This window comes from Sinohyriopsis cumingii, unplaced genomic scaffold, assembly GCF_028554795.1.
Source record: "Sinohyriopsis cumingii isolate HCF-2022 unplaced genomic scaffold, ASM2855479v2 utg000131l, whole genome shotgun sequence".
NCBI lineage: Eukaryota > Metazoa > Mollusca > Bivalvia > Unionida > Unionidae > Sinohyriopsis > Sinohyriopsis cumingii.
In genome coordinates, this window is record NW_028315872.1 from 475,282 (window position 1) to 763,639 (window position 288,358).

The 288,358-nt window shown below is 37.1% G+C and overlaps 1 protein-coding gene across 4 annotated transcripts; it reads right to left on the bottom strand.

Annotated features, from left to right (window-relative positions):
• Positions 1 to 7,145: 7,145 nt before the first annotated feature.
• LOC149774807 (uncharacterized) lies at positions 7,146 to 215,602 on the bottom strand. 4 transcript variants are annotated; one of them, XM_089944718.1, is made up of 13 exons: positions 215,517 to 215,602; positions 180,980 to 181,138; positions 124,332 to 125,120; positions 121,793 to 122,059; positions 85,385 to 85,909; positions 77,062 to 77,168; positions 73,159 to 73,407; positions 71,751 to 71,872; positions 57,474 to 57,634; positions 55,408 to 55,532; positions 51,417 to 51,986; positions 40,017 to 40,035; positions 7,146 to 11,904 (listed from the first exon to the last, which is right to left on the bottom strand). In XM_089944718.1, exons 2-13 carry the CDS (start codon positions 181,047 to 181,049, stop codon positions 11,225 to 11,227), a joined length of 3,684 nt encoding a protein of 1,227 aa, XP_089800844.1. In that variant the 5' UTR covers positions 181,050 to 181,138; positions 215,517 to 215,602; the 3' UTR covers positions 7,146 to 11,224. The 4 variants fall into 4 exon arrangements, with proteins under 4 accessions (XP_089800844.1, XP_089800845.1, XP_089800846.1 ...); XM_089944719.1 differs by lacking the exon at positions 215,517 to 215,602 and adding an exon at positions 203,787 to 203,880; XM_089944720.1 differs by lacking the exon at positions 215,517 to 215,602 and adding an exon at positions 182,444 to 182,486.
• Between the last annotated feature and the right edge of the window lie 72,756 nt (positions 215,603 to 288,358).

The window sequence follows — 288,358 nt, forward strand, 5'->3', positions numbered from 1 at the left end:
TGATCTGGTTAAGGAATGCATCCTAAAGGGTTATGAGTTAGTCCCTGTAGCTTATCGAAACAAATTCAGGAACTATAAGATAGAAACTGGACATATATCGAATTTGCAAGAGATAAAGATTCGATAGGTGGTGCTTAGCCAAGAATGTTGATCAAGAATTGGAAAATTTCAGGCAACCCGTATTACTTGAGAGTTCAAGAACTGTGTCCATAGTGACATTAAGACTTATTTGGATGAGCACAAGATCTCAATGCTGCTCATACTGCTGAAGAGTATTCATTAGCTCATAAGGCTTCTTTTACAAGTAAGTCTTCCACTCAGCAGTCTTCTTGTAGAAAAGTACTTCAGTCTAATACGAACCCTTCTAAATTTCAATTTGGCACAATGTTTAGAAATCAAGTTTCTGATAAGAATGATCACAATTCCGGATCTCTTCCTACCTGAACCTATTACAAGAAGAAAGGATTCGTCAATTCTGATTGCTACTAATTGAAAGACTAAGCAGACAAATCAAGACAGGCCTATTCCAAATGCTTTTATTTCTAAGAGGTCAAGGTCACGGTCATATATTGAAAGTAATATATTTGTTGGGTCTAAGAAACCCCGGTCTGATTTTATTATGGATAATTATGAACCACTCAGGTCGAAGGGTTCCATATCACTCATTGGGTGATTAGGCCAATCCCATCCCTATTAACATTTTAAGGGACACGGGAGCTTCTCAAACTCTTTTATTATCAGAGACTTTGCTTTTTCTGAGAAGTCGTCTTCTAATAAGAGTGTTCTTATTCAGGGAGTAGAGTGCGGTTTTGTTAATGTTTCTCTCCATTGTGTAAATTTGTCACCAGATTTTGCTCAGGACCCGTGACAGTCGCACAGTGTTTTCTTTACCCATTGAGGCAATTCTTTTATTACTAGGCAACGACCTAGCTGAAGAAAAGGTTGTAGTTATTCCACTTGTAAATTACAAGTCTTGTTTGGATCAGAAAGTCGATCCTATTGTAAACGAATTCCCTGATGTATACCCAGCTTGTGTAGTTACCAGAGCTATGACAAAGAAAGCTCTTGAGAATGAAGTTGATAAGGAAAGTGTTCTTTTATTTGACACATATATTAGCCAGGATTTGACGAGGTCACTTTCGCTCCTTGTTTGGATCAATCAAAGGGTATTGATCACAGTGATCCTCTTTTAACTACTCATTCTCTTTATTCTACTCAGGGTGACTAACGACAATCACTTGTCGTTGAACAGGAAAAAGATCATGAGATCTCCTGTTTGTTTCAAAGGGCCATGAGTGAAACTGAAGCCACGGAAGTACATGTTTGATATTTCATTGAAAATGTGATTCGTATGTGAAAATGGAGACCTCCCGATGTACCGGCTGGTGATGAGTGGTCAGTGAACTATCGAATTGTGGTTCCAAAATCGTTCACACAGGTAAATCATAGTTTGGACCATGAAACTCTTGACTGGTCATTTAGGGATTCATAAGACTTATCACAAAATCTTGAATGATTTCTATTAGCCAAGAATTAAAGGTGATGTTTGTAAATACTACAGATCTTGTCATATTTATCGAATGGTAGGAAAACCCAATCAGAAGATACCTAAGGCTCATCTGCAGCCAATTCCTGCATTTGACAAACCGATTAGCAGAATAATGGTATATTGTGTTGATTTCTTACATAAGACCAAGTCAGGTAACCAATATTGTTTGACCATAATTTGTGCGTCAAAGAAGATTTCCAGAGGCAATTCCTTTGAGGAACATTAAAACTAAAACTATAGTAAAAACTTTGATAAAATATTTTTTTATATGCTCATTTTGGCCTTCCCAAAACCGTTCAATCTGATCAAGGGTCAAATTTTATGTCTGGATTATTGTAGCAAGTTATGTACTAATTAGTCATCTAACAATTCAAATCGTCTGCATATCATCCTGAAAGCCAATGAGCTTTAGAAGAAAGGTTTCACCAAAGGTTTAAAAATATGACTTGGACATATTGTTTCGACAAAGGTAAAGAATGGGATAAAGGCATGACTTTACTTTTGTCTGCTCTTAGGGGTTCTGTTCAAGAATCGTGAGTATTCAGGCCCATTGAACTAGTTTTTGGACATACTGTATGTGGACCACTTAAGTTCTTAAAATAGAAACTTCTTTCTGAAGAGGGGCCCCGAGTGGCTGAGTGGTCTAAAGCGCTCTCCGTTACGGATCAATGCCATCTCACCTCTGCCTGCGTGGGTTCGAATCTAGGATTCGGCCACTGTGGGTATGTGAGAAAGCTTGCCAGTAGCTTCTCGTGGGTCGGTGGTTCTTTCTGGGGTTTTCCCGGGTTCTTCCTCCACCATTAATACTGGCCGCCATGCGGAGCCTATCGTGTGCTGAAAAATGGTGTTAAACCCCACAACAACAACAAAAATCTTTCTGAAGAAGATACAGGAATTAATCTTCTCGATTAATATTCCAATTTTAAGTACAAGTTTTCAAAGGCTTGTGAGATTGCAAAAACTAATCTGCACTCTACTCAGTCGAAAATGAAATTAAGGTATGACAAAAATACAGAGGAAAGGAGTTCTGGCTCTCTTGCCCATTCTACAAATTCCTCTGTAGGTCCAGTATTATGGTCCTTACACAGTTGAAAAGAAAGTAAATGATTTAAATTATATCATAAATACTCATTGTAGGCGAAAAAAAAACAACTTTGCCACATAAATATATTAAAATAGTATGTTGAGAGAGATAGCCAGATTAATTATGCAATCAATTTAGTTATACCTTTCCCACTCACTCAGGATTTAAATTAAGGAATACCATTGGATTCTACTGACTTTCGGAGTGACAAATCTTCAGAACTGAGAAATTATGAATAATCTGGACCAGAAACTTTCACATTTGCAAAACGAAAGAAATGAACTTAAAGATTTATTATTTGAATATGAGCATTTAATTCCATATGTTCCTACAAATACAAGATGTATCATGACGTTGAAATTGTAAATTCCACACCTGTGAAACAACACCCATTCATTATGAACCCTCTTAAACGAGAATACTTGAAAAAGGAAATTTAATATATGCTGGAGAATGATTTAATAGAACCGAGTAGAAGTGATTGGAGATCACCATGTATAATTGTTCCGTAACCAGATAAAACGTTCTGCATGTACATTGATTATAGACAAGTGCATGGTGTGAAAAAAAAAGAGATTCATTTCCATTACCAAAAATCGATGCATTGATAAAATTGGAAATGTAAAGTATGTCATCAAATTTGAACTTCTGAAAGGATTTTGGCAAATTCCACTGACGGTCAAGTGAATTTTCGGCATTCGTGACTCCAGATGGTCTTTATCAATATAAAGTGATACCGTTTGGGATGATGGGTTCGCTAAGTACTTTTCAACGTTTAATGAACATGACTACCTCTGGTCTTGATAATTGTGATGCATACATTGATGATGTCATCGTGTACAACGAAACCAGGAAAGAAAATTTAGCGACAATTTGGAAATTCTTTGATAGACTCACCAAAAGTGAGTTTCGCCGTTCTTGTGTAACATTCCTAGGACATATTCGTGGGACATGGTTAAGTTAAACCCATTGATGCTAAGGTCAACGCTATCTCTGAATTCCCTGTGCCTATCAATAAAAAGCAACTGATGCGATTTTTGTGTATGGCTGCATACTATCGGAATTTTTTTTCTCCGATTTGTCCATAATTGATGAACCCTGACAAATTTAATTAGCAAGAAAACCAAGTTTGTATTGGGCTGAAAAATTTCAGGAAGCTTTAGATAAGTTAAAACCTTATTTAAGAATGTACCAGTTCTTACAGATCCAAATTTCAACCAATCATTTAAACTGTTGATGCAAGTGATGTTGGTGTTGGTGCAGTATTGATTTAAGAAGATACAAATTATGTCATCATCCTGTGTGATATTTTTCTAAAAGATTCAATAAGCACCAGAGAAATTATTCCACAATCGAGAAGAAATTTTGGCTTTCATATTGGCATTACAACACATTGACGTTTACATTATTTCAGCCCCTTCACCGATTATTGTGCTTAGTGATCACAATCCCCTCACTTTCATCAGCAAGACGAAAAACAAGAATCAGAGATTACTAGGGTGGAGTTTGTTGTGACAGGAATATAATATTGATATCAGGCACATTAAGAGAAAATAATGTAATAACAGATGCACTTTCCCGTATATAGAAATATATTATTTCATGTATACTTTGTATCATCCATAACATTTCTTCTTATGTTATTTTTTTAGATTTACCATATGTATAATTGACCTTTGGTTAAAAGAAAGTTTAATTATACACATCTTTTATTTGTTATGGAGGAAGTGTTATGTATATGTAAATTAATTGTTGTTAGTTTTACATTTTTTAAAATTTCATTACACGCTATTGTAACGTAATATTGTTTACTGGATTTTATATTGTCCAGAACAGAATTCAGTTCTGTTTGACGTGACTGATTTTTTGAGTTTTTTTATTTTCGATGTCAACAATAGATGAAACATTGTATCTAGTTGCTGACCTCCTGTCAAAATCAGAGATTTATTAAGCAGCTTTTATAAAAGAAAAAATTATTATCATTCTCAGAGTAAGATTCATTAAGTGGAGTTATTGTCATACCTGGACGATGTGATAATTATCATGTAAAAAAATTATAATCCTTCTAGAAGGTTGAACTCTTGACTCCCGTCCAGGAATCAGTTTTGCGTTTTAGTTAGTCTTATAACTGATTTTATGATAAGACATATCAGTCATGCCTTAACACTTGGGACGTCAAGTGGTTTTATGTTATATCAAGTTTGGGCTCAGTTTTTATTTTCTTCAAATTATTTACATTTAAGTGATTTTTTCCCTGGAAATACAAAAGGGCTCTGATAATTCTTGGACAAAGACATTCCTTAGAAATTATACAGAATTCAAAAACTGGAATATTTTCTATGATTCAATAAGAGACTGTTGTCACATCACTACAACGATGACTATTGAACATGTCATCGTCTTCCATCTTGGATTTTCATTGGGACTTGAACTGTGATTCACTTAGAAGTTTTCATTGATAGGACTTGTGTTTTTAAATTCTAGGATTATTTTTGGATTTAATTCGTAAAACCGTAAGTTATTTTTTCTCATATTTCACTTTACTGTCATGGAAAATGAATTATTTGTTAAATTTTACAAAGCTTGTTGTCTTCACTCTTTGCTGTTACCTTTTTTTAAGAGCATAGGCTCATACCGCTATACTTGTGTTTAACAGTTGTTTCTGAATGTAGATTGTAATGATCATTTTTAGACAAAAAATTACACAGCTCATTTCTGTCTATAACTGAGGATTATATTTTAAGATCATGACAATTTACAAGCATTTCATATGTTGTTACTTGGGTTTAAGTTCTAGACCCAGCCTAGATTATGACCTTAGCAGCTTTTAGATAAAGAGCCTGTTTACATTTTGGGTTAATTTTCTATTAGGATGATCAAGTTCTTGCATCATAGGTGAGATGGGGTGTATTGTGACAAAGATGAGTTAGGAACGTATTGTTACACAGAGTCATGGGGATGTCTATAAGGTAGACGTGAACAGTTGTTTATTCCTATTCCCATTTTACCTTTAGACTGCATAAGTTTATACGGTTGTGTTTAGATTTAATTTAATAGGAATCATTTCATTACATTATTTATTGGAATTACATAGTGCTCATTGATTGTTTAGACTAAATAACTATTTTAGAATTATTGTGAATTCATTCTTGATTATTAGCATTTTCAAGGTTATTGGTACATCAGCACAATGAAGACCTGTAATTCTTTGGATCACTCCATGCTTTTATTCGCGTGATGTTACCCTTTCAATTATCTGGGACTAAACAATACTTGCTGTAAGTTCCTTTTCAGATTTATAACACAGAATTAAATGTTTTGAATTTTACTAAACTTATTGCTTTTGCATTTACTGTTACTTAATTTCCGACCATAGTTTGGTAACAATAATAGAAAACAGATAGGTGTGCATCCACCATATATCAAGTGAATCTGAAAGCTAAGCAATTTTAAATTATTATTCCAAGGCTAAAATATCCATTAATGGTTCCATGTAATGGCAAGCAAACATAGTCTTGTAATAATAAAATTTAAGTATGTCACATATTCGCTAGCACTTCTGACAGACAATAGTTTGAGTTGATTCTACATCAATGAGTATCCATTTGACTGACTCTTATATAAGAACAAGAAATGTATAATTTTGATTTGAAACACTGGTATGCCAAGGTAATACATTAAGTCTAATATTTTTCTTTGAGGATTTACTGACACACAAAAAGTCAGATTGTAACACATCCTCATACAATAACCAGCCCCAATATACTGAGAAACAATACAAAGTTCATGGGCAAATATTGATTGATCTGCAAGTAGTGCCCTTGTAAATGCAAAAACAAGGCAGCACGCACTAAAAACTACTCTCATGCTGAAGCCCTTGTCTATTTTCACACATGTGCCTATGCAAGCACTAATGCAAATCGTGTATGTTATTGTCGTAGTCATGGGCTGTAGATTTTGTGATTCTATGTAGTAGTATGATAATGGCGGGATAATTTTGGTTACTGATAAATGTTTGTCTTTTACCTCACAAGACTTTCTTCTTGCAAGGGTATATGTGGATAATGTTCATGCTTTGTCATGTGCAGATATGAGGAAAAAGTCAGGAGGGTAGAAGGCTTTAACCTAGTTAAGTAATGAAATTCCCAAACCACTATTATCATACTACTTCGTGTGTCATTATTTTAGACTTAGTGAATCAAACTTGTATACATTTTTCCATTTAGTTTTTAATTTGCATTGAAACTATAGTTCTATATAAAGATAATATTTCTAATTCATAAAAGAGGGTAGTATGTAATAAATAAAATGTCACATCCATCTTTTCTTCCATGTTGTAGGAAAAACAAGTCCTTTCATATGGCTTATGGATACATCTTGGCATGATGTCCATGACATATTGTAACACATCAAAGTTGTTCTTTCCACCAACTCCAAATAAAATATGCATTGAGTTGTGTGTATATATGAAAAAGAGTGAATTAGTTGAATTAAAAATGACAACAAAATAAATATACCTCATTCCATCAAAACGAGATAATTTTAATCTTAGAATGTTGGACCATATATAGCAATACAAAATTAGTGTCAGTAAAATTCATGTCAATGATTAGTTATTTTATTTACAGCTTTTGTGCCCTGATCAAAATATGCACTTTACATTATTTACAGAGAAAAATATCAAACACACAAAACTGTTCCAAAATCTGTGAGAAGGTGCAGAATAACATACAAGTTGAAGTAGCAAGCTGTCAATAATGTTAGAGAAGAAAAAAGACACTATTAGGATAAAATGAATAAATATTTAGAGTCAAATAATAAACGATTTAGTCCGAAAATAACTGCTATTGGTGCAAGTCACATGTCATGTTATAGCCTAATAATAACTGCTATTGGTGCAAGTCACACGTCACATTATACATGTTACAGTCCAATCGTAACTGCCAGTGGTGCAAGTCACATGTCATGTTAAAGTCCAATAATAACTACTAGTGGTGCAAGTCACATAAGTTGTCATGTTATAGTCCAATAGTAACTGCCAGTGGTGCAAATCACATGTCATGTTATAGTCCAATAATAACTCCTACAGGTGCAAGTCATATAAGTTGTCATGTTATAGTCCAATAGTAACTGCCAGTGGTGCAAGTGACATGTCATGTTATAGTCAAATAATAACTGCTGGTGGTGCAAGTCACATGTCATGTTATAGTCCTATAATAACTCCTACAGGTGCAAGTCACATATGTTGTCATGTTATAGTCCAATAGTAACTGCCAGTGGTGCAAGTCACATGTCATGTTATAGTCAAATAGCAACTGCTGGTGGTGCAAGTCACATCAATTGTCATGTTTAGTTCAATAATAACTGCTAGTGGTGCAATTCACATGTCATATTTTAGTCCAATAATAACTGATAGTGTGGCAAGTAACATTAATTGTCATAATATAGTCCAATAGTAACTACTAGTGGTGCAAGTCACAAGTCATGTTATAGTCCAATAATATCTGCTAGTGGTGCAAGTCCCATAAAGTGTCATCTTGTAGACCAATTATAACTGCTAGTGGTGGAAGTCACGTGTCATATAATAGTTCAATAATAACTGCTAGTGGTGCAATTCACGTCATGCTATAGTTCTATTATAACTGCTAGTGATGCAAGTCACAAAAATTGTCATGTTATATTCCAATAATAATGGCTAGTGGTGCAAATCATATGTCATGTAATAGTCCAGTGATAACTGTTGGTGGTACACATCACATAAATATTCATGTCATAGTCCAAATTGTTATGTTATAGTCCAATAATATATGCCAGTGGTGCAAGTCACACGTCTTGTTATAGTCCAATAGTAACTGCCAGTGGTGCAAGTCACATGTCTTGTTATAGTCCAATAGTATCTGCTAGTGGTACAAGTCATATGTCTTCTTATAGTCCAATAGTAACTGCCAGTGGTGCAAGTCACATGTCTTGTTATAGTCCAATAGTATCTGCTAGTGGTACAAGTCATATGTCTTCTTATAGTCCAATAGTAACTGCCAGTGGTGCAAGTCACATGTCTTGTTATAGTCCAATAGTATCTGCTAGTGGTACAAGTCATATGTCTTCTTATAGTCCAATAGTAACTGCCAGTGATGCAAGTCACATGTCATGTTATAGTCCAATAATATCTGCCAGTGGTACAAGTCACGTGTCATGTTATAGTCCAAAAATAACTGCTAGTGATGCAAGTCATGTCATGTTATAGTCTTATAATAACTGATAGTGGTGCCAGTCACATAAATTGTCATGTTATAGTCAAATAATAACTGCTGGTGGTGCAAGTCACATCAATTGTCATGTTTAGTTCAATAATAACTGCTAGTGGTGCAATTCACATGTCATATTTTAGTCCAATAATAACTGATAGTGTGGCAAGTAACATTAATTGTCATAATATAGTCCAATAGTAACTACAAGTGGTGCAAGTCACAAGTCATGTTATAGTCCAATAATATCTGCTAGTGGTGCAAGTCCCATAAAGTGTCATCTTGTAGACCAATTATAACTGCTAGTGGTGCAAGTCACATGTCATGTTATAGTTCAATAATAACTGCTAGTGGTGCAATTCACAAGTCATGCTATAGTTCTATTATAACTGCTAGTGACGCAAGTCACAAAAATTGTCATGTTATATTCCAATAATATCTGCCAGTTGTGCAAGTCACATGTCATGTTATAGTCCTATAATAACTAATAGTGGTGCAAGTCACATAAATTGTCATGTTATAGTCAAATAATAACTGCTGGTGGTGCAAGTCACATAAATTTCATGTTTAGTTCAATAATAACTGCTAGTGGTGTAATTCACATATCATGTTTTAGTCCAATAATATCAGCTAGTGTTGCAAGTCACATTAATTGTCATGCTATAGTCCAATTATAACTGCTAGTGGTGCAAGTCACATGTCATGCTACAGTTCAATAATAACTGATAGTGGTGCAAAAGACATGTCATGTTATAGTTCAGTAATACCTGCCAGTGGAGCAAGTCACATGCCATGTTATAGTCCAATAAAAACTGCTAGTGGTGCAAGTCACAGGTTATGTTATAGTCCAATACTAACTTCCAGTGGTGCAAGTCAGATGTCATGTGCGACCCCATGTGGCTGAGTGGTCTAAAGTGCTCTCCATTATGGATCACTGCCATCTGACCTCTGCGTGCATTTGAGTCTTGGATTCAGCCAATGTGAGTATGTGAGAAAGCTTGCCAGTACGTTGTCGTGGGTCGGTGGTTCTTTCCGGGGTTTTCCCCGGTTCTTCCTCCACTATTAATACTGGCTACCATGTATAGCCTATTATGTGCTGAAAATGGTATTGAACTGTATAACAACAACAACAATAACAACAACAGATGTCACGTTATAGTCCAATAATAACTGCTAGTGGTGCAAGTCACGTGTCATGTTATAGTCCAACAGTAACTGCTAGTGGTGCAAGTCAAATGTCATGTTATAGTCCAATAATAACTGCTTGTGGTGCAAGTCACATGTCATGTTATAGTACAAAAATAACTGCTAGTGGTGCAAGTCACATGTCATGTTATAGTACAAAAATAACTGCTAGTGGTGCAAGTCACGTGTCATGTTATAGTCCAATAATAACTGCTTGTTGTACAAGTCATGTGTCATGTTATAGTCCAGAATACCAATATTTTCACACATTATTCAAATCTGTCTGATTTGGTCTGGGATAAGTACTGAGGATTAAGCAGGGATTACTGTAACATGACTCCTTTGGAATATATGTTTTTTCTGTTTAGGTACAAGAATCCAGCTGTTATAACACTGTGTATAACGTTCCTTAATAATCACAGTTGTAACAGTGTCAATAAAGTTCATTCAATAATCACAGGATTAACATTTTTTATGAAGTTCCTTCAATAATCACTGTTGTAATACTGTCTATACAGGTTCTTAATAATCTCAGTGGTAACAAATGTCTGTAAATTTCCTTTATAAATCACAGTTGTAACACTGTAAACAAAGTTCCTTCAATAATCGCAGTTGTAACATTGTCTATCAAGTTCCTTCAATAATCACAGTTGTTATACACTGTCTATACAGGTCCTTAACAATCACAGTTGTAACGATGTCTATAAAGTTCCTTCAATAATCACCGTTGTTACACACTGTCTATACGGGTCCTTAATAATCAAAGTTGTAACAATGTCTATATCAATAATCACAGCTGTAACAATGTCTGTATCAATAATCACAACTGTAACAATGTCTATCAGTTTCCTTCAATAATCACAGTTGTTACACACTGTCTATATGGGTCCTTAATAATCACAGTTGTAACAATGTTTATAAAGTTCCTTCAATAATCACAGTTGTAACATCGTCTATAAAGTTCCTTCAATAATTACTATTCTAATACTGCATTCATGATAAATACAACCCAGACTGATATAAAAAATCATTTTTCTTGTATAATCCTGGGCTTTCTGGCTGAAAGCAAATCTGCACAATCATTTAAATGTATTTAGAGTCATTATGCCAAAGTATTTGACTTTTATTCTTCATTGTCTAATACTGTCAATTTTGTCACTATTATCCATCACTTTCATCAGATGATTTCTTCAATTCAAGAGCATCTACCCTTGATGTCAAAGCATGCAGTGCATCTCCAAATGTTTCTAATGTTTCCTCAACTGTCTCTATCCTGCCAAACCAAGTTTTCAGTATATCAAGGTAGGACCCAGCAGGTACTGCTGAAACTTGAGTGTGCTGAATTTCCTGCAAAATTTGGTTCTCGAAATCAGGATCCCCACATTGCTGACTGAGGGTTATCAATGTGGAGCTGATGCTGTTCCAACTTACTTGATAGTCATGGGCATTCATCTTGCATGACTTAGCATGACCATACAATTTATTCCTGTCTTCTCGCAAAGTTTTAATCATGCTCTTTTCCTGCTGACTCAAGGAAGGTACAATGTTATTGAAGAGAGCTGAGAGCAATGTGATGTCATATTCGTCAAGGTTTGTGTTGCCTCCATTTGGTGGGAACAGTATGTCCATTTGAGAAATGTTTAGCACCTTCTTTTTAAGTAGACTCTTGATGGTGTTCCTGTTGTTGGCAAGATACTGGTCCAAAGTTCTGGTAGGAGTGATCATGTGATGATGGAGAAGTTGTCTCAGGACCCGTGATCCAACATCAACCAACAGATATGCAATGCGCATAAAGCTGTCAGTCTCACTGGTTGACGAGGGTAGCATTGGGCCAACTTGTGCTGAAAGACAGGAAATAATGTATGAACACTTTAATAAACAGGTAGAAAAGTTATACAAAAGACTATAATACAAACAAACACACATACACACTCATACATACATACATACAGTGTACATACATATGCACATGCATACATACATACAGGTGACCAAAGCAAGGCAGATTTGCATAGATTTTATGTGTTACACTTAATCATAATGACTGTTGATTGAAAATGAAACTAGATTTTGGTAGCATTTAACTCACACTCATTTTATTAAACAAAAATCCTTTATTAAACATTATACATGTATCTCTAAATAATCAAATTTCATATATTCCAATATACAACACAATTAATACAATACCTCAAAACGATTGAATTGACTTTATAGTCAAATATACAACATAATTAATATCATCTCTCTGTATAATAAAACTGCATTTACATCAAATGCACAGCATAACCTAATATCGCTGTGCAACTAAACTGCATTTAAAAATCAATTATACTACACAGTAGTAATGTATTTAACCTATGTGCTAAACTGTCAATGATTTCAGAACAGCTGAGGTGTTTCTATAACCAGAAGAGACACAAAAAATCTGAAAAATACATGATGGGATGTAAGTGTTATATACAGAATGCTATTATTCTAAAGCAATTAAATGTTGAACTTTGGTTTAAACATGTGATAAATATGAAATTCCACTGTAATACCAAATATTACTATTCAACTATTTCTCAAAGGTGTATGGAAGATAGATGATAAAATATTACTCTTCAACCATTTCTCATAGGCATTTGGAAGATAGATGATAAAATATTACTGTTCAACCGTTTCTCATAGGTGTATGGAAGATAGATGATATTATATTACTATTAAACTTTTTCTCATAGGAATTTGGAAGATAGATGACAAATATTACTATTCAACTATTTCTCATAGGTGTATGGAAGATAGATGACAAATATTACTATCCAAGTATTTCTCAAGGGAATATAGAACATAGATGATAAAATATTAATATTCAACCGTTTCTCATAGGTGTATGGAAGTTAGATGATATTATATTACTATTCAACTTTTTCCCATAGGTATATAGAAGATATTATTATCATCTGAAGAAATAAATTCTGGTTTTGCATTTATAACTTCGAATCATCATTTCCTTTCATTTTTACTTCCACTTGATTTGAAGAAAATCAAAATGCATTACCACAGTCATCAGATTTATATTGTTGACAGCTAAAAAGACATAACTAGTACATGTCCATCATGTCTTGTTATTGTATATCTTCATAAGGTAACAAATGCATTAAATACAAAATAATGTTTAAGAATATATGTAACTACAAATGCAATGCATGTATTATATAGTCAATCAGCAACATCTGTACAAACTTAAACACTTTCACATCTGAATACTTTAAATCGTTAATTCAGTAAAACAGAATTCAGTGGTTTCCAAAAAGAATTTGTTTGAAAGATTTTCTGTCTTTAATAATGCTGGCTATACCTGAGGCAGTTGTTAGTACCATTTTTTAAAGTCTTTGGTATGACTCGGACAGGGTTCAAACCGATGACTTCCCGCTTCCGAGGCAGATGTTCTAACCACTAAGCCACTAGGAGGGACTAGTTGTAATAGCTTTAATAAAATCTGGCATTGCAAGATGCTTAATGTCTCTAATATAGATACAGTTCATTTGAAAACTACTTTTCTACAATGAACTGAAAGAACAGAATATTAAGACATGGTTGTTTTCTTTCCATTTCCTCCTTTAATAGTTTTTGTTTATATAATATACACTGTAAGTTTTTATATGCCATAATCAGCTAATGATAATGTGACATTTTATGTTGGACATGACCTCGTCCAAATCAAGTTCATTTTCTACCTGAACTAAATAATTTATCTTGGCTTTGTAGTAAACATGATTATCTCAATCTGAGTCTAGAACTTTAGAAATTCCCCTTGAACTGCTGGGTCTAACTGTTATTTACTATACATTTTATATTATCATTTTAGTAACAGACTTCTAATTATAACTAAGATTTTATTTTTAACATCATGAACTTTAGAAAAAGGAAACTTACCATTAGGTAATAGTTGGGGCTTTTTTTGGAAATGCTAATTGTGACCTGAGGTCATGTAGAGGACTATATAATCTTGATTTTCTCTGAAAATTAATTATTTGTGCTACAAGAACTCGAGATAGAATTAGTTGCATTATAGTTGTGTCCAGAAGTTCATTTAGGCTGGAATTTGTTCATGCATTCAATTATTTAATTCAAGTGATTCTTCTCTGGAAATACAAAGAACTTTTCAAAAATAACATTCTTAGAAATGAAGCCTTGAATTTATAGTGAAATTTCAAAAATGGATTTTTTCATAGATTGTATTATTGTGATCCAACAAAATATTGTTGGTACATTGCCACCATATGGGCTACTATGGGCACATCAACACTTTCAATGTTGGGTTTAATTCGGATTTCCACTAAAGTTTATTCAGAACACTAATCATTAGGACTAGTGTTTGTAATTCTATGATTCTTTGAGATTTAATTGCAGTGCATACATTCCTTTTTTTACATTTTCACTTTGTGTTTCAGGAAAATAAATTATTCGTTGAATTTTACAAAGTTTGTTGCTTGCTTCTCACTCTTTTCTATTGCATATTTTAAGACCATAGAGTTGTAATAATGGGTTCAAAAACTTTGTATTTAAATGTATCTTTCATTTTATCTATTTACCAAAGCATAATGCAAAGCAATTCTGTTTTGAAAAAATGATTGATATAATGTATACATCATTAAGTACACAAATTAAATTTTTTCAACAAGATAATAAATCAGGAAATAACCTAAAAGGTTTTTCAGTAACTGTTGTTACTTTATTTCATGTTATTCTAAGCCATTTCAGCCCATGTTCAATAATGACTGGCATGGCTATACTTGATAAAGTGAAAAACAAATCTCAGAGCTAAGCTCTTCAGTGAAAAACAAGAGACAGCCCACCTGGCTGTCAGTAAATTTTCTATTTAAAATACATTTAGTAGTTTTGATACCAGATCGATATAATCTGTAAAAAAATTAAATTCCTTTAAAACCAGGATGCTTTTCATCCATTATCATTTTATCATTCTAAAAAATTATTTTGGGTAATCATTTAAAAGTTTTATGCTCCACTATTTGTGACTGGAGAAATTATGTATTATTTGTTAGAGATTGTCAAGATGTCACGATGAATTCTGAAGATTCAGTTTTATTCCAGTAAAGTGGCCACATTTCAGTGCAGGTGGGCATTACTTGCTTCCAACATGCTTTCCTTCAAAATTTGTCAAATTCTGCTTAGGAATGATTTGGTAAAATGCTGCAAAGATTTGAATTCTCTACTTGTATGAATAACAGCCATGTATGATAATGATTCAGTATAACTTGTATGAATGTGATGGTATGAATAACAGCCATGTATGATGATGAGTCAGTATAACTTGTATGAATGTGATTGGTATGAATAACAGCCATGTATGATGATGATTCAGTACAACTTGTATGAATGTGATTGGTATGAATAACAGCCATGTATGATGATGATTCAGTATAACTTTTCTGAATCTGATTGGTATGAATAACAGCCATGTATGATGATGATTCAGTACAACTTGTATAAATGTGATTGGTATGAATAACAGCCATGTATGATGATGATTCAGTATAACGTGTATGAATGTGATTGGTATGAATAACAGCCATGTATGATAATGATTCAGTATAACTTGTTTGAATCTGATTGGTATGAATAACAGCCATGTATGATAATGATTCAGTATAACATGTATGAATGTGATTGGTATGAATAACAACCATGTATGATGATGATTCAGTATAACAATATGAATCTGGTATGAATAACAGCCATGTATGATGATGATTCAGTATAACTTGTTTGAATCTGATTGGTATGAAAACAGTCACATATGATAATGATTCAGTATAACTTGTATGAATGTGATTGGTATGAATAACAGCCATGTATGACAATGATTCAGTATAACTTGCACAAATTTTATGTGTGTGAATAACAGCCATGCATGATAATAAATCCATATAACTTGTATGAATGTGATTCGTATTAATAACAGCCATGTATGATAATGAGTCAGTATAACTTGTATAAATCTCAATGGTATGAACAACAGCCATGTATGATAATGATTCAGTATAACATGTATGAATGTGATTGGTATGAATAACAGCCATGCATGATAATGATTCAGTATAACTTGTATGAATGTGATTGGTATGAATAACAGCCATGTATGATAAGAATCATTATAACTTGCATGAATGTGATTGGTATGAATCAAAGCCATGCATGATAATGATTCAGCATAACATGTATGAATGTGACTGGTATGAATAACCGCCACGTATGATGATGATTCAGTATAAAATGTATGAATGTGATTGGTATGAATAACAGCCATGTGTGATAATGATTCAGTATATCAGTATAACTTGTATGAATGTGATTGGTATGAAGGTTTATGATAATGATTCAGTATAAGTTGTATGAATGTGATTGGTATGAATAACAGCCATGTATGATAATGATTCAGTACAAGTTGTATAAATTTGATAAAGCTCTTTATGCCAGGATACTTTCCTGCAAAATTTATAAAATTGCAGAAAGAATTCTGAGACTTCTTTCTAAGGACCTTCTTTGATTTTGTAATAGCAGCCATATTGGATGATAGATCAGCATCAGTTGCATAAACTTGAATGGCCTTGATTGAAACAAGCTTTCTGTGCAAGTTAGTACAATTCTATTCAGCTGTTTTAAAAGATGGTGAGTAGTGAAATGGGACGATTCAGCATCAATGGGAATTAGCATTACAGAACCCCCGGGACTGTTTAGCGTCAATGGAAATTTAATATTAACCACCCTGGGACTGTTTAGCGTCTATGTAAATTTAACATGGATGAAAAACCCTGGGACTGTTTAGCGTCAAGGGAAATTAACATGGGAAATAGATTTTGGGACTGTTGAGCGTCAAGGGGAATTGAACATGGGAATATGGGACTGTATAGCGTCAAGGGAATTTAAACAGGGTGGGACTGTATAGCGTCAAGGGAAATTTAACATGGGATTTTTATTTTTTTTATAAAAAAAGAAAGAAAAAAAAAAGAGGGTTGGCAATTGAAAGTCATTCTCTTTTCGAGACCTATGAGTGGCCCTGAAAAGGGCCTTTGGGTTTCTTCTTCTTCTTCTTTTATTTCCTCCACTTCTTCATCCATCCCCTTATCTTTTCTAATAATCCTTTCTTCTTCTTCTTTATATCTGACTCTGGTAACCAGTCAGGATGGCCCAACTCTCTAAATTTCCTCTGTATTTTCATCCAATTGTTGTTAAGCCTCTCAAACTCTTCCTTTTTCTTTTTGTTTTCCTCATCTTTTCTTTCTTCCCTCCATCTCTCTTTAATGCTCTCTACTTCTTCCTCCATTACTTTTCTCATCAGATCTTCTCCTTTCTTCATCTTGTTCAACCCCCATTATACATTCCTCCACTCTGTCCAGTACAATATCTTTTCTAGGAAGCACCGGACTTGGATGACATGATCCAGTGCTTCCTTCAAACTTCCCACTCTGAAGTAAGGTGGGTTAATGAAGCCTCTTGACTTATTGACTTCTTCTTCTATCATCCCTGCTATGATATCTCTTGCTGTCTTTAGGCCTTGAACTTGACTGCTTACCAAGTCTTTCATATCTCCATGCCTCCATTCCTCTTCTATTCTTCCTACAACATATTCTACATCCATTATCCAAAAATAGATGTCTCTCAATAGATTAAATAAAACTGATACTTGAGTCATTTTGCCTCAGTTATTCCTTAGAATGGTTCCAACATCAAACTTTGTGGGTTCTTATAGTGAAAGCGCGGACGTGAAGGAAAACATCCCCAAAACAAAATTGATATTACCTAGATCATCACTTAAAACGTGCGGACGTGAAGGAAAACATCCCCTACTTTTCTCATTTCATATGATCTACTATCCACATATGTGAAGCATCAATAAACAAACCACTAATCTGCTATTTACACATGCAAAGCATTAAAATGAAACCCTAATCTACTATTCACACTAACCTATGCTAACCCTTATTACCACACAATCATATACATTAACTTATACACTCACACTATGAAAAAGAGTCAGTGTTTATATTCACACTACATACACACATTGGCAAATCGATTGTTATTTCTTTTCTAGAGTATTGGGTAGCCCTGAAAAGGGCTGTTTGTTTTTTGAACTCCAGTGACACCTAGTTAATGATAGCACCTTCCAGGCCTGGCACCACACACACATCTTCGTCCCCAGTCTCCTTTTACTTTTTTTCTTGAAAGCGCAGAGGAAGGATGATTGGCTTCAGCACCCCAATCCTCTGTCTCTGGTATCGTGTAAGCCATCCTCTCTCCTATTTTCTTTTCCTCCTCTTCCCTCTGTCTTCTCTCCTCCTCTTCCTTCTTTATTCTTTCCTCTTCTACTATGGCCTCCGCGGCCAGTTCATTTAACAGGCGCCTGACATATTCCAGATGTATCTGGAGTTCAAGAAGTTTGCTTATTCTGGTATTCATTGTCTTGTTAACGAATGAACAGGGTAGCTAGACTGCCCAGCGAGTTTCAATTTATACTGAGAGCGCGGACGTGATGGAAAACATCCCTTAAAACAAAATTCATCTTACCTAGATCATGACCAAACAATGCGCGGACCTAAAAGAAACACTCACTTTTTTATACTGCCCATCACTATTCTAAAACATTTTATTAAACAAATAATATACTATTCACATACGCAAAGCAATCCAATCAAACCCCAAATCTACTCTCCCCACACCACAAACAGCCAAAAACATGATCTTAATCTACTATCCACACCAACGTACTTGAGCACTTACAAACACACAATCCTATACACAAACACATACACTCACATCACAAAAGAGTCAGTGTTTATATTCACACAACTCTACCTACACACATTGGCAAATCGATTGTTATTTCTTTTTCTTATTGGGTAGCCCTGAAAAGGGCTGTTTTTTTGTTTGCTAGGGCAATCTTTTAGTTTCTAAGAATGCGACGTCCTCTGAGGATAGACTTTCTGACGATAGGTCTGCTTCTTCGGAAAGAGAAGAAGAACTTTTTGGTGTCGATACGACAATCGACAAAGCCTGTCAGGTTCAGGTTGCTGCTGCTGCTGTTGCTGCTGTTGTTGTTGCTGTTGCTGCTGTCTCTGAAGTCTGTACTTCTCTGTCCATTCTTCTTGCTCCCTGTTCACTTCTTCTCTGAAGAGCTCTTCTATCAGGTCTTCAGTGACTTTTAACATTTTCACATTCTCTATCTCTTCTGGCTTCGGTATCAGACTGTGTCTGACCCTATGCAAATTCACGTAGGCTTCGTTTAGCTTAGCTAGTTTGGAGCACATCTTCGTAGGAGGATGAGTCGACAATGGATGGTTAGACTGGAAACTAGCCCGGTTCTTAAAGTCAAAGCGCGGACGTGAAGGAAAACATCCCTCTACGGTTTTCGAGCCGCAACGTTCAATGAGTGTCATGAGAGGAATAGAGAGAAGTCAAAGAGCATGAATCAACATTCTTATAGCCAAACAAAAGACAAAGGCATTTTTTTTCAAAACACAACATTTTTTTATTCAAAATCGCTTAACACTAACAAACAACTAACATTTTTTAACAATAATTCAACAATATAACATCAAACATTTTTTTCAAATCAGAAACATTTTTTTTTCAATTCACACTCTACTATAAACAGGGCTGACAACGTTGTGAATGAAATTGTGATTTCCACTGTTGGAAGTCATTAGGCCATTGATGGACACTACGTTTCCTAGCTTGAGACAAAAGATAAGCATAATGGTCATAAAACCATCGATCTACTTTCACATCGTTTCTAGAAGAAGAACGAGGATCAAAATGAGTCACTAAATGTTCTAAGGAATAGCCCAGGCTGCGATGATGCAGAAAATACACACAATATTGTCCACACACCAAAGAATATGTGCCTTGTAATTTCACATTATTGAATCGGGTGGTCTGAGCATTTCTTCTCATAAAGTCGATGATATCGTCTTCCAAAGGGGGCAATCCGTACGAATCAAAATATTCCACACATCCTTCTTGAGGAAAGTAAACGGCTACCCAGTGGGTTCCTGGGAGATGACTGTCGTCCGTGTTGATCACATAAGCTAGATGGTCTTGAGGTTTGCGATGAGGGAGTTCATCTTTAGCACAGACGACAGGATTCCAAGAAGCCGTATACGAACTGTGGTTCAAAAGGTAATAAAGTTCCCAGGTATCCATGTTTTGTGTGGGTTTTTTTCTTCTTCACAGGTAATAATAAGTCGTCAATTCGATCCTGACTTTTTGCTTGAAAATGTCTGACAAATAACCGTTTCTTCGTTTCGTCTCCTCACTCTGATTCAGAAGAGCTTCGATACGATGGATCTCTTGAGTGGTTAATGGTGGACAAGAATGTTCATGCAAGTCTTTATACCACTGGTGCAACACGTCATCGTCCGAGATGAAACTCCAAGCTTCGTCCAGATACTCGTCCAATTTTTCTTCTTGACTCAGCATCAGGCATTTATCGTGTTGAATTTGACTGGGATGATCGTTTTGACATCCATAGCAATCTTTCTTGATCAATTCCGTCATTTTTTCGACCAAGTGTTTGGAAAAACAGGAGACTAAATGGGTTTCTTGTTCTGGCCATCTTGACTTAATCATGACAACTTCTTCGTCTTTGTCTTGGGATTCTCCTTCCACGGTCTCCTCACATTCCATCTCCAAAGTTTCTCCACTAGGTAAAGAGGGATAACAGTCTTCCATAGCTTCTAATAGTCTAGAATGACTTCTCTCAAACTGTTGATTACTATGGTATTATCGAATTCTGCATACAGGATGGTGTTCACTGTCTTGTCCAGTGGTTCTGCAAACTGAAGTTCCACACGAATCTGGCCGGATTTTATAGGGTGAAAATGTCCCTCGTCACTGCCTTGGTCTGGAGTGAAATCGAAAGCCCACAAAACATAGTCTCCTGTGTAATCTTCGTACGTAATACCGTGACTGGTGTTGGTTCCTAACTGGCCGGTGGCTTCGTACAAGGACAAGTACGATCTCAAGGAATTCATCTTCGTGTTACCAAAGTTAGGTTCGAAAGGTCTGGTACACAAGGTCTTGCCATTGCGACTGACTTCGATTTTCTTCACGTTGAAGTGTTGAAAGTGGAAAGGATTTTCAGTGAAGTCTCCGTTGAAGGCTGAATTCAGGACCATACCAAGGATTAAACGTTTGGGTAACTGTCCTTGAAACAGATGATCTTCGATCATGGAATGATGTCCAGTGGGAATGATGAAGGTTTTCACTTCCACGCGTCGTATGGGATATTTGGCGGTCATTCTGCTCAATGTCTGACTAATGTCATTTCCCACTTTGGGTAACACTTCCACGCGTCGTACGCAGAGTTTGACCTCCTCGATTTTGCTTTTAGGATTGCCAGCAGCAGTATCAGCCAACAAATGGAAAGCGGCACTGCTGCGATTCAGTCTCAAGCGAACATTGACACCGTTTAGCAAATATTTCTCTTGTAACCACATGTCCAAATGCAAACGATCTATCAGTTCTAGACTCTGTCCATTTTTGATTTTGTTTCGTCTTTCCTCAAAGCCGTCGTTGTCTTTATCTAATGTGTCAAACTTGCCCGCTTCGTCAGGTTCCCCTAGCACACAAGCATTGAGATGAGTATTCTTGGCATCTATTCCGTACTTCAAGAGATTTTCCAGGTAGGCACGGTAAGGGTAAGTATCCATGCTGCTGCTGACCAGTTTGTTATTCAAGTACAAGTCCACTGAGCTGAACAAGGAATGCATGAAATTGTTGACGGGAGCTATATTCGCAGTGGCATCTATTCCACCATTATCCTTATCTAGAACTTTGACTTTCAAGTACAAGTAACTGCTATTCAGATCGATGTAATCTTCGGGCTGTCTTTTAATTTCAAACTCGATGGGAGCGGAATCCGTCAAAGAGGAGACGGGGTGAAATTCCACCCACTGGGATTCTTGCATCGTCATCATGGTGGGGGGCATGGCAAACAGATCCAGTTCCGACTTGGAACAGGTGCAAGATTCTCGGTGCATCATTTTTTTTTCTATGTCTCAATAATCGAAAACGTCTAAGTCTCGAACGGTTCTTCTTTTCTTAGTCTTTCTAGCTTTAGACGTGTGAAGTCTGGTAAAAGGGTGTTTTCTTCGTCGTCTCTTTCTGCCTTGTCCTTGCTGTGGCGTCAGGGAAGTAGGAATGCCTGACTCGGTAGCGTGCAGGGCATTTATAGGTGTTTCTTGTCGACCCAAAAGGTCTTAGCCGTTTGAAGCAAGACATTTTTGCCTGCCCTCATGAAGGCTTCTTTAGGGTTTTGTTTGTCGATGATGACATTTTGGAGAAATTCTTTGCCTTGTGTCAGTGCCGCATCTTTCAAGGCGTGCAATCCGCGTGTCACCATCGGTTTCAACACCGGGGCCACCGAACGAAAGGCCGATTTTAACATATCTCCTAAATCATGTTCTCGCTGTCGAGCAACCCCTCGGTACACTGGATACATGACTTACGAATCGTGAGAGAACCGTTTTCGAAAATGGAGTTTCACCGTGACTTTTCTTTTGGTGAATGGAATATTTTGTCCCAAATCTCCTTTTATAGCAATGTTGACGTGTCCAAATACGACTTGCTGACAGGCAAATAATGAGGATGTACAAATTCGCGGTGGACGTGGTGTTTCCACCTTCCTCGTCAGTGACCATGGCAGAATTCACTTTGAAAGGAATGACACGCAGTAATGGCACGGAGGTGTGTCCCACCACGTTGTACTCCACCACATAGGAGTACACGAACATCAAATTCAGTCCCTGGTTCAGTTCTACCGGGAAACGAAAATACCTCAATCTCTGCTTTCTCAATTCTTTTGGAGCGCTTATCCGTGACCAAATTGAGGTCTCCACCCAAAATGTTATACAAATCAGGGCAAAATTTAATACGTATACTTTTTTCCTCACTTTCAAATTTGACGAGTAGACGGTGAGACAGTTTGTGGTACTCAATGGTGACACGTTTTTTTAGTCCGGTCAGAACTTTGTCAAATGCTGCATAGAATTGTCAGCGATGGCCTCCACCAGATGTTGACCACTAAAATAATGGCCTGAGTTCATTTTAAAGTGATAAACGTAAAAAGGAGGAGAAGTGTCACTGCTGCTGCGGAGTATTGGGGTCTTGGGAAGTGATTTATGTTGAGAAGTGGTTGTCATGGTTTGCTGCACTGTTGGGTCCAGAATTTCGACGTCAAAGTGTTTTGAGTTTCAGTGATGTTTTTGATTTGTGTTGGATAAATCATTTCTGCCAAAGCCACTTCCCAATGGGCTTCGTGATCTAATGGGATGGCCTGAGGTAATTTGGCCGTGTAACAGCACAACGTGTTGTGGGGAAACACCTCCATGGAACTGTCACTGGGTAAGGTTAAGTAAAATTGGTTTTGGTGACTCATAATTCCAGAGTTCTGTGGCTCTCCGAGGGGTTACTGGACGTCAGAGGAATGTCTCCGCTCAAAATGGGGTTCTGGTTGTGGTTGTTGTTGGAGTGGTGACGGGCACTGGCACTGGACACAAGGTTCCCGTGGTTCCCGTTCGAAGAGAATTTCAGGCAGGGATTAGGAAGCAGGTAACCGATGCAACTGCTCAATAAAATGGTCCACAATTGTTTGTCTCCTTGTTGCAAACTCAAATTGGCGATGGCTGCCCCGATGACACAATACACCACAAAGATTTGGCAGAAAAAGACGATTTGCGTTTTAGGCACACGTTATCCACACCACACCCACAAGGGTTGTTTTTGTAAATCTTGCACAGAAGAACTGGGCGAAGGATTGGTAGCCGTAGTAGCTGCGTCTGTGTGAAAGGGCATGATGGTCACTTCTTTTTATAGTCGATGACTGGCGAAGCGTCGATCCAAGAATCAAAACTGGGTGGATATCCTTTCCAACGTACTTTGACTTCTTTGACACGTCGTTTGCCCACTTTACGGGTTCTGCGTTCGAGAATGCTTTCGATGTCGTACACGTCGTCTTCCTATTTGGTGACACGTTGTAACTCGGGCAAATAAAACGTTCCTTTGAGCACTTCTCCGTTCATGTCTTCCAATTTATAGACGGCAGGATGATGGCCATGCACTCGTCCAGTGACACGAAACAATTCGGTAGTCCAGTTAGGTAAGTGACCTTTGTCGAAAGTGCGTTTGGTTTTGCCAATGCGCATCCAATCTCCTATGGCCAACTCTCCACTTTTCTTGGGGACAGCCCTCGTCGGGGACGTACCAAACAGGCGCTCAAACACCAGCACTTCGTTGTCAGGAGTCACTTCTTGCGGGGCACGTCCGATGCTTCGATGGTAAGATTGGTTGTACGCTTGTGACCAGGTGCGGTAAGATGTCGATGTACTTCAGAGTGTGGTGATGCGTAAAATATTTCCACATGCGTTCTTTCAAAGTGCGTTGAAAACGTTCCACGATGCTGGCTTTGGTTTCGGGATTCTCGGTGGTAAAAAAATGAATGTCACGTTTCTTTAATTCTTTTTGGAAAGCTTGGTTCAGAAATTCGGTACCTTTGTCTGTTTCCCATCGAAGAGGGTGACGACCGCTTTGTTTCAACACCCGTTGCAGGGCTCGCACTAACTCGCTGCTCGATTTGGAAGTCAAGGGCACGACCCAGGCAAATTTGGAAAAGACGTCGATGACACAAAACAAATATTTGTAGCCACGATTGTAGCTGGCCAAATGAGAGACATCGGCTAAATCGGCTTGCCATTGATGATCGATGCCTTCCACTCGGGTGCGACTTCTGGCAAACTTGCGTCGAATGGGTTTGTGTAAAGTGTAAGTAACTTGTTCTTGTAACCATCATTGCACTTGAGGTAAACGGAGACTTTTCAGTCGAGTTTTGGCAGCACGATACAATTTTTGAACTCCTGCGTAACCTGCAGGATGGGAGGGATCGTAGTAAATGCTGGCTAACACTTTTTCCATTTGTTTGTTTGTTTGTTTGTTAATAAGGCACCCACTCTTGGAAGATGCTACTCTTTTTCTCTTGGGGTACTTTCTTGGATTGCAATGCTTTGCGTGTGCGACCGGCAATAGGTGTCGAGGAGGAGGAGGAGGAGGATGTAGGAACAGGGATATTTTTTCTTGTTTCACTTCTGTCTTCACTTTCTTTTTCTCTTGTGATGAAGAAGGGGTAGTCTTCATCTTTTTAATCCATCCAATTCTGGAGGTAGGTGGTGTTGTTAACTTGCGTACTTTTTCTGGTGAAGTTTGAAACCCTTCCTCTTCTACTTCTCCTTTTTCTGTCTTGGTCACTGGTAGTGGTGGTGGTGGTAGTGATGATGGTGTTGGACTTTTCATCAAGGTCTTAAAATCTTTCAGAGTGGGTAGAGCTGTTTCGTCTAAAGCTTTCTGGTGAAAGAGTTGCAGTCGTTGCAAGAGTTGACCGTACTTTTGAGATTTTTCTGTTTCGGACAAATCTTCGCGATCCATCAAGGATTGCAATTCGTGTTGTAACTGGGACATCTCGCTCAAATTGGGACTGGGAGGTAAATGCGGGGTGCGTTGTTCTTGCCAACGATGGTATTCCATCCATCGTTTGTAAGGCACTAAAGCTAGTTTTCGTCCTTCCATGGGGTTGTCAGGGGTCGATTCTGAGATCTTGGGACTTACGAGGGCCTTTTTATCTTGCTCCCACCAGTCCTCCCAACATGGTTCCCAAGACTCCTTTCAGTAAGGGGCCTAACAAGAGGGGTAAAATACCTCCACGTTGGACCAACATCTTCTTCTTTTGACGAATGGGAATTTTCTTTTGAACCATTTGGCGAAGAACGTGACGATGTTTGCCTAAGCATTGTTTCTGGTGTTTAGACAAAGGGATCGTGCCTTTCAAGACGTTCAAACAGCATTCGCACACGGTATCGATGACCTCTTTGGAGGCCGATTGAATGAGTTTTTTTCGTAGGGGTGGAGAAGCTTTGGACGGGACAGATAACATGTCCTCATGTTTGACTAAACGAGGAGGCAGTCCTTTTCTTTTCTTTCCTTGGGGTTGTTTAGAAGAGGGATGTTTTCTGGAGGGTGACATCTTCAGGAGCACCAAAACACTGATACCCTACTTGGTCACACACCTTTTTTATACTGGAACGCGTCGCCACTGATTGTCTTTACGTCGTATCAACTTCAGGACAGGTATGACACGCCGTGCAGGGGTACGCAACGGACTAAATCGAGCCAGTTCTTGCTTGGACAAATCCAGTAAACTTTGTAACATGCCCGATCTTTCTTGAACTTTGATTTTGGGATCAGGTACTTTGTGAGCAGCAGCCACTGCCACTAAACTGGAGGGTCCTGCCACTGGGGAAGTTCTTGGGGTCATCAACGGAGAAGTTGTTGGTGTGATCAATGTCTCCAAGTACTCTTCAGTTCTTGGTGTCATCAACGGGGAAGTGGATGAACGCGAGGCTGCCGGAGACGCGGTCACCGTCGTGGCAGGTCGTGGTTTGCGAGTGTAAGGTTGCGTCCTGGCCGAAGTGCCTCTCTTGCGACTAGTTTTCTTCTGTGGACTTTTCTTTTTCTGGGGACTTTTTCTCTGTTTCTTTTTCTGGGGACTTCTTTTCTTTTTCCGGGGTGGTGTCTGGTAAGAGGAGGGTCCCGCCACTGGAGAAGTTCTCCTTGGGGACCTGGTCTTTTTCTTCTTCTTGGAGCTTCGTTTGACTTTTTTCTTGGGGAGAACTTTGGGGGTATTAGGATCAAATCTTAAGAGAGAGCGAATGATGACCCCTCCTAGAGTACCGCTCCCTCCAGGTTTCAAAATAATTTGTTTTTTGGTTTGAGTGTCGATGCGGGGATCGGCCAGTTGGGTCAAAGCGACTTTCTTTCGATCAAAAAAGCGTTTGGTTTGATGAGGAATCTGAATGATTCCTTGGAGTAATTGACGTGCCGTCACCGTGAACCATCGTAAGACTTCTTTGAGACTAGCTTCTAAGACATGAGCTCGTATTTGTGGATTTTTTTCTCGACTGATGCCATACAAGGCACGAATCAATTTGACGGGAAGATACGACTGAAGGGACATCATGTTCAAAATGTGTGTGAGACAGACGAAAAAGGTCTGAGGTTTTTATAGATATTTTTGTGGAGTGAAATTAAGTCGAGGACGGAGACGTGTAAAGGACAGGCCCTCCGTCTTAGCACCAGTGGTGAAACAAGTGGGTACGAAATCGCAAATCATCGGGGGTCGTAGGTTTCAAATCGACGAGTAAATAGGCGTGTGGAGTTTGAGTGGCATCGTCGTACGCCTGAGTCAGCCAAGGCGTTCCTAACTGTTTGGCTAAGACTTGCACTTGCGATTTATCTCGAGGGCTTTTAAACAAGACCACGTAATGCGCATTGAGACTGATGGTGCGATGGGCTTTACTTTGTTGAAACAAATTTTGGGTGATGTAAACAACACTGGCATTACAGTGATGCCCTTTGCGCGTGAACCACAGTTTAATTTCTTCTTCGTCTTCCCCTAACATGTCGTCGAAAATGACCAAATGGGTTTGACGGGAGTCAGAGATGATGCCGTCGTCTTCTTTAGGAATGCCTTCCACAAACACGATGGAATCGCCTTGACTTTCTCGCAAGAGGCTGTACGCCGATTGACACTCTTTGTAACACCTCACGATTCGCTGAGGTGGCCGATCGATCAAATGATGTTTATGTTCGATCAAACGTTTGACGAATTCGGTTTTGCCTGAACCGCTAGGTCCGGCAATGAGCATGTTAAAGGGATGGCGAAGATACAAAGCCTCCCAAATGGCAGGATCTAAGTGTTCGTCGATGACTTTGACAGTAGAGGAAGAGGGAGCAGAGACAGCAGAAGTAGCCATAGTATCAGAAATGTCACTTGTGGCACGAAAACAAACAAGACGAGAGTTTATATACTTTTTTTCAGAACACGTTTATTGAATGTTTTTTCAAACATGAATACGAAAGACAAAAATACATAAAAGCCAAAGGCTTAAGTACAACGATAAAAGGCACATGAAAATCATTAACGTGGAATAAAAACAAGTGTCTGTACAACATGTTTTGGGTAAAGTTCTGACCATTTCTATAGGGGGTAAGGTCACACAAGTGTCCTCCCGAAAGGGTCTTTCAGGCCTGTCCACGACAGTCCTGTCCTGGGTGATGGGTTCTTCTGGCACCGTCACTAACACAGGTTGAAAAGTAACTTTTTTCCTTGAACAACTCTCGTGCATACTGGGCCACTTCTTGGGTCCAAGCCTCAAAATCCCATTCTTTCCAGGCACGGACATCTGTCCAATGGGGGTGTAAGTCACAAGCTACACACACATCGTCATACACGTCTTGGGTAGCTAAAAGTTGACGAATCTTTTTTTCCCATAGAGGTCGAGAAGTATCCAGATGAAACCGCAAGGCTTTGAGCAAAAGGAGTCTTTCGTGACCATTTAAGGCCAAGGGGTGTGTGGTAAATACTGATCGTAAAGAGTCCACAAGGAATCGGCTGGTAAACGAAATCCTAGAAAACAAGTCACTAAAACACACACCACTTGTCGACCCAAATTGAATGGATACAGTTCTTGTAATAATCGATGGTAATGATCCACGGTTTGAATATGGTCATTGAGTTCCTTCCACGGAATCTGTTGGATTACATGCGATAAAAGTCGTGGCATGGCAGCCTGTTTTTATAGTCTCTTTGTTTCGGAAACAATACATGTACTTTCTAGCCAGAGATCTTCGTTCTCCAGTGGGGAATTTAAATGTTGCATACTGTAACCAAAACGTCAGACTTCGTTTAGAAGTTTCCTCTTCCGCTGAGTAGATTCCACGTAAAATATGTCGGTAATCCTTTACCTTGTCTTCCTCAATGTGTTGTACTAGGTGAATCTCGAACTAACCAAAATGATCAACACGTGGATCATCGGGGGCTTGAAGTATTGAACAAGGTCTGACCACTGAAACAATTTCTGACGAATCAGTTCTCTTATACCATTCAGGTACCAGTGGTTAAAGATCTGGTGATGTAACGGATGCAACTGTTCTTTACGTTTGACTTGTATTTTGACCAGCTCTCGGTAAATGCGTTCTTTCAACTCCACAGGCAAAGCACGAATGTTCTCTTGTAAAGTATCCATAAACAGGTCATACTAAATCCTCTTTTGTCTGACAGAAGAAATGTACCGTTTGCACAGACATGGTTTTACTTCAGTGCCAAATTTAAATCGTTTAGTCACTAATTTACACATTACAATTCGTTCAGAAGTTTCCTCTTTCACCAAGTTGACATTGTGTAAAAGATGTCAGTAATTCGTTAACTCTTCCTCTGGATTTCGATGCAGTACGTTTACATTGTAGTAGATAGAATCGTCAATAACAAACTAATCATTTTTGAAACCAGGGGGTTGTTGATCAATGTCTGTCCAATGGAACACTTTCAACTGAGTCAGTCCTTTTACAGCATTCAGGTACCAGTGATTAAACATCTGGTGACGTAACGGATGCAATTGTTCTTTACGTTTGACTTGCATTTTGACCAGCTCTCGGTAAATGCGTTCTCTCAACTCCACAGGCAAAGCACGAATGTTCTCGTGTAAAGTATCCATGAACAGATTATGGTAAGTTACTTCAATGTCTCGGTCCCACTAAGGGTAAGTAATGACAATTCGGTGACCATCGAGCATGTTCTACGTAGGCCGAATCTTGCGGTTCCCAGTGGTGAAGTGACACACCGCAACTGAAGCACTTGACTTTATCTCCTTCGCCCAAGTAGAAAAATCCTGCTCTGGCTAATTCTTCGGGGGTCGGGCCTCCCAGATACTTAGGCCATTTTCCTTTGAACGACTGAAGACGATTTTCAAAGTCGCAGTATTCCAACAAACGCACAGGAAACGAATATTTGTCTTTCACAGGTTCGTTTCAATGAGGGTTGGGTGACATGGACAGGAGTTTGCTCAGGGCTGGATGACATCCGTAGGGGGGTAGATGTGAAGGTGAACATCCCCCTTTAAAACGAAACCTAGTAAAATGTCCAAGAGGACAAGCGGCATCACTTTCGCATCCCTCAGGTTTGACACGCACAGCATCACTTTCCATGATAGGGGTAGTGAGAACAAAGTTCCCGTGATGCCTTACGGCATCGCTAAGGTCACAACGTACAGCATCGTACCCATCGCAAGGCTCACAATCGCACTCGTCTGCAAACTCCGTTACGCAATTACAATGGTAACCACATGGACAATCGCAGTTTCCTTCCGGACATTTTCGTCACAATGCCTGGGTCATATCCATCGAATACTAGTCACACTAGAGGAAGATACAACTTTTTTACAATCCCCAAACTGGAACGATGTCTCTTTCAAAGTATTCATCTTGTTCGCTTGGTCTTGGTAGTCACAATGAACTATCGATCTTGCCTAGGGTTCCTTTTTATATGCAGACCAATACCGACGTCTCCATACGGCAAGGTGAAATGATTGGGAAGTCGCACTCGCTTCTGGTACACGACTTGATAGACTTTTTCCAAGGGTCGACTGACGATGTGGTGAGTGGGTAAACGTACAATCTTGTTCGGTTGATAGGTGGTCACTTTAAAATGTTCATCCTCTCCAGATTGCAAGTCTTTTTTCAATACCCCAAAGTTGACCACACGACTGGTACGATAATTCTGAGTCAATCCTTTCACTTTGCACGTCGTGTGCACTTCTCCTTGTGGGTCCCGGTATTCGTAACTGTAATTTTTAGGACCACCACTGGCGAAACTTAGAATCTTGTCGTCGGGATGCTCGTCTGTCCAGGCTCCTAAACGGTCTCCTTCGATGTCAGGGTGCTGTTGACTCGGGTGATGAATGTAAATGCAACTGTCCGTGTCAAAGTACAGGACGCGTTCCCCTAACAGTTCTAAAGCTTCGTACAATTTTAAGCGAGCATGAGCTGTCACGTAAGCTGCAATGATGACATTTCCAAAAGGGTCGTCTTGCACAAAGTCCAGATCTTCTTCGTAATTGACCAAGATCAACGTCCACGTGTTTCATGTATTTGGTTTTGTCGTGAATCATCTGGAAGTAGCGGGAAGGTTCTGTCAAATATTCCGTCTTGGGTAAACACGGGCGTTGTGCCATTTTACCCCACAAACAATTTAACATCACTTTGGCAAACGATCGCCTGCCTTCGTTTTTCTCGATGTGGTCTAAAGGGATGCCTTCTTGTTCATAGTATTTCTCTTTGAATGTCTTTTGGTCTTCGGGAGTGTGACACCAGGACGGATAGCCACTGGCTTCTTGCTTCAGTTTCAAAAAGGCATCCACGTAGTCGGCGAAAATGCCTTTCTGCGTGGGGTCACCCTTGTGGTATTGTTGTGTCTTGGGAAAGTGGCAAATTTCGTACACTTCTAACAGTTGGTATCACATGGCCAGAGCTTTGAACAATTCCACGCTAACCCACGTCCCCGTCAAGGCACGTTCTTCCTGGGTGTGCTGACAAGGCTGACCTTGGTTGCACGTTTCGGCACAAGTACGGCACAAAGGAAACATCAGTTTGCCTTGGCAATGGTGAGGTAACACGGGATGGTACAAGTCTGTGGGCGGCAAAACTTTACACTTGATCAGACCTTCGTATTGTCGAATGTTTTTCAGGTCGATGTGTTCCGTAAGCAATTGTGGGTGCCCTACAGGAAAGCGACAATATTTGCACACGTAGGGATACAGCTAACACACGTCCAAGTATTTCATTTCTTCTCCTTTCTCTTCGTCGGCTTGGTACAGCAAACAGGTGGCATTGGTCCTTCCTCCGTACAAACTATCCCTCGGGTTCAGCGGGTCCATGAACTGGTAACTTTCCACGAGGCGTTTAAACTCGGGATCGGTTTTCAAACGGTGATCGTATTCGTGTTCCCACATTTCCACCACTTGGTATCCTTCCTGTTCTAACTTTAGGCATCGCTGACAAGTGGCCTGGTACAAGTCTTCCATGGTTCGTTGTAAAAGCTGATTTTTAGTACCACGGTCAGGATAACAGACGGGACATCCGTGAAATAAGCAACCGTTAAACTCGTACACGATCTTGGGGTTTTCTAAGTCCCAGCCATCGACCGAATGCGTTCCGATGGTCTTTTCGCCTCCTCCGTTGCGGGCATGCTGAATCCTCTTGTCTTCCTTGTCGCACAAGTAATGTAACCAGCGTAGGACTTTGACCGAGTATTGACGTTTGACATAGTTGGTCGTTTGAGGACTGATGACAGCCACGGTGTTTTCAGGCATGAATCGTTGCCGGTACACTAAGGAACACGCTTTGGCAATGGTGCAAGCTTCTTTCAAAGGATCGACCCCTCCGTGTTCTATGAACAGTTCTCGAAATTTTCCACAGCAACGCCGTAAAATATCCACGTCGGAACGACAATACTTTAGCATTTCTTCCTGAAAGTCGAAAGGGTCGGAGGCATGAGCCTGGTACCAAGCGTAGAAAGCTTCTCGTTGTTCGGTACGCATGTTGTCGGGGTCGTAATAGTGAGCCTCAGGTAAATGGGGTAGAACGGCGTGTTGATTGGCTTCCGTATTGAAAAAGTGTGGGAAGCACCCTTTAGCCATTTCTGTCATTCCAAACGTTTTAGGCATTCGACTCAAAGGCATGGCCAAATAGCTCATCGAATCTTTAAACTGTACTTGTCCCACTTGCATGAAAATTTTGGTTCCGTTCAAAGGCACTTTAGGACGTTCGGTGCCTTGTTGCGTATAGTATCTGAGAAGAAACTGTCCATCGTATCCGGAGAAATTGTGAGCCATCACCGTGGCATGACGATGACAATCTCCGTAACGTTCGATGTCCTCTTGGATCCACGTCTTGTCGATGGGGTCTAAGACCCATCGAGCGAAATCGGCTAGTGTGTTCGGTCCCCGAAAGATTTTTTCACATCCTCCAGGAATCTTGCTGCAGTGAGGGCAATGACTGAAGATAGGTTCTTGAATGCACTTCTCGCACGCTCGATGAGCCATGCAAAAATTAGGAATGTGAATGCCGGTCTCTTGCATGCATTCAAAATCGAAAAAGATGAAATTGCCTTTCTTCTTGTGACCGTCCTCTTTCTCTGGTGGGGGTTGGTATTTTTGCACGTAGCATTGGCGTTCCAAGTCCACGATGTGGTGACAAATTGGACATTTTTTCTTTCCTGAACATATGTGTGTCTTGGCATTATTGGTACGTATGCCTTGTCCACACGTAGGGCACAATCTCAGGAGTTGACAAGCACTTTTTTGCTGTGAACCTTGCATCTTCAGAAGTTGTTGGTAACAGGCAGGGCTGACAAACGTGCGCAGACAAGCAGGACAATATACTCTTTCTTGTCCTTCGCTCAGACAGGGTGGAGAGGCCAAACATCCTGAGCATTTCAATCCGCAATGTTTGTGTTGCTCTCGATTATTATAACCATGGTCACATTTCTCACAGTAATAACCATATCCCAGGAATGCATTGATACTGGTAATGCTATCGAAATGGTCATCATGATAATAGACATGAATGTATTTTCCGTCCTTAAAGTCTTGGCCTCGAAACAACAGAGGCCCACGCACTTCTTGAGGGTGCACTTTCAAGGTGTAGAGTGGAGCTAGGACATCTTGCAATTTTTGTATCTCAGGAATGCCACAGGGTGTGTCTTTGGACAGTCCGGCTTGTTGTAACAGGAGTTCTGCTTCATTTCGTTGTTTGGCTCGGTCGGATTGTTGAATAGTTTTCCAGGTTCGTTTCCATTCTACCGTGTCGTTCTTGTCAGCATAGGTTCGTCCCACCACGATGGCTCGGGCTAAACACATCTGGTCTTGAGAATTGTGAATTTGGACGAGACTCCTTTTGGTGCTGCGAAGGTCGTTCACCAGTAACACCTTATTGCGTTGTCCGGTCCCTTGAGGAGAGACGTGGGTCATGTCCAGTGTGGCTTTTCCATCGGTGATGTCAAACACTGGTCATTAGATTGTTGCACGTGTTGAATCTTGTCCATGACTTTGGAAACAGTTAGTTCTGCGGGTCTGCTAAACTCAATCCAAACGGGAATTTCAAACCGTCGTGTTGTATGGAAAGTCTCAAGCGATCGTGTTCTTTGGGTTGACATTGTCGCTTGAGTGAGGTGAGCAAAGAATCCCACACCCCAGTGATGAACCCTTCTGCCTTCTCTAACGGTACTTCGGACTTGAAATCTTTAAACTTCACTGTGTATTTGTAAGCCGTGGTTCTAAATTTTCTAGAGGAGCGCTTTTCCGTCTCTCGAATGGAATAGTACTTTTCAGGGTTAACTAAGGGTGGTGAACTTTGTTTAGAGGGTTCGGATTCTGGTTCACTCATGTCCTCTTCAAAATCACTGGCATGAATTTGTGCCAAGATTTCAGCCCTGGTACGAGGCGATAGATCACGTTTCTGCCTCTTACTTTCTACTTCGTTCTTCTCGAATGAATAGGATCGTTTCATCTTGAGTGAAAAACGTCAAATGACTAAAGTTTAAACACCATGGGTTAATTTATAGTCATGGCAGACCAGCATATATAAAAGGTTGTGTGTCTTGTCCTTTCACTATTCATTTCACTCTCTAACCGAGCACAACGATGGAAGAGACTAGCCAAATCGAACGTTTCATCAGAGCTTTGCGAGGAGTCATTAGAAAATTCTCTTCAGACCAGCCGACGGACTACTCTCCTTCCTTTCGAGATAAAAGTCAAGATACTTGCTATATCTGTCAGAAAAAAGGGCATTGGTCTTCAGAGTGTCCAGACCATCAAAAAAGAAAAAAAGGTGCTAGAAAAGACAAAAGTCCAGATACCTGTTATTATTGTCAAGAAAAAGGACATTGGTCTCCAGATTGCCCAAAAAAGAAACAAGAGGAGTCAGAAGAAGAGAGGGATTCTTCAGAAGAAGAGAGGGATTCTTCAGAGGAAGAAAGCAGCCAGGTGAAGAAAAAGAAACATGAGAAGAAAAGAAGAAGGGAAGAAAGTGAGGAGGAAGAAGAGGAAAAGATTGAGAAGGTGAAGAAATTGAAAAAACAGAGAGAGTAAGCAATGAGATAGAAGAAGTCTATGAACTTTTTAAAGTTTTCTGTTGTGAATTGTGAATTGGATTGTAACTATTGAGAAAAGAATACATTAATTATATAAGGTAAGTGTCTTTGAGTTTTGATTTTAAAATAAGAAGCTACACTCACGCGCTCATATACAAGTACTATAGGGGTAAAATGGTTTGTTTCTTTTTTGAGTTATTGGCAATTGAAAGTGTATCTCTTTTCGAGAGACGTGGATGGCCCTGAAAAGGGCCTTTTTTGGTGTAGGGGTGAGTTTAAGCAATCAACTTTAACTGCCTTAAGCCTTTGCCACGGCCGAGGCCTACTTCTGATGATGATGATTTGGTTGAAATCACTAAGGGTGGTATGGTAGGCTTAGTCACAGGGTTGGCATGTTTAGCTCGGGAAGGTCGTATTCTCTTCGGTCGTGATAAAGAAGTCTGATACATTTGTTTCAGACTTCTTAACTCCGCTAAAATGTCCAACAGTACCGTGACGGTTTGACTTTCACCCTCTTGTTTCTTTGCTGCTACTTCTTCTTCTTCTTGTTTTTTTCTTACCTCTTCTTCTTGCTGCTGTTGCTGTAGGAGAAAAGCTTGTTCCGCTTCCTTTTATCGTTGTATAAATTTCTCCAATTCTTCTTTCTGTCTCTGTCTAAAATTCTCCACTTGCGGTAATGAAGAAGGAGACGAAGGTTCCGGAACAAATTCTTGCGAGGTAAGAAAATCCACAAAATCCCAATTTACCTCTTCTGAAAGTAAGTCCGGGTTCCCTTGGGCGGTCTCCACTGCTGGTGCACCCCAATGGATCGTTTTCTGAGTTTCCGTCATGTTGAATCACTGTCTCGCATCGATTGACTGCACACAGGTGCTAGCGAATCTATATAGACCACGTGACGTCACAGACTGCTCTCTTCCGATTGGATGCGGACTGACTGAATTTTGTAACGCGTGTTTGGATTGGTCAATGAACTCAATCCATTTCAATCCTTCCTACCCCTATAAATAAGCGCAATTCACTGCATTGATTCACCTGTTCTCGGCGCCTCAAGATGTGGACCACAGTTGAATCATCCACCCTTGTTTCTTCAATGATGTTTAGGACGGACATGCTAATGTATGTCTGATCCAAGTGGACAGTTGTCCACAAGTTAGACACCAGTCTGTGGATACGAAGAGTGTACATGGAGAGACAAGGATGCCTCAAGAGGACACTGATTTATGGCCCTCGAGTAAGACGCAGCTTGAGGACAAGAAGATGCCGCAGATGCCCTTTATGTTAAGGGCATATTAACATAAATCCAAAGGCCCTTTACAGGGCCACTCATAGCTCTCGAAAAGAGAATGACTTTCAATTGCCAACCCTCTTTTTTTTTATTTTTTTTTTTAAAAGAAATAAAAATCCCATGTTAAATTTCCCTTGACGCTATACAGTCCCACCCTGTTTAAATTCCCTTGACGCTATACAGTCCCATATTCCCATGTTCAATTCCCCTTGACGCTCAACAGTCCCAAAATCTATTTCCAATGTTAATTTCCCTTGACGCTAAACAGTCCCAGGGTTTTTCGTCCATGTTAAATTTACATAGACGCTAAACAGTCCCAGGGTGGTTAATGTTAAATTTCCATTGACGCTAAACAGTCCCAGGGGGTTCTGTAATGCTAATTCCCATTGACGCTGAATCGTCCCCTTTCACTACTATGGTGTTTAAAACCATTGTTTTCTACTCTTAATAAAGTCATGACATAAAATGATGCTTATGTGTTATTTAAGAAACCTTTAGAGATCTTCATGCCTATATGCATTCTCTCAAATTCAGAGAGCTTGTGATGCTTGGATGCATTCTCTCAAATTCACAGATCGTCATGCAAGGGTGAATTCTCTCAAAGTCAGAGTGTTCTTCATGCCTGTATGCATTCCCTCACATTGAGAGAGATCATCATGCCTGAATGCTTTCTCACAAATTCAGTGAGATCTTCATGCCTGGATACATTATCTCAAATTCAGAGTGCTCTTCATGCCTGGATGCATTCTCTCAAATTCAGAGAGATCATCATGCCAGGATGAATTCTCTCTAAGTCTGAGTGTTCTTCATGCCTGGACGCATTCTCTCACATTCAGAAAGATTATCATGCCTGGATGCATTCTCTCAAATTCAGAGAGATCATCATGCCTGAATGCTTTCTCTCAAATTCAGAGAGATCTTCATGCCTGGATGCTTTCTCTCAAATTCAGAGAGATCATCATGCCTGAATGCTTTCTCTCAAATTCTGAGAGATCATAGATGCAATCTCTCAAATTCAGAGAGATTATCATGCCTGAATGCTTTTTCTTAAATTCAGAGAGATGTTCATGCCTGGATGCATTCTCTCAAATTCAGAGAGATCATCATGCCTGAATGCTTTCTCTCAAATTCAGAGAGATCATGCATAGATGCATTCTCTCAAATTCAGAGAGACCATCATGCCTGAATGCATTCTCTCAAATTCAGAGAGATCTTCATGCATAGATGCAATCTCTTAAATTCAGAGACATCATCATGCCTGAATGCTTTCTCTCAAATTCAGAGATCTTCATGCCTGGATGCATTCTCTCAAATTCAGAGAGATCATCATGCCTGAATGCTTTCTCTCAAATTCAGAGAGATCATGCATAGATGCATTCTCTCAAATTCAGAGAGACCATCATGCCTGAATGCATTCTCTCAAATTCAGAGAGATCTTCATGCATAGATGCAATCTCTTAAATTCAGAGACATCATCATGCCTGAATGCTTTCTCTCAAATTCAGAGATCTTCATGCCTGGATGCATTCTCTCAAATTCAGAGAGATCTTCAGGCATAGATGCAATCTCTCAGATTCAGAGAGATCATCATGCCTGAATGCTTTCTCTCAAATTCAGAGAGATATTCATGCCAGGATGCATTGTATCAAATTCAGAGAGATCATGCCTCTCTCAAATACTGAGAGATCTTCATGCCTGGATGCATTCTCTCAAATTCAGAGAGATCATGCATTCTCTCAAGTTCAGAGAGATCTTCATGCCTGGATGCATTCTCTCAAATTCAGAGAGATCATCATGTCTGGATGCTTTGTCTCAAATTCAGAGAGATCATGCATTCTCTCAAATACTGAGAGATCTTCATGCCTGGATGCATTCTCTCAAATTCAGAGTGATCTTCATGCCTGGATGCATTCTCTCAAATTCAGAGAAATCTTCATGCCCGGATGCATTCTCTCAAATTCAGAGAGATCATGCATTCTCTCAAATTCAGAGAGATCATCATGTCTGGATGCATTCTCTCAAATTCAGAGAGATCTTCATGCCTGGATGCAGTCTCTCAAATTCAAAGAGATCTTCTGGCCTGGATGCATTCTCTCAAATTCAAAGAGATCATCATGTCTGGACGCATTCTCTCAAATTCAGAGAGACTGTCATGCCTGGATGCATTCTCTTAAGTTCAAAGAGATCTTCATGCGATGAATTTTCTCAAATTCAGAGAGATCTTCGTGTCTGGATGCATTCTCTCAAATTCAGAGCGAGATCGTTATGCCTGGATGCATTCTCTCAAATTCAAAGAGATCTTCATCCCTGGATGCATTCTCTCAAATTCAGAGAGATCTTCATGTCTGGATGAATTCTCTCAAATTCAGAGAGATCATCATGTCTGGATGCATTCTGTCAATTCAGAGAGATCTTCATGTCTGGATGCATTCCCTCAATTCAGAGACTTCATCATGCCTGGACGCATTCTCTCAAATTCTGAGATCTTCATGCCTGGGTGTGTTCTCTCAAACTTTGATTAACTCTTCCCGAGATTTTCTACAGATTTTAAACAAATTATCTGTAATATTACTGGCCACCTTGGATGACTGCTTATAATCGTATGTAACATCTGATGAAATCTGTCAAAGTTGGTCAAAATATCTGGAGCAGTTTTCAGCAATAAAAGATGACAAAAGTTTTCCTTTTTTTCTACATAGCTATTATGCTTAAAGGCTGAATGACTTCATGGCTGTTATGTTTAAGGGCTGAACGACTTCATGGCTGTTATGTTTAAATAATTACTGTTTATTTTAACATGTTTAGTATTTTAATACCAAAAATGTTAAAATAAACAGTAATTATTGCTATCTTCATATAATGTTCATTGTTATACTCTCTTTAGAGGGCCTCATGGGAGAATAGTCCTGACTAATGAGTCACCCTCTATAAATAAAGCATTATTATTATTATTATTATTATTATTATGTTAAAGACTGAATGGCTTCATGACTGTTATGTTTAAAGTTTGAATGACTTCATGACTGTTATGTTTAAAGTTTGAATGACTTCAGGGCTGTTGTGTTTAAAGTTTGAATGACTTCAGAACTGTTGTGTTTAAAGTTTGAATGACTTCATGGTTGTTACGTTAAAAGACTTAATGACTTCATGGCTGTTATGTTTAAAGACTTCATGACTTCATGACTGTTATGTTAAAGACTGAATGACTTCATGGCTGTTATGTTTACAGTTTGAATGACTTCATAGCTGTTATATTTAAAGACTGAATGATTTCATATCTGTTATAAAGGCTGAATGATTTCATGGCTGTTATACTTATGGGTGGAATGACTTCATGGCAAATTGAAACTCTAAATGTGGGTTTACGTTGCTCCAGTGTGTTTTTTGAGAAGTGGATAAAGCAAATGGTGACAGATGACAGTTTACTCATGAATTCAAACTATATACATTACCATTCCAGAAGTTCACTCAACTTTAAAATCTGATGAGCTAAATGAAAAGAAAAGAACAAGAAACTAAAACATCCAGATGAAGTTTTACACCTAAATGGAAACATATTATTCTAAACTAAGGCCTCAAAATTTATTGCTGCATTAAAGCGTATAATGAGATAAATATATACTTACATCCTGCATAAGATGGTTCCTGAAAAGTACAGAAGAAACCATTTTAAAACTATTATTCTTTTTAATCAATTTTTTTGGTGGTATTTACCGCCATTATATTTGAAATTGTGACCACCACTCATGTTGGAACAGGAATAATCAATCCCTGCTGTCCAAATGATGCAATCCTTGAAGAAAGAAATCCTACAATAGAGATGACTGTCTAAGGACTCTGCCGTATTTTTCTAAGACTGTTGAGTATATAGGGCAAATGTAATGACTCTGCCATATGATTCCAAGGTTGATAATAAGTCCCTTCAATAATCACAATCATAACATTGTCTCTAAAGTTCCTTTAATAATCCCAGTTACCAAATTTTCGATAACGTTCCTTAATAATCAGTCATAACATTGTCAATAACATTTCTTAATAATCCCAGTTGTAACATTGTCAATAACATTCCTTAATAATGCCAGTTGTAACATTGTCAATAACATTCCTTTATAATCCCAGATGTAACATTGTGGATAAAGTTCCTTAATAATCAGTCATATCATTGTCAATAATGTTCCTTTATAATCACAGTTGTAACACTGTCAATAACATTCCTTTATAATCACAGTTGTAACATTGTCAATAACATTCCTTAATAATCCCAGTTGTAACATTGTCAATAACATTCCTTTATAATCCCAGTTGTAACATTGTGGATAAAGTTCCTTAATAATCAGTCATATCATTGTCAATAATGTTCCTTTATAATCACAGTTGTAACATTGTCAGTAACATTCCTTAATAACCCCAGTTGTAACATTGTCAATAACATTCCTTTATAATCCCAGTTGTAACATTGTAGATAAAGTTCCTTAAAAATCAGTCATATCATTGTCAATAATGTTCCTTTATAATTACAGTTGTAACATTGTCAATAACATTCCTTTATAATCACAGTTGTAACATTGTCAATAACATTCCTTATTAATCACAGCTGTAACATTGTCAATAACATTCCTTTATAATCACAGTTGTAACATTGTCAAAAACATTTCTTAATAATCCCAGCTGTAACATTGTCAATAACATTCCTTTATAATCCCAGTTGTAACATTGTGGATAAAGTTCCTTAATAATCAGTCATATCATTGTCAATAATGTTCCTTTATAATTACAGTTGTAACATTGTCAATAACATTCCTTTATAATCACAGTTGTAACATTGTCAATAACATTCCTTTATAATCCCAGTTGTAACATTGTGGATAAAGTTCCTTAATAATCAGTCATATCATTGTCAATAATGTTCCTTTATAATCACAGTTGTAACATTGTCAATAACATTCCTTTATAATCACAGTTGTAACATTGTCAATAACATTCTTTAATAATCCCAGTTGTAACATTGTCAATAACATTCCTTTATAATCCCAGTTGTAACATTGTAGATAAAGTTCCTTAATAATCAGTCATATCATTGTCAATAACATTCCTTTATAATCACAGTTGTAACATTGTCAATAACATTCCTTAATAATCCCAGTTGTAACATTGTCAATAACATTCCTTTATAATCCCAGTTGTAACATTGTGGATAAAGTTCCTTAATAATCAGTCATATCATTGTCAATAACATTCCTTTATAATCACAGCTGTAACATTGTCAATAACATTCCTTAATAATCCCAGTTGTAACATTGTCAATAACATTCCTTTATAATCCCAGCTGTAACATTGTGGATAAAGTTCCTTAATAATCAGTCATATCATTGTCAATAATGTACCTTTATAATCACAGTTGTAACACTGTCAATAACATTCCTTTATAATCACAGTTGTAACATTGTCAATAACATTCTTTAATAATCCCAGTTGTAACATTGTCAATAACATTCCTTTATAATCCCAGTTGTAACATTGTAGATAAAGTTCCTTAATAATCAGTCATATCATTGTCAATAACATTCCTTAATAATCACAGTTGTTACATTGTCGATAATGTTCCTTAATAATCACAGTCATAATATTGTCGATACAGTTCCTTAATCACAGTTGCAACAATGTCCTCAATAATCTCAGTGGTAAAGCCTTCTAAATCTGTAAACATGACTAGACAGGGAACTCAATTATCTTATGAGCATGACAAAAATCAGGTAAAAAAAACTCTACCCTCAACTATGGACCAAAATCAAACATACATTATATATTAAATGTAAGTAACACATGGAAATAAGTCAAAATCATTACCTAGTTGGAGAAAATATCAGGCTCTCATATGATATTACGGATAAACTAGAGAATGTAAAAATATATGGTTTATTATTATATACTTAAAAAAGCCTTCGACTCAACTACCTGGAACTTTAGGAGAAAAGCTTTATAATCTTTTACCTTTGATGATTCTATTTTTAAGTGGTTTAGTCTGTTTTGTAATAACTCTAAAAGGCTGTGTTATAAATAATGAAATATATCATCATCTTTTAGACTTGAATGAGGATGTCATTGAGCTTTATGTATTATCAATATTGAGGTTTTAGCTATAAATGTAAAGCAAAATGCAGATTACAGGGACTCATCTTTTGATGTCAGTAAGTATAAATTAGGTCAGATGATGCTTTCATTCTATTAGATGAATCCCTTATAGCAACTATGAATATCTTACAAGAGTTTTTTTCAATTATCTGGACTTAAATGTAACATAACAAAAACAAATGCTATTTGAATTGGAAACAATAAATTTTGTTATCAAAACATATGTCATGATATAGAACTAAACTGGTTTTCTTCCAGTTAACACTCATTGGGATCAATTGTACTCTAGACTTACAACAAAGGGTGGAAATTAAATATAAGAAGCAACCAACAAAGGAAAATATCAAATTTCGGCAAGCTGGAGTAGAAGGCATCTTTCAGTAGTAGTTAAGGTAATTGCTGTAAAAACTCTTATTCTGTCCATATTCACACATATTTGTTCAGAACTTCCACATCAATCAGCAAAGACTGAAGCAGAACTAAACCATACCTTATTTAAGTTTGTATGGGGTGAACACAGAGATAATTAAACATGATATTCTAGTAGCTATGAAGAATGAGGGAAGATTAAATATGATCCACATTTATTTATTCATTAGGTATATTAAGGAAAGATGGGTTAAAGGATTATTGGAAAAGAAGGATGGACCATGGCAAAACCTAGTCAATACAACTGTACTCAAAAATATGAAGAACATTTGGAATTTAGGGAGGAAGGAATTGGTAAGCTCATAAAAACAGTTTTTGGAGAGCTTTTATTTTGGAAGTATCGAATTGGGATAGAGGACCTGTAAAATCCAAATGAGTATTTATCTGTCAGTTTTTAGATTTTGTTTCACCCATAAAATTCCATAAATATAAATCCTGGAAATAAAACAGACATTTAAGTTCTGAATGATTTAGTTGATGATCGCTGTAATTTAATACCTTTTGAAATGATAAAAAACTGATACCTTTACATTAATATCCCAAAAAATCTTGGAAAGATGCAATCAAAAACTACTTGATTTCCATAGCATTGTAACATTATGTTGTATTGATGAGACCTTATCATTGAGAAAGTTATTGCCCCTGATTACCCAGCATGCTTTGATTTCCTTACCATTGTAACATTATGGTGTACTGATGGGACCTTATCATTGAGAATATTATATTTACACATGCAAAATCCTTCTAGTTATGCTTTAAAGCAAAAAGTTGAAATGCAAAAGAACATTAAAAATTATATTAAGTTAAACAAAATATAGGACTAATTTCTTTAAAAATGTGCCTCAATCATGAACATGTAACTTACCATGCAGTAAACAGGAACAAATGTAGTAATATTGCCAAGTCTATGTCACCTACACACAGTATACTTGTGTTGGCCTAAATTGAGTGTCAAAAGAGATTGCGTGTAAGATGCAATTCAGAAGAGCCAGTTTAGCTACTCTAACTAATGTGGCATGTACCAGCTGAACTCATTCAAGGTTTCATCCATGCAATGGGCATGACCAATGGGGTTGTAATCCAGCATTATTTTACTAATGTTGTGCCATGGGAATCAAAAAATGCAGTGTAATCAGGGGCAATAACTTTCTCACTCATAAGGTCCCATCAGTACACCATAATGTTACAATGGTAAGGAAATCAAAGCATGCTGGGTAATCAGGGGCAATAAATTTCTCAATGATAAGGTCTCATCAGTACACCATAATGTTACAATGCTATGGAAATCAAAGCATGCTGGGTAATAACTTTTTCCATGATAAGGTCCAAACAGTGCACCATAATGTTACGATGATAAGGAAATTAAAGCATGCTGGGTAATCAGGGACAATAACTTTCTCAATGATAGGGTCACATCAGTACACCATAATGTTACAATGTTACGGAAATCAAAGCATGCTGGGTAAACAGGGGCAATAACTTTCTCAATGATAAGGTCCCATCATTACACCATAATGTTACAATGGTAAGGAAATCAAAGCATGCTGGGTAATTAGGGGCAATAACTTTCTCAATGATAAGGTCGTGTCAATACACTATAATGTTACAATGGTAAGGAAATGAAAGCATGCTGAGCAATCAGGGGCAAGAACTTTCTCAATGATATGGTATCATCAGTACACCATAATGTTACAATGCTATGGAAATCAAAGCATTCTGGGTAATCAGGGGCAATAACTTTCTCAATGATAAGGTCTCATCAGTACACCATAATGTAACAATGCTATGGAAATCAAAGCATGCTGGGTAATCTGGGGCAATAACTTTCTCAATGATAAGGTCCCATCAGTACACCATAATGTTATAATGGTAAGTAAATCAAAGAATGCTGGGAAATCAGGAGCAATAACTATCTCATTGATAAGGTCCCATCAGTACACCATAATGTTACAATGCTATGGAAATCAAAGCATGCTGGGAAATCAGGAGCGATAACTTTCTCAAGGATAAGGTCACATCAGTACAACATAATATTACAATGCTAAGGAAATCAAAGCATGCTGGGTAAACAGGAGCAATAACTTTCTCAATCGTAAGGTCCCATCATTACACCATAATGATACAACGGTAAGGAAATCAAAGCATGCTGAGTAATCAGGGGCAATAACTTTCTCAGTGATAAGGTTGGAAATCAAAGCATGCTGGGTAATAACTTTCTCCATAACAAGGTTCCATCAGTGCATCAAAATATTACAATGGTAAGGAAATCAAAGCATCCTGGGTAATCAGGGACAATAACTTTCTCAATGATAAGGTCCAATCAGTACACCATAATATTACAATGGTAAGGAAATCAAAGCATTCTGGATAATCAGGGGCAATAACTTTCTCAATGATAAGGTCCCATCAGTACACCATAATGTTACAATGGTATGGAAATCAAAGTATGCTGTGTAATCAGGGGCAATAACTTTCTCAATGATACGGTCACATCAGGACATCATAATGTTACAATGGTAAGGAAATCAAAGCATGCTGTGTAATCAGGGGCAATAACTTTCTCAATGATAAGGTTTCATCAGTACACCATAATGTTACAATACTATGGAAATCAAAGCATGCTTGGTAATAACTTTTTCCATGATAAGGTCCCATCAGTACACCATAATGTTACAATGGTAACAAAATCAAAGGATGCTGAGTAATCAGGGGCAATAACTTTCTCAACAATAAGGTCATCAGTACACCATAATGTTACAATGCTATGGAAATCAAAGCAATATGGGTAATAACTTTCACAATGATAAGTTTCTGTCAATACACTATAATGTTACAACGGCAAGGAAATCAAAGCATGCTGTGCAATCAGGGGCAATAACTTTCTCAATGATATGGTCTCATCAGTACACCATAATGTTAGAATGCTATGGAAATCGAAGCATTCTGGGCAATCAGGGGCAATAAGATACTAAATGATCAGGTCTCATCAGTACACCGTAATGTAATTGTTGCTATGGATATGAAAGCATTCTGGGTAATCAGGTGCAATAACTTTCTCAATGACATGGTCTCATCAGTACTCCATAATGTTAGAATGCTATGGAAATCGAAGCATTCTGGGTAATCAGGGGCAATAAGATACTAAATGATAAGGTCTCATCAGTACACCATAATGTAACAATGCTATGGAAATCAAAGCATGCTGGGTAATCTGGGGCAATAACATTCTCAATGATAAGATCCCATGAGTACACCATAATGTTACAATGCTATGGAAATTAAAGCATGCTGTGTAATCAGGGGCAATAACTTTCTCAATGATAAGGTTTCATCAGTACACCATAATGTTGCAATGCTAAGGAAATGAAAGCATGCTGGGTAAACAGGGGCAATAACTTTCTCAGTGATAAAGTCTCATCAGTACACCATAATGTTACAATGGTAAGGAAATCAAAGCATGCTGTGTAATCAGGGGCAATAACTTTCTCAATGATAAGGTTTCATCAGTACACCATAATGTTACAATGTTATGGAAATTAAAGCATGCTGGGTAATAACCTTCCCCATGATAAGGTCCCATCAGTACACCATAATGTTACAATGCATTGGAAATCAAAGCATGCTGGGTAATCAGGGGCAATAAATTTCTCAATGATCAGGTCACATCAGTACACCATAATGTTGCAATGCTATGGAAATCAAAGCATGCTGTGTAATCAGGAGCAATAACTTTCTCAATGATAAGGTTGTACCAGTGCACCATAATGTCACAATGCTATGGAAATCAAAGCATGCTGGGCAATCAGGGGCAATAACTTTCTCAATGATAAGGTTGTACCAGTGCACCATAATGTAACAATGCTATGGAAATCAAAGCATTCTGGGTAATCAGGGGCAATAACTTTCTCAATGATAAGGTCACATCAGTAAACCATACTGTTACAATGCTATGGAAGTCAAAGCGTGCTGGGTAATAACTTTCCCCATGATAAGGTCCCATCAGTGCACCATAATGTTACAATGGTAAGAAAATCAAAGCATGCTGGGTAATCAGGGGCAATAACTTTCTCAATGATAAGGTCCCATCAGTACACCATAATGTTGCAATGCTGTGGAAATCAAAGTATGCTGGGTAATCAGGGGCAATAACTTTCTCAATGATAAGATCTCATCAGTACATCAAAATGTTACAATGCTATGGAAATCAAAGATTTCTGGGTAATCAGGGGCAATAACTTTCTCAATGATAAGGTCACATCAGTACACCATAATTTTATAATGCTATGGAAATCAAAGCATGCTGGGTAATCAGGGGCAATAACTTTCTCAAGGATAAGGTCATCAACACACCATAATGTTACAATGCAATGGAGATCAAAGCGTGATGGGTAATGATAAGGTCCTGTCAATACACCATAATGTTACAATGGAAAGGAAATTAAAGCATGCTGTGCAATCAGGGGCAATAACTTTCTCAATGATATGGTCTCATTAGTACACCATAATGTAACAATGCGATGGAAATCAAACCATTCTGGGTAATCAGGGGCAATAACTTTCTCAATGATATGGTCTCATCAGTACACCATAATGTTACAATGCTATGGAAATCAAAGCATGCTGGGTAATCTGGGGCAATAACTTTCTCAATGATAAGGTCCCATCAGTACACCGAAATGTTACAATGCTACGGAAATCAAAGCATGCTGTGTAATCAAGGGCAATAACTTTCTCAATGATAAGGTTTCATCAGTACACCATAATGTTACAATGTTATGGAAATTAAAGCATGCTGGGTAATAACTTTCCCGATGATAAGGTCCCATCAGTACACCATAATGTTACAATGGTAAGGAAATCAAAGCATGCTGGGTAATCAGGGGCAATAACTTTCTCAAGGATAAGGTCATCAGCACACCATAATGTTACAATGCAATGGAAATCAAAGCATGATGGGTAATAACTTTCTCAATGATAAGGTCCTGTCAATACACCATAATGTTAGAATGGTAAGGAAATGAAAGCATGCTGTGCAATCAGGGGCAAGAACTTTCTCAATGATATGGTCTCATTAGTACACCACAATGTTAGAATGCTACGGAAATCAAAGCATTCTGGGTAATCAGGGGCAATAACTTTTTCAATGATAAGGTCATATCAGTACACCATAATGTAACAATGCTATGGAAATCAAAGCATTCTGGGTGATCAGAGGCAATAACTTTCTCAATGATATGGTCTCATCAGTACACCATAATGTTACAAAGCTATGGAAATCAAAGCATGCTGGGTAATCTGGGGCAATAACTTTCTCAATGATAAGGTCCCATCAGTACACCATAATGTTACAATGCTATGGAAATCAAAGATGTCTGTGCAATCAGGGGCAATAACTTTCTCAATGATAAGGTCATATCAGTACACCATAAGTTACAATGGTAAGGAAATCAAAGCATGCTGGGTAATCAGGGGCAATAGCTTTCTCAATGATAAGGTCCCATCAGTACAAGATAATGTTACAATGGTATGGAAATCAAAGCATTCTTGGTAATATGGGGCAATAACTTTCTGAATGATAAGGTCACATCATTACACCATAATGTTACAATGCTTTGGAAATCAAAGCATTCTGGGTAGTCAGGGACAATAACTTTCTCAATGATAAGTTCACATCAGTACACCATAATGATACAATGGTAAGGAAATCAAAGCATGCTGGGAAATCAGGGGCAATAACTGTCTACACTATAAAGTTACAATGCTAAACTGGGTTAAAATACAAGAGAGCTATCCAACAGAATTGCTGGAAAAACTAATTCTGTGAATTATGTACAATCAGGGGTGATAAGTCTAGGAAATTATGCCTAAGAACACTATAAATCAAAGTTATTCAAAGCTTTATCAACATAAAACCATAGTTTAATCTGCATGACAGCAATAAATGATCTCATGTAATGCTAAGAACTGAATATGCTAGACTCCAATAAATGATCTCATGTAATGCTGAGAACTGAATATGCCTGACTCCTATACATAATCTCATGTAATGCTGAGAAAGGAATTTACTTGATGATCCCATGTAACAATGAGAACTGAATTTAGGCGACTCCTATAAATGACCTCATGTGACAACAAGAAGTGAATTTACATGACTCCTATAAATAATCTCATGTACTGTTGAGAAAGGAATTTACTTGACTCCCTCCTGTTATCCCATGTAACAATAAGAACTGAATTTACATGACTCCTATAAATAATCTCATGTAATGTTGAGGAATTAATTTACTTGACTCCCGCCTATGATCCCATGTAACAATGAGAACTGAAATTACATGACTCCTATAAGTGATTTCATGTAACAATGAGAAATGAATTTACATGACTCCTATAAATGATCTCATGTAATGTTGAGAAAGGAATTTACTTGACTCCCTCCTATGATCCCATGTAACAATGAGAATTGAATTTACATGACTCCTGTAAATGATCTCGTGTAATGCTGAGAACTGAATTCCTTTAAATGATCTATGTAACAATGAGAACTGAATTTACATGACTCCTATAAATGATCTCATGTAATGTTGAGAAAGGAATTTACTTGACTCCCTCCTATGATCCCATGTAACAATGAGAATTGAATTTACATGACTCCTGTAAATGATCTCGTGTAATGCTGAGAACTGAATTCCTTTAAATGATCTATGTAACAATGAGAACTGAATTTACATGACTCCTATAAATGATCTCATGTAATGTTGAGAAAGGAATTTACTTGACTCCCTCCTATGATCCCATGTAACAATGAGAATTGAATTTACATGACTCCTATAAATGATCTTGTGTAATGCTGAGAACTGAATTCCTTTAAACGATCTATGTAACAATGAGAAATGAATTTGCATGACTCCTATAAATGATCTCATGTAATGTTGAGAAAGGAATTTACTTGACTCCCTCCTATGATCCCATGTAACAATGAGAATTGAATTTACATGACTCCTATAAATGATCTCATGTAATGCTAAGAACTGAATTTACATGACTCCTATAAATCATCTCATGTAATGCTGAGAACTGAATTTACAAGACACCTATAAATTATCTCATGTAATGCTAAGAACTGAATTTGCATGACACTTATAAATGATCTCATGTAACAATGAGAACTGAATTTACATGACTCCTATAAATGATCTCATGTAATGCTAAAAACTGAATTTTCATAACACCTACAAATCATCTCATGTAATGCTAAGAACTGAATTTACAAGACAACTATAAATTATCTTATGTAATGCTAAGAACTGAATTTACACGACACCTATAAATCATCTCATGTAATGCTAAGAACTGAATTTGCATGACACCTATAAATCATCTCATGTAATGTTGAGAACTGAATTTGCATGACTCCTATAAATAATTTCAGGTAAGGCAGAGATAAATAATCTCATGTAATGCAGATAAATGAATTTCCTTGACTCCTATAAACAATCTCGTGTAATGCTGAGAAATGAATGTGTATGATTCCTATAAATAATGTCATGAAACGCTGAAGACTAAACTTACTGTAGACCAATAGTAAGTTCAATATCAACAATTTGTTTCATCACACAAACCAAAGTTACAGCATGGACACAATACAAAATGTCAGGCATTTGGTAACATTAGTGACAACCAAAGCTAGCATGATTGGTAAGGGGATCTAACTCCTGCAAATGTCATGGAACACAGGAAATCAAACTTATTCAAGGTCTCATCAATATAGTGCTGTATGCCTAATTTTATTTAATTCCAAAAATTTCTGGTAAAATTTGGTTGTTATGGAAGGAGACAGAGAATATTTGGCAATAACCACTGTAAATAATGACCAAATGACTGGCAATTGGATAAATAGATTGATGGATTACTGTAAAGCCAACATGAATACTGATGGGCTCCATGGAATTCATCAAGAAGGGTTCTTATAGTTATTAACATGTTGGTTGGTTTTGTGTGGTTTAACGCCATTTTTCAGCACATGATAGGCTATACATGGCAGCCAGTATTAATGGTGGAGGAAGAACCTGGGAAAACCCTGGAAAGAACCACTGATCCATGAGAAACTACTGGCAAGCTTTCTCACATACCCACATTGGCCAAATCCGAGACTCGAATCCACGCAGGCAGAGGTGGGATGGCAATGATCCGTAATGGAGAGCGCTTTAGACCACTCGAGGCCCCTTATTAACATGTAACATCTCTGCTATTACTCACCTTGCCCTTCACCCAGCAATGTTTTGATAAAGAACAAAATATTTGCTGGAATCAATAGGTGTTATTTTTGGGTAGATCTTAAAATTGTTACCTTTGGGTAGATCTTAAAATTGTTACCTTTGGGTAGATCTTAAAATTGTTACCTTTGGGTAGATCTTAAAATTGTTACCTTTGGGTGACCTTATGATAACTACGCTACTTGTACTCACCTTGTCCTCAAACCAGAATTTTAGCAGATTTTTTGACTCAAGAATATGACTATTTTCATGGGAATCACAGCGTACTTTTTCACTTCTTTGAAGTTTTGACACAGCAATCAGGCCTTCAAGACTTTCTGGATCTGCATTAGGGCACTGAACATGTAGCTCAAACTGCAGGCTCTGGCCCAAGTTTCCAATAATCCTTGACAGATTCTTGGAGATAAAAGTTTTTACTTTACTGCAAACCTCTGAAGACTGATGCATATTTATCACTCCAAATCCTTTCACTCGAGTAAAGATGACATAGTCCCTGAAGTGCAAGGTCATTTGGTGAACATCGTCAAGATCAAACACACAGCAGCCACAGAAGATTAAATTCTGAGACCTTTGTTTGGCGATGGGCCAGTGTGTTAAGCATGCGCCAATAAGCCTATGGAACACAGGTGGTGGTAGAAACTTTGCTGTGCACACGAAACAAAGGACTGAAGTATTTCCAACTTCTGGATCTGATTCAGGGGAGATAATTTTTTGAGGTGTTGCCTGATGGAGCATACAAGGAGCAAGATAGTAATCCTCTTCCTGAAATACAAGAAAGGCACTAAGATTCAGTTTAATGAATCAAATGTATTCAATGTAATTAAGATATGTATCTAAGCAACAGGAACTTTGTCTATGGGATGTGAAAACATGAAAACATCCAGCAATGCCACCTATAAGATATTGGCTATCCAACTTAACATGGGTGACGTGATGCAGTCCATATAAATTTGGTGCTCTTTCTTATGAAGAAAAATCTGTATGAAAGTTTATCTGTAAATCACTAATATTAACCGTAAAGGTAAATCCCAATCTCCTGTAACAGCCAAAACAATGATTTATGATGGAGACAGGCAGAGTAGCATGTAGTCTATAGGTGTTTATTAATTAGACACAGGACCTGGCAGTCTATCATGTTTACTGACCTCGATTCTTCACTATTCATAGGAGACCTTTACTGTTTATTAACTTAAGGAGATAGACACAGTACCAGGCAGTCTATAAGTGTTCATTATTGAGTTGGGCACAGTACCAGGCACTCTATAAGTGTTTGTTATGGAGTTGGGCACAGTACCAGGCAGTCTATAAGTGTTCATCATGGAGCTGGGCACATTACCAGGCAGCCTATAAGTGTGTATTATGGAGTTGGGCACAGTACCAGACAGTCTATATGTGTTCATTATGGAGTCGGGCACAGTACCAGGCAGTCTATAAGTGTTCATTATGGAGTCGGGCACAGTACCAGGCAGTCTATAAGTGTTCGTTATGGAGTTGGATACAATACCAGGCAGTCTATAAGTGTTCTTTATGGAGTCAGGCACAATACCAGGCAGTCTATAAATGTTCATTATGGAGTTGGGCACAGTACCAGGCACTCAATAAATGTTTATTATTATGGAGTCATGCATAATACCAGGCAGCCTATAAGTGTTTATTATGGAGTTGGGCACAGTACCAGGCACTCTATAAGTGTTTATTATTATGGAGTCAGGCACAATACCAGGCAGTCTATAAGTCTGTATTATGGAGTTGCCACAGTACCAGGCATTCTATAAGTGTTTATTATTATGGAGTCATGCACAATACCAGGCAGTCTTTAAGTGTTCATTATGGAGTTGGCACAGTACCAGGCACTCTATAAGTGTTTACTGTGGAGTTGGGCACAGTACCAGGCACTCTATAAGTGTTTATTATTATGGAGTCAGGCACAATACCAGGCAGTCTATAAGTGTTCATTATGGAGTTCGGCACAGTACCAGGCAGTGTATAGGTGTTCATTATGGAGATGGGCACAGTACCAGGCAGTCTATAAGTGTTCATTATGGAGTTGGGCACAGTACCAGGCACTCTATAAGTGTTTATTATTATGGAGTCATGCACAATACCAGGCATCCTATAAGTGTTTATTATGGAGTTGGGCACAGTACCAGGCACTCTATAAGTGTTTACTATTATGGAGTTGGGCACAGTACCAGGCTGTCTTTAAGTGTTCATTATGGAGTTGGGCACAGTACCAGGCAGTCTATAAGTGTTCATTATGGATTCATGCACAATACCAGGCAGTCTTTAAGTGTTCATTATGGAGTTGGCACAGTACCAGGCACTCTATAAGTGTTCATTATGGAGTCAGGCAGTCTATCATGTTTACTGACCTCGATTCTTCACTATTCATAGGAGACCTTTACTGTTTATTAACTTAAGGAGATAGACACAGTACCAGGCAGTCTATAAGTGTTCACTATGGAGTTGGGCACAGTACCAGGCAGTGTATAAGTGTTCAGTATGGAGTTGGGAACAGTACCAGGCAGTCTATAAGTGTTCATTATGGAGTTGGACACAATACCAGGCAGTCTATAAGTGTTCATTATGGAGTCAGGCACAATACCAGGCAGTCTATAAGTGTTCATTATGGAGTTGGGCACAGTACCAGGCACTCTATAAGTGTTTATTATTATGGAGTCAGGCACAATACCAGGCAGTCTATAAGTCTTTATTATGGAGTTGCCACAGTACCAGGCATTCTATAAGTGTTTATTATTATGGAGTCATGCACAGTACCAGGCAGTCTATAAGTGTTCATTATGGAGTTGGACACAATACCAGGCAGTTTATAAGTGTTCATTATGGAGTCAGGCACAATACCAGGCACTCTATAAGTGTTTACTATGGAGCTGGGCACAGTACCAGGCACTCTGTAGGTGTTTATTATGGAGTTGAGCACAATACCAGCCAGTCTATAAGTGTTTATTATGGAGTTGGGCACAGTACCAGGCACTCTATAAGTGATTATTATGGAGTTGGCACAGTACCATGCACTCTATAAGTGTTTATTTTTATGGAGTCAGGCACAATACCAGGCACTCTATAAGTGTTTATTAGTTTATTATTATGGAGTCAGGCACAATATCAGGCAGTCTTTAATTGTTTATTATGTAGAAAGACACTGTACCAGACCATTTGTAGCTATTGAACATGGAGACAGACACAGTACCAAGCAATCAGTAGGTGTTTAACTGACTTCTTTTCTCCTCTGTTCTGAGTAGACCTTCCTTATTCGTTATGGACATGATATTACACAATCTGTAGTAATTCATTATGGAGACAGACACTGTAACGGACAGTATGTAAGTGTTTCTTATGGAGACAGACACCTCGCCTGTAAGTGTTCAATATGGAGATCAGAACAGAACCAGGCAGTCTATAAATGTCTATTATAGATATAGACAAAACACCAGACAGTTTGTATGTGTTTATTATGGAGACAGATACAATACCTGGCAGTCTATATGTGTTTATTATGAAGACAGACACAATACCTGGCAGTCTATAAATGTTTATTATGAAGACAGACACAATACCTGGCAGTCTATAAATGTTTATTATGGAGACAGATACAATACCAGGCAGTCTATAAATGTTTATTATGGAGACAGACACAATACCAGGCAGTCTATATGTGTTTATTATGGAGATAAACAGTGTAACAATAACAAAACACCTTTGATGTAGCCACACTCCAAGACAGCCAAACCACAACAAGACAACTTGGATGCATCCATACTCCAGGATGGCCAAACCACAACAAAATATCTTCGATGTACCCACACTCCATTGGACAGCCAAACCACAACATGACATAAATAAGGCTTCCATAACTCTTCATCCCATCACAAGTTTCATTGTAAAGATAAACATGAAGTTCTAAAAGATACAAGTTTCAAGGAAAAGATAAGATGAAGTACTACAAGATACAAGTTCCAAGGTTACAGCTTTCTTCTGGTGGTAAAAGATTTTATGAATTGTCAATATTAACACACACAGATGGATTTAAGGAATGGTCAATATTACACATACATATGAATATAATGAAGGTCAGTAATACCACTATACAACTACACAGAATATAATGGGCTGAATAAATAATAAATGCAGAAGTACTTATTTATATTTCCTATCAACTGACCTTGACCTCTCCATCCTCACTATAGGATTTCGGCCTGGCAATGAGGTTTAGTTTCTCCATTAAAAGCAAGAGATGCTTCCTGTTGTCATGGAAATCTGGATGTTTCTCCTTTGTCCAGATGGCATCTAAAAGTCAACAGCACAAGATCAAAACAACAGAATTATCATTGTCAAAGCATACATTGTTATGTAAATTCCAGCTGAAAGGAAAATTGTTACACCTGCCTGCACATATCTGCTATAGATATTGAGTTTAGTGAAGAAAGGAAATAAAACAGCATCAGCAACATGAAAATGGAGTCCTTGTTCAAGACCTTAATAGAATGCATTTTTAAATTAAAGTGAAATCTTACAGTAAATATGAACTCTAGGGCATTAGTAGTAAGTTACATGTAAAGGACCATAACTCTGCCAAACAATAGTTAGAGTTGATAGCTATAAAACTAAATGGAGATTTTATTACAATTTATATTGAAATAAATTTTCATTTGGATCCAGTGAAAAATACAAGATTATGTGGATACTTGGTTGTCCATTATCCTGTATTAAAAAAATATTAAAATTCGTATCTTACTGGTACACTTACAAATTCTCATATTTTGTTATTACTTGTTCCTTTTTATTATAATCAGGCTCATTTGCATGCCAGTCTGAGGATATGTAAGTTGTACAATCATTATGGATATGTGGTTGGAACTGCTATTCCTTCAAAGCAAGTGATAACTCAGAAGGTTGGCAATCAACTGGTTTTGTTTCAACAACAAAATGTTGGGAGACTGGGTCTAAACGACTTTAGAGAATTTGTGTTTACCTTAAAATATTTAATGGTTTTATTTTTAAAAATTGCCAACATATTACAAATATTCCCATCTTAGCACCTTCAGAATTGTAGGGATAATAAAAAAAAAAAAAAACAGTTTCTTACACACAAAGCAAGGTGTCAAATACTCAAATACCCTTATATCCAGCAGCAAATGTAAAATGTTTCTGTTTAAAGCAGCTGTACATTTTTAATTACAATTCCATAGTTGGAACAGATTATGGAATGAAAATGGAATTATTTGCTGTTATAGTGTCCTATATTCTCTACTGTCTGCACAGTAAATTAATATTTTCTTCTTTATATTACAAAATTTCAAACTTTATACCATTCTAAATGATGTAATTTTTTCAGACATTTCAATGTAAGTTTTTTAAATCTTAAAGCAGTTATGTTATGCTGATATGTATGCTCCAAACAGTTATTTTACACTGCTTTTATATACAGTGTAGGACGTGACTTCATGTAAGTTCCAAGTATTTATTTTGCAATGTGTTTTTTACAGTGTAGGATGTGACTTTATGTAGGCCTAAAACAATTATATTAGTTATTGGACAGCATAATATGTATCTGTATTTATAATGAAAATAATTATAGTTATTTTACAGTGTTTTTATATATAGTGTAGGATGTGACTTCATGTAGGTTAAAAACAGTTACCTTTCACTTCGTAACTCTAGTTAGATTGAGAATAATTACATCAACACTGCTTTTTAAGGCCATATGATGTCATTGTCCTTAAAATGAACCTAATTAACACTGCCATTTGCTGGTATGGGATGTAATTGTATTTAGGGGGAACATAGTTATAGTTCAATTAATGCTGCTAACTGATTATACAGGATGTAATTCTAGAGTGAAAATAGTTATGTGAACACTGCTATCTGATTACATAGGATGTAACTGTAGTGTGAAAAAAGTTATGGCATAGCAATTATGTTAATTATGTAATATGAACCAGAATTTACAATATCAGTACTAATGAGTTGATAGAATAAAACATAAAGCAGGTATAACATAAGACTGATAAATATAACATCTACATGTCAAATCCAAATAACAAAGCAGGTATAACGTAAAACCGATTGACATGTACATTTGTTACATCTAAATAACAAATTGTTATCTGGATGTCATATAAAAACACATGCATACAAAAACAGAAATAATGAAAAACTACTGTGTCATATACTTCATTATGCATAAAGTAAACAAACAAGATATTAAAGTGGAATCAATATGCCAACCTATGAGTTCATGAGTAAGTTTCCCATTGTCTTTGAACTCAAACCACTTGCTAGTGATGGCTGGAATATCTGTAATGAACATCTCAGCTGTGATAAGGGACTTTAGGGCATCGATTGTCCATTGTGGGTCCAACACGACTGTATCCCTCAATCCTTCAGCACTGAAAAGTATATATATATATATATATATATATATATATATATATATATATATATATATATATATATATATAGCCATTACAGAGCACACATTATCTCGCTTAATAATTGTTCCACAGCCATGACAAAACATTACTTTCCATAATAAATGTTCCACAGCCATGACAATGCAAACTATTTCCCATAATAAATATCCCATAGACGTTGCAATGTCCCAACAATTACATATTTAGTATCTAACTTAAGAAAAACTTACAGGATTATTACAAGTTATTTGGCAAAATGATAGAGCATATCTAGCATCAGAAAATTGTCAGAAAACTTCATGACTTCATCGAATTTATTTAAAGTCAACTCTGGAAAATGTATCTTGCCCCGCAACTGGCACTTCTCAAAAGCCACCAGATGCAAGCCAGAGGGCCAGCGATTAAACTACCACTGATTGCTACTGTATATGTTCTATTAAATTGCATTTGAATGCTTTACCATCAACAAAATTAAAGTAGGCACTGTACCACCCTGTTATATTAAATTCTCACACTCAGTGGAATAAAGCATTCTGTAGAGATAATGTCAATATTGATTCCTTATAGACTATGTAATAAACAGTGATGTTGAATTTTAAGAAAATAAAATGACCATTGCTACATCGTTAAAAGTCAATAGTGATTGATATCTAATTCAAAACAAAAGACAAAAGATCAACTGCTTATGATAATTATGAAGTAGAAAAATGCTCTGCATTATGATGTATTGGTGTCAGCTTTTTAAAGATATGTTTCTAACCTTGATGTACAAGGCATTAAAGATATTTACTTCAATACAGTTAAAGCTACTGACAATAATATTTTGAATAAACTGCATTTTTATCTGTGACTATAAAGGTTGGAGGGGTAGTGCTGACTTGACACATCATTTGAACTGATAAAACAAAAGTATAAATGAACAAGAGGACCAAGTGAGTATGAGGTTCCTCAAATGAATAAGTAGGGTACTTTCTGTAGAAATTTCTTCCAATGCTATTGATTGCATACATTATGAAAAAATTATTTCAAGGTTATGCCAGTCTTAATACCTTCATCCATTTTTGATGGCACCTGAACCTCATTTGTCACATACTGAAAGGTTCCTAAGACAGGATGCATGCTGTAACAGTTTGTCAAATTATGTCAAGTAGTTTTTCATAGATAAAAGTTTTGTATTTATTTTTCCATTTTTTTAAAAAATCCACTTACCTTTCACGTTGAACTGTGAGAATTTCTATAAATGTGAAAGGCCTTCAAGATAGAATACTTTCAGTCATATCAATGGTTAAATTCTGTTGTTGTTGTTTTGGGCTTAATCACACGAAAGGCTATATATGGCCACCAGTATAACTATTGGAGGAAGAACCCAGGAAAACCCCAATTTGCATCACCGACCCACTAGAAGCCACTAGCATGCTTTCTCACATACCCATGTTGGCCAAACCTGAGACTCAAAGCCACACAGACCGAGGTGAGATGGCAGTGATTGGAAAAGGAAAGCACTTTAAACCATTAAGCCACCTGGATCCCCATTTATATTCTGTTGAGTGGTTTGTTATCGTGGTTTTTTTATACTTATAAGTAGCTATAATGTTTTATACTTTTGTAACAGCAACCATATCTGATGGAAGATTGACATACTTCATACAAAACTTATAAGCCATCCATGCAATATTCTAATTTGGTAAAATTCTGTTATAAAGATATTAATGCTAAAAATATGTCAAATCTGGTCAAATTCTGTGGTAAGCCATCCAAGCTACTAATCTGTCAAATTTGGTCAAATTCTGATATAAGCCATTAATGTCAATATCTCTGTCAAATTTGGTCAAATTCTATTATAATCCATCATGCCAATATTCTGTCTAATTTGGTCGAATTCTGTTAGCGATTTTCTTAAAGAAGTCATTAAAAGGATTTTCTGTTTTAGTGACTCTAGCCTTCTATTTGTCCAATTGTTCAAATCCTAAAGTGATCTAAGTCAGATTGATTTGTCAACTTTGATAAATTCCACTGAGCAGTTCTTGAGCAGAAGTCATTTAATGGTTTTCTAGTTTTATTAACAGTAAATTTGATGGTGCATTGGTATTTAGACAAGTCCTTCTGTCAAAGATAAGGGATGACTGTCAACTCAATGTACACTTGGCATATCTGTCCTTCTGTAAAAGATCAGGGATGACTATACTTCAATTCACTGTACACTTGACATGCATGTCTTTAAAATATAGGGATGACTGTCCTTCAACTCACTGTACACTTGGCATGTCTGTCCTTCAGTCAAAGATCACGGATGACTGTATTTCAACTCATTGTACAATTGGTAAACCTCAGATAATTAAGACAACTAGGGTTCTCTGACATTTGAGTTAGAAGCTAACAAACTACATCATAACTTATAACTTAGGATGTTGAAATAGATGCATCCATTCCCAGATGTCAGTACTGCTGCAAGGAAATGATGCTTCTTCTGTCAGTCTCAGTGAAACTGACCTTTGCCTCTTTTAACCAAAGAATGACAGATTTCTTCCTTACTCCCTGTACAAGCAATTCACAGTTCAAGCACGTGATATACAACTGATGTTACTGTGCAGAGCCATTTTTCTTCTTTAAGTCACAGTAACTTGACTGTTGTTTTTTAATTTCTACAGGCCTCTTCCTTACCACAGGTATAAGTCATCCATTCTTTTTCTTCTAAGTCATAGTAACTTGAACGTTATGTTTTAATTTCAACAGGCCTCTTCCTTACCACAGGGATAAGTCATCCATTTTTCTTCTCTAAGTCGCAGTAGCCTGATCTTTTATCTCTTAATTTTAACATGATTGTTCCATACTATAGGTATAAGCTATCTAAATAGCTTGATAACTGTAGATGTAAAGAACTCTACCTACTGTGTTGAAATGAAATGGGTAGCAGACAGAGGGCTTACTGTGTGGAAATGAAATGGGTAACATACAGACGGACTTGCTGTGTTGAAATGAAATGGGCAGTGGACAGAAAGACTTACTGTGTTGAAATGAAATGGGTAGCAGACAGAAGTACTTGCTGTGTTGAAATGAAATGGGTAACATACAGACGGACTTGCTGTGTTGAAGTGAAATGGAAAGCAGAAAGAAGGTCTTACTGTGTGGTAGCAGACAGAAGGACTATGTTGAAATGAAATGGGTAGCAGACAGATGACTTACTGTGTGGTAATAGACAGAAGGACTCAATTTGTTGGAATGAAATGTCTAACATACAGAAGGTCTTACTGTGTTGAAATGAAATGGGTAGCAGACAGAGGACTTACAGAAGGACTTAATTTGTTGGAATGAAATGGGTAACATACAGAAGGACTAATGCTGTGTTGAAATGAAATGGGTAGCAGAAAGACCTACTTTGTTGAATGAAATGGGTAGCAGACAGAAGACTTACTGTGCTGAAATGAAATGGGTAGCATACAGAGGACTTCCTGTGTGGCAGCTGACAGAAAGACTTTCTTGTGTTGAAATGGGTAGCAGACAGAAGACTTACTGTGCTGAAATGAAATGGGTAGCATACAGAGGACTTCCTGTGAGGCAGCTGACAGAAAGACTTTCTTGTGTTGAAATTAAATGGATAGAAGACAGAGGACTTACTGTGTTTAAATGAAATGGGTAGCATACACAGGACTTGATGTGTGGTAGCTGACAGAAGGACTTCTTGTGTTAAAATGGGTAGCAGAGGACTTACTGTGTTGAAATGAAATGGGCAGCAGACAGAAGGACTTACTGTATTGAAATGAAATTGGCAGCAAAGATAATAACTTACTGTGCTGAAATGAAACGTGCAGCAGACAGAAGGACTTACTGTGTTGAAATGAAATGGGCAACAGAGAGAAGGACTTTCTGTGTTGAAATGAAATGTGCAGCAGACAGATGGAAGGAAATGGATAACAGAGAGAAGGACTTACTGTGCTGAAATGAAATGTGTAGCAAACAGAAGGACTTATTGTGTTGAAATGAAATGTGTAGCAAACAGAAGGACTTACTGTGGTGAAATGAAATGGGTAGCAGACAGAAGGTCTTGCTTTGATGGAAGGAAATGGGCAGCAGACAGAAGGACTTATTGTGTTGAAATGAAATGTGTAGCAAACAGAAAGATGGTCAAATGAAAAACATCCTAACTTAATATGCTCTGGCTTATGATGAGCACATAGAAACTGAAACTAGTTACAAACATCATAACGATTAATAAAGTGATGAAACTGTGAGATTGGCATATCCGTATGCAACACTATCACCAAAGGCTCTTGTGAGATTGGCATATCCGTATCTAACACTATCAGGAAAGCTTCTTGTGAGATTGGCATATCCGTATATAACACTATCATGAAAGCTTCTTGTGAGATTGGTATAGAAATATGTAACATAAACTCCAAGCTACTTTTGAGATTGGCATTGAAATATTAATATTTACACCAAACTAGTTGTGAGAATGGATTAGTAGTATGTAATTCCAGTCCAAAGCTTCATGTGAAATTGGCATAATTGTATGTATACAAGCATAAAAATGTCTTGTGAGATTGGCATATAAGTTATGTAACACTAACACCAAGGGATCTTGTGAGATTGGCAAAGAAGTTTTGTAATAAAAACACCAAAGGATCTTGTAAGATTGGCACAAAAGTTATGTAATACTGACATCAAAGTCATGTAATGCTAGCACCAAAGTTATGTAATGCTGACACCAAAGTTATGTAATGCTGACGCCAAAGTTATGTAATGCAGACACCAAAGCTGTGTAATACTAACATCATAGGTTCTTGTGAGATTGGAATAGCAGTAATACTATGCCACAGCTTCTTGAGATCAGCATATCTGTATGTAATAGTAGCACCAAAGCTTCTTGAGATCAGCATATCTGTATGTAATACCAGCACCAAAGCTTCTTGCGAGATCAATATATCTTTATGTAATACTACCACCAAAGCTTCTTGTGAGATCAACACAGTAATACTATGCCAAAGCGTCTTGAGATCAGCATATCTGTATGTAATACTAGCCCCAAATCTCTGAGATAAGCATATCTATATGTAATACTAGTACCAAAGCTTCTTGTGAGATCAGCATATCAGTATGTAACACTAGCACCAAAGAAACAGAATGGTTACTTATATATATTAGAGCAAATTCTGTAGGAAACTATGTTTCTCTGAGGATACCTACCCAATCATATTAACAGCAGGAATATTAACCTGCTACCGCCTGAATCCAGCCCTACTAAAAAAAACAAAATGCTCCTTCTCTGTCAATATCATATAGGCAAAAGACAGTAACAATTTGATATTTCGGTTGAATATATTCCATGATCACACTGCATTCAATTCAGGAGGATAGGTAATAGGTGGAAGGCAAGATGAGTATCCTACATATACAATGGATAGCCTTCTTTGCAGGAAAAACTGGATTCCCCATGTCAATGATAAGCATTCTCCTGCTTCCAGCAACACTGCCTATGGTCATGTGATCCTTAAACCACCCTATCAGGTTAGGAAGATGATGTCTGCTCATCAGATTTTACTGGCAAATTCAGTGATGCTAACAGGCTGTGTTGGTTTAGTTAGATGTGGTTGTCTCGGCCACAGCTATATGAACCACCAGATTCAGATTGCGTCTCTGCATAGCTAAGTTCCTGATATAAAATCTTGAGAAAGTTGACTCTGCATGCCAGTCAATAGCTTCTATGACGCCTCTGATCGAAATATTCTGTTTAAACATGATGCTCTCAGAGATCACTCTAATTTCTTTAGTGGAAATACTAATGAGACAAAAGATCTTTTGAGACCCCAGAGAATGTTTAGCATGATGACAGGACTTACGAGGTCATAACCAACTTTTTTGCCTTAAGGTGAAGAATGAGTCTTTTGCAGTTGTATGGTTTGTCTCTGTGTGCTTCAAGTAGTGCTTTGGGGCACTAACGGGATCTTGCATAACTGCTGCTTCCGACTTATCTGTAGAAAAAGGAGTGAATGATGACTCACTCCCACTGACTAACTGATTCTTGACCATCAAGCCAGGCTGTATCGTGATAATTGCTAAACCATCCAATCTGAAGATATTTGAGGACGACTGAAAGAGTATGCAACTCCCTGACCACGCAAAGAGCTAATAGGAAACAGGGTTTGCATGATAACAGCTTCAGCCAGGTCTGGCTAATGGCTCAAAGTTCTCTGAGATGAGGCCTGTTAGAACCTAGAACAGATTTTATTTTGGTAACGGTGAGGAATTTTGGTCTATTCCTATCAAAACTGTCTAGGAGGTCTAAGATCTGTATCATGAATGATATCTCCTCTGCTATGGTGTATGAATGTGTCAATCATCATGGACCCGTAGCCTTGGATGATAATCAAAGGTGTGAATTCTCTCTCTTGCAAGGCTGTCCAGAAAACAGTCAAGTGTGAAAGGGAAGACAGACCAGACAAGGGTGGGACACATGCAACCTTGGTTGTTTGCGAATATTCGGCATAGCCATACTTTTCCTGCATATCGTATTTGTTGGGACACCGTATTTGTTGGGACACCATACATTTATTTTAAAAGTAGTTATTTGTGCACTGTATCTTCTGGGACACATTGGGTTTTTTTGTCGTAAGTTGTGGGACACCTTTTAAATTATTCGAAAATTACATGTCAGAAAATGCACTCAAACGTAAAATTTATTAAAGATAACTTAAAAAAGAAAATGCTGTGAATGTTGGTTATTTAATAATAATAATAATGATGAGGACTTTGTATAGCACCTAATCTTTAGAAGCTCTAAGTGCTTTACAACAGTAGGAAACACCTAAAAGATAAAATCTTAATGATATGATTACAAAAACAAACACTGTGAAATTAGAAAACATAAAAAAACATGCTGAGAATTTTTAACGTAGGAAACATTATTAGGTCTTTATGTTTGTTCTTGCAGTCGAAATAAGTGAGTTTTGAGAGCACTCTTGAACGGGATCATTGTGTTTGTGACTAAGTTCAGTGGCAATTCATTCCACGTTGCTACACTTTTCTTCCTAGACACATATTTGCTAAGAACAAGAGCTCAGGTAAGAATGAATCATTTGTGTATATGAGAACAAGTTCAACTTTATGTTCTAATTTATGCTTGAACAAAGTGTTTTTTTTAATTAAATGTCAAGGTTTATTTGCCGTTAATGCTCATGACTTATTTTGGCAAAATAACTATTGATGAGCACAGTATAAACTATTCACTGTAATTACATAAAAATATGTTCAGAGAGAGAGAGAGAGAGAAAGAGAGAGATACCGGTAGATCGTGACGGTACAGAGTGATTGATAAACATACTAATTCCGAAACCGAACAGCTTTTATTTACACAGCAGTGATATCTGACATAATCCAAGTACTGCTGAACAAACTTGAATGCCGCTAATATATTTAATTCAAATCCTTAAATCTGTCCACATTCTTAATTGCCCACTCAACCTTCTCAGGCCCAAATTCATCAAATTCGTCCTCTTCACTGTCGCTGCCATCATATTCAGTATCATTTGTGATATTGTCCTCACATCCATTCAAGTTATTGTTAATACGACAAACTTTAAATGATTTTCAGATCAGATCTGGCTTGCCCAGAGGCGATTTGACTGCTTTCACAATCCAGTCCACAACTGTTTGTTTATCTGCACTCTTAACTCATTCGGCCCCGATCCCTCTGTAGGCGTGATCCGGTTTCTGCATTCATTGGCCGATCCCGCCTGTAGTCGTGAATTGTTTACTGCATTCAATGGCCGATCCCGTCTCCAGACGTGATGAATGCGTCTTAGATACAACGTCTCTGATTTGTTAGAAATGGTTTATTCCAAGAACTAAACAACCATTAAACCAATTAGTTTCATTTGTGGAAATTTGAAGCAAAAGGCTAAAGTTTGAGAGCGGTTTAACTACAAGTGTTCTGTTCATGAAAAATCGTAAATGATGGCAGATGGAAGAGTGATTTTTGATGAGAGCAAAAATGTGGAGTTTCTCGGGTTTGATCTCGAAAATATTGAGCAAGCTGAGGAAAGATATGTTCAGCAGTTGAATATTTTGTGAGATTAAGATTTGGACATAGAAGTTTCTGAGACTGATTCGTCCGAAAATGATGATGCTGACAGCGATGATGATGGAGTTCTTGCGGATAAATGTTGTTCATAAGTTTGTAAATACTGGATAAATAAGTTGTGAAAAACTTCGACAAATAGGAAAAAATTACATTTAATGTATCGACAAATTCATTTGAAATAAATGGTGAAAATTTCGTGGATTTTGTTTGGATATAAGAAGAGAAATTAAGGTAAGAGTGAATGCATGTGCACAATGTTTTCAAACAGGTAAAAGCTATGGGGCACAAGCAGCTAGACACGGCTTTGTACTTCTGAGGCATATCAGCAGAGATACTGAAAACAGTGCTGGGGCCGAATGAGTTAATACGAGCCATGTTGTAATTTTCCTTAGAAAGGCACTTTTCTGCTTCACGAATAAAATTTGTCTAGCTTTTCCTCATGTTTGACTAGACCGGTTTATTTACACTGATGTCTAGTGGCTGTAGTTTGGAGGTGCATCCATCTGGAATAACAGAAGGCACTGAGTTACCCATTCTCAAAGCCTGTTTAACAGCATCTGTAATATGCACACGGAATGAATCCATCACTGTATACTTGAGTTATATCTCTTTAATCCACTGCAGCACCACCTCCTCATCAATCCAACCCTTCTACTGCACACGTACAATCCACCCTTTTGGTGCCTGAATATCTTTGAGCTCCCTCACACCATGAAAAATTATCACTGGCGGCAACACATCTCCTGCTGCGGAAACTGCAATTACTAAGGTTATGTGCTTTTTATCTGCAACAGTCATGCGAATTCTCACACTTTTAACACCTTTCTTTTCGACAGTTCGTCCTGGAATGAGATCAAACTACATAGGAGTTTCATCAATGTTAATTATCATCTTGTCTTTCAAATCGTCTTCTTCTCTTCTTACCTATGAATTCGTGGCATAATTTTATTTTCTCCTTCAAATCTTCTGGGAGATGCTGGGCCATCGTTTTCCGTGAATGAAGCACAAGGCTGTGACACTTTAAAAAACATGTTGCCCAGTTCCTACTGGTCTGAAACTCAATTTCCAGACGTTCACTTGACACAAATTCCTTGGCATAAGCGCGTATAGTGTCCACACTAACAGGGATCTGCAGATCATGTTGGACAAGAACCCACATTGCAATTTTTCCATCTAACTCATTGCCATATGATACTGGTCTCCCACTCCTTGCTAAATGTCTCCATTCATTCAGCTGCTGAGAAAAATCTATTTCTGACCAATCTGCAATGGTTGATTTGGGGATTTTGAAATGTCTTGCTGTTACTCGAATTCCATGCAATTTTGAGAAATTTACAACTTCCTCTTTTGGCTCTAATGTAAAACGCCTGTAATGCCCTCGCCTAACATCATCATTTTCGTAGGCATCATTTCTCTCCTGACTGGGGTCTCCAATTTCATGTCTTTTTGCAGCTGGTTCATTTTTGTTTACATCACATTCCTCCTCTCTAGCACACTTTTTTTGTCGACCTATGGGCCTCTTAGGTGAAGCTTTAGGCAACACAATTTCTTTCCATGCATGAGGCAAGGCCTCTTCACTACTTGAGCATCGCACTACAAACTTACCCATAACAGCGGAGATCTATAATGTGGTTTATTTTCTTGTATCTCTTTTCCCCTTTATATATGCTATGTACACGATAACAATGACTGCAAGGAATCACTTTCTGTGTAATGTGTGAGAAGTTTTGTTTCAAAGTGTTCCATTTTTTCTATTTATTTTCAAAATTCCAGTGAAAACCAATTTAAAGAAATCAAAGTTTTGCATCCCAAAGTCGGCCGACTTTGTATACATATGTATAGTTAAAACAAATCCCCACACTAAAAGGAATCCGAAGTCTGCTTCTGGGGTCGGCTTGCTTTGTAATAACTTAACCTTTGTATTTGATATCCTACTGGTAAGTTCAAACAATGAGTTTATGGCTGTTACAAGGTGTGTTTATTTATCATCTGGACTTTCTGTATCTGTAATCATAACTGACACAAACGGGTTTCAAGTTCTTCAGTGTAAATAGTATACACAGCATTAACTTGCTTTAATAATACTTTTTATAACCCATGGAATCAAAGAGATTGTCATTTGTACTTACAGTGAATGTATTTCTAATCATGATTTCATATCATACACTCTTGGTTATTTTATACCTTACACCGTGTCACGTATGAATGGCAGGTGCTTTCGAGCAAAAATTGGAGTTGATAATTCTCATTCTCTCATTCTGTGATTTTGCAGGATCCAGTTTTCATTCTCATGACATTCAAACCTTTGAGGACAACCTAATATAATTCGTTTCTCAATATTCATGTCAATGACCAGTGTGTTGTGTTGTCTGATGAAAGCGATAACACTATGGATGCATGCGCTACTTATACGGAGTTCGTGGATATATTTTTCCTTTAATAAAATGTTAATGTCAACCCAAGAAGTTAATCAATGATTACAGTACAAGGTTAGAGTCTTTCATTTTATTATCAAATAAGCATTTTATTTATTTATTTTATTGCAACATGTCGTGTGGCCGGTTGCTTGAGGTGGTGTGTGCAAACTGAGCACAATTTATTTCATTTCCTAAGTCTTGGGACACATGATGTAGGTTTAAAAAATTAACCATAAGTTCTGGGACACAAAACAATTATTTTTTTATTTTTATTTTTTGGTGTCCCAACATATGCAGTAAAAAAGGTAGGTCTAGCACTAACTCAGATCACGGACCCATGACTTGTCCAGTATGAAAGTGACTATTAGAATTATCACACAATTCTGACCCCATATTTTCTGCATTAATATTGGTACTAACATCATGGGGGTAAGCAAAGGCCCATAACTTCTCCCAACAGGTTGAAAGCACATCCCTGGCTCGGGGTTCTGGATCTGCAACTGGTGAGACAAGGGTGTGCAGCTTGTAGTTCCACCTTGTTGCAAGCAGTTCATGCATCAGATGCCTCCAAAGTGTACCAATCCAAAGAAGAACCTATCAATGATGTTACCATTCCATATAAATAACCTCATCCTCTCTGATCAATTAGTCTTATGTAAGTTTGCTTGATTTGCTTAGCGACCTAAAATTGGTAACACCAATGAGGAAACTGTCAAGCCAACATGCACAGGTCAGGTGAATTGATGCCACCCTGTGCAGAGAGGAAAGTCACCACTACAGAATTGTTAGAAATAATCAGGACTGACTTCCACCAGAGTTGGTCTTTCCAGAGCTGAAATGCATTTATGACCACTTTTATTTTTTGAATTTACCTGATGCCCATTTTCTGCTGACTGTACTAATACCCTGCAGCAGGTAGGCTACCCAAGCATATGTACTGTTGTCTCTACATATTGTCATTTACAAATGGGATTTCTCCAGAAGAATTCTTGTCATAAACCAACTGTGGCTGCACACCTGATACAGAAATTATTGTACCTCATTTGTGATACTGACTTTCCACTGGACAGGAAAAGGGTAATCCATAATTCTGGTGAAGCCCAGGCTGCTGTTTAGAAAGACATAAAGGACAAAAACTGGCAAATTTTGTTGCAGTAAGAAAACTGAGGAAACTTTCGCAATGCCATTTGAAAAGGGAGGTGAAAGTAGACAACTGATATTGAGGCTGACTGTATGCTCATCCCATTTGGATGTAAATTCACACAGATATTGCCATTTCTATTTTGACCTTCAGCAGAAGAATGAATTCATTGAGACAACTCAAGTTTATGATTGGACCCAACTTGCTGTTGGCATTTTTTGGTAAGGAACGGCCAGGAATAGAACTCCAGAGTGCTGCTTTCAGACAATATCTGCATTGTCCATTTATTTTCTGCTTGAAAGTTTTGTCCTTTTCCCAATATGATGGCACAACCATTAAAAGTGGAGAGAAGAAAGAGGAGGGAGTTGGATAAATGAATTCTGAACACCATTCAAAACGGTTTTGGTCAACCATCCACTTAACAGGAATAAGTTGATCCAACGTCATTGGAACTGCAGGTATCTCATGCCCACTGGTAGGTTGTCTATGGATGGTAGTGGTGCTAAGTAAGCATCGGAAAGCAGAATGCTTGTCAGTATATAAACAAGGAAAGAGTGCTTCCTAAACTAATTCAGCTGTTGCCCACTGGCATAAGATTGGGGTCTACAAGACCCTTGTGATGTCAAAAATCTCTTTGCCTGGCTCTCCTTTGTCTTTTCTCCATTGTGGCAGGGACGGGTAATCCTAAACGAAGATACATGCTGTATGACAAACTGCTCAGTTAATGAATGACTCCAGCAATCTGAGGCATAAACTCCCATGTGCAACGGCTTGCCAATTTTCCATCATTCAGAAAATCACTAACGTGGACAGATCCAGCACTGAAGACGTGGTAATGATGTTTCTAACCAGCTTCGATGTGGCAAGTTCTTATTCACCATGTAGAACAGTGGGGCAGATATTAACTGCTGCTACATTCTAATCCAATGCCAGGAATTCAGTATGGTTGGCGAGGAATGGCTTGTACCAACATGACAAGGATGTGGCTGGCACCAGGCTTTCTGAAAAGAAGGCTTTACCTTTAGTGCTCCACGGGTCAGATACATTCCGACAACCAATAGCTAATTTCCTTGCAATTGCTGATCTGGGAAGCAGACAGAGGGAATTAATTATTCCTAATTGTTGATGTTGACAGATGCTTTGACTTTACAGTCATGTGTTGTGGTAATGGGTGGAGGACATTAAAAACCAGGAATACCCGATATATTTCTTCGCTGTCAACCTTAAAACTAAACTCCACCCTCTCCATGGCCATATCCAAGAATGGGTGTTATTCAGAGGCATCATCACACTGTGTGAATACTCTTGGTCTCCATCTGATTCCATTTTGGGATAAACCATGCCCTTAGGTAATGATAATGCAATGCCATCATCTTTAAAGAAACCACAAATAACACCCAGCCAGTATTTGGTAAACGTAGGAAATGCCAGTTCTGCCAGGAAATTTAGCTGCAGCTGGACAGACAGCTAGTTAGACATAGAACAGTTGTTCTGGTCATCAGAAGTCCTTAAACTGGACTAGTTTACTCTGGTACTGTTCATGCCAGCAACATGGCTGGACAGAAAGCATTTCTACTGCTATCCCTATCTTGATCTGAATGTATAAGCATTTGCTTGGCTATATAGAAATATCTTTGACTAAGGTTCCCATCCTTATAAATATATGAAGCCATATGACTAAGTAAATGGTCAATTCTAACATGAAGATTCATGTATTCAAGTCTGAACTGGTCAGGCTGGACAGCCTGATCCAGTGGATTAAAAAAATACCCCATGTTTCCAGTCTTACAGGCCTGAAGATAAAAATCAGACTTGCAGGGGGTCCTACACTGACTGGGCTACATCAAAATGGAGAAAGTCACCCCCCCCATTGTATCCATATTACCTGTGAAATTTGGAAATATTGATAAAATGTGGCCAAAAGTCTGAACTGCATCACTCTCTCCTGTACCAGTCAACACACATGTTGTTGTAAGACTGGCATATCCAACTGCAACTGCAACACATCTGAATTCGTCCCAAAATCTGATGATGTCATAGTGCGTATTTATCTTCCCTTTGTATTTCTTGCATTAAATGACCTCTTTCTGATACATTAAAGTAGTAGAAACAATTGATAATAAACATGTCAGTGTGATGATAATACATTAAATAACACCCATTATAAACAGAGAGCAAGCAACCAAAACAACATGCCAAAATACCTGCAAGTCAACATACATCAACAGATGCACAGTATTACAATAAAAGTATCTGGTCTCACATCATACAGTTACTTCCCTGCTATCCACTATTTTATTGTTTATGTACACCTTTATTTAATATTTCTATACTTTCTAATTCTGCAGTCAAACTATAACTATTATGCTCCATACAAAATAGGAAACTTCAAAAAGACCAATTAATGTATGTTTTGTTAGCGACAAATGGATTAATCAACATTCTCAGATCACTCACCTAAAATATAGGATTGATCCAATCTCGTGCTGAAATCTAAGGAACAGATCCATTTCATCCTTGTCCTGAATCCTAACAGACCCCGACCTATTTATTTCATCCAAGAGACTGATTCTCACAACCTAAAGGAAAGAAATGTAAAACGTATCGGTCTGACAACTATGGTGACATATATAAGAAACACGATACACATGTCTGACAGACTTGCAAACATGAAGGACACATCTGACAGACTTGCAAACATGAAAACCACATCTGACAGACTTGTAAGCATTATAAACACAGTGGATTTGAATATGTCATGATAAACTCATCTGACAGACTTGCAAACATGATAAACACATATGACAGACTTGCAAACATGGTAAACACATCTGATAGACTTGCAAACCTGATAAACATGTCTGACAGACTTGCAAACATGATAAACATATGACAGACTTGCGAACATGATGAAGCACAATGGATTTGAGTATGTTATGATGAACACAGCTGACAGATTTGCAAACATGATAAACACATATGACAGACTTGCAAACATGATAAACACATCTGACAGACTTGTAAGCATTATAAACACAGTGGATTTGAATGTTATGATGAACACAGCTGACAGATTTGCAAACATGATAGACACATATGACAGACTTGCAAACATGATAAACACATCTGACAGACTTGTAAGCATTATAAACACAGTGGATTTGAATGTTATGATGAACACAGCTGACAGATTTGCAAACATGATAGACACATATGACAGACTTGCAAACATGGTAAACACATCTGATAGACTTGCAAACCTGATAAACATGTCTGACAGACTTGCAAACATGATAAACACATATGACAGACTTGCAAACATGGTGAAGCACACTGAATTTGAGTATGTCATGATAAACACATCTGACAGACTCGCAAACATGATAAACACATCCCATAGACTTGCAAGCATTATAAACACAGTGGATTTGAATATATCATGATAAACTCATCTGACAGACTTGCAAACATAATGAATCACAGAGGATTTTGAGTATTTCATGATTAACATCTGACAGACTAATAAACATGAACACACTGAATTTGAGTATGTCATTATTAACATTTGCGAGACATGCAAACATGAACACACTGGATTTGAGTATTTCATGAATAGCATTTGACAGCCTTGCAAACATGCTGAACAAGGTTTATTCGAGTAAGTCATTATCAACATTTGACAGACTTGAAAATTTAACGGTAAATATATTATAATGTTCTGGAAAATGTTTGAACCTAATATGTCCATTTAATGTTATCTTGTCAGCAATTTTTGAAAAGAAATAACATGTTACTAAGTTTCAGATTTTTCATTTTTCATGAAAAAATGTTTCCCAATTTCTTAGATTTTTCCTGCTCATTATACCTTGGTACCAGAAGATTTTAGTGTCATGATTGCTTGCTCCAGTGGGAGCCAACGGGCAGGTTTTTCTTCCCCCCAATGAGGTTGCTGTGATGCCAGCTTGACAATGATTCTTTTCAATTCCTCCAGCCTGGGGTCATGTAGGGTGTTATCAATGGCAATATCGCACAACAGGTGGACTATGGTTGGCTTATCTTTCAAAATGCGACGGATTTCCATGAAGTACTTGCCAATAACTTCCTGTCGACACTTCTGCAAGGAAAATAAATTAACCCATGGCAGGATCACATGCAGTTTGTGACATTGTTAAGGAGGATCACACTAATGCATTCTTTAATTTTAAATCACAGGCTTTACAAAGAAATCCATTAATTTAGCAAAGGAATCCATAATTTGTTTTCCTAAGTTCACATCAATGTAATCACATGCATAGAACAATCATGTGTCTACAGTAAATAAAGTCTTGATCCACTACAATTTTCTTCTGGTGGTTTGTTTGTGTTTATGACAATAAAAAAGTCACCAACTGAATGTCACCAGTGACAACTACAACCATATTGTCCTCTGGGACCTGATAAACTGTGTACCTATCAAAACAATGGATTTCTTACATTTTCCTGTCCACACCTTGGTAGATACAACTCATTGCTTTTGCTGAAATGTCTTTCAGTGAAAACCAAGGGTTGATATGACCATCCATTCATGAGGAATACCAACAAGAAGATTTTCAAGCTGGCCACTGTGGTAGCCATATTGGACATTAAATTGGCACCATTTTTATTTGGATTTTCATGGTAATCATCCACATCTTTTTGGAGGAATGGTGATAACAAACTGGTGCTAAATAACAATGAGTGACAGACAGCAGATCATCCTGTAAGCTCTTCTAGTCATTGACACGTAGAGCTAAAAATCAGTTTTGCTGATGTGTAAGTCATAAAGATTTGAAAACAGCCTGACAAGAATGAACTTCATTTAGTTCTTCTGGTCTGCAACCAGAAAGCTAAATGAGCTTTACAATACAAATTAGGGCACTTCTCAAGGAAATAATGATATGTTGGAAGCACCATGCCTAAGCACCATCACATACATGTTTACAGAAGAATGGACCATAAACACAATATATACAACACAAATACACATCGCCAATAAAATTTGAGGATTCTTGTTAAAAGGTCCAATCAAGAAACCACAAGCCAACTAATTACTGAATATTAAACAATATTTAATTTGCAGGTTAGATTATTAAAAGCAAACAACGAAATAAGGATATATACATACATGTTTGCCACTATTATCTGTATGAATCCTGTATGTAATCATCCTTAAAGCCTTGTGTAGCAGTAGATCGATTGTCCATTTTTTCATAACATTTGTTTTCTAAAGGCACCTCATCTTGTAAAAATTGTGTTATATATTATATTGTGTATATATATATATATACAGTACCAACCAATTATTGAGGTAGGAGGGAAGGCGAAATTACATCAGAGAAGAAATATTTTTTTAAAGTTAGACAGAAAAAGACAAAACAATCTGAGCCGCCAAAAATTTACCAGAAAATGAGGGACCTGGAATGTTTACCCATCCATTTCACACTGAGATTAAATGGTCAGTGCTTACTCTATACTCTTTTCAATACAATTGTTTTAAAATAAATATAGCACCAACTAAAGATGTTATTATGAAACATATGACAACTTCAACAAGATCAAAGAAGAAAAAGATAAAATGTACACTTCATACTTTAATTATTTGTAGAGTTTTAATACAATGTACACCTCATACTTTAATTATTCACTGAGTTTTAATAAAATGTGCACTGTCTCTTTTAAACTTTTATCGAGTTTTAATAAAATGTACACCTTCTCTTTTAAACATTTGTCGAGTTTTAATAAAATGTACACCATCTCTTTTAAACATTTGTCAAGTTTTAATAAAATGTACACTGTCTCTTTTAAACTTTTGTCGAGTTTTAATAAAATGTACACCGTCTCTTTTAAACATTTGTCGAGTTTTAATAAAATGTACACCGTCTCTTTTAAACATTTGTCGAGTTTTAATAAAATGTACACCGTCTCTTTTAAACATTTGTCGAGTTTTGATAAAAAGTACACCATCTCTTTTAAACATTTGTCGAGTTTTAATAAAATGTACACTGTCTCTTTTAAACATTTGTAGAGTTTTAATAAAATGTACACTATAAATTGGGGATACCAATCTAATCCCTTTCCCTAGTCTCAGCTAGTTGTACAACCTCTCCCTAATGGGAGGAAGCACATTCCTTCTTAGGTATAAGGTATGAATTGTACCACCTCTCTAACTAGCGTTAGTAACTCGCTGTCATAAAATTGAGACAGAACAACATGCAAATCTGTGCACAAGGTGAGCAATGCATCAACTCTCTCTTGGGAGGAAGCAAAGTGCTGTCCTGAACGTGAAGAATGTCTGACATCTCCATTTCAGTGTGAGGCAACAGACTCCTCAAATATTGTAGTCCCTCCTTCTGGAGGGCCTCAAATGCCATCGATGAAGTTTGTCTCTGACTCCTGGGACCCTGAAGTATACTTCTGAGCTGAAGAGCTAAGCCTCTCACACATCCATGCGGCCGGGGGGGGGGGAGGGTCTGAATGAGAAATCTAAAAAATTCAGATAATGAGAGGGAATAGAATGAGCTGAATCACCTAATTCCAGGTTTCAGAAGGCCAAACTTCGTAATATACACCTAGAAGCAATAGATATTCTGAGTGAGTGTAATGTACACCTAGGAGCAATAGACACATTCTGAGTGAGTGTAATGCACACCTAGGAGCAAAAGACACATTCTGAGTGAGTGTGATGTACATCTAGGAGCAACAGAAGCAATAGACAAATTCTGAGTGAGTGTTATGTACACATAGGAGCAATATACACATTCTGAGTGAGTGTAATGTACACTTACGAGCAACAGACACATTCTGAGTGAATGTAATGTACATGTAGGAGCAACAGAAGCAATAGACACATTCTGAGTAAGTGTAATGTACACCTAGGAGCAATAGACACATTCTGAGTGAGTGTAATGTACACTTAGGAGCAACAGACACATTCTGAGTGAATGTAATGTACACCTAGGAGCAACAAAAGCAATAGACACATTCTGAGTAACTGTAATGTACACCTAGGAGCAATATACACATTCTGAGTGAGTGTAATGTACACTTAGGAGCAACAGACACATTCTGAGTGAATGTAATGTACACCTAGGAGCAACAGAAGCAATAGACACATTCTGAGTAAGTGTAATGTACACCTAGGAGCAACAGACATATTCTGAGTGAGTGTAATGTACACCTAGGAGCAACAGAAGCAATAGACACATTCTGAGTAAGTGTAATGTACACCTAGAAGCAACAGACACATTCTGAGTAAGTGTAATGTACACCTAAGAGCAGTAGACACATTCTGAGTGAGTGTAATGTACATAGGAGCAACATAAGCAATAGACATGTTGTGAATGAATGTATGAAGGGACCTTCTTATGACCACACTGCCCACAGATTGTCCTGAGGTTATTCAGAAAATAAAATCATGACAATATAAGTAAATGTCTTGAGTACACTCACCTGCAGTATATTCTAAGTATCTACATATTCATGCATAAAAATAAGCAATGGATAACTCATTTATCTGTTTCTCACTGTAACCTTTTATTGAACAGAAAACTACAAACACACATCTCTATTTAGTTCAAAAGAAATGACTAAACATTTTTTAAATGTATACCAACTCTATAAAACATTTTTAACTTATAGACATTTTAAATGCCAGATAAATAAATAAATAAACAGACAGACAGACAGAGAGACAGACAGACAGATAGATAGATAGATAGACAGACAGACAGGTAGATAGATAGACACACACCTCTGGAATCTTATCCACATGTGTTCCTACCAGAATCACAGCAGGGATGCCAGACTGAGGGGATGGTGTACAGGAATGTATGGCGTTAAGCCAAATTTCAACCAGCTCTAAAGATGAAACAGTAAAAATACTTTAAATAAGCATTTCTATAATAATAATAATAATAATAACAACACTAACATACCTGCCATAACACACAGTGTCACATGAAATAGACAATTTTAGACCCCCAAACACCCCAACATGGTTGGGTTTTGAAAAATATGATTTTCAGGAATCTTAGCAGCAGCAAAAACATAACAAAACAACATTTAATGTCTGCCACGATATATTTAGGTCTGTAATTAGCATGTATGAATAGAAAACAATTTGCTCAGCTAAGATGCATCTATTGATCATCCCTCAAAAGCATTATTTACAGAACTTAAATGGTTCACAATATATGACAGGACAAGGCAGTTCTTTTATATAAATGTCTCCATGGAACTGCACCATGGACTTATTCAAGCCAGTTGAGATCGATATCACATGGAAACCTTCTACCACCAAAACCAAGAACAGAACAATTTAAAAAGAGCTTCCAATACTCTGGTACAGTCATTTGGAACAAGCTTTAACTACATGTAAAATCTGCTAAAAATATTAGAGTATTTAAGAAGAGATATCGTAAGCATGTATGTGCTTCTAATAGATAATGGAATTTAGTATTTTAATACTAAATATGTTAAAATAAACAGTAATTATTGATATCTTCATATAATGTGCATTGTTATACTCTCCTTAGCGGGCCTCAAGGGAGAATAGTCCTCTATAAATAAAGCACTATTATTATTATTATTATTATTATTATCCTTGTGGCAAACAGCTGATAACTGAGGCAATTAAAACATATGGTGAACTGAGATTAACAACCATCTTTCAGAGATTACTTATCTGACAAGAGCTAGGCCTGCTAGGGTGACAAGTCAAGTCAAATTCTATTTTGTGGAGAGTCCATTCCAATAATTTGCTAGGATAAAGTCCACAAAGTTAAAGGACCCAAATTGTCCTAGTAAAGTACATCAAAGAACCATCCTAAAGTACATCAGAGACATCAGTGCATTGAATGAGAATGTTGAAGCTAACTTTATTAAAGTTTGTGATCAGCATCAACATCTCTTTGAAGTCAGATATTTACTCCAGATATAAAATTCAAAACATGAGTATTTCTCTTGTTGGAATAGTGTTCAAGTCTCTGTGTGTGTGTGTGATTTGGATTTTTAACATAATTTTCCAGTAATATCGCTATGATGTCTTACTCGGCAATGTGGTAGTTTACAGTGATGTCTTTTACTGGGGAATCATGCTGCAGACATGTAGCACAGTGTTCCACACAGACACATTATCCTGACACCAGGTCATCCAGTCCTAATACTAACCTCTTCTGGTATCATTTGTATAAGTCCTTGGCCTGACTTGGCTGGGTTTCAAACCCACTGATTCCAATATCTGATGTGGACACTCTAAACACTTAGGTCACCAGAGTTGTGTCTTAAGTGTTCAAGTGTAATTTGTTTTGGAAGTGTGCAACTCAAGAAGCAATATGCAATCAACTAGCAAGCAGCAAAACTAAATTTCAAAATTCCAGGTTGACAGAGTTTTGCTTTTTCAAGCACAGCACTAAGGGGAGCATTACACATACTGCAAACATATCTACATTAGATATTATGAAGTATTCAATATCTACATTAGTTATTATGAAGTATACAGTATCTACAGTAGTCATTGTCAAGTATGCAATATCTACATTAGTCATTGTCAAGTATGCAATATCTACATTAGTCATTGTGAAGTATGCAATATCTACATTAGTCATTGTGAAGTATGCAATATCTACATTAGTCATTGTGAAGTATACAGTATCTACAGTAGTCATTGTGAAGTATGCAATATCTACATTAGTCATTGTCAAGTATGCAATATCTACATTAGTCATTGTGAAGCATGCAATATCTACAGTAGTCATTGTAAAGTATGCAATAGCTACATTAGTCATTGTGAAGTATGCAATATCTACATTAATCATTGTGAAATATACAATAGCTACATTAGTCATTGTGAAGTATGCAATATCTACATCAGTAATTGTGAAATATGCAATATTTACATTAGTCATTGTGAAATATGCAATATCTACAATTGTCATTGTGAAGTATGCAATATCTACATTAGTCACTGTGAAGTATGCAATATCTACATTAGTCACTGTGAAGTGTTTATTACTGCTGTATTACCCATAAAGATCCTATGAAACTAAAAAGTAGTATGTTCACCCCTTCCCCCCAATGAAATGGCCAGTAACACATGTAATATATATATTAATCTTTCTATGGAGACAAGCATAATTCATGGTCGAACTGGTCAGAGAATCCAATAATGATGCTTGGACAACACTACCATCCTTTGTCTTGTGAGTTCAAAGATGAACACTAATGACACTTGCATTGCCTTCAAACCATACAATGAACTACTGAATGCAGCAAAGACTACATCTAACTAAGCCTATATTTTGGCATCCAATGGATTTTAAAGACAGAAACTTGGTGTGTGTTTTTTATTTAAGGTCAGTGTGATTGTTACCAAGTGAATGTTTGCATATGTGTATGGTGATGATATTTGGAAAATGCCAAGTATTTGTTTCTTTGTAACTGCATTAAACGCTTTGAAAAGCAAATTAAGCTTATACTTTTTATTATTCAGATTTGAATTTACAAACATTTTCTATTGGTTTATATGAAAAGAATATCTAGGAATATGGCAGGTATGTAATAATAATAGTAATAACTGCAGTGATACCACAATAATAATTAGTTACAAAACAGTTTTTTATCATCTTATATTAAGCATTAATATCTTAATATCTATCTTAAGTATTAGTAAAGAAATATATTTTACCAGAAATAAATTGGTTTCTTCTTCAAATATGTTAGCTGAATATAGTACCTATTAGGAACAGATAAGGGGAGGAGGGAGATAAATTCCCTTAACCTGAAGAGGCCACATATTCCAGTCCCTTAAGGTCTGTGAGTCATTTTCTAGATAATGCAACTGGAGAATAGACTCAATATGTCAGGGAGGGGCTTTGAAAGGAAAACATTTTCCCTCCAAAAATGCAGCAGAGGTCATGATGCTACATCTTTGTGAAGCTGTCGAAGGTCACAGGAAGGTAGCCTGATGTTCCACAGCAATAGGTCACACAAGTTCAGTTGTGCCTTTTAAAAGCCTTGTGGGATAAAAGATCTCACAGATAAAAGCTGGAGAAAGGGAACTCAGATCTCCATCACACAGCTTGGACAATGTCATCAGGTATCCATCTGGCATGTCATCATGTGCCTAATTGTTCCTGGTGTTTATCATATCAGAGACCCATAGTATGAAGTTAGTTCTTGGACGTATCATTGCCTGAAGTGGAATAATGTGTTCTTGGACACACCACCATGTGAAGAATTTCCATTTAGCTTAGTACACTTTTAAAGCACACAACCATCTTGCACAAGTGATTGTCCAACCCACTTGATGGGAGAATTGTTTGCACCAGAAGGCTCATTTAATATGGTCCAGATATACAGGTTCAGCAGATTTGGATTTGGATGAAATACTCCCATCATGGTTGCTTGAGCGGATGAAAGGGTATCTCCATTTTTCATGGCATGTCCATTGCATAATTGATGAGGTCATTGATTAAAGTCTTGTGCCAGTCCGATTAGAGCAATGAGAATGAGTCAACACTGAGATTCTTTTAATCCTCTATCATCTTCGGAATCTGAGATGTCAGAGGTTAAGTGTACTCATTCAGTCTGTTCCAGTCAATGGAAAGAGCACTGAATGCCCTGATGGCTTTCAGATAAAGGATTTGTGAGACAAAAATTGAGAGCTTACCATTCCACCTAGTTGCAAATATGTCCATCATAGGTCAATCCCAACAGGCACATATCTGAATGAAAACCATGGGATGATGAGACCATTCCATTTTATTGAGATGATTCTTCCAGGACAGCAAGTCCACTATTAGCCTGAAAAATGTCAAACTTGTATCGATTGTGGGAGTTTGGTCCAATGGGCAAAGTATCCGCTTCCATTTTGACAACAGAATTAGTGTAGTGGGTGCATAAATAGGTGACTCAATCAAGTCAGTTCAACTGGGAATGAACTGAATAGATAAATGATGTTGGTCTAGGCGAATTGCAGGAACTTACTGGAAGATGTGTATATATGGGGATGTGAAGATACACATCTTAGAAGTCCAAACAGATTGCATAGTCTTTCTTCTGGATAGTATTCTACACTCATCATGGAAATTCCATCATGAACAAAGGTGAAGGTGCCTGGATGGCATTTAGAACCCATCGTGAACCAAGGAACATGCATGAATTGAGTGTGCTCTGGTCAATGACAAGGTGAAGAATGTTGTTTGCCTTGGGAAGCAGAATTAGCCTCGAATGGAAGCAAGGTAAAGTTACAATGTGAAGAATTTTATTGCTCTTTTCTGGAGAAGGTTGTTGATTCCTTGCTGCAAAGTGGCAACTTTGAATGGGTCCATGAGGACATTTGTAGCTGAGGAAACTCTGGCCAAATAAAGATATGTGCTGAAGGTGATACTGAGTCCATGGTCGGATCCATCTATGGCTGTCGGAAAGCTAGATAGGTACTTGATGACAAGCTAGATAGGCACGTGATGACAACCTAGATAGGTACTTGATGGTATGCTAGATAGGTACTTGATGACATGCTAGATAGGTACTTGATGACAAGCTAGATAGGTACTTGATGACATGCTAGATAGGTATCTGACGGCATGCTATATAGGTACTTGATGACATGCTAGATAGGTATTTGATGACATGCTATATAGGTACTTAATGACATGCTAGATAGGTATCTGACGGCATGCTATATAGGTACTTAATGACATGCTAGATAGGTACTTGACAACAAGCTAGAAAGGTACTTAATGACATGCTAGGTACGTACTTGATGACAGGCTAGATAGTCAATTGATTACAAGTTAGATAGGTACCTAATGACATGCTAGATAGATATGTGATGGCATGCTAGATATGTACTTGATGGTATGCTAGATAGGTACTTGATGACAAACTAGGTAGGTACTTGATGGCATGCTAGGTAGGTACTTCACAAGCTAGATAGGTACATGATGACATGCTAGATAGGTACTTGATGACATGCTAGATAGGTACTTGATGGCATGCTAGATAGGTACTTGATGACATGCTAGATAGGTACTTGATGACATGCTAGATAGGTACTTGATGACATACTAGATAGGTATTTGATGGCATGCTAGATAGGTACTTGATGACAAACTAGGTTGGTACTTGCTGGCATGCTAGATAGGTTCTTGATGGCATGCTAGATAGGTACTTCACAACCTAGATAGTTATTTCATGGCATGGTATATAGGTACATGATGACATGCTAGGTAGGTACTTGATGACATGCTACATAGGTACCTGACAACAAGCTAGAAAGGTACTTAATGACATGCTAGGTAGGTACTTGATGACATGCTAGATAGGTACTTGACGACAAGCTACATAGTCAATTGATTACAAGTACCTGATGACATGCTAGATAGATATGTAATGCATGCTAGATAGGTACTTGATTGTATGCTTGATAGTGTTAGGTACTTGATGGCGTCTAGAAAGGCACTTGATGACAAGCTAATTACTTCATGGCATGCTATATATGTACTTGATGGCATGTTAAATAGGTACTTGATGTCAAGCTAGATAGTTTCTTGATGACAGGCTAGATAATTATTTCATGGCATGCAAGATAGGTACTTGATGACAAGCTAGATAGGTACTTGATGACAGGCTAGATAGGTACTTGATGACTGGCTAGAGAGGTACTTGATGGCACGCAAGATAGGTACTTGATGACAAGATAGGTACTTGATGACAGGCTAGATAGGTACAAGATGGCATGCAAGATAGGTACTTGATGAGAAGCAAGTTACTTCATGGCAGGCTATATAGGTACTTGATGACATGCTAGATAGTTAATTGATGACAGGCTAGATAGGTACTTGATGACAGGCTAGATAGTTAATTGAAGACAGGCTAGGTAGGTACTTGATGGCAATCTAGACAGTTACTTGATGGCATGCTAGATAGGTACTTGATGACAGGCTAGATAGTTACTTGAAGACAGGCTAGATACGTACTTGATGACAGGCTAGATAGATACATGATGGCATGCTAGATAGGCACATGTTGACATGCTAGATAGGTACTTGATGACAGGCTAGATAGGTACTTGATGACAAGCTAGATACGTATTTGATGGCATGCTAGATAGGTACTTGATGACAGGCTAGATAGGTAGTTGATGACAGGCTAGATAGGTACTTGATGACAGGCTAGATAGTTACTTGTTGACAGGCTAGATAGGTACTTGATGACAGACTAGATAGTTACTTGATGACATGCTAGATAGTTACTTGTTGACAGGCAAGATAGGTACTTGATGACAGGCTAGATAGTTAGTTGTTGACAGACTAGATAGGTACTTGATGCCATGCTAGATAGGTACTTGTTGACAGGCTAGATAGATACTTGGTGACATGTTATATAGTTACTTGATGACAGGCTAGATATGTACTTGATGACATGCTAGATAGGTACTTGATGCCATGCTAGATAGTTACTTGTTGACAGGCTAGATAGGTACTTGATGACAGACTAGATAGTTACTTGATGACATGCTAGATAGTTACTTGTTGACAGGCAAGATAGGTACTTGATGACAGACTAGATAGTTAGTTGTTGACAGACTAGATAGGTACTTGATGACATGCTAGATAGGTACTTGTTGACAGACTAGATAGGTACTTGATGACATGCTAGATAGGTACTTGTTGACAGGCTAGATAGGTACTTGATGACATGCTATATAGTTACTTGATGACAGGCTAGATATGTACTTGATGACATGCTAGATAGGTACTTGATGACAGGCTAGATAGTTACTTGTTGACAGGCTAGATAGTTACTTGTTGACAGGGTAGATAGTTACTGGATGACATGCTAGATAGTTACTTGAAGACAGGCTAGATAGGTACTTGTTGACAGCCTAGATAGGTACTTGATGACAAACTAGAAAGTTACTTGATGACATGGTAGATAGGTACTTGATGGCATGCTTGACAGTGTTAGGTACTTGACGGCATTCTAGAAAGGCACTTGATGACAAGCTAGTTACTTCATGACATGCTAGATAGGTTCTTGATGACAAACTAGATAGTTACTGGATGACAGGCTAGATAGGTACTGGATGGCATTCTAGATAGTTACTTGCTTGCATGCTTGATAGGTACTTGATGACATGCAAGATAGGTACTTGTTGACAGGCTAGAGAGATACTTGATCACATACTAGACAGTGATAGGTACTTGATGGCATGCTTGATAGGTACTTTACGGCATGCAAGATAGGTACTTGATGACATGCTAGATATGTACTTGACAACATGCTAGATAGGTACTTGATGACATGCTAGATAGGTACTTGATAACATGCTAGATAGGTACTTGATGACAAGCTAGATAGGTAATTGATGGCAGTCTAGATAGGCTGTTGATGATATGCTAGATTGGCTCTTGACAACATGTTAGATGGCTATGTGATGATATGCTAGACTGGTATTGATTGTTGATGATATGCTAGACTGGTATAGGACTTGATGATATGCTAAATACCTGTGACAAGGTAGGTAGGGATATGGCAGGTAGGGAAATACATCATGATAGAATCAAAGAAGCTGTGCTGATTATGCTCTATCTGAATTCATTAACTCTTTTAAATCTTACCTGACTTTTGACTCATCTGTACCTGAATTCATTAAGGTTTCTATATCTTACCTGACTTTTGACTCATCTGTACCTGAATTCATTAAGGTTTCTATATCTTACCTGACTTTTGACTCATCTGTACCTGAATTCATTAAGGTTTCTATATCTTACCTGACTTTTGACTCATCTGTACCTGAATTCATTAAGGTTTCTATATCTTACCTGACTTTTGATTTGCCTGTGTTTGAATTCATTAAGGCTTTTAAATCTTATATGACTTTTGACTCATCTGTTTCCTGCTTTTGTTTTACCTTATGCCATTATGAAATGTCTTGCATGGCAATGTGTTTTTTTTTTTCTTTTCTTATGCATGGACATCTTTTCTTTTACTTTTTGACTTTGTGGGTAGATAATTATCTGTCTGCTGTCTCCAGTATCAACAGTCACAGACGAACATACTTTACTTACCATGAACTTGACATGGTTTTATCCCCTGTGTATCAAGGAAACACTCATCTTTTATTAAAGCTGTAATTTGTTGGCTGAGATCTATGACCAAGAGATATATCGCACGATAGCTCAGGAAAGTCTGGTGAGTAGTGTAATAAACATATTGTCCTGCAAAATCCCACATTCCCAATGCTGCATATTCCACCATACTCTTCTCCAGTTTGTCTGAATTCTCATTGACCAATTGGAGGATTTCCATCACTGCATCCTTCTTATTTTCTATGGACCCTTCCTCACTGCTTGCTTCTGGGCTCAAAATGGCAATGGGTGATTCTACAGGCTGAGAAAAAGTAGGTCTGACTTCTTGATCAATATCTTGCTTGGCCCTGACTGATAGATCATGTTGAGCATGTCCATTATCATGTTTTTCACTGATGACATGGGCTTCAATCTCTCTTGGCACCTGCTCTTTGTCCTTTGACTTCTGAACTTGCTCATTTAAAAGCTTTACAAGCCGCTGAAGTCTCATGTATTGCTCTGCATCTAAAATGAAGAACATAATCAAAATAATTTGACCGTAACAAAACATTGACTATTTATATGGAAAAAGTTGGCAAAGCAAGCATCGGATTCCACTAGAGGTTCAAGTATTCACTGCCCAGGATCTCTGCTCTAGGGCTGTAGAAATGTTAAAAGAAGCCTGTTGTTTAGCCTTGTCACAAAGAAGTCCACCAAAGGACTCCCACAAAGTCCTAACAGGAAAGTTGGTCTGGATTGGTGCATAGACCATTTAATCACAACGGCATCAGCGATACTTTATTCTGAGTCATGGAGAAGAAAATTATCAACAAACCAGCTTGAAAAGACACTAAAATAAATAACAAAAGGAATAATACCTTGTACAGACTGTAAGAATGTGAGGTGTTCAATCACTAATGTATACATATAATGGTTAAGACTGGTGTGCTACCTCTTTCCAGAGAATAAAAAGGCAAAAGTCAGATTAAATGGAAAATGAATTTCGGTGATTCAAACTGAATTAAAACAAACAAAACAGAATCAAGATGAGGCCCACGAACCAAACTTGCAAGGATGGAGACAAATGTAAACCTGAAACCTATGTGTGTATCTGTGTGTTAGGGTGGGGGAAGGTAACCTAAATGCAAGGTTATGAAGAAAGATACAATAAAACAAATGCCAACAACTCGAAAGAGCTAATTACACCCTTTACATATGATGCAGGCAATGAAAATTCTCATTTGTACAAGCCAACATAAATTCAATTGTCTTTGAAGAGTAATAAAAACTTCTGTGATGGTGGTTACCAAAAAAGAATGAGTGGTAGTACACATAGGCCAGGGTCATGGGTTAGACATGAGTTAGGGCTAGGGTTAGTACACATAGGCCAGGGTCATGGGTTAGACATGAGTTAGGGTTAGGGTTAGTACACATAGGCCATGGTCATGGGTTAGACATGAGTTAGGGTTAGGGTTAGTACACATAGGCCAGGGTCATGGGTTAGACATGAGTTAGGGTTAGGGCTAGTACACATAGGCCAGGGTCATGGGTTAGACATGAGATCTTCCCAGAATTCACCATAAGGGATACTGAACTCACATCATACAGTCAGGGGTAATTTCCATCTAGAAAAGTGTAAAGTACATAACACCAGCAGATAATATATTTAATGATGATCAAAGACGTTTGCCAATAATAGGGTTCCTTTATTGCACATGCATGTTATTTTACAGTGATATACATGCAGGCTTTGGTAATCACTGGTAATGTCTCTACTGTTACATGCAGTTAATGCATAGGATGTTGTGCAGTTGTTGTAACATAGAACTGCTACCAATAATGGAGGCAATAATGATGAAATACAACTAATCCTTATCTTTTTCCATTGAAAGGTATTTATCAAACATATTTCAAACACAATATACACATTGTTTTGTTGAAAACCTCATATCATAATTTTCATTCAGGTGGAGTAGTGACAACTAAACTTTCAAGTCAATTTGTCACAGCAGCCATACTAGATGTATGATTGGCACCATTTTCATTTAGGACCAACTTAAGTTTCATATGAAGTCCACTGGTGAAAATCCCATGTTGATATATCAATTCTTTGGAAAGAGTGACAAAATTTTCAAGATATTATTTTCCATTCACAGAACTGCAAATTTTAAGATGTCTGCTGTGGTGGCCATACTGGATGTCAGACTGGCATGATTTTCATATATGACCAATTGGACACCATAAGAACGTCTTCTGGTAAACCCCCCATATCAATATGAATATTTATTCAAGCAAATTTTAAAAAAGAGATTTTCAAGATGGTGGCCTTATTTGAAGTTCTCACCATTTTCATATATGACCTACTTGTCATTATAAGAAGTCTTTCAGTAAAAACCATTCAGGAGTAGTGACATAAAATTTTCAAGATGGATGCCATGATGACCATTCGGAAGTCAAATCTGCACTTTATTTTATTTATGGCAATATAAATGTTACAACTTAAATCATATCTGCAAGAGAATGGAATAAAAATACCAAGAGATGAAAAACATTTGTGTTAATATGATTTGTGGTTGAATCACACTGGACTGTACAAGTTTCATGCAACTGCAGCACAATAACAAAATTGCCCCATCAGGCAAGTCAGCAGAAATGATACAAAGTCAAAGATGAATACGATCGCAGATGAACTGCATCCACTATTGCCACCGAGGAACAAGTCAAAGTTCTAGAATTTAAATTACATAAACGTCTTGGCCATTGTAAGTGATTATTCTAAGCATGTATGCTCCAGGTAAAGATGATACAAAGCTGTTATCAAAGATGTGTCTAAGAATCAAATCGACATTACAACATTCTACAAACTCCTGAGTTAAAGCAGACAATGTTCTTGGTGTACATTTGACAGTATATCTTGACAGATGCATAGGATCAATGGCCTACTGTTACATCCTGAGTTAAAGCAGACAATGTTCTTGGTGTACATTTGACAGTGTATCTTGACAGATGCATAGGATCAATGGCATACTTTCTATAACACTGAGTTACATACTAATATTAAAGTATCTTCTGCCGATAGAAAAATGACAACCGATGTTTTGCAAGGGCACTGGTGTTTTTTGTATAACATCACACAAATCATCACACAGTTCAGCCTCAACAATACCAACAATATCCGAATTAAATCAGGTTTGGTAAAATAGAATTTCCTGTGAAGGTTACTAAGGTCAAGAAAGTTTTAACATCTCATCACTTGTATTGTTATTGCCATGAGATGAATATTTTGTATGCAGTTGCTCTATCCCCACATATACAAAGCAAAAATCTGCATGGGCAAACTGAGGTAGACCTTAAGTGACCAGAAAGGTTCATAGTTGAAATCTCATTAGGTATGAATACAAAATCTTTTCAATTAATTAAAAAATCTCCAAGTCAACATTGCCTTCACATATTTAACATGAAATAGGTTTCATAAGCATGACTTTTACCATGGTGGAATTAGTAAATAGTTGCTGCATACTGAACTTCCTAGAACCCAGCAAGAATTTCTAAAATTTTCTGCATATAGTGAAGATCCCATCTTTGATCTGTATGGATTTTGAATGTCTGAAGATTCCTGAGGAAGACGCAAATTTATCCATCTCTGCTACACCAAATAATGTTCACTCGATGACAAGCAAGTTGCTGAACAAGTCTCATGCAGATTTTGCTACATTGTAATCAGATGCAACAGGCAAAGTGACATGCCAATGTTGTTCTACAGAAGAACACGGTAGTGGTATTTATAAATTTGTTCAATGTCACAGCAATATGGATATGTCAATAGTCTGCCTCACTCACAAGACATAATTATGACCAGTGATGACATTCACAAGTTTTCCAAGGCAAGACATTGCTAGATATAAAACAAACCTTTCAGCTCCACTAATGAAAATGTATGTGATTAATGTCACATCACAGGTGTGTACAAAACATATGTGAATAGTGTCATGTCACTGGTGTGTACATAAAGTATATGACTAGTGTCATGTCACTGGTGTGTACATAAAGTATATGATTAGTGTCATGTCACTGGTGTGTACAAAAAGTATATGATTAGTGTCATGTCACTGGTGTGTACAAAAAGTATATGATTAGTGTCATGTCACTGGTGTGTACAAAAAGTATATGATTAGTGTCATGCCACTGGTGTGTACAAAAAGTATATGATTAGTGTCATGTCACTGGTGTGTACAAAAAGTATATGATTAGTGTCATGTCACTGGTGTGTACAAAAAGTATATGATTAGTGTCATGTCACTGGTGTACCATATAATGTTTTATAACTTGTTTGGGTAAAATGGATACCTGATTATGCAAGCAGTAGCAACAGCATCAAGTACACCAATAAACATCATCCCAAGCACAATGGGAAAATACACAACATTTAGAGTGAGCCAGCTGCAATTCATTAAATCAATATAGTTTCTCTCAATATTTCAGTCAAATTGTCAGCATTCTAAATACTGTGTAGTTGTCTCTAAAAATAAAATAACATATCCATTTCCTCCAAAGAAACTTACACATGTAAACACCTGGCGTTGCAGTGTACCATATATATATATATATATATATATATATGGTACAGTGTGCGTGTGTGTGTGTGAATAACTATTAATAAACCAAAACAAAAACAAAGAATGAAAATGTACACTAAGCAGCATACCACTCAGGTGGCATAAGTGTCTTGGATGTAGGAGGTCATGGGTTCGATCCCGAGCCAAGTTATACTAAAGACTTTTAACATTTGTACAAACAGCTGCCTTGCTAGGCACTCCAGCATTAAAAGGTTCATATTAGGACTGGTCATCCTCTTGTCCGCATAATGTGACTGGGTTGGACATCATGCTACATGCATGTGGCATTATGCTCCAGTGCTAGACCTCACTATGTTACTGCTACACTACAGACATCATAACAATGACTAAAATGAATTTAAAGCTAATTTAATAATACACACACACACACACACACTAAGCAGCATATGCAAAAGACAATGCCTTTAGAGTAAATAATTAGTTAATTAGTAAACAGTGTTAAATACCTAAAGATTTGACCCTAAGAAAAGACGGTGGCATACAAATGGGCCATATAGAAATAAATTGAATAAATATTGGTTCATGTATGGTACCTAAGCTTGAGACAATAGATCTGAGCTGTTGTCAAGATGAATTCACACAAGTTTTATACTCAAATATCACCCATCAAATTGGAATATTCACCTTTTATCCTTCTTTTTGATAGTTTTTTTCATCAAAAGTCTGTTTACCAGAAAATGAAAACAATTTTTTAGACTCATTTTTACCAATCAGATTACAATCATCTTGAAATCCATTGCACACACACACACACACACACACACACACACACACTGGTAGTTACTAAACATCAGGCGATGATACCCCAAGTGTGCGGATCTAACAATCACTGGTTACTCCATCAAGTCGTTCCCCCGTAATTCTTGCAGAGGTGGAATTGCTGTCATCACAAAGAACTCCATGATAAAACATCTTAACTACACCACAACATTCAATTTCGACCACACATCGTTTGAACTAATCCAATCGACACTCACACTGGAGCAAAGGTCAGTCCATTTATTCTGCCTATACCGCTCTCCTCCTAGCAGAAAAAACAAATTGGCTGATTCTATCTTTTTGCAGCAGTTTCTGAATCTCCTGGACTATGGAAATTTGATAGGTGGCAACCTGATTATTCTTGGAGATTTCAATTTTCACTTTGACTGTCCCAGAAACTCAAATACATCAAAACTCATAGATTCCATTAATGTGTTCAACCTCAAACAGCCAGTTAACCAACCCACCCATAAACATGGTCGTAGTTTAGACTGGATTCTTCATGGACCTGATGATAACATTCTACGGTCCTCCCTGGTATCCCATGAACTTGCATCAGATCACCTCTGCATTTTATGCCATCTTGACGTATCAGTCCCTAACCCTCCACCTTTATTTGCTACTAAGAGAAACCTCCAAATGATAAATAGAACCAAACTAATGCACGACATCCAAGCTAACCTAACAAACTTGCTTACCCACTAATGCAGAACAACTCGATAACTGTCTGCGTTCATTGCTTGACAAACATGCCCCAGCTACCAAGTGCAGAGTATCAATTCAAAACTGTTCTCCATGGTATAGCAGTGTTAGGGACCTGCTTCGTGCTGTTAAAGGAGACCAACACCACTTTAAACTACCTTCCCTCCAGTCGACCTTCCAGACATGTTTGCAGATTTCTTCCGTGACAAAGTACAAACCATTAGAGATAAGCTTGACACCACAATTTCAACTGAATCGTCATCACCATACAGTTGGGATACAGAATTTGAACGGCAACCATTAGCAACATTTGAACCTGTCTCTATGGATTTCGTATGTACAATCCTGAAGAGTGCACCAAAGTCATGTGAACCTGATCCAATTCCAACATTACTGCTGTTTGAGTGCTTAGATCCGGTATTGCCTTCACTAACTGATGTTATTAATACCTCTTTCTCATCCCAGGAATTCCCATCATTTTTCAAAACTGCCATTGTAAAGCCTCTGCTGAAGAAACCAACACTAGACCATAACGATTTAAAGAAATACCGCCCAGTTTCTAATCTCCCATTCATTTCAAAAATCTTAGAAAAGGTTTTTTTATCCAAGCTTGTATCTCATCTACATTATAAGAGTCTTTTTAGCAATGTACAATCTGCATATCACCCTTGCCACAGTACTGAAACTACTCTTCTAAAAGTAGTTAATGACATTCTCTCTGCATTGGATAGCGGAAAGATTACAGTCCTCACCCTCCTTGATTTGTCTGCAGCATTTGACACAACAGACCATAATATATTACTTCACCATCTCCAGCATGTATTGGGCATTCATGACACGGCCCTACTGTGGTTCAAGTCCTACTTGGTCAACAAGACACAAATTGTATCTGCAAATGGAATACACTCTAGCCCAGTTGATCTATGTTGTGGTGTTCCACAGGGGTCTGTTCTTGGACCTGTTCTCTTCATTCTGTACACTCAGTCACTCTCAAGTGTCATAGATCATCATGCAGTGTCTCACCAGTTGTACGCTGATGACACCCAAATATACAAATCTAGCCACCCAAATGAAGTTGATGCTATCACCCAAGGTGTAGAGAGGTGCATTTCTGATGTGAAATTATGGATGACTTGTAACAAGCTGCAGATGAATGACGATACAACTGAGGCCATTCTGATCACAACACAAAGACTTTCTCATTCACATCCTTTACCTCAAACAATAAATATCAGCAACGCCAACATTAAATTCACATAATCAGTAAGAAACCTAGGTGTTACTCTGGACAGTACTCTCACATTGCACCAACATGTCATGAACATATGCAAGGCTGCATATCTTAAGCTGAGATGCATCAGCTCGATATGCAAATATCTTTCAGTTGATGCCACTAAAACACTTGTGTGTTCATTAGTACTTTCAAGACTGGACTATTGTAACTCAGTTCTGTCTGGTTCATCTCAATATCTACTCCAGAAACTTCAAAACACAGCTGCTCGGATCATCCTTAGAGTACCACAATCAGAGCACACCTGCCCGCTGCTCTGTACCCTACATTGGCTATCCATTCAATCCAGAATCAAACATAAAATTTGTTCTCTGCGCTACATTTCACTGTTGGACTCTAATCCAACATACCTATCTGACCTCACCCATGTGTACACACCAGCAAGATACTTAAGCTCCTATTCTGACAATTGTATACTCATTATTCCCACTATGAAAACAAAGTCATATGGACAGTGTTCTTTTGTATACCAGGCCCAGCAATGTGGAATGAATTGCCCACTGAACTTAGACACAAAGACACAGTGATCACATTCAAGAGGGCTCTCAAAACTCACTTATTTCAACTGCAAGAACAAACTTAAAGACCTAATAATGTTTCTTACCTGAAATATTCTAAGCATATTTTTTATTGTTTAATGTTTTTCTAATTTCATGCTGTTTGTTTTTGTAATAATATTATTATGTTTCTTATCTTATAGGTGTTGTCTAATGTTGTAAAGTGCTTAGAGCTTCTAAAGATTAGACGCTATGCAAAGTCCTCATTATTATTATCATTATTACTAGTGAAAAAGACAAAGCCAAAGTATTGATCTGGATTCATCTATACTCCAGTCATCAACTGATTTATACTCCATATCAACTTACTCATCTATATTCAATATGAACTTACTCATGTATACTCCCCATCAGCTTACTCATCTATACTCCACATCAACTTATTCATCTATACTCCACATCAACTTACTCATCTATAATCCACATCAACTTACTCATCTATACTCCCCATCAACTTACTCATCTATACTCCACATCAGCTTACTCATCTATACTCCACATCAACTTACTCATCTATACTAAATATCAACTTATGCATCTATACTCCATATCAACTTATCAAAACTCAACATCAACTTACTCATGTATACTCAACAAGAACTTACTCGTTTTTACTCCACATCAAAGTACTCATCTATACTCCACATCAACTTATCCATAATGGATGGAAAATTTACATAATTAGCAAATTTGACTTAGAGGCCTACAGTAACTTCACCTGTGTGCAGATTGGTTTATGGGTCACCACAGGTTCACATTATCTTGCTTAAATCATATACTCTGATGTAATTTAAGGGTCAATGCATTGTGTGTTGAAGGCAGTGACCTATATCAGTAATCCCAGTCAAAAATGCTTACTATGACACAACTCCTAATTGTCATCTGTAAAGAGCTCTCACCTGGTCACAACTACTATTCTATTCCCCCACCAATCAAATGTAATTTTTATATAAATGTACTGTGTATAACAGTCATCCTCAGGTGCTTTGTAATCAACAGTGATTTCTCCTTGCCTTAAGTGTCCACTTAATGAGGTACCAGCAGTGTCCACCCTGAGTATGTAACTAAGCTTTTGCTTGCTAGGCAAGCCACTTTTTAGATAACGGTATATTATGTGAAATGATGTATAAACATTTCATATCTTGCTTGTACATAGTGTAGTCCAGTCACACTCAGTCTAAAGGTATATCATGTAATATGATGTATAAACATTTCATATCTTGCTTGTACTTAGTGTAGTCCAGTCACACTCAGTCTAAAGGTATATCATGTAATATGATGTATAAACATTTCATATCTTGCTTGTACTTATTGTAATCCAGTCACACTCAGTCTAAAGGTATATCATGTAATATGATGTATAAACATTTCATATCAGACTTGTACTTAGTGTAGTCCAGACACACTCAGTCTAAAGGTATATCATGTAATATGATGTATAAACATTTCATATCAGACTTGTACTTAGTGTAGTCCAGTCACACTCAGTCTAAAGGTATATCATGTAATATGATGTTTAAACATTTCATATCAGACTTGTACTTAGTGTAGTCCAGTCACACTCAGTCTAAAGGTATATCATGTAATATGATGTATAAACATTTCATATCAGACTTGTACTTAGTGTAGTCCAGTCACACTCAGTCTAAAGGTATATCATGAATATGATGTATAAACATTTCATATCTTGCTTATACTTAGTGTAGTCCAGTCACACTCAGTCTAAAGGTATATCATGTAATATGATGTATAAACATTTCATATCTTGCTTGTACTTAATGTAGTCCAGACACACTCAGTCTAAAGGTATATCATGCAATATGATGTATAAACATTTCATATCTTGCTTGTACTTAATGTAGTCCAGACACACTCAGTCTAAAGGTATATCATGTAATATGATGTATAAACATTTCATATCTTGCTTGTACTTAGTGTAGTCAAGTCACACTCAGTCTAAAGGTATATCATGCAATATGATGTATAAACATTTCATATCTTGCTTGTACTTAATGTAGTCCAGACACACTCAGTCTAAAGGTATATCATGTGATATGATGTATAAACATTTCATATCTTGCTTGTACTTAGTGTAGTCCAGTCACACTCAGTCTAAAGGTATATCATGTGATATGATGTATAAACATTTCATATCTTGCTTGTACTTAGTGTAGTCCAGTCACACTCAGTCTAAAGTTATATCTTTCAATATGATGTATATAAACATTTCATATCTTGCTTGTACTTAGTGTAGTCCAGTTACACTCAGTCTAAAGGTATATCATGTGATATGATGTATAAACATTTCATATCTTGCTTGTACTTAGTGTAGTCCAGTCACACTCAGTCTAAAGGTATATCATGTGATATGATGTATAAACATTTCATATCTTGCTTGTACTTAGTGTAGTCCAGTCACACTCAGTCTAAAGGTATATCATGTAATATGATGTATAAACATTTCATATCTTGCTTGTACTTAGTGTAGTCAAGTCACACTCAGTCTAAAGGTATATCATGCAATATGATGTATAAACATTTCATATCTTGCTTGTACTTAATGTAGTCCAGACACACTCAGTCTAAAGGTATATCATGTGATATGATGTATAAACATTTCATATCTTGCTTGTACTTAGTGTAGTCCAGTCAAACTCAGTCTAAAGATATATCATGAATATGATGTATAAACATTTCATATCTTGCTTGTACTTAGTGTAGTCCAGTCACACTCAGTCTAAAGGTATATCATGCAATATGATGTATAAACATTTCATATCTTGCTTGTACTTAATGTAGTCCAGACACACTCAGTCTAAAGGTATATCATGTGATATGATGTATAAACATTTCATATCTTGCTTGTACTTAGTGTAGTCCAGTCACACTCAGTCTAAAGGTATATCATGTGATATGATGTATAAACATTTCATATCTTGCTTGTACTTAGTGTAGTCCAGTCACACTCAGTCTAAAGTTATATCTTTCAATATGATGTATATAAACATTTCATATCTTGCTTGTACTTAGTGTAGTCCAGTTACACTCAGTCTAAAGGTATATCATGTGATATGATGTATAAACATTTCATATCAGACTTGTACTTAGTGTAGCCCAGTCACACTCACTCTAAAGGTATATCATGTAATATGATGTATAAACATTTCATATCAGACTTGTACTTAGTGTAGTCCAGTCACACTCAGTCTAAAGGTATATCATGTGATATGATGTATAAACATTTCATATCTTGCTTGTACTTAGTGTAGTCCAGTCACACTCAGTCTAAAGGTATATCATGTGATATGATGTATAAACATTTCATATCTTGCTTGTACTTAGTGTAGTCCAGTCACACTCAGTCTAAAGGTATATCATGTGATATGATGTACAAACATTTCATATCAGACTTGTACTTATTGAAGTCCAATCACACTTAACCTAACTGGAAGGTGTCTATATCTTTGGGTTTGAAGGCAGCTTTTATCCTTCCAGGAGTGGGTCAAAGCAACTGGTTTGTAATGGTGTGGAAAACAAGTTGCTTTTGTGCCAGTGTGATGATATAGTTTGATATCTTATATATTCTGCATGTGAGTTACAGTTTATACATTTATCTTTCTTTGTGTTTGAATTACATGTACGTTCATTTTAATCTATTTACATGTGGGATGCAGTTTATCTCTGTCAATTTGTATTTGATTTAAATTTCATCTTTGTCTATCTGCATTTATTTTAAAGTTCATCTTCATCTATTCACATGTGAGTTAAAGTTAATCTTCATCTATCTGCATGTGAGTTAATGTTTATCTTCATCTATTTACCTGTGAGTTAAAGTTCATCTTCATCTATTTACATGCGAGTTAAAGTTTATCTTCATCTACTTACATGTGAGTTAATCTTTACCTTCAGCTATTTCAATGCGAGATAATGTTTATCTTCATCTATTTACATGTGAGTTAAAGTTTATTTTCATCTATTCACATGTGAGTTTGTGTGTGTGTGTGTGTATGTGTCATTTGGATTTTTAACGTAGCTTTAACAATTTTTCAGTCATATCGCTACGATGTCTGCAATGTGGCAGTTTATAGTGATGTCTAGCACTGGGGCATCATGCCACAGACATGTAGCATGATGTCCCACCCAGTCACATTATCCTGACACCGGGCCAACCAGTCCTAACACTAACCTCTTAATGCTGAGCGCCAAGCGAGGCAGCTGTTAGTACCATTTTTGTAAGTCTTTGGTATGACTCGGCCAGGGATCGAACCCACGACCTCCCGCATCCGAGGCGGACGCTCTACACATGTGAGTTTAAGTTCATCATCTATTTACATGTGAGTTAAAGTTTATCTTCATCTATTTACATGTGAGTTAATCTTTATCTTCAGCTATTTCAATGTGAGTTAATGTTTATCTTTGTCTATTTGTATGTGAGTTTATCTTTATTCACATACGAGTTCAAGTTATCTTTGAAAAAAGATCGTTGTCTTCAAGAAAAGAAACAAGTTTAATCCCTTTTCATTAGGGTCAAGGATCATTTTATATTTAAACAAGTTTGTAGAGGCATGGGAAGTGATAATTCACAGATCACAAATATCGCCCTATCTGACATCATTTTGTTCCCTACTCATCACCGGCCTCTCACAAAAACTGTCTTTTGTTCTCAGCAAATGTCTAATCCAGACAGTGCTTTGATATGTGAATAATTGTTTCCAAGTCTGTTTTACAGTAAGCTATCAATCAGTAGTAAAATTAGTGTTCTACTATGGTCTTCAAATAAGCTAAGATCAGTGATTATTCTAATCAGTTATGACTTAATTCATCAGTGAGATTAAAGTTAACACAGATCTTGTGTGGAAATTAAATTTGGGAGTGAACAACATAAGCATAATTAATGATTTTGCTGAAGAGTGTACATAAAACAATCTCAATAAAATAATTAAAATAATAATAATAATAATACATGTAATAATAAAGTTAACAACAATATTGCTAATTGGTGCATGGTAATTGTTCCAAAGCCAGTTTTAAATGGTGAACATGTGGTCATAAGTGTATAAAGCCAGGTTTTGCCCTTCCCATGGGTGGCTGTTAAATTGGTGACATGCCTTATTGTTGTTTTGGGGTTTAACACCATTTCTAAGTGCAAGCTAGTCTTTATCTGATGGCTGAGACTCAAACCCACATAGACAGAGTTGAGATGGCAGTAACCAGTTAAGGTGAGTGTTTTAGACCAGTTGGTCACCCAGGGCCCACAGACCTGATTGTACCACAATGATTACAGATGTGAGGTGGCAGTAATCAGTAAGGTGAGTGTTTGAGACCATATGGCCACCCAGGGACCGCAGGCCTGATTGTACCACAATGATTACAGATGAATGGATGGACAAATATACAGAAGACATAATGCCTGCCTTTTGCTATTGAAGCATGGTGATAATTATTTTCTGACTTAACTTCATGTGTTAATAGTAGGATGAGATTGCATATATGTGAAGTAGTTTGCAATATGACTTCAGGATCAATGTTTTGATTCAGATGGACTGTGATAAGACTTCAGGATCAATGTTTTGATTCAGATGGACTGTGATATGTCTTCAGGATCAATGTGTTGATTCAGATGGACTGTGATATGACCTCAGGATCAATGCTTTGATTCAGTTGGACTGTGATACGACCTCAGGATCATTGTTTGGATCAGGTCAGACTAAAGGGAGAACATGAATATGCAATGGAAGGTGTAAAGAATTTGCAATGACATGAGTGTGTGTGTGTGATTTGTATTGTTAATGTAGCTTTAAAAAAAATCAGTCTATGATATCTGCATTATGACAGTTTATAGTAATGTCTATCACTGGGGCATCATGCCGCAGACAAGAAGCATGATGTCACACTCAGTTACATTATCCTGACACCAGGCTGACCTGAGTCCTAAGACTAACCTCTTAATGCTGAGCACCAAGTGAGGTAGCTGTTAGTACTATTTTTATAAGTCTTTGGTATGACTCGGCCAGGGATTGAACCCACGACCTCCTGCATCCGAGGCAAAGAGAAAAACCCACTTTTGGTTCAAAGCATTCACAGCCTAGGATCTGTGTTCTAGGACTGGGGAAATGTAAAGAGTAGCTTGCTGTTTAGCCTTGTTGCAAAGAAGTCAACCAAAGGACTCCCCAAAGTCTGAAGCTGGCATGGAATGATGCAAAGGCCATTTAATCACAACATCAGCAATAATTTATTTGGAGTCATGGAGAAGAAAATTATCAACAAACTAGCTGTGTAAGACACTAAAATAAATAATAAAAAGGAATACTATCTTGTACAGACTGTAGCTGTGTAAGACACTAAAATAAATAATAAAAAGGAATACTATCTTGTACAGACTGTAGCTGTGTAAGACACTAAAATAAATAATATAAAGGAATACTATCTTGTACAGACTGTAGCTGTGTAAGACACTAAAATAAATAATATAAAGGAATACTATCTTGTACAGACTGTAGCTGTGTAAGACACTAAAATAAAGAATAAAAAGGACTACTATCTTGTACAGACTGTAGCTGTGTAAGACACTAAAATAAAGAATAAAAAGGACTACTATCTTGTACAGACTGTAGCTGTGTAAGACACTAAAATAAATAATATAAAGGAATACTATCTTGTACAGACTGTAGCTGTGTAAGACACTAAAATAAATAATATAAAGGAATACTATCTTGTACAGACTGTAGCTGTGTAAGACATTAAAATAAAGAATAAAAAGGAATACTATCTTGTACAGACTGTAGCTGTGTAAGACACTAAAATAAATAATAAAAAGGAATACTATCTTGTACAGACTGTAGCTGTGTAAGACACTAAAATAAATAATATAAAGGAATACTATCTTGTACAGACTGTAGCTGTGTAAGACATTAAAATAAAGAATAAAAAGGAATACTATCTTGTACAGACTATAGCTGTGTAAGACACTAAAATAAAGAATAAAAAGGAATACTATCTTGTACAGACTGTAGCTGTGTAAGACACTAAAATAAATAATAAAAAGGAATACTATCTTGTACAGACTGTAGCTGTGTAAGACACTAAAATAAATAATAAAAAGGAATACTATCTTGTACAGACTAGCTGTGTAAGACACTAAAATAAATAATATAAAGGAATACTATCTTGTACAGACTATAGCTGTGTAAGACACTAAAATAAATAATAAAAAGGAATACTATCTTGTACAGACTAGCTGTGTAAGACACTAAAATAAATAATAAAAAGGAATACTATCTTGTACAGACTAGCTGTGTAAGACACTAAAATAAATAATAAAAAGGAATACTATCTTGTACAGACTATAGCTGTGTAAGACACTAAAATAAATAATATAAAGGAATACTATCTTGTACAGACTGTATCTGTGTAAGACATTAAAATAAAGAATAAAAAGGACTACTATCTTGTACAGACTATAGCTGTGTAAGACACTAAAATAAATAATATAAAGGAATACTATCTTGTACAGACTGTAGCTGTGTAAGACACTAAAATAAATAATATAAAGGAATACTATCTTGTACAGACTGTATCTGTGTAAGACATTAAAATAAAGAATAAAAAGGACTACTATCTTGTACAGACTATAGCTGTGTAAGACACTAAAATAAAGAATAAAAAGGACTACTATCTTGTACAGACTGTAGCTGTGTAAGACACTAAAATAAATAATAAAAAGGAATACTATCTTGTACAGACTGTAGCTATGTAAGACACTAAAATAAATAATATAAAGGAATAATATCTTGTACAGACTGTAGCTGTGTAAGACACTAAAATAAATAATAAAAAGGAATACTATCTTGTACAGACTGTAGCTGTGTAAGACACTAAAATAAATAATAAAAAGGAATACTATCTTGTACAGACTGTAGTTGTGTAAGACACTAAAATAAATAATATAAAGGAATAATATCTTGTACAGACTGTAGCTGTGTAAGACACTAAAATAAATAATAAAAAGGAATATTATCTTGTACAGACTGTAGCTGCATAAGACACTAAAATAAATAATAAAAAGGAATAATATCTTGTACAGACTGTAGCTGTGTAAGACATTAAAATAAATAATATAAAGGAATACTATCTTGTACAGACTGTAGCTGTGTAAGACACTAAAATAAATAATAAAAAGGAATACTATCTTGTACAGACTAGCTGTGTAAGACACTAAAATAAATAATAAAAAGGAATACTATCTTGTACAGACTGTAGCTGTGTAATACATTAAAATAAATAATATAAAGGAATATTATCCTATTCAGACAGTAAGAAAGTGAGGTGTTCAATCACTAAATATATATAATTGTCAAGACTGGTGTGCATCCTCCTTCCAGAGAATAAAAACACAAAAGTCAGATTAAATGGAAAACGAATTTCAATGATTCAAAGTGTAATAAAACAAACAAAACAGAATCAAGATGAGGCCACAATCCAAACTGGCAAGGATGGGGATATCTAAATACCTATACAAACTAAACAAAGAAATAAAATAATCCTCAATCATGCTAAATGTTAACCTGAAACCCATGTGTGTGTGGGTGTGGATGTGTGAGAAGGTAACCTAAATGCCAAGTTAAGAAAAATACAACAAAAAAACAAAACAAATGCCACTAACTATGGAGAGCAAACGTCACACTTAAAGTATGACGTAAGTAATGAAAATTCTCATTTGTATGAGTCATTTGTATGAGTCAATTGTACAAGTCATTTGTACGAGTCAATGCAAATGCAATCTTCTTTTGAAGAGTAATTTAAATGACAATCCACCACTCTATGAGTTCATCTCAACGAGGCACATCGGCCCGTGTAAAATCTGTGCAAATATGACGTTCCCTTCTACCCTCTTTACATGGAAACCAAAACGAATTTCCGCCATTTTGACAACACCTCATGAGGTGTTGTCAACGAGGCACACATTCTCTGATAGCGCTCCCTCAACCCGACATGCCACCGCAAACTGCTTGAAAATATTCCAAACCATTCTTTTGGGGTTTAACACCATTTCTAAGTGCAAGATAGTCCAAATCTGGTGGCTGTTAAATTGATGACAGGCCTTATTGTTGTTTTGGGGTTTAATACCATTTCTAAGTGCAAGGTAGTCTATATCTCATGGCTGTTACATTGGTGACAGGCTTTATTGTTGTTTTTGGGGTTTAACACCATTTCTAAGTGCAAGGAAGTCTATATCTCATGGCTGTTACATTGGTGACAGGCCTTATTGTTGTTTTTGGGTTCAACACCATTTCTAAGTGCAAGATAGTCTATATGTTATGGCTGTTAAATTGGTGACAGGCCTTATTGTTGTTTTGGGGTTCAACACCATTTCTAAGTGCAAGATAGTCTATATCTCATGGCTGTTAAATTGGTGACAGGCCTTATTGTTGTTTTTGGGTTCAACACCATTTCTAAGTGCAAGATAGTCTACATGTTATGGCTGTTAAATTGGTGACAGGCCTTATTGTTGTTTTGGGGTTTAACACTATTTCTAAGTGCAAGATAGTCTTTATCTCATTGCTGTTAAATTGGTGACAGGCTTTATTGTTGTTTTGGGGTCTAACACCATTTCTAAGAGCAAGGATAGTCTTTATCTGGTGGCTGAGACTCAAACACACATAGACAGAGGTGAGATGGCAGTAACCAGTAAAGGTGAGTGTTTTAGACCATTTGGCCACCCAGGGCTCACAGGCCTGACTGTACTACAATAATTACAGAGTTGAGATGGCAGTGTTCAGTAACGATGAGTACTTTAATCCAGGGCCCACAGGCCTGACTGTACTACAATAAATACAGAATTGAGATGGCAGTAATCAGTAAATGTGAGTGCTTTAATCGATTTGGCCACCCAGGGCCTACAGGCCTGATTGTACTACAATAAATACAGAATTGAGATGGCAGTAATCAGTAAATGTGAGTGCTTTAATCGATTTGGCCACCCAGGGCCTACAGGCCTGATTGTACTCCAATAAATACAGATGAATGGTTGGACAAACATACAGAAGACATAATGCCTGCCTTTTACCACTGAAGCATGCTGATAACTGTTTTCTGACTTAATGTGTTACTAGCAGGATGACACTGCATATATGTGAAGTAGTTTGAGATATGACTTCAGGATCAATGTTTGGATTCAGTTGGACTGCGATATGACTTCAGGATCAATGTTTGGATTCGGTTGGACTGCAATATGACTTCAGGATAAATGTTTGGATCAGGTCAGACTAAAGGGTGTGAGAACATGGAGGGCTGTCTTTGAATATGCAATGGAACCTGTAAGAATTTGAAATGGCTTCAGTTTGTTAGTGTGATCTGGATGTTTAATGTAGCTTTAAAAAACCATTCAGTCATATCACTATGATGTCTGCAGTGTGGCAGTTTATAGTGATGTCTAGCACTCCAGGGGCATCATACCACAAACATGTAGCATGATGGCCCACCTAGTCACATTATCCTCACACTAGGCCGACCAGTCCTAACGCTAACCTCTTAATGCTGAGCGCCAAGCGAGGCAGCTGTTAGTACTATATTTAGAAGTCTTTGGTATGACTCAGCCAGGGATCGAACCCACGATCTCCTGCATCAGAGGCAGATGCAATGGCTTGACTTATTCCAGTAATTAGCATTATATTAATAGCAGCAACCATAACAACTACTATCACATTCTGACATAATGACTGCATGTGCTGTTTGTACAATTACAATCTGTGTATATGGTATGAGTTTAAAGTTCAGCATGTAGTGCTTATAAAATTACAATCTGTGAACATGGCATGAGTTTAAAGTTCAGCATGTAGTGCTTATAAAATTACAGTCTGTGTATACGGTATGTGTTTAAAGTTCAGCATGTTGTACTTAAAAAATTACAATCTGTGTATATGGTATGAGTTTAAAGTTCAGCATGTAGTACTTATAAAATTACAATCTGGGTACATGGTATGCGTTTAAAGTTCAGCATGTAGTACTTACACAATTATAATCTGTGTACATGGCATGAGTTTAAAGTTCAGCATGTAGTACTTATAAAATTACAATCTGTGTACATGGCATGAGTTTAAAGTTCAGCATGTAGTGCTTATAAAATTACAATCTGTGTACATGGCATGAGTTTAAAGTTCAGCATGTAGTACTTATAAAATTACAATCTCTGTGTATATGGTATGAGTTTAAAGTTCAGCATGTAGTGCTTATAAAATTACAATCTGTATATATGGTATGCGTTTAAAGTTCAGCATGTAGTACTTACAAAATTACAATCTGTGTATATGGTATGCATTTAAAGTTCAGCATGTAGGGCTTATAAAATTACAATCTGTGTGCATGGTATGAGTTTAAAGTTCAGCATGTAGTGCTTATAAAATTACAATCTGTATATATGGTATGCGTTTAAAGTTCAGCATGTAGTACTTACAAAATTACAATCTGTGTATATGGTATGTGTTTAAAGTTCAGCATGTAGTACTTACAAAATTACAATCTGTGTGCATGGTATGAGATTAAAGTTCAGCATGTAGTGCTTATAAAATTACAATCTGTGTGTATGGTATGAGATTAAAGTTCAGCATGTAGTGCTTATAAAATTACAATCTGTGTGCATGGTATGAGATTAAAGTTCAGCATGTAGTACTTATAAAATTACAATCTGTGTGCATGGTATGTGTTTAAAGTTCAGCACGTAGTGCTTATAAAATTACAATCTGTATATATGGTGTGTGTTTAAAGTTCAGCATGTAGTACTTACAAAATTACAATCTGTGTATATGGTATGAGTTTAAAGTTCAGCATGTAGTACTTATAAAATTACAATCTGTGTATATGGTATGTGTTTAAAGTTCAGCATGTAGTACTTACAAAATTACAATCTGTGTATATGGTATGTGTTTAAAGTTCAGCATGTAGTACTTACAAAATTACAATCTGTGTATATGGTATGTGTTTAAAGTTCAGCATGTAGTACTTATACAATTACAATCTGGGTACATGGTATGCGTTTAAAGTTCAGCGTGTAGAACTTATACAATTATAATCTGTGTACATGGCATGAGTTTAAAGTTCAGGATGTAGTACTTATACAATTATAATCTGTGTACATGGCATGAGTTTAAAGTTCAGCATGTAGTGCTTATAAAATTACAATCTGTGTATATGGCATGAGTTTAAAGTTCAGCATGTAGTGCTTATAAAATTACAATCTGTGTATATGGTATGCATTTAAAGTTCAGCATGTAGTACTTATAAAATTACAATCTGGTTACATGGTATGCATTTAAAGTTCAGCATGTAGTACTTATAAAATTACAATCTGTGTATATGGCATGAGTTTAAAGTTCAGCATGTAGTACTTATAAAATTACAGTCTGTGTATATGGTATGCATTTAAAGTTCTGCATGTAGTACTTATAAAATTACAATCTGTGTGCATGGTATGAGATTAAAGTTCAGCATGTAGTACTTATAAAATTACAATCTGTGTGCATGGCATGTGTTTAAAGTTCAGCATGTAGTGCTTATAAAATTACAATCTGTGTATATGGTATGTGTTTAAAGTTCAGCATGTTGTACTTAAAAAATTACAATCTGTGTATATGGTATGAGTTTAAAGTTCAGCATGTAGTACTTATAAAATTACAATCTGGGTACATGGTATGCGTTTAAAGTTCAGCATGTAGTACTTACACAATTATAATCTGTGTACATGGCATGAGTTTAAAGTTCAGCATGTAGTACTTATAAAATTACAATCTGTGTACATGGCATGAGTTTAAAGTTCAGCATGTAGTGCTTATAAAATTACAATCTGTGTACATGGCATGAGTTTAAAGTTCAGCATGTAGTACTTATAAAATTACAATCTCTGTGTATATGGTATGAGTTTAAAGTTCAGCATGTAGTGCTTATAAAATTACAATCTGTATATATGGTATGCGTTTAAAGTTCAGCATGTAGTACTTACAAAATTACAATCTGTGTATATGGTATGCATTTAAAGTTCAGCATGTAGGGCTTATAAAATTACAATCTGTGTATATGGTATGAGTTTAAAGTTCAGCATGTAGTGCTTATAAAATTACAATCTGTATATATGGTATGCATTTAAAGTTCAGCATGTAGTACTTACAAAATTACAATCTGTGTATATGGTATGTGTTTAAAGTTCAGCATGTAGTACTTACAAAATTACAATCTGTGTGCATGGTATGAGATTAAAGTTCAGCATGTAGTGCTTATAAAATTACAATCTGTGTGCATGGTATGAGATTAAAGTTCAGCATGTAGTGCTTATAAAATTACAATCTGTGTGCATGGTATGAGATTAAAGTTCAGCATGTAGTACTTATAAAATTACAATCTGTGTGCATGGTATGTGTTTAAAGTTCAGCATGTAGTACTTACAAAATTACAATCTGTGTATATGGTATGAGTTTAAAGTTCAGCATGTAGTACTTATAAAATTACAATCTGTGTATATGGTATGTGTTTAAAGTTCAGCATGTAGTACTTACAAAATTACAATCTGTGTATATGGTATGTGTTTAAAGTTCAGCATGTAGTACTTACAAAATTACAATCTGTGTATATGGTATGTGTTTAAAGTTCAGCATGTAGTACTTATACAATTACAATCTGGGTACATGGTATGCGTTTAAAGTTCAGCGTGTAGTACTTATACAATTATAACCTGTGTACATGGCATGAGTTTAAAGTTCAGGATGTAGTACTTATACAATTATAATCTGTGTACATGGCATGAGTTTAAAGTTCAGCATGTAGTGCTTATAAAATTACAATCTGTGTATATGGTATGCATTTAAAGTTCAGCATGTAGTACTTATAAAATTACAATCTGGTTACATGGTATGCATTTAAAGTTCAGCATGTAGTACTTATAAAATTACAATCTGTGTATATGGCATGAGTTTAAAGTTCAGCATGTAGTACTTATAAAATTACAGTCTGTGTATATGGTATGCATTTAAAGTTCTGCATGTAGTACTTATAAAATTACAATCTGTGTATATGGCATGAGTTTAAAGTTCAGCATGTAGTACTTATAAAATTACAGTCTGTGTATATGGTATGCATTTAAAGTTCAGCATGTAGTACTTATAAAATTACAATCTGTGTATACGGTATGCATTTAAAGTTCAGCATGTAGTACTTATAAAATTACAATCTGTGTATATGGTATTCATTTAAAGTTCAGCATGTAGTGCTTATAAAATTACAATCTGTGTATATGGTATGCATTTAAAGTTCAGCATGTAGTGCTTATAAAATTACAATCTGTGTATATGGCATGAGTTTAAAGTTCAGCATGTAGGGCTTATAAAATTACAATCTGTGTATATGGCATGAGTTTAAAGTTCAGCATGTAGTGCATACAAAATTACAATCTGTGTATATGGTATGAGTTTAAAGTTCAGGATGTAGTACTTATACAATTATAATCTGTGTACATGGCATGAGTTTAAAGTTCAGCATGTAGTGCTTATAAAATTACAATCTGTGTATATGGTATGCATTTAAAGTTCAGCATGTAGTACTTATAAAATTACAATCTGGTTACATGGCATGAGTTTAAAGTTCAGCATGTAGTACTTATAAAATTACAATCTGGTTATATGGTATGAGTTTAAAGTTCAGCATGTAGTGCTTATAAAATTACAATCTGTGTGCATGGTATGCGTTTAAAGTTCAGCATGTAGTACTTATAAAATTACAATCTGTGTGCATGGTATGTGTTTAAAGTTCAGCATGTAGTACTTATAAAATTACAATCTCTGTGTATATGGTATGAGTTTAAAGTTCAGCATGTAGTGCTTATAAAATTACAATCTGTGTGCATGGTATGCATTTAAAGTTCAGCATGTAGTACTTACAAAATTACAATCTGTGTATATGGTATGCATTTAAAGTTCAGCATGTAGTGCTTATAAAATTACAATCTGTGTACATGGCATGAGTTTAAAGTTCAGTATGTAGTACTTATAAAATTACAATCTGTGTATATGGTATGAGTTTAAAGTTCAGCATGTAGTGCTTATAAAATTACAATCTGTATATATGGTATGCGTTTAAAGTTCAGCATGTAGTACTTACAAAATTACAATCTGTGTATATGGTATGTGGTTAAAGTTCAGCATGTAGTACTTACAAAATTACAATCTGTGGGCATGAGATTAAAGTTCAGCATGTAGTGCTTATAAAATTACAATCTGTGTGCATGGTATGAGATTAAAGTTCAGCATGTAGTACTTATAAAATTACAATCTGTGTGCATGGTATGAGTTTAAAGTTCAGCATGTAGTGCTTATAAAATTACAATCTGTATATATGGTGTGTGTTTAAAGTTCATCATGTAGTACTTACAAAATTACAATCTGTGTATATAGTATGAGTTTAAAGTTCAGCATGTAGTACTTATAAAATTACAATCTGTGTATATGGTATGAGTTTAAAGTTCAGCATGTAGTGCTTATAAAATTACAATCTGTGTATATGGTATGCGTTTAAAGTTCAGCATGTAGTGCTTATAAAATTACAATCTGTGTACATGGCATGCGTTTAAAGTTCAGCATGTAGTGCTTATAAAATTACAATCCGTGTACATGGAATGAGTTTAAAGTTCAGCATGTAGTACTTATAAAATTACAATCTGTGTACATTGTGTGTACATTGTATGCGTTGAAAGTTCTGCTGGTAGTGCTTCTAAAATTATTGTCTGGGTACATGGCATGAATTTTAAGTTCAGCAGGTATTGCTTGTAAAATTATACTCTGGTTTATGTCATCAATTTACAGTTCCAAATGTAGTACTTGTAAAATTACAACCTTGGTCTATTCCATGAGTTTTAAGATCAGCATGTAGTGCTTGTAAAATTATAATCTGGCTGCATGGCATGAGTTTCAAGACCAGCTTGTAGAGCTTGTAAAATTTAATCTGGTTGCATTGCATGAGTTTCAAGATCAGCATGTAGAGCATGTAAAATTATAATCTGGTTGCATGGCATGAGTTTCAAGATCAGCACGTAGTGCTTGTAAAATTATAATCTGGTTGCATGGCATGAGTTTCAAGACCAGCTTGTAGAGCTTGTAAAATTTAATCTGGTTGCATGGCATGAGTTTCAAGATCAGCACGTAGTGCTTGTAAAATTATAACCTTGGTCTATTCCATGAGTTTTAAGATCAGCATGTAGTGCTTGTAAAATTATAATCTGGTTGCATGGCATGAGTTTCAAGACAAGCATGTAGAGCATGTAAAATTATAATCTGGTTGCATGGCATGAGTTTCAAGATCAGCATGTAGAGCTTGTAAAATTATAATCTGGTTGCATGGCATGAGTTTCAAGATCAGCATGTAGAGCATGTAAAATTATAATCTGGTTGCATGGCATGAGTTTCAAGATCAGCATGTAGAGCATGTAAAATTATAATCTGGTTGCATGGCATGAGTTTCAAGATCAGCATGTAGAGCTTGTAAAATTATAATCTGGTTGCATGGTACGAGTTTCAAGATCAGCATGTAGTGCTTGTAAAATTATAATCTGGTTGCATGGCATGAGTTTCAAGATCAGCATGTAGAGCTTGTAAAATTATAATCTGGTTGCATGGCATGAGTTTCAAGATCAGCATGTAGAGCATGTAAAATTATAATCTGGTTGCATGGCATGAGTTTCAAGATCAGCATGTAGAGCTTGTAAAATTATAATCTGGTTGCATGGCATGAGTTTCAAGATCAGCATGTAGTGCTTGTAAAATTATAATCTGGTTGCATGGCATGAGTTTCAAGATCAGCATGTAGAGCTTGTAAAATTATAATCTGGTTGCATGGCATGAGTTTCAAGATCAGCACGTAGTGCTTGTAAAATTATAATCTGGTTGCATGGCATGAGTTTCAAGATCAGCATGTAGTGCTTGTAAAATTATAATCTGGTTGCATGTTATGAGTTTCAAGATCAGCATGTAGTGCTTGTAAAATTATAATCTGGTTGCATGGCATGAGTTTCAAGACAAGCATGTAGAGCATGTAAAATTATAATCTGGTTGCATGGCATGAGTTTCAAGATCAGCATGTAGAGCATGTAAAATTATAATCTGGTTGCATGTCATGAGTTTCAAGATCAGCAGGTAGTGCTTGTAAAATTATAATCTGGTTGCATGTCATGAGTTTCAAGATCAGCATGTAGTGCTTGTAAAATTATAATCTGGTTGAATGGCATGAGTTTCAAGACAAGCATGTAGAGCATGTAAAATTATAATCTGGTTGCATGGCATGAGTTTCAAGATCAGCACGTAGAGCATGTAAAATTATAATCTGGTTGCATGTCATGAGTTTCAAGATCAGCATGTAGAGCCTGTAAAATTATAATCTGAGCACATGGCAGAGTTTAAAGTTCAGTATGTAGCTATTATGGGAGTGCTTGTAAAATTACAATCTGGGTCCATGGCATGAGTTTAATATTCAGCAATAAGTGCTTGTAAAATTACAATCTGGGTCCATGGCATAAGTTTAATATTCAGCAAGGAGTACTTGTAAAATTACAATCTGGGTCCATGGCATGAGTTTAATATTCAGCATTAAGTGTCTGTAAAATTACAATCTGGGTCCATGTCATGAATTTAATATTCAGCGTGGAGTGCTTGTAAAATTTCAATCTGGGTCCATGGCATAAGTTTAATATTCAGCAAGGAGTACTTGTAAAATTACAATCTGGGTCCATGGCATGAGTTTAATATTCAGCATTAAGTGTCTGTAAAATTACAATCTGGGTCCATGTCATGAATTTAATATTCAGCGTGGAGTGCTTGTAAAATTTCAATCTAGGTCCATGGCATGAGATTAATATGCAGCATCATGGGAGTGCTTGTAAAATTACAATCTGGGTCCATGGCATGAGTTTTTTATTCAGCATGGAGTGCTTGTAAAATTACAATCTGGGTCCATGGCATGAGTTTAGTATTCAGTGTGGAGTGCTTCTAAAATTATAATCTGGGTCCATGGCATAAGTTTAATATTCAGCAAGGAGTACTTGTAAAATTACAATCTGGGTCCATGGCATGAGTTTAATATTCAGCATTAAGTGTCTGTAAAATTACAATCTGGGTCCATGGCATGAGTTTAATATTCAGCATGGAGTGCTTGTAAAATTACAATCTGGGTCCATGTCATGAGTTTAATATTCAGCGTGGAGTGCTTGTAAAATTTCATTCTAGGTCCATGGCATGAGATTAATATGCAGCATCGTGGGAGTGCTTGTAAAATTACAATCTGGGTCCATGGCATGAGTTTAATATTCAGCATGAAGTGCTTGTAAAATTACAATCTGGGTCCATGGCATGAGTTTAATATTCAGCATGCAGTGCTTGTAAAACTACAATCTGGGTCCATGGCATGAGTTTCGTATTCAGTATGGAGTGCTTGTAAAATTACAATCTGGGTCCATGTCATGAGTTTAATATTCAGCATGCAGTGCTTGTAAAATTACAATCTGGGTCCATGGCATGAGTTTCTTATTCAGCATGAAGTGCTTGTAAAATTACAATCTGGGTCCATGGCATGAGTTTAATATTCAGTGTGGAGTGCTTCTAAAATTACAATCTGGGTCCATGGCATGAGTTTCTTATTCAGCATGAAGTGCTTGTAAAACTGCAATCTGGGTCCATGGCATGAGTATCGTATTCAGTATGGAGTGCTTGTAAAATTACAATCTGGGTCCATGGCATGAGTTTAATATTCAGCATGAAGTGCTTGGAAAATTATAATCTGGGTCCATGGCATGAGTTTAATATTCAGCATGAAGTGCTTGGAAAATTACAATCTGGGTCCATGGCATGAGTTTAATATTCAGCATGCAGTGCTTGTAAAACTACAATCTGGGTCCATGGCATGAGTTTTGTATTCAGTATGGAGTGCTTGTAAAATTACAATCTGGGTCCATGGCATGCATTTAATATTCAGCATTCAGTGCTTGTAAAATTACAATCTGGGTCCATGGCATGAGTTTAATATTCAGCATGGAGTGCTTGTAAAATTACAATCTGGGACCATGGCATAAGTTTAATATTCAGCGTGGAGGGCTTGTAAAGTTACAATCTGGGTCCATGGCATGAGTTTAATATTCAGCATTCAGTGCTTGTAAAATTACAATCTGGGTCCATGGCATGAGTTTAATATTCAGCATGCAGTGCTTGTAAAACTACAATCTGGGTCCATGGCATGAGTTTAATATTCAGCATAGAGTGCTTGTAAAATTACAATCTGGGTCCATGGTATAAGTTTAATATTCAGCATGCAGTGCTTGTAAAATTACAATCTGGGTTCATGGCATGAGTTTAATATTCAGTGTGGAGTGCTTGTAAAATTACAATCTGGGTCCATGGTATAAGTTTAATATTCAGCATGCAGTGCTTGAAAAATTTACAATTTGGGTCCATGGCATGAGTTTAATATTCAGCATGCAGTGCTTGTAAAATTACAATCTGGGTCCATGGCATGAGTTTAATATTCAGTGTTGAGTGCTTCTAAAATTACAATCTGGGTCCATGCTATAAGTTTAATATTCAGCATGCAGTGCTTGAAAAATTACAATCTGGGTTCATGGCATGAGTTTAATATTCAGTGTGGAGTGCTTGTAAAATTACAATCTGGGTCTATGGCATGAGTTTAATATTCAGCATTAAGTGCTTGTAAAATTACAATCTGGGTCCATGGCAGGATATTCAAGTACAACATGTAGTGCTTGTAAACTTCTAATCCGGGGCATGTCATGAGTTTCAAGTTCACCACGACAAGTAGACAACTACAATGTCATAAAGAGCATTTTCATCATCGTGTATGTAAAGGTAAATATTGCCAACTGATTTTATCATCAAGTTTCATGCTACATGTATGTAGTTAAAATGACTTGTACTGTTTTAAACTACGTGTGCGTAGTTCAAATGACTTGTACTGTTTCAATCATCAATACTTATACTCTATTTTCTTTACATTGTCCGTTTTTTTTCTAAAATTAATATTTGCGATGATTTAGCATGTTTACAGCAGTTTCATCGGTTTGTTGAATCACGTGTGGGGATATGTACTGAGCATGCTCTATGAATAAACAGCAATGACAGTCGTTGACAGTGAATGCCACTAAATCTATTTTTATCAATACCTGTATGTGTTGTTTAATTTTCATACTGTATTTGGTTTAAAACCTGCAAAAGATAACTTTATTTTACCTGCATCGTCATTGCTCGATTCAATGCCATGTATGACCGTTTTGACGTGCCCTTGATATGGTACACTTCCGGGTCTTGTCTAGTTTTTGTTCCGGCTACGCATTTTATGATCTGTTTAAAAGAATTTTTGTGCATGCATATTTCATCACCGTTATTATCTACAGAATATTTGTTAATTTACTGTGAAAGTTCAGTTTTCTTTCAATGAATATGTCCGTTTCTGGTATGAATTCCGTAGTGGTCAGATTTTCCATTTACGCAATACGAATTACATTGAATTCTGTATGTCTTGTGGAATTTCGTAAAGTATAAAATAGAGAAGATTAAACGTTTTCCTTACGAAACGATCAAAATTTGGGGAAAATATCAAAATTGTATGTGGATATATTTAATTTATTTTATATAAGGTACAGTAAATAAAACTGATTTGACTATAGTCTATTTCATATAATGATTTTAGAACAAAACTTCATCAACAGTGTACATAAAAAAGCTGCAGGATACGTAAGTTATTAAATAAAATTATGAAATGCAATTTTTTCTTATCATTATAAACAGACAATTTTAATTTTATATTGCAAATGGTTGAAGTAAAGCTGAATTGTTCACATAAAGTTATTCAACTAAGGCTTTTTTAAAATGCTTTTTCTCTGTCCTGATATTTACCCCTGTTCATATGAAGCTATTCAACAAAGGCTTTTTTTTAATGCTTTTTCTCTGCCCTGATATTTACCATTGTTCATATGAAGTTATTCAACTAAGGCTTTTCTTAAATGCTTTTTCTCTGCCCTGATATTTACCACTGTTTCCAGTAAAATCAAATAATATGGTTAACATTATTTTAATTTCTAATATATGTTAGTTATATATTTTATTGTCAGATGTCATTTTTTATATTTTGGAATAAATTGCTGAACTTATTATTTTTTGTGGATAAATATGCATACACATACACACACACACATGGAACCAATACAATTAAAACTAATTACATATATCCACAATCATAACAGTCATATATACACATGGTCCTGAAGGTTGTCACAATATAATCAATATATTAAATTCTATTTTGTCTTCTAATTCAGAACAAGAATTTTGTTTTAAGTAATTTGAGGTCTGGAAATTATCCAGCCCTTCCTTGTAACAACCTCAACCATCATAATAAATTTTCAGTCCCTTCTGGAATGTAAAAAAGTAAACAAAAAATACAAAATGATAGGTGTACACAATTTTGTTCAGGACCACAAACTGATTAAAGCATTGCAAATACATAATGTAACCATAAACACCATCATAAATAAGTTACATTTAATAAACCTGTTGTAAATATTCCCAATTTCACTTAAAGGAGGAGGACATTTTTATCCAAGACACCATTATAAATAAATAATGACTTCCTATCACTGGAATTAAGTGATACATGGTAATATATCATATTAAAAACAAGCTTTCAGTTCAAATATAAATGTAATGGTAAAATGGTAACAGCTTGATCTTCCCAAATAAGAAATGAGAAATGATTGGTTCCCAATTAAGAAATGAGAAATGATTGGTCCAAGTTCATAGCATTGTAATATTGTCAAATCACTAAAAACTGGTTGTACTATAGCTGCCATAGGCATGTACATACAATTGTGAATAAGGTAGGTCTGCCAAAAACAGAGCCATAACCCACCCCAAACCAACAGAACTTTTCAAGATGGCTGTAGTGGCAGTGGCAGCCATATTTGATGTCACTGTGTTCATTTTGGGCCATGTACACAATGTAAGACCATTGGAGAAAATTTTATGTCAGAAGACTCTGGATGGCTGACCTGTTCAAATCACTTGCAATTACCGATCACAGACATCTCACCTCTTACTGCGTGTGTTCGACTCACAGGCTTAGTCAATATGGGTAAATTAAAAAGTTTGCCAGTAGCTTCCCTGGGTCAATGGTTCTTCCTCGGCTTTTTCCAGGTTCATCCTCCATGTACATAGCCAATCATGTGCTGAAAAATGGTGCTAAACCCACCATAACAACATCGACTGTCAAGCATATCAAGACGTTGACATGCTGATGTTTTCAATTTGATATTCTCATTATTATTTGTTAAAGGCAGATCAAATTTGAATCAAATATGACATCAGTGGTTTTGTCAAGGTCAATGCCTGTACTGAAATTTGGTAATCAATGTAACAGTGGCCATTTCAGATCCCAGTGTCGTGACGAGATTTATAAATATTAATTGGAAATGGTCATTTTTTTTTTACTTGGTCACTGATAGGATTTATATAAGAAATAAATACTTGGCTTTGATATACTGGTAATATCTAAATTTGGTCTGATAATTTACTCACATGTATAGATGACATATGCCAACTGAACTATGTCTGACATGGACGGATACAAATCTGCAAATGGTCTGTCATGATAGACTACTTAGTGTTCTGGTAGATAATAACCTATCATGGACTGAACATATCAAACATACCAGTAAAAAAGTCATTTCAAGTTTATGGCTTCTCAGTAGGATAAGACATTTTCTCCTTGAAAGGCACAGAAAACTATTTTATAACATTTACATACAACCCCATTTGGACTACTGTATGGGGTAATTCAAATAATAAAAACATAGCAAAGCAGGCACATCTTCAAAAAAGAGCATTTGGGCTAATATCAATCCAGAAAGAAAGCAAGAAAAGTTTAGCTGGTAGGTTAAAAATATTACCTAATAAAGACCGAATCTGTTTGAGAAAAGCCAAATTAATGTACAGAATATCTCATAATAGTGCTCCTAAATATTTACAATCACTATTCCAGTATAGGCTACCTGGTAATACTCCCCACCTGTGATCCATGTCTACCAAACAGTATAAAATTCCCAAACCAAATAAGGAGTTATTTAAAAAAAAGTTTCCAATACTCTGGAACTCAGCTCTGGAATAAGTATTCCAGTTGAGATTAGAAATGCCCACTCTATTTCTTTCTTCCAAACCCAATATATCCAGTGGCTTCAGAGATGCAGCTTAAATAAATGAATTCCTTTGTATGAGGGCCTCAAGGTAGATTAGTTTTTATCCAATTGTTACCCTCTTTAAATAAGGTCATTATTCTTATTATTATTATTATTAACTGATCCAAACAAATTAACAAACGTACTTAAACTGGTGTGTGTATATATATATATATATATATATATATACAGCTATATATCTATTAAGTGTGAAAATAGAGACTTCTTGTTAGCAAAATAATTTTCCTGCTTTTTTTATTCCTATCTTTTCACATCTGAATTAATTGTTGATAAAGAAATTGGACCCGACACCGTTTGCATCTAAGTTATCTCCCCTTATTTCCTTGACAACAATAAACCTTCTACAATGCAATACTGAATTGGACTCACTTTGTGTTCAGATATGGTGAAACAGTTTACAAAATGACAACAATGTAATTTAGTTCCTATATATTCAGCCAATGAAAGTGAGATGAATATATGAAAAAGAGGTGGTAGTGAGCTTGTTGTGCCAAAGACTGAATTTAATCTTCCAAGTTTTGATTCTGGATCATGTTTGGTATATTATAAAAAGAAAATGTTCTTTTTCAATGTTAATAATATATATATTTCATCTGGTGGTACCAAAAATAATATATATTTTAACTTCTGACTTTGCCACTTGTTAAAATGTCAAGGTTTTGGTACCACACAATAAAATATGATGTCTGGTATTAATGTAGGAAAAGAATATATATATATATATATATATATATATATATATATATATATATATAACCTTAAAATCAAATCCTGGGTATACCAAACTTTGGTCCTGACTTTTTTTTTTGCCAGCAAACGGTATCACTTCTAACTCTGAAAACAAAAGCAAAATTTCACTCCCAACTTCTAAGTGCTTAAAAAGACCTCATAAAACTAACACTAGCAAGGAACTTGGAGATGTACTTCACTTAAAAAATTTAATTAAATGAAATTTGAAATCCAGAAATAGCCTATGGCCATGGTTTAGTAAAACAAACCTGGCAAAATGTGGGCAAATCTAACTACAGCTAGCAAATACAGTAAATACTGTAGTAGGCATATCAGTGAGTCAATGACCCAGAAATGTTTCAAGGACACATATGCACACACAAATTCTCAGTCTCCCTCAAAACATGAGAAAAACATTGTTTTTGCCTTAAAATTTTATATTTTGGTCCCCAGAATTAAGGCAGGCATTAGTGATCATGTGCTTGTACATACATACATACATACATACATACATACATACATTATTGCTTTCTCTGCATAAATGGGGGAAATTAATGCAACCAGCATTGTCCCCTGGAAGTCTTCTCTCTGCCCTTGGGATCTAGGACCTGATTCACAACTTTGAAACTGTTCTGACACAACCTTTAAAGTACACACACTTACTTGTGTTATGTATATTTAATTTATTTGTTTGTTAGTTAGTTCTAAAACTTCATGATATTGTAATATAACATTGTATGCTGGACTTGACCTTGTCCAAAACTGAGTTCATTTCTGCTTGACCTGATTGACATTTTTTAAAATTTCATTTTATGTAAACAACTACTAATTAGCTAAATTATTGCCTTTGAATATGGCTTGATAACAGGATCATTATCAATAGAAGTAAATATGTTTATTTGGGTAAAAGTTTTGGAGTTTCCTATGTGAATTATACATAATCCAGGTTATTGTTTTGTAACAATCAGGATCATTCTAGAAGGTTATTGTCCATTAGGTTATTTTTTTATACAGAAAATGCTAATTTTGACCTGAGGTCAAGTAAAGAATTATATATATTGTAATTGTGAGGACGTGGTCATTTGTGCTTTAACATCTAGCACTCTTAAGTTGCTTTATATGCTTTGACCAGGAGTTTTTGGCTGAAATCTTTTTTTTTTTGTTGTTCAAATTATTGAATTCAAGTGATTGTTTTCTCTGGAAATACCAAAAATATTGGATAAGCACATTCACTGGAATTATCAGTATATTCCAACCTGGAATCATATTCTGTGATTCAACAATAGACAGTTGATCAACACTTCAATAGCTACCATAGACACGTCATTGAGTTCAGTTTTGGATTTTTTTCTGGACTTTTACTGAATTTCATTCAGGACTTTAAATTACTAGGACTTCTGTCTGTAATTCTCTGATTATTTTGGGATTTGATTCGCAATACCCTAAGTTGTTTTTTCTCATTTTCACTTTTGTATTCTTGGGAAATAAATATATTTGTTAAATTTTACAAGGCTTATTGTCTTTCACTCTTTTCTGTTACTTATTTTTAGAGTATAGACTCATAATACTTGGCATTTAAAAAGAATAAATTTCCCATTAGCATGGTTACTGGACTTGACTTTAACCCCTTGGACCCTGTACCTGAAGGCAAAGCCTGAAAATGATTAAGATCCCCACTGATGGGTACTATAGTGGCTAAGAAATTAAGTCATTGGACTCAAGATTCAGTTCCTACCATCAGATCCGCCAGTTAAGAACCCTTTAAGGACTCTTCATTTCTACTGATTTTTTTCTTTTCTTTGGGGGGGTGGGGATTGATATGTCAATTAAATGCACAATACATGTGTATTAGACATTACTGTGTTATTAGTAGATACACCACCATCACTCAGCTATGTTTGAAACCATCGTGTATCTAGAAGTGTTTGATCTGGTTGTTCAACAGTTATGTAGTTCTAACACAATTACATCTAGCTAACAAGAAAAGAAAATACTGTCCAACTGTTGCATCAGTAATTTTGATTAACCATGATTTAGATGTCATCCTGTTAAAATGTCTGGAGATAGTTCAGAATTTTTTTGTATTAACATAATGGTTTGGTTGAAATACAAAACATTATCATTTTATCTTTCTAATACAGTTCCTATTTGAATGAGGTTCCTTATAAGTATCTTAATGTAACTTCATCTGTCTTCCTCTAACCCAAACCCCTAGGTCCTTCTGTATTAAGGTTTCCTGGCTAATGGCTTATATGGTTAAGTACAGATACCACTCACCATGCAGCTATGTTACAAAGCAGGTTAGCATGCAGCAGAGGATGATTAAAAGCCAAAGGGTGCATACAGGAAGCAAAAAGCAAAAAAGATGTAAATTGCAAAATATTAACATTTTTATTATTTCTGGTGCAAAATTGGTCCACTAATGAATCTGTTGTAAACAAAATCCAGGATTCACCATGTTCAATGATGTTGTGGGCTTAAAACCACATTTTAGTATGTGATTGGCTATACATGGTGGCCAGAATAACTGGTGGAGAAAGAAGCAGGGAAAACCCTGTGAAGAACAACTGAGCCAGTGCAAGCTATTGGCAAGCTATCTCACATCCCCACACTGTCTGAGATGGCAGAGAGCAATAAATATGAAGGCTTTGGACCACTTGGCACCGATGGACTTCCCATGCTCAGTAATATTCAACATACAAGATGCATTTATATATTTTAAGAAACCTAAAAGATTTCAGTACATGGGCAAGTGAATTATATTGGCAAGCAAACATCCTGGTGGCAATCTTTATAAAAGTATATACTGAAATGCTTACTAATATTTCCATTCGAAGAGTTCATCACCAAAATACTATATTGGTCTTAGTCCATCCAACACATTTTATATATGTTATCTTTCCTACAGGAATTAGGCAATGTAAATGTTACAAGGCCTTGTGATAATTATATGTATTACATAATTTGCACAACCTTAACACTGACAGTGCTGTGACGTATTTGCATAATCTCACTACCTATTTTGTTTTTTACTAATTTTTTCTTATGTCACTGGGAAAGTTGTTCAATACCAGTGGACCAGTATATTGAAAACTCTTTTGAAACAATTTCTTATTTGGCCTTGGTATAATGTAATTTTTACTTCTCACAAAACTTATAAATTTGGATAACATCTACATCTCTTTCCTTAAGTAGACAGGAATGATTTTTCTGGATACTTTATATATAACATTGGCCTTTCAAAGAAATATTCTTTCATGCATTGGTAAAATTTAGTATTCATTGCATCCTTGATATTGTTTATAAGTTGATCTGGAATTAAAAGGTGTGCCCTCTTTTGGAGTCTCGAAAGTTTTGTTAAGTTTGAATTAGAGGTATTGCCCCAAACTACAGTAAAATAGTCCAGATATTCCTAATATCATATTTATAAAATATGACCCTACACTGAATTGTATGTTTTGATTTTTCCAAGTAACCAAAGATACAAATGAACCTTTTTTTTCAAAGATGTTTAATATGAATAGACCAAGTTAGGCTGTAATCTATGAATACACCAATAATTGTATCATGAAAGGTCATATTAACGTTACCATTGTCAAATACAACTTGGAGTTTGTTGCTGTCTAGCCCTGCATACAAACATTTTTGAGAAAGTCTCATCATATGCACATATTGTCAAAAAAACATGGCCTCATGCTAAAAAGAAGGCAACACTCCCAATTTAACACTTACTTCTTCTACCTTTACATTCCAAAATCAAAGAACTCTCTAAAACATTTTCAATATTCATGGTGACTAATTTGTAACAGTAATCCCAAAAGAAATTAGAGAGAGTACAAATATAAATGCATTTAATTAAAATCTAATTTAATGGATGAGAAGTTGAAACTGTTTGGTTTAACAAATTCATCATAATTTAAAGTAAAAATTCTCAAACCTTCATTTGTTGTGTCTCACTATTGTGCATGCTGTATAAATTTAGATTGTGCAAGTTCTGCTAAATTTTGTTGCTTAGAGGCCAACGATTTACTTGAGAATGGGGTGGAATTTTTGTTCGAGTGGGATCATTCTTTCTTTCTTGTACCTCTAGGTAATGAATTGTTTTCAACCAATGTAATGGCTATAATAGGTCATTTTTCATTTAAATCAGAAGAATAATTTTTCATGCCATTTAAAATCCCTCCAAAAACAAATTTCAAAAATGTAATTGAAATCAGTGAGACAATTCTGTTTGCCAGTGAAACTATTCCTGTGTACTACTTTGGCAATGAACAAACTTTATTATTAAGTAAATCTAGATATTTTTAGTTCAGTCTAAAATCAACTGTAGCAATCTTTCAACTTTCTTTCACCAAAGACAACAAATAAGGGTCATTACCACAACGTTGCAACCAAAAATCTACAAGGAGGAGGGAAATAGACACACACAGATTTTGATTCATAACATACTTTTCTCCTGTGTTATCCACTCTCCAGTTGTCAAGGAAACTTTGCAGCATTCTGTCTGAATATCTATCCCCTCTGTGCTCTGTCTGTCACGTATATTCACATCTTTCCCCAATAGGCGCTTTGTCAATGTTGTTTTACCAACATCATACGGACCAACCACCATCACCCTGATGTTGTAAACCTTCTCTGTTCCATCTCTAAGAGCCTTTTTGTACATCTCAATGGATCTTGTATCCATATTTAGGACCTCTGATGGAATGATTGGATCTGAAATTGAATGATGACAGTAAATGCAGGATTCATTCTAATTTTTAACGATATATTGTACACCCTACTAATTAAATCAAATGCATGAAAATTGAATATTATATTTTAAAGCCCTATCTATATTTCTTCTCTAAAGTCTTCCTATGTGAAAAAATTAACCTTTCTCTTCCAAAAAGAGGGGGAGGGGCCTTGTTATGGATTACTAAATAATACAACACAAAGGTTGCAACAGTGGTGGACTAATGACCACAGTGAACCACACTCCTGACATAATACCACAATGTCCAACTAATGACCACAGTGAAGCATACTCCTGATATACCACCACAATGGCCAACTAACGACCACAGCAAAAAAAAAATCCTGATAATCCACCATAAATAGCCAACTAATGACCACAGTTAAACACCCTCTTGACATACCAGCAAAATGGCCAAAATAGAAAAAATGTTCCTGATAACACCCACAATAGCCAACTAATGACCACAGTGAAACATGCTATTAATATAACAACACAATGGCCAACTAATGACTACAGTGAAACATCCTCCTGATACACAACCTGTTTTTGGAATACTTTAAAAAAATCAATTCTGAGAATAGCCTATCAACAAATATAGCTGAAAGGCAGTGTTTTATGGGGGGGGGGGGGCAACAACTCTTTTAAATGCATTATTGGCTACATAATAATAATGGATATAAAAATGAATCCTGGGTACACACTGAAACAGCTAGCCCAGTATGATCTATGTGGGTATTGAACCCATTATCCTTGGATTTCTTAGTCCAGTGCTTAACCAAGTATCACGACTCTCTGAAATGACTGAAATTTAATTGCATTGGAAGAATTTATTGATAACAATTTTCATGAATATTATCTCATTCAATGATATATATTTTATATCCACCCTAAAATATTTGATACAGCTATGGTACTGTATATTTGTTGAAAAGAAAACCAATGTGATGTATGCAGGATACATATTATTGTACACTAACTTTAAAACAATAAGTAAATGGTAACCATGGAGACACATTTTAGAGGGACAAAGGAAAATAATAGCATGATGCATTCAGTAATATTTTTTTCTAAAAATGTGATAATCTTATTTGCATCAACATTTTTGACACCTTATCTTTGTGGTCTGTTCTGTACTATGTCATATTGACCTAAACTGAGCTACACCATTGAATTTCTGTTTCAGATCTTGTTCTCAGTAACTGTAGTGTACACTCATCTCTGTCATCGTTTATCATAATAAATACCTATATTTTCTGATTTGCTTTTCTTTAAAAGCAAACAAATCATTACTTAATTGACACGTTGTGTATATGCAGAAATTTCCTCTTTTTTAAATTTCAGATCCAAATAAGGATTATTATTATTAGTATATGCATAAAAATAGAATTACTATCAAAGTAAAATTGATGCATCATGGGATAGGCCACTACAGCATATTTTGAATTAACTCCAGTATTACAATGTCCATTAGTTGAAATATATAGTCCAGGTCAGAACAAAATCTCGCCACCGCTAAAATTATTTTGTCTGTCTTTTTACATTTGTATTTTACCCCTTGTTAAGTTATAGGTGTCCTTTACTTACACTATAACACGCGTACCTTTAAATATCGAATGTTCCATTTATTTCGATTGCTAAATATAAATATTTCTTGTAAAATCATTATAGAACTGTGACAATAAATGCGTGCTACATATCCAGTAAATATTTCTAGAGGCCAACCAATACGCGTGGTCCGGTCTGAATCGGATTGAATAGCATGCGCTACGATGAAAAGCGACACCTGGTACGAAATATTTTGTGTATTGCTTGCAATGGCTTCTCAGCCCTGCGTTCGTCGTCCATAACTATTTATAATTTTTCTCTGTAAGTTTTGTGTTTAAAAATAGAATGTACATCACTTAACAGTAAGGAAATTAAGATACTTAGATAAAGCAATATTAATATTAAATTCAATAACAACAAATTTATTTTTATTTAAACTTAACATTAATAAAGGCGACAATACATGACGAAACTGACATCTTGACATTTGTTTTCTAAATGTGAATTTAAATTTTTAGAATTGTCAGTTAATAAAGTGTGTCATTTTATTTGTGATGTCAAGTAATAATAAATGTCAATGAAATCAAATAAATTATGTCAATAAAATAATAAATAATGTCAATAAAATCAAGTAAGTTCTCTCAATAAAATAATAATTAATGTCAATGAAATAAATTATGTGAATAAAAAAGAAATATGGATTACCTGGGTACTGTGTCCTGTATCTAGTGATGTGATTACTCCTACTGCATGTTATATAGAGATGTCCACTGTCCCAGAATATGGCAAATGGACCACGTGGTATTCCCTGTGTGATGATGGACACAAGTTGACATTCAGATGTAAGATGGTGAATACAGGAATAAGGGTCATTCCAGTTACACACAAACAGACTTCCATGTTGGTCTATTACGATGCCTTTGGGTGTCTTCAAATCTTTATGTTTGTATGTATATTTACATTTACTAGGATTCAGGGCATCAAAGGCATAGACACCATTATCACCAACAACATCAACATCACACAAAATGTAAATCATGTTGTCTTTTATCGTTATGAAACTCGACAACATGGTGTTCACCTTACAAATCTTATGGATGTTGCCAACAAGATGTCCATCATTACTCGACACAATACACCAACACACCGTGTTTTGTTTCCTACCACATACAACAAGATCATCCTTGAATGACACGATTCCTTGATACCAATCCATTCCTCCCTGTACACGTATATCTCTACTCCATGTTATAACACCTGTGTTGAGTGTAGAGTCTATGGATATAATTTGTATCAGACCGTTCACCAGAATCACAGCCATTTCCGTGTCATTGATAAGACTGATACCAAGTGGCCTTGACTCCAGTGTGTCTGACTCGTACAGTAACTTTCCATCCTGGAGTCCGTGAAGCCGGACTTTCCACTCATTCCAGTCTATGACGAATATCACGTTACTGCAAACCACGATACCGGGGTACAAGGGGAACTCGTTGTCTGTGGAAATAAAGTGATATGAACATTAATACACATCTACACAAAAATACCAATATGTATATGTATATTAAAATAATAAATAACTTATATAAGTCGTCTTATCGATACGATCAATTTAATTTCTGACAATAAACAATAGTTTTCATCGACATCTACGATTATTATGATGTTTACAGACACGAAAAATACGCTTACACAGCGGATACATATTTACATAGACATATGCAACTATTATCAGTTCTTCAGACACGAAAACAGAAACTAAAATAACGCTTTATCATTCATTTAATTATATATCTGACTTTAAGTCAGCTTGAAACATCTGATAGTTACAATCGTCGTAGAGGTGTTATCGTTATCATCGTCTTAATTATTATTACGTAAAAGTCAAAGAGGCCATGTAGGCATGTATTCTGTTTTTACCAGTTAGCACATTATTCTTGTTTATACAGTATTTTAGTAAAGATATCAACTTTATCTTTAGTTTGACATTTGTACTGTGTTCATGAAAATAATACTGTACACATTTAACGATAAGAAATAGTGTGCTAGTTACTAGTTCCTGTGTGGTAACTACTGTTGCCCCTAGTCCTAAATATCTTACATACTTCGTCTTATCATTACAATGAATTTCGTTATATTTATGACCACATTAACGTTGTAGCAGGGGTGACGGTTGGCTGTGGAAATTGATATACACCTTAATATATATGCTCACAACAATTACCGACATTTATACCCTTATTAATAAATTTGCATGATATACAAATGATTAATACATATGAATTTAGTATATTATGATAACTTTAACTTTCTGACAATTACAATCGTCGTATTAGTATCGTCGTCATCATCATCTACATGATATTATTATTAAAGAAGGGTTTACAGCAGACATCACAAAGAACCCGTAAGCACACTGTTGTAGCTCTGTTCAGTTTTTCACTAAACTGAAGACACCAACAATAGTGAGTTAACAGGTCCTGTGTGGAAACTGCTATTGTCCCTCAAATTTTCAACAACGTGATCGTGATACATACGTGCGTAGATGTATAACGTCCATTAACGTCTCTAACTTCATTAAAACTAAACATATTATTGACTATCATTTCAATACTATTGACTATCATTTCATTTCAACAGATTATTGTAATAAGTAAATAACAAAATACCTAATATCATTGAACTCGTAAATGTTTTCTTTCGAAAATATGAATTTAATCCTGATAAATGATATTTCTTTCTTAGAAAACTTACTTAGCCATATTATATACATTATATAACGCTGGCCATACAAATGGAAGGGTGGATATAAACTAACTATAATAATAATAATAATAATAATAATAATAATAAATCATTCATGTGATATTGTCCTTCCATGTACAATATTTCGACGCATCCATATACGTATGAACTACCCTCAGCATTTCAATGAAAATCCCTGTTAGCAAACTTCTCCATACATTCCTTCTTCTTTTTGTCGTCTGCTGAATATTCCCCACAGTGGGCTTTCTTCTTTGCGTTATGATACTATCACTGCCAAGAACGCTGGCGGAAACTTACCACATGGATAAATCCATATGTTCTGGTAATTTCATTACACCGGTTTAGGTTCCGTTTGCTGCAGTCTTTACTTTAGAACGATTTAATGCAAAATGTGAAGATGTTTTTTGCAAAAACTTTAGAGGAAAAGAAAGGGATTCTTTTCTTGCAGTGCTAGAGTACAAGGCTGATGTTGTTACAAGGCAGCGCGCGACATGCGTCACAAGATATACGGTATCAATATATTCTGCAAGAGTTACAGATTTGAAGAAGCGCGTTTTCTATCACACGAACTCCGCCTACAAAAGCGCTCTCAGGGAAAATGTAAATGTCAAAAAAAAAAAAAGAATGGAAAACAAATTATATACAACGCTATGTTTTAATGTTTGCAGATAATGGCAGTTTAGGCTATTTCACGTATAAAATAAAAAGTCACTTTTGAAGTATATATATAAAACCGAGACCATGCTAGGGACTAACTGGTGCAGCTTTTGTTTACTTTTCTCAACATTTATTTCGGTAATTACTATCCTACACACTGGAATCAAGTGCCAAGGTCATACAATTATTTTTATGGAAGATTTAAACAAATATCAACATTTATCTTCATCAACAGCAGCAATATGAAATTAATTATCAACAGGAGCAGAGAACTATTGTTAGGAAGCCATTTAAAATAAAATGTTATTTGGCTATAGGGCTAAGTTAAGCTGATTCTCTTGTTAAGTTTCTAAACACTTTTGCCAGGCAGAATTATTTGGTACGTTAGATCCAGATCTAAATATGTTACAATTCTGCTAACGTGCTGTGAAGTTTCATTCATCAATTTTTATACAAATTTACAAGATTGACGTCTCCACTGACAGATTAATATTTGTACTGACCGACCTGTTTTACCCTATACACAATTACAATTGGATTTATTCACTAGTTATGATATATTGATAAATACACGTTTTACTCTTCAAGGTCAACATTCTTGAAACAGACGCAAATCCGTAAAAGCCATCCTACCATGTGGAATCATAGGGTTATTCTATTCTTTTTAATTAACAACAATTCCACCGTTGCCACAAAATCGTTATCATCGTCCTTAAACTTGGTATATGCATACCCTTGTCAACCTTGAAAAGGACTATAAAGTAATTCTGCATGGGATTTGTTTTATTTAAACAAATTTAAGTATTTAGGCATCACCTTTTCCTGTAGAAGGTGTACCTTCTTGGCGCAACAACCTCTAATAAACAAAGTAGAAAGTAATTTACACGTATCATTTTATTATTTTATCGTCTTCACTTCTGTGCGAATTTTTTCACAAGTTCCGAACTACAGCTATGTTATTAAGGAAGTGAAGCGCAGAGTTCTAGAAATGCATGCACCATTTTGTATTGGCACTGCGTAGTAAGTAATTGACGATACGAAAATCGATCATTTCATTACATAAGTGATTTTTGACGAGGAAAAAAACGATTTCCAAAAAGAACCCTGTATTCAAGAAAAAAGAAAAATTACCTGTCTTCAAGAGAGTTATTACTTTCTACGTGAAAATAAAAAAGAAACTAATATTTTTATGAAACACCCATTTGTAAGAAGAGTTTACCTTTTTAATAGACGTTAACGTGCTATAACGAAAAATGCACTAATGTCTTGTAAAAGACAATTTCTCTTGAGAATCGAGAATATTTTGCCAAGAATTTACTGAGCACAGTTATCATAATGCGATATTTGAAACTTAGCAGTGACTGACAAATGTCTATGGACGTAAACATGTGTCAGTGGGATCAGTTCTTACATTTAGTACAGTTATGTGACATCATCGTAAATATATGGGAAACTGGATCCAGAGGAAGAAAATGAAAGATCATAATTTTTCCGCATCTTGATTTATCTCTGTACTAACATCAATATCTTTTATATAACAGTGGATGGAATATCATTCTGAATATCAGCATTTCCTGACACAGTTCTGACATGCCGTATAGCCGTATATACAGCTGAAATTTTTTTACCGTTATTTTTAACAGAATTTCATTAAAAATTGATGATTCATTATCTTCATTGTTTATAAAAAAAAATTATAAAAATGTTTTAAAATAGTTTTGTAAGAAAATGACCCCTATAGGGTAAATACTGGAATGTCAAGTCGCCATCTTATGCTTACCCTCTCTCTATGACTCTCGCTCTCCACAAACATACTTACGAAAAAACTTGCCACTTACGGGTACCTTTTACTTGCCGCAAAGTAACGTAAAAGTGAAACTTAGTAAAGAAAAAGGTGCGTAATGCTCGTTAGTGAAACACCCGTAATCACGTACGGATGTCGTACGCATAAACCTAAGAAAATATTGGGCTCTCGTTATTTTATAAAAATGTGTCTCGTTTCAAGACGCAGCTTAAGTTTACGCAAGAGCGTTTCACAAGGATATCCGTAGGAACATTTCGTACGCCTAAAAATAAAACTGTTGCGTAAGCTACTCTTTTGTATGGGAAGTAGATAGCAAATTAGTAAAAGTAATATGACACGATGCAAAGGAAGGCGACGAAGATGACGATAACAACAATAAAATGACCCCAAAAATATCGTGCAAAAAATATGCCTAGACCGATTGGACATACGAATGAAATATAGGTATTATTTATTTAAAGAAGATAGTGTGTGTGTGTGTGTGTGTGTGTGTCTGCCGATTTTGTCGTGCCCAGACAATGTGGGTTGACCCTGTCCTCCCTTAATACATCTGTATATGTTCATTGTATAAAAACAATAATGATGATTATGAATTTTGCAGGGTTAATTTCTTTTTTATCATCATATTTGTAAGTTTTTTTTAAATCCCATGAAGCCAAAAGCTTATGTACTTTCCGACCTCCATTGGACTTTTAGAGGTCCGAGTTCCATAAGTTTGGACTTCCGATTTAGGGTCGTGCTATTGCCCCAGTGAAATGTTAATGTCATGGGCCAATTTCCTCCCCATTGTTTTCCTTTCATGTTTTTTATTTAGTTGACTTTGCCAGAGTCATTTAGCCCCATTTATTAGTATATTATTATTATTATCATTATTATTATTATTATTATAATATATATATATATATATATATATATATATATATATATATATATATATATATATATATATATGTTTTTTTTTTACGTATATATTTTTTTTTTGTATTGGCTTATCTATGTCAAATGGTTCCAGTCTTTCTCTTAAGTAAGTATATAAAAATAATAAGTGTGTATATATGTTTGTATGTTTGTGTGTTGTGTAGAGAGGTTTATAGTATGTCATAGCATACTGTTTTTTATTAGATTTTTTAAAGGGTGATGGTTTTTCTTAAAGTTCAATTTTTTGGTACATTTTAGTGCATGTATCTTAATTCAGGGTAATTCTCTCTTCCCTGTTTGTCAAACAGGGAGTTGAGTTGTATTAAGTTTTAATTGATGTACCGTAGTAATCTTGTACTTCTAATGATTATGTATACTTTTGGGAGTATTACATATTCATTAGATTCCTATTTTGGTTGAGTCAATTTGTTTATGTTTGTAGGTCTTATATACCTGTGCTAGATCTGAATATGTTAAATGAGTTCAGTTGTATAGTATTTTCTCAAGACTGGCTTTCGGTACATATCGCTGAGGAATTTGCCTCGTTCCCATCTTCGTGAAATGATCCGTGGGCAAATTTGCCTCCTGGCGCGATATGTCAATTTAGAGTTGAGGCGATCGTTTTCTTCCATCAAGCAGCGGGATTCTCTGTAATGGAGCGTCCGAGTCTGTCTGAATGTCTCTGGTAGTACATCAGGCTTGTTCATGTATATAGAAATATTTTAGTGAGCTGAATTTGGAATAAGATGGTTATACGACTGTGGCATAGGTTCCATCATTAGAAACTTTAACAAACGTCTGAAATGAATGCTCTGTCACATTCATCGTTCATCTATTAATTTACTTTCCAATTTTAATGTTCAATTAGAACTGTAATATCTCTTTATTAAATTATAATTTTACTGTTAAATTATAGTGTTTTAAATGATTTTTTTCCCCATTATTTCTTGGTTATATTCAATTGTCCCGTGTTCGCTGCATTTACCTGTACTCTTGAGGTTATTTTGTTGTACAGGATTTTAGTCCACTTTTGAAAATTATTTCCAAATCCAAATTTTTCTAAAACCTTTTGCATATAGTTGTGTTTTGCTCTGTCAAATGCTTTTTCCTGGTCAAAAAGTACCATAGCACCTTCTAGCCCACATTCCTGTATATAATCTATAATTGTTTTGATGCTTAAAATGTTAACCTGAATGTCCCTCCCCTTGGCCCCACATGTTTGATTTATGTTAATGATTTTATCCATTCCCTTTTTAATTCTTTCTGCTAAAATTTTACTTAATAATTTATAATCCGTATTTAGAAGGGAGATGGGCCTCCATTTTTTTTATAGATCTTCCCTATCGCCCTTCCCTTCGAATATTTGTGTTATAATCCCTTCCCTGTCATAGTATTATTTCTCAAGTGAATATTATTGTATAACCATAACAACTCGCCACGGAATTCCATATAAAAATCCGCCGTGAGTCCATCTCTACCTGGGGATTTTCCTTTGGTCAAATTATTTATGCTATTTAAGATTTCTTCTCTTGAGTTGAAATCATCACACGAGTTCTTGTGTTCTGATAATATCATCTCACAAGCTATTCCTTGTAGGTACTCTTCTATTGTGTTGGTATTAATTTGTTGTGATGTATACAACTTACTATAAAATTCTTCAATGTGTTTTAAAATTTCCTTCCTGTCGGATATCCACTTTCCATCATTAATTTTTTAAGTTTCAATATATTTTTCTCCCGCCCCGCTTAACTCCTCTTTTTTATATAGGCCCTCTGTTTGTTTTTGTTTTTTTGTATATTGTGGTAAATTTTCCGGCCCTTATTTCTCTCCCTTTCATTTCTTCATCTAATATCTGATTTAATTTCTCTTTGAGTATTTTTTCTCTCTCATTTGTATTAATTTTTTCTAGCTGTCTTTTAATCGCGTCTTTTTCCATTTTTTGTTTTTCCTTCCTAATTTTTGAATATGTAATAGCTTTCTTTTTAAATAAAGTTTTTAGTTTATCCCATTCATTTAAAATATCTATGTTCCCCTTCTCTATACATTTTTTTATTTCTAATTTAATTTCTTCGATAAAATCTTTCTCCTCCAAAATTTTGTTGTTCAGTTTCGAGTTCCCTTTACCCCATTTATGTTTATTTTTCAATTCTGTTTCTAAATATACTAACTTGTGATCTGAAACTTTAAAATCCGTAATGCCTGCTTCTTTATATATCTTTTCTCGTAACTGGTACAATACAATTTATCTAATCTACTCCCTTTGTTTATTTTTCTATTCATACGTGTATTCCCTCCTAAGTAAATTTAATTTCCTTTATACGTCTACCATTTTGTGTTTGTTTAAGAAAATTTCCAGCTCTGGTTTAAACCTTACATCGTTTGTGGTTAATTCCCCTACTCTATCTATATTCTCCCCCACCCAGTTAAAATCTCCCCCTAAAATTAAATTTTCCATGGTAAATTTTTCCATGTATTTAGATAAATTTTATAAAAACTGTTGTTTACGATATTTATTCGCGGGCATGTATACATTTAAAAAGTGGACATCTTCTATTATAAAATGGATCATCCTTCCCTTGAAAAAATTCTCCTTCGTTTTCCCTTTTCCAGTTTAATCCCCTTTTATTTTTAATAAATGTTGCTACCCCTCCTTATACATCTTCCCCCTTAAAATCATTTAAAATCGGTACACCATTCAGTTTATCTTCACATAGTGCCATTAATTCTTTAGTGAACCCATTATGTGTTTCTTGTATAAACAGAATGTCATTATTGGTTTCATTATATAATTTAATTAGTTTATCCTTATTAATCCCATTTACATTTATAGATGAAACATGGAAGTTTTTTCCATCCATTTTTCATTTTCCTTCCGGGTTGCCGCATTTCGGTTATACAGTGATTATTATTTAAAATATAGTTATAAAAGTATAGTATGTATGTTAGTTTATTCAATAATTAGTTTGTTTTTGTTTGAGGGGGAGCTGGATCTCTCCCCCACCCATTTATTACTATATGTTGGAGTAACTTCCTCAGTTGTATTGTCTTCTGTCCTGTCTATACTCGTTTGGTCTGTGGTATTTTCTGTACCCATTTCCGTTCCATTGTCGTGTTCCGTCAGTTTTGAGTCAGTTTCATTTTCCATTCCTGTCATAATGTCATATTCACTGTAGTCTTTATTGAAACTGTCTATTTCACTCTGGTCTTCACTGTCACTTTCCTATCTCAATTTTTTCTCCCCCCCCCCGAACTTATCCTCCTTGTTCTCATAAATTGTATGTGGACTTTCATGTTCGGTATCACTATTGCCTCTCTCCTGGGATGAACTCGACCTGGAGAAGGCTTTCCTTTTTTTTAAGTCTCAATTTTGGTAAAGGAGTAGAGGTCAGGTGTTTCATGCTCACTTCTGACTCTTCACTTTCCGTTATTTCCTTCTCGTCTCCCAAGGAGTTTTCCTCTTCTTGTAGGTGAGAGAACCTATTAGTCAGTATTATTGGTTTTCCATTGTAGGGAGTTTGCATTTTCTCTGTTTTATTGGGACTTAAGATTATCTCCCATTCAGGGGTTGGTGAATTGTCCCTTACGTCAATTTCTGGTAAGGTCATGAGTTCGTTATTTACTGAGTTATCAGTTTTGTTTCCCCCTTCATTTCCCTCTTTTCTTATTTCCTGTATTATTGTACTTAGTTGTGTGTCAATGTCACTGTTGGTCATTGGTTGACTACTAGCAACTTTTCTAGCGTAAGTTGCTGTTGTTGTTTGTCCCTTCTGGTCTGTGCTTTCCTTGGGGTTTGCTGACATTTAGGGCACTTCCAGTAATTCTCGTAACCCCGAAACCAGCTTTTCAACCTAAATCCCATTACATAAAAAAAATGTTGGAAGTTTTGGGGCATCTTCTTTTGCCACAGTGAGGATTCGTACTCCTGTCTTTACATTTCCAAAACCCCAAACTGTGGCCGTTTTTGCTCTCATAATTTTGCTTTTTAGTTTACGATCAACTTTGTTAGTCACTTCTATGGTCTCTCCTTCCAAAGGGAGGCTTGAGATGGAGACATCTATTGTTTTGGCTTCTATCTCTCTCGTTAAGGGTGCAGTTTTGTATATATTTGCCTTATTTCCCTTTATTTCAATTTAGTCTGCTCTATCAAAGGTGTGTCAAAATCCTTTGGATATATGACGTATTTGTTATAGCTTGCATTCTGCAGGCCATCTACCTTGTCTATGTCAATCCCCATTACTTTAAGGGCAGTCAGAACTTTAGCTTGCCTAGGCGCGCTGGCTAAATTTCCAAAACCTATCGTTTGACACCCAGGGGGGTGGAATGCTATGAGTACTCTATCCTCTACTTTAGTCTTAAAGTAGGTACTTAGCTTGCTTCCCCCCAGCTGAACATAGTTTGACAACATTTCTGTTGCTACTTCCATTTTCACAGAGATTATTTCACTAATACTTACACCTTTCATTCGTGCTTTTTCATCACGCTCTGTTTACAGGCTCGTCAAACCTTCGTATGCGGTGGTCCGTGACTCTTAGTCAACATTGAAAGGACTATAAAGTATTAACTATTCACGGGATTAGTAGAAAGTGTCACATTAGAGGCAAACATGGAGAGGTGAACCATTTTAAATTTGGTTTAAATATTAAAGAGCCAATCGCGGAACTAATGGTAGGCCGCCATTTAAAAGAAAATATTGTTTGATTAGAGTACAATGTCAAGCTAATTCTCGTTATTTATTTTCTAAAAACTTATGCCAGGCAGAATTATTTGGTGTGTTCGATCCAGATCTAAATATGTTACAATTCTGCTAACGCGCTGTGAGGTCAAAGTTTCATTCATCGATTTTTATACAAATTTACAATAATGACGTCTTCACTGGCAGATTAATATTTGCACTGACCGACTTTGTTTTACCCTATACAGAATTACAATTGCACGTCTTCCCTGGCAATGATATATTGATAAATACACTCACCGACCTTTTTTTATCCCTCAAGGTCAACATTCTTGAAACAGACGGAAATCCGTAAATACCATATTACCCAGTGGAATCATAGGGTTATTTTATTTTTTATTAATTAACAGTTCCAGCGTTGCCACAAAATCGTTATCGTCGTCCTTAAAGTTGGTATATGCATACTCTTGTCAACCTTGAAAAGGACTATAAAGTAATTTTTCATGGGATTTTTTTAATTAAACAAGTCTAAGTATTTAGGCATTACATTTTCCTGTAGAAGGTGTACCTTTCTCGCACAGCAACATTTAATGGAATAATGTAGAAAGTAATTTACACATCATAAATATCATTTTTTAATTTATCATCTTCTGTTCCATGAGAATTTTTTCACAAGTTCCGAACTACAGTTATATTATTATGGAAGTGAAATGCGGAGTTCTAAAATTGCAGGCACCATTTTGTACTGTCTCTGCATATTAAGCAACTGACGATACGAAAATCGATCATTTCATTCAATAAGTGATTTTTCACGAAGAAAAAATATTGATTTCCAAGAAGAACTCTATAGTCAAGAAGAAAGAAAATTTCCGGTCTTCAAGTGGATTATTACTTTCTACGTGGAAAAAATTATTATTTTTTATGAAACACATTTTTAAGGAGATTATATCATTTTAATAGAAGTTAACGGGCTGTCAAGAAAAATACACTTTTGTCATGTAAAAGACACTTTCTCTTAAAAAGCTGATACAGACGTGTAATAGGCACCTTTTCCTAAAGAAACTGACATTATTCACTTTTTGACAGCTTTGAATTTGCATCGGCACAAGAGAGTCAATTTTCAGAATAAACGTGAAAACATCGATGAAAAGGAAATACCGACATTATTTTAAAAACGTTGAGAATTGAGAATATTTTGTCAAGAATTTACTAAGCACAGTTATCATAATGGGATATTTGAAACTTAGCAGTGAATGACAAATGTTCTATGGACGTAAACGTGTGTCAGTGGGATCAGTTCTTACATTTAGTACAGTTATATGACATTATGGTAAATATATGGGAAACTGGCTCCAGAGGAAGTAAAGGAAAGACCATAATTTTTCCGCACCTTGATTTATCTCTGTACTTAACATCAATATCTTCTGTATAACAGTGGATGGAATATCATTCTGAATATCAGCATTTCCTGACACAGTTCGGACATGCCGTATATACAACTGTAATTTTTTTACCTTTATTTTTAACAGAATTTCATTAAAATTGATGACTCATTGCTTTGATTGTTTTTATTTTTCTGGCAAATCAGCAAAGTAACATTTTCATATTCATATCAATGTTCACATTTTTAAAAAAATAATATTTTTTTTACATATAAATATGTTTTAAAATAGTTTTGTTAGAAAAAGACCCCTATAGGGTATATACTGGAACGTCAAGGCACGTCTTAAACTTACCCTCTCTCTATGACTCTCGCTCTCCACAAACATACGAAAAAACTTGCCACTTACGGGTACCTTTTACTTGCCGCAAAGTAGCGTAAAAGTGAAACTCAGTAAAGAAAAAGGTGCGTAATTCTCGTTAGTGAAAAACCCGTAATCACGTACAGATGTCGTACGCAAAAACCTAACAAATTATTGGGCGATCGTTATTTTATGAAATTGTGTCTCGTTTCACGACGCACCTTAAGTTTACGCATCTAATGTTCGTACGTTTCAAACGTAAGAAAATCTTACGCTATTTCGCAAGGGTGTTTCACAGACATATCCGTAGGAACATTTCATACGTCTAAAAAATATTTTGCTTAAGCTACTCTTTTGTAAGGGAAATAGATAGCACATTAGTAAAAGTAATATGGCAAGGTACTAAATACGGCGACGAAGATGACGATAACAACAACAATAAAATGACCCAAGAAATACTGGGCAAAATATGCCTTGACCTATTGGTCATACTAATGAAATATAGGTATTATTTAAATTCAAGAAGATAGTGAGTGTGTGTGTGTGTGTGTGTGTGCCGGCCGGATTGATGATTTTGTCGTGCCCAGACAATATCTGATTTGACACTGTCAGAGATCCAACACCCTACCCCCAATCCATAATAAAGCATTAAAACAGGACTTTGAAAGATATACAAATATTAACTATTTTTTAAAATACATTTTGTAACAAATCCAGATTTTGATACTTTTAAATCTGTCGCTGTCTGAAGTTTTTCCGCCCTAGGGAGTTGACTTGTCTGACTAATGGGAAAACAGTGTGTGTGTGTGACAGACAGACAGAGCAATAAAGAAAAAGAGACTGTCGAGCTGGAAGTCGATAAATAAACATAATTTAACTTACTTTTGAAGGAAGCGGTTAAGCCATACTTTTTAATTATCTATATCAAAACTGTTACCTAATCACTTCGCTATGTTTACCGACTTTTATTTCCTTAAAATACACGAGTGTACTTGAAGGTCCCTCATGTTGTCATTTCCAGTGACAACCCAGCAGAATCTACCGCTATGGATGAGAAAGTAAATATGACGTTATTTAATTCTTTGAGTCAGCTATATCCTTCCGAACTTATTTGATAGTCATTGCAACGCTAAGAATAGAATTTAAGTTGGGTTTTAACTTCATTTCTGCTTCAATTATTTGCATTGTAAGACCAGAATCTGTAGAAAAAATAGATTAGTGCTGTAACACCCACTCCTTTGCAGTAACATTTCATTATATCAAATGGGACGTGACGTAGATCTATGTACTTGCAAGATATTTACAAAGGACGGAGATGAAGATGACAAGAACAATACCAACACACCTACCAAATATTCTCGGGCAAACAATGGCATAGCCTATTGTTCATATGGAATCAAATATAGGTATTATTTCTGTTTAAGAAAATTGGATGCATGTCTGCGTGCGTGCGCTCGTACGCACGCGCGTATCTATGCAGTGACGGAATTATGATATTGTCTCCCATAGGCACTCTGTGAGATTCAAAAACATACCTCCACCCCCCCACCAACGTCCAAAGTAAAGAATTCGAACCAGAATATTTACGCCTTTTAATAACATAAAAATGCACCAAGCCTATAAATAATATAAAAATTGTACTATAAGTGTTTTAGATGCAAAATAAATACTTTTCAAAATAAAAAATTCAATATTATCATACTTTAAAATCTGCCGCTGCCTGGATTATGTCCGCCCTTGGCAACTGCCTTGTCTCCTTAACGGGAAAACAGCGACTCCAAGTGTGTGTGTGTGTGTGTGTGTGTGTGTGTGTGTGTGTGTGTGTGAGAGAGAGAGAGATTTTCAATCTTGTAGCAGATGAATATACATAATTTAACTGACACGTTGAAGGAAACAGCTAAGCCATACTTCCTTAGTTATATATCGGATTATCAAATGTTTATCTAATCACTCCATTGTATTCATCGACTTTTATTTCCGAAAAAAAAACATAATTGTACTTAAAGGTTGTCATGTCGTATCCAACCACAAACCAGCAGAGTCCACTATTATGGATGAGAAGGTAAATATAACATTTCATGCAATCTTCTGAGTCAGTTACAGCCTTCCAAACTTATTTCATATTAGTAGTGTATGGGGATACCCTGGCTTCAAGGGGACTTTAATGTTGAGAAGGTAAATATAACATTTCATGCAATCCTCTGAGTCAGCTACAGCCTCCCGAACTTATTTAATATTCATCGCAATTCTAAGGGTAGAGTTTCAGTTCGGTTTTATTTTCACTTTTGCTTCATTATTTGGACTAAAAAATGAAAATCTGGAGACAAAAATTAAAATTTCATTCGTGCTTTTTCACCACGCTCTGTTTATAGGCTCGACAAACCCTGGGATAAAATTACATTTCATGTGATGGTCCGTGACATAGATCAACTTTGTTACATCAGGGGATCGTTTCTAAATGCTCTCTCTCTCTCTCTCTCTCTCTCTCTCTCTCTCCATAAATTATATCAACACAGGATTAAGTTCAGTAAATCGCTTTATCATTTATATTCTTGAACTATATAAAAATATATTTAAATTTGTAAAATATATTTAATGATACAATTATGCAAATTCGATAAACTATTAATTTTACGTCTGGAATTATTAGATGGAGATCACTATAAACAATAAGGAGTTTAACCATCCTACAGATTGTATCTACTATGGTCTACAAAATTTAACAATCTTATTACATGACTTCATCTATTGAAACTATATTTATATGCAGAACACGTATGCCATCCACTAACGAAAGTTATCAAAATAACTAAATGGCAATGAAGTCTGATCGAAGCAGATACGCGTTTATATGAACAATTCCACCGATCTTCACTTGCCTACGTCAGTCATTGAAGGACTTTTGATTTTGGCCCAGAACATACGTACATCCATACTTCTGTAGGTCGGTCTGTCCGTCTCAGGAATATCTTTATCAGCAGTGGGCAAGAACCATTCAACTTACATACAATAGTGGATAAGAATCACTCAACGTACATACAACATTGGAAAAGAACTATTCAACGTACATACAACAATGGATAAAATCATTCAACGTACCTACACCAATGGAAAATAATCATTTGACGTACATACAACAGTGGACAAGAATCATTCAACGTACATACAACAGTGGACAAGAACCATTCAATGTACATACAACAGTGGACAAGAACCATTCATCGTACATAGAACAGTGGACAAGAATCATTCAACGTACATACAACATTGGACAAGAACCATTCAACGTACACACAACACAACAGTGGACAAGAACCATTCAACGTATATACAACAGTAGATAATAACCATTCAACGTACATAAACAGCGACAAATATCATTAAACGTACACACAAAAGTGGACAAGAACCATTCATCGTACATACAACAGTAGACAAGAACCATTCAACGTACATACAACAGTGGACAAGAACCATTCAACGTCTACCAGTTATGTTTTGCTAGCATTTTTTATGCATAAGTAAAGGATCCGATTAGATTTTCAGGTCATTACAGTCATCTTTCTTATTTTTGTTTTACACATTATGAAACTGTCTGTGGATTTTTTAAAATTAAAATCTATCAGGTAAGGTTAAGCATACAATTATCTAGGCCAAAAATATTAAAGCTAATAGTCATATTTCTGTTCGTATGGGAGTAACAAAAGATTGATTATTGTGAAAATTCCATCAATTGGTTTGTTCCTTTAATTATTTAGTTTTCACATATTGGAACGTTATGGATTTTTACATTTTTAATGTAAAACGTGTCATAAAGCTGTTAGGGAAGAACCACTTGACGTAGACAAAGGAAAGAAAATGTCTCGCTTTTTCACATGCTGATGTGAATAAAGCCGAAACGATTGATAGCATCATATATATTTATCATGGTCCTCGAGACATTGAAGATAATCTTTTAAATTTTCTGTATCGAACAGCTGCTAGTCTGTTCATTCGGAAGTCATGCAAGATGAATTTTTATTTTTCTTCTGCTTGTGTTTTTATTAACATTAACCTTTGTAAACCAGCGAACTTGAAGAAAGCAATGCATAATAAGATCAGAGGCCATAACAAGGTTGTATGAAATAAAAAGTCAAGAGTTACCGTTTCGAGATGTCTGAATGTCCTGATTGAAAAAAAATACAATTTCATTAAAAATAGAGACATTATATAGACTTGTACTAAAACATTTAAATCTGTTCAGTAAATGAGGCAATCAAAATGACGATTATGTAGGAAAACATAAGGGTACAGTTCTGTCAGCCACAAACTTGAAATAGAAGTCTGACGAAAATGTAATTAAACTATCAATGTAATAAAAGATTTTATTTATTTACAGTGTATTATTTTTATTTGCTGCAGATTTCCGACGCTGGAATGGAAATAGCAACATAAAAGGAGTCAAGTTTAATAATCTCACTTAATTAACCAGCAGAAAGAGTAGATTAGTCTCTCTATAGAATCGTAATAAACCAGTAGAAATATCATATTAATCTCTCTATAGAATCACAATAAACCAGTAGAAATAGCATATTAGTCTCTCAATAGTCACAATAATCCAGTAGAAATAGTGCATTAGTTTCTCTATAGAATCACAATAATCCAGTAGAAATAGTATATTAGTCTCTCTATAAAATCACAATAATCCAGTAAAAATAGTATATTAGTCTCTCTATAGAATCACAATAATCCAGTAGAAATAGTATATTAGTCTCTCTACAGAATCAAAATAATCCAGTAGAAATAGTACATTAGTTTCTCTATAGAATGACAATAATCCAGTAGAAATAGTATATTAGTCTCTCTACAGAATCACAATAATCCAGTAGAAATAGTACATTAGTTTCTCTATAGAATGACAATAATCCAGTAGAAATAGTATATTAGTCTCTCTACAGAATCACAATAATCCAGTAGAAATAGTACATTAGTTTCTCTATAGAATCACAATAATCCAGTAGAAATAGTATATTAGTCTCTCCATAGAATCACAAAAGTCCAGTAGAAATAGTATATTGGTCTCTCTTTAGAATCGTTATGTCGAAATTAAATTTTGTGTAACATCCAAATGAAACTACTATACAAATATTGTGGATAATGCCAACCAAGATTTTATTTAAAAACGTACCATTTTAAATATTCTCGAATAATACACATGTCCCTTTTAGAAATATTAGATCCTTGTTTTAGCTGGCACGTGTTTATTTTATATACGGACCACAGAGTCGGGATGAAATAGTTCCTATCATTAACCGTTATTAAAACATCAAATAATTCCGGTTTATGAATTATACGACGATCTGATTATGATGACAATGAAAATGTTGATGACGACGATCATCGTTTTCAGTAAGTACTGTTTGACTGTTTCTTCGTTACGTTTGTTACAAGAGATTGAGACCCCAGGTGGCTGAGTGTTCCAAATCTCTCGTCCTGGCCGACCACAAGCATCTCATCTTTGTTCACGTGTGTTTGAATCACGAACTCGGTCAATGTGGGGATGCGAGAAAGCTCACCAACAACTTCCCGTGGGTCGGAGGTTCTTACCGGGGTTTTCCCTGGCGCTTCTTCTATGAGTTATTCTGACGACCATGTGTCATACGCTGAACAATGGCGTTAAACCCAAAACAACAACAACATGAAAAGACAGCTTCTACTGCCACACGGAGTGTAAATGTTGAAATTGTCAGAGGTAAACAGGAAGAAAAGAAACTTTTATACGTAACAGAGTATGGAAAAGAACTTAGTCTACTGGTTTAGATTTTTTCCGCATATTGATTTATCTCTTGGCTTACATCGATACATTCTATATCACACTGGATGGAAACCCCTCTGAATATCAATACTTGCTGACCCTGACATGCCCTATGCACACGAGAGTAATTTTTGGCCGTTATTTGAATATTTTATTTTTAACAGAATTTCATTGAATTTATTGATTTAATGTCTCGCGTGATTATAATTTTTCAGGTTAAAGAACAAAGTACAATGTATCATTAATGATTACATATTTGTTTAAAAGATAACCTTTATAAAATATTTTAAGATAGCTTTGTTAGAGAAGGACCCACTATACTCTATATACTGCTATGTCAGGGCGCATCTCAAAATTAATCTCTCTCTCTCTCTCTCTCTCTCTCTCTCTCTCCACAAACATACTTATGAAAAAACTTGCCAATTACGTCTGCCTGGTACTTGCCCAAAAGTTTCTTGAAATTGTAAGGGTAACTTAGAGAAAACATACCTAATTATTATTAGTGTACCACCCGTAATCGCGTACTGTCGTAGTTTACAACGGTAAGAACATATCGGGCGTACTCTGTTTTGTAAAACGGTATCATGCTGTTCACATAATGCTGTAAAGACGAATTTGTCTAAAGAACTGAACTATCATCCTAGCTCATAACATGAAATCGGGGAATTTATTTTGACACTTTACACCTGTTGAATTAGTTTTAATTATTTTAATGTATACTAACGTTTTCAAAAATCATAAATGGTATAAAAAGAGATCGCATTTATGGTGAGTTGCATTTAAATGTAATACACCGTCAGAGTATGCAGTTATGATGACTTGCATTTATATGTAATATACAGCCACAGTATGCAGTCATGATGATTTGCATTTATATGTAATGTACAGTCACAGTATGCGGTTATGATGATTTGCATTTATATGTAATATACAGAGTATGCAGTCATGATGATTTGCATTTATATGTAATATACAATTAGAGAATGAAATCATGACGATTTACATTAATATGCAATATACAGTCACATATGACTAGGTCATACACATTAGGCCCAATTAATCGACAAACAGCCAGGGTCTACCTATAAATAACCGGACGAATGACATCATTTCCAAATATAGTACTGGTCGGCAGCCAATAGCATTAGTAATTCGGGTGCTAGGGTTTAACCGAAATTTGGCGATATGTTAAAAAATTGCCCTCAGGTATATATTTTAAAATATACTAGAAAAATACAAATAACTGACCTGTCATTTACAAGGATTCAACACCCCCTCCTCCCCAAAGAAGGATTTGAAAAGTAACAAGAACAATAAAGACATAAAGACGGTAAGGAAATCCAGATCAACTGATAATGTAAACAGATGAAATGTTCTAAAAGGTAACAATGCAAATTCCAGGGAGAATGGAATTCTTTATTACACTCTGCTTGAAATTGGTAACAGAGCAGGTAAAATATTAATATCTCAATAACGGTGGGCAGAGTGGTGGCGTACCCTTACACACACACACACACACACACACACACACACACACACACACATACACACACACACAGACACACAGACACATGGTTACTTTATAATGATTAAAAATAATAATAATAATCTGACGTCAGGAAAGACCCATCTGCCACGTGGTCCTCAATATGTATGCATAATTGTGGCTTTCATGAAAACATATCCGTTTATTCTGCTCCTAATATCCAGGGAAACCAAATCTGTAAAATTTATAGCAATAGGGAACATTATAGTGGCCATGACATCGCAAAACTTTCTAAGGATCTCACGTCAGGGCCAACTAGGCGAATCGTGCTCTATGTCCATCAAAGTAGATTCACAATCGTGTTCTATGTCCATCAAAGGCTATTCACTATCGTGCTCTATGTCCATCAAAGTCTATTCACTATCGTGCTCCGTATCCATCAAAGTCTATTCACAATAGTGCTCTATGTCCCTCAAAGTATATTCACAACCGTGCTCTATGTCCATCAAAGTCTATTTACTATCGTGTTCTATATCCATCAAAGTCTATTCTCGATCGTGTTCTATGTCCATCAGAGGCTATTCACAATCGTCCTCTATGTCCATCAAAGTCTATTCACAATCGTGCTCTATGTCCATCAGAGTCTATTCACTATCGTGCTATATGTCCATCAAAGGCTAATCACTATCGTGCTCTATGTCCATCAGAGTCTATTCACTATCGTGCTCTATGCCCATCAAAGGCTATCACAATCGTGTTCTATGTCCATCAGTCTATTCACTATCGTGCTCTATGTCCATCAAAGTCGATTCACAATCGTGTTCTATGTCCATCAGAGTCTATTCACTATCATGCTCTATGTCCATCAAAGTCGATTCACAATCGTGTTCTATGTCCATCAAAGACTATTCACAATCGTCCTCTATGTCCATCAGAGTCTATTCACTATCGTGCTCTATGTCCATCAAAGTATATTCACAATCGTGTTCTATGTCCAACAAAGTCTATTTACTATCGTGTTCTATATCCATCAAAGTCTATTCACGATCGTGTTCTATGTCCATCAGAGGCTATTCACAATCGTCCTCTATGTCGATCAAAGTCTATTCACTATCGTGTTCTATGTCCATCAAAGGCTATTCACAATCGTGTTCTATGTCCATCAGTCTATTCACTATCGTGCTATATGTCCGTCAATGTCTATTCACAATCGTGCTCTATGTCCATCAAATTCTATTCACAATCATGTTCTATGTCCATCAAAGTCTATTCACTATCATGTTCTATGTCGATCAAAGTCTATTCACTATCGTGCTCTATGTCCATCAGAGGCTAATCACAATCGTCCTCTATGTCCATCAAAGTCTATTCAATATCGTGCTCCATGTCCATCAAAGGCTAATCATTATCGTGCTCTATGTCCATCAAAGTCTATTCACTATCGTGCTCTATGTCCATCAAAGGCTATTCACAATCGTGTTCTATGTCCATCAGATTCTATTCACTATCGTGCTCTATGTCTATCAAAGTCTATTCACAATCGTGCTCTATGTCCATCAAAGACTATTCACTATCATGTTCTATGTCGATCAAAGTCTATTCACTATCGTGTTCTATTTCCATCAGAGGTTATTCACTATTGTTCTCTATGTCCATCAAAGTCTATTCACAATCGTGCTCTATGTCCTTCAAAGTCTATTCACTATCGTGCTCTATGTCCATCAAAGGCTATTCACAGTCGTGTTCTATGTCCATCAGAGTCTATTCACTATCGTGCTCTATGTCTATCAAAGTCTATTCACAATCGTGCTCTATGTCCATCAAAGTCTATTCACTATCATGTTCTATGTCCATCAAAGGCTAATCACTATCGTGCTCTATGTCCATCAAAGTCTATTCACTATCGTTCTCTATGTCCATCAAAGTCTATTCACAATCGTGCTCTATGTCCATCAAAGTCTATTCACTATCATGTTCTATGTCCATCAAAGTCTATTCACAATCGTGCTCTATGTCCATCAAAGTCTATTCACTATCATGTTCTATGTCCATCAAAGTCTATTCACTATCATGTTCTATGTCCATCAAAGTCTATTCACTATCGTGCTCTATGCCCATCAAAATCTATTTACTATCTTGTTCTATGTCCATTAAGCTAGATTCACAGTCATGTTCTATGTCCATCAAAGGCTAATCACTATCGTACTCTATGTCCATCATAGTCTATTCACTATCGTGCTATATGTCCATGAACGTCTAATCACTATCGTGATCTATGTCCATCAGAGGTTACTAACAATTGTGTTCTATGTCCATCAGAGTCTATTCACTATCGTGCTCTATGTCCATCAAAGTCCATTCACTATGGTGTTCTATGTCCATCAGAGTCTATTCACTATCGTGCTCTATGTCCATCTGAGTCTATTCACTATCGTGCTCTATGTCATTCAAAGTCTATTCACAATCGTGCTCTATGCCCATCAAATTGTATTCACAATCGAGCTCTATGTCCATCAAAGTCTGTTCACTATCGTGTTTTATATCCATCAAAGTCTATTCACGATCGTGTTCTATGTCCATCAGAGGCTATTCGCAATAGTCCTCTATGTCCATCAAAGTATATTCACTATCATGTTATATGTCCATCAAATTATATTCACAATCGTGTTCTATGTCCATCAGAGGTTATTCACAATCGTGCTCTATGTCCATCAAAGTCTATTCACTATCGTGCTCTATGTCCATCAAAGTCTAATCACTATCGTGCTCTATGTCCATCAAAGGCTATTCACAATCGTGTTCTATGTCCATCAGAGGCTATTCACAATCGTCCTCTATGTCCATCAAAGTCTATTCACTATCGTGTTATATGTCCATCAAAGTGTATTCACTATCGTGCTCTATGTCCATGAAAGGCTATTGACAATCGTGTTCTATGTCCATCAGAGTCTATTCACTATCGTGCTCTATGTCTATTAAAGTCTATTCACAATCGTGCTCTATGTCCATCAAAATCTATTCACAATCATATTCTATGTCCATCAGAGGCTATTCACAATGGTGCTCTATGTTGATCAAAGTCTATTCACTATCGTGTTCTATATCCATCAAAGTCTATTCACAATCGTGTTCTATGTCCATCAGAGGCTATTCACAATCGTCCTCTATGTCCATCAAAGTCTATTCACTATCATGCCCTATGTCCATCAAAGTCTAATCACTATCGTGCTCTATGTCCATCAAAGGCTATTCACAACCGTCTTCCATGTCCATCAAAGGCTATTCACAATCGTGTTCTGTATCCATCAAAGTCTAGTCACTATCGTGCTCTATGTGCATCAAAGGCTATTCACAATCGTGTTCTATGTCCATCAAAGTCTATTCACAATCGTGTTCTATGTCCATCAAAGTCTATTCACTGTCGTGTTCTATGTCCATCAAAGGCTATTTACAGCCAGCTAAGGAATAGATTGTAATTTATTTTTCATTATATATTATAGAAAATAATAGCATTCGATCATTTACTCATACACACTTTTGATCACGTACTGAAGTCTTGACTCGTATATCTAGCGCAGCACACTAAAACCAAACTATTTTCGCGATATCTATTTTAATTTTTTATGAACAATAAACTATTTTCGCGATATCTGTTGTAAATTTGCATGAACACAAAAGCACCCGGGCCATATCTACTGTAACTGTGCGTGAAAACAAATGTGGAAATAAGTGTCAAGGTAATATACGGTCTTGGATGTAAACAGATTTTTTTCTATTACATCAGATTGCTTCCAGGTAACAAACTTTCGTTTTTATTATATCACTTTTATTGCATTTAGGTTTGCTCACGTTCGTCCTTTAATCCATGCGTTAGTGTGTCTGACCTGGGTTTGCCGGTAGCATAGAGCAGAGTCTAGCTGGACACAGACATTAAAATTGCTACACTCGAATCTGTACATAAGCGTATATCCTGATTTTATTCGACAGAAATTTGCGTCATTTTATTTCACATAACCGTATATTCTGATCTTATTCGACATAAACATACATCCTGATATCATTCGATTTTTACGCCATTCAACCTGTACATAAAGATATTGTAATAGGTTTTGAGTATGCGCATTTTGTTAATAGCGCTCCGTTTTAAGGATTTCTTACATTTGTGTGACTACTTGTTTGACTATGGGAAGTCTGTGCTGGGGATATAGTCCTCAGACCGAAATAATTAGCTAATTACTAGGGGCAAACATCACGGAGTGTAGTGACAGTAAGTTTCTATGATGTCATGGTTTACTTTTGGTGAATTCAAGTCAGAGAGGCATGATTGTCCCTGGAGTTTGGTAGTCCGTATTAAAATCTAGTTGTGTAAATTGATTGTGTGACTCCAGGTGTAGTATTTATGATTGGAGGCTGGTAAATTAAACAACTGAATAAACGAGAAGGGACTGTTCCGCCGTCGGCAGGCACCGTTTATTGTTGCTATGATGGCCAAAATGGCGTAAAGTTACAGGCAAAATGTGGCTTAAACACATCATTTGACTGATCGAAGGTGGCGTAGCAAAATTAGTTCGCTTTATTAGGTGGTTGCATAGTTTCATAGCGTGAAATACTGACGGTACGTTAGTTAATTAAAGTTAATTAAGGGAAACCATACAGTTATGCGGTTGATAGACAATTGGGAAATTGTACGATTTGTGGTCTTGTATGAATTAGAGTAAAATCATTTATGGAATGGACACGTTGGACTTTCCAGTTTTCAACATTAGTTGTATAGAGGTCTTTGGAAACAGGGAAACTTATGACTTCTAGTGGAATCACGCCAAGGTTTAACATCGTTCGGTCAAGTAACCCCTCTGATTGTTACGATATATACTGATTGTATTCGATATGAACATATGTCCTGATTTTATCAAACGTAAATATATATCATGATCTTACTTAATTTTTACGCCAACCTCTACATAGACATATATAATAACAAAACTCTGACACCCCCAGCTTCTTGATGTTTTCCAAGGAAATAAACTAAAAATATGCAAAACTGTGGATAGACCTCCATAGCTACAGAGAAGTAAAAAAAAAGTATTGTTTAACCATTTCTTTAGGCAAGTTCATTCTGTATTTTCATTGACTTGTATCTCGACAAATCTCTCTCTCTCTCTTCGAATTTGTCGTTTTAAGTCGATCAAACAGGTAATTACATGACGGTTCACCCAGATAAATATCTCATTGGGTGTAATCGCGACTGTTATTCTATAAATTAATGAGCTATGAACTGATAAACATTTTAGTGCGATTTCTTTCATTTTTTGTTTTCTCAATGAAAACAATGTATTCTAGTCTCGTTAATCCGACCAAAACTTGCTATCGACGAACGAGGATAACCAAACAGGATTAGGTTTATATTTTTGAATCAAATTTTTCCTATTTAATTTATCTTAGCGACGTTTCACAAAAGTTTTCATCATCGTCATTAAATGCAACTCTTGCGGATTTTGCCAAATATTTTACCAGGCTTTCGAAGTCATATCAGATAGACATTGTACTTAGTGCTAAGCTGAATATCAACGCAGTCTGAAATTGATATAAGAAAGGCATTTTCCCGGTGGGTGTCATATTTGCGACTTGAGCTTTATTAGCATTGTATTGCATTGTCAGTGACGGGTAGTGACACGTACATCATAGGTAGTGACATGTAGGTCACAGTGCATAGGAAAGGTGTGTCTGTGTGCTTGGGATTTTTAACATAGCTTTAACAAATATTTTGTCATATCGCTACGATGTCTGCAGTGTAATAGTTTATAGTGATGTTCAGCACGGGAGCGTAATATCGCAGACATGTAGCATTGTGTCCCACCCAGTCACATTATCCTGACATCAGATCAACCAGTCCTAACACTAACCTTTGTAATGCTGAGCGCCAAGCATTTTCCCGGGGGGGGGGGGGAGGCGTATTTGTGACTTGAGCGTTATTAGCATTGTATTGCATTGTCAGCGACAGGTACGGATAGTTTTCAGTGCATAGGAAACGTAGTGACACGTAGATCACAGTGTATAGGAAAGGTGTGTCGGTGTATTTGGGATTTTTAACATAGCTTTAACAATTTTTCAGTCATATCGCTACGATGTCTGTAGTGTGACAGTTATAGTTATGTCTAGCACTGGGACATCATGCCTCTAATATGTATCATCATATCCCACCCAGTCACATTATCCTGACATTAGGCCAACCAGTCCTAACACTAACCTTTTAATGCTGAGCGCCAAGCGAGGCAGCTGCTAGTACCATTTTTTATAAGACTTTAGTATGACCCAGCCGGGGTTCGAGCCCGCGACTTACCGCATCCGAGGCGGACGCTCTAACAACTAGACCACTGGGGCGGTCTTATAGGAAAGTTAGTGACACGTCACAGTGCATAGGAAAGGTAGTGACACGTAGATCACAGTACATAGGAAAGGCAGTAACATGCAAATCATAGAGCATAGAAAAGGTAGTGACACGTAGATCACAATGGATAAGAAAGGTGACACGTAGATCATTGTGCATAGGAAAGGCAGTGTCACACAGATCACATTACATAGGAAAGGCAGTGGCATGCAAATCATAGTGCATATAAAAGGTAGTGACACGTAGATCACAGTGCATAGGAAAGGTAGTGACACGTAGATCGCAGTGCATAGGAAAGGTAGTTACATGCAAATCATAGTGCATAGAAAAGGTAGTGACACGTAGATCACAGTGAACAGAAAATGTAGTGACAGGTAGATCACAATGGATAGGAAAGGTGACACGTAGACCATTGTGCATAGGAAAGGCAGTGACACGGAGATCACATTACATAGGAAAGGCAGTGGCATGCAAATCATAGTGCATAGAAAAGGTAGTGACACGTAGATCACAGTGCATAGGAAAGGTAGTGACATACACATCAACAGTGCACCGAAAAAGTTATTATTTATACTGTATTAAAATAATTTTGGTAAATTTTTTACCGAAGACAGAACATTAAACATATAAAGATTCAACACTTACAAAGAAGCAAGCTGCTCAGTGAATGACAGTGATGATGTAGACAAACGATTTTCATTTGGATGCGACATAAATTCGTCACCGTGCATTAACTTAAACAGTAACAAATATTCAACTCTGTCTACCTATATATCATACCTATATATACATGGAGCTGGATGAAAACTTTGAAACTAAACTAACACCAACAGAAAGTAACCTAGAAGAATCCCGGTTATCATATTGGTTTGCATTCAACGTTCCAAGAGATTTTTCTACACCATACCAATAAGTCATAGTTACCCCAGGAGATAGTAAGGCCGAACTGTAAATTCCTTGACTATGTTCAACACAAACACATCTCTCTCTCTCTCGTTCTCTGCTAACCATAGTTATAGTTAAAAAGCACTGATATATATATATATATATATATATATATATATATATATATATATATATATATATATATATATATATATCCACAAAAAAGGAGCCAAACTGATTTTAGCGCGTGGCATGCAATAGTATATCTGGTCCCATGATGGTCAAACAGACCGACGACCCACCAGCAAAGAGATCGGTGGAAGGTGTGAATAAAACAATCTTTCTTTGAATGAAAAATATATACACCTTGTGGTATGCAAAAGATTCCGCGTACATACTATATGAGACATTAATAATCTAGTTTTAAATGGTGTACCTATAAATGCCCATTTAAAAGAACACTGCGTGGATGAACATGCCAATATTTGGGCTGAAAATCAGCAAATTCCTAAAGTGCTTCTTTAAGTTCAATAGACTTCATTATGAATGTACCTGTTATAAATCGTACATGTATGTACTTGACTATGAATGTACCTGTCATAAAATTGTACTTGCATTTACTTCACCATGAACGTACCTGTCATAAAATCATACAATATAGTCCAAAGGACAAAGTCACTATATATGTATGTATGTATGTATGTATGTATGTATGTATGTATGTATGTATATGTATGTATGTGTGTAGGTAGGTAGGTAGGTAGGTAGGTATACTCTTGAAAACAACGATGCATTGAGAGAGATTCTATTAATAAATCATTCCGTGTCAACTAAAAAACTGTTACTAATTAACTGGATGATACAAAATAAATTCCTGCAAGATTCTCACTTCATTATAACTTGTATGGCACCAATACTGTTTTCATGTTTTGCCTGAATTTTAGTGGGGCGCGAGTGTGTAGATGGAAGGGTGTGTGGGTGTGATTCTTCGCTGTCTTCTCCATCTCGGTAAATCCACTATAGAATTTTGCAATTTTATCTTAAAAAATGATTACAATTAGCTAAGGATCACATGACTGGACTAATGTAACAAAGGATGTTTTGGTACATGAGGGCCATTTCTGTTGGCCAAATTTAGTTTGCAACTGGGATAAATTTGGCAAGCTAGTGTTGCAACTCGATTTCCTTACTTACTCTATACTGATAATTTAACATTTCCTGTGAAAAGTAGGTCTGTTCGTGTACATGCAAACCTGTCCGAAAATAATACCTTTCACAAAATGGCTGTACACATTGGTGCAATTTTTTCATCTAAGAAGTGTCATTTTCACGAACAATGTTACTTTCTTTGTGAAAAGTTGATATTTTCGGGATCAACATAACTTTTTCTGACATTTATTTTCTTGATGGAGTAAATGATAATATGATTGTTGAATGTGCGAGTTTATACATTTATCAGCATTATCTTATATCAAATGTTGCTGCTGGGTAATAAGAACAGTAGTATATGGGGATCTTATAGGGTCTATGGGATTTATCATTACAAACACCCTTGGGAACATATAGGGTCTATGTAAATTTAACATGGAGAAAAATCGTGGGAACATATAGGGTCTATGGGAATTAACATGGCCAAAAACCCTGGGACAATATAGGGTCTATGTAAATTTAACATGGAGAAAAATCGTGGGAACATATAGGGTCTATGGGAATTAACATGGCCAAAAACCCTGGGACAATATAGGGTCTATGTAAATTTAACATGGACATAAACCCTTGGGACTGTATAGGGTCTATGTAAAATTGAAACAGGGAGGGTCTCTATTTTTTTTTTAAAAAATAAAAAATAAAATAAAAAATAAAATAAAAAAAGGGGTAGGCAATTCAAAGACTATCTCTTTTCGAGAAATATGGCTGGCCCTGAAAAGGGCCTTTGGGTTTATGTTAATGTATTCATAAACATAAATGGCACCGCATTGGTCTTCTTCTTCTCCTTAGGCTGCGTCTTACTGTTGGTCCGTACATCAGCACTCTTTTCAGGCATCCTTGTCTTTCCACGTAGATCCTACGTATCCACAGGCTGGTGTTTGTCCTGTGGACAACGGTCCACTTCGATCGGACATACATAAGCAAGTCTGTCCGAAACATCATGGAAGACACAAGGGTGGATGACTCAACTGTAGTCCACATCTTGAAGCGACGAGAATAGGTAAATCAATGCAGTGAACGGCGCTTATTTATAGGGACAGGAGGGATTGAAACGGATTGAGTTCATTCACCAATCCGAACACGCGTTACAGAATTCAGTCAGCCCGCATCCAATCCGAAGAGAGCAGTCTGTGACGTCACGTAGTCAATATAGATTCGCTAACGCTTGTGTGCAGTCAATCTATGCGACAGTGATTCAACATGACGGAAACTCAGAAAACGATCCATTGGGCTGCACCAGCAGGGGAGACTGCCCAAGGGAACTCGGACTTACTTTCAGAAGAAGTGAATTGGGATTTTGTGGATTTTCTCTCCTCGCAAGAATTTGTTCCGGAACCTTCGTTACCTTCTTCATTACCGCAAGTGGAGAATTTTAGACAGAGACAGAAAGAAGAATTGGAGAAATTTATGCAACGACAAAAAGAAGCGGAACAGGCTTTTCTATTGCAGCAACAGCAACAAGAAGAAGAGGTAAGAAAAAAACAACAGCAACAGCAAGAAGAAGAAGTAGCAGCAAAGAAACAAGAGGGTGAGAATCAAACGGTCACGGTACTGTTGGATATTTTAGCGGAGTTAAGAAGTCTGAAACAAATGTATCAGACTTCTTTATCACGACCGAAGAGAATACGACCTTCCCGAGCTAAACACGTCAACCCTGTGACTAAGCCTACCGTACCACCCTTAGTGATTTCAACCCAATCATTATCATCATCATCAACATTACACAGTCCAGAAGTAGGCCTTGGCCGTGGCAAAGGCATAAGGCAGTTAAAGTTGATTGCTTAAACTCACCCCTACATTGTAAAGAAAAAAGGCCCTTTTCAGGGCCACCCACATATCTCGAAAAGAAATACAATTTCAATTTGCCAATAACTCAAAACAAAAAATAAACCCCACCCATTTTTACCCTTATAGTACGTGCCTGTGTATGAGTGCGTGAGTGTAGCTTCTTATTTTAAAATCAAAACTCAAAGACTCTTACCTTATATCATTCATTTATTCTTTTCTCCATTTTTTACAATCCAATTCACAATTCACAACACAACACTTTAATAAAAAGTTCATTGATTTCTTCTTTTCTCCTTGTTTAGTCTCTCTGTTTTTTGAATTTCTTCACTGTCACACTCTTTTCCTCTTCTTCCTCCTCGCTTTCTTCCCTTCTTTTTTTCGTCTCCTGTTTCTTTTTCTTCACCTGTCTGCTTTCTTCCTCTGAAGAATCCCTCTCTTCTTCTGAAGAATCCTTCTTTTCTTCTGACTCCTCTTGTTTCTTTTTTGGGCAATCTGGAGACCAATGTCCTTTTTCTTTACAATAATAACAGGTATCTTTACTTTTGTCTTTTTTAGCTCCTGTTTTTTGACGGTCTGGACACTCTGAAGACCAATGCCCTTTCTTCTGACAGATATAGCAAGTATCTTGACTTTTATCTCGAAAGGAAGGAGAGTAGTCCGTAGGATGGTCTGAAGAGAATTTTCTAATGACCCCTCGCAAAGCTCTGACGAAACGTTCCATCTGGTTAGTCTCTTCCATCGTTGTGCTCGGCTTGAGAGTGAAATGAATAGTGAAAGGACAAGACACACACCCTTTTATATACGCTGGTCTGCTATGACTATAAAGTAGTTCATGGTGTTTGAACTTGAGTCATTTGACTTTTTGCTTTCAAGATGAAACGATCCCATTCATTCGAGAAGAAAGAAGAAGAAGAAAGTAAGAGGCAGAAACGTGATCTATCGCCTCGTACCAGGGCTGAAATATTGACACAAATTCATGCCAGTGATTTTGAAGAGGACATGAGTGAACCAGAATCCGAACCCTCTAAACCAAGTCCACCACCCTTTGTCAACCCTGAAAAGTACTATTCCATTCGAGAGACGGAAAAGCGCTCCTCTAGAAAATTTAGAACCACGGCTTACAAATACACGGTGAAGTTTAAAGATTTCAAGTCCGAAGTACCGTTAGAGAAAGCAGAAGGGTTCATCACCGGAGTGTGGGATTCTTTGCTCACTGCACTCAAGCGACAATGTCAACCCAAAGAAGACGATCGCTTGAGACTTTCCATACAACACGACGGTTTGAAATCCCCTGTTTGGATCGAGTTTAGCACCCCTGCAGAATTGACCGCTTCCAAAGTCATGGACAAGATTCAACACGTGCAACAATCTAATGACCAGTTTGACATCACCGATGGAAAAGCCACATTGGACATGACCCACGTCTCTCCTCCTCAAGGGACCGGACGCAAAAAGATGTTATTGGTGAACGACCTTCGCAGCATTAAGCGTAGCCTTGTCCAAATTCACAATCCTCATGACCAGATGTGTTTAGCCCGTGCCATCGTGGTGGGACGAACCTATGCCAACAAGAACGACACGGTAGAATGGAAAAGAGACTGGGAGAACATTCGACAATCGGACCGAGCCAAACAACGAAGTGAAGCAGAACTCCTGTTACGACAAGCTGGCATGTCCAAAGACACACCCTGTGGCATTCCTGAGATGCAAAAATTGCAAGATGCCCTAGCTCCACGATACACTTTGAAAGTGCACCCTCAAGAAGTGCGCGGGTCTCTGTTGTTTCGAGGGCAAGATTTTAAGGACGGAAAATACATTCATGTTTATCATCACGATGACCATTTCGATACCATTACCAGTATCACCGGATTCCTAGGATACGGTTATTACTGTGAGAAATGTGACCATGGTTATAATAATCGAGAGCAACACAAGCATTGTGGATCGAAATGCTCAGGATGTTTGGCCTCTTCACCCTGTCTGAGCGAAGAACCAGTGCCTTGTTCCACTTGTCTGCGCACGTTTGTCAGCCCTACCTGTTACCAACAACATCTGAAAACGCAAGGTTCACAGCAGAAATGTGCTTGTCAACTCCTGAGATTGTGCCCTACGTGTGGACAAGGCATACGTACCAATAGTACCAAGGCACACGTATGTTCAGGAAAAAAGAAATGTCACATTTGTCACCACATCGTGGACTTGGAACACCAATGTTACGTGCAAAAATACCAGCCCCCACCAGAGAAAGAGGACGGTCACAAGAAGAAAGGCAATTTCATCTTTTTCGATTTCGAATGCATGCAAGAGACTGGCATTCACATTCCTAATTTCTGCGTGGCTCATCGAGCGTGCGAGAAGTGCATTCAAGAACCTATCTTCAGTCATTGCCCTCACTGCAGCAAGATTCCTGGAGGGCGTGAAAAAATCTTTCGGGGGCCAAACACGTTAGCCGATTTTGCCCAATGGGTCTTAGACCCCATCGACAAGACGTGGAGCCAAGAGGACATCGGACTTTACGGAGATTGTCATCGTCATGCCACGGTGATGGCTCACAATTTCTCCGGATACGATGGACAGTTTCTTCTCAGATACTATACGGAACATGGCACCGAACGTCCTAAAGTGACTTTGAACGGAGCCAAAATCATTTTCATGCAAGTGGGACAAGTACAGTTTAAAGATTCGATGAGCTATTTGGCCATGCCTTTGAGTCGAATGCCTAAAACGTTTGGAATGACAGAAATGGCTAAAGGGTACTTTCCACACTTTTTCAATACGGAAGCCAATCAACACGCCGTTCTACCCCATTTACCTGAGGCTCACTATTACGACCCCGACAACATGCGTACCGAACAACGAGAAGCTTTCTACGCTTGGTACCAGGCTCACGCCTCTGACCCCTTCGACTTTCAGGAAGAAATGCTAAAGTATTGTCGTTCCGACGTGGACATTTTACGGCGTTGCTGTGGAAAATTTCGAGAACTGTTCATGGAACACGGAGGGGTCGATCCTTTGAAAGAAGCTTGCACCATTGCCAAAGCGTGTTCCTTAGTGTACCGCCAACGATTCATGCTTGAAAACACCGTGGCTGTCATCAGTCCTCAAACGACCCACTATGTCAAGCGTCAATACTCGGTCAAAGCCCTACGTTGGTTACATTACTTGTGCGACAAGGAAGACAAGTGGATTCAGCATGCCCGCAACGGAGGGGGTGAAAAGACCATCGGAACGTATTCGGTCGATGGCTGGGACTTAGAAAACCCCAAGATCGTGTACGAGTTTAACGGTTGCTTATTTCACGGATGTCCCGTTTGTTATCCTGACCGTGGCACTAAAAATCAGTTTTTGCAACGAACCATGGAAGACTTGTACCAGGACACTTGTCAGCGACGCCTAAAGTTAGAACAGCAAGGATACCAAGTGGTGGAAATGTGGGAACACGAGTACGATCACCGTATGAAAACCGATCCCGAGTTTAAACGCCTCGTGGAAAGTTACCAGTTCATGGACCCGCTGAACCCGAGGGATAGTTTGTACGGAGGAAGGACCAATGCCACCTGTTTGCTGTACCAAGCCGACGAAGAGAACGGAGAAGAAATCAAATACTTGGACGTGTGTTCGCTGTATCCCTACGTGTGCAAATATTGTCGCTTTCCTGTAGGGCACCCGCAATTGTTCACGGAACACATCGACCTGGTCAACATTCGACAATACGAAGGCTTGATCAAGTGTAAAGTTTTGCCTCCCACGAACCTATACCATCCCGTCTTACCTCACCATTGTCAAGGCAAACTGATGTTTCCCTTGTGCCGTACTTGTGCCGAAACGTGCAACCAAGACCAGCCTTGTCATCACAGCCAGGAAGAACGGGCCTTGACCGGAACCTGGGTCAGCGTAGAATTGTTCAAAGCTATGGACATGGGATACCAACTGTTAGAAGTGTACGAAATTTGCCACTTTCCCAAGACACAACAATACCACAAGGGTGACCCCACTCAGAAAGGCATTTTCGCCGACTACGTGGATGCCTTTTTGAAACTGAAGCAAGAAGCCAGTGGCTATCCTTCCTGGTGTCACACTCCCGAAGACCAAATACAATTCAAAGAGAAATACTACGAACAAGAAGGCATCACTTTAGACCACATCGAGAAAAACGAAGGCAGGCGATCGTTTGCCAAAGTGATGTTAAATTGCTTGTGGGGTAAAATGGCACAACGCCCGTGTTTACCCAAGACGGAATATTTGACAGAACCTTCCCGCTACTTTCAGATGATTCACGACAAAACCAAATTCATGAAACACGTGGACATCGTTCGCGAGGATTTGATCTTAGTCAATTACGAAGAAGATCTGGACTTTGTACAAGACGACCCCTTTGGAAATGTCATCATTGCGGCTTACGTGACAGCCCATGCTCGCTTAAAATTGTACGAAGCTTTAGAACTGTTAGAAGAACGCGTCCTGTACTTTGACACGGACAGTTGCATTTACATCCATCACCCGATTCAACATCACCCTGACATCGAAGGAGACCGTTTAGGAGCCTGGACAGACGAGCATCCCGACGACAAGATTCTAAGTTTCGTCACTGGCGGTCCCAAAAATTACGGCTACGAATACCGGGACAAACAAGGAGAAGTGCACACGACGTGCAAAGTGAAAGGACTGACTCTGAATTATCGTACCAGTCGAGTGGTCAACTTTGGGGTATTGAAAGAAGCCTTGCAATCGGAAGAGGATGAACACTTTAAAGTGACCACCTATCAACCAAACAAGATTGTACGTTTACCCACTCACCACATCGTCAGTCGACCCTTGGAAAAAGTCTATCAAATCGTGTACCAGAAGCGAGTGCGACTTCCCAATCACTTTACGTTACCGTACGGTCACGTCGGTATTGGTCTGTATATAAAAAGGAACCCTAGACAAGATCGATAGTTCATTGTGACTACCAAGACCGAGCAAACAAGATGAATACTTTGAAAGAGACATCGTTCCAGTTTGGGGATTGTAAAAAAGTTGTATCTTCCTCTAGTGTGACTAATATTGGATGGATAAGACCCAGGCATTGCGACGGAAAATGTCCGGAAGGAAACTGCGATTGTCCATGTGGTTACCATTGTAATTGCGTCACGGAGTTTGCAGACGAGTGCGATTGTGAGCCTTGCGATGGATACGATGCTGTACGTTGTGACCTGAGCGATGCCGTAAAGCATCATGGGAACTTTAGTGCCCCTACCCCTATCATGGAAAGTGATGCTGTGCGTGTCAAACCTGTCGGATGCGAAAGTGATGCCGCTCGTCCTCTTGGACATTTTACTGGGTTTCGTTTTAAAGGGGAATGTTCACCTTCACGTCTACCCCCCTACGGATGTCATCCAGCCTTGAGCAAACTCCTACCCATGTCACTCAACCCTCATCGAAACGAACCTGTGAAAAACGAATATTCGTTTCCTGTGCGTTTGTCGGAATACTGCGACTTTGAAAATCGTCTTCAATCGTTCAAAGGAAAATGGCCAAAGTATCTGGGAGGACCGACCCCCGAAGAATTAGCCAGAGCCGGATTTTTCTACTTGGGCGAAGGAGATAAAGTCAGGTGCTTCAGTTGCGATGTGACACTTCACCACTGGGAACCGCAAGATTCGGCCTACGTAGAACATGCTCGATGGTCACCGAAGTGTCATTACTTACCCTTAGTGGGACCGAGACATTGAAGTAACTTCTTACCATAATCATCTGTTCATGGATACTTTACAAGAGAACATTCGTGCTTTGCCTGTGGAGTTGAGAGAACGCATTTACCGAGAGCTGGTCAAAATACAAGTGAAACGTAAAGAACAATTGCATCCGTTACGTCACCGGTGTTTGAACCACTGGTACCTGAAGGCTATACAAGGATTGATTCAATTGAAAGTGTTCCATCGGACAGACATTGATCAACGATCCTCTAGTTTTAAAAAGGATTGGTTTGGTATGGACGATTCTACCTACATCATTGTAAACGTACTGCATCGAATTCCAGAGGAAGAGTTAACGAATTACCAACATCTTGAACACAATGTCAACTTAGTGAAAGAGGAAACTTCTGAACGAATTGTCATGTGTAGATTAGTGACTCAACGATTTAAATTTGACACTGAAGTGAAACCATGTTTGTGCAAAGAGTACATTTCTTGTGTCAGACCAAAGAGGATTTAGTATGACCTATTCATGGATACTTTGCTAGAGAACATTCGTGCTTTGCCTGTGGAGTTGAGAGAACGCATTTACCGAGAGCTGGTGAAAATACAAGTGAAACGTAAAGAACAATTGCATCCGTTACGTCACCAGATCTTTAACCACTGGTACCTGAATGGTATAAGAGAACTGATTCGTCAGAAATTGTTTCAGTGGTCAGACCTTGTTCAACACTTTGAGTTAGTGAATGATCGAAATGTTCATTATTTTGGTTACTTCGAGATTCACCTACAGCAATACATTGAGGAAGACAAGTTAAAGGATTATCAACATATTTTACGTGGAATCTACTTAGAGGAAGAGGAAACTTCTAAACAAACTCTGAAGTTTCGGTTACAGTATGCAAGATTTAGATTCCCTACTGGAGAACGAAGATCTCTGGCTAGAAAGTACGTGTATTGTTTCCGAAACAAAGAGACTATAAAAACAGGCTGCCATGCCACGACTTATGTCACATGTCATCCAACAGATTCCGTGGAAGGAACTCAATGACCATATTCAAACCGTGGATCATTACCATCGATTATTACAAGAACTGTATCCATTCAATTTGGGACGACAAGTGGTGTGTGTCTTAGTGACTTGTTTTTTGGGATTTCGTTTACCAGCCGATTCTTTGTGGACTCTTTACGATCAGTACTTACCACCTCCATGGCCTTAAATGGTCACGAAAAACTCCTTTTGCTCAAAGCCTTGCGTTTTCATCTGGATACTTCTCGACCTCTACGGGAAAAAAAGATTCGTCAACTTTTAGCGACCCAAGACGTGTATGACGATGTGTGTGTAGCTTGTGACTTACATCCCCATTGGACAGATGTCCGTGCCTGGAAAGAATGGGATTTTGAGGCTTGGACCCAAGAAGTGGCCCAGTATGCACGAGAGTTGTTCAAGGAAAAAAGTTACTTTTCAACCCGTGTTAGTGACGGTGCCAGAAGAACCCGTCACCCAGGACAGGACTGTCGTGGACAGACCTGAAAGACCCTTTCGGGAGGACACTTGTGTGACCTTACCCCCTGTTGAACTGGTTAGAACATTACCCAAAAGATGTGATTGTTGTACAGACACTTGTGTTTATTCCACGTTCATCGTTATCATGTGCCTTTTATCCTTGTACTTAAGCCTTTGGCTTTTATGTATTTTTGTCTTTCGTATTCATGTTTGATAAAAAAACATTCAATAAACGTGTTCTGAAAAAAGTATATAAACTCTTGTCTTGTTCGTTTTCGTGTCACAAGTGACATTTCTCACACCATGGCTACCTCTGCTGTCTCTGCTCCCTCTTCCTCTACTGTCAAAGTCATCGACGAACACTTAGATCGTGCCAGTTGGGAGGCTTTGTATCTTCGCCATCCCTTTAACATGCTCATTGCTGGACCTAGCGGTTCAGGCAAAACCGAATTCGTCAAACGTTTGATCGAACATAAACATCATTTGATCGATCGGCCACCTCAACGGATCGTGTGGTGTTACAAAGAGTGGCAATCGGCGTACAGCCTCTTGCGAGAAAGTCAAGGCGATTCCATCGTGTTTGTGGAAGGCATTCCTAAAGAAGACGACGGCATCGTCTCTGACTCCCGTCAAACCCATTTGGTCATTTTCGACGACATGTTAGGAGAAGACGAAGAAGAAATTAAATTGTGGTTCACGCGCAAAGGGCATCACCGTAATGCCAGTGTCATTTACATCACCCAAAATTTGTTTCAACAAAGTAAAGCCCATCGCACCATCAGTCTCAATGCGCATTACGTGGTCTTGTTTAAAAGCCCTCGAGATAAATCGCAAGTGCAAGTCTTAGCCAAACAGTTAGGAACGCCTTGGCTGACTCAGGCGTACGACGATGCCACTCAAACGCCACACGCCTATTTACTCGTCGATTTGAAACCTACGACCCCCGAGGATTTGCGATTTCGTACCCACTTGTTTCACCACTGGTGCCAAGACGGAGGGCCTGTCCTGTACACGTCTCCGTCCTCGACTTCATTTCACTCCCCATCAAAAAATCTATAAAAACCTCAGACCCTTTTTCGTCTGTCTCACACAGTGTGAACATGACGTCCCTTCAGTCGCATCTTCCCGTCAAATTGATTCGTGCCTTGTATGGCATCAGTCGAGAAAAAAATCCACAAACACGAGCCCGTGTCTTAGAAGCTAGTCTCAAAGAAGTCTTACGATGGTTCACGGTGACGGCACGTCAATTACTCCAAGGAATCATTCAGATTCCTCATCAAACCCAACGCTTTTTCGATCGAAACAAAGTCGCTTTGGTCCAACTGGCCGATCCCCGCATCGACACTCAAACCAAAAAACAAATCATTTTGAAACCTGGAGGGAGCGGTACTCTAGGAGGGGTCATCATTCGCTCACTCTTAAGATGGGATCCTAATGCCCCCAAAGTTATCCCCAAGACAAAAGTCCAACGAAGCCCCAAGAAGAAAAAGAAAAAGACCAGGTCCCCAAGAAGAATAACTTCTCCAGTGGCAGGACCCTCCTCTTACCAGACACCACCACCCCGGAAAAAGAAAAGAAGCCCCCAGAAAAAGAAACAGAGAAAAAGTCCCCAGAAAAAGAAAAGTCCACAGAAGAAAACTAGTCGCAAGAGAGGCACTTCGGCCAGGACGCAACCTTACACTCGCAAACCACGACCTGCCACGGCAGTGACTGCGTCTCCGGCATCCTCACGTTCATCCACTTCTCCGTTGATGACACCCAGAACTGAAGAGTACTTGGAGACGTTGATCACACCAAGAACATCTCCGTTGATGACCCCCAAAAGAACTTCCCCAGTGGCAGGACCCTCCAATTTAGTGGCAGTGGCTGCTGCTCACAAAGTACCTTCTCCCAAAATCAAAGTCCAAGAAAGATCGGGCATGTTACAAAGTTTACTGGATTTGTCCAAGCAAGAACTGGCTCGATTTAGTCCGTTGCGTACCCCTGCACGACGTGTCATGCCTGTCCTCAAACTGATAAAACGTAAAGACAATCAGTGGCGACGCGTTCCAGTATAAAAAGAGCCTGTGACCAAGTCGGGGTATCAGTGAACTTGTAAAAAAGATGTCACCTCCAAGAAGCCACAAAAGAAAGAGACAAAGGCAGACGCGTCATCCGACAAAGCGCTTAGCCAAGCATCGACATTACCCTAAGAAAAGACACAGTCGTTCCAAGAAAAAGAGGCGTCAACAAAGGGGAGGATTCCTTGGTGATTTTGGGAAAAACATTGTCACCTTTATGACAAAGCGATAGTCCCAAAAAAAAGATAAAAGGGTGTGGGTTAAGTCATCGACGTTAGTGTCTGTTCGGTGAATGTCCCGGAACCCACAAGCAAAAATGTCACCCTCCAGAAAACCCCAAGGAAAGAAAAGGAAAGGACTGCCACCACGTTTAGCTAAACATGGGGACCTGTTATCTGTCCTGTCCAAAGCTTCTTCACCCCTACGAAAAAAACTCATTCAAACAGCCTCCAAAGAGGTCATCGATACCGTGTGCGAATGTTGTTTGAACGTTTTGAAAGGCACGATCCCTTTGTCCAAACACCAGAAACAATGCTTAGGCAAACATCGTCACGTTCTTCGCCAAATGGTTCAAAAGAAAATTCCCATTCGTCAAAAAAAGAAGATGTTGGTCCAACGTGGAGGCATTTTGCCTCTCTTGTTAGGCCCCATACTGAAAGGAGTCTTGGGAACCATGTTGGGAGGACTGATGGGAGCAAGATAAAAAGGCCTTCGAAAGTTCCAAGATCTCAGAATCGACCCCTGACAACCCCATGGAAGGACGAAAACTAGCTTTAGTGCCTTACAAACGATGGATGGAATACCATCGGTGGCAAGAACAACGCACCCCGCATTTACCTCCCAATCCCCATTTGAGCGAGATGTCCCAGTTACAACACGAATTGCAATCCTTGATGGATCGCCAAGATTTGTCCGAAACAGAAAAATCGCAAAAGTACGGTCAACTCTTGCAACGACTGCAACTCTTTCACCAGAAAGCTTTAGACGAAACAGCTTTACCCACTCTAAAAGATTTTAAGACCTTGATGAAAAGTCCAGCACCATCATCATCATTACCACCACTACCATCCCCAAGGGTCACCAGAGATGCTACCCCACAAAGACCTGAGGAAGAAGAGATGCGCGAAGTGTTTCAAACACCGTCATCAGCTCCCATTTCGAGTAAGATTGCAGCATCCTTGTTGACCCCGTCCCCCACACCCCAACGAGAAGAAATGAAAGCTTGGGTTAAAAAGATGATGTCCACGCCTCCTTCGACAGAAGTGAAAAAGAAAGAAGGGAAACCAGAAGCGAAAAAAGAAAAGAAAACCAAAGCCATTCCATTGCCACCACCACCACCACCACTACCTTCGACTTCTACCCCCGTAGCCCATCGGACACGTAAATCCGTTTCCAAACCACCCTTTCGTCCCACCCAAAGTAGCATCACCGAAGAGTGGGTGACTTATTAACACACAAAAAAATGGAAAAAGTCTTAGCCAGCATTTATTACGATCCCTCGCATCCTGCAGGTTACGCAGGAGTTCAAAAATTGTATCGTGCTGCCAAAACGCGACTGAAAAGTCTCCGTTTACCTCAAGTGCAACGATGGTTACAAGAACAAGCTACCTACACTTTACACAAACCCATTCGACGCAAGTTTGCCAGAAGTCGCACCCGAGTGGAAGGCATCGATCATCAATGGCAAGCCGATTTAGCCGATGTCTCTCATTTGGCCAGCTACAATCGTGGCTACAAATATCTGTTTTGTGTCATCGACGTCTTTTCCAAATTTGCCTGGGTCGTACCCTTGACTTCCAAATCGAGCAGCGAGTTAGTGCGAGCCCTGCAACGAGTGTTGAAACAAAGCGGTCGTCACCCTCTTCGATGGCAAACGGACAAAGGCACCGAATTTCTGAACCAAGCTTTCCAAAAAGAATTAAAGAAACGTGACATTCATTTTTTTACCACCGAGAATCCCGAAACCAAAGCCAGCATCGTGGAACGTTTTCAACGCACTTTGAAAGAACGCATGTGGAAATATTTTACGCATCACCACACTCTGAAGTACATCGACATCTTACCGCATCTGGTGCAAGCGTACAACCAATCTTACCATCGAAGCATCGGACGTGCCCCGCAAGACGTGACTCCCGAGAACGAAGTGCTGGTGTTCGAGCGCCTGTTTGGTACGTCCCCGACGAGGGCTGTCCCCGAGAAAAGTGGAATGTTGGCCGTAGGAGATTGGGTGCGCATTGGCAAAACCAAACGCACTTTCGACAAAGGTTACTTACCTAACTGGACGACCGAATTGTTTCGCGTCACTGGACGAGTGCATGGCCGTCATCCTGCCGTCTATAAATTGGAAGACATGAACGGAGAAGTACTCAAAGGAACGTTTTATTTGCCCGAGTTACAACGTGTCACCAAAAAAGAAGACGACGTGTACGACATCGAAAGCATTCTCGAACGCAGAACCCGTAAAGTGGGCAAACGACGTGTCAAAGAAGTCAAAGTACGTTGGAAAGGATATCCACCCAGTTTCGATTCTTGGATCGACGCTTCGCAAGTCATCGACTATAAAAAGAAGAAGTGACCATCATGCCCTTTCACACAGCAGACGCAACTACGTCGACCACTCCTCCTTCCCCTAGTTCTTCTGTGCAAGATTTACAAAAACAACCCTTGTGGGTGTGGTGTGGAGAACGTGTGCCTAAAACGCAAATCGTCTTTTTCTGTCAAATCTTCGTGGTGTATTGTGTCATCGGGGCAGCCATTGCCAATTTGAGTTTGCAACAAGGAGACAAACAATTGTGGACCATTTTATTGAGCAGTTGCATCGGTTACCTGCTTCCCAATCCCTCCCTGAAATTCTCCTCGAACGGGAACGTTGTGTCCAGTGCCAGTGCCAGTCACCACTCCAACAACAACCACAACCAGAACCCCATTTTGGGCGGAGACACGCCTCTGACGTCCACTAATATTCCCTCGGACAGCCACAGAACTCTGGAATTATGAGTCACCAAAACCAATTTTACTTAACTTTACCCAGTGACAGTTCCATGGAGGTGTTTCCCCACAACACGTTGTGCTGTTACACGGCCAAATTACCTCAAGCCATCCCCTTAGATCACGAAGCCCATTGGGAAGTGGCTTTAGTGGAAATGATTCACCCTACACAAATCAAAAACATCACTGAAACTCAAAACTTTTTTGAGGTCGAAATCCTGAATCAACAATTACAAGAAGCTATGACTGACATCGGGTTTTCAGGGATCACAACAACATCCACCAGCAATCCAGCCTTCAAAATCTACACCTTGAAAATTCCACCAGGGTTTTATTTTAGTGGCCAACATTTGGTGGACACTATTGTGGACAGGTTCGAGTTCGCCTTTGGCAAAGCCCTGAACAGAACCAAAAAAAGTGTCACCCTGGAGTACCATAAAGTGGCTCGTCGCTTACTGATGAAATTTCCAGATACGGACACATTGTCCTTCAGGTTCAATGGTAGTTTGTTTGAAATTTTGGGTGGACATTCAACAATGGTCACAAACAATTGGAGCCCCAAGATCAACAGTAATATGGATTTTTACAAAGCTTTTGGAAAACCGGTAGAACTGAACCAAGGAATGAATTTAATGTTCGTGTACTCCGATGTGGTGGAGTATAACGTGGTGGGACACACCTCTGTGCCATTACTGCGTGTCATTCCTTTCAAAGTGGATTCTACCACGAACGCTGACGAGGAAGGTGGAAACACTTACCACGTCCACCGCGAATTTGTCCATCCTCACTATTTGCCTGTCAGCAAGTCGTATTTGGACACGGTCAACATTGCTATAAAAGGAGATCTGGGACAAAATATTCCATTCACCAAAGGAAAAGTCACGGTGAAACTCCATTTTCGAAAACGGTTCTCTCACGACTCGTAAGTCATGTATCCAGTGTACCGAGGGGTGGCTCAGCAGCGAGGACACGGTTTAGGAGACATGTTAAAATCGGCCTTTCGTTCGGTGGCTCCGGTGTTGAAACCGATGGTGACACGCGGATTGCACGCCTTGAAAGATGCGGCACTGACGCAAGGCAAAGAATTTCTCCAAAATGTCATCATCGACAAACAAAACCCTAAAGAAGCCTTCATGAGGGCAGGCAAAAATGTCTTGCTGCAAACGGGTAAAGACATTTTGGGCCGACGAGACACACCTATAAATGCCCTGCACGCTACCGAGTCAGGCATTCAGCAAGGACAAGGCAGAAAGAGACGACGAAGAAAACACCCTTTCACCAGACTTCAAGCGAGAAAGGCCAAGAAAAGAAGAACCGTTCGAGACTTAGACGTTTTCGATTATTGAAACACAGAAAAAATGATGCACCGAGAATCTTGCGCTTGTTCCAAGACGGAACTGGATCTGTTTGCCATGCCCCCTACCATGATGACGATGCAAGAATCCCAATGGGTGGAATTTCACCCCGTCTCCTCATTGACAGCCTCAGCTCCCATCGAGTTTGAAATCAAAGGACAGCCCGAAGATTACATCGATCTGAATAGCAGTTACTTGTACTTGAAAGTCAAAGTTGTCGATGAGGACAATTCGACCCTAGATAGCGATGAGGTAATAGCTCCCGTCAACAATTTCATGCATTCCTTGTTTAGCGGAGTGGACTTGTACTTGAATAACAAACTGGTCAGCAGCAGCATGGATACTTACCCTTACCGTGCCTACCTGGAAAATCTCTTGACGTACGGAATAGACGCCAAGAACACTCATCTCGATGCCTGTGTGGTATGGGAAGCTGACGATGCAAAACAGTTTGAAGAATTGGAAATTATTACAAATGATAAAGATAAACAATACAATGAGGGATTTACAGAACGAAGAAAGAGAATCATGGGAGTCGACAAAAGTTTAGAACTGATGGATCGTTTGCATTTGGACATGTGGTTACAAGAGAAATATTTGCTAAACGGGGTGAATGTCCGCCTGAGACTGAATCGTAGCAGTACCGCTTTCCATTTGATAGGTAAAACTGCTTGCAAAACTGTCATCGAGGAAGCCAGGCTCTACGTACGACGCGTAGAAGTGTTACCTAAAGTGGGTAACGACATCAGTCAGACGTTGAGCAGAACGACCGCTAAGTATCCGATCCGACGCGTGGAAGTGAAAACCTTCACCATTCCCAAGGGACAACGATCCATGATCGAAGATCATTTGTTTCAAGGACAGCTACCCAAACGTTTGATCGTTGGTATCGTCGAAAATACAGCCTTCAACGGAGATTTGGGTAAAAATCCTTTCTACTTTCAACACTTTGGTGTGTCCAAGATCGAAGTCAGTCGCGATGGCAAGACCTTGTGTACCCGACCTTTCGAACCTGACTTTGAGAAGAAGAATTACTTGAGATCGTACTTGTCCCTGTACGAAGCCACCGGCCAGTTAGGAACCAACACCAGTCACGGCATTACGTACGAAGATTACGCAGGAGGCTATGCTTTGTGGGCTTTCGATTTCACTCCTGACCAAGGCAGCGACGAGGGACATTTCCACCCTATAAAATCTGGCCAGATTCGTGTGGAAATTCAGTTTGCAAACCGAGACCCTGATGTAACGGTGAACGTCATCCTGTATGCAGAATTTGATAATACCATAGAAATCAACAGTTTAAGAGAAGTCATTCTAGATTACTAGAAGCCATGGAAGACTGCTATCCCTCTTTACCTAGTGGAGAAACTTGGGACATGAAATGTGAGGAGACTGTGGAAGAAGAAGTGATCATGATGAAGTCAAGATGGCCAGAACAAGAAGCCCATTTAGTCTCCTGTTTTGCCAAACACTTGGTCGACAAAATGACGGAATTGATCAAGCAAAATTGTTATGGATGTCAAAACGATCATCCCAGTCAAATTCAACACGATAAATGCCTGATGTTGAGTCAAGAAGAAAAATTGGACGAGTATCTGGACGAAGCTTGGAGTCTCATCTCGAACAAAGACGTGTTGCACCAGTGGTATAAAGACTTGCGTGCACATTCTTGTCCACCATTAACCACTCAAGAGATCCATCGTATCGAAGCTCTCCTGAATCAGAGTGAGGAAACAGAACGAATCACCGTTTATTCGTCAGACATTTTCAAGCAAAAAGTCAGGATCGAATTGACGACTTATTATTACCTGTGAAGAAGAAAAACAAACACAAAACAATGGATACCTGGGAACTTTATTACCTTTTGAACCACAGTTCGTATACGGCTTCTTGGAATCCTGTCGTCTGTGCTAAAGATGAACTCCCTCATCGCAAACCTAAAGACCATCAAGCTTACGTGATCAACACGGACGACAGTCATCTCCCAGGAACCCACTGGGTAGCCGTCTACTTTCCTCAAGAAGGATGTGTGGAATATTTCGATTCGTACGGATTGCCCCCTTTGGAAGACGATATCATCGACTTTATGAGAAGAAATGCTCAAACCACCCGATTCAATAACGTGAAATTACAAGGCACAGATTCCTTGGTGTGTGGACAGTACTGTGTGTATTTTCTGCATCATCGCAGCCTGGGCTATTCCTTAGAACATTTAGTGACTCATTTTGATCCTCGTTCTTCTGCTAGAAACGATGTGAAAGTAGATCGATGGTTTTGTGACCATTATGCTTATCTTTTGTCTCAAGCTAGGAAACGTAGTGTCCATCAATGGCCTAATGATTTCCAACAGTGGAAATCACAATTTCATTCACAACGTTGTCAGCCCTGTTTAAAGTAGAGTGTGAATTGAAAAAAAATGTTTGGTATTTGAAAAAAAATGTTTGATGTTATAGTGTTGGATTATTGTTAAAAATGTTAGAGTTGTTGTTTAGTGTTAAGTGATTTTTGAATAAAAATGTTGTGTTTTGAAAAAATGCCTTTGTGGTTTGTTTAGCTATAAGAATGTTGGATTGATGCTCTTTCATTTCTTACTATCCCTCTCATGACAATCACTGAACGTTGCGACTCGAAAACCGTGTGGGGGATGTTTTCCTTCACGTCCGCGCTTTCACTATAAGAACCGGGGTTGTTTCCAGTCTAACCATCCATTGTCGACTCATCCTCCTAAGAAGATGTGCTCCAAACTAGCCAAGCTCAACGAAGCCTACGTGAATTTGCATAGGGTCAGACACAGTCTGATACCGAAGCCAGAAGAAATAGAGAATGTGAGAATGTTAAAAATCACTGAAGACCTGATAGAAGAGCTCTTCAGAGAAGAAGTGAACAGGGAAAAAGAAGAATGGACGGAGAAGTACAGACTTCAGAGACAGCAGCAACAGCAGCAACAACAGCAACAACAGCAGCAGCAACCTGAAGCTGACAGAGGCTTTGTCGATTGTCGTATCGACACCAAAGAGTTCTTCTTCTCTTTCCGAAGAAGCAGACCTATCGCCAGAAAGTCTATCCTCAGAGGACATCGCATTCTTAGAAACTAAAAAAGAATGCCATAGCAAAACAAAAAAACAGCCCTTTTCAGGGCTACCCAATACTCTAGAAAAGAAGTAACGATCGATTTTCCAATGTGTGTGTAGGTAGAGTAGTGTGAAAATAAACACTAACTCTTTTTAAAAATGTGAGGGTATGTGTTGGTGTGTTTGTGTTTGTAAGAGCTCAAGTAAGTTGGTGTGGATAGTAGATTAAAATGATATCTTTTCTTAGTGTTTGAGGTGTAAATTTGGAGTTAGATTGAATTGCTTTGCGTATGTGGATAGTCTATTGAAGTGATTTATAAAAAAATTTTAAAATAGTGATGGGTAGCATAAAAAGTGAGTGAGTGTTTCTTTTAGGTCTGCGCGTTGTTGTTTTTTTTGGTCATGATCTAGGTAAGATGAATTTTATGTTATTAGGGGGATGTTTTCCTTCACGTCCGCGCTTTCAGTATAAATTGAAACTCGTTCGGCAGTCCAGCTACCCTTGTTGATTGATCAACACCAAAAAATGAACACGAGACTTGAGAAACTGTTGGAGCTTCATGTGCATCTGGAATATGCCAGGCGCATATTAAATGAACTGGCCGCGGAAGCCATTGTCGAGGAGGGAAGGATAAGAGAGGAGGAAAGAAGAAACAAAGAAGAGGAGGAGAGAAGATATAAAGAAGAAGAAGAAAGAAGATATAAAGAGGAAAGAAGAAACAAAGAAGAGGAGGAGGAAAAGGAGAGAAGAAATTTCAAAATCCCAGAGAGCGAAAATTGGGATTCTGAAGCGACATATCCTGTCTCTGCTCTCTCCCCCCAAAAGGCAAAAAGTAACTGGGGGATAAGATGTGTATGTGGCGCCAGGCCTGGAAGGTGCCACCATTAACCAGGTGTCCATGAAGTTCCAAACAAAACAGCCCTTTTCAGGGCTACCCAATACTCTAGAAAAGAAATAACGATCGATTTGCCAATGTGTGGAGGTAGAGTAGTGTGAAAATAAACACTAACTCTTTATTAATAGTGGGAGTATATGTGATTGTGTGTTTGTGTTAGTAACTAATAAAGTAAGTTTGTGTGAATAGTAGATTATGGGTTTCTTTATTGTTTCTTAGCGTATGTGGAGAGTATAGTTTGGGTTATATTATATGAAATGAGAAAAGTGGGGATGTTTTCCTTCACGTTCGCGCGTTGTTGGGTCATGATCTAGGTAAGATAGATTTTATGTTTTTTAGGGGGATGTTTTCCATCACGTCCGCGCTTTCACTATAATAACCCACAGTGTTCGTTGTTCAAACCATTCTGCAAAGAATAAAAAGAAGATGGCGTCAAACCAAATCCACAAAATTCAAACCTTGCAAGACGTTTTAGACAACTTAGGAATAATGGAACAGATGCTATTAAGACTGGTTGAAGACCATTATTCCTATAGTCCCCATCGTGTGAAGATGGAAATTAATAATTTAAGGAAAGCAAAGGACAAGATTAGTGGTGTCATGAAAGAGATCAAGGAGGAGAAGGAGGATGAAGAGGAAAGAACAAGAATACGCAAATGGAATGAAAAGATTGAAAAAGAAGAAGAAAATGAAAAGAGGAAGAAAGAAGAGGAGGAAGAGAAGAAGAAAGAAGAGGAGGAGAAGAAAAAAAAGAAAGAGAAGAAGAGTGCAGGAGATAAAATAAGAACTTGGTGGAGGAAAAGAAGAAATTAGAAGAAGAAGAAGAAGAAGAAAACCCAAAGGCCCTTTTCAGGGCCAGCCATATTTCTCGAAAAGAGATAGTCTTTGAATTGCCTACCCCTTTTTTATTTTATTTTTTATTTTATTTTTTTATTTTTTTAAAAAAAATAGAGACCCTCCCTGTTTCAATTTTACATAGACCCTATACAGTCCCAAGGGTTTATGTCCATGTTAAATTTACATAGACCCTATATTGTCCCAGGGTTTTTGGCCATGTTAATTCCCATAGACCCTATATGTTCCCACGATTTTTCTCCATGTTAAATTTACATAGACCCTATATTGTCCCAGGGTTTTTGGCCATGTTAATTCCCATAGACCCTATATGTTCCCACGATTTTTCTCCATGTTAAATTTACATAGACCCTATATGTTCCCAAGGGTGTTTGTAATGATAAATCCCATAGACCCTATAAGATCCCCATATACTACTAAGAACGTTCACGTGTATATTTCCCCTTACTCAGCATGCTGCAGGGTATTCAGGAAGATCACGTGTATCTTTTCCCTTACCCAGCATGCTGCAGGGTATTCAGGACGATCACGTGTATGTTTCCTCTTACCCAGCATGTTGCAGGGTATTCAGGAAGATCACGTGTATGTTTCCCCTTACCCAGGACGTTGCAGGGTATTCAGGACGATCACGTGTATGTTTCCCCCTACCCCATGTTGCAGGGTATTCAGGAAGATCACGTGTATATTTTCCCTTACCCAGCATGCTGCAGGGTATTCAGGACGATCACGTGTATGTTTCCCCTTACCCAGCATGTTGCAGGGTATTCAGGAAGATCACGTGTATGTTTCCCCTTACCCAGCATGTTGCAGGGTATTCAGGAAGATCGCGTGTATGTTTCCCCTTACCTAGCAAGCTGCAGGGTATTCAGGACGATCACGTGTATGTTTCCCCCTACCCCATGTTGCAGGGTATTCAGGAAGATCACGTGTATATTTTCCCTTACCCAGCATGCTGCAGGGTATTCAGGACGATCACGTGTATGTTTCCCCTTACCCAGCATGTTGCAGGGTATTCAGGAAGATCACGTGTATCTTTTCCCTTACCCAGCATGCTGCAGGGTATTCAGGACGATCACGTGTATGTTTCCCCTTACCCAGCATGCTGCAGGGTATTCAGGACGATCACGTGTATGTTTCCCCTTACCCAGAACGCTGCAGGGTATTCAGGACGATCACGTGTATGTTTCCCCTTACCCAGCATGCTGCAGGGTATTCAGGACGATCACGTGTATGTTTCCCCTTCCCCAGCATGCTGCAGGGTATTCAGGAAGATCACGTGTATCTTTCCGTTATCCAGCACCTTATAAGATATTAAGCATTTTTATGGATCTCATTCCCCTAACCCAATACCCTATAGGGCATTATGTGTGTTTATGTACGTCGTTATACCTACCTAGTATCCCTTTCTACATACCCAGCACCCCCTAATGTCTTTCACCTTACCCATCCCTACAGGGTATTAAAAATGTTCGTGAATGTCTTTGCCCTTACTCAGAACTCAACAGGGTGTCAAGTATATAGTGAATATTAGTTTTTATTTTATTTTTTGTTGTTAGATAGTTAAACAATAAAGGAAAGTCGCATATTTAAGTTGCAGTTGCGAGTATTTGCTAATAACTGAATTTTCATTTTAATACAGTGATACATCGCCTATATCTTACGAGTTTCATTAAATTTCGACGTTGTGATATCAGGCGTATACTGCTGGGGATAATTCTAAGTTTACACTGGAAAAAGTAGTTGATGAGTATAATTTATATTATGGTACCATATAAGGAGTGATATCGTTCATTAAAAAATGTATGTCATACATTAACTTTGAGGATATCATTAATTCAAAGAAATAACTCACGAATATCATAATTTAAAGGTAAATAATTCTTTAAACTCTGCAACGAGGCACGCTTAAGATAGTATGTACTTCTGAGAGAGTGACAGGTGTAAGGTAAAGTTGTTTGCATTTGCAACATGTATAGTAGATATTTTTGGCATATTTCTATGTTATTTTCATGTTTATGACTGAAATTCCTTTGGATAGTGTTCTTGTTGCTTGTACAAATTGTATATGATCTACGGACGGAGCAAACTAAAATGACTGCACCCAAGTGTTCGAATAATCAGCGTGAAGTAGTCTAAATCACACTATCTTTAGCAGTGATTCAAATAGGGAAAACTAATTTTGCCAGACTAGACAATACCAGTTTCTGAACGTGCATTGAATTGGATTACAACATATATAAAAAGTAAAAGTTATCGGCTCCCTTTACAACTTACCTTCGAAATCCAGGAAGTGAAAATGACCAAGTGGAGCTGGCGTTTTGTTGTTTGATTTTCATTGTGCACATCTGAAACAAGGCCAAGCTGTATACCCTATAACCCTATTATAGAGGTGTCCGGTATTACCGGTTTATCGCTTTGCCGCAGGTTTGTTCCGGTGGTACGCACCACGATCCATTTTCACTCTACCGGTACGTCGGCAGCTTCCATCAGTTAGGAATGTACGGGAATTCCCGAGGAATCCTGTTACGACTTCAATCCTATTAACAGCGTGTATTCATCATTCATAACAAAATATTTTTAAAATCTTTTTTAAAAGACGGTCGTATCGGTTACAAATTTATGATTAAAAATGTAATTAAATTTGTAGGCCTTTAATCACATTTTTAACACCTGTCACGTATGCCAATACGGTGGACAAATGAATTGTCAAATATATTCGGGCAAAATCGAACTTTCAGAAACATTTCCTATTAAAAAACAAAAACAAAACAAAAACAAAAACAAATAATGTCTTTAATAGCGTATGTGAATGCGTTAAGTATATGTATTCTTTTCTAAGCTGCAAATCTTCCTTCGATTTTCAGGAACGCACTTGTTTTCTGTCTGAACTCTACCTATTGTCTCAAGTCGACTAAATATTTTCTCGCTTGTGGAGTAAGTGTGCTTTATCTTTACGGCCATCACTGATAAATATCGTGCCCGGATGTTGGAAACCTACTCAGTTTCCCTTCCTATTATATCAATAGTGTAGTTAGAAAGGTGTGGGGCTTCAGTATCAACACTTCCTATTACATCAATAGTGTAGCAAGAAAGGTGTGGGCTTCAGTATCAACACTTCCTATTAGATCAATAGTGTAGCAAGAAAGGTGTGGGCTTCAGTATCAACACTTCCTATTACATCAATAGTTTAGCTAGAAAGGTGTGGGCTTCAGTATCAACACTTCTTATTAAATCAATAGTGTAGCTAGAAAAGTGTAGGCTTCAGTATCAGCACTTCCTATTACGTCAATAGTGTAGCTACAAAGGTGTGGGCTTCAGTATCAGCACTTCCTATTTCGTCAATAGTGTAGCTACAAAGGTGTGGGCTTCAGTATCAACACTTTCTATTACATCAATAATGTAGCGAGAAAGGTGTGGGCTTCAGTATAAACACTTCCTATTACATCAATAGTATAGCTAGAATGTTGTGGGCTTCAGTATCGACACTTCCTATTACTTCAATAGTGAAGCTAGAAAGGTGTGGGCTTCAGTATCGACACTTCCTATTTCGTCAATAGTGAAGCTAGGAAGGTGTGGGCTTCAGTATCGACACTTCCTATTACGTCAATAGTGTAGCTACAACGGTGTGGGCTTCAGTATCAGCACTTCCTATTTCGTCAATAGTGTAGCTACAAAGGTGTGGGCTTCAGTATCAACACTTTCTATTACATCAATAATGTAGCTAGAAAGGTGTGGGCTTCAGCATAAACACTTCCTATTACATCAATAGTGTAGCAAGAAAGGTGTGGGCTTCAGTATCAACACTTCCTATTACGTCAATAGTGTAGTTAGAAAGGTGTGGGCTTCAGTATCGACACTTCCTATTTCGTCAATAGTGAAGCTAGAAAGGTGTGGGCTTCAGTATCGACACTTCCTATTACGTCAATAGTGAAGCTAGAAAGGTGTGGGTTTTAGTATCAACACTTCCTATTACGTCAATAGTGGAGCTAGAAAGGTGTGGGCTTGAATATCAACACTTCCTATTACATCAATAGTGTAGCTACAAAGGTGTGGGCTTCAATATCAACACCCTTATTACGTCAATAGTGTAGCTAGAAAGGTGTGGGCTTCAGTATAAGCACTTCCTATTACGTCAATAGTGTAGCTAGAAAGGTGTGGGCTTTTGTATCAAAACTTTTTATTATGTCAATAATGTAGCTAGAAAGGTGTGGGCTTCAGTATAAGCACTTCCTATTACGTCAATAGTGTAGCTAGAAAAGTGTAGGCTTCAGTATCAACACTTTCTATTACGTCGTTAGTGTAGCTAGAAAGGTGTGGGCTTCAGTATCAGCACTTCCTATTATGTCAATAATGTAGCTAGAAAGGTGTAGGCTTCCGTATCAACACTTCCTATTACGTTAATAGTGTAGCTAGAAAGGTATAGTCTTGAGTATCAACACTTTCTATTACGTCAATAGTGTAGCTAGAAAGGTGTGGGCTTCAGTATCAACACTACCTATTACGTCAATAGTGTAGCTACAAAGGTGTGGGCTTCAGTATCAACACTTTCTATTACGTTGTTAGTGTAGCTAGAAAGGTGTGGGCTTCAGTATCAACACTTCATATTACGTCAATAGTGTAGCTAGAAAGGTATAGTCTTGAGGATCAATACTTCCTATTACGTCAATAGTGTAGCTAGAAAGGTGTGGGCTTAAGTATCAACACTTCCTATTACGTCAATAGTGTAGCTAGAAAGGTGTGGGCTTCAGTATCAACACTTTCTATTACATCAATAATGTAGCTAGAAAGGTGTGGGCTTCAGTATAAACACTTCCTATTACACCAATAGTGTAGCAAGAAAGGTGTGGGCTTCAGTATCAACTCTTCCTATTACGTCAATAGTGTAGCTAGAAAGGTGTAGGCTTCAGTATCGACACTTCCTATTACGTCAATAGTGTAGCTGGAAAGGTACAGTCTTGAGTATCAACACTTCATATTACGTCAATAGTGTAGCTAGAAAGGTGTAGGCTTCAGTATCAACACTTCCTATTACGTCAATAGTGTAGCTAGAAAGGTGTAGGCTTCAGTATCAACACTTCCTATTACGTCAATATTGTAGCTAGAAAGGTGTAGGCTTCAGTATCGACACTTTCTATTACGTCAATAGTGTAGCTAGAAAGGTGTGGGCTTCAGTATCGACACTTCCTATTACGTCAATAGTGTAGCTAGAAAGGTGTAGGCTTCAGTATCGACACTTCCTATTACGTCAATAGTGTAGCTAGAAAGGTATAGTCTTGAGTATCAACACTTCATATTACGTCAATAGTGTAGCTAGAAAGGTGTGGGCTTCAGTATCAACACTTCCTATTACGTCAATAGTGTAGCTAGAAAGGTGTGGGCTTCAGTATCAGCACTTCCTATTATATCAATAGTGTAGCTGGAAAGGTATAGTCTTGAGTATCAACACTTCATACTTTTATCAGTAGGCTCTCTGATGTCAGCACGATGTCTCACAGTGTCATCTCTAGTGTAAGCTAAATCATCCCACTTTAATTGTTTTTTGAATGCAACTTATACAAAAATTAATAAAAACATCGCAAATTCATGAACTTTAAGGCACTGGCCAGTTAAATATGACGGGATGTGATTTTTTTTAGGTGAAATATCTTCGTTTCGTTTATCTTGAGATAAATAATATTTTTTCCTATTAATCTCATGGCTATATTATGGTGTGGTTTTGTCCTAATAATATCATGGATATATTATGGTGTATATCTTCCCCTTAATAATTTCCTGGATATAATGTGGTTTTATTTTGTTCTAATAATATGATGTATATAACATGGTGTTATCTTGTCCTAATAATATCAAGGATATCATATGATGTCATTTAGTCCGAATAATATCATGGATATAATATGGTGTTATTTTCTCCTAATAATTTTCTGGATATAATATGGTGTTATCATGTCCTAATAATATAATGGATATAATATTGTGTTATTTTGTCCTAATAATCTCATGGATATAATATGGTTTTATTTTGTCCTCATAATATCATGTATATAATATGGTGTTATTTTGTCCTAATAATATCATGGATATAATATGGTGTTTTTTTATTAATAATATCATGGATTTGATATGGTGTTATTATGTCCTAATAATATAATGGATATAATATTGTGTTATTTTGTAATAATAATATCATGGATATAATATGGTGTTATTTTGTCCTAATAATACCAAGGATATAATATGGTGTTATTTTGTCCCAATAATATTATGGATATAATATGGTGTTATTTTGTCCTAATAATATCATGGATTTGATATGGTGTTATTATGTACTAATAATATAATGGATATAATATGGTGTTATTTTGTAATATTAATATCATGGATATAATATGGTGTTATTTTGTCCTAATAATACCAAGGATATAATATGGTGTTATTTTGTGCTAATAATATCATGGATATAATATGTTGTTATTTTGTACTAATGATATCATAGATATAATATGGTGTTATTTGCTATAAATCAGAGCAAGACCTTCCATTTATTGACAGACGGAATTTGACAAAAAATAATGTCGGGCTTCTGCTCCAAATTATTGGTCTCTAATTATAATTGCACAGTATACTGTTGTACGTATCCAGCTCTACTACTTACACCCATCAATCATACACCAAAATAAAGGAATTAAACGTTATTTTAACAAAACCTAAGACATGCAAGGTCTATATATATATATATATATATATATATATATATATATATATATATATATATATATATATATATCCAGTGAGGACAAACCTGGGAAGTTCTTTTCTCTAAAAATCTAGAACTATGTAAACTACGAAACTGTAGTGCGCCACCTAGAACAAGACCTAATATTGTAATGGTATCGGGTTACATTTAATACTTCCGGTTCACTACCCACGAATGTTAGTTCTAGTCTATTTTTAGAACATTTTTACCTCTCTCATTTAGGTGGTGATAGAAGAGTTAGATCTATGCATTTCTGGTAGGGATTTAAAGGTAATTGTTTATTCTTGAGAATATGAGCTCAGGGTGTGGTTGTCCGTGTGTATTTCGGCGACAGTACGCAGTGAGTAAAATAACACCATATTATATCCATGATATTATTAGGACAAAATAACACCATATTATATCCATATCATTGGGACAAAATAGCACCATATTGTATCCATAATATCAATAGGACAAAATAACACCATATTATATCCATATCATTGGGACAAAATAGCACCATATTATATCCATGATATCATTGGGACAAAATAGCACCATATTGTACCCATAATATCAATAGGACAAAATAACACCATATTATATCCATTATATCATTAGGACAAAATAGCACCATATTGTATCCATGATATCATTGGGACAAAATAACACCATATTATATCCATGATACCACTGGGACAAAATAGCACCATATTATATCCATGATATCATTGGAACAAAATAGCACCATATTATATCCATGATATCATTGGGACAAAATAGCACCATATTATATCCATGATATCATTGGGACAAAATAGCACCATATTACATCCATGATATCACTGGGACAAAATAACACCATATTATATCCATGATATCATTGGGACAAAATAACACCATAATATCACATAGCCGCAATGGCTATCGGCCGGTTCATATATGAATAGCCACATAGTACACTGAACAAAGCAAGTTCGGTCAGTTACTGTTATATATGTCTTTGTGTATATTCAATTGTAAATAATATGTGTTGCTGTTTTAAATTCGCCCTTTTAGTCTATACAAATTGTTGTACATCTTTTCTGTAGGTATATTTTTATTATGTTCTTGACCCGATGTGTTATTATTTTACTAAACTTGCTTCACAATCTACTAATCTATTTTTGGAATTTGAAGAAAAAATGTTTTTGATTTTCTTCATTATTATTATTATCTACTCCCGAATAACAATGTGAAGAAACATGTCGTGCACATGTTTAGACGTGTATTTATTATGATGAGCACTCAATCTTAGGCTTCGTGCATTTATACATACCATATTTGTGTGACGGTTATATTGACTATATCAGCCTACAATAGGCGTACACATATTTCCAACGAAAAGACTTGCATTCCGGCCAGTTGAAATATCGAATTATCACAAACTGACTGGCAGTGTGTTGTAGATAGGCGGAGTTATGAAAATTTACTTGACAGAAATTCGGGAAAAATGTGCTTTGGTTGAGAAACACACGGCAATTCCAATCCATCCTTTTTAATGAATGTATTTAAAGTATCGGTAAGAAAATATTCACTGACATATTCCATTAAATAACTCAAACTTTAAGTAACAAAAGATTAAGAAACAAAAGATTATGAAAATTTTCACGGACATTCCATAAAGTATGTCAGACCTTAGCTAGCAGAACAGTATGAAAACATTCACTGAAATATTCCATTAAGTATGTTAGACCTTAAGTAACAAAAGAGACGGAGTTAGACGTAATTTTGTGCTGGCAATGACACCGCACAAATTATATTATAATGTTTAGATTACTTTGTTATTTCATAATTATCAGTAGCTAATTATGAGAGGTTTTCCCCGGGTTATGTATTGCTAGAAAACACGACCTTTCCAATCCATACTTGTACAGACCAACAAGTAGATCGCCTTTTTTTCTGACATTACAGGTAGCGTTCAGAAAAAAAAGCGGAGATCTACTTGTTGATCGAATACTTTTAATGAATGAGCAAAAAGTATCAGCATGGAGAGTATGATATATTGACGTGTTATTAAAAAGCAAATGGTTTTAAATATAACTTATAGAACACTTACGGTTTTCCAGTGTCACTCCCTCAACTTCAATCAAACTGCAGCCATTTTCGTTCTGTCCTCCAGTGGCCATTTTTTCGTTTTAACAGGTTGTCGTTGAGATTTATTGGCTCCAAGTAAAGTAAGCCGTCAATCCAACACAATGCTGACACAAGGGTTCGACTGAAAAAGAACAAATTTATGTCATGTACATACCTAATATTTTATTTATACATTGTTGTAGACAGATCAACTTCCTTGTAAAACACTGTTTAAAACGTCTCAAGTACAGTCTGTTTTGTAAAGAGCTTGTAAAAGAAAATCAGTCCTATTTTAGTGCAGCTGAAAATAGAAGCAACGTCTTCTTTTGTTTTACACTCAAAATATACAAAAGTATTCAATGTAAACTCAGTTACCAATGTGACATTAAAAGCACAACTATCAGCGCATGTATTAACCTTGAAACGAGTAAACATACGACTATACACATTCAGTACAACGTTATTCCAATTTCATGCATTGACTCAGTCAGAGTTCACGCACTTGTCAGCACGGATACTATGAATATATACTTATACGGTGACTATATAAAATACACGTAGTTTTATAATAGTAATGAATATACTGATACTTACAGAATATCTATAAATCCCGTAAAATGCCCGTGTCCCAATTTAACTAGTGTATTCTGAACAATGACAGTACTTGATTCACGTCGCCAAGCAAGATATTGTTGCGATGTACAAAGCCAACCAATCATTGCAGAGAAATCTCTGGCACATGACAAGAAGCTTTGTTATTAATAGCCGACCTAGTATGGCAAGTGCTTAGCGTGTACAGACAAATAACTGAAATAATTGATCTAGACAATTTAAATGACTTTAGTTACGATATGAATATCTGGTTCATCAGGTTTAACTGGGTACACACCATGGCTGATAGTATGAATGTGAAAATAAATAAGATTAAATGATGACAACATTCAAGTATCTAACTTTGAATATAAAACCCTAAATTATATCTATATATCCGTCTGTCTATCTGTCTATCTATCTACCTATCCATCTGTCTATCATTCTATCTATCTATCTGTCTGTCTTTCTGTCTGTCTGTCTATCTGCCTGTCTGACTATCTTGATGGCTATTACTCTGCTTATTTATCTGTCTAGCCTTGTACCGCTAATGCGATTCTTCCTCCCCTTCCTACTAATTCTACCACCACTACTACTACTACTAAATGACCTGCCGCACAATGCCGGTAGCCTCTCGTGGGTCGGTGGTTCTTTCCGGGGTTTTCCCGGGTTCTTCCTCCACCATTAATACTGGCCGCCATATATAGCCTATCGTATGCTGAAAAATGGCGGTAAACCCAAAAACAACAACAACCTGCTGCACAATAACTAATACTACTTTTGCTGCTGCCTCTGCTACACCAACAACAACTCCTATTATGACATTTACTAACTTGGCTGCAACAACATCAATTACCTGAGAAGGAATGGCTCCGGTCATTTGGCGACCGCTACAGTCTCATCTCTTAAAGAGAAACTGGGCAACATGGACACACCCTACCGGTTATAGCGGTCGTACAAAGTACATCCCGATGGATCGAATAAAGAAATACTGACACACTCTACCGGGTAAATAATCGTACGAACTACATGCCGATGGATCGAATAAAGCAATACGGAATCCCTTACCGGGTAGGTTGTCGTAGGAATTAAAAAAAACAGTTGAATCGAATAAAGAAATATGGACTTTCACTACCGTGAAAGTGGTCGTATGCAGTACAACCTGATGGATCGAACAAAGCAAGGAATTAAATTTAGAAGGAATGAAGCTCCAATGTTAAGATCTAAATTGTCCACTCTGTGTCAAGTTCAAATTTGTCCACTCTCTGCTAAACTCTCACAGTATTAATAATCCCAATCTTGATGACGTTATCTATTGATAAAATTCATTCGGACTCGTAATCCAAGGCTCGCTAATTTGATACCTGTCCAGGCCAACCCGGGTGGAATACCTCAGTGTGTTCGTGGGAAGGGAACTTAAGTCCTGTGGCACCATTAGGCCAGTAATGTGTTAAAAGTGTTGTACGCACCGTACCAGCAATAATAATATCCATCATCAACAGCGTTAATAATGGACCAATAATGTTATTTCTGTATCCGTAAGATGTTTAAAAAAAATCAAAATGAAAAATTATAAGACGAGGACTACCTGGCATACTATGAGGATCATTAAAATGTCTCGACCATTCATACTGAAGTGTAGGTAAATACAACAATGTAGTTTGCTAGGATTATGCATGTAGATAAATATCTATGCTCTGAATATTTAGTGACAGAGTGCATTCCTTGACTGGTGATAAGGAACGTTCTCTTTCGTTCTCTTTTTCAATATACCAGATAATTTTAGTGCCAGAGTACATTTATTGACTGGCTATAAGGTACGCTTTTTTCACTCTGCAATACCTCTGAATTTTAGTGACAAAGGGAATCCCTTGACTGGCTATAAGGTACGCATAGTGACAGACAGAGTGCATTCTTTGACTGTATATAAGGTATGCACAATGACATACCGTGTATTCATTGACTGGCTATAAGGTACGCATAGTGACTGACAGAGTGCATTCTTTGACTGTCTGTAAAGTACGCACAAAGACAGATCATGTATTCATTGACTGGCTATAAGGTACGCATAGTGACAGAGTGTTTTCTTTGACTGCCTATAAATTAGGCTATCTTTCAATTTATTTCTGAATTAAACGAGACAGAGTGCATTCCTTGACCGTCTATAAGGTACACTCTCTTTCACTCTACCTCATACTTTTTAGTGACAGACATAGTGCATTCTTTGACTGTCTATAAGGTACGCACAATGACAGACAGAGCATTCAGTGAATGGCTGTAAGGTACGGATAGTGACAGACAGAGTGCATTCCTTGGCTGGCTATGTAAAAAGTAGAGAAAATCTAAATTCTAAAATTTCTGTTATTTCCCACTAAATAGAACAAATTGAAAGAACCATCCTGTAAAAAATGTATGAGCTCTATTTTAGACATTACATATTAAAGCTGTAAACTAAAAATATCTCTTAAATTTGATGCGTACCTTACTATTGCTGCCATCCCACCCCAACCCCCCAAAATGTAGAATATTTTCTTCAAAACGTAAATTTCATTGATAATGTAAAATCTAGATTTTAGTTTGTTTTGTGTTTGTCAAATACAGTACATTTATATATGGGTAGTCCTATTTTTGGCAGTGCAGTGTGTCGCAATACAAGTTTCTAACATTGGATCAACCATCCCACCCACCCCCCGCAAACAAAAAGACACACAGACCCCATGTTATAGTTAAAAAATAACTTGAGCATGAGCCGTTATATTATGCAGTCAGTTGTCTTCAATCATGTAATAAAACACAGATTTATGAAATAAGTTATTTATTATAGACGATTTTATTTATTTATTAATTAAAATGTAACAATTTGTTCCTCCTTTTCTTCGCCAGCTGCTTTCTGACTGCCGATAGAACGTTTTGTTGGCACCCTGTAGTCAGTGGCGTAACTATCTAACCACGGGCCCCACAGCAAGCATTTTGTACCCACCCCGCTTACTGTCACTTTTTTTGCTGGCTGGGCCGGGCTCCCAAGACGGCTGTACCCCACAGCACGCCTGTACCTGCTACCACGATAGTTAGGCTACTGCCCCTAATCCAATCGCAGCATATTTACTGGTTAGACGTCACCTCAATTTCTTACAATCGGGCAATATAATTAGTAGTACTTTTCTTTATGTTTTGTTTCCCTGTCCTTCCATGTGCTTGTGTTTTTCTTATCTATCTATCTATCTATCTATCTATCTATCTATCTATCTATCGATGAGTACATATTATAATATAAAAATGTTTTTATTTATAATTTGATTGAATTTGCTACAATGCTGCCGATTGTTTTGTTCGATCTTAATTGTTTTTTAGTTTCTTTAATACCTAAAGAAAAGACTTAAGTTTATATTTCTCACCTCCAGGTAGGTTTACCTGTGATATTTCTCTGCCTCCAGGTATGTTTACCTGTGGTCTAGTTTTCTTACCTGGTGGTTCCTAATTGTTTGTGTTTTCTTTATTTTGTGTTTGTTTTTGTTTATGCGTGTGTGTGGATGCTCTCTCTCACTCTCTCTCTCTCTCTCTCTCTCTCTCTCAGTTGTGTTGTTTGGTTTCGTTAGATTGATCATCATTATCTACATTAGTTTTAAGGGAGTTTGACAACTAAAGTAAGGGAACGATACGATAGTTAAGTCAAGATTACCAGTTTGAAAGTTGCTGATTTTTAAGGCTAAATTGCTAATGTTTGTTGTAATCGTTCTTCTTATTATTTGTGTATGTTTTTTATGCTTCTTTTGGATGAATTACTGGATGTAAATTGGCTGAGTCCGATTTGGAGACTCCTTTAATTAGGTACTTCCCATGTTGGTGGGTGTGGTATACCTCCTTTTTGCTCATTCTTGAATTTTACAATACTGTTAATAAAACAATACGTGTTTTTACTCTTCTTTCGTCTGTCGTTTTGTGAACGGTAATACTGTCCTTTTTGGACATACTCCAAATATAAAGCCAAACTCACTGCTAGCAGAATTGTGCAATAATTTCAGATCCAGCATATTTTTATTTTATTTTTTTTTTGGGGGGGGAGGGGGGAGAGGAGGGGGCTTAGGAGATGAGTGCCAGCTGATATTTTAGACAATACAGCCTTCCATAATTTTAGACTAAAAGTTTGACACATACCAAAATTGTACTGCGTTTATTTGACAATAAATATAGCACCGCTTGTTTGAAATTGATGAATGAGAAAATGACAACAGACATGTATCGAACTAAGGATTTACCCTTGTTCCCAGAAACTAAAAATAATAGCAACCTAATGTTGATTTCCCTTGTCCTATGATACAACAATAAAGGTGTCCTTTTATTTCTTTGTATACTCCATACTAATGCTACTAATGATCTTTTGTTTGTGGTCTTAATACTACTACTACTACTACTACTACTTATAATAATAATAACAATAATAAATGATTTTAATAATAATACTAATAATAACAATATTAACAATATTAACATTCAATGGTTTATATAATAAAAATAATAATAATAATAAGAAGAAGAAGAAGAAGGATTATACTTATAATAACAACAAAACTCAATGGTCTAAATAATAATAAATATAATAATAATTAAATGATCTTAATAATAATAATAATAATAATAGTAATAATAATAATAATTCAATTGTCTACATCTAATTAATAATAATAATAATAATAATAATAATTCAGTTGTCTACATCTATAATAATAACAACAACAATAATAATAATCCAATGGTCTACATCTATAATAATAATAATAATAATAATAATTCAATGGTCTACATCTAAATAATAATAATAATAATAATGATAATAATAATTCAATGGTCTACATCTAATCAATAATAATAATAATAATAATAATAATTAAATGGTCTACATCTAATCAATAATAATAATAATAATAATAATAATAATTCAATGGTCTACATCTAATTAATAATAATAATAATAATAATAATAATAATGTGATATGTGTGATGTGATGTGATTTTTATTTTTAACGTAGCTTTAACAATTTTTCAGTCATATCGCTACGATGTCTGCAATGTGGCAGTTTATAGTGATGTCTAGCACTGGGGCATCATGCCGCAGACATGTAGCATGATGTCCCACCCAGTCACATTATCCTGACACCAGGCCGACCAGTCCTAACAGTAACCTCTTAATGCTGAACGCCAAGCGAGGCAGCTGTTAGTACCATTTTTTAAGTCTCTGGTATGACTCGGCCGGGGATCGAACCCACGACCTTCCGCATCCGAGGCGGACGCTCTAACCACTAGGTCACCGGAGCGGTAATAATAACAATAATTCAATGGTCTACATCTAAATAATAATAATAATTATTCAATGGTCTACATCTAAATAATAATAATAATAATGCAATGGTCTACATCTAATTATTAATAATAATAATGATAATAGTAATAATTCAATGGTCTACATCTAAATAATAACAACAACAATAATAATAATTCAATGGTCTACATCTAAATAATAATAATAATTATTCAATGGTCTACATCTAATTAATAATAATAATAATAATAATAATAATAATTCAATGGTCTACATCTAAATAATAACAACAACAATAATAATAATTCAATGGTCTACATCTAAATAATAATAATAATAATTAAATGGTCTACATCTAAATAATAATAATAATAATTAAATGGTCTACATCTAATTAATAATAACAATAATAATAATAGTAATAATAATAAGAACAATAATTTGGTCTACATCTAAATAATAATAATAATAATAATAATAATAATAATTCAATGGTCTACATCTAATTAATAATAATTCTACTAATAATAATATTTCAATGATAATAATAATAATAACATTATTATTATTATTATTATTATTATTATTATTTGTTGAGTAAGGCCCCTTGTCAAGGCTGGATATTAAATAGATTAGGTACTGGACGCTATATCGTTGTGTGTTATTTGAAACGAAAAATAACCCATAAAACTGGACTTAACTTTCTCTATGCGTTTCTCTCTCTCTCTCTCTCTCTCTCTCTCTCTCTCTCTCTCTCTCTCTCATACACTTTAATTTGGTGGTTTTAACCAACGGAGAAATAAAAATTAACCTCGGTACATCACATTTTAACAATACACTGTACCTAGATTTAAAAAAGATACCCAACGGTCAGAAGTATAAAGACATTGGGGGTAAAAGGTCAGTAAGTGCATTTTATCAATCTACGACAGCAAGTCAAGAAATCCAATTGTAATTCTGTATCAAATTTGATGAATGAAACTTCATTGTACACTAGCGGAATTGTAACATATTTCAAATCTGGGCCATACCAAAAGTGTTTGTGTCATAATATTGTAACATCTCTTTAGTAATGGAGTTTTACTGAAGCCAGCTCGTAATCTATTTTTTTTTTTTTTTTGAAAGAAAATTCTAAAGACATATATAGTAAGGGATACAGGGAAAGTATATGGGGGAAGTAAAAGGCGATGACGTCATTGGGCTAAGTCACATGGCGCTACGAGAAGTGGACAGGCCCAAGAAAGAGTCTTTTAAAACACCCCATGTAGAACATAAACAGACAAAACAGAGACAAATACATGCTGGATAATACTTAGTTTAAAATCCTACTAACTTCTTCTATATCTTAAAAACCATACAGCTCCCGCACTGTATGTAAACTAAATAAAGGAGGCTTAACTCGACCTGGAGAAACACATAGAGAATAAAGAAGTGTAGACCTTGGATCGAGCGCAACCTACCTATCAACATCTTTAAATACTCTTACGAGGAACGACACATATTATCACTCGAATAATACAATAGGAATTTTTTTTAACAAAATCTAAATAGTACACCGTTACATCGTCAAAATTCGAAAACCATAAAACAAATTAAAATATATAATATAACATATCATTACGGATCTTAAATCCCAATTAGGAAGTAATACAACTGGGAAAGATATTTGATCTATACTTGCTGTCTCAAACATACAGAAAATATAGCATACACACAATATAACACCGCTACATTAAGCAAACATTGAGACCTAGGCGACCTATAGCAAAGGTCAAAAAAATTTCAAGGGAAAGAACTTCAAGCAAGGTGAGGGAAACCAGGCTCGGACGAACAACCCTTTAGATAACACTAAGGAAACATAAATCCCCATCAAAAATTTTAAAAACTAAATTTTTGATATAAAATTTTGTTTTGAATAAAACATACAACACATTTGGAGGGGAAACACACAAACATAAAATATTTTTTTTTATTTTCTTTGGAATGGGTGGCACCTTTCTGGTGCCCCCCCCCCCCCCCCCAAGTAAGCTATACTCAATCCAAGGCAGGCAGCCCAATGTGAGAAAATGCAGCAGACAAGGCGAATTGTAAAACATGAAGAGAGTTTTATTGTGATGTGATGTGATGTGTGATTTTGATTTTTAACGTAGCTTTAACAATTTTTCAGTCATATCGCTACGATGTCTGCAGTGTAGCAGTTTATAGTGATGTCTAGCACTGGGGCATCATGCCGCAGACATGTAGCATGATGTCCCACCCAGTCACATTATCCTGACACCAGGCCGACCGGTCCTAACACTAACCTCTTTATGCTGAACGCCAAGCGAGGCAGCTGTTAGTACCATTTTTTTAAGTCTCTGGTATGACTCGGCCGGGGATCGAACCCACGACCTCCCGCATCCGAGGCGGACGCTTTAGCCACTAGGCCACCGGGGCGGTGAGAGTTTTTTTGATTGTGCATATAAGGAGGGAGCAAAAGAGCTGGACATGTCACATGTACCGAGAGAGAAAATACCGGGATCATCAGCCGTGAGGATTGCAATCAAACTACTAAATCCGGACTACGTAAATAGATTGTACTCAATCAACCCTATTGGATACAAAGGATACATCATTAGACCCAAAGGGAAAACACCGATACTACCTTATGGAGAGATATATGTAGGGAAAGAAAAAGTCAGAGTTAAGGAATCAGCACCTATTTTAAGGAGAGTAAAAAACAAGCAGAACTACATTTGACTGACATTCCCCTGGAAATTCCATTACAGGAAGTGGTGAAACGTTTCTAAGAGAAATTCAGCATAAAAGTAATAACATCGAGACTGGCAACGATCCCTCTATAATGGGGTACGAATATTAGAAATTGAAAAAAGCAAGCTGAAAGAAACAAAGAGAGCTTTCTTCATTTATGGATTCCTAGCAAAAACATGGTATAAAGGATGTATCTCTGACCGCAAATGCAACAGATGTGAGAAGACAGGACATAAACTCTTTAAATGCCCAACAAATCAGCAGACAGAAACATAAATTAGAGAATCACAAAAAGGAACCAACAACAACAACAAAAACAACAACAACAACAGAACCAACAAGGGATGGTAACTGAGAACAGGCAACTTCAGCAGCAAGAAAAACCAACTCCAAAACATAGGCAGAAAAATCAATAGCAACAATAAGGACAAAAGCAACAACAAGAACAACAACATTACCAAAATCACCAGAAAGAACTAGTATAGAGACAAACAAAAGAAATGCATCAAAACGAGCGAATAAACAAGACTCAACAGATATAACAAATACAACTAACAATAACAGGGAAAACAGAACCAACACTCCTAGTACAACAAACAACGATCCCAGAACCAGCACAACTAGTAAATCCACTAACCAAATCCAAAACAAAAACAATAGAAGAACAAACAGTAAAAGAAAACAAAGAAGAAACAATTAACACTGGAGAAAGGATGATACAAGAGAGCACTGCTAGAAGCGAGCAAAATACCGGAAAATATTTACAAAAATCAGTAACAATAACAAAACAGAATCTCGAGAATCAAACAGAGAAAGAAGAAGAGAAGAAAGAAGACGTGAAAAAGAAGAAGCGAGAATGGCAGAAGAATACCGGTTAGACACTGATGAATGCTTCGAATGAGAAAGAAACAATTTTAAAACAAGAAAAAAAAAAGAATAAAAAATGGAAAAAAATTATAATGAATGAAAATATAATTAAAAAAAATTATCAAAAAAAAAATTTTCAAAAAATTAAAAATAATAACAATTTATTGAAAAATTAATAATACTATCCCAAGCCTGCATAATAAAACAATACATACATCAGAATAACACATACGATATAACAACCATTAACATGTAGGGCAGGAGGGCTTCCCTAACTGGTCTGCAAAGATCAAACAGGTGAGACCACCCTCCAAATAAAACAAAAAGTAAGCTATACTCGTGTATGGAAGAATTCTAAACTATTTTAGAGCGCAGAACAACTCATACTTTCCAGATTGATATGTTTTCTCTTGAAAAACGGACTGGAATATGAACATCGTCGGCAATGGCACGTACAAGATATGTTTTTAGAAACTTAACAAGAGAATCAGCTTAACTATAGGACTAACAACTCAACATTGGAGTATGTAGCACGGAAAACTATAGCTTAAAACAGAACACGGAAATTACAAAACCGCAACGAAATCTAAGAAGGTGAACTTGGCAAGTGAAGCACGAGAAAAAAATGGCGGCATCGAGGAAACAACTGAAGAACCTAGCAAAATTATTCTTAATCCGGAGATTTTAAACTAGCGAGGGAAACTTCATTGAATGTGCTTACAAAGATAGAACACAAGAGCTAGACATGTCCCATATATCAAGAGATAGAATACCTGGAACAGCAGCGGTGATGGTTGCAATGAAAGTACAGAACCCAGATTATACTAAAAACTTGTACTCAGTTAACCCTAATGGATATAAAGGATATATAATCAGACCTAGAGGGAACAAACCAATTCTACCTTCTGGAGAGTTAGAAATAGGGAAAGAGAATGCTACAGTAAGGAAACCAACACCCATATTAAGGAAAGTAAAGAAACAAACTGGAGAATTATACGTGTCAGACATCCCTCTAGAAATCCCACTGAAAGCTGTAGCAGAACTATTTGAGAAAAAAATCAACATCAAAGTAATTTCTTCCAGATTGGCGACTATCCCCCAAACAAAAATCTACAGTGGGATGCAGATACTAGAAATTGAGAAAAACAAATTGAAAGACGTAAAGAGAGCATTCTTTACAATGGGCTTTTTAGTCAAATCTTGGTATGAAGGGTGTATCTATTTCACACACACACACACACACGCGCACTGATACACACACACGCGCACATACACACACACGCATACACATCAACAAACATTCCTCATTAAGTTAATTTGCCTGTCTTGGGACGGAAATTAAAAAAATAAAATTAAAAGGTTGAAACAAGTTTGGAATGCTACTGCGAGTTTCGAACTCGCGAACTCTTGTTTAGCAGCATTACGTACAGATAGACAAATGTGGGTGTTTATATATAGGATGCTGAGATCATAACGTCATGGGTGTTCTGTTCGAGTGTACACCGTTGCATAGTATAACATTGTTACAATGTAGCTATGAAATAAAATGGCGCCAATATTAATTTTCCTTTTCCCAGACAGTTATTTAATATCCTGTTTAACATGAAGTCAGTACTGCTCTCAAATCGGCGTCCTCTAATGCTAAAACCAAAAACCAAACCAATTATTCCTTGTCAGCCCTGTTCTTCTTCCATGGTGAAGTTACAACAAACCAAACCAATTCTGCGTTTTCCACATAATCATCATCCGCTTTTTAATTATTTACGTTATTATTCTTTGTTGTTTTTATCATTATCATTATCAGTATTATTATTATTATTATTATTATTATTGACTGCTCCGGTGGCCTGGTGGTTAGAGCTTCCGCCTCGGATGCGGGAGATCGTGGGTTCTATTCCCGGTCGAGTCATACCAAAGACAAAAATGGTACTAACAGCTGCCTCGCTTGTCGCTCAGCATTGGGAGGTTAGTGTTAGGACTGGTCGGCCCGGTATCAGGATAATGTGACTGGGTTGGACATCATGCTACATGTCTGCGGCATGATGCCCCAGTGCTAGACATCACTATAAACTGTCACAATGCAGACATCGTAGCAATCTGACTGAAAAATTGTTGAAGCTACGTTAAAACCACAAATCACACATACACACATTATTATTATTATTATTATTATTATTATTATTATTATTATTATTATCCATGCATAAAAGGCCCCGTTCTCTTCATCATACACACTTTTGGTCGGAACGGCGAGCTGAGCGGACATATTGCACGGAGCGGGAACAAAGGAAGAAAGAACAGGAAATAGGAGAAAGGAGGGAAATCGAGGAAAACAAAATAACGTTGCACCAGGGTAAGTAAACTCTTGATCGATTGGCTAAAAAAGAATTATTAGCATTATTCTAATTTTAATGTGAGGTTAGTTGGTAAAAACTAATTACAAATTATCAAGTTAAAAGTTTTTTTTATATTTCTCCAAATTTCCCAATATTAAATTATATCACATTTTGATTAAAAGTTAGGACATTTAAAGTATTTTAGAGGTAAATTTAAAGTAAAATGACCTTAAACTAAACCAAATTAAATTCAATAAAATTAAAGTCAAAGGTAACTTAGGAAAAAATCTAAACATTTAAGTCTTAGAAACAAAAACAACAACATGGAAAGCAGGAAAACAAAATCGCGACCGTATGAAACAGCTGTATTAGCTACCTCAAAGTGAGCATTAATTTAGACAAATTAAGGCAACCATACTCCGATGCAGCCCTCCCCCCCCCCCCCCCCGAGAAAAACGCAAGATCAAATTTTTAATGCTAATCCAAATTCAACCACAAACGAAACGTTAATAAGCAAACTGTTTGTGTCGCCGAGCGTAAATGAATCGATGGATAAACTACTGCTTAAGGACACGGCCGACATTAACACTCAAACTGAACAGCCGTACCCCACATGCGATAAACGGACTCAGATCAAGGCCACCAAAAAGACATGCAGCCAATGGACTCAAACTGAGGAGCCATAACCCTCATGCGATAAACAGATACAGATCGAGGCCGCCAAAAAGACATGCAGCCAAGGGACTCAAACCGAGGAGCCCTACCCCACATGCAATAAACGGACTCAGATCAAGGCCGCCAAAAAGACATGCAGCCAAGGGACTCAAACTTAGAAGTCACTGGATAAAACTAATCAACCCCTAAAACAAGGAGCGATCTCCAAAGAAGAAGCTCAGAATAGTAACTCTCCCCCAAAAGATTTGACCACACACGGAACTACCCAAAGTAACGAGAAACGAGATCGCTGGAAGAAACGAAAAGAAAAAACGCATTGCTCCAACTCAGCTCCAAAGGTTCCGACCATACACACATCAAAAAGTAAACAAAACAAAACAGTAGGAGTAAAACAATCCAAAAGAAAACTAAAATCCCAACTATAATCAATCACCACAATAACGATAAAAGGTGGCAGCACCTGTCCATAAAAAATCCTAATAAACAGGATAACGAAAATGTAACCAAGCCCAACCAGAATAGGGAACCCAACGAAAAGGGGAACAACACAAACCAACCATATAAACAATATAGCAAACATCCCACAAACTATCAGATAAGAGCGTGGTAAGGGAACTTGTCGAACATCACCAGGGACAGTTCTCTGTCAAATATACCAGAAATGAATTTATCATAATAAAATGCTCCACAGAACGACAACTTGCAAAATTCCTGGAACGTGAAAGATTAGGCCCAATAAAAGTTCAGGTTACAAAACACGATAAAACAAAACAAAACTTGTCTTCAAACTCAAATAAACCACCCCATTAAAGGAATCATTTACACCCCAACTATGAACGAAGTGAACGACATGATACACTGTATAAGAAGCAAAGGTCAGGAAATAGAAAAATCAGACCGGCTAAAAACAAGACAAGGGAAGGATAGTACCGCGGTGGTACCATTCTTCAAGGGTGACACCCCCAAGACTAGCCAGATAGCAAAAGGGTCGAACCCAATAAAGTCTACCCATTTAAAAATAAACCCGTTTCTGTGGAAATTGTAAAAACTGGGGTCACTATTCCAAAAGTTGCGGAAATCTATTCCGGTGCAACCAATGTGGCCTTCACCACCCAAACCGGAAATCATACAGCGCCACACAGCAGCACTGTGCAAACTGCAGTGAAAAGCACAAATCAAAAACCAGAATAACAAAATTTAAAGTCAAATTAATCAATGCTCCCAAAATTAGTAAGTCGTATGCTAGAAAATAGTAATAAATTAAATACAAATAAAGTCGTATTAGAAATGGAAACTAGAGAAGAAGTAGCAATATGGTCAAGAAAAGCACGAGGCCTAAGGGTCCACGCCGACCAGCTAAACAAAAAGCTAACTGAACTAGTAAGAAAACCGGACGTGATATGCATTCAGGAAACTCACTTGAATGACACCACACGTATTCCAAACATCGTAGGATACAACACAAAATACATGAAACACCGATCTCTTACCGAAAGGGGGGGGGGGGGGACTTGTAATCATTGTTAGACATGGAATCACGTCAGAAATACATAACATACCAGATATTAGACCACCAATGATCTGGAAATCCAGGCAGTAAAAATACACGCCCAAATTAATCAGGTAATAATTATTAACCTGTATGAAACTCAAGAACAGCGAAATTTGGCCTCAGATGAAACAACTAAACTGATTAAGAACTGTGGTGAATGGGGAATAATATGCGGGTACTTCAATGCCAATAACGAATTATGGGGAAGCCAAAAGACGGACCTATCAGGCAAAATCATAGAAAAATGGGCAAACGTCACTTAGTCCTCCTCAGTAACGGATCCCACACCCGGTTAGATGACAGCACAGGCCACACATCAGCAATATATTTATCTCTATGCACCCCAAGAATAGCAAGTATAACCGATTGGCGAGTCGATGAAAGTGACACTATGGGCAGTGACCACTATCCCATAAACGTAAAGTTACAAATTAGGATACCCCAAATTGATACGTCACTTCCGCCAAGGTGGAAGTACAAACAAGCCAATAGGATCAGGTTTAAACAATTGGGTGAATCAGTAGACCCCTCAAACATATACTGCCACGACATTGATATCTTTAATGACAACTTGACATAAAAGATTAATACAATTGTACAAGCAACTATTCCTAAACCTAAATGGTCAGCACACAAACCCACTGTACCTTGGAGGAATAATGAGTGTAAAACAGCTGTTAAAGGAAAAAGTACTCTAAACAAATTCAAAAGAACAAGGAACAATAGGATTTCATAAATTACAAGGAAAATGATAAAGCATCCAAACTAAACGTTATGACAGCTAAACAAAACTCCTGGAGAGAATTTTGCTCAAAACTGGACATTAATGCAAAATACTTTTAAATACCATTTAGAAAGCAAAGAACTACTAGCCAATGCGCAGAGCGGTTTCCGCACCAACCGAAGCACGGCTGTTCAACTAATTAGATTGGAAACCGCTGTTAAACGAGCTTGTAGACAAAAATACAAAAAATCAAGATATGTTACAGTCATTGTCTTAGATCTGGAGAAAGCGTATACTTTGATGTGGACTAAAGGACTGATATATAAATTAAAAGCTACGGAATAACTGGAAATATATACAATTGGATTGTTAACTTCCTAACTGATAGGAAGATACAAGACAGAATGAGACAAAACTACTCCGAGTAATACACAGTGGATAATGGCACGCCACAGGGAAGCGTAATCAGTCCAACACTATTTAATATAATGATAAATGATCTGGAACCCAAACCAACATGACTTATCGCAATTCGCTGATGATAGCGACATATGGAAAACTGGCAACCCAACAAGCAGAGAAACAATCATACAGCTACAAAATAGACTAAACGAGATTGGCAATTGGGCGGTAAATGGGGATTCAAGTTATAATCTCGAAAAGTATTATGGTAATGACCAGAAGTTCACGTGGGCCGGAATTTACTGCTTTAAATTATTTAATTCAAGTGATCTGTCTCTGGAACTCAATAGTGCTCATTAAAATAGACTTCTGGACAGAGATATTTATTGGGATTTATATTGAATTCAAACCTAAAATTATATTTCTGTGATTCAACAAAACACTGTACAGCACCACGGTACAGGCCACCTCAGGCACCTCAATACCTTCAGCGTTGAATTTATTTTGGATTTCTACCTTCAGCGTTGAATTTACTTTGGATTTCTATTACATTTTATTCAGGACTTTCATTATTAGGACTTGTATCTGTAATTCTAGGACTATCTGAGATTTAATTCGCTATACCGTAATTCCTCTTTAGCATGTTTTCATTTTGTATTTTAGGGAAATAAATTATTCGTTTACTTTTACAAACCTTGTTGCCTTCACTCTTTTATGTTACTTATTTTAAGAGCATATATTAGTAGTGAATAGGGATACATTACGTACAATGGAAATTAGCATTACAGAGACCCCTGGGTCAGATTACGTACAATGGAAATTTAACATGGGAATAAATCGTGGGTCACTTTACGTACAAGGGAAATTTAACATGGGAATAAATCGTGGTCACTTTACGTACAAGGGAAATTTAACATGGGAATAAATCGTGGGTCTGTCTAGCGACAAGGGAAATTAACATGGGGGAATAGAGTTTGGGGTTTTCTAGGGACAAGGGGAATGGAACAGGGGACTATAGTGTGGGTCTGTCTAGGGACAATGGGAATTTAACATGGGGAATAGATCGTGGGACTGTCTAGGGACAATGGGAAATTTAACATGGGGAATAGATCGTGGGACTGTCTAGGGACAATGGGAAATTTAACATGGGGAATAGATCGTGGGACTGTCTAGGGACAATGGGAAATTTAACATTACGGAAACCCCTCGGGGATATAGCCTCAAGGGAATTTAACATATGGAAATTGAACATGGTGGATCTGTATAGCGTCAAGGGGAATTGAACATGCTGGGACTATCTAGTGACAATGATGGTAGAGGGTCAAACACAACAGAGACAGAAACATACATACACTAGTACAAGCGTGGGATTTATATATAAAGCATTACCAAGACCTGAAATCTTGCTGGGGTGTTCAAAAATTTGCATAATTGTAATGATGCTATAAATAGCTATAATCAAGGAAATGCTCAACGACAAAATGGATGTGACTAAAAGTAACGTTAAAATGACGAAATTGACCCAGAATTTAAAGGAAAATAAACATATCCCCGAAAATTAAGTTACAATGGTTTAGACTAAAATGGATAAAATTAGTAACTACTTACAATATCAACTTCTGTGACGATCGTGGATAAATACCTATGTATCTATAATCAGCTGAAATTCCTATGAAATCCCACTATCTATTTATAGCTCCAACTTGTGGGTTTTTCCTTTGGAAAATCCCACTATCTTTTTATAGCCTCAGCTTGGGTGACGTTCCTGTTTATGAATTCTAGTATATATGTATAGCTACAAAATGTGGAAATCCCCAAGTCGATATTTATAGTCTCAAAATTTCCAGCGTCAGTGACGTCACTGTACTGAACACTAGGGGATAAATGGCAACAGTGTTGCAAGTGGCTGACCTGAATACGCGCTACTGTAGGTAGGTAGGTAGAGTGTATCTGATAGGGATAAAGTGAGTTTTATAGGGACAAACAGAGACCAATACACACACACACACACAACATACGCGCGCAGACACACACTCTCTCTCTCTCTCTCTCTCTCACACACACACACACACACACACACACACACACACACACACAGAGGGAAGAGGAAAAAACAAACCCCAAATATACTATCCACACTCGGGAGGAAGAAAAAAAAACAACCAAATATACGATCTACACAACGTACGCTAACACACACACCACACACACACACGCGCGCGCGCGCACACCACTGAGGGAAGAAGAATAAAACCATTATACACTATCCACACGGCGTGAAGAAATAACCCTTTATATATACTATCAACAGAGAGTGAAGAAAATAACCCATTATATTCCATCAACACAGAGTGAAGAAGAAAAAGTTTTTTGAAAGCACCTAAGCCCTCACCTGCAATGACCAACTCTGCCAAACACCTACACCTCACCCCACCCCCACTCCCAACACTACAAAACCCATTTAACCCGTTATTTTATGGCATCAGTGTGTGCTTTAGGAAACATCAAGACACAAAAATGATGGATGAATAGACTGACTATTGTTTACGGACTTGCATGCCTAAAGAGCGTGCGTGAAGGAAAACATCCTTCCATTTCAATTCTAACTAAAACATGATCCAGAGGGATAGAGAGAGGTGAAAGAGCACAATTTCATAAAGTGTGAGTAAAAACAAAACACGCCATCCTTATTATACAATGTCAAGACCAAGAGACACTTACGTTTTCTTTCTGGTCTATTCTCTTTTAGAAGGTAGTATGAAATTTCACATCAGGGCCAACGCATCGGCTCACATTGTCAATTTTTCCATTTCCATGTCTTTACTGGCACAAGTTCTTCATCATCTTCAATTTCTTCTTCTTCTTCTTCTGAATCCCTCTTCTCTGTTTCGTCTTGTTTTTTTTGTTTCTTCTCTTTTCTCGTAGGGCACTCTGAATTCCAGTGTCCTTTCCCCTGACAACGATATTAGGTATCTTGACTTTTGTCTCTCTTTCTTAGACGAAGCAGGTATTTTGGAGACAAATACCCATTTACCTTTGCAGATATAGCAAACTTCATTAGCACACACTTTCGTATGACTCTCATCAAATCAACGACCAAAAGAGTAAGTTTTGTTGCCACTTTCGCCTGTGAATTATGCTTTCGTATGACTTTTAGCAAATATTTGACCAGCAGGTCGATCTGTGCTGACTCTTCCATCTTCGTGATCGTTTGAGAGCGGAATGAATACTCTGACGCTAAGACACTCTCCTTATATACAGGGACCTGCTGCGTATGAAACCTAGTCAAATGTAATTTTGCAATAAGATGAAACGATTTCATTGAGGAAGTAAAAGGCAATGATGTACCGTATCGCCTTACACAAAACCTGAAGTGTTAGCTCAGATCCGTGTCAGCAATTTCGAAGACGACATAACTGAGCTTTCATCAATGCTCTCCAATTATGCCACAAAACCACGAGTCCTGATTCACGCCAAAAGAAATTTCGTTCGGTCCATAAAAAATAGTATCACATCTGAGAAACGCAAAAACGAACTTCCAGAAAACTGAGAACGACGGCTTACACCTACAACGTAAATGTATGAGTTCAAGTAGTGCGTAAAACGTAGTCAAATTAAATTTGTATAGTCAAGACGAAACGATCTCTTTTCGAACAAGAAAGCAGACACCAAGCGACAATGGCAATCCGTGTCACACAACACTTTTCAAAATGTATATTATCAGAGGTTTGTTCTAGCGATCTGCACGGTTAAATTAAATGTTGATGTATTTTGCAATAAGACGGACACAATTTCCATGGGAGCGCCCATGGTACGATAGTTCGTGCATTAGTTTAATTTTTAAAAATATTTTTGATATAAATCGCCTAAAGGATAGACCCAGTAAAGCATGGCCATTCTCGTCACTGTCTGAATAGCTACTCAAGTCAATTCGAAGTGAACGCGGTAAGAAAATAAGTATAGCCAATGAAATGGCTTACAACGGGTGATGCATTGTTTTGTTCTAGGACTGTGTGGCATAATAATCCCTATTTTCTTGCGTTGTTACCATTACAGTGCAGACAGACTGAAATGTGAACTTACAAGCCCTCTTTGTCTGTGTTGTACCATTTCTTCTTACCACATCAAAATACTGAGCGTCACAGTATTGGTTCGCGTTTCTCAGATGTGATACTATTTTTTATGGACCGAACGAAATTTCTTTTGGCGTGAATCAGGACTCGTGGTTTTGTGGCATAATTGGAGAGCATTGATGAAAGCTCAGTTATGTCGTCTTCGAAATTGCTGACACGGATCTGAGCTAACACTTCAGGTTTTGTGTAAGGCGATACGGTACATCATTGCCTTTTACTTCCTCAATGAAATCGTTTCATCTTATTGCAAAATTACATTTGACTAGGTTTCATACGCAGCAGGTCCCTGTATATAAGGAGAGTGTCTTAGCGTCAGAGTATTCATTCCGCTCTCAAACGATCACGAAGATGGAAGAGTCAGCACAGATCGACCTGCTGGTCAAATATTTGCTAAAAGTCATACGAAAGCATAATTCACAGGCGAAAGTGGCAACAAAACTTACTCTTTTGGTCGTTGATTTGATGAGAGTCATACGAAAGTGTGTGCTAATGAAGTTTGCTATATCTGCAAAGGTAAATGGGTATTTGTCTCCAAAATACCTGCTTCGTCTAAGAAAGAGAGACAAAAGTCAAGATACCTAATATCGTTGTCAGGGGAAAGGACACTGGAATTCAGAGTGCCCTACGAGAAAAGAGAAGAAACAAAAAAAAAAAAAAACAAGACGATACAGAGAAGAGGGATTCAGAAGAAGAAGAAGAAGAAGAAATTGAAGATGATGAAGAACTTGTGCTAGTAAAGACATGGAAATGGAAAAATTGACAATGTGAGCCGATGCGTTGGCCCTGATGTGAAATTTCATACTACCTTCTAAAAGAGAATAGACCAGAAAGAAAACGTAATTGTCTCTTGGTCTTGACATTGTATAATAAGGATGGCGTGTTTTGTTTTTACTCACACTTTATGAAATTGTGCTCTTTCACCTCTCTCTATCCCTCTGGATCATGTTTTAGTTAGAATTGAAATGGAAGGATGTTTTCCTTCACGCACGCTCTTTAGGCATGCAAGTCCGTAAACAATAGTCAGTCTATTCATCCATCATTTTTGTGTCTTGATGTTTCCTAAAGCACACACTGATGCCATAAAATAACGGGTTAAATGGGTTTTGTAGTGTTGGGAGTGGGGGTGGGGTGAGGTGTAGGTGTTTGGCAGAGTTGGTCATTGCAGGTGAGGGCTTAGGTGCTTTCAAAAAACTTTTTCTTCTTCACTCTGTGTTGATGGAATATAATGGGTTATTTTCTTCACTCTCTGTTGATAGTATATATAAAGGGTTATTTCTTCACTCCGTGTGGATAGTGTATAATGGTTTTATTCTTCTTCCCTCAGTGGTGTGCGCGCGCGTGTGTGTGTGTGTGTGTGTGTGTGTGTGGTGTGTGTGTGTGTGTGTTAGCGTACGTTGTGTAGATCGTATATTTGGTTGTTTTTTTTTTTTCCTCCCGAGTGTGGATAGTATATTTGGGGTTTGTTTTTTCCTCTTTCCTCTGTGTGTGTGTGTGTGTGTGTGTGTGTCTGCGCGCGTAAGTTGTGTGTGTGTGTGTGTGTGTGTGTGTGTGTGTGTGTGTATTGGTCTCTGTTTGTCCCTATAAAACTCACTTTATCCCTATCAGATACACTCTACCTACCTACATACAGTAGCGCGTATTCAGGTCAGCCACTTGCAACACTGTTGCCATTTATCCCCTAGTGTTCAGTACAGTGACGTCACTGACGCTGGAAATTTTGAGACTATAAATATCGACTTGGGGATTTCCACATTTTGTAGCTATACATATATACAAGAATTCATAAACAGGAACGTCACCCAAGCTGAGGCTATAAAAAGATAGTGGGATTTTCCAAAGGAAAAACCCACAAGTTGGAGCTATAAATAGATAGTGGGATTTCATAGGAATTTCAGCTGATTATAGATACATAGGTATTTATCCACGATCGTCACAGAAGTTGATGTTGTAAGTAGTTACTAATTTTATCCATTTTATAGTGTGTGTGTGTGTGTGTGTGTGTGTGTGTGTGTTCGCGTACGTTGTGTAGATCGTATATTTGGTTGTTTTTTTTTTCTTCCTCCCGAGTGTGGATAGTATATTTGGGGTTTGTTTTTTCCTCTTCCCTCTGTGTGTGTATGTGTGTGTGTGTGTGTGTGTGTGTGTGAGTGTGTCTGCGCGCGTATGTTGTGTGTGTGTGTGTGTGTGTGTGTGTGTGTGTGTATTGTTAAATTTCCCTTGTACGTAAAGTGACCCACGATTTATTCCCATGTTAAATTTACCTTGTACGTAAAGTGACCCACGATTTATTCCCATGTTAATTCCCCTTGTACGTAATCTGACCCACGATTTTTCGCCATGTTAAATTTCCATTGTACGTAATCTGACCCAGGGGTCTCTGTAATGCTAATTTCCATTGTACGTAATGTATCCCTATTCACTACTTATATTTGTAATAGTTGTCAGAGGCTTTAGGACATATATTTATCACAGTGAAGATGTATGTTGTACCCTTTGTTGTCTGGTTAAATATATGTACGAAAGTACAAACTGAACGCAAAAGATAAGCCATGGAACAAATAGCTTCACCATCTTTGCTTTCCTAAAATAAACTGATGAGATCATTAAAGGTTTCTCTCTCTAAACATACATATTATGCCTTCCCATTTGTACATGGATGTCCGGTCAAAAATATACAAAATTATGGATTAACCATCCAACATGCCTTAAAGATCATCCGTATTAAGTAATCACACGTCTTGAACTTTCATCATCTATGGGTCCTTAACATAAAGCTAAAATAGATATACACCTAATTTAAGCAGACACCTCTCATTAGTTTTCTTGAAAAGTGTTTATAATTGCCAAATGTGTTCACGTGTACTATATGAAAAAAGAGATTTTGAATGAGTGTTATATAGAATAGGAGACGGGCAGCAAACAAGAATGGGCGAGTATACGTGCCTGCAATTGTAACATTAAAATAATAATTTGAGTTTTATGTCACAGAAACAGTCATGGATATGAATAATTCCTATGGTGTGGGCTTACTGGACGAGAAAGGACACAGAGGAACTATCGAAGATGTAGCTATAGGGGAATTTTGTATTATCATCATCATCGTCGTCATCGTTATTAAAACCTGTCACCAGATTAATGAAGGCGATGTCAAAGAAAACCTTTATGTCGTACCTGATTAAAAGACAAGGGTTTTATCTGCAAAGGGGTGGCGTCGGGTTAGGGGGTGGAAGATAGACAAGAACATACAAGTCCGACTCCGAGCCAATACGTATATGCTATTGTATTAATGTGCTTCCATATACCCCACACAAATCCGCATTATTGTATTCGCATTTTTCAATATATTTGATACCATGCTTTCAGAAGAATCAATTAAGAACTTTTGGACGAAAGTTTGTAGGAAATTTAAAGGACAGATTACTGACGACGTTTAAAATCTTACCTTAAAAACAGCTCATCAACTGAAGAAATTATTTACGTGCATCTTGCCATGGATGAGCCTTTAGCTGGAAACACTGGTGATATGAATGTTTAAAGAATCTCGTACATCGACTTAAATCTACCGATGCGCATGTACCTGATTGAGGAGCTATATGGGCTATCTCTATTCCGATGCCTACCTGTTTTTACCGGATTTGTGTTAAGGTCTCACGCATTGGGCAGGACAATATATTGTATAAAAGTAAATCCAGACCTTGCAATACCAAATGAATTATCTACATGGAAGATCGCGTTAACGTCATGTGCTCATATAACTAAACCTGATTTGTGCGAATGTGTACAAGGTATACAATTTTTGGAGTATGACAATATGGAGTGGAAAACAGTAGTGACCACCTGTGCTAGACCATTTAGCAATGTAGCATGCGATATGAGTCAATGATTCCTGCAATTCTTTACAATTAACTTGGTTTCACCTAAACAATGGTAAACGCTAATTTGCGATAAATTGATTTCTTATAAGAGCTCCTGTTACACTAGAAACAATATGTATAAGGTATCACTGTTGTGCTATTTAGTACGAAATTTACATGGCATCACCCTTGAGCTGTTTGGTAAGTGATTGACAAGGTATCACCCTTGAGCTGTTTGGTAAGTGATTGACAAGGCATCACTGTTGTGCTATTTAGTACGAAATTGACAAGGCATCACCCTTGAGCTGTTTGGTAAGTGATTGACAAGGTATCACCCTTGAGCTGTTTGGTAAGTGATTGACAAGGCATCACTGTTGTGCTATTTAGTACGAAATTGACAAGGCATCACCCTTGAGCTGTTTGGTAAGTGATTGACAAGGTATCACTGTTGTGCTATTTAGTACGAAATTGACAAGGCATCACCCTTGAGCTGTTTGGTAAGTGATTGACAAGGTATCACTGTTGTGCTATTTAGTACGAAATTGACAAGGCATCACCCTTGAGCTGTTTGGTAAGTGATTGACAAGGTATCACTGTTGTGCTAATTAGTACGATACTCTGCGCCACATGCTGTATCCAAAGGGAGTTAATTTTGCATTAACATGGACTCATAATTATTACAGGACATTGAACATGCATTGAATGAAATCATTTTTGACTTGATATTCACCAGCACTTTTATATTAATTAATATTTTCTTTCTCCTTTTAGCACAATATATGAACAGCAAGGTAGTTAAACGTTTCAAGAAGTATCTTGCAAAACATATATCGTCATGACAATGTCCATTTTTAAAAAAACACAGAAAATCATCTGACTGAGAATGTAATCAGTTTCATTGAAAACAATGTTCTCAAATCGTAATCACGAAGTCGGTACATCACTTTTAACGTGCTTGATCTCCTGTTAATGCCTGGTAAAATTTGTCTCACATAGTCCACCTGTTAATGCATAATGAAAGCAGTATTTAATGTTATCCGCCGTTAATTCATAGTCAAGCTGCCTTAAATTACCCGCCTGATAATGCATAGTCAAACCTGTTTTAAATATGTCACGTCCGTTAATGCCTAGTCAAGCTGCCGTAAATGTGCTCCGTTTGTCAATGCATAGTCAAAGCTCGCCTTAAGGGTGATCCGTTTGTCAATGCATAGTCAAATCTCGCCTTAGATGTGATTGGTTTGTTAATGCCTAGTCAAAGCTGCTTAAATGTGCTCCATCTGTTAATGCATAGTCAAACTGCATTACATGATCCGCGTGTTATCTCATGGTCAGACTACCTTAAATGCAGATACGTGAAGGCAGTAATGAGCACTGCTACCACTGTACACCGTGTATCAGTAGAAATAACAGGCTGGAATGATGTACGATAAAACAGTTTTAACGTCGCGTATGATAAACAGGTATTGTGAGAGAAAAATGCAAGAAATATAATATAGACATGCATCTTACTTAACGAAAGTAGAAATAAAGTTAGGTCATCTCGCTTTGGTTTTTCGGTCAATTTTGTATTTACAGTCAGTATACTTATATTAAGTAGTTCTCTCGATTTACTATTTGCTATCATAAAGAGAAATGCAACGTCAAGTGAATTAGAAGTGCATCGATTTACCCGTTAAACAGTGCAAACGTTTGAACCAATTAAAATTACAAGGATACAAAAGCAATTGGAATAATTCATATCATTAAATTATATTTCTTTTAGCCTTTTCATGATTTATATTTGCATTTCCATTTCATCTTTATTCTATTCTTTTTCTTTACAATCATCACGTATTTCTTCCTTCTTTTATTTTATTGTTCTTTCCTTTTACTTCTCAGCCGACAGCCAGGATGATTGTACGCGGGTGTGACAAGATATTGTAATAAATTATTATATGACAGCAATGCATAGACACGTGTAGGCCCGTTAAAGGCATCCATACGGATGACGTTATGTATAGGATACATGGAAACGTGTAGACCTGTTAAAGTCATCAATCGCAATGACGTAATGCATGGAATACATGGAAACGTGTAGACCTGTTAAAGTCATCAATCCCAGTGACGTTATGCATGGAATACATGGAAAGATGTAGACCTGTTAAAGTCATCAATCGCAATGACGTAATGCATGGAAACGTGTTGACCTGTTAAAGTCATCAATCCTAAAGACGTTGTGCATGGAATACATGGAAAAGTGTAGGACTTTTAAAGCGATCAATTCCCTCGAAATTGTGCACGGAATACACGGAAACATGTAAGTTGGTTGAAAACATAACATCCCAGTGACTTTGTGCATGGAATACACGGAAAAGTGTAGGCCTGTTAAACGCATACATCCCAACGACTTTGTGCGTTGAATACATGGAAGTGTGTAGGCCTGGATATGTGTAGGTCAGTTAAAAGCATCCATCCCAACGACGTTGTGCACGTAATACATGAAAACGTGAGGGCCTGTTAAAGGCACAGTACCAGCGACGATGTGTATTCGATACACGGAAAAAAGGTGACCGTTGATTATACCTTTACAGTAAATGATGGCACAATACTTGCTAAGAATTGAACTGGAATTATATATAGTAATAGCCTAGTTGATCCCAAAGGCAGTGTGATATGCTGTAGACCAGTTCGATTCCTAATTGGTTTGAGGGTTCCTGGTTGTTCCTCTCCCAATTCACATTACGCATACAATGAAAAGTTTACTTTGACAAGACTTTACACTTTACATCGTCCAAAGTTTGTATAGCTTCTTCCCGTCCCCTCTTTTATTATTTTAATTAAATTTTTCTCATCACTAACTGTCGATCCTCTGCCTACAATCTTTTTGAGGCCTCGAGTGGCCGAGAGGTCTAAAGCGTTCACCGTTACGGATCACTGCCATCTCACCTCTGTCTGCGTGGGTTCGTGTCTCGGGTTCGGCCAATGTGGGTATATGAGAAAGCTTGCCAGTAGCTTCTCGTGAGTCAATAGTTCTTTCCGGGATTTCCCGGGTTCTTCCTCCAGCATTAATACTGGCCGCCATGTATAGCCTATCGTGTGCTGAAAAACGGCGTTAAACCCAACAACAACAACAACAACAACAAAATATGTTCTTATACATCTAGTTCTTTCTGCTACGAGCAAATAGTCTCCTAGAATTAAGTATAACTAATTTTCTGTACCAGTATTACATGATTTATCTCCTCAGTCATAGCAGTGTCTGAATACGAATTTTCATAATATCACTATAAATAATTCATTTTTGTGTATTTTGAATAGAACATTCCATAACATTATTATAAAGAACTTTTTTATTTGTTTTGTTTATTTTGAAAATAATCATCTTTCCACAAAGTAACTGAATAAGCAGAGTAATAAGTAACACACTAGCATCGCTGGTTTTGCGTGTCCAATATCATAACATACGGGCATTACTGGTTTTGCGTGTCCAGTGCTCACGACACACGGGTGTTGCTTGTTTTGCGTGTCCAATGTCATAACGCAAGGGAATTACTGGTTTTGCGTGTCCGGTGTCATAACGCATGGGCATTGTTGGTTTTGTGTGTCCAATGTCATAACGCACGGGCATTCCTGGTTGTTCGTGTCCAACATCATAACACACGGGAATAACTTGTTTTGCATGTCCAATGTCATAACACACGGGCATGGCTGGTTTTGCGTGCCCAATGTCATAATTTGCTGGTTTTGCATCTCCAGTGGTATAACGGTTTTGCGTGTCCAATGTCATAACGGACGGGAATCATAACTTGTGCATACACATTGCTTGCGCGCGCGTGGCTGATGTAAGTCGAAGACAGAGAGTGATAACCAACATGCGCAAATGTATACGTCAAGCGCAGGAATTAAGAACTTGTGTGTGCAGATTTGAAGAATTTAAGTAATATTATACAACAATTGACCGGGGGAGCTCAGACGTAGTCATATCGTTCTGATCTCAGCTCTTAGACCACTTCTTTCTGATCTCAGTTCTTAATTCACCACTTTCTGATTTCAGTACTTAGTCCACTTCTTTCTGATCTCAGCTATTAGTTTACCTCTTCCTGATCTCAGTTGTTAATATATATCTGATCTCATTTCTTTGCGTATATCTTTTTCATCTCAATTCTTAGTCCATCTTTTTATGATCTTAGTTCGTTCTTACTTGTGATTATTCCTCAACTGCATTCTATCTTTCCCAAGAGTTTCATTATTTTTCTTCTTGTTTAATAAGACAGTTTGTTTTGCAAGATGATATTTTACTCATAAATGCAATGCATTATAAAATGTCTGACACTTTCCAGAAGGCTGTTTTTTCCTGTTCCTTTATTGCACGAGGATAAGGTTTTAATAACTTTCTGAGCCATTACAAGGGATACGGTTTTAAGTTTACTATGACCATCCAGTAGACAAGGTTATGGCAACTTAATGAGCCATTCAAACGGATGCGATTTAAATAACTTTCTCAGTTCTTACATTGATACGGGTTTTACAACCTTACGATTCCTTTCAAGGGACACGGCTTTTACAACTGTAGGCCTCTTCCGGTTTTAACAGCTATATGAGTCATTAAAAAGGCAACGGGTGTAACAACTTTATGAGCTCTTCCAATGGAAACGGGTTTAACAACTATATGATCCCTTAATAAATGTATCCTGTTTAAACAACTTTAAGAGTCCCTAGAAAGGCGTAACAACTTTATGATCACTTCCATGAGACACGAGTTTCCAGTGGATACATGTTTAACAACTTTATGATGCCTGAAAAGGGACACGCTTTAGCAACTTTAAGAGCCCTTCCAAGGGACACATACTTAGCAACCTTTTAAGACTCTTACATAGGACACGGGTTTTAAACGTTTACGCGTCCCTGCAAGGGACACCGGTTTAACAAATGTATGTGCCCTTACAAGGAACACGGGTTTAAAACATTTTGTAGTCACACATGGCTAGTTGAAACTTATTACCTTTGCCTCATTCTGACAACATTGCAGCACGCATGGTAAGTTGAAACTTGTTACCTTTGCCTCATTATGACAACACTGCATCACACATGGCCAGTTGAAACTTGTTATCTTTGTCTCATTCTGACAACATTGTATCATACATGGCCAGTTGAAACTTATTACATTTGCCTCACTCTAACAAGATTGCATCATACATGGCCAGTTGAAACTTATTACCTTTGACTCATTCTGGCCACACTGCATCATACATGGCCAGTTGAAACTTATTACCTTTGACTCATTCTGGCCACACTGCATCATACATGGCCAGTTGAAATCGACAGCTATCGGTATCTTCTTTTGGCAAATATATTGACTAATAGTATTTACTGTATGAACAATACGAAGGTTTAACCAAGATACACATCGACATGATACAGTGTTTTCTCTATGAACAATACGAAGGCTTCCACTAAGATGCGCATCGACGTGATACGGTGTTTAGTGTGCGAACAGAGGCGTAGCTATGATATTTTGCGCCCGGGGACGAACTATAAAATTGGCGCCCCAGCCCCCGCCCCGTTTAATCACATTTTTGAATATTACCCTTGTTTACTTATTATAATGTAACGTTGTAAGCCTCATTTTGGCGCCCCTGTACCTTGGCGCCCGGGGACATATGTACCCCCCTGCCCCCCCAGCTACGCCTCTGTGTGCGAACGATACGTTTGGTTTCAACCAAGATACACATGGATATAATACGATTTTTTATGTACGAATGATACGTTTGGTTTCCATCAAGATGCTCATCGATATATGGTATTTACTCTAAGAACAATACGAAGGTTTCCACTTTGATACACATTGATATGATACGGTGTTTACTGTATCAACAACATCAATGTTTCCACTAAGATTGACATCGATATGATAAGGTGTTTACTTTATGAACAATACGAAGATTTTTACCACATCGATATGATACGTTGTTTACTCTATCTACAATACGAAGGTTTCCACCAGGATACACATCGATATGATTCGGTGTTTACTCTATCAACAATGCGAAGGTTTCCACCGGGATACACATCTATATGATACTGTCTTTAGTGTACGAACGCTAAGTTTGGTTTCAACCAAGATACACATTGATATAACACGATTTTTTCTGTACGAATGATACGTTTGGTTTCCATCAAGATGCTCATGATATGGTGTTTACTCTATGAACAATACGAAGGTTTCCACTTAGATACACATTGATACGATACGGTGTTAACTGTATGAACAACATGAATGTTTCCACTAAGATGCACTTCGATATGATAAGGTGTTTACTCTATGAACAATATGACGGTTTCCACTAAGATGAACATCGATGTGATACGGTGTTTACTTGCTAACGATACGTTTGGTTTCCACCAAGATACATATTGATATGATACGTATTTTCTGTACTAATGATACGTTTGGTTTCCTTCAAGATGAGCATCGCTATGATACTTTGTTTACTCTATGAACAGTACGAAGGTTTATACTAAGATACACATTGATATGATACGGTGTTTTCTGTGAACGACTCTTTCGGTTTCCATCAAGATGCCCTTTGATATGATGCAAGATAAAAGGGCACACGATAATCATTATTCGTGACAGGTATTTGTGTATTGATGATAGCATGTTAGTGATAACATTAAATTCAGTTGATTATGAGTTTCAAAAGATGATACATGTACCTGTGTTTTTCAACCGCGAAACAGAGAAATCAAGCTGATTTGTTAACCATACATATAATATCTCAGTCTGGTTGTCTCAAACCAGTTGTCTCAGTCATGGTGTCAACGTACTAGGATCTACTTTTTAAGGGAAGAACTCTTGATTTTCAGAAAATATAAATTTCAAATGATACTCACATGCCTATTCTTTACGAAAGGTCTTTAATACCAAGTGGTAATTTACAACCAATATCAATTACAACACCAATATGTTACACTCATTTTTACCTCATTCAAGGAAAAGGTAACACATGCTAGTGTTACGATTATAGGTCTTAAAATATGTAACACAAATAAACTGAAACCAACAATTTAAATAAAACGAAACAGCATTTATTTCCTTATAATGCAAAAAAAAAAAAAAAAAAAAAATTGTAAAGACACTTACAGTTTTGTGAATTAAAATCCAGTTAATATTAATCTTAAATGTCATATCTAAGTCCAAAAGTATAGAATGTTCTGAATGAATTCCAGTAATCTTTGATTCACTGATTAACCAACATGCAACCTGGAATTTCTTAGAATTAGCTTACGTACCCCAAAGTAATGTGTAAACCCAAAGGTCAATGAGCCGTTAAGTAATTCCAATAAATATTTTAAAAACATAATTCCTTTGGAATTATTTCTGATTTGACCGACACTACAGTAAACTCTGATCACAAAATGAATTCCTAAAGACTGATAGATATTAATTGTGTGACAAGGGCACTCAGTCTGAGTCAAGACTCTTTTGCCCATGTGGGAACAGTAGGAAGCAGCACCATATGGTATTCCAAATTTAAAGCAAATGCTCCAGAAGACAGTATAAAACGGCACTGCGGGAGATGTGTTTGTGTCAAAATCTTTAAGATCATCTTATCATACGTATATCAGCCAGGAAAAGGCGAAGAGGGGGGACTGACTAAATTTAAGAGAATATTTCCCATTGTATATCCATCGCTATCTCCACCATCAGCTGTCTTGATGAACTACTGTACAGATAGTTCTTTATTCAAGGATAGCATGATACACTGCATTATCTCCTCCATAACGTCCAGACTGTAGCCGCTAGGTGCAGTGATGAGCCTCTGATGCCATAGCAGATTTTTCGATTCGATGTGCAGGGTAGAGTCTTTTGTGTCAAAACTAACCAACAATCACCTTGACTCGACTTTTGAGGATGTGCTTAACCAGTACGAGCCTGTTCCAACTTACTCCCAAAGCACAGACACATCAGATGTAAATGGCGCAAGCACTATTGTGACGGAAAAGCAACAGCTCGAAGCTCACGCTATCCTATATTATCTCATCTTGACATGGCTGTAATTGGGGAGAAAGTAAATTGTTCTAATTGGAATTTAGAAAATTATATCACAATCTAAACGTTGTACATTTTCAATATGAATGCAACATAAACATTGTTTAACGTGTTCCAGTATTTATAGTATTTCTTGTCATATATTTACTATATTTGGTTTATAGGTTCATATGACAAGTTAATAGTAAATTTAATAACAACTAAGATTCATTGATATTAGGGAGGTATGCTGAATATATATGGCTTAGTGTCGGCTATACAGGCTGTATCCAAACCGATATTAAACATTATCATGAAAATCTTAGACCAGTCTGCATTTGTGCAACAGTCATCCATGCTAATCATTGAAGTATTCATTGCCGACTAGGAAACAGAGGGATCCAGTTCCCGCTATCAGATAGAAATGTTCAATAATTTAGAAAATAAAACGGATTATAAATACAATTACATTTTTGTGTTTTTATCAATTTACGTTTTTTGTTAATTCAGTAATATTATTATCACATGTACTTGTGTCACTGACTTAATCAATCTTGAATGCTTTGAATTTGTAATTGTGAATCCAGATTACAGTATGGGTTTCCACAGTTTCCGCTGAAAATTCATGTGTACTATACAGATTATGGCTGTTTTAATTGTCATGGAAGTCAGCTGTGTTATAGCCTTACTCAACAGGGAATGATTTAAATTATATAATGGTGGAAAATACATATTTATTGCGGAAATTATTAACTTCACGACAACTAAGCAAGTTTTAGAAAGGAAAATGTCCTACATCCTTGCTCTATTATTGTGTCCTAGCTTTTATAGAAATGTTGTTTACTTGAAATAGTACTTATTCCTACCTTATCATCCGAAGTAGTATCAGTCTCAGTGTTGTGTTCAGTTTTTAATTTGTGTGGATTTAGTTATTTTAATTGTTCACTGAAAGTGCAAAATGCTCGTTAATACTTCTTCAGTACTACAAGTAGAAAGTAGTGCGTGTTATAACAAAACATTCATTCAGAACCAAAAATAAATTAAAATAAAAATTTGTCAAGGAATTAAAGGTTTGTAACCAGAAAAAAATGGAAATGTTGAATCTTAGAGGATGCCATATCCAATCACAAAGAAAATAATCCAGAAATAAATTTGCTCAATTCATATAGGCAAGAGATGTAAAATATCAAATTGGAAAAATGCAGCGCTCTCTGTTGATTATATCGATCCTATTTTTTTTGACAAAGTAAATAAATTACCTTGCACACACGTACGCCTATCAGAGGCAATTTATACTTGTGTTGTAATCAAAGGAATACACAAGTCTCATTAACAATTTCTAAAATACACACTAAGGCAACCGACCCACGCTGGTGTATCAGACCTGCGACCCTTGCATTACACTATAACGCTCCACCACTGTTCCCACACAAAGTGGAGCACAAGGAGGATGTTGAACCCAGAGGTAAAATGGTTATAATTAGCATATGATCATGTTGTCATGTAGAATCAATAATATTTCTTTCAGTTTAAAAGTAATTTGGTTATTTGGGTAGTTTGTGCAATATGTGCTATTATTGCATATATCTCATGCAATAACATTTAATCATCAAATCTTGCTGGAAGATTACAAATGAAAATTTGTTTCATACAATGCAATAGTATTTTACTGTTTAATCATCAAATCTTGCTGGAAGATTACAAATGAAAATTTGTTTCATACAATACAATAGCATTTTACTGTTTAATCATCACATCTTGCTGGAAGTTTTAGGGTTAGATAAGGTTAATGTTGTTGGAAGATTATATGAGATAATTTGTTTCATACCAATAGCATGACGTAATTGTAAAATTATTAGTCGATAATCCTCTTTCCAATTAATAACGATTATATACAGCAAAACCATAAAACTATATATATTTTTGTATTGGGAAAAATAATCCAGTGATTGTCACAGTAGGAAGTAAACAATAACCGAGATTTAATAAAGATGCTGGAAGATTTGTTCTTAAGATGGTCGTTATGTTGCTGATTCCGTGTGGCGAATATTTGAAATTGATCTTCGCTAAATCATGATGCTGTATTACCTCACCATGGCAACAATATTTTTAATTATGTTATGACAAGTTCAAATTTAAATGTAGCGGAATTCAGACTGCGTAAGACATAATTTTAAATTGCAACATCCTAACATTCAGGCTACATAGGACATATAATTTCAAATTGCAGCATCCTAACGTTCAGACTACGTAAGACATATAATTTTAAATTGCAACATCATACAATTCAGACTACGTAAGACATATAACTTCAAATTGCAACATAATACAAATCGGGCTACGTAAGACAAACAGTATGCATAGCTGATTCATAGTTTATGATTTTATGAAAGTATGAATGTACTTGTACAGCCGATTGTGTGTATGAATGTATGAATGTAATTGTACAACCGAATGTGTGTATGCATGTATAAATGAAATTGTACAACCAATGTGTGTATGACTGTAATTGTGCAACCGATTGTGTGTATGAATGTATGAATGTAATAGTCCAACCGAATGTGTGTATTAATGTATGAATGTAATTGTACAACGAATGTGTGTCTGAAGGTATGAATGTAATTGTACAAACGAATGTGTGTATGGATATATGAATGTAATTGTACAAACGAATGTGATTATGCATGAATAAATGAAATTGTACAACCATTGTGTGTATGAATGTAATTGTGCAATCGAATGTGTGTATGAATGTATGAATGTAATTGTACAACCGAATGTGTGTCTGAAGGTATGAATGTAATTGTACAAACTAATGTGTGTATGGATATATGAATGTAATTGTACAACCAATGTGTGTATGAATGTACATGTGCAACCGAATGTGTGTATGAATGTATCAATGTAATTGTACAAACGAATGTGTGTATGGATATATGAATGTAATTGTACAACCGAATGTGTGTATGAATATATGAATGTAATTGTACAAACGAATGTGTGTATGGATATATGAATGTAATTGTACAACAGAATGTGTGTATGAATGTATGAATTTAATTGCAGGTCGTACCTGATTAACAGACAAGAGTCTGGTCTGCAAAGAGATGGGTTGAGGTGGAGAAGGAAGATAGACAAGCAGAGCTATCATACAAATCCGTCTCCGGGTATATGCTATTATTATAATGTACTACCACTTACCCCCACACAAATCAGCCTTACTGTATTCTCATTTTCAGTATATTTGGCATACAATGTATTGCTGCATATTTAAAGAAAAGTTTAATGACAACGTTTAAAATCTTACCTTACAAACAGCTCAGCGACTGAAAAAATTAATGAACTATTCCGCCTGCAAATAATGCGTCTTCACTTGGTAACACACGAGTTAAGAATGATTAGAGAGTCACGTGTATTGACGTAAATCTACAAATGTGCCGGTATATGACTGATTACCAATATGAGTTATCTCTATGTGGTTACACGGATTAATATACAAGAGTTGTGTGAATCAATACAATATATACAACTTTTGGTTTATAGTTATATATATATATATATATATATATATATATATATATATATATATATATATATATATATATATATATATATATATATATATATATATATATGTATATATGTGTGTGTGTGTGTGTGTGTGTGTGTGTTTGTGTGTGTGTGTGTGTTTTGGTATACTTGCGAGGACCTGAGATGGGATGCACACCAACATCTCCAGGACGTTACTATATTGTGAGGAATTACACACCAGTCCTCGAAATGATTTTGCAGAAAATGGTTGAAAATGATTATAAGTGTTATTTAGAAAGTCCTCACAAAGTCGGTAACGTCTGACAGGCAGTTACACACCATGTATCTAGTTCACACAATTTGCAGGCTTCTTCTGGTGGTAGGTTGAGAGTGCTAACGCTAAGCCAATCAGAAGGCGTGTGCCTTCTGATTGTTGGTCATTGATCATCCAATCAGAACATCGCTTATGTGCAGTGTCGCTGTAAATTTCTTGTACCGATACATACGGCTGATAAAAATAATTACTAGTATTATTAGTGATTTTTAAAAAGAATTTTTTTTGTGAATTAGTAAACTGGTGATGCCAGCAGAAAGTGCAATATTTTAAGCCTGGTGCGGCAGATATAGTCCGGTATTTGTGCCGCGTGTTTTGGTATGTGCATGGATTTTATTGCTTCGAGACTTAATGCACCTAACTCTCGGAAGATGGCAAGACGTACTGGATCAAACTGGTAAGAAACACAACTAGATTCTTTATAAAAAAATTTATTATATTCGTTCAAAACATCTGTTCGTTCTTTCATTCGTCATCATCTGTGACAACTCGCTTGTTTCCCGTTCCACCAATGAGCTTGATTTGATGCACAAGGCCTCATATCATTGCTTATATTTAACTATGAGACATACATATAGGATAACAAAATATTATGACTGACACTTAAATTGTAAGCAGCGATACGAGCCCCTGTGCGAAGGTCTTGATTGCTATATTCCCACGTCAAAACAGTTCACATTGATGGCATAAGAGCTGGATAACGAAGAAGCGGTTCTCTCTCTCTTCGTTTTCTTTTCAAATTGATTGTTGTGAGAGAAGCAGAACACAATGATCTTTATAGTGCAAGAAGAATATTGACTCCCTTTTACTTATTTCTACCCTTCCTATCATTACTCTTCTGACTGTCCTATCACGTCCGTCTTTACTTTATCTTTGACCATGCACCACCCGATGCTTAAAGGTCAAGTGTGGCTGTTTCAGCGTATTTATTGATAGATATAGCTCCCCGTTTGTTTGTACCCCGTCACTGATTTCAACAGCTAATCTTTAACGCAGGGACGTCATGGGGGGGGGGGGGGCAGGAATTCGCATGTGCTGTAAAATGTAAAATTGCTGTTGCCTGTAAACGAAAATTAACAAGCCCATCAAGTTTTGCCCTCCACACTCAAGTTTTGCCACCCCCATGAAGTTTTGCGACATCCCCCCCGAACAATGTTGAAATGACGTCCCTGCTTTAATGTGATAAAAAGTGCACAGAACTTAGTTATATCATTCATTGACTTATTTCTAACCTGACTGACCCGAGTGGCAATAACACTAGCATCCTAGGCACCTTTCAAGCTTAACGGTCTTTCCATACTATCACGGCAGCATATTGCATACACTATGGGTGAGTCTTTTTTCATCATACAGCATTATGATCTAGTTCATCCTATTCGGTATCTGCCGGATAATTCCATAAATTGCCATAATGTTGAGAGTTTCGTTTTATATCTCTTTCCACTCATGAACTTAAAAATATCACCACTTGTTAAATCCACGGGAAAGGTTAATTTGTATTTGTCATTCTTTTCTGTGCTTGATTCGACATTGTAAATATCGGAAGCAGACAACATGATATTTTCCTTCTATGAACATACATGTGTAGTCCTGCATATACCAGTTTGCTAAAAATGGACTTGTCAAGGAACCGGAAATGACTGACAAGCATGGTTGTCTTTTAAACTGAAAACTTCGTTTGAAGTGAAATGCCCAGATGATAACTGTCTTAGGGCCACCCTGGGCATAACCAGGTTTGAAATTATAAATCAATAAATGAACTGATTATGTTCTCAGCATCTCTGAATCTCTGATCTCATTTGTTCCTTTTGCTTTTTAAATTGGAAAGGGAGGGTGCAAACAAATGGTGAAGTATATTTAGACGATTTAGTGGAACTTGATGTTGCTACTGAATGGGATGGCCATGTCAGCATGTGATATGTCAAAACACTTTAACATCAACACGTAAATTCTTGCAGAAAATTAATTCTCAAATTTGGAAAACTCTGAATATTGCTATTTATACTTCTACACTTCTATACTAAGCCCTAACGTACTTTATTCGACTTAGGACTATCCCATACATATATACGGTAGTCAGCATCATAGCCAATGCTATAAGTCAGCTGTGAGACAGCAGCTATAATTAATAGCCAACATATTGCTTACATCAACGTACAGTGTTGACAGCAGCTTTCTTGGGCAAATAAATCTGTGGTAATATTTGTTTCACTGATGTTATTTTACAGTGATAGAGAGTGATGGACTATTACATGTGATATGTCCCTGCTATTATTAGCACATGATTAATAGTTGGCCTAGGTTGGACATCAGAAGACATCACTGTCCTGTGCCATAAATACATGCATGTGTTATCCATACACAGAGCTAGGTGATATTTGACCATAAATATATAGTTCCCACATACACATCTTGGTGACACCATCCATATATATATATAAGGTTCCCAAACAACCCGAGTTGAGATTTGTCGAACTTCGTACCTTCACACAGGTCTGCTACTCTGCGTGTCACCGTTGTAATAATATATGCTCTAGTAGAAAACGGTGTTTTAAAGTAACAGTAGTACATAAAAAAACTCAAATGTAATAGAAAAACGAGACCAAAAAGAACTCACTTTAACATTCCTAAAGGTTGTCTTATATTTATTATAATCTGGATTGGGGAGAGATGTCTCGAAAGCAAAAATAATAAAATTTGAGGAAAATCATGATGGTATCATAATAAAATTGCTTACTTGTTAGTAAAAAAATAGCCTATCAGATTTAAATTGTGACTCGTTTCAAAATAATTGGGCAATGTGCATATGCATCCATCATAACTTATTCCTCGAGAAGTGCAGATAATCATAGACAAAAGACAAAGTTACAAGAGAAGATTTTTATTTCAATTTATTATCATTCTTACCTTTATCATGGTTATCTTCAAAGGAACTCAATTGTATCGGTCAAATTAATTCACATATCAAACTTTTGTTAAAGGTTTATTGGAAATTGTCTTTGAAATTAAAAGTCCTTTAATCATCAGATTTAAGATCATAGTGCTTTCATACATAACAAATGTTTTTATTTTTAAGGATTTAATGCCATTTGTCAGCACAAGAAAGGCTAGATATGGCGGCCAGTATAACGGGTGGAGGAAGTACCCAGGAAAACCTTAGGAAGAACCATCGACCCATGAGAAGCCGCTGGCAAGCTATCTCAAGTACCCACGTGAGCCGAGACTGAGACTCAAACCCACGCAGACAGAGGTGAGACGGCAGTGATCAAGAACGATAAGTGCTTTAGATACTGGCCACTTGGTGCTCCTAAAACAAATGTAAAGGACACTGATACCGCTATGAGATGCATTATAAAGGTATTTACAGTAACAAAGAACCACCTAAGACAATCGGTTGCAACAGCTCCTCATGGAACTTGAGATGTCATTAGAGTATTCTGAACAGTGTTATTGATGTAGGTGTCCACTGTCTGTCACATTGCAAACACACGTTTAGTAGCTGATTGTTTTAGGCAGAGGTTGGTTTGCCTCATCGAAATAGTTACTAAGGACTTTGATGAGAACTTTACTGATTCAAAACAGGATTAGTAGTGTAATAGAGTTTTCATGGCAAGTAACTTTTTTCATTGAGAGATTTATTCTCATGAGAACTGGGAGTTTATGACTTTGAGTCAAAACAGTGCATCTTCAAAATGGGGTAGGATGAAACTATTATTGTATCTGTTGTTTTCAGACCGTGATGTTTTGTGTATAAAACACATTAATATAGCTGCAATATCGAACAATATAGAGCATAGTATTAGGAACGATTTAAATTACAACCTTTGATTAGACATATAATAAAATGCCCTTGAGATTTTGGAATTAATTGTCAAATGACTCTTTAGTTTGGAAATCTGTTGAGAACACCGCCTCTGTGTGTAATGAGGGCTTTCCTTGTCAAAACAGTAGCATGATTGTTTCTATCTTGAGATTCCTTATCAATACTTTCTACATAATGAAACGAATAGTGCATATTTTTTATTACACATGCAGTATTTCATGTGTTATTGTGACTAACTTTATTTGAAGTGTAAATGATGTTAATAAATTAAGTAGTTGTCCCATTGAAGGCCCCGTTAAGTGGTCAGTACAGAATATCATTTTAAAAGCACTGTCTGTATTATTGTTTCTAAAATTAGAAATTAATGCTTGAATGATGGATTAATATATCATTAAGGCTGCTAACTGAGCAACATAACAATGTTACTGCGTAAACTTTCGCCCCTGATATGTATAGTGGGATTAGGGATGGTAATGGTCTTACTTCCTGAAGAAACCGTTCCGGTGGCCTAGTAGTTAGAATGCCCGCCTCTGATGAGGGAGATTGTTGGTTCGAATACCAGCCGAGTCATACGAAAGGCTTGTAAAAATGGTACTAGCAGTTGTCTCGCTTAGCACTCAGCATTAAGAGGTTAGTGCTAGAACTGGTTGGCCTGGTGTCAGTATAATGTGACTCCAGGGTAGGTCTTAGTCTGATTAGACTGATTTTAAGTTCACTATCACATTGAAGTTCAGCATCATATAAAACTTGTTAAGGCCGGTGCTGTGTGACTGGGTGGGCAAGATGCCCCATTGCTAGACATCACTATAAACTTTCTCACTATAAACATCATTGCGATATGACTGAAAATATTTTAAAGCTACATTAAAACTTCAATTCACACACACATCACATACACCAAAATAATATCTTATGTATACATGTACCGTTGTCTAATTGTTTTGATCTTACTGAAATTAACATTACGTCTTTTTCCTTATGGAAGTATATCCAGAAAGAATCAAGTAGCTTAGTTTTTTTAATTCATTTTTAGACCACTAAATGTTATTAACCATTTACACTTAGTTCAAACATATTGGTCAACACATTTTGAAGAACAAAATACCTGATTTTATCTGTATATACTTATGTAAGGAAAAAGGCATCAGAGCAAATTTTGTATAATTAACACAGTTAAAATCAAATCTGAGCAGTTTTATCAATATGGACTGTATGAGAGAGATTCTTGAAAACTTGTCCTTGTTGTTGACTGACGATAGATTATGCAATAGATCAGTGATTGTTTAGGCAGTACATGGATCCTCCACCAGTATATATCAGGGGTGATGCCCTACATGGTATGACTGACTGGTACCCTAGTAGCTACTTCTTTTCATGCTTCTATCTTCTGTTGCATAGTTAAAACGTGAATTGGTTGTTGATACAACCAAAGACTGATTATCCTGACTCTTTGGAAGATATCAACATTGGGCTTGATAAATGGTCCTTCAAATAATGAAACGATGTGAAGCACAAAGTTTAGGTATAACTGACATTCAGCTGGAATAAATGGCATTCCAGTTAATTGGTTTAAATATAATCACTTTGATTTTAATGACCTTATTTACATATTGATATTTTTTAAAATTCCCTTTGCAATCCGATATTTCTCATTATTATTATAAATAGCTGGAACGATAATTTTGCCATTGTGCTATCCAAAGTCTGTCCGATTATTCTGCAGTTTTGCTTTGTCCATTATATGACCTTTTACCCAGTGAACCCAGATATGTATCATAGCTAGACAGAGTGTCATGCACAGAGAAACATTTCTGTCTGGTGCGTTTTACGTATCCGATATGTAGTTTTGTTAGCTTCAGGAAATATGATGATGAAACTACTTGCAAATACATATTGTAGCTCACCATTTTCAAATATGTGATAGGTCCCAATTTTAAAGGTCAGATCATAGCAAGATATAAGGCACATACCAGGTTTGTTTACTTTATATAGCATTTTTGATAGTGAAAATAACTGGCAAGTATCCAGTTTTTACATTGTTTTTAATATAAAATATATTTGAAAATGTATTCTTACAGATGTTATTGCAGATAGTCTGGATGATGGTTCAAAGGAGGGAGAAGAAGAAGAACGAGCTATGTTACAAGTATATGCTCTTTAGACAAGTAACAGAAAAGAGTGAAAAGCAATGAGCTTTGTAAAATTCAACAAATAATTTATTTCCCTCGAATGCAAAGTGAAAATGTAATTGAAAGGAACTTACGGTATTATGAATTAAATCCCATAAACGCCTAGAATTACCGACACAAGTCCTAATAATTTAAAGGCCTGAATAAGTTAAATCCAAAACTGAGGCTGTTGCTGTGTCTGTAGTAGCTTGTAGAGTGTTCACATTCCAAGAGTCTTTTGTGGAATCAAAGTAGTATAATTTCAGGTTTGAATTCACTATATATTCCAGTGACTGTCTCTATCCAATAATTTTGTTAGAGCACTTTCGTGTTTCCAGAGAAAATAATCACTTGAATTCAATAATTTTAAGAAAAAGTTTCCAGCCCGAAATAAAATACTGAACTCAACTTATAATTCAACTTTTAAGTACTAGATCTTAAAGCATGACTGATAAATCCTCTCAATTACATGATTACATAGCACTCTACTTGACCTCAGGTCACGATTAGCATTTTCTAAAACAAAACCGTGGCAAAGACAAGTATTCCATCACAGTTTTCTTCTTGCATCTTGTGATCAAATAAAATATTCCCTGATATGAGAGAGAGAGAGAGAGAGAGAGGTTTGTGGACAATTGTAATCTGTATTGTTAAGTTAGTTGACATTAGTGATCATACTAATGTTACAAGACCATGTTACGTTCCATTGTCAATTTATACCACTGTGTCAACAATTCCTTCTAGTTTTAACTATGACATTCATTGGTTCAAGAACAAAACCATTTTGCAGTGTTATTTACATTCTTATTAAATACACTAATGCTCGAGTCAGGTCATCCCAGTTAAAACCTCTTTGAGATTAATTTTCGGCAGACCAGATCTAATCGGGAAATGAGGCTACCCATAGGGTATTATGAACACAGTACCATGTAATGCCGGGTGCTTACTCGCACAAGTTCCTCAACCAATGACACATTGTGTACTCGACAACAGAAGTGTCAGTCAGAGTAACAACTAGCATGAGCAAAGATGAAATCCACATGCTGCATAACTACATGGAAGTGTACATGCACTGGTATTTGATGGGAATGACAGGTCATTGTGCATTAAAAGAAAATTGCACAATATGATTAAATGGTCAGTTTTTGGATTTGACCTAAATGGTATCTATATGGCTATAAATATTATGAATATTTATTCTTTAAAACTGAATTAGTATGGTACGTATTTTAATACTTTATATTTAATGTTTATTACTGTTTTATCTTTAACAAAAGCATACATGCCAACCAGTACATTTTTGGCATAATCATTACACTTTTTCACCAAATTACGTTTACCGCGAGACTGCATATAGATTAAGCTTTTTTTGCTACATTAAAAAGTAAAAATAAAGCAATCAAAATCGCTTTTGTCATTTTATTATTTTCTCTTTAATTCCACTCGTAAATTTGAGAATATTCTTTAAAAAATGTGACTGCTGCACAAGAATAGCATAAGAATAATTTATTTATCTGCTTTTCATAGCAACTGTGTATGCCCCATTTAGAAGAAAACGGACTGGGTTCTTTAGAAGTGATCTTCGCCTAATAGATTCATTTTGTTGATCACTTAGTGATCCAGTCTTTGTTTTTCAAGAAAATGCCGCCAGATGTTAAGTGAAACGCTTTTCGGTACGAGTTTGAAATGTGACGGAATGTTAAGAGCAGATGGATCTTTTCATAGTTTTAAGCTTGTCAGATCAGAAAAAGGGAAAAATCAACACTGCTTCTCAAACTTTAAAGAAGAATATCAGAATATTTATATTCAGCACACACTTCAACTAGTCTACATGTGTAACTTTCGCTGAATGATCATGAACCGGAATTCTGCAATTATCATGGTCAGGTGCTCAGGGTGATTTATTATATTACTTTTTAAGTATATTTTGTGTTTGCATTATGGTTCTAATCCATATGGATTTTGCCCTATTTTTTTAAAGAATTGTGACTAGCTGCAGAACCAGGATAGTCGTAAAGGTGTTTTTTATGCATGCTGTAATTCTGGTTTGTAATATACAGATTACACCTTTACTCCCAAATTATGCTGTTTTGCCACTTATGAGAGCAATAATTACGATTATATCTCTCTTGGGGTTGGCATGTATGTCAAAACTTCAGACAAATAGGGCAGTAATGTTCAGAAATAGCATGGCATGCAATGGAATGCACATGCCTCTCTCATCAAAACGGAACTCTGGGAAAGGCATTTTATCATCAGTGATGCAATTTTCCGATTACCTGTAAACTGAATTACAGTGATACCATTAATATTCCTTAAAATGGAAGTTGCTATTTTACACAACAATGCAAATTTTATATCGTCTGTAACTCAATTTCGACTTAAACTTTACATTGACTTTTAGGCTGGCAACTAGTGTATATTTTCCAGTTTGATAACAACGTGTTCTTAGATATCAGTTTGGTAATTTGATTAATTTTCTTTCATACCAAGACATTTGTATCGGTGTTAAGATTTTTTTGTTTCGTTATTTGCACCTTTTCATATTTTTCTTATGCAAATAATTTTCTTGGCAGTGAGGTAGTTCTTACATTTTTATCATTCATTATAAAAGCATTGAAATTATTACCACGTTTCAAAAATGTAAATTTGAATATTTCCATAAGAAAATAAAGTGTTGTCGCTAAAGTCATGATTACTTTAGTATAATTATTCATTGCGATTTCAGGGGCCCCGAGTGGCCGAGTGGTCTAAAGCGCTCTCCGTTATGGATCACTGCCATCTCACCGCTGTCTGCGTGGGTTCGAGTCTCGGATTCGGCTAATGTGGGTATGTGAGAAAGTTTGCCAGTAGCTTCTCGTGGGTCGGTGGTTCTTTCCGGGGTTTTCCCGGGTTCTTCCTCCACCATTAATACTGGCCGCCATGTGTAGCCTATCGCGTGCTGAAAAATGGCGTTAAACCCTATAACAACAATAACATTGCGATTTCTTAACATGCTGTTTAAATGTTTTTTCCAAATATGATCTTACTCTGTAAACATTTTTCATATTAGTTTTAAAGAAATTTGGATTTTAATTTCTTTACCCATATTAGATTGAGACATGTATACTTTTGTAAGATTTGTCTGAATATTCTTAAGGCAATCTGTATGCAACGGTTGTGTTTGTCATATGTTTAAAATGTCAGTCAATGATATGTTGTCACATCTACATTCTTGACTTTTAATTTAGCACCTGTTTTAAGTTTGCTTCAAGGCCTGCTGCCCACTTTTTATTTTTGTCTGTATTTTGTACTGTTTGGACTTAATGGCCAAGCATCTAATTAGAATCACAGAACATATAATTTAATTTTGTTTGCTTCTGTCTCTGAATCATTAAAGATGCAATTATTTGAATTACTCAAATATATTTACACTTTACAAATGAAATTGTCTCGCTTTTTGATGTTCCTGCCAAAAACGAATTGACAGTTTGACATCTAATTTGGAAGGAACTACCTTGTCGGATAATAAAATAGATTGTTCATGCAGACAGTACAGATAAATAAGATGATGTTTTCATGTAACGATGCAGCAGTATTGCATATGTCTTCATGTGATACATTTTTGTCAAGACTCCTCCCTCTTACATGGACGTTTGTGACCTTTCGTTCGTCCAACACTCTAGATTACCCTCAATGGTAAAGTTCTTTTTTTAAAATTCATTTTACTTTAATACCATTGTATCAAACATTGTAAATATAGTTCATGAGTGGTCTCAATTTGCAGGCTGTGGCCAGCTTCTTGTATTTATTCAATAACGATATACAACTTGAATGAAATGACTTTTGTTTTATTGCGTCTTTTATAGTAAACATTTTTGTGGAAATGATTATACAGCCATTCGCTATAGGCAGTGAAGTACGTATCATATTCATGCATGCTTATCTGGATGGCTTAATTAAATTATAATGCAATTTAAATATTTAATGTTTCTTTTTCTTCTCATCTTTCTAATGCTATTTATTTTTAATTCTTTGGTTACAACATTATTGGGTAGGTAGCCATAGCAGTTCAGTAGGAGGAACACTGTGTTTCATAAGTCAATGGTCATAGGTTCTCTACACTGGAAATAAAAAATAAAGCCGAAATCTATGCCCTGAGTATGAACACTTTTAACTAGATTATTTTCCCTCAGTTACGGGCAATGTACCTGATAATTAAAGACTCTGAGAAGTTCCTGTGTCCCTAAATATTTTAAGAGAGATAGGCTTGGCAGAATTGCCCACAAGTGATATAGAACATTTCGACATGAATTGTTTATAATTTTCATAATGTATTGCTTTCAGTAAAGGACTGTGACCTTAACCTCTTACAAAATAAGAGCATTTGGAAAGTCGGTCTTTATTATGTTGCTTAATTTTTATTATGTAGCAATCAGAAATAACATGCCCTTTCTTCTTGCAATAAGTGCACATAGGAAGATTCCATATCGTTCTTGTCACACGTATTATACCTAAACTGTGCTAGATTGAGACTAGAAAGTACTGATACGAGACTGAGATGATTTTTACCAGAAAACTGCTGAGAGGAAGACTTACAAACGAAAGAAACTTTTCAGTCATGGAATAATTATCAGCTGCATGAGCAGAATTTTCTAACGTTTCACGTCAATATAGGTCTTGACATCATTATGGACGCAGTTCGTGAACCTTTCAACTAAAACAACCTGTCATGAGGTTATCTTAATTTTGATCAACCTTTTTGGCCAAGCACCACCGATCCAGTATTTGTTCGTTTTCTCTTGCAAATTCGACATGGGTCTGTCCAGTTTCCATTTTGCAATTCCTAACCATTCTTAATATACATCCGGTACCAGCTTCAAGACACATTCCTTACCCACATTAGAATTAACACTTTGTTGTAATGACCATGAAGTGTAGACTTTCTTAGCGTTGCCAATATGTACACTTTGAAAAAATAGATTCTAATGCTCTTCACCATATTGATCGACTTCCACTTCTCTATAAATTTTGGTACTATTATTTATGATAACATCAAAACACAAGCTTGTATAGGGATGGATTGCTTTCCACTTTACAGTTCTAATTTTTAAATCTAAATTGCAGTTATCTTTTTCTTTTTCTCTGTATTTCTATCTCTTCGTTTTTATTTCCATTTGCATATATTCTCTTTCTGTCCCTCTCCCCTTCCTCATTCTGCAACTCTCTCTTTCTGTGATAGCATTTGTCTTTCTCTTCTTCAAATGAATTCCAGTAGTTATCCAAAACAAATTCCAATGTTGAATTTGATAATATTTCAATAGCCTCGAATGTGCTAATGTGCTAACAGTCTTGATGTATCATGGTGATGTGATCCAAAATGTCTGAATGAATTCAGTGTGATTTAGTCCAAGAAGTACTAATGAGCACTTTGAAATTCCAGTGAATATTTTCAAGACACGAATCCTCTGAAATATTAACTGAAACAACCTATATTGATTCCTCAAAGACTGATATTAAGATATGCAATCAAGAAGTTATGTTTACTTCTCCCATTGTAAAAAATACACCAAATAAACGTAAAGACATAAAAACAGAACCAGGTCGGAGTTTATTTTGAGAATAGTTTAATCTGTAAACAAAGTCGGGTTACTTACTAAAACTTCAGTAAAGAATATGTAAAGATGTAGGTACACTAGGAATTCCCAAGAGGAACGCAAGTGTCCTAAATTTAAACTCGAGTAAACATGTTTACCTCCAGCAATAACGATCTTAATATATAATCTAAAATCATATAGAAATAGTATATATGAATTGTTTACACACCAATAAGAGTTTTGTCAGGCAGGCCCTAAATTCAGTTACAGACCAAGGTCAATCTCACAGTTTAGATGTACATAACAAATACTCATGGGTAAAGGCCAACACAATACAAATTAAATACACATCACAAGAGTTGATACATGTTTATAAAGTTGTGCTTTTATATTTCAGCGGAATTTAGAACAGTGGTCTACCTTGTCCTGTAAAAAGCATTATTCAGCATTAGCGTCCCCCTCCGTAATACCTCTGCCCCCCCCCCCCACAAGGGGGGTGCAAAACCCCACTTTGGGAACAACTGGTCTAGAGTCTCGGCTACTTGCCACATTTATAATGCGAGAAGTAATCCTTGCATTGTAGCACCTGTATAATATGCACAAGGACAGACCTCCACTAGCTTTGCTTTTGTTGCAAAATACCGCTGTAGCACTACATTACCTAGAATAGAAAGGGAAAATGAAGTTTACAGCTATATGAGGTTCCCCCTGCTACAATTGGTGTAAATAATGTATTTAAAAACTGATATAGGGCATGACTTTGATGAAGGAGAACGTACAAAGGGAATGAAAATTTACAACTGTACAGAATTACGCTCCTCTCCTTAGTCCAAAAATGTACTTGAAAGAAGATAATGAGTGGTGTATAATTTAGAGCAATGAGGAGGGGAATCCCTAGTACTTGTCATGTTATTCTCAGGTAATGATGTGTTTCCTCGGTGGTATTTTGCAATAACATCCAGTGATATTGTTCAGATATTCAGATGCACGATTAATTTAAGTGAACTATGCTTCCTTGCTTCTCCCTCAGCTTCATGTTGTATCCTTTTCGACCATACATTTTTTATATTTAATAATTTTAATTTGTGGTGTCAGATACTCATTATCAGAGTGGCGTTTGATGAGGAGTGAAACTTTTAATATAACTAATGAAACTATCTTCATTTAATTAAAAGCATAAACAATTTAAAATCTTGAAACATGTTTTCAATTTCGGGTAATGAAACTGAAGATAGCAGAGTCTGATGCTAGATCAAAAATTAACTTAAACATTTTTCCCCACCGTGGTGGAAATATATCGTAAGGGGTGTCAACGGAAGCGGAATTTGAATGGCTTTCCAATGATGCATATATCATTCATTTATGTTTAATAGTTATACAAATATAGCCAGAAAACAAATCTGACATTCTGGTCTGATCTGATCTGACACAGCTTCAAGTTGTGTTACCATTAATTCGTCGATTACACGCTTATTTTATGTCAGAAATACATATTTGTTAACTTCTTGAAAAGAAAATTTAAAATGCTAACTGACCATACCTATACTTTGTTGATATATGCAGAAAGCAGATATTTCCAAAGAGTCAGTAAGTGGAGCTCCTTAGTGGCAAAAGTTTCAGGACGTGTTGAAACCTCGCTATACATTGAGAGTATACGCTCGAGTCGTTCACGCTCTCTTATGCTTCAAGGACATGATTTTCCGTACGGAAACTACATTACCGTTTATCATCATCAAATCAAGTGGGACGTTATTACAAGCATCACAAGATTTCTAGGAATAATATAATGGATCCTTAACTTCTAGACCTTTCATTTCGGAATGAAAATAGTTAATTAATCGACTTGCAAGAGAACATTATTCAGTCCAACCTACTATAAGCAGCATCTCCATTCCTAGAACAGAACAGTGCATGTTAATTATTGATAATGTGCATCACTAGTGGACATCTTGTTTCAAGAAATAGTTAAGGTCACACCTTCATCCCGACAATGCGTTTTTGTGTCTTGTTGTCTACTTCAAGCATTTCATTGAATGACATGACAATGAACTCGATAAGTATTAACATACGATCAGAATAACAATAAGAAGAAAAACAGCGTGGATTTTTTTTTGTATTTCTTTTGTGTATTTTCTTTTTCCTTTTTTGCTTTACTTATTCACAAGAGACTGGAATTCACATTCACACTGTATGTGTGGCTTATGGTAATTGTGACAAGTGTATTCAAGAGTCTTTATTGTGTCACTATCCAAGCTCTAGTGTGATTCAAGAAGGACGCAAAAAGAACCCTTCAGATGAAAACGACATTAGTCTTGAGGTCTTTGAAAATAGTTTTATATATTTTTTGTAGGTCACATTAAACTCGTGTTTGTTATGTACGTATAGTACACGTTCTTATAATAATTTTCTTAGTTGAAAGTAAACACCAACTCAATAGATTGATTTAACTATTTCTCATATATTATTATTCAATTACATTATGACATTCTAGAGCTAGTTGATATATTCCTTTGTACGGAATTTAATTGATTTTCCAAAATTTCTTTATACATGCAATATTTATTACGCGCATTTTGTTGCTAGTTTAAGGTATTCGTATCGTCTTTAGAAGTGTTTCATATTGTAACAAACATGGGAGGGGGGTCATTTTAAAAAATATGTCTCTATTTATAACCTTATTAGATTTCGGTGATTATTTATTGTTTTTGGGTAGTCGGTGGAGAGAAATTATTTCCTAGGACTAGTAATTACAAGTTTTCCAGGAGCAGACCTGATAATGTATATTCTTTGCGAGACTTGATGGTAGCATACACCAATCTCGTAAAATGAATTCTCCTTAATTTCTTGGCATAAAGAATTTCCTTTATAGTTTTTAGGTACATGTGTTTAATAATCTCCAGCTTGGAAAGATGTTCTGATGGGTCATGCAATTGTTAGGCAAAAGAGAGATTATGCCAGTCTGAAATTAGGATCTAGTTAGTGTTTGAGTGTTAGTTCATTGGGGGAAATTATTTGTTGCAATTGCATATTTAAGAACCTTAATGCAGAGAACGACCGGTTTCCTGAAGTCCGTGGAAATAACGGAAACATTGACATTAGACTCACGGAAGTGTTGCTTGATTCGCTTGGTAGTGAGACCTTTTGTGTGTAAAAGTTTCGTAATGATGGTATATGGCGCATGCATTTAGAAGATCTCTGGTCTGTTAGCACTTGCACTTACATAGCAGATCCCAAGACACTTCCAGATACAAAAACGAAGCCTGGTATGCGGCTTCTAAAAATTGCACTATTTTTGTGTGTCTTCTTTATTACTGAAATTAATGTCTTACTGAAATCAAAGCAAGAAAATGTTTCATGCTATAAGAGGGTAGGAACTTTCTAAAAAATAGCCCAGCCTTTCCAACCAGAAAATAATGTGCGTGTCCCTTATTTGCGCAGACAATCGTACATGTACATAATTGTAGTGTAATTTTCTTTATAAAATTATCGTATAACACTAATGCCACACTCAGATTACGGTGTTTTAAAGTTTCAGCTCAGAAGTATTTTTTACATTACATTATTCATAAATGCATGCTATTGTTCGGTAGTTATAAAGTTAATCGGATCTTTTTCTTATCACCATGACTCGGTAAAACGTGAAACCTCCGTTGTCATAGTGTCATGCAAATCTTGCATCGTATTTCTCGAACAACACACTTGTTCGGGCGACCTTTGTATCCTTAAACAACAGCTTCAGTATAATGTTTTCTATCTTTATTGCTACTACGTCCTTTCTTTACGATTTAGTGTAATCAATCTTACCTTGTCTGACATTAAACAATGAGGCAGGTATTCCTGATCTAAAGTGATGCACAAAGTTTACGCCTATTTATTTTATTTTTCTCCGTTGGCTTAAAATGTATATAAATCTACAAATTCGACCGAATAATCGCTAGTTTTATTTCTGAAAAACGTCTTTGTTCCATTTTTTCTCTTGTCATTATTACCGATATATTTGTTGCTGCTTGTGTTGTTGTTCTCTGTTAAATGTGGTTCGTTATGTGTGTATGCATATAAATAAATTATATGCTTACAAACACTAATTATCCTTTCAAATAAGTTACCCTTATAATTATTACTGACTTCAGCTTTATGAAAATTATCAATGCGTCATCCTTAGATAAAAAAAGATTTCATAGTGATCGAAACAACGACTTTCCGTGTAGAATTCCTACAGTTTTAAATATCTACGAAGATTAATATATCTGCATATTTTCTTTTATAAACTAACACCAAGATTAACAGACAATGTTACCAAAGGTATTTACACAGACGGTTCGGATAGTGGACCATTGCATTCATATCGCACGGATTCGCTAACGATATGGAACCTACACAAATCCATCCATGATACCCCAAACCATAACCAAGTCCAGTTTGGGATATATAAAGTAGATCCATCCAAACGATAAGAAAGCAAACAGTCGGATCTATTTTTGAATCCATATCAGTAATATTGTATAAGACTGTGTGTGTTGTTAAAAGTGTCTTTAAACCAACAAAAGAAACAAATTCGTCTTAACAAAGGGATAGATCATTTCATATGATGCAGTACGTTCAGTCCAACTTCCCATGAATCACTACCTGGTATCTTTTCGGTCTAGATCAACAATTGATTACTTTAAAATGTCATTAAATTTAAGAAGCCAGTGTGATAATGATTTTAAAGCATATCGCTAATACAGCATGCAAAATAAGTTTGTTTTGTATCACTCAAGTCTTCAATTATGTAAATATATTTTGATATTTCCAGAGGAGATAAATTTAACTGAAGCATAAACCGCACAGCCAACATACTTGACATACAACGTAACTTTTAGTTTAACTCTTTAAAAAAGCAAAATGCATTCACGTAAGCAAAAAGGACCACTTAATATTTGAATCAAGCTCGTAATAAGAATGGAAGGCGTTAGATGAGTATGGAGTGTTGGGGTGAAATAAAGATATGCTTATTACGATGCCTACTATATGATTAACAGTGCTCGGGGTAACTGGGGAATGGTAGGGCAAACTGAATATTAGCGTTTTATGATGAGAGTTAACTGTTTAATTGAGCACTAGGTAGTTGGGACATGGTAGGGAGAAATAACTATTTGCTGGTTAAGATGCAAGATGTACGTTCAACATCTTCAGGCTGAAAGCCTGCAACAATGAACAAGCTCTGTCTGAAGCTTTGACAAGACAGCTAGAAAACACAGACTCTTATACCAACGACGTAAAGAAATGCTGGATGGCCTTCAAACATATGTTGTACTCCACTGCATCTGAAGCCATTTGCGTCACTGCGCGAAAGCACCAAGACTGGTTTGATGAGAACTGTGAAGAAATACAGTCCCTGCTAAAGGTAAAGCATCATCTCCATTGTGCATACAATATCGACCTAAACACCGATGCAAAGAAATATGCCTTCAGCAGCGTCCGCAAAGCTGTGCAGAAGAAACAATCGAGATGCAGGACACATGGCTGAGCCGAAAGGCTGATGATATCCAGTCATTTGCCGACATACACGACATGAAGAATTTCTTTAGTGCTCTTCGTGATGTTTATGGCTCAGTAGCATCAGGCACAGCCCCACTCATGAGCTCCAATGGCAGCAGTCTCATAACCGAGAAGGAGAAGATACTGGATCGCTGGGTGGAATGCTTTAATGGTATCCTCAACATACCCTCTTCCATCAACGATGAAGCGATCAGCCGTCCACCACAGGTGGAGATCAACGATAGGTTGGCTGACCCTCCAACAGTGCTGGAAACGTATAAGGCCATTGAGCTCCTGTCTAGTGGAAAAGCACCAGAAGCAGACTCCATCCCAGCTGAGATCTATAAGGCTGGTGGGCCTAAGTTAGTGGGAAGACTAACAGAGATGGTCTGTGGCATGTTGAAGATGAAACGCATACCCCAGGAATTCAAAGATGCATATATCGTCCACCTTTACAAACGCAAAGGCAATCGCCGTTCCTTCGACAACCATAGAGGAATCTTTCTACTCTGCATCGCTGGCAAGGTCCTCGCCAGGATACTGCTGAACAGACTCACAGAACATCTTGATCATGGCCTACTGCCAGAAAGCCAATGTGGCTTCAGAAAGGAGAGAGGCACCATGGACACGATCTTTGCTGCCAGGCAGTTGCAAATAAAATGTCTTGAACAAAATGTCCAGCTATACACCACCTTCGTGGACCTGACTAAGGCATTAAACACTGTCAGCCGGGAAGGCCTTTGAACAAGGTACCTGTCAGCCGGGAAGGCCTTTGAAAGATCATAGCCAAATCTGGATGTCCAGAAGTCTTCAATGAAATGGTGAGACAGTTTCAAGATGGCATGCTTGCCAGAATCCAGGACCAGGATAACTATTCCAAACCCTTTGCAGTTACGAATGGTGTGAAACATGGATTCGTCTTAGCCCCCACTCTGTTCAGCCTCATATTCTCCGCAATGTTGATGGATGCTTTCAAGGACAGCGATGTTGAAGTAGGTCTCAGAAACCCTCTCGATGGGAAATTGTTCAACCTGAGGAGGCTCCAAGCCAAAACCAAAGTCCAAGTTGTGAACATTCGCGACCTGCTGTTTGCAGATGGCTGTGCTCTCAACTCCAGCATGGAGGCAGGCATGCAACAGAGCATGGACCTTTTTTCCACAGCGTGCTCAAACTTCGGACTCACCATCTCTACCAGCAAGACGGAGGTTCTGCATCAGCCATCTCCTGTAGAAGATTACCTAGAACCATCCATCACTGCCAATTTCCATAAGCTCAAAAATGTAGACAGGCTCACATACCTCGGCATCACCCTCTCACAAGCAGTCCACATAGAAGATGAGGTCAACACTAGGATTGCCAAAGCCAGCATAGCATTTGGTAGATTCAGCTCAAATGTCTGGGATAGTAGAGGCGTCAAGCTTGCCATCAACCTCAAAGTCTACACAGCGGTTGTTCTCCTCACCCTCCTCTATGCTTGCGAGACATGGACTGCGTATAGCCGCCATGTTAAAAAAACTGAACCACTTCCATGTGAGCTCCCTGTGGAAACTACTGAAAATCAGATAGCAGAACAAGGTACCAAACACAGAGGTGCTCACTAGGGCCGGCATGACAAGCATCCACACCATGCTGTGCAAGGCACAACTCCGATGGGCTGGCCATGTTGCCCACATGCCGGTAGAACGCCTATCTAAGAAGGTCTTTTATGGAGAGCTGCAACAAGGCAAAAGGTCTCACGGTGGTCAAAAAAGAGATACAATGACACCCTCAAGGTTTCGCTGAAGAACCTAGACATTGATCCTGACAGCTGGAAGAGTGTCGCTGCTAACCGATCTGCTTGGCGCAGTCAAGTCAACGCTGGTGCGGAAGCCTTTGAGCAGAAAAGACTGGTGGACGTAGCCGAAAAACGTGATCTGCGCAAATCCAGGAACATCAGTTCCGCAACTCCCTGCCAGCAACCTGCACATCCATGTCCCCACTGCAACAGACTCTTCCGGGCCTGGATCGGACTTATCAGCCATGTCCGGACCCACCCCCCCAGTGAATCGATGACATTAAATGGTCCTCATCGACACCGATGGACGAACATCATCATTACGTTCAATAGAACATGGGGTGATTGGGAAATGGTAGGGCGAAATAAATATTAATTTGTTTTGATGACGGCTATATGTTTAATAGAGCACAGGGTGATTGGAAAATGGTAGGAGAAATAGCTATTAGCGTGTTATGATGCTCGATATTTGTTTCATAGAGCACGGTGAAATTGGGGAATGGTAAGGCGAAATAAATGTTATCTTGTTTAGATGTCAGCTATATGTTTAATAGAACATTGGGCGTTAGAAGAATGGTAGGGTGAAATAACTCTTGGATTCTTATGATCATAAAATATGTTGCTTGTTAACTAATTTGCTTTTAATTTCATCCTAGACCATGAATTACCGTAGGCCGTGATTTACCGCTAAACGTTACTTACCGTAGGACGTGAATTAATGTAGACCGTGAATTACTGTAGACCATGAATTACTATAGACCATGAATTACTATAGGCTGTGAATTACTGTAGACAATACATTACCGTAGACCGTGAATTACTGTAGACTGTGAATTATTGGATTTTTCTAGTGAAATAATTATTATAGTTTGACTGGAGTGAAATAGGATAAATATCTTCTCTACCCTGTCGATAAGATAATGACCAAGAAAGTTTAGCTATTTTATCTGCTTAAATGGTGTAATGGTAAGAATGGCTGCTACACATGAAAATGAACCAACTGTAAGTCAAAATACTGATCATTCTATCTTCCAATGTTTAGATTGTTGTTTTGCCTCGAATGAGGAAAGAGATTTATGTTACTACTGACATTTGCTGTGCGAATATACACAAATTATAAGAGAACATTAACTATAACACACTGCCTTTATTGCCAGGGATACGGTAAGAAATCTCCTGTCATCCTGCTAAACATATTGCCAGCAAATAAATTTGATCGTCACATGTAATAACAATTTGCTTCTAAGGAGTGAATACATAATATATATATATATATATATATATATATATATATATATATATATATATATATATATATATATATATATCAACGATGGAAAGCACAATTATTTTCACTCATTCGATCAAATATACCCGTTGTAAACTAGTGTCAAGCAAATTTCCTTTTCTACGTCTTATGTTCATGATCAAATATGGAGGCAGTATGGTTTGTAACATTTGTACCATGACTGATCTTCTCCAGTCATTTACATATACAATGCGTCATCGTTCAGTGTACCAGTAAAACCATATGTATACAGTGACAGTCGGTTACCAATAAACTCATTTGTATACAGAAACAATACATCATATTGTATTGTAATAATAAACTCATTTGTGTATTTGTTCAGAACAGGTGATATTTTGAATCTAAGTTGGCAGTTTCCTATTCACCTGTAAGTATGTCTCGAATATCATTACCATGTAACGTTATTTATATAGCGAAATCAAGTTGGTTACTTGTTCCTTATTCCTTATTCCCGATTAAATAAGGAATAAGTAACCAGTTACTTATTCCCGATTCAAATATTTTCACATACATTTTAATACTTATTCCTTATTCACATGTTTTTTTAAATTTTCTTATTCATTATTCCCAATTCAGTTTGTAATTGGTTACCAATTAGTTAATGCAGATGAAAGCTTTTTAGAGCATGCAGTGGTGTAATTCTAACCTAATTGGAGAGTGTTATATGAACCTAAATATAGACAGATCACTGACTACATGTAGGAATCGTGTAGGATATTGATAGGAATACGTGTGTTTTGTAATTTGATATAGGATTAATTAGTTGTGTTAGGCATTTGGGTCGTGTCTTGTGTTGCATAGTGTTAAGTATTAGTATTCGGGTTCGAAAACCTTACTAATAACTCAAGTAAAAGGGAAACCACAAAAAAACCATACAAGTGTGAACTTTGAGATTTCTCGTTTGTGGTCGTCATGTCCTTAGACGAGAATTATGTGGAGTATTTACGAGTTTAAGAAGCCTTCAGTTGACTTGAATATTGTTTTGAAGTCCTTGGAACTGGGGAACTTAGCATACTTGTAACCGATTTCCAGAAATTGGGGTTGTAAAGAGGAGTGTAGGGCAGGTAAAGCACATGACGCAAGAAGATGCTATCTTACTTATACAGTTTGGTCGTTAAGCATCATCATTAAAGAGAGTTGACGAGGACCCTTCATGAGATGTTATCTGTAGAAGATACTGTAGTAACGAAAAAAGTCCTGAGAAATTTCGTTGAGCCGATTTCGAGAAATCAGCTAGATAACAGAGGTCTCGTATGACACATACCGTAAGATTATAACATAGACCCTTCTTTGACATTTTATCTCTAGAAGATAGAGATCCGTCCACAAATAAATGTCCTAACGAATTTCGTAGAGAGGAAACAGCATAATAAGGGATGCCCTATGGGCATCTGGTATTATCCCACCCCCACCCCCGAAAAAACCCAACAAAAACAACAACACGAAAATATTAGTATACTGCATCGATAGTTTGTACTAACTGAGCACCTGCTAAGAGGATTTTGATTTCAACGTTTCCTGCATATTATCTAACTAGGTACACGTTCTTAAAGTTTTTCTATATTTATAAAAATTCGTCGAGACGACTTTGAGAAATCTACTGCTAGATGAAAGTCGAATAAGACACATGAGTAGTATATGGGGACGATTCAGCGACAAGGGGACTTTAATGTTAAAATATTGAGTTTGCCCTTTGGCGACAATGGGAATTTAACATGGGGAGCACAGGATAATCATTATAGCGACAAGGGGAATTTAACATGGGGAATACAGGACTGGCATTATAGCGACAAGGGAAATTTAACATGGGGAGCACATGATAATCATTATAGCGACAAGGGAATTTTAGTGTTAAAATAAGGGGCTTGTCTTATAGCGACAATGGAAATTTAACATGGGGAAATTTTGAATGCCTTATAGCGACAAAGGGAATTGAACATGGGAATATATGGTGGGTCTGTATAGCGACAAGGGGAATGGAACATGGGAATATATGGTGGGTCTATATAGCGACAAGGGAAATTTAACATGGTGAGTCTGTATAGTGTTATGGAACAGGAGATATTTATAGAACGCAACAGACATATAAAAAAACAAATGTAGACATGAAAGGGAATCTCTTTTCGAGTCATTGGAGTGGCCCTGAAAAGGGCTTTTGTTTTTATGTTAACATACCATACGTTAACATAGAGGGTACTGCTTAGGTCTCCTTCTTGTCCTTAAACTCTGTCTTACTTCGGGACCATAGATCATCACTCTCTTTAAACAACCTTGTCTTTCTACGTAGATTCTTCTTTTCCACACACAGGTATCCGTCATCTTGACAATAGTCCACGTAGATCGGACGTACATGAGTAAGTCCGTTCTAAACATCATTGACGACACAAGAGTAGAGGATTCCACGTCGGTCCACATCTTGGTGACGAGAACAGGTGAAGATATGCAGCGAACTGCGAGTATTTATAGGGAGAGGGAGGATCGAAACGGATTGAGCTGATTGACCAATCCAAACACGCGTTACAAAATTCAGTCACCATTCGTCCAATCGGAAAAGAGCAGTCCGAGACATCACATTCCCTATATAGAGACTTTAGCGTTTGTGCGCAGTCAATCCATGCGACACAGTGAGCATAAACATGACGGAAACTCAGAAGAAAATGAATTGGGGTGCACCGACAGTGGAGACTACCCAAGTGAACCCGGACTTACTTCCAGAAGAGGTGAATTGGGATTTTATGGATTTTCTTTCGCAAGAATTTGTTCCTGAACCAGTACCTTCGTCACCTTCTCCTTCTTTATCACACGTGGAGAATTTTACACAGAGACAGAAAGAAGAATTGGAGAAATTTATACAATAGCAAAAGGAAGCGGAACAAGCTTTTCTCCTACAACAGCAAGAAGAAGAGGTAAGAAAGAAACAACAAGAAGAAGCAGCCAAGAAACAAGAGGGGGAAGGTCAAACCGTGACGGTACTGTTAGACATTTTAGCAGAGTTAAGAAGTCTGAAGCAAATGTATCAGACTTCTTTATTACGACCGAAGAGAAAAAGACCTTCCAGAGCTAAACAATCCAACCGTGTGACAACACCTACCATGCCACCCTTAATAATTTCTACCAAATCAACATCATCGACAGTACGCAGTCCAGAAGTAGGCCTTGACCATGATAAAGGCTTAAGACAGTTAAAGTTGATTGCTTCCTAAGGTTGTTGTTTAAAACTCACCAATTCACAAAAACCCTTTTGTGGGCCACCCATATCTCTCGAAAGGAGATAGTATTTCAATAGCCAACATCAAGTAAAACTCAAAAATCCCTTTCTTTACCCTATAGTACGTGTGAATGATTGACTGCGCGAGTGTAGATTCTTATTCTAAAACTCAAAACCAAGAGACACTTACGTTTTAAAGACAGTTTATTCTGGTACAAATTGTACAATCTAATTCACAACACCACATAGCACTTTAAAAAGTTCATAGCCTTCTTCTTCATTTTCTTTCTTCACTCTCTCTTTTTTAAAAATATCTTCACTTTCACAGCTTTTCCTCCTCTTCATTCTCACTTTCTTCCCTTCTTTTTGTCTCCTGTTTCTGTTTCTTCACATGTCTGCTTTCTTCCTCTTCTTCCTCTTCATTACTCCCCTCTTCTTCTTGCTCCTGTTGTTTCTTAGGGCAATCTGGAGACCAAATCCTTTTTCTTGACAATGATATCAGGTATCTTGACTTTTGTCTCTTTTAACCCTTGTTTTTTTTTTTTTTTTTGACGGTCTGGACACTCTGAAGATCAATGCCCTTTCTTCCGACAGATATAGCAATTATCTTGACTTTTATCTCGAAAGGAGGGTGAGTAGTCCGTCGGCTGGTCTGAAGAAAATTTTCTGATGACCCCTCGCAAAGCTCTGATGAAACGTTCGATCTGTCTAGTCTCGTCCACGTTCTGCTCGGTTTGAGAGTGAATTGAATAGTGGAAGGACAAGACACACACCCTTAATATACGCTGGTCTGTCATGGATATAAAGTAACCCATGGCGTTTAAACTTTAGTCATTTGACCTTTTGCAGTCAAGATGAAACGATTCAATTCAATAGAGAAGAAAGGAGCAGAAGAACGTAAGAGACAGAAACGTGATCTATCGCCTAGTACCCATGCTGAAGTCTTGGCACAAAGTCATTTTGAAGAGGACATGAGTGAACCAGAATCCAAACCCAGAGAGTCTGCACCTAGCCCAAGTTCACCACCCTTAGTCAACCCTGAAAAGCGCACCTCTAGAAAATTTAGAACCACGGCTTACAAATACACGGTGAAATTTAAAGATTTCAAGTTCGACGTACCACTGGAGAAAGCAGAAGAGTTCATCACCGAGATGTGGGATTTTTTGCTCACCACACTGAAGCGACAATGTCAACCCAAAGAAGACGATCGCTTGAGACTTTCCATACAATACGACGGCTTGAAATCCCGTTTGGATCGAGTTTAGTAGCCCTGCAGAATTGACTCCTTCCAAAGTCATGGACAAGATTCAACACGTGCAACAATCCAATGACAAGTTTGAGACCACCGATGGAAAAGCCACACTGGACATGACACAAGTCTCTCCTCTTCAAGGGACCGGACAACGCAAAAATCGAACCCAGCCAAACAACGAAGTGAAGCAGAACTCCTGTTACAACAAGCCGGCCTGTCCAAAGACACACCCTGTGGCATTCCTGAAATGCAAAACTCAAGAAGTGCGCGGACCTCTGTTGTTTCGAGGTCAAGACTTTAAAGATGGAAAATATATTCATCTCTATCATCACGATGAACATTTCGATACCATTACCAGTACCACCACATTCCAGGAATATGGTTATTATTGTGAGAAATGTGAATATGGCTATAACAGTCAAGAGCAACACAAGCATTGTGGATTGAAATGCTCAGGATGTTTGGCCTTTCAACCCTGTCTGGACGAAGGACAAGAACGAGTGCATTGCCTACTTATCAGTGCACTTTTGTCAGTCCAGTCTGTTACCAACAACATCTGAAGACGCACGGTTCACAGCAGAAAAGTGCATGTCAACTTCTGAGATTGTGCCTTACGTGTGGACAAGGCATACGTACCAATAGTGCCAAGTTTCACGTTTGTCGAGGAAAGAAACGATGTCACACATGTCACCAAATCGTGCACTTGGAACACGAATGCTACATACAAAAATACCAACCCCAACAAGAGGAAAATGAGGACCACAAGAAGAAAGGGAATTTCATCTTTTTCGATTTTGAATGCATGCAAGAGACCGGCATTCACATTCCTAATTTCTGTGTGGCTCACCGAGCGTGTGAAAAGTGCATATAAGAACCTATCTTTAGTCATTTCCCTCACTGCAGTAATATTCCTGGAGGGTGTCAAAAAATCTTTCGAGGACCGAACACGCTAGAAGATTTCGCTCAATGGATCTTAGACCCCATCGACGAAACATGGAGCCAAGAGGACATCGAACGTTACGGAGATTGTCATTGCCATGCCACAGTGATGGCCCACAATTACTCGGGATATGATGGACAGTTTCTTCTCAGATACTATACGGAACAAGGTACCGAACGTCCTAAAGTCACTTTGAACGGAGCCACTATCATTTTTATGCAAGTGGGACAAGTACAGTTTAAAGATTCAATGAGTTACTTGACCATGCCTTTGAGTCGAATGCCTAAAACGTTTAGAATGACAGAAATGACTAAAGGGTATTTTCCTCCCTTTTTCAATACCGAAGCTAATCAACATGCCGTTATACCCCATTTGCCAGAGGCTCACTATTACGACCCCGACAACATGCGTACCGAAAAACGAGAAGCTTTCTACACTTGGTACCAGGCCCATGCCTCCAACCCTTTTAACTTTCAGGAAGAAATGTTAAAGTATTGTCGTTCCAACGTGGACATTTTACGACGTTGCTGTGGAAAATTTCGAAAACTGTTCATGGAACACGGAGGGGGTCGATCCTTTGAAAGAAGCTTTCACCATTGCCAAAGCATGTTCATTAGTCTACCGACAACAATTCATGCCTGAAAACACCGTGGCTGTCACCAGTCCTCATATGACCAACTATGTCAAACGTCAATACTCGGTCAAAGTCCTACGCTGGTTACATTACGTGTGCGACAATGAAGACATATGGATTCAGCATGTCCGCAACGGAGGGGCGAAAAGACCATCGGAACGTATTCGGTCGATGGTTGGGACTTAGAAAACCCCAAGATTATGTACGAGTTTAACGATTGCTTATTTCACGGATGTCCCATCTGTTACCTTGATCGTAACACTAAAAATCAGATTTTACATCGAACCATGGAAGACTTGTACCAGGCCACTCGTCAGCGACGCCTAAAGTTAGAACAGCAAAGATGCCAAGTGGTGGAACTGTGGAAACACGAATACGATCACCGTTTGAAAACCGATCCCAAGTTTAAACTCATCGTGGAATGTTACCAGTTCACTGACCCCTTGAATCCGAGGGATAGTTTGTACGGAGGAAGAACCAATGCCACCTGTTTGCTGTACCAAACCGACTAAGAGAAAGGAGAAGAAATCAAATACTTGGACGTGTGTTCGCTGTATCCCTACGTGTGCAAATATTGTCGCTTTCCTGCAGGGCACCCGCAATTGTTAACGGAACACATCGACCTGAACCACATTCGACAATACGAAGACTTCATCAAATGCAAGGTTTTGCCTCCCACGGACTTGTACCATCCCGTGTTGTCTCACCATTGTCAAGGCAAACTGATGTTTCCTTTGTGCCGTACTTGTGCCGAAACGTGCAAACAAGATCAACCTTGTCAGCACACCCAGGAAGAACGCGCCTTGACGGCAACATGGGTCAGCGTAGAATTGTTCAAAGCTTTGGACATGGGATACCAACTGTTAGAAGCGTACAAAATTTACCACTTTCCCAAGACACAACAATACCACAAGGGTGACCAAACTCAGAAAAGCATTTTTGCCGACTACGTGGATGCTTTTTTGAAACTGAAACAAGAAGTCCGTGGCTATCCTTCCTGGTGTCACACTCCCGAAGACCAAAAGACATTCAAAGAGAAATACTGGGCACAAGAAGGCATTACTTTAGACCACATCGAGAAAAACGAAGGCAGGTGATCGTTTGCCAAAGTGATGTTATATTGTTTGTGGGGTAAAATGGCACAACGACCGTGTTTACCCAAGACGGAGTATTTGACAGAACCTTCCCGCTACTTTCAGATGATTCACGACAAAACCAAATACACGAAACACGTGTACGTCGTTCGCGAGGATTTGATCTAAGTGAATTACGAAGAAGATCTGGACTTTGTAGAAGCCGACGAATTTGCAAATGTCATCATTGCGGCTTACGTGACAGCTCATGCTCGCCTAAAACTGTACGAAGCTTTAGAACTGTTAGGGGGACGTGTCCTGTACTTTGGCACGGACAGTTGCATCTACATCGATCACCCGAGTCAACAGCACCTTGACATCGAAGGAGACCGTTTAGGAGCGTTAACAGACGAGCATCCCGACGACAAGATTCTAAGTGTCGCGACTTGAGGTCCTAAACATTACGGTTACGAATACCTGGACAAACATTGAGAAGTGCACACGGAGTGTAAAGTGAAAGGATTGACTCTGAATTATCGTACCAGTCGATTGGTGAACTTTGGCGTATTGAAAGAAGCCTTGCAGTCTGGGAAAGATGAATACTTCAAAGTGACCACCTATCAGCCAAACAAGATTGTACGTTTACCCACTCACCACATCGTCAGTTGACCCTTGGAAAAAGTCTATCAAATCGTGTACCAGAAACGAGTGCGTTTTCCCAATCACTTTACTTCGCATTATGGACATGTTGGTATAAAACATTGATTGTAAGAGCATAGCCGCACACCAGAAGGATGATTTCGCCACAGAAAAAATCGAGTGAGAAACCCAAGGAGAACTCCAAGTTCTTACCCCACCATTTTCCGGTCTTCTTGCTTGACTACTATGACTGTGCCCGTCGATTTGAAACGTTTCAAAAATGGCCTACGGATAGGGAAGGATTACCTACTTCGAATGTTTTAGTTAGAACAGGACTTGTCTTCTTGGGACCTGAGACTGGATTGGGATACGAAGTACAGTGTTTCAGTTGTGGCCTGAAGTTACGAATGGATCTATGTATCTATAAAGATTCAGCTATTCTGGAACATACTCGATGGTCTCCGCACTCTCGTTGCCTTTCTATGGCATTTCCACCCATTACATTACGATACAATTATGACGGCACCTTAGAGACGTTACCTTCCAAAAAAAGACAAAAAAGGAACGATGTACAAGCTTGAGACTTCATTGCGACTAGTATAGCATAGCTGGTAAGCCCTATGGCTCCCCTTATTGTGTTGTTTCGTCTGCACGAAATTCGTCAGGACTTTCTTCGTAGGTGGACTCTATCTCCTAGAGATAAAATATGCATGGATGATTCATGTGAAGACTTATAAAGAGGTTACTAATGGCTCACATGTATATAATCTTACGGCATGTGATCTGCTCGACTTCCTTTATTTAGTCGCAAGTTTCTCGAAATCGGCTTAACGAATTTTCTTTAAATTTATTCTGCTGTTACAAAGGGGTCTTATTTCAAAACAGTATAAGCGGCATCGACATCAAAATCCTCTAAATAAGGTTTCCATGAGTACAAACTATTGATACCGTTTATTAACATTTGCGTGTTTTTCATAGCCGGTAAGCCCTATGGCGCCCCTTATTTTGATTTCGCCACAACTTCACAGCTGTACTCTTTCTCCTGCTTCCATTTCCGCAAAGTTTCAGTAGTATTTCACGCCTTGAAAATATAAAACTCACTCACCTAAACAGGGAACTATTTTACCTGCGCATCCTCAGGCCAGTGAAATTATGCTTTTAGGCCACATTTCACCTATAACTTTCCACCATGTCTACCATTATATCAACAACACAAGACGTCTCCAAACAACGGAACCGTCCCTTCTTAATTATTCTATTGCACAATGTACATGTCATCCATCACGAATACTGCACATGCACTCACATAATCGTTATATATGGTTAGGTTTTAATACGGCGTACTCATCTCCAGGGACACTTATGGTACTCTGACCTGCACTCACATTAAAATAAAACCATCCATCCTGGAATCTCATAAACACTGCAGTCTGTGATGTTTTGCCCTAGCCATTGGCTAATTAGTCGGGCTGAGGACACCGACTTCCCAAAATCAACTAAATGATCAAAATTATGTTAGTAGAGGTTCAGTTAGCGCAAAAGTTGGATACAATCTATGAACATTTTAATCGTTTTTTTAAATCCGGTACCCATCGTTTTTTCATATCTAAGATACTCGTCAGGACTTCCTTCGTGGGTGGACTCTGTCGCACAGATATAAAATATCAAGGAAGGTCTATTGTCAGATCTCTCTAAAGAAGAGACGTAGAGGCCAGCACAACTATAATATTCTGATCGCATGTGATGTCCTCGACCTCTTTTAACGAAAACGTTGAAATCGTGTCGACTAATTTTCTTCTAAGGTTTCCTACTGTTGGGATTGGTTACTCTTTACCGACTGTCAAACAGGGGTTGAAATCAAAATTCTCCGAGTAAGGATTCAAGTATCGCAAAGTTTGGTTGCAATCGGTTCATAGATTATAACTGTTTTAATAACTGCTTTTATCTGTAAAGACCCTTTTAAGTTTTCCGCTTGCATTAGACAAACACAGTCAAAAATGCTTTTGGGAGTCAAATATATATTTGTTTAGAAGATATTGGACAATAATAAATGTCTATGTCGTTTTATTGGTGAACTATAGGAACCAGATATGGACTGAAGAGGTAATTTGCTAATGGACTTTGTTACAACTATCATATATTCATCTCCCGATTCCAAGAAATCGGGTTGACGAATTTTCTTAAAACTTTTCATACAGTTGGAAGTGATCCCTAACTAGATATTCTCAGAGAGTCGTTGAAATCGATATATTCTAGTTTGGGGTTCAATAATAACAATTTTTTCAATCGATCCAGATTGTGCGTCTTTTTCATACCCGGTGCTTACAGGATGTCGCCTTTTTTTGCTGAGTCCTCTCAATGATATTCATCAGGACGTCTTTCGTGGCTCGACACTACCACCTAGAGATAAAATGTCAGTGAAAAGTCCATGTCAAAACTCTTTAAAGAGGAGACGTATTGGCCCACTTGTATAATTAATATACTATATACTTTGCCGCATTTGCTGTACCCACCCACCCCCTTTATGTACTCCAATTTCTGGAAATCGGTTAAACAAATTCTTTCAATGGCTTTGGCTTATGTTGGAACAGATTCCTGAATAGAAACTGTTCATCAGAAATTACAATCGAAATCGTTTAGGTACGGGTTTAATTCGCACTAAGTATTATTAGATTTGCCTCACACAGAGCATGTTTCATACACCTACCCGTATGCTTGTTTATCCAGTTCCAAGTGCTTCAAGACAACATTCGATGTCAACTGAGGGCTTACTAAACCCGCAGATACTTGAAATAATTATTCTCTAAGCACATTATGACCACATAAGAGAAATCTCCAATTTCACGCTTGTATGGTTTTTTGTAGTTTCACTTTTACTTGAGCCATTAGTAAGCTTTCGAACACAAATATTAATATTTCGCGCCATGGAAAACAGGACGCGACCCCTACATCTAACACAACTAATTAATTCTATTTCAAATTACTAATTATGTATACCTATCAATATCCTATTGTTGACACTCCTTAGCCCCATCCCAGCACATAGAGCTGGTTAGGACTTAGAAATGACACCCTAGTCAGCTATATATAGCTGGCACCAAAGAGCACTCTTATTTCTCTAACTGGGTTAGAATAACACCAATGCATGCCCTGAAGGGCTTTTAATCTTCAAGAAGTTATAACCAATTATTTATGGAACTATAAATAAATAATGAATAACCAGCTGGCTGTGAATAAGGAATCAGTAGCCAAATGTAAGTATAGATAGTTGAATCGGGAATAAGTAACTGGTTACTTATTCCTTATTCAATCGGTAACTGGTTACTTATTCCTGATTCAATCGGGAATAAGGAATAAGGAATAAGTAACCAACTTGACATCAATTGTTTATATGTATCTCTGTAACTAATTGATTAGTAGTCTTGAGAGCATGATGTCCATCGATATTGAGATTCACCAAAAGGGTGGTGGTAGTCAGGTTGATAACTCAGTCAGCCTATCTCAATTACAATGTCCATGTACTGTATGTATTATAAGGAAGTGGCTATATAATAAGCAGCTCACGGAGCAAAATGTATGGAGACTGCAAATATATTCCTTTTGTTATTGTTTGCATGGATAGTTTTTTCTTATTAGCCTGCTTCTTGTTTCCTAGTACCAGTCAAGGGGTGGATGGAAGAAGACAATGTAAACAACGGTGTTATATTCAGTCCAATAGATTTATATTCAATGCAGATCTTATACTATGTTGGAATTTATCTCAGACACCGACAGTGAAAAATATTGCCATGGATTTCGGACGCCGAGGCTGTACCATGATGCCAGTGATATCAGACGCCGATCGTGTAATATGATGGCATATATTCCATATGTCGTTTATACACTTTGTTGGCAATTGATATCAGACGCCATTCAAGTACGTCGTTGACAGTAATCTCAAACACCAAACATGAACATATCTTGGCAGTAATCTCAAATAAAGTTCATGCACCACATTGACAGTGATCTCAGATGCTTATCGTGTATCATGTTGACAATGATCTCAAATGACGGTTATGGAATATGTTGAAAAACCATAACAGGAACTCGAGCATTCTCATGTATAGTCCAGGGTTAGCACTTTCCGTTCCGTTTGGTGTATATTTGTAATTCTCTATAATTGATACTATAATTAAAGCTATATAGCTCGATTTCTTTCGTCAAAATTTGGAATGACTGGAGATAGATGAACACTATTACTAGTTCGCCATGCCAGTGTAACTGATATGCACGATTGCATATACCACTGACTAAGTAGCATCATTTTTTGTGATGTGCTTCGTGATAATGGTAAATGGAATGGTGTATGCAGGCAAGACAATTGGTACAGCTTTGCTTGCGGACCTGGGTTCGAATCTCTGTACAGACATATTGAAATTTCTCTAACTTGTATGATAGTATCTTAATGTAATTTTAATGTATGCAAGTCAACAGTCCGATTGTGATGTAATTTTCAAAGTCACTTGGCCGATTGTAATAGTCACCAGCCCGATTATGACAGGTGTATATGTCAAATTCAGAAGGCCGATTCTGATAGATGCGTGTTTCATGTTCATCAGGCCAATACTGATTCCTAGTTAAAACATGACATCAAGCTGCTACGTGTATGCTGTTAAGTTTGTCGTCCATGATATTCGCCTACCGACCAACATTAGACCATCCTCGCCCACATCAGGCTACCGACCAACATTAGCCCATCCTCGTTCATATCAGGCTATCTACTAGCATTTAGCCCGTGCTCAGTGATATCGGTCTAACTGCCAACATGTAGCCCGTGCTTAGTTATATCGGTCTAACTGCCAACATTTAATCCATGCTTAGTGATATCGGTCTACCTGCCAACATGTAGCCCGTGCTCAGGTATTATGGGTTGGTGACGAGAAGTGTGTTGGTTCAAATCCTAAAAACGTTTAACTGAAGCATCGAGTTGTTTGTGTTAGATTGGAATAATGTATTGCTAGTGTCCGCTTGGAGACATTAATTGCTTGTGTCAGATTGTAATAATGTATTACTAGTGTCAGACTGAAGACATTATTTGCTAGTGTCAGATTGGAATAATGTATTGTTAGTGTCAGACTGGATAAATCATTTGCTAGTGTCAGATTGGAATAATGTATTGTTAGCATCAGACTGTAGACATTAATTGCTAGTGTCAGATTGGAATAATCTATTACTAGTGTCAGACTGGAGACATTAATTGCTAGTGTCAGATTCGAGCAACACATTGCTGGTGCCAGATATGAGAATTGTAACTCTAGTGTCATATTAGAGCAAGGTATGGCTTGTGTCGGATTTGTGCAACGTATTGCTAGTGTAAGACTGAAGAATTTTACTTACAGTGTCAAATTGAATTAATGTCATATTATAACAACGTTCTTCTGGTGTCAAAGCAATGCATAGTTAGTGTCAGATTGGAATAATCTATTACTAGTGTCAGACTGGAGACATTAATTACTAGTGTCAGATTGGATTAACCTATTGATAGCATCGGGTAGGTGCAGTGCATTACCAATGTTTGGTCTGAGCAGATCTTTGCTACAGCAAATGTTTATAGATAAGAAATGACACTCATGTGTTAAAACTGAATCCAGTATCACAAACGTGTGACACTTGATTTACAATGGACCTGACAAATGTCTTGACAAGTTTTTGAAACTACAGGTAAATACAATTAAAGCTAATAAATATCATTGAGCAAGCAACTTTACAATGCTAGGACAGATTATCATAGACGTGTATAACTACGGTCTTTACATATCGACCTTTTGCATTATTGTTCACAGTGCTCAGAGACAAACTGACATTGTTATAGCGAGAGTCCCAGATCCATTAGTTTTGAATGTTAGTTTTTGCCAGATAATATGTTTATTCTTAAAATAGGATTCATATATCATTTTCAGTAAAGACCTGGATAATTGCCATGACATGGCTGTTTTGCTGTGGTGTCTATTTTCACCAGTAAAGCTACAATGATTTTAGAATGGCACATCCTGGTGTCGAGTTTTCTTTCTTATTTTGTTGTCGTTCTTACGCTAATAGGAAACGATGTGATGTGATGTGATTTGGATTTTTAACGTAGCTTTAACAAAATAGGAAACGAAACAACACTTTTCCAGTTTTTAGTTAAAGTTTTATATTTGCATATAGTTTATAAATCATTTTAATATTGTCATCATCCTTGAGATGAATAAGTTTAAAGTTAAGTTAATTAATGCTAGAACAAGAATGCTTGCCTAATTTACATTGAATCAAGCTCATAATCAATGAAACACTCTCGCTCACTGCTTTGACTTTCGGGTCAAGGTCACAGTCATAAACCACTTCAAATTATGTTTTGGCTGAAATGTTAACATTTCCTATTGTTTTTAAACTCTTTGAATGATTACCTCCTGAATTACGACAGGATTGTGACGTCGGAGTCAAGGTCACATGATTTGAAGTAATGTTTTAATCCAATTTGTAAAATAACCCATTAGTGATAAAATTGCAACGGACAAATGAGAATTAGGTGACGATCTTAATGCTAGTGAACAGCATAGCAATGAAACATAGGATACATAAAAAAAATGAAAATGGTTTCTCAATGGTCTGAAGCTGAAGTGTGCTTTACCGAAAATGACATACTGCAACACTTAACAAAAATTAGTATATGATTGTCATGTTACCCCGATTTCACGAGCCATCTTTTCCTATTATCAGCTAGCCCTCATGGGTATATGGATTACATAACATTGTATACTAGTCCTAAAATAAAAATAAAAATTTATTGTATTTCATAATTTATATTATAAAAAAAAAAAAAACGGTTTTGTCAGTCGGATTAAGAATTATGTACCCATTTTCTTCAAAAGGAGGTATCAGTATTTAGCATGCCAGACTTGCAATCCCAAGGATGCAGGTTTTAATACCATTGCATTAACGAGGGCTATATTTAGTTCTATCTCACGCTCACACGCCATATGACTATGCTTTTAATAACAGCTTGTGAAACATATCCAAAGCAAACATTAATGTAGAATAGCTGATAAAGTCATGCTTTGTGTATATGCAGATAAAATTTGAAATGCAGGAATGACTGCAGTTTTATGTTGCTTGAGGTTCTAATTCATTAGCTGAGTTTGCAAATGTTGACCTGTGGTCAGTAGGGGAGGGTGGGTGTGGAGTGGAATTTGGGCTTGCTATATTTATGGTATACGTTGTTGATATAGACATTGTTTCACCTAAAGTTCACTTGAAACTGATAGGGAGCCGAAGAAGGTGATCAGAATATACCGATATATCAAACGTTTAGATCAGTATCACGTGACCGTTTAAATCCAATCAAACTACAGGACACTCAGTCAACTCATAATTATTGGAGTTATAATAAATTAAAAATTAAGGACAACCTGCACAATACCTTTCCTGAAAAGATTTAAAAATACCAAATTTTAACAGTGTGACTAGCAATGATACGTTAGATGACGAAGGATTATTATATTCGACTCCCCGTCATATATTAGGCAACATTATAATATAAGGCTGTACTTGATTTTTAAACACTTTTCTGCCAGTTATTCAAAAGCAGCAGTATGGAAGAGTAATTACTGATAACATTTCAATTAATCAATACATAAATTACGTACTTAAGAGAAATGAATAAATCGCGATCGCCTATTATATTGTCTTAGGCATGACCTCATTAATATGCATTTGCAATGTCCCATAGTAACCATTTAGACCAAAACATGAGGCATCTTATTTTTAGAAAACAATAACGGACCTAATTACACGTTTTTGCTTAAAAAATGTTTCAATCATTCAATTTGTGACCCTGCAATATTACATTGTGACCCCTCTGTTAAGTTTCTATGTACAGGATAACAAACTTTAACGGAAATGCCTTGTATAACAAACACATAATTGGAAATACTACGTACAGTGTAATAAACTCATAATGGAAATGCTATGTACAGTATAACAAACTCTAAAGGAAATGCATTGTACAGTATAACAAACTCTAATGGAAATGCCATGCACATTATAATAAACTCAGATGAAAATGCTATGTAACGTATATTTAATCTCTAATGGAAATGCTATGTACACTATAACAGACTCTAATGGAAATGCATTGTACAGTATAACAAACTCTAATGGAAATGCCATGCACATTATAATAAATTCAGATGGAAATGATATGTAACGTATATTAATCTCTAATGGAAATGCTATGCACACTATAACCGACAATAATGGAAATGCTAATTCTGTCAAAAGCTTTTTGTGTCTTCGACAGCTTTGGACAAGCAGCAGAGGGGGCGAATCGGACATTTTGTCCAATCGTCATTTGGCTTAATTAATACTTTCTGCACTCAACGATCTAGTGTCGTCAGCGCCCGGTAAAAAAAAAAAACGACGTCGTCGTTGGGGGATCGTCCAAACGTCATTTGGTTTAATTAACACCTTCTGCGGCCGATCCCCGGCGTCGTCAGCGTCCGGTAAGCACATCGACGACCGCGTCGATGTCATCGCCCCCCCCCCTGCTGCTATGATTTAACCGAATATTTGGTCAAGTCCGATACGATATCGTGTCCGAGGGTCATGTAAATGTATCGTTACAAATCCATGTGGGGTCGACTGAGCATGACTAAAAAAGTTTCGAAAAACATTAAAGTCCATGTCACCGCCGCACCATGTCTGCCAAATATTTCGTAGCGTGTGTGTATCAACGCCGTTGAATACAGCAAGAATATTGCAGTTGTCTCTGATTACTTTTGGAATCTGAGTGTATCGTTGAGTGACATATATCACGTCAGTGTTTTTATGCCTGCCTCTGGAAAATATCCTAGCTGGGTTTTTTTGATTGTCTAACATAACATCATCGTACACGACTAAATTGTTAACGTCGCCATCAATATCATCGATACCTGGTGCATCATTGATATCTGTAATAAACTCGATGACATTTTTTTTAGCGATCGCTGATGCATTCTCGTTGAAATCTTTTAACACCTCGTAGCATCGTTGATCATCTACGCTAGGAGCAACCAAATACAACTTATCCCACTTCATCCATCTCATTATTAAATTGAGTAACAATTGCGTCTTGCCGGATCCAGATGGTCCGATGATAATCATCCGGATCGAGTTTGGTAACGCTGCAACATGCTTAACTGGTTCTCTTGTTTTAGTCGCTGAAAAGTCAATTATATTCATGTCTCTATACATAAATTATGGATCTATATTGTGTAAAGTGTAGAGTGCGTACTGGCACAAATGATATGACAACCGTTACAACAAGAAATAACAGATCGGCGCTTACTGGCAAGTGTGCACAATGCGGTATAAAGAAATTTAGATTTATTTCTATTAGACCCGGAGATGTTTAAAAAAAAGCGAGGAGGTGATATTGCAGCCAAGTTATCAAAACTCCCCGGAACCCCGTGGGCAAAGTATCCAGGAGAAAAGCACCTCCCAGGATATAGCTACTGTGGCCCCGGAACACGATTAGATATCAGACTCGATGATCAAAATCAGCCCAAACCCGGTGAGTATCCAATAAACGCTATCGATAAGGCGTGTCATGCTCATGATGTTGCTTACAAAAGTAGCGATCTGCAACAGCGTCATATCGCAGACGTAAAATTAATTCACGCGCTAAATGCTATTCCTGATAAATCCTTCAAGGAAAAATTGGCCTCATGGTTGGTAAAATCGGCTATGAAAGGTAAATTAATGATTGGAAGCGGAGCTTCTCGCGCTGGTAATTGAAAACGCTAGCGTTTATAATAACAACATGGAATCCATCTATTATTCTCCGAGAGGATACTGGAAGGGGAAGGCCGCAATTGGTAAGCTTGCAAGCGCTGCAAAGGTAACAAAGGCCGTTGCGGCTAATTGGTTATCCAAACAGGCTATATGGCAAATTTATCTACCACCGCCTAAACAAATCAACTTCTCGCGCTTTGATGTCATCGTACCTAATGAAGTTCATCAGGCTGATATACTATTTCTGCCGCATGACAACGGTTACAAATACGCGCTAACCGTAGTTGATGTTGCGAGTCGATACAAACAAGCGGAGCCGTTAAAAACAAAGTCAGCAACTGAAGTAGCCGCTGCGTTTGAAAGAATTTATCGAAGAGGTCCTCTGCGCTGGCCAAATCTATTACAAGTTGATCCTGGTAGTGAATTTCGCGGCGCTGTTTTATCAACGCTTAAACATCATAGCGTCGCGGTACGACGAGGTCATACTGCGCTACATCGTGATCAGGCAATTGTTGAACGATTCAATCGGACTGTTGCTGAACGGTTATTTGGATATCAATACGCGAAGGAATTCATCCAAGAAAAACGATCTCGTGAATGGGTTAAAAGGTTGCCAGGCGTAATTGCAGCGTTAAATAACGAGATTACCCGAGCAATCAACATGAAGCCCAGCGACGCGATTAAATACGAGTATATACCCGGAAGATCAAAAATAGACAGCGTTTCCAAGCCGATTCTCGGCGATGTCACCGTGAGATATCTGTATGAACCAGGAGAGCTTGAAGGCGGTAAAAAAAGAGCTACTGATCCTATTTGGAGTGTTACCACACATAACATATCAACGATAACACGATCAACTGGTAGACCACCGATATATAGACTGGATTCAACTGCTCCTCAGCGCGGGTTTACACGCGAGCAACTACAAGTGATACCTGACGGTACTCAATTACCCCCGCGTGGTCTTAACTAGCGCCGTTGCGTCTATTGCACTCAAGACAGGTCAATCTCACATTGTTTTTGACATGACCGAGACTGTTATCGATCCTGTCCACGGTAAATTGGCGAGTGTCTTTATCCGAATAACGCCAACTCATTATACAATTGCAACTCGCGCAGTGATTATTCTGTTGTTGTCGTAACGCAATTATTAATTCGGCATCAATATCAAAACGCCGCTGTTTTTTTTTATCCTGTTGGCGGTAACCCGGGAGTTTTCTATCAATGACGCTTGCATCGATGGTGACTCCGTCACTGACTCCGTCAACAACAATTCTTCGAAGCTGATTTATCCTTCGTACTCGGGACACTGCAAGATATACTAGATTTGACCATTCGATGCGATTATCAACTATCCAAACAATTGTGTCCGTGATGGTTAGTCCTTGCGAGGAATGTATTGTCGTTGCGTATCCTAGCGTCCACGGGGATTTATCAGCACGTAGCGCGTCCTCGACGACGCCGATATCAACGAGCACGATATCATTCAGCACGAGAATTTGTTTTTCTGTCCGGCCTGGAATTTCAACTTCAATGTTCTGCCGCCGTGTGTCCGCGGGTCTATAACATAACGGCACTGGACGCGTTGGAAACCTTTCCTTATGCAACGTAAACAACTTCCGCTGAAGTGTGTCTCTGACTATCTTTCTACTCGCTACAATCAAATCGTTTGGTCTCCATGTTTCCCAGAATTCATTTAACGGCGTTTCTGGAATCACCTCGCGGATTATTTCACACTGAATTCTATCCGGCTGCAATCTGATTAATTTTTTAACCTCGCGCAGTTGTTCATCAAGTGCTCGGTAATCAGTATCGGTTTCTTCATAATAGTCCACAAAACCCTTTAACCAATCATGTGGACCCTCGCCGACAAATGGTGGTGGTTGACCATGGTCGCCACACATGATCACCGCTGTATTCGCGAGCAGCAACCACTCAAGAAACATTTGTAAAACATCTAACGAAACAGTACATATTTCATCCCAGATGATAACCTCAGGAATAAATTTTTCACCCATTCGATCAGGAGTCCACTCACCGCCGCTGTATCGAAAAAAGCTGTGATAAGTAACGGCGTCAACATTTCGTTGTTTTATTTCTCGCGCTAGTCTATGGGTCGGTGTAAGCACGATTATACTTGCCCGCGTTCGAAATAATTCAATTGCCCGAGTCGTCTTTCCTGACCCGCCACAGCCGCTTAAATAAACCGTCTTGTGTCTACAAATTGGATCAGAACACGGTGGTGCATTAGACCATTCTGATAATTTATCACCGCGTAGGTAATTGTTCTCAACGGTGACATCTGCTGACGGGGAATAATCGCGTCGTATTTCATTTTTAATTCTCCATGTACCCCAACTCTCGTCCGGACTAGTAAACCCGGCTACGTTTTCCTTATACGCTACGTCAATATAAAATGAATCAACGGCTACTCTAACCGCGGTGTCGGGGAATCTATTTATCATCGAGAATAAATTGATAGCGGCGTAACCCAGCATAGATGCCCTCAAATGCGGGTATGCCGGGCTGTCTCCATCGCTGTAGGCAACAACTGTACCCAACTTTGTTCCATTGGACAAGAAAGCTGTTTTGCAGTTCACGTATTTATTTTTTGCCACTGCGTCCTTGATTACGAAATCATATTCCGCGTCATCTATAATCAACCGTGAGCAATATCGTTTGTAATCGCAGTTTTTTCCACCTTGTGTAAACTTACCGATTATTCTTCTACCGAGATCTTTTGCCTCGCGGTTTCGTTGGTTGAATATCCTCCTGGACCATTCGATGATATATTCCTCGTCGGCATCAATGTGTTTTTTGGACTCGTCAATTATGCTATCTAGACGCTCCGGTTCTGGTAACCAGACTTCAGTCTGCGCCCGGTATGATATAATCGCGTCACTGACAATCAACGAAATTAGCATTTTACAATCAATCATATACCGTAGCAGCGCTATTGGCAACCACTTTTTTTCAGACATGTGTCTACCGATCCAAATATAACAACAGCGATGGAGTCCTGCCGCGAATTCAAATGATACTATGCGAGCGAATCCGGTTAAATCAAAATCAGGCAGTGGTTCATTAATAGCAACACGAGTCATTTCATGTCTGGGGTGTCCAAATCGTTTGAAATACTCAGCGGCGGATCCATACCCGAGAAAACTCGCTGGATAACAGGCAACCATATCAACGGAAATTATAGCATCGCGGCTGTATTCAGTGTTCCATAGTCCACCGTGATAATATTCCAAACAACTGGATTGTACATCCGGTAGAAATTCCCTGCGCGTTGGTCTCCACGCATGTTTCCTTGCTGCAACATGAGCCGCAACCGATGGAATCGTGAAACAATTTGTTAGCAGTTGTTCATCATGCTCCTCAAATTCTATGGCGGTTTTTTTCATCTTGTTGTGAAATGCTTCAGTGCGATATAATTCACCGTTTGGTCTTACAAACTGATCAAAGGTATCCGCATCGTTTTCAGCGCTGCGAAGTAACCACATTGATACAGGGTCGTTTTTACACAAGTAGGCAATAGCATCAAATAGTTTCCTCTCCGCGAGAAAACCATCCCGGGAGAATTCTTCGGGTATATACTTTACTGTTCTATCCCGTGGAAATATTGTGATCGCGGGCGTCCATGCGTGTTCGTTATGATCAATAATTTTGATTGGGGCTCCCTTTGATTTGTACTTTGATTCGTATAATACTTCACCGGTTATCGTTGTAACGGTTATTGGAAATCTCAGCGATGTTTCTAATCTCGCTATGTCGCTGATGGTTGCTACACGCTCTTTTACGGTTAGTTCCCACTGGTTGATTTTGCTACGTCGTAAATCAGTCAATTTGTTTCCTCGACATGCATTTGTAAAATGCTCTATTACTCGTTCTGCTACACAATTTATCCCCGTTGACTGTTTCATTGGTTTCAGTTTTCCGATATCAGGTTTCTTATTTAACGGGTATATTCCATAAACAACTGCTGTTTCAGGATACGCTCGTTCATAGTATGGTCTGTCAATTCCGGTTAACAGCCCCGGCTTGGAGTCGCGGCTAACAATGACTGTTTTCATGTCGCTGAGAACTGGTTCAAATTTATCACGTATGATCCAATCACCTGATTCCACCCGGACAATAAATTTTACTCTGAAGAAATACCTTTTACCGTCAAGTTGTGATATTATCGTTGCTGCGCGGTTGTCGTTCATGGTAGCATCAACAACGCCATCAATTCGAAATGTTGACCAACTATGAGATGCACCATCACGCTTGAATTCATTGATACAATCGCGTATTTTATTTAACAGGGTTCTATCGTTTATTAACGCTTTTGGTGTGTCCCTGAGGACTCTATCGAGATTGAACTTAATATTTTTCCGGGGCTTAATTGCTGCCAATCTCTCGAACTCATCCATATAATTAAAACAAGTATTTAAATGAAAGAATATAGTATAATGAATCACTGCAAATGGTTGATGATTGGGTCGACAACCCCGTGCAATAAATCATGTAGAGGTGAATTCTGCGGGTACCATTTACAAAGCGTTCGTAATGGTTCTCTTGGCCCCCTCCCGTGCTTGGTTTGCCACGTCGGTGTAAGAGAAAAATCGCAGTTGTGTATTAATTGTGGCGGAAAGCGATACAGGGAACTAAAACGCTATTATGACAAGCGAATTAAAAACGCCGTCATTGACCCCACCGCTGACTTCGTCATCAAAACCCCCCAAGACTACGTTGAAAGATTTATAATTAAACCAAATAATAAATTAGACAAATAGTATTATTATATAAATGGACCAAGAATTTCAGCCGCATCCTGTGCTCGTCAATTACGAGGCATCTCGCGACGGCATTGTTAGAAACCGCAAACTGAAGAAGCCGGTTGGTACCGTAAGTAATCAGGGGTATCTGATGTTTGGTGCCGGAAAGAAGAAGTACCATGTTCATAGGGCGGTATTTGAGGTATTCAACGGATTAATCGAAAATGGACTTGTGATTGATCATATTAATAATAATAAGACTGATAATTCTCTTATAAACTTGCAAGCTGTCTCGCAGAGTCAAAATACCAAAAAAGGCCAAACCGGTAAATACCCAAAGAAAGCAAAACCCGTAAAGTCATTTGATACAACAACTCACGAGGAAAAAATATTTCAGTCGATGAATGAGGCGGGAAAATATTTTGACATTTGTTTCGCCTCAATACGATTTGTTGCAGAAGGAATACTGAATTCAGCGATCTCAAAAAAGACCGGACGCAAAATTCGATTTTCGTATATAGATACGAAGTCACCGTGACAAGGTCACCGGCGCCTATGGCGCTGACGAAGTCACCATGACAGTGCAAACGGTATCCTACGGTTAACACACCTCGGGATTGATACGCGGGTTTCATTTTTTTTATTTAAAAACAAGATGTTTTATAAGAATAATGAATATCGAAGACATCAATAATATATTAGCCGAGATTTCAAAATTAAAAAATCAAGGAATTGAATTATCTGATGGTCTCGACAGTGAAAAAATATTATTCGATTATGAGATTATTAACGAACAATCGAAACGGGGGCGTTTTACCCTGGCCCGCGAGTACTTTTTTATAAAACGATTGCAACATACGATTAATGAAAACTTGTACCACAATGACGCAAATGCATTCATTGGACTATTTACCGCCGTTGAAATAATACGAAAAAAACTCGGACGTGTTTATGAACGACGCCGGGAGATTTCTAGTAAGATCAAAAACATTAGAAGGATTATAGACGAAAACTCCGGCGAGAAATTAGAAATTGCTTCGCAATTGCAATAATGGTAGGCGAATCACTTACTACTCGGCTAGCCAGAGAGCGGCTAGCGGCGCTTAAAAAGTTTATACCGTTACGAGACAGGGTCCGAGAACAACTTCAAACGCGGCAGCAACTACAAACCGATTTTACTGTTGGAAGCGAACAACTCTTTGCCCCGGTAACTAAAGCGACCAAAGATGTTACGGCGGCAACTGTACCCGTCCTCGATGCGCTTGAAAAGATAGCGGCAGAGACAAGACAAACAAAAAGGTCTTTAGAAACACTCCCTGCGAAAATAGCGGCTGCTACAACACGGAGGCCACCACCACTCGCTATAACGGAACCACAAGAACCTTATGTTACAATGGCCGACGAGGAAGAACTAGGTGCTACTGCGAAAGAACCAGAAGAAGAAATACCGGAAGAAACACCAGAAAAAGAAACACCGGAAGAAAAAAAGAAAGAGGGGAATATACCCCGTAATGTTCTTAAAAAGTCCGCAATAGATCAAATTAGAGACATCGACGACGATGAAGAATTAATTAATTTTGTTGTAACAACATCAACTAAGAGCCTTCGAGATGAGTATATCAATGAAGGTTACAAGAAAAAAATAACCTCGACGGAGAACTGGGCAAGAATAGTGTATTTAGCGAGTAAACATAGAGACGCATTACCACATCGTGGTGATCCCGATTACGATGAATTCCTCGAGAAAGTTAAGAGTAGAACACCAAAAAAAGGAAAAGGATACTCTGTTGGTAAAGAATCCTACGGCGTTACCTGTCCTGGTAGTGTTCTCAGTGATATATCACGGCTGGAAGTACTAATTGGAGGAAAACGAGCCGGAAATAACTCTCCGGAAATAATCAATGAGGCCGCTGATATTTGCAAGCGGTTATTTGCAGGCGGTATTATGGACATTAATGCATATCGAACGCTCATAGACGAGTTAGTGGATGATTAAAAAAATTATAAAATTATAAAATTATAAAATTATCGTTTTTGTTAATTTTTAACCGTTTTTTGACTGTTTTTGGCCATTTTTTGACTGTTTTTGGCCATTTTTTGACTGTTTTTGGCCATTTTTTGAGGGTAAACACCCAAGGAAATCATTTAGAGAAAATCGATGTTTTTCTGAAAAATCGAGAAAAAAAAAGACTATAGGCAACAAAAAACGACCAAAAATGACTAAAAATCAAGAAAAAACCAGAAAAAAAACAGATTTTTATCGAGGGCAAAAACCCAAGGAAATTTTGATAAAATTTATTCCGGTTTTTGATTCGGTGGGGGGGGGGGTAATCAATCACTGGTGATCACAATCACTAATTGGAAAACTGGTGTTTTTAATAAGGATGATCATACACTACAACCACGATAAACCAGTACTCGTCTACGTGGTAAACTCGCGATTGCCTGTTTACCGCGCGTACTATGGAGATGGTCTCGGTAGCACCATTGCGGGGTTATTTACAAGAATGGCTCCAAAAGTAGCGCCGTTAGCCAAACAATTAGGAATGAAGGCTATTGATGTTATTCGTGATAAGGGAATTAGTGCTATTGGAGATGTTGCCGGAAAGGCGCTTTCAGCCGCGCGGGACAAACTAATGTCGTTGGTGAAATCTAGGGGATTTTCAAGAAAAAAACAGATGCCATCAACGACAGTGATGCCTGCGAATGTCAGTAAAGTAATAAATAACGCCGTGGAAGAAAAACTAGAGTCGTTGGCGACGACTCAGTCGTTGGCGACGACTCCGTCGTTGGCGACTTCGCCATCAGCCGATGCGGCAACCAACGCGCTCATGAACGCGATAGCGGGGAGTGGTCTACGACGAAAACGACGTTGATGGATTTCAATTGAAAACACCGACATGAATAATAACAAAATGTTTGCGCGAACCGCTGACCCCGCGTTTGATATGGATGCCCCAGTGCGCAGGGATGATTCTGTCCGTGATTATCAATATTATTCTTATTATGCAGCGCAACCCGACCTACGATCGCGAATTGAACTTCAGGTCCAAGATACCAGTAAATATTTTTTGCCGTGTGAAGCGTTTATCGAAATTGAGGGAGAACTCGTGACAAATGCCGCCGATAATGCACCATACGCAGATGACCATCGTGTTCGAGTTGGCTTCGTCAACAACGGTATCATGGCGTTATTTGAGAGCGCCAGATATCTTATTGACGGGCGAGAAATTGAATCAATAGAACGCGAGGTTGATGTTGCAACGACGATAATTGGGTTGGCGAGATACTCGGATGATTATACAAGATCGGCGGGCCCATCTATAATGTTCGCAAAGGACACCACTAATAACGCTGATCATCTTCAGTACATCAACGTGCTGGTGGAAAGAGATACCGCAACTGACCCACAGGCTGAAGCAAATAACCCAGACCGCAGAGCAAGACCAGGCGCTAATTTCAATATTATAAAAAGTCTTAACGATAATTACAATATGGGATTCGCAACACGAGTAGGGATGTTGCAAGGACCACGCCGACAGTTTTCATGCGCGATTCCACTCCATCACATATTTGGATTCTGCAGAAATGTTAGAAAAGTTATCTATGGGGCTAAGCATACAATCGCGCTGACGCGAAGGGGCGATGATAACAATGCAATATGGCGTGCTGCTGGCGTCGCTGCCGGTAAAGTCATTTTAACTAAAATGGTATTGTGGATGCCGGTGCTGACTCCATCAGTTACCACGGAAGCACGATTGTTATCATTTATGGAACAGGGAGGGAAATCGTTGTTGAGTTGGCTAGCGGTAACAACTGATGCTAAAGAGGATAACGTCGCCGATACGTTTACATGGCACTTGGCGTCAAAACAGGGTGTTTCAGCCCCGCGTCATATTTTTATAGCGCTACAGAATAGGGAACGATTGGGCAGTCAAGAACGCAGCCATATGATATTTGATCAATTAGGAGTCAGGGATGTTTCACTGAGAATAAACGGACAACAGGAACCATCCGAGGATATACAGCTTAATTACGGCGACAACCATATCGCACGTGTGTACCATCGATTGCTGTCGTATATGGGTCGTGATCAAAACGTCGACACTGGTTTGCAAATATCACAACTTGATTTTAAAAAGCTGTATCCGATTTATTATTTTTCGTTGGAGCATCTTGATTTAACGAGACAATCCGTCGTTGATATACACTTCCGAGCTCGTATAGCCCCGGGTGGTGTTAATTATAGAGCGGTTGCTGTCATTCTCAGCGATAAATCAATGCTGCTAGAAGGTGTTGGTGGACGAATGAGAATCGTTGATGCGCCAGTGGAAAACATGTAATTGAAAGCACAAAACGCGTTTACAATAAATGTCGTATAGTGTCGTCAGTGTAGAGTTGACTGATGGTCAAGTCAAGAAATTACGATCAAAGTCGGCTAAACAATGCGGGACCACAATAACGCTGAAGCCGTCACAGATGGCAGGTGGTAATCATAAGATATCGTTGACGGCGCGTCAAATAAAACATTTCAATGATGCGATGAAGAATAAAAAGGGTGTTCAAATAGATTTTTCAGCCGCAGCGATTAAAAACATGGAAAAGACCGGTGGGATATTTCCGCTGTTAGCTGCGATTCCAGCGTTGATTGCCGCGGCCGCACCAGCAGTGGCTAAGGCGGCGGCGTTAGGAGCCGTTGGTACCGCGGCGGGAATGGCACTGAAAAAGGCAACCGGGAAAGGCTATAAAAAAAAACGACCCGTAGCCGGAAAGGGTCTAAGACTACCGGGAACCCCGTATTCATGGTACTCGGGAAAGGGTCTAAGACTACCGGGAACCGTTTATTAACGCAGGAGTCAATGACTCCCATGTCTAATTTTGATTTAATAGACGCCGCAAACGCGCTAGCGATAAAAAAACTTCAGAGGTGTTTTCATGAGGGATCAATTACCGGCGGTACCAAGGAATATTGAAACCGGTATAATTAACCTCGATGGGTCCTCCGGAGCGGGAACTCATTGGGTTGCGTACGCGATTGATCCGCGTGCAATCGTCTATTTTGATTCATACGGGTTAGCTCCGCCGAAAGAGTTCATGCGGTATGTCCGGGCGTGTTCAGCCCGGGTTTTTTATTCCACGCTGCCAACACAGCGATTAAGCGACCCACCGATATGTGGCCGTGAGGTATTGAACGTACTCGCGGCGATTTCATCATCGCGGAAACCACCTCATGTGGTTGTAAACGAATACACTAGTGGGGTCGTAGAAGCTCAAAGGATTTTAGAGAATAACATTTACAATAATAATGATTGATATCTGGGGGCGACCGGTTTCGGCGCTGAAAGAATCCACGGAAACGACCGCCGCCGACATAAAAAAACTAATTGAGGATGAAATCGCTGATATGTTGAATCTAACAAGTGTTGACCCGGGCGAAATAGTTGTATTTCAAGACCGCCAGGGTAAATTGAAATCCGGTAATGTGTCACTGAATGACGTTTTAATACGACAGCGTAATGCCGGCGAGGACACTATCGCGTTATATACCAGCGACGGACGACTCAGACCGGGTAAACATATATTGGAGATAGAGGATATGATAAAATTAGTCCAAGACGGTCTTATAAGGTTAAATGAATTTGTGATCGAACTCAACGTGCATGTGAAAAAAACTACCGATAGTTTTTTTGGGATCCCGACGGTAACCGAACCAAATCTTGCAACAATAAAAAATACTATTTCGGAGTTTACAACGCTGTCGGGCCAATTTTACACGTTACGAAAAAATTTTAACAGGGTTGATAGCGCCGTTGATAAATTCCTTGGTAAAAAAAATGTCAAACCGGATGAGATTACAACAACTATAAATGATATCACTGCGTATAGACAGGAAATAGAAACAATCAAAACTGATGTTGCAACGAACAAAAAGAGTGTAGACTCGCATGAACGGGAAATAGAAATAATCGGCGCTAATGTTGCAACGATCATAAATAATGTAGACTCGCATGGACGGAAAATAGAAACAATCAAAACTGATGTTACAACGATCATAAATAATATGGACGCGCATACACAGGAAATAGGAACAATCAAAACTGATATTGAAGCGAACAAAAAGAGTGTGGACGCGCATACACAGGAAATAGGAACAATCAAAACTGATGTTGAAGCGAACAAAAAAAATGTAGACGCGTATTGGCGGGGAATAGGATTAATCAAAACTGATGTTGCAGCGAACAAAAAAGGTATAGACGTGCATACATATGAAATAGAAACAATCAAACTTGATGTTGCGGCGAACAAAAAAAGTATGACCGAGAATACACGGGAAATAGAAACAATCAAAACTAATGTTGTAACGATCATAAATAATGTAGACGCGCATAGACAGAGAATAGAAACAATTAACACTAATGCTATAGCGAGCAAAAAAAGTATAGACGTGCATGAAGGGGAAATAGAAGTACTCAAAATTAATGTTATAGCGAACAAAAAAAGTATAGACACGCATATACAGGAAATAAATACACTCATTACTAGGGTTGCAGCGAACAAAAAAGATGTGGACACGCATATACAGGAAATAGGAACGATTAAAACTGATGTTGAAGCGATTAAAGACGGACTACCGAGAGTAGCAGAGCAATTCGAAAAAATAAAAATCCCTCATGAGAACATCATCAACACAGTATACACAATTCGGCATGGATCATTCGATTGGACTCCTACGAATAATACAGTAAATATTACCGCAACTGTTAAGGGTATTTATCGATTGACACTGGTTTCAATGATGCAGTTTAATATATTATCGTCGAGTTCATCCGGGTTTAACAATACAATATCAACAATCATTGACAAGAACGCAACTGAACAGTTTACAATTTATGCCGTTGATAGAAATCTAGCCGGGGCAAACATTACATGGTATGTGGAATTTGTAGCGAATCTAAGTAATTAAAAACACTAGCTCTTTTAAAATAAAAATGACCACCAAGGAAGTTGAATCAGAGGTATCACCGACGTCACATCAATATCGATTCGATACCGCAAAAGAATTTTCCGCAAACTTGAAAACGCTTTCCGAACAATACCGTGCAAAAATAAAAAAATACCGCCGAAAAATAACCGCCATCGACGCGGTCGTGTACTCGGTGTCGGGTATAGTAGCTGGCGCCGGTGTTATTTTATCCACGGTGACCACGATAGCCCCGATCGCTGTTCCAATCGCTGTCTCCGCGATGACAACAATTGCTGGAGTCGCCAACGCAATCACTAGGAAGATATCATCGTGTTTTCAGAAAAAACTAAACGAGTATACAGTAAAACATCAAATAGTATCCGACGCGTACTCGAAATTATCCGGGTTGATCTCGTTATCGATTGATAATTTGTTCGTATCCGATGTTGAATTCTCCACGATGGTCCAGTTATATAGCTCCGCGATGTCAAAAATCGAGGATTTTCAACTGGAAGCCGAAACCACCTGGTTGTTAAAATTAGACACTAAAAACAACGAATAATAATAATGTCGCTGAACCCCGAAGGGTCTCAATTACTTCAGCGGATCGCGGAGAACACCACTCCGGTACAAACAAATATGATATCGATAACGTCAACGAAGCCAGAATTCAGTGTGAACTTCCCGTCGCCGGTTCCAGTGAAGGAAATAGCGCTGGCAAAATTGCGAATATATCACAGTTGGCCTAATATTCGAGCGGACGCATTTAACGGACAACAACCTAATAACTCGCTGGTTTTTGCACGGACAAATAAACCCGATGGGACCCCAAACTGGGAGGAGGTTACAATACCAACTGGGTCATACCAAATAGAAAAAATCAATAAAGAATTTCAACGCAGGATAAAATCGATCACAGGAAAGGAATCAAAAATAGCTATTACGGTTCATGAACCGACGTTATCGTCGACGATTGAAATAAGCACACCGGGGTATATGGTTGATATTTATAACAGTTCAATAAGAACCATACTAGGATGGCCTAAGAATCCACCCGCGGACGCCCCCCCCCCCCATCAACTATCCTCAGACACGATAACGGAGATGATGGTAGGCATATTGCTCCATACAACGTAAATATTGCATCGGTGATAGCGATTAATCTAGTGTGTGATGTTATCGAAGGGAGTTACCAGGTGGATACCAAGCAATCAAATCAGGCTCAACAGGGATATATCCTTTATTCGTTTTCACCAACAGCCCCTCCGGGATTTTTAATCGTTGAGAGTCCGATTAATCCGGTCTATATGCGATGCCATGATCGGTTTTTAACTAGAATTAATTTTAGAATTACCGATCAGTCAAATAACCTAACTGATCTACAAGAGGAGGAGTTAGTGATCACTCTGTTTGTAAGATCATAGTAGCAGAGGGGGCGATGACATCGACGCGGTCGTCGATGTGCTTACCGGACGCTGACGACGCCGGGGATCGGCCGCAGAAGGTGTTAATTAAACCAAATGACGTTTGGACGATCCCCCAACGACGACGTCGTTTTTTTTTTACCGGGCGCTGACGACACTAGATCGTTGAGTGCAGAAAGTATTAATTAAGCCAAATGACGATTGGACAAAATGTCCGATTCGCCCCCTCTGCTGCTGGACAAAACCTGACCCGTGGCCTTTTAGTCTAATTTTTTTAAGGACCATTCGTGTATCGAGGGGAACTTACATGAACAGTTTAAATCCAATCAAATTGCAGGACATTCATTCAATTCATAATTATTGGAGTTAGAATGAATTATAAATTAAGGCTTAACCTGCCCAATACCTTTCCTGAAAAGAACTAAAACTACACAATTTTAGCATTGTGATTTATAGTAATCATATGTTAGATAACAACAAATGCATGGATGTGTGCATGGACCTGGCAACAGAATGTGTTTTATCATGGGATGTGTGATTTGTTATGTATACAATGCATGGATGTGTGCATGGACCTGGCAACACAATGTGTTTTATCATGGGATGTGTGATTTTGTATGTATACAATGCATGGATGTGTGCATGGACCTGGCAACACAATGTGTTTTATCATGGGATGTGTGATTTTTTATGTATACAATGCATGGATGTGTGCATGGACCTGGCAACACAATGTGTTTTATCATGGGATGTGTGATTTTGTATGTATATAATGCATGGATGTGTGCATGGACCTGGCAACACAATGTGTTTTATCATGGGATGTGTGATTTTGTATGTATACAATGCATGGATGTGTGAATATTTTATGTATACAATGCATGGATGTGTGAATATTTTTTGTATACAATGCATGGATGTGTGAATAGGCCTGGGCATCAGAATATGTCTGTTTCACAGGATGTGTGATTTATGATTTATATGCGATTTATGTTTATTAATTTGTGGTTTATGATGTATACAATGCGTGGATGCATGCTTGGATCTAGGAAACAAAATACGCAAGGATCTTTACCTTTGTTTGTCTTAGAGGTTCCTTTCTTAGGTAGTGTGGACATTCTGTGTCTCTTGTTTTAGAGGTTCCTTTCTTAGGTAGTGTGGACGTTCTGTGTGTATCTTGTCTTAGAGGTTCCTTTCATAGGTATTGTTGACATTCTGGAGCCCAATATCGTTTTTCTTTACATGTATCCTGACTTTTAGCTCCACTGATATAGGCAGAAGTCTTGGCAGAAGTGTACATTCAAATTACTATATAAATCACTGACAACAAGTGCAATATTGTCTGTGTCTTCGATCTTCCTAGGTAGAATGGTATCTTTACTTATAACGATACAGTGTGCACTCTAGTCGAGTTAAATTTATAGGGCGAGAGTGTGTACCATAGTGAAATTAAATTTTGAATCAACATCGAAAGATAAACCTTTTCCGAAGAGAAATTATTGGTAGCCAAAAGACAACATTCGATGTCGACTAAAATGCTCAGAGAAGTACTATCACAAGTTCACTCTGAATATTTTGAAGAAGACGTAAGTGTTCATAAGCCAATACAACCTACCTCCACTACAAGACTGGGTTATTCATTGAATTGCAAAGTGCTCACTGGAGTAAAATATTTTTGGAGACTATTGCGAACTATTCAAACCCGAGAAGGACAAAACTAGCCCAAACCAATAGTCTTTCAGTAGCCTTTGAAGATTATTGTCGCATTCGAGCTACCATACAAGTGACTTCCAGAAAATTTAGAGTGACAGCTTATACTTACGCAATCATATTAAAACAGTTCACCTCCCGCCTTCCAGCAGAGAAAACAAATGTTCACACTGATACAGGAATTGAAGCTACAACGCCAAGCTCAAAATCACTAGCGTTTGTGATTATCCATCACTCACTTTTGTTTGAGGTCGTCGCCTGCAGAATCAAATTCTTCCAAACTCTGAGAACTAATTGAACGCGCCAACAACAATTCAATGAAGAGATTGATATGATCAATGTGAAAAGCCACTTCTCGCATGTCACACTCTGACCAGCAAAGGTAGCGGACGGCGCAATGTTTTATCGGTGTAGCAACTTCGCAGTATCAAAGGAAGTACCGTTCAAATTAACAACCATCAGATTAACGTGTATTTAGCCTGTGCTGTTGTAATGACTCGAACTTGGTCAGCGCAAAACATTACTGTTCAACTGAAAAGACTATGGGAGAAACCCAAAGCAACAGAGAAAAAAAAAGAAATACTTTTGCAGGAAGCTCCTAAGTGGCAAAAGTTTCTGCATTTGATGAATCCTCGCTATACATTGAGAGTACATGCTTCAGCTTTTCATGCATCCTCGTGCTTCAAGGAGAAGACTTCCGGGATGGAAACTACATTCACGTTTATCATCATCAGAATAATTTTGACGTTATTACTAGTATCACAAGATTTCAAGGAGTAATGGTTGCTTAACTTCCAGACCCTGCATTGCACAAGGAAATAATCAGTTCATTAATCAACTTCCAAGCTAACATTATTCAGTCGAGCCTGCTATAAGCAGCATCTCCATTCAAAGAATAGAACAGTGCTTGGTGATTATTGATAATATGCATCAACCGTGGACATCTTGTTTCAAGAAATAGCTAAAAGTCACACCTTTGTCCAGAAAATATGTATTTGTGACCAAGTTGTCGACTTCAGTCATCGCGTTCAAAGACATGACAAGGAACACTAGAAGTATTAAAGGACCAGCAGAATAAGAATAAAAAGAAAAAAGAAGAACGTGAATTTTGTATTTTTTTTCCTTTGCGTTGCGTATTCACAAAAGACTGGAATTCACACTAATATTCGCTCGGTAGTGAGACGCATTGCTTGTTGTACTTATATAGTAAGAGTATATACTACATTTGCGCATGCATTTAGAACATTTCTGGTCTGTTAGCACTTGCACTTACATAGCAGATTCCAAGACACTTTCAGATAAAATACGAATCCTGGTATCTGACTTCTAAACATTACGCTATTTGTGTGTATCAGCTTTATTACTGAAATTAATTTCTTACTGAAATCATAGCAAGAATAGTGTCTCAAGCTATCCCAGGGTAGGAACCATTTTAAAAATTATTCCAGCCCTACCGACCCGAAAATCATTTGTTGGTCCCTTATTTGCGAGGACAATTGTGGATGTAAAGTAATTGTAGTGTGAGTTCCTTTATCAAATGATCAACTGCATGTACAACACCAACGCCATACTCAATTGACGGTGACTTAACGTCTCAGCTCAAAAGCATTTTGTACTTTACATTGCTCATAAATGCATGCTACTGGTTAGGAGTTATGAAGTTAATTGGAGCCTTCGCGTATCTCCATGACTAGGTAAAACTTAAAACCTCTGTGTCACAATGTCATATGAGGAATGCAAAATTTGAAATCTCTTTGCCACAGTGTCATATGAGGAATGCTGGGCTTGCATCATATTTCTCGAGCAACACAGTTGTTTTGGCGACCCTTGTATCTTTAAATATCAGGTTCAGTATAATGTTTTCTATCTTTATTACTACTACGTCCTTAATTTATTATTTAGTGTATCAATCTCACCATGTCTAGACAGTATGATAATGAGACAGGTGTTCCTGATCTAAAAGGATGTACACAGTTAAAACCTATTTATTTTATGTTTTTCCCCGTTGGCTTAAAATTTATATAAACCTACCAATTCGACTGATTAATCGCGAGTTTTATTTATGAGCAAACAGCCCCGTTCACTTCTTTTGTTTTCTTGGTATTATTACCGAAATATTTGTTGCCGCTTGTGTTGTTGGTGTCTGCTAAATGTGGCTCATTATGTGTATTATGGCTTTAAATTAAATATATGCTAAAAAAATAATTATCCTTTCAAATATGTTACCCTTAATGTCGATTAGTGACTTCAGCTTAAAGAACATTATGAATGCGTCTTCGTTAGATAAACCAAGATTTCATAGTGATAGAAACAACGACTTTCCGTGTATAATTCCTAAAATTTTAAATATCTACCAATATTAATATATCTTCATGTTCTTTTTATAACCTAATATCAAAATTAACATTATATAGTACTGAAATGAAAGCAATACAAATGTGTTTACAAGGACGGTTCGGGTAGTGGATTATTGCATTCATAATGCCTGGATTTGCGAACGATATGGAACCTACAGAAACTCATCAATGATACTCCAAACCATAACCAAGTGCAAGTTGGCAAATATAAAATAGACCCATTCACAAGATAAGAAAACAAACAGACGGATATAGATCTGAATCCATCTAAGTAATATTACACAGGAACGTGTGCCTTGTTAAAAGTGCATTTAAGCCAACAAAGCAAACACATTCTTCTTAACAACGGGATTTATAATTAGATGACGCAATGAGTTCAGTCTAACTTCCCTTGAATGCCTGGTATCTTTTGGGTCAAGTTAATAATTGATTCCATTAAAATGGTATTCATTCAATAAGCCAGTGTTTGAATGATCTTAAGCGTGTCGCCAAAAAATATGCAAAATACTTTCTTTATGACTCGGTCTTCGATTATGTAAAAATATATTGATATTAGCCATTATTACTACTACAGAGAGGGGGATTACTCTGCAGATGGTAGATATATTTCCAGAGGTGGTAAATCTAACTGGAACATATGCCGCTCAGCTATGACGCCAACGTACTGGTAATAAATGTCACTAATATCTTGATATTTGAATCAAAAATGTAATGCAAGTCAGTGCATGATTGTGGAGTGGCGGGGCGAAAATTATTAACGTATTATGATGCCAGCTATAGGAATAATATTGCATGGGGTGATTGGGCAATGGTGGGATGAAATGAATATTAGCGTCTTATGATTCTAGCGATAATTTCAATAGAGCACTGAGAAGTTGGGAAATGGTAGGGCGAAATAACTATTAGCATGTTATGATGCCAACTGATTATTAAACAGAACACGGGGTGATGGAGGAATGGTACGGCAAAAAAAACTCATTGGGGGAATGGTTTGGGTAAAATAAATGTTAGTGTATGGTGGTGCAAGCTGTGTGTTTAGTTGAGCGCTTGGTGATTGGGGAATGGTATGGTGAAGCAACCGTATGCGTCTTATGATGTCGGCTGTGTGTGTAATTGAGCACAGGGGGCTAAATAACTATTAGCATCTTTTGATGCCAGCTATATATATATATATATATATATATATATATATATATATATATATATATATATATATATATATAGTACTGATTGATTGGGAAATGGTAGAGTGAAGAAACTATTAGAGTCTTATGATGCCAGCTTTATGTTTAATAGAGCAATGGATGATTGAAAAATGGAAGGGTGAAATAACTGTTAGCTTCTTATGGTGCGAACAAATGTAACTAGTAAACGAATGTCTTTAATTTCATCTTAGACCGTGAGCTATTGTAGGCCGTGAATTACCGTGATCGGTGAATTACCGTAGGCCGTGAATTACTTTAGGCCGATAATTATCGTAGGCCCTGAATTAATGTAGACCATGCATTACTGTAGACCGTGAGTTACCGTAGGCCATGAATCACTGTAGGCCACGAGTATGTTAAGCCATGAATTACCGTAGACTGTGAATTACTGAATTTGCAGATGATATATGTATGGTAATTGACTGGAGTGAAATATGATCAGTATTTTCTCTACAGCGTCGATAAGATAATGACCAGGAAAGTTTTGCTAGTTTTAGCCGCTCGCATGTTGTAATGGTAAGAGTGGACACTCACATGAAAACGAACCAAATTTAAGTCCAATATTGTGCATTCTTTCTTTCAATTTTTAGAGTTCTGTTTTGCCTTGAATTAGGAAAGAGATTTATATTACTACTGATATTTGCTGTGCGAAGATATCCAAAATATAACAGAATACAAACAATAAGCCGGGGATATGATACGAAATCTCCTATCAGTCTGTTATACATATTGCTAGCCAATACATTTGTGCATACAACTAGCACAAATCTTAGCAATAATGTCAAATATTGTGTATGCACCATATTGACAGTGATGTGATATGCCTATCATGTGTCATGTCGACAGCGATCTCAGAAGCCGGTCATCGAATGCGTTGAAAAACATTAATAAGAACTCAAACATTCTCCTGTAGAATCCAGAGATAGGAAAGTTCAATTTCGTTTATATTCGTAATTCTCTGTAATTAATCTATATACATTGATTTCATGATTTCATTCGTAGGAATCCGGAATGACTGTGTACATAGATGAGAATTGATTACTAGCTCACCATGCGTGTGTGCCTGCTACGCAGTAGTTCATGCACAACTGACTTTGTAGAATCATTTTTTGTGATGTGCCTAGTCGTGATGGTATATGGACTGGTGAGTGTAGGCAAGGCAATTGATGCCGTTTACATGCGGACCTTGTTCAAACCTCCTTAGAGATAATTAAAAATTCTATAACCTGTATGATAGTATTTTTTGCATTAAATATGAATCCTGCCAATCCTGTACGTATGTATGTATGTATGTATGTATGTATGTATGTATGTATGTATGCATGTATGTATGTATGTATGTATGTATGTATGTATGTATGCATGCATGCATGTATGTATGTATGTATGTATGTATGTATGTATGTATGTATGTATGTATGTATGTATGTCTGTATATAACAGGCTCTATGGTGTAAATATAATGTAAGTTATCAATCAGACTAATTAGTCTTTATTCATCATATATACAAATATTTTATGACCAATACAATACACAATAAAAAATTATAGGACTGTAGGCAGACTAGTTAGCAATTTAAGTGAAACTCTCACTCATCCTTGAATATAAGTGAAGATTTCTTAAATATAATCAATGTTGATTAAGGAAGTATTTTCAGTTGACAATTGTTGACAGAGATAATTTGTAAATGACACATGCTACATATCTAACCATTGTCCTATCTGACTCCCTCCCACTCTATAATGATTTCAGAGTGACATACTATCCTTGTGAACCTCGGACTCTAGTGATTTCACACTGACAAAGTATGCTTGTGACTCCCTCCCACTTTGCTACTTCATACTGACATAGTATGCTTGACTCCCTCACACACTTGGACCTTATACTGACATAGTACTTGTAACTAACTCCCACTTTATAGTGATTTCAGACTGATCTAATATGATTGTGTCTCCCTATTCATTTTAGTGATTTCAGACTGGCATATTATGTGATTCCCTCCCACTCTATAGTGATTTCAGACTGACGTAGTATTTTTGTGACTCCCTATTCTCTATAGTGATTTCAGACTGACAAAGTATGCTTGTGACTTCCTCTCCTCCTTAGTGATTTCAGACTGACATATTATGCTTGTGACTCCCTCGTCTCTATAGTTATTTCAGACTGACATAGTATGCTTGTGACTCCCCCACATTGTGACTTCATACTGACATATAGTAACTCTATAGTAACTTCATACTGACATTGTGCATTTAATTGCAGCTCCCTCACTGTTACTTCAAGTAACATAGTATGTTTGCGACTCCCTCACTATTACTTCATACTGACAAAGTATGCTTGCAGCTCCTTCACTGTTACTTCATACTGATATTGTATGCTTTTGACTCCCTCCCACACTGTTATTTCATACTGACATAGCCTGTTTATGAATCCCTTGTACTCTGTAATGACTTCATACTGACATTGTGTGCTCGCAACTCCCTCGCTGTTACTTCATACTGACATAGTGTACTTGTGACTCCCTCCCATTTTGACTTCATACTCACATAGTCTATTTGTGACTCCCTCACACTCTACAGTAACTTTATACTAACATAGTGAGTGTGCTTGCAACTCCCTCACTATTATTTCATACTGACACAGTGTGCTTTTGACTCCCTCCCACACTTGGACTTCATACCAACATAGTGTGCTTGTGATTCTTTCCCACACTGGCACTTTATACTGACATAGACTGTGACTCCCTCCCACTCTATAGTGACTTCATACTGACATAGTGTGCTTGTAACTCCCTCCCACACTGTGATTTCGTAGACACAGTATGATTTTGACTCCCACCTCAATCTAGAGTGACTTCTTACTGAAGTTGTATGCTTCTGACTCCCTCCCACTCTGGTACTTCATACTTACATAGTATCCTTGTGACTCCCTTTCAGGTACTTCATACTGATGGTATACTTGACTCCCTCCAACTTTATATAGACTGTGCTTGTGACTCCCTCGCATTCTATACAGACTTTTGATTACATTGTGTGCTGTTGACTCCCTCCCACTCTATATGGATTTCATACTGACAGTGTGCTTGTGACTGCCTCTCATTTTATAGCAACTTCACACTCAATTATGTGTTTGTACAAGTCCTTATGTTGTAATATATAATTTATTAATCAGTAATCTCATCACATGCAAATAAAAATTACACCCTGGATTTTTTTAAATCAGAAAAAAGACGTAAATATTTCATCATGAATTTTATTAAAAAATCATGACACACATTAATAGATGCAATAATTACTTAAGAGCAGGATTTCATATTATGCTGGATTTGTAAAGTTATAAAACCTGAAAAACAGATACTGTATAAACAACCACAATGTAGTGAGGGTTGTTCATACAGAGGGTGTGATGAAAACCAAATACCATATGAACAACCACAGTGCACTGAGAGTTGTTCATGCAGAGGGTGTGATGAAAACCAAATACCATATGAACAACCACAGTGTAGTGAGGGTTGTTCATGCAGAGGGTGTGTTGAAAACCAAATACTGTATGAACAACCACGGTGTAGTGAGGGTTGTTCAGGCAGAGGGTGTGATGAAAACCAAATACTGTATTAACAACCACGGTGTAGTGAGGGTTGTTCATGCAGAGGTTGTGATGAAAACCAAATACTGTATAAACAACGACAGTGCACTGAGAGCTGTTCATGCAGAGGGTGTGATGAAAACCATATATCATATGAACAACTACAGTGCACTGAGAGTTGTTCATGCAGATGGTGTGATGCAAACCAAATACTGTATGAACAACCACGGTGTAGTGAGGGTTGTTCATGCAGAGGGGGTGATGAAAACCAAATACTGTATGAACAACCACGGTGTAGTGAGGGTTTTTCATGCAGAGGGTGTGATGAAAACCAAATACTGTATGAACAACCGCGGTGTAGTGAGAGTTGTTCATGCAGAGGGGGTGATGAAAACCAAATAATGTATAACCAACCACAGTGCACTGAGAGATGTTCATGCAGAGGGTGTGATGAAAACCAAATACCATATGAACAACTACAGTGTAGTGAAGGTTGTTCATGCAGAGGGTGTGATGAAAACCAAATACCATATTAACAACCACGGTGTAGTGAGGGTTGTTCATGCAGAGGGTGTGATGAAAACCAAATACCATATTAACAACCACGGTGTAGTGAGGGTTGTTTATGCAGTGGGTGTGATGAAAACCAAAAACCGTATGACCAGTTTGTTTGTTTGTAAGTTGGTGCTTTACAGCACTGCAATACAAGTAGGTTAATTAGACCTGAGACATTGGAATAAAGTGCTTTGCCCAAGAACACACCACAGTAGCTGACCCAGGCTGGTCTGATGGTAGGATTCAAACCCACACCCCTTTGATCATTAGTTTAGCATGCTAACCACTGAATCACTATGGCTCCCTGCATGAAACAGCTTAAATGAAGTGATTTGTTGTTCATGCATAACATGTGATTAATTTTCAAGCTTGATGATGTCATGAATCCTGTAAAATATAAAATTCTAATCTTATCATTACAAATTGTTATCAAAATAATAATAAATGCCAAGATCAAAAAAAGAAATATAGTGTAACCACTTTGTTTGACTAATATTGTCAATGCAGATGAATACATGTCATTTTATGAACGTCTGAAGAACTTGAGATTTTCTGTATCACAAAACATAACATGTTTTTAGCTAATCTAAATGCATTTCATATTAGCTTAGTAGAAACAATTGTGATTGTGTTAAAATGTAATAGGTTTTAGAGAGGCAATATAAATATTTCAAGAGTTCAATATGAAACTGGCAATGTTGGTATGAATAGGTGATGTGTATGTATATAACAGTTTAAATAGTGGCAATGTTGGTATGAAGAGGTGTTCTATATTTGTATGACAGTTTGGAAAGTGGCAGTGTAGGAATGAAGAGGTGTTCTATAGTTGTATAACAGTTTAGAGAGTGGCAATGTTGGAATGAAGCGATAATGTGAATTTGTATAACAGTTTAATAGGATAAAAGAGTGGTCAAAACTAGACATGGTACTAAATAATATACAAGAAAATATAGATGTGTTTTTATTTCAAACATAGAAAAGACATCTCACAGTATTTCAAAATTTGAGGTCATCCAGCCATTTATAAACTGGAAGATGTGAAGCGTATACTGTGTAGAAATCATGCTTTATGAAGTAAAGTTATTTAATATATACAATAAACATGATGACTTTTAGAGTAAAACTGCTGCATAGATTTTGAAGACCAAAAAAAATTAATGGTAAGATTTAATTGTCAAACGGAAAGATACAATGAATCATCCAACAGTTTGGAACCATCTGAAAACATTATAGTATTAAAATAAATGATGTCTCATAGACACACCCCTTTTCCGGAGACAATGTACAAAATACACCCCTTTTCTGGAGACAATGTACAAAATTCACCCCTTTTCTGGAGACAATGTACAAAATACACCCCTTTTCTGGAGACAATGTACAAAATACACCCCTTTTCCGGAGACAATGTACAAAATACACCCCTTTTCCAGACATAATGTGCAAAATGCTCCCCTTTTCCAGAGACGATGTACAAAATACATCCCTTTTCTGGAGACAATGTATAAAGAATGTACCCCTTTTCTGGAGATAATACAAAAAATGTGCCTCTTTTTCAGAGAAAATGTACAAAAAAATACACCTCTTTTCCAGAGACAATGTACAAAATAACTCCTTTCGTGAGGTAATGTACAAAATACACTCCTTTTCCAGAGACAATGTACAAAAATACTTCCCTTTTCCTGTGATAATGTACAAAAGATACACCTCTTTTCTGGAGACAATGTACAATTTCCCAGATACGATGTACAAAAAATACACCCCTTTTACAGAGACAATGTACAAAATACACACCTCTTCTGGAGACAATTTAGAAAAAATACACCTTCAGAGATGACATACAAAAAGTGCAACTATTTCATAGAGACAATGTACAAAATGTTCACCTCTCCGGAGATGATTTGACTAAAATTGTTAAAACCATGTTAAAAATCCAAATCACATATACACACACATCACATGATAGGCCGTACATAAATGCTAGTATAATTGGTGGAGGAAGAATCCGAGAAAACCCTAGGTAGATCACATCCCACAGGAAGCTACTGGCAAACTTTTCAACATTCCCACATTGGCCAAGCCAGAAATTTGAACACACCTAGACAGAGGTGAGACAGCAGTGATCCATAAGGGGAATGCTTGAGACCACTCGGACACCTGGGGCCCCTTCTAGAATGTATTTCATGTAGAAAAAAAACAACAACCGCACATTAGACAGAAAACATGTTGAGCTTGTACAGCATGTAAGTTTATGGTTATCGTGAAACCAGTGGGAATAACGTCAGCAAATCCCAAACCATACCAGTCAATATGACGATATTTATAGTTTTCAAATTTAATTTAAAGGTATAGTACTCACGTCACCTGAACAATACATTATAGATTTTCTTGACAGAACATTTTCTACACAAAAATACGTAACAACTGTAAAAACTGTTACAAAATAAAATCCACAAATTAACCCAAATCAGTTAATATGAATTTTTTACACCACACAATGAAGAAAAATTCATTACCCTAATCAGTATGCAGCTGTTTGTGCACATACACACATACATATATAGTTATATATAGAGTTAGTAATTCATAACAATATATATATATATATATATATATATATATATATATATATATATATATATATATATATATATATAGTATTTTCTTGACTGTGATGCTTGTATTGATATGCAGAGATGCCAGACATTTTCTTTAGAGGGGGAAATCCTCCACAATTCTGCCAGCATACCTCCCCCACCTGGGTGAGAATCATTGGAGGTTTGGGGATAAACTAACATGTTGGTAGATAATGGGTGACAACATTAATACAAGTTGTAGAAACGCCTTATTTGAAACAAGCATTTAAGGATTTTGTATCCCTCCACTGACAATACATGTATCAGGTATCGGAATACTGAACTGTTGCACAACTAGTAAATATTCCTCTTTGTTTCTTATCACTCTCTTTCAAAGAAATTATATATGGACAGGTCTGACGAGATAAAACCAATGATTTCAAGAAAGCATAATACGGACAGGTTCGACAATACAAAGAACGCCAAATGACCTCATGAAAGCATAATACGGACAGGTCAAATGAGACAACCTCAATGACCTTGTGATTGCATATAAGGAAAGATCTGACAAGACAAAGAAAACCCAAGGACCTCATGAAAGTATAATACAGACAGTTCTGACAAGACAAAGAAAACCCTCACTAATAAAACTGTACAATAGCTCTCAACCTATCACATGTATAACTAATAAAACTATATCTCTCACCCCATTCCAGGTATAACTATTAAAACTGTATAATAGCTCTCAACCTATCACTGGTATAACTAATAAAACTATAATATCTCTTACCCCATCACAGGTATAACTAATAAAACTGTATAAGATATCTCTCCCCATTACAGGTATAACTAACAAGACTGTATAATAGCTCTCAACCTATCACAGGTATAACTAATAAAACTGTATATTGTATCTCACCCCATCATTGGTATAACTAATAAAACTGTATAATAGTTCTCAATATATCGCAGGCATAACCAAAAAAGCTTTCTAATAGCTCAGTAAAAGGAACATTTCTCCAATATTACCAAAAATATTTACTGTAAATGCAAATGTCTTTAAAAAAATCATAGACTAAGAGTAAAACTTCATTTTTCTTTATTTAGTATACAAACCTTGTTTTGTGTGTATATATATATATATATATATATATATATATATATATATATATATATATATATATATATGTGCACGAGGTCATACATTATAGAGGTTTGAAACTCACTGTGTTGACTACAAACATAATTCTCTCACAAGTTTATATTAATTTTAGTATAAACTCACCATCTCCATTCCAAACGTAATTATGTAAGGATTTTATACCAATTTTAGTATAAACTCGCTGTCTTCACTCCAAAGATAATACTTTCTTGATTTTATACCACTTTTAGTATAAACTCACTGTCTTCCTCTAAATATGGCATGATTTTGTACCACTTTTAGTATAAACTCACTGTCTTTCTCTAAATATGGCATGATTTTGTACCAGTTTTAGTATAAAGTCACTGTCTTCACTCCAAACATAATTCTGTCTTGATTTCACGCCAATTTTAATATTATGTTTGCATCAGGTACCTGTGTAGAACAAAACAAAAAAACAACTGGTTTCCTCTATGAAATGTATTTGGTGTGACAAATTGGCAAATATGCAAAGACAATCAGTAATTGATGCACACTAGATGTTAATCAAAGTTAAACATTGGTACTTGTTATGTGGAGGAAATGCAGCCTAATTTATTCAAAGGTGTGCATCTACATGTACATGGCACTGTGATGGGTGTTTGTATTCATTGGCTTGTCCAGAAACCCCGCTTTGTTCCTCATGAGGTCTGGAAATGTAAAACTTGCCCTGTAATTATTTTCAAGTTTATCAAACTCTGGTTCACACTTTCATTCCACCAGATTCCATTTTATCAGACTGAATTAAGTTTCTCACTTGTCCAGCAAGTTGGATTAGCTCCTTAGCATAATGGGGAAATGCCTCATTTGTCCTGCAATATTCTTCCTGTTTATCAACATCTGGTTCATACATTCATATAATGTTTGACCCCAATCCATTTTAGCACAAAACACAAAAGATATTAAACTCTGAACTATTTAATACATTATATTCTGCTGAAATGTATGTAACTTGATTAGATTTACAGGCCATTACGGTATATGACTTGATTAGATTTACGGGCCATTACAGTACATGATTTGATTAGATATTCAAGTTAGTACATAAAAAAACTTGATTAGATTTTCATGCTATTATAGTACATGACTTGATTATATTTTCAAACTATTACAGTACATCACTTGATCAGATTTTTAAGCTATTACCGTATATAACTTGTTATGCTTTTCAAACTATTACCGTATATGACTTGATTAGATTTTCAAGCTATTACCGTATATGACTTGATTAGATTTTCAAGCTACTACCGTATATGACTTGATTAGATTTTCAAGCTATTACCGTATATGACTTGATTACATGTTCAAGCTATTACCGTATAAGACTTAATTAGATCTTCAAGCTATTACAGTACATGACTTGATTATATTTTCAAGCTATTACAGTATATGACTTGATTAGATTTACAAGCTATTACAGTACACGACTTGATTAGATTTTCAAGCTATTACCGTATATGACTTGATTAGATTTTCAAGCTATTACAGTATATGACTTGGTTAAATTTTCAAGCTATTACAGTACATGACTTGATTAGATTTTCAAGCTATTACAGTACATGACTTGATTAGATTTTCAAGCTATTACAGTACATGACTTGATTACATTTTCAAGCTATTACAGTACATGACTTGATTACATTTTCAAGCTATTGCAGCGCATGACTTGATTAGATTTTCAAGCTATTACAGTATATGACTTGATTAGATTTTCAAGCTATTACAGTACATGACTTGATTAGATTTTCAAGCTATTACAGTATATGACTTGATTAGATTTTCAAGCTATTACAGTATATGACATGATTACCTTTTCAAGCTATTACAACATATCACTTGATTAGATTTTCAAGCTATTACAGTACATGACTGACATATTTGTATTAATATGCAAACAACTGGCAATAACTTTACAGAAAGTATATAATTCAAAAGTACTCATTAATTCACACAAAAGTCCCTTGAAGAGATTGACAATCTATTGACCAAAAGGAATTTCTGGGAACTTAGAGATAAAACCAATTCTTACTTGAAACCATCTCCATTATTCTTCTGCAATAAAAAGCTTTCAAGCTTTTTAAATTAGCAGCCATTTTGGAGAAGTAACAATAACAATGTTTTCAAGATAGCTGTCTTTCAGTGAAAGCACAATATTAATATTACTAACAATGTTTTCAAGATGGCTGTCATTGTGGCCATATTAGATATGGACTTGGCACCAAACCGGCATATGTATTTTGGCAAAAGCACAATACAAATACGACCAGCCATCTATTAGAAGTAGCCACAACATGTTTATTATAATGGACATTATGATTGCTTATTGGATGTCAGATCAGCACAACTTTCATTTACAACTATAAATTCTAAGTCTTTCATGAAAACTCTAAGCTAACATGATCTTTCATTCTGAAATAGTGACAATTTCAAGATAACCATTGTGGTGGCCATATTTGAAGTCTCAGCATTACCATTTTCATTTATGATGTAAAGATGCTATGGTCTTAAATTATGTAACAAAATATAGACAAAACAACAAGTTTATCAAAATCAACAAATTAATATATCTAAATTGCCAAGTAAATATTGAAAAGAAACTTACATTATTGTGAATTAAATCCCAGATAATCCTAAATGGTTTTATAACATGTCTAAAGGGAAAGTATTCTGACTTAATGACAGTACTGAATGTACTGATGTGCAAATAGTCTTGGATGAGGTGATGTGGCAACAGTCATGATGTATCATAATGATCCAATCCAGAATCTGTGGGAATGAATTCATAGTAATCCCAAAACAGTGTGTTAGTCCCAAATAGCAATGATTACTTTGTAATTACAATGAATAATTTTTAAATTAATGATTCCTCTCAAATTATATCTGAACACATCAGTAAATAAATCCAGATACTTAGCTTAAAGGAGGAATGAAATAATTCTGACACCACTTTTGTTCATCGTTGACCTAATCTATGGCCTTTTATAATTTTTTAAAACATTATACAAGTGGCATTTTGTTTGGCGCTAGATAGCCTAACAGTGGTGATGCGCCGTTAAAAAATAAATCAATCAATCAACCTAATCTATGAAAAAAAGAAAGCGTTCTTCTGAAAAATAGTCCATATTAATGAATTATGAATTGTATATAGCTAAACATGTATATACTCTTTGTTGGAATTAATGTTCAATAGACATTTCAATCTATGGAGAATAAAGATAAACGGATAAAACATCAAATTTATATTTTATATTTGAGACGCTTATTAAGATGAAAGAAAACAACACAATATGTTGAGTCGTGCTGTGCAAGCCTGACGTCCTTCACAAGTCAGCCTCTCACTTTCTCTTTATCTCTCTCTCTCTCTCTCTCTCTCTCTCTCTCGAATCAAGTGAGTTTTAAGAGCACTCTTGAGTGGGATCACTGTGTCTTTGTGTTTAAGTTCAGTGGGCAATTCATTCCACATTGCTGGGCTCTGGTATGCAAAGAACTTTGTCAATATGACTTCGTTTTTGTAGTGGCAATAATAAGTATACGATTGTCAGAAGATGAGCGTAAGTATCTTGCTAGTGGTGGGTGAGGTCAGATAGGTATGTTGTCAGTGAAAAGTAGCACAGAGAACAAATGTTGTTTGATTCTGGATCGAATGGATAACCAGTGTAAGGTACCGAGCAACGGGGAGGTGTGCTCTGATCATGGTACTCTAAGTATGATCCAAGCAGCTGTGTTTTGAAGTTTCTGAAGTAGATACTGAGAGGGGCCAGACAGAATTGAGTTTCAAGAGTCCAGTCTTGAAAGCACTAATGAACATGCAAGTGTTTTATTGGCATCAACTGAAAAATATTTGCGAATGGACCTGATCCGTCTCAGCTTAAGATATACAGCTTTGCATGTGTTCATGACATGTTGGTGCAACGTGAAAGTACTATCCAGAGTGACACCTAGGTTTCGTATTGTGTGAATTTAATGTTGGTGTTACAGATAAATATTGTTGGAGGTAAAGGCTGTGACTGAGAAAGTATGTGTTGTGATCAGAATGGCCTCAGTTTTATCATCATTCGTCTGCAGCTTGTTACATGTCATCCATGAGTTCACATCAGAAATGAACCTCTCTACACCTTGGACGGTATCAAATTCAGTTGGGTGGCTATATTTGTATATTTGGGTGTCGTCAACGCAAAATTGGTGAGACACTGGATGATGATATATGTATGTGTGTGTATGTATGTATACTTGTGGGTGTATGTGTATGTGTGTGTATGTGTGGATATATATATATATATATATATATATATATATATATATATATATACACACACACATATATATATATATATATATATATATATATATATATATATATATATATATATATATATATATATATATATATATATATATATATATATATATGAGAGAGCAAAATAAATTGCTTTCCTTGCTTAGAATTGTTTATATTTTAGAACGTTTTTAAAATAATTGCAAATTGTACTGATAATGTTTATCAAATTATATTCATAGATTATTTTTCCTATTCAAGCTTGTTTTCGAATAGAAAGTATCCTATAAGAAATAATGCTTTAAAAACTTCATAACAATCCACATAACAATGATCCGTATATTTTATTGCATGACATGACAAACTTTACAGCAAAGATGACACGTTGGAAGAAAACTTGTGTAAAATGCAGGAGGTAGTTATTTTTGGTGGACAAAAAAAGATGAAAAGAACACAGATCGTATTTAATCATATAATTGTCAGAAATTACTAACTTTAATAAGATAATGCAGAAAAATAATTATTGGTTACTTACCTTATATACGCTCTCTGTTCAGATGCAAACTATCGATATGCTATGGCTCCTCATAATGAAACGTTTTGACCTTTTTATGATATATTCAGACGTAAATAAAATGTGCTGACCTGTCATTGCTTTCGACTGATACAATTAGTGTATCAGCAAATTTCTAGTTTCACACTTAACTGATCCCCACTTATGGGTCTGTATTGTTATGATTAAGCACTTTATTGATGTACTATCCAGAAACGGGCTCCTCTTAAAATAAAGGAAACCTTTTGACCTTTTCATGATCTATTCAGATTTTTATAAAAACATACACTGACCTGTCATTGCTCTATATGTGTGAACATTTCCAATCTCGTAATAAACTTATCCCCATATTTGGGTCCTTGGTGTTAGGATTGTGCCCTTTATTGATGAACTATCAAAAAACGGACCACATCAACGTTTGTATTTTAAGAAACTGGCCAGCATCTTTCCTTTGTTCGTTGCTTCTTACGTTGGTGTACACGGGTAGAAGAAGCAAGGGCGAACAGACCACTTGGTTGAAATATAATTTGCTTTTAAAAAAGTATCATACGGGAAAAAAAATCACGGTTTATTTTTCTTATGTACTTTGTTTACATATATAAGGTCGCGCCCTTCCTGCTGCTATTAATTTATCCAAATATTTTATTAAGTCCGATTCGATATCGTGTTCTGGGATCATGTAAATTTGTTGTTATAAATCCATGCGGAGTAGCCCGTGCTCCTGAAAATAAGTTTCAAAATTTATTTATATCCATATCACCGCCACACCAAGTTTGATGAATATTTCGCAACGCGTATGTGTATCAATTCCATTAAACACAACTAAAATATTACAGTTGTCTCTGATTACTTTTTTATTTGTACATATCGTTGAGTAACATAAATCACATCTGTGTTTATATGCCTACCTTGAGAAAATCTAGCTGGATTTGGTTGTTTATCCAGCATCACATTATCATATATCCAACCAAATTATTAATAAATCCATCAGTATAATCAACAGATGGTGCTTGTTTATAAACTCGATAACATCGTTATCTTTGTCCAGTAATCTTGCATTTTCATTAAAATCTTTAAGCACATCATAACATCGTTGATCATCTAAGACGGGGCTACCAAATACAACTTATCCCATTTTAGCCATCTCATTATAAGATTAAGTAACAACAGTGTCTTTCCACTTCCAGATGGTCCTATTATTATCATCCTAATCCAGTTCGGTAACGCAGGATGGTGTTTGACAGGTTCTCGTTTTCGAGTCGCTGAGAAATCAATTATATCCATATTATATAAACATATGAATCTATATTGTTTACGCTGTAGAACTAAAACCCCAACTAATGATCTATCTACGATTACAACAAAAGATGCGAGAATAGCATATGGTGGAAAATATGCAGTATGTAACCAAAAAAAGTTTTCATTTTTACCTAAGAAAGACGGTGGGGATACTGCTAAATTAATGTCAAAGTTTCCAGGAACTCCGTGGGCTAAATACCCTGGAGAAAGACATCTACCAGTGTATAATTACTGTGGCCCTGGAACCCGACTTCATAGCAGGCTTGATAATCAGGATCAACCAAAACCAGGCGAGGAACCAATAAACGCTGTTGATAAAGCGTGTCATGCTCATGATGTAGCTTATAAAAGCAAAAACCTACAAGACAGACATATTGGAGATGTGAAATTGTTTAATTCATTAAATTCTATAAAAAAATAAAAATAAAAGAAAATCATTAGCTAAATGGCTAGTAAGATCTGCGATGAAAGGTAAATTAGTGCTAGGGGCTGGTAATGTATAAATGGAATCGATTTATTATTCCCCAATCGGATACTGGAGGGGTAAAGCAGCAATTAATAAACTAGTTAATGCAGCAATTAATAAACTAGTTAATGCAGCAAAAGTCAAATACTCTACAGCCGCAAAATGGTTATCCAAACAAGCAATATGGCAAATGTATCTACCGCTACCTAAGCAAATTCACTTTGCACATTTTGATGTTAGTGTTCCTAATGAAGTTCATCAGGATGATATATTATTTTTACCACATGATACCGTTAAAATTGGTCGACGTCAAATAACATACAAATACGCGCTGACTGTTGTTGATGTTGCAAGTAGATATAAAGATGCAGAACCATTATCAGCAAAGACAGCATCTGAAGTAGCCGATACGTTTGAACGAATTTATCAACGAGGTGGTTTACGATGGCCACAACTATTACAGGTTGATCCTGGCAAGGAATTTCTTGGTCCAGTATCATCGTTGATGAAGCGACATAATGTCAGAATATGACGAGGACACACTGCGATTCATCGTGATCAGGCATATGTTGAACGATTTCATGGAACACTTGCTGAGCAGTTATTTGGATATCAGTATGCGAAGGAATTTATTCAAGACAAGAGATCTCGTGAATGGGTTGCAAGATTACCTAATATGATAACTGCATTAAATAATGAGGTTACTCGAACGACCAACATGAAACTAATTAACGCGATCACAAAAAATATATATCTACACAAGAAAGTGATTTTTCAACACAACCAGTATTAGGTAATACCACTGTCAGGTATTTATATGAACCCGGTGAACTTGAAGGTGGTAAAAAAAGAGCGACTGATCCTATTTGGAGTATTACGATGCACAAGATATCTAGCGTAACAAGATCCACTGGTAGACCATCAATCTACAGACTGGATTCAACTGCTCCTCAGCGTGGATTTGTACGTGAACAATTAGAAATAATTCCTGAGGACACACACTTACCACCCAAATCACGTAACTAGCACCTCTACGTCGATTACACTCAAGACAGGTCAACATGATAGTTTATCGTGTATGACCATATGATTGTTATTTTTTCTATCTACGGTAAATTGTCTTGGATCATTTTCAGATACCGACAGAACATTATACAATTACAACTCGCACAATGATTATTCTGTTGTTGTTTCAACGATATAATAAATTCAACATCATGATCAAATTTTTTTTTTTTTTTATCAACTGTTTATATCCAGCCAATTTTTTTCTTATTAGATCATCGTCGAGGTCATCATTGATCACTGACGAGTCCATGACGATTCTCCGCAGTTGAGATATTTTTCTAACTCGAGACACTGCAAGATAAACTAAGTTCGACCATTCGATACGATCATCAACGATCCAAAACAACTGTATCAGTAATAGTTAATCCTTGAGATGAATGAATCGTCATCGCGTATCCAAGCGTCCACGAGGATTTATCAGCACGTAAAGCATCTTCGACAACATTGACATCAACTGCAACATAATCATTCAACACAAGATTCTGTTTCCCCTGTCCTGGTATATCAATGTCAATATTTTGCCATCGCGTATCTGCTGGTCGATAACATAATGGAACTGGCAACGTTGGAAATGTCTCTCATTGTAACTGAAACAACTCC

Coding starts and splice junctions, on each gene's coding strand:
- LOC149774807 (XM_089944718.1), bottom strand. CDS start 181,049: ATGGCCACTGGAGGACAGAACGAAAATGGCTGCAGTTTGATTGAAGTT. Junction 85,910..121,792: donor GTGGATAACACAGGAGAAAA/GTATGTTATGAA, acceptor TCTTCATTTTAG/ATGCAGAGCAATACATGAGA. Junction 73,408..77,061: donor ATGTGGATAAGATTCCAGAG/GTGTGTGTCTAT, acceptor TTTTCCTTGCAG/AAGTGTCGACAGGAAGTTAT.